This window comes from Capra hircus (assembly GCF_001704415.2).
Source record: "Capra hircus breed San Clemente chromosome X unlocalized genomic scaffold, ASM170441v1, whole genome shotgun sequence".
Lineage (NCBI taxonomy): Eukaryota > Metazoa > Chordata > Mammalia > Artiodactyla > Bovidae > Capra > Capra hircus.
In genome coordinates, this window is record NW_017189517.1 from 16,468,588 (window position 1) to 16,756,945 (window position 288,358).

A 288,358-nucleotide genomic window follows, 5' to 3' on the forward strand; every position below is an offset into this window, starting at 1 on the left:
ACACACCATCTCTGAAAAATAAAAATAAAACACAGCATCTCTAGACACAAAATAGATACACAGAGTATTTCTTCATGGAGAGAATAAAATAAAAAGAGTAAGAATAAATGAGCTACTACCTTAATTATGAGTTTACACCAACTTCTGGGGGCCCTGCTAGGGTGTTCAGTCCCATATTCGAAGAAAGTGGCTCCAAACCAACAAACTCTGCCTTGTCTGGTCTTGAGATAAAGCACCTCTTGATGAAGCACCTTCAGGATCCAGTCCTGTGGGGACTCCCCTGACTCCTGGCAGCAGGTGTTGCCTAAGTCTTCCAATTCCTTCAGGGTATAGTCCCCTTCCTTCCCTATGAGGTCCAGCTTCTTGGAAGGATAATGTTGCTTATAGGCCTATGACTTTGTGAGAGACCTCTGTGCTATCTCTCATACAGAGAAGTACCAGCTGTTGTTAGGCAAGAGGGGGCCACTTCTTCAGGCTCAGAAATTTGAGAGAAGACTGCAGAGTCTACACCTTCAGGAGGATCCACTTAGCCATCCCCATCCCATGTGTCTGGGGTGCTGAGTCTTCTCAACTAGGACCTTGATGTTGACAGAACATTCCTGTCTCAGCTGAGCATTCAATGATCCTTGAAATTCAGTCACCTTGATCTAATCCTGGCTTAGATCTTTACCTTTTTAAACACTCCCCATTTCTTGAAATGGGAGCTTCCTTGTGAGCTAGAGACTGTTGGGTTCTCGTATACAGGTTTGAATTGTTATTCGCTTTTTATTGTCTGCTTTTTAGGGCATCAAAGTCACTTAATAACAAGCACCAGATTCTGTTTTATTTATAATTCTCCCATACATTTCAAATGCCTGATCATTCCGAGGTAGTGCATCCGCTCCACTGCCACATGCTTCCTTGCTCAGTCATGTCTGACTCTTTGCGACCCCATGGAAAGCAGCCTACCAGGCTCCTCTGTCCATGGAATTTTCCAGGCAAGAGTACTGGAGTGGGTTTCCATTTCCTTCTCCAGGGGATCTTCCCAACCCAGGGATCAAACCCAGGTCTCCCGTGTTTCAGGCAGACACTTTACCATCTGAGCCACCAGGGAAGACAAAACACCACAGGTAAAAGCTTAATACAGTCACCTCTTAGCAGGAAGAGGGTCTTCACTGCCAGTCAAGTGGTGAGGGATCTGGTCTCCAACCTCTGTCAGCCTGTTTTCTTGAACCAGTTCTGTTATCATGATCATGTAATGGGTTAGGGTCATCCCTGGTGGCCCAGTGGTTAAGAATATGCCTTCTGATGCAGGGAATGTAGGTTTGATCCTTAGGGAATTAAGATCAAACATGCTGCTGTGTCACTAAGACCATGTGCCACAGCTACTGAGCCCATGTGCTCTAGAGCCAAAGCTCCACAACTAGGGAGAAGCCTGTGTGCCGCAGCTAAGCTCCTGCATGCTGCACCCATGACCTGACACAGCCAAAAATGGTACCTAAATAAGTAAAGAATAAGAAGAATAAATAATTGATAGCAATCCTTCAAAAAAATGTTACAGGTTGGACTATCAGAGAAGCAGCTATTGAGACAGAGTTAGGTGTGCAAAAGGTTTGCTAGGTGTATGGTCAGGCCACTCAAGATGGCTGTTCTCTTGCTCTCTGTACATACCCTGTTCGACCAGTCCCCATTTCACTTACACCCTACTCACATGAATGTGCTTGTTCCTTGCCCCAGCGAGTGATTGTTCTAATCGTTAAGCCAAAATGACTCCACCTGCTAGTTTATTAACGGGAAACACCTGCCCTTGTGATGGTTATTAACCTGAGTGGCTGTGAGGGATGTGACTGAGCTGCTGGTTCCCCTGGTAACTGATGCGCCTACCTGACATCACCTCCCCCGTCTCCCCCAGTAGCCAAGATGGCTGCCATGCCCAGTCTACTGCACATGGTGCAACTGTCACTCCAGGACTTTTTGCTTCAGCCAGGTGAGATCCCCTGTCCAACAAGCCATTGATTGCTCTGCCTCTGCCAAGGCTCTGTCTTCGGTCTCAGGCTGGGCAACCACAAACCTTGCAGACCTGTGGGTGCAGTCCAACATGAGGGAATAATGCCTGTGAAGGAATAGGGAAGAAGAAGCAGGGGGAGTCATCAGACTGTGATGTTCACCTGATAGAGCTTCTGCTGGCCCAAGGGGTGGGGCTTTCTGGAACAAAGATTACTTAGTAGATAAATCCTAAAATGAAAGTGTTAGTCACTCAGTTGTGTCTGACTCTTTGCAGCCCGGGCCCATGGACTGCAGCATGCCAGGCTTCCCTGTCCTTCACCGTCTCCCAGAGCTTACTCAAACTCATGTCCATAGAGTTGGTGATGCCATCCAACCATCTCATCCTCTGTCGTCCCCTTCTCCTGCCTCCAATCTTTCCCAGCATCAGGGTCTTTTCTAGTGAGTCTGCTCTTTGCATCAGGTGTCCAAAGTATTGGAGCTTCAGCTTCAGTAGTGCAGGAGATATTCTGCATTCAAAGGAAGCTGAGGGCTTGGTTGCCTGTTTGGTAGGAGATGAGGTAAGGCTTATTTTAGGAGAAGAGAAATATTTAAAAGACAATAGGCTGTGGAAAACTGCCTTGGCTAACTGATTATGTGGAGGGTGGAACTCTTTGGATAGAAAATTTGTGAGTATTTTCATTTTGTACAGTGTAAGGCAGCACCTCTTCTCTGTCCTCACCACTACTTCCTAAGTTATGCCTCTGGGATTTTTTTTTCCACTCCCACATTTCATTCATTTGTTCAATAGATACCACTCTATTTCAGTTATGGAAATGATTAAGAGAGAATCTGCCCATGGTCTATTAGGGAAGATTATATATATACATAACTGTAGTGAAAGAGGTAAGCACTACTGAGATGGGAAAACAGAGGTGGAGTCTCTAACCCAATCCTGAGGGGTGAGAGCAGTCAGAGAAGGCTTCCCAGAGGAAATGATGCCACTGTAGTCTTAAAGACAGAGAATGAATTAGTCAAGCATAAAAGTGAGGGGAAGGAAATTCCAGGCAGATGGAGAAGCATGTTCAAAATAATAGACACATGAAAAGACATTTCAAACACGGAAATTTTAAGTAGTTGAATATGATTGGCTCTTAGTGGATATTTATGATGAAGTGGAGACTAGAGTGAAGGGGTGGTAAATACAAAGACTGGAGAAATGGGCAGGAGACAAGATCATGAAGGACTTTTAAAAGGATAAACCATGGTGATATACTCCTCTTTTTAAAAACAAATAATTTATTTTGGCTGCATCTGGTCTTAGTTGCATTATGTGAGATCTTTTGTTGTGACATGTGGGCTTCTGTCTAGTTGTGACATGTGGGCTTAGTAATTGTGGCATGTGGGCTTAGTTGCCCCATGGCCTGTGGGATTTTAGTTCCCTGACCAGGGATCAAACCCACATCCCTTGCATTGGAAGGCAGATCCTTATGCCAAAGGGTAAAGGGGACCTTGAGGCTGAGGACTGATGAGATTAGAAAAATCATTATGGCCATAGTGCAGAGGGTGAATTACAGGGATTAAAAACTAAAGAGAGGAGGCAGTCCTAAGATGGTGGAGGAATAGGACGGGGAGACTACTTTCTCCCCCACAAATTCATCAAAAGAACATTTGAATGCTGAGTAAATTCCACAAAACAACTTCTGAATGCTGGCAGAGGACATCAGGCACCTAGAAAAGCAGCCCATTGTCTTCGAAAGGAGGTAGGAAAAAACATAAAAGACAAAGAGAGAGACAAAAGAGGTAGGGACGGAGCTCCATCCTGGGAGTTCAGTTCAGTCGCTCAGTCATGTCCGACTATTTGCGACCCCATGAATCGCAGCACGCGAGGCCTCCCTGTCCATCACCAACTCCCGGAGTTCACTCAGACTCACATCCATCGAGTCAGTGATGCCATCTGGCCATCTCATCCTCTGTCGTCCCCTTCTCCTCCTGCCTCCAATCCCTCCCAGCATCAGAGTCTTTTCCAGAGTCAACTCTTCGCATGAGGTGGCCAAAGTACTGGAGCTTCAGCTTTAGCATCATTCCTTCCAAAGAAATCCCAGGGCTGATCTCCTTCAGAATGGACTGGTTGGATCTCCTTGCAGTCCAAAGGACTCTCAAGAGTCTTCTCCAACACCACAGTTCAAAAGCATCAATTCTTCGGTGCTCAGCCTTCTTCACAGTCCAACTCTCACATCCATACATGACCACAGGAAAAACCATAGCCTTGACTAGACGGACCTTTGTTGGCAAAGTAATGTCTCTGCTTTTGAATATACTATCTAGGTTGGTCATAACTTTTCTTCCAAGGAGTAAGCATCTTTTAATTTCATGGCTGCAGTTACCATCTGCAGTGATTTTGGAGCCCCCTCAAAATAAAGTCAGCCACTGTTTCCACTGTTTCCCCATCTGTTTCCCATGAAGTGATGGGACCAGATGCCATGATCTTTGTTTTCTGAATGTTGAGCTTTAAGCCAACTTTTTCACTCTCCACTTTCACTTTCATCAGGAGGCTTTTTAGTTCCTCTTCACTTTCTGCCATAAGGGTGGTGTCATCTGCATATCTGAGGTTATTGGTATTTCTCCTGGCAATCTTGATTCCAGCTTGTGGTTCTTCCAGCCCAGCGTTTCTTATGATGTACTCTGCATATAAGTTAAATAAGCAAGGTGATAATATACAGCCTTGATGTACTCCTTTTCCTATTTGAAACCAGTCTGTTGTTCCATGTCCAGTTCTAACTGTTGCTTCCTGACCTGCATACAGATATCTCAAGAGGCAGGTCCTAGGAAGGGAGTCATAAAAAAGAGAGGTTTCCAAACACCAGGAAACACTCTCACTGCCGAGTCTGTGGCAAGCCTTGCAACCACAGAGGGCAACATAACTGGGAGGAACAATAAATAAATAATTAAAACCCACAGATTACGTGCCCAATGGTAACTCTCCCAGCAGAGAAGCAGCGCAGATGCCTGCATCTGCCACTAGCAAGCGGGGCTGGGCAGGGAGGCGCAGGCTGCATTGCTTAGAGTAAGGACCAGGCCTGAATGTCCTGAGGGCAATCTGAGGGAACTAAGTTGGGATAGCAACCTAGACTGTGGGATAGCTACTGTGTGAAAAGCCCTAACCTAAGATGCCGCCAGGCCAGCTCACAGAACAAAGGACTGACTAGAGCTACACAAAAAGACCTAACCTAAGTGGCTCAGATGGTAAAGCATCCACTTTCAACGCGGGAGACCTGGGTTTGATCCCTGGGTCAGGAAGATTCCCTGGAGAAGGAAATAGCAACCCACTCCAGTACTTTTACCTGAAAAATCCCATGGACGGAGGAGCCTGGTAGGCTACAGTCCATGAGGTTGCAAAGAGTTGGACACGACTGAGCAACTTCACTTTCACTTTCAAGACACCATCAGGCCTGCTCATAGAACAAAGGACTGAGCAGAGCTAGCCAGCTGCAGGCTGGCCCATCCCCCCCACTCCGGTGACAGGCAGGCAAGGGCAGCCAAAGCTGGAAGCAGGCAATCATGGCCCTAGAGAGGCATTATCTACCAAACTGCAAGCAGGCTTCGTTGCTAACTAAGACTTCTTGGGATTCTGGATGGTCAACATCCGCCTGAGAAGGTGCACCAGTTGTGCACCCAGAAAATCGAGCAGCAGGGACGGGGACGCGATAAGTTGTAGCGACCGTGCTTGCCAAACACCTGGTCACCTGAGCTGCTCAGACCTGGGAAGGGCACAAAACACAGGCCCAACCGAGTCTGTGCCTCTGAGGACTACCTGAGTGCCCGAACCCGAGCAACTTAGACCTGGGAAGTGCATACAACCCAGGGCTGGCCACAGACAGTTCCCGGCAGAGCAACCTAGAGCCTAAGCAGTGTAGACAGGGAAAGCACAAATGCCGTGAGTTGGGGCAAACCCAGTGTGGCCGAGACACTGCAAGCACACGCCATTGTTATTTGTTTGCAGCGTCTCTCCCTCCCCATAGCGTGACTGAACAAGTGAGCCTAAAAAAGTGTCCACCATCGCCCCCTTGAGTCAGGGCGGAAATTAGATACTGAAGAGACCAGCAAACAGAAGAAGCTAAAACAGAGCAAACATCCCTGGACGTGACAGGTGCAATAGATTAAAACCCTGTAGTTAGTACTCACTACATAGGAAGGGACCTATATAGATCTTGAGAAATATAAGCTGGCTCAAGGAACTATCCAAAAATGAACTGACCCCACACTGCAGAAACACCACCAGAGAAAGTCCTAGATATATTTTTACTATTTTTACTATCATTCTTTATTAAAATTTTTTTTTAATTTTTAAGCCCTCTATTACTCCTTTAATTTTCATTTTTATAACCTATTACTTTGCAAAAAATAGAGACCCTATTTTTATAAAATTGACAAACCATTAGCCAGACTCATCAAGAAGCAAAGAGAGAAAATTCAAATCAATAAAATTAGAAATGAAAATGGAGAGATCACAACAGACAACACAGAAATACAAAGGATCATAAGAGACTACTATCAGCAATTGTATGCCAATAAAATGGACAACGTGGAAGAAATGGACAAATTCTTAGAAAAGTACAATTTTCCAAAACTGAACCAGGAAGAAATAGAAAATCTTAACAGACCCATCACAAGCACGGAAATTGAAACTGTAATCAGAAATCTTCCAGCAAACAAAAGCCCAGGTCCAGACGGCTTCACAGCTGAATTCTACCAAAAATTTCGAGAAGAGCTAACACCTATTCTCCTCAAACTCTTCCAGAAAATTGCAGAGGAAGGTAAACTTCCAAACTCATTCTATGAGGCCACCATCACCCTAATACCAAAACCTGACAAAGATGTCAGAAAAAAAGAAAACTACAGGCCAATATCACTGATGAACATAGATGCAAAAATCCTCAACAAAATTCTAGCAATCAGAATCCAACAACACATTAAAAAGATCATACACCATGACCAAGTGGGCTTTATCCCAGGGATGCAAGGATTCTTCAATATCCGCAAATCAATCAATGTAATTCACCACATTAACAAATTGAAAAATAAAAACCATATGATTATCTCAATAGATGCAGAGAAGGCCTTTGACAAAATTCAACATCCATTTATGATAAAAACTCTCCAGAAAGCAGGAATAGAAGGAACATACCTCAACATAATAAAAGCTATCTATGACAAACCCACAGCAAACATTATCCTCAATGGTGAAAAATTGAAAGCATTTCCCCTAAAGTCAGGAACAAGACAAGGGTGTCCACTTTCACCACTACTATTCAACATAGTTCTGGAAGTTTTGGCCACAGCAATCAGAGCAGAAAAAGAAATAAAAGGAATCCAAATTGGAAAAGAAGAAGTAAAACTCTCACTGTTTGCAGATGACATGATCCTCTACATGGAAAACCCTAAAGACTCCACCAGAAAATTACTAGAGCTAATCAATGAATATAGTAAAGTTGCAGGATATAAAATCAACACACAGAAATCCCTTGCATTCCTATACACGAATAATGAGAAAGTAGAAAAAGAAATTAAGGAAACAATTCCATTCACCATTGCAATGAAAAGAATAAAATACTTAGGAATATATCTACCTAAAGAAACTAAAGACCTATATATAGAAAACTATAAAACACTGATGAAAGAAATCAAAGAGGACACTAATAGATGGAGAAATATACCATGTTCATGGATTGGAAGAATCAATATAGTGAAAATGAGTATACTACCCAAAGCAATTTACAAATTCAATGCAATCCCTATCAAGCTACCAGCCACATTTTTCACAGAACTAGAACAAATAATTTCAAGATTTGTATGGAAATACAAAACACCTCGAATAGCCAAAGCAATCTTGAGAAAGAAGAATGGAACTGGAGGAATCAACTTGCCTGACTTCAGGCTCTACTACAAAGCCACAGTCATCAAGACAGTATGGTACTGGCACAAAGACAGACATATAGATCAATGGAACAAAATAGACAGCCCAGAGATAAATCCACACACATATGGACACCTTATCTTTGACAAAGGAGGCAAGAATATACAATGGAGTAAAGACAATCTCTTTAACAAGTGGTGCTGGGAAAACTGGTCAACCACTTGTAAAAGAATGAAACTAGATCACTTTCTAATACCGCACACAAAAATAAACTCAAAATGGATTAAAGATCTAAATGTAAGACCAGAAACTATAAAACTCCTAGAGGAGAACATAGGCAAAACACTCTCAGACATAAATCACAGCAGGATCCTCTATGATCCACCTCCCAGAATTCTGGAAATAAAAGCAAAAATAAACAAATGGGATCTAATTAAAATTAAAAGCTTCTGCACAACAAAGGAAAATATAAGCAAGGTGAAAAGACAGCCTTCTGAATGGGAGAAAATAATAGCAAATGAAGCAACTGACAAACAACTAATCTCAAAAATATACAAGCAACTTCTGCAGCTCAATTCCAGAAAAATAAACGACCCAATCAAAAAATGGGCCAAAGAACTAAATAGACATTTCTCCAAAGAAGACATACGGATGGCTAACAAACACATGAAAAGATGCTCAACATCACTCATTATTAGAGAAATGCAAATCAAAACCACAATGAGGTACCACTTCACACCAGTCAGAATGGCTGTGATCCAAAAATCTGCAAGCAATAAATGCTGGAGAGGGTGTGGAGAAAAGGGAACCCTCCTACACTGTTGGTGGGAATGCAAACTAGTACAGCCACTATGGAGAACAGTGTGGAGATTCCTTAAAAAATTGCAAATAGAACTACCTTATGACCCAGCAATCCCACTGCTGGGCATACACACCGAGGAAATCAGAATTGAAAGAGACACATGTACCCCAATGTTCATCGCAGCACTGTTTATAATAGCTAGGACATGGAAACAACCTAGATGTCCATCAGCAGATGAATGGATAAGAAAGTAGTGGTACATATACACAATGGAGTATTACTCAGCCGTAAAAAAGAATTCATTTGAATCAGTTCTGATGAGATGGATGAAACTGGAGCCGATTATACAGAGTGAAGTAAGCCAGAAAGAAAAACACCAATACAGTATACTAACACATATATATGGAATTTAGGAAGATGGCAATGACGACCCTGTATGCAAGACAGGGAAAGAGACACAGATGTGTATAATGGACTTTTGGACTCAGAGGGAGGGAGAGGGTGGGATGATTTGGGAGAATGACATTCTAACATGTATACTATCATGTAAGAATTGAATCGCCAGTCTATGTCTGATGCAGGATACAGCATGCTTGGAGCTGGTGCATGGGGATGACCCAGAGAGATGTTATGGGGAGGGAGGTGGGAGGGGGGTTCATGTTTGGGAACGCATGTAAGAATTAAAGATTTTAAAATTTAAAAAATAAAAAAATAAATAAAATTAAAAAAATAAATAAAATAAATTACTCTGAAACAAACTTTAAAAAAAATAAAGCAAACTTCATATATATATATATATTTTTTTTAAAATAATTTTTGTGACTTTTTTTTCTTTAGTATTGTATTTTTGAAAATCCAACCTCTACTCTAGATTTTTAATCTTTGCTTTTTGGTATTTGTTATCAATTTTGTACCTTTAAGAATCCAATCTTCACTACCTACTTTTACTTGGAAGCAAGATTACTGGCTTGACCGCTGTCTCCCGCTTTGGACTCTCCTTTTTCTCCACCAGGTCGCCTCTATCTCCTCCCTCCCCCTTCTCTTCTCTACCCAACTCTGTGAATCTCTTTGTGTGTGCTGGATGGTGGAGGACACTTAGGGAACTGGTTACTGGCTGGGTCTGTCTTTCTCCTTTTGACTCCCCCCACCTTTATCCTTCTGGTCAACCCTGTTTCCTTCCTCCCTCTTCTCTTTTCTGTGTAATGCCATGAACATCTCTGAGTGGTCCAGACTGTGGAGCGCACGTAAGGAAGTGATTACTGGCTAGGTTGTTCTCTCCTCTTTTGATTCTACCTCATCTAATCCTGGTCACCTCTATCTCCCTCCTCCCTCTTCTCCATGTAACTCTGTGAACCTCTCTGGGTGTCCCTAACTGTGGAGAAACTTTTCATCTTTAACCTAGATGTTTTATCAACAGTGCTGTACAGATGGAGAAGTCATGAGGCTACTGTAAAAATAAGACTGAAAACCAAAGCAGGAGGCTTAAGTCCAAATCCTGAGAACACCAGAGAACTCCTGACTCCAGGAAACATTAACTGACAGCAGCTCATCAAATGCCTCCATACCTACACTGAAACCAAGCACCACCCAAGGGCCAACAAGTTCCAGAGCAAGACATACCACACAAATTCTCCAGCAACACAGGAACATAGCCCTGAGCTTCAATATACAGGCTGCCCAAAGTCACTCCAAACCCACTGACATCTCATAACTCATTACTGAACACTTCGTTGCACTCCAGAGAGAAGAAATCCAGCTCTACCCACCAGAACACCGACACAAGCTTCCCTAACCAGGAAACCCTGACAACCCACCCATACAACCCCAGCCACAGTGAGGAAACTCCACAATAAAGAGAACTCCATAAACTGCCAGAATACAGAAAGGCCACCCCAAACAGCAATATAAACAAGATGAAGAGACAGAGGAATACCCAGTAGGTAAAGGAACAGGATACATGCCCACCAAACCAAACAAAAGAGGAAGAGACAGGGAGTCTACCTGCTAAAGAATTCCACTATAAGAAATTTCACTATAATGATAGTGAAAATGACCCAAAATCTTGAAAACAAAATGGAATCACAGATAAGTAGCCTGGAGACAAGGACTGAGAAGATGCAAGAAAGATTTAACAAAGACCTAGAAGAAATAAAAAAAGAGTCAATATATAATGAATAATGCAATAAATGAGATCAAAAACACTCTGGAGGGAACAAATAGTAGAATAATGGAGGCAGAAGATAGGATTAGTGAGGTAGAAGATAGAATGGTAGAAATAAATGAATCAGAGAGGAAAAAAGAAAAACTAATTAAAAGAAATGAGGACAATCTCAGAGACCTCTGGGACAATGTTAAACGCTCCAACATTCGAATCATAGGAGTCCCAGAAGAAGAAGACAAAAAGAAAGACCATGAGAAAATACTTGAGGAGATAATAGTTGAAAACTTCCCTAAAATGGGAAAGGAAATAATCACCCAAGTCCAAGAAAACCAGAGAGTCCCAAACAGGATAAACCCAAGGTGAAACGCCTCAAGACACATATTAATCAAATTAACAAAGATCAAACACAAAGAATAAATATTAAAAGCAGCAAGGGAAAAACAACAAATAACACACAAAGGGATTCCCATGAGGATAACAGCTGATCTTTCAATAGAAACTCTTCGGGCCAGGAGGGAATGGCAGGACATACTTAAAGTGATGAAAGAAAATAACCTACAGCCCAGATTACTGTACCCAGCAAGGATCTCATTCAAATATGAAGGAGAAATCAAAAGCTTTACAGACAAGCAAAAGCTGAGAGAATACAGCACCAGCAAACCAGCTCTCCAACAAATGCTAAAGGATCTTCTCCAGACAGGAAACACAAAAAGGGAGTATAAATTTGAACCCCAAACAATAAAGTAAATGGCAACTGGATCATACTTATCAATAATTACCTTAAACGTAAATGGGTTGAATGCCCCGACCAAAACACAAAGACCGGCTGAATGGATACAAAAACAAGACCCCTATATATGTTGTATACAAGAGATCCACCTCAAAACAAGGGACACATAAACTGAAAGTAAAGGGCTGGAAAAAGATATTCCACACAAATAGAGACCAAAAGAAAGCAGGAGTAGCAATACTCATATCAGATAAAATAGACTTTAAAACAAAGGCTGTGAAAAGAGACAAAGAAGGACACTACATAATGATCAGAGGATCAAACCAAGAAGATATAACAATTATAAATATATATGCACCCAACATAGGAGCACTGCAATATGTAAGACAAATGCTAAGAAGTATGAAAGGGGAAATTAACAATAACAATAATAGCGGGAGACTTTAATACCCCACTCACAGCTATGGATAGATCAACTAAACTTAACAAGGAAACACAAACTTTAAATGATACAATAGACCAGTTAGACCTAATTGATATCTATAGGACATTTCACCCCAAAACAATGAATTTCACCTCTTTCTCAAGTGCACATGGAATCTTTTTCCAGATAGATCACATCCTGGGCCATCTAGCCTTGGTAAATTCAAAAAAACTGAAATCATTCCAAGCATCTTTTCTGACCACAATGCAGTAAGATTAGATCTCAATTACAGGAGGAAAAACTAGTAAAAATTACAACATATGGAGGCTGAACAACATGCTGCTGAAAAACCAACAAATCACAGAAGAAATAAAAATATGCATAGAAATGAATGAAAATGAAAACACAACAACCCAAAACCTGTGGGATACTGTAAAAGCAGTGCTAAGGGGAAAGTTCATAGCAATACAGACATACCTCAAGAAACAAGAAAAAAGTCAAATAAATAACCTAACTCTACACCTAACAACTAGAAAAGGAAGAAATAAAGAACCCCAGGGTTAGTGGAAGGAAAGAAATCTTAAAAATTAGGGCAGAAATAAATGCAAAAGAAGCAAAAGAGACCATAGCAAAAATCAACAAAGCCAAAAGCTGGTTCTTTGAAAGGATAAATAAAATTGACAAACCATTAGCCAGACTTATCAAGAAACAAAGGGAGAAAAATCAAATCAGTAAAATTAGAAATGAAAATGGAGAGATCACAACAGACAACATAGAAATACAAAGGATCATAAGTGACAATAAAATGGACAACTTGGAAGAAATGGACAAATTCTTAGAAAAGTACAATTTTCCAAAACTGAACCAGGAAGAAATAGAAAATCTTAACAGACCCATCACAAGCACGGAAATTGAAACTGTAATCAGAAATCTTCCAGCAAACAAAAGCCCAGGTCCAGACGGCTTCACAGCTGAATTCTACCAAAAATTTCGAGAAGAGCTAACACCTATCCTCCTCAAACTCTTCCAGAAAATTGCAGAGGAAGGTAAACTTCCAAACTCATTCTATGAGGCCACCATCACCCTAATACCAAAACCTGACAAAGATGCCACAAAAAAAGAAACCACAGGCCAATATCACTGATGAACATAGATGCAAAAATCCTCAACAAAATTCTAGTAATCAGAATCCAACAACACATTAAAAAGATCATACACCATGACCAAGTGGGCTTTATCCCAGGGATGCAAGGATTCTTCAATATCCGCAAATCAATCAATGTAATTCACCACATTAACAAATTGAAAATAAAGGCCATATGATTATCTCAATAGATGCAGAGAAGGCCTTTGACAAAATTCAACATCCATTTATGATAAAAACTCTCCAGAAAGCAGGAATAGAAGGAACATACCTCAACATAATAAAAGCTATATATGACAAACCCACAGTGAACATTGTCCTCATTGGTGAAAAATTGAAAGCATTTCCCCTAAAATCAGGACCAAGACAAGGGTGCCCACTTTCACCACTACTATTCAACATAGTTTTGGAAGTTTTGGCCACAGCAATCAGAGCAGAAAAAGAAATAAAAGGAATCCAAATTGGAAAAGAAGAAGTAAAACTCTCACTGTTTGCAGATGACATGATCCTCTACATAGAAAACCCTAAAAACTCCACCAGAAAGTTACTAGAGCTAATCAATGAATATAGTAAAGTCGCAGGATATAAAATCAACACACAGAAATCCCTTGCATTCCTATACACTAATAATGAGAAAATAGAGAAATTAAGGAAACAATTCCATTCACCATTACAATGGAAAGAATAAAATACTTAGGAATATATCTACCTAAAGAAACAAAAGGCCTATATATAGAAAACTATAAAACACTGGTGAAAGAAATCAAAGAGGACACTAATGGAGAAATATACCATGTTCATGGATCAGAAGTATCAATATAGTGAAAATGAGTATACTACTCAAAACAATCTATAGATTAAATGCAATCCCTATCAAGCTACCAATGGTATTTTTCACAGAGCTAGAAGAAATAATTTCACGATTTGTATGGAAATACAAAAAACTTCGAATAGCCAAAGCAATCTTGAGAAAGAAGAATGGAACTGGAGGAATCAACCTGCCTGACTTCAGGCTCTACTACAAAGCCACAGTCATGAAGACAGTATGGTACTGGCACAAAGACAGAAATATAGATCAATGGAACAAAATAAAAAGCCCAGAGATAAACCCACGCACCTATGGACACCTTATCTTTGACAAAGGAGGCAAGAATATACAATGGAGAAAAGACAATCTCTTTAACAAGTGGTGCTGGGAAAACTGTTCAACCACTTGTAAAAGAATGAAACTAGAACACTTTCTAACACCATACACAAAAATAAACTCAAAATGGATTAAAAATCTAAAAGCAAGACCAGAAACTATAAACTCCTAGCAGAGAACATAGGCAAAACACTCTCCAACATAAATCACAGCAGGATCCTCTATGATCCACCTCCCAGAATTCTGGAAATAGAAAGAAAAATAAACAAATGGGACCTAATTACAATTAAAAGCTTCTGCACAACAAAGGAAACTATAAGCAAGGTGAAAAGACAGCCTTCAGAATGGGAGAAAATAATAGCAAATGAAGCAACTGACAAATAATTAATCTCAAAAATATACAAGCAACACCTACAGCTCAATTCCAGAAAAATAAATGACCCAATCAAAAAATGGGCCAAAGAATGAAACAGACATTTCTCCAAAGAAGACATACAGATGGCTAACAAACACATGAAAAGATGCTCAACATCGCTCATAATCAGAGAAATGCAAATCAAAACCACAATGAGGTACCATTTCACACCAGTCAGAATGGCTGCTATCAAAAAGTCTACAAGCAATAAATGCTGGAAAGGATGTGGAGAAAAGTGAACCCTCTTACACTGTTGGTGGGAATGCAAACTAGTACAGCCATTAGGGAGAACAGTGTGGAAATTCCTGAAAAAACTGGAAATAGAATTGCCATACGACCCAGCAATCCCACTGCTGGGCATACACACTAAGGGAACCACAATCTAAAGAGACATATGTACCCCAATGTTCATCGCAGCCCTGTTTATAATAGCCAGGACTTGGAAGCAACCTAGATGTCCATCAGCAGATGAATGGATAAGAAAGCTGTGGTACATATACACAATGGAGTATTACTCAGCCATTACAAAGAATACATTTGAATCAGTTCTAATGAGGTGGATGAAACTGGATCCTATTATACAGAGTGAAGTAAGTCAGAAAGAAAAACACCAATACAGTATACTAACACATATATATGGAATTTAGAAATGTGGTAATGATAACCTTGTATGCGAGACAGCAAAAGAGACACAGATGTATAGAACAGTCTTTTGGACTCTGTGGGAGAGGGCGAGGGTGGGATGATTTGGGAGAATGGCATTGAAACATGTATAATATCATATGTGAAACAAATCACCAGTCCAGGTTCGATGCATGATACAGGATGCTCGGGGCTGGTGTGCTGGGATGACCTAGAGGGATAGTATGGGGAGGGAGGTGGGAGGGGAGTTCAGGATGGGGAACACGTGCACACCCATGGTGGATTCATGTTGATGTATGGCAAAACCAATACAATATTGTAAAGTAATTAGCCTCCAATTAAAATAAATAAATGTATATTATATTAAAACAAAACAAACTAAAGAGTGTAGGAAAAACTGAGAGACTCTTGCATTACACCATCTAGAATGTTTCAAGCTCAAACTAAGGTAGAGATTCATAGAAGTAGATCGATTTCAGACAGATCAGGAGTGTAGAATCATTAGGACTTGACTGAGGGAAAGGATGATGGAGGGAGCAGACAAGGTTGATTACCAGGTTTCTGGGTGGGGTGACTGATCCCTTGTCTTACTGTCTTCTCTGTATAGCCTATCCCTCTGTGGTGATGGCAAGGGTAAAGAAGAGAAATCAAAAGAATGGTTTGCTTACACAAATACACAGGTTTGATTTTTCTGTAATCCGACACCCGCCCCCTCACCCCACCCCCTGCCGCTTCTTTGCTTGTTCTTTCTCTAATTCCATCCAGGTTCCACCTAGTATCTCCCTCAGGGTGATCAGGACCGTATTATATCGTGTTTCAGGGAGTGGTTTGGGTAGCTGGTTCCAAGTCTGCCTATTTCTTCTTTGGTGATAATATGAGCTGGTTTTCTTCCACATGAGTGCAAACCACATTATGACTCTGGGACCCTGAAAAATGAGAAGAATCATACACTTTTCACTATGTCTTACAGGTAAGATGTAACATCTAACAAGCTGATGTTAAACTGACCCATGTGTTTTTTCATTGTCATTGTATGGTGGGTTCTACTTTTGAGTGCAAGCCTACTTTTTTCTCAGGTGGTCACAGATACCAATTTTAAGATTTAACTGATTTACTCTTATATGCTGTTTTACTCTACATCAATGTGGTTTCAAATCAAGATAGAGCTCTCAGTATTCTTTGGCTTCCCTGGTGGCTCAGACAGTAAAGGATCCGCCTGCAATGTGGGAGACCTGGGTTTGATCCCTGGGTTGGGAAGCTCCCATAGAGGAGGGCATGGCAACCCACTCCAGTATTCTTGCCTGGAGAATCCCCATAGACAAAGGAACCTGGTGGGCTACAGTCCAAGGGGTCATAAAGAGTCAGACACGACTGAGCGACTAAGCACAGCACACAGCACAGAGCTCTCAGAGGGATGTCTTGTTTAGCAGTGGGGTGAGGGTAAGAGCAGAGACAATGGTTTCTGTGTTGGAAATGTTGAGTTTGTGCTTATGGGATAAATCCAAATAAGGAGGTGCACTAGACATTTGAATATACTTATTTGGAACTCAAGAGAGCATTCTGAGCTGGAAATGAAGACTTGAGAGACACAATGTAGGTGGAGATGGAAACCATGGGACAGTACCCAGGGAGAGTGTACAGAGTACAGAGGAAGGAACATGGTGGAACTCAGGAGAACATTAACATTGAGAGGAGAGGGAAGCATGAAGCAGAAGCAAAATTAGCAGCCAGGCAGGAGGAAAACCAGGAAAAAGTGAGGTCACAGAAGTCAAACGAATAGAGACTACCAAGATGGGAGAGGTTAAAAGCACCAAATTCTAGAAAGAGATCAAATAGTATAATGACTAACAAGTTGGATAAAGTAGGAGTTAGCAAGGCTTTTCTACAAAGAGTGAGTAAGTAAATATTTTTGACATTGTGGGCAATACTTTTGTAGCTACTCAGCTGTGCTATTGGAGGGTAAAAGCAGTCACAGGTAGTAAGTTAATGGATATGGCTATGTTTCAATAAAACTTTATTCACAAAAAAAGTGGTGGGCCAGATTTGGCCTAAGAGTCACAGTTTGACTTCCCTTACAATAAAGTAGGATTACAGTTTATTGATAGCCTTGGCCAGAGCAATTCCTATAGAGTGGTGGGGCAGAAGCCATAGCATTATCATTAAGGAAGAGGTGATGGGGTGTAGCAAGCTTTTCTGAAGCTATACTGTAAATGGGGGAAAATGCAGGCCTAAAGGGCTTTACCAGGTTTAGAGAGGGTTTCCCTGTCTTTCAAGAAAACTAGCCCTCACATGGGGGAAGACTGCAATGTTTAGAAATATTTGCAACATTCTATCATCCTGTCAGCCTTGCATTCAAGCTTCTTGAGAGTTGCTGCCAGAACTTTAATTGACTTGTTCAGGCTTAATGAATATTTTTTAGGAAAAATCTAAATCAACCATTTTGCTACAGGACTGAGGCTCAGTGAAACCACTGCAAGGGTAATTTTACCATAGCTGCTGTCGTGAGGAGAGGATTATTATTTAGGCTGTCGTTGCAGGTTCTTTTACACTTTTGTAACTAGGGCATCATGAGTCAATATCTAAGCAAATACCTCCAGCTCAAAGAGTAGGCAGTTTGGCAGGGAAGTGGTCATTCTGAGGTTTTAAACAACTAGAGGCTTACAGGGGCCAGTGTGATTCCTTAGTTCAAAATGCCCACAGCTTCTGAGGCAGAGAGAAATGCAGTTAGGTTCCACCTGATTACATTAGGAAGTGCAAACCCAAGTGAAGGAGCAGAGCTGAAGTCTCCTTTTGGGGCTCTTTCTAGTTCTTTCCCTGAGCACAACACGGGGCATGGATGGATGGAGACTCTTTGTAGTCATCATCTGCCTTGCCACCAAGACTGCTTTCTCCTCAGCCTGGAGAGGCGAGGAAAGGAGTACAGGCCCTCCCCCAGCTGTCTTGTCCAGGTACTGTTTTGTTACAAGGACAATGATGGCAATCAAAGAACTTGGGTATCCTGCCTATTCAAATGGGTTTGTGAACTCTCAGTGTTGAGGATGTGAAGAAAGTGCCATAGCTTTGGGACAGTGACTGACCCTCCCAATACCTCCCTCCCTCCTCTCCTAACAACAGTGCCCTCCCAGGGAACATTTTGAGAAAGTCCAATTGTACCATCTTTACAGACTATAAATGACTGGTCCGTGACTATCAATCTTAGATGTAGGCGAGGTCTCCTAGCAACTTCATTCTTTCACTTTCAGTTCTAGAGGCAAGTTTCATTAATTCTCAGTGCCCAGACCTTGTCTTTTCTTTAGTCTAGAATGATAGGGGTGAAACTGTAAGTCCTACCAGTAACCCCAGATTCAAAAGAGATTTCCTGATGGGACTCTCAGTTCTGTGTGCTCCCACAACTGAATGCAGATATATTGTTGCTGAGTTTCATATCTGCCAAATGATCTGATAATAAATGGGTGCCCAGGAAACCCAGTCCAACAGGGTGAAGCTAAGAGAGGAGGAATATGGCTGAGAGTAGTCAAATAGCTGGCTCAGATTTTGAAAGTAACTCTCCAACTGATAATAGACTTTGGTGGTTTATGACCCTTATGAGACAGCATGTCAATGCATCTTTCTGCTTCACTGAGTCTGGACTCTGAGGAATAATGGCTTTGCTTCTTGTTTCTCCATTTGTTCTCCTCCTTTTCTAGGTTCATCTCCCCCAAGTCACAGTCAATCCTTTCTCCCCACCCAGTACCAGGAAGGTGTTTTGCAGGACTGTTTCTTCCAGAATCCTACCAAGGTTTCCATAAATACACTTGTCCTTCCTGTTTTGAAGACTGTCCTATAGACAAAGTGTGATCAGATGTGAATGTTAACAGGGCAAGAAAACCAACACAGAGAGCCAGAAGCAGTTTCCTCTTGTGCACAGTGAGAGTGTGACATTGGAAGATCAAAGATTTTGTTGCAGACCTGTTTGGCGACTCTGATCCTGTGTATCAGTAAGACATAAAGCTACCTAGGGACTAACTTGAGAAAGACTAAAAACACCTCCTCCCTTCCTCCCAGGAGGAAAACACTCAATTCCTAGGTAAACCCAAGTTGCCCTCTACCATCACCTACCACAGCACCAGAGGTGAACTTCTTCTTTGAGGTAAGGAATTGGAGTTCCTGGTAAAATTGAAATCTATTATTTTGGAAGCTTTGGGGACAACATTTGGCACTTGAACTGATTTCATCAGCCACCAAGGGGACCGTCACTATAATCTAGTCACTGAATCTGCTCCCTAAAGAATCATTCTCTTCTCAGGGGCAGGGGCTGCTGCTGTTGTTTAGTTGCTGAGTCGTGTCCAGGTGTCCTAATCAAAGAAAAGGAAAGCAGTTGAGTTAGAAACGGTGTTTTACCAGGCAAATGGCATTTCAGAGGACAGTGAAAATGACAGTAATATGCTGAAGCCTGTGGGTCAAATTGACCACATGGTGTTCATATCATCCTATACTTCATAGACTTCTGAGAGTTTTCCTTTCCTGCTCTGGCCTTTCTCTCTCTGAGGCATTGTATTCCTTGTTCCCTAGCTCTCTAATCCCAGACATCTTTATTTCTCTAGCATCTCAATTGCACTCTTCCTTTCTGGCTTAGTTGCAAATTATCCCCTTTCTCCTACCATCACCCCGTTTTCTTTGGTGATCATCATCTGAAACTGATCTATATTTAAACATGTGCTCTATTTGTTGGATAAAACTATATTCCATTTTCACTATACACAATTCAAACTAGATCATTAGCCTTTTGGTTCTCTCTCGGAAATGTTCTAAGATCAGTATAGTCCTAGATTCATTATTTAATCCCCTACTCTAGATCAGTGGCCCTGGGTGGAATAAAGATTTTCCACTAGAACATTAAGTTATTATCAGTAATGAAAGAAGCAAAAAGTAGAGCCAATTAACTAAGAGGAAGACAACACATACATGTGATGTATGTGAAAGCAATGGGAAAGCAATTAGAGGTTTTTTTTTTTTTTTGGATCATCAATCCTGAGTTTGGGCCCTTCCTTGGGAGGCCAGATCTGGCAATGAGAGGATAGAGGATTGGGGTTAGGGTCAAGGCAGATGTCTGAGGAGAGGGTCCCTGAGGGTAGAGGAGATGATGAGTGGGAATGAAGGTCTTGAAGTCAAACTTTTCCTCTTTCACATATGAACTGAAGTCCTGTTTGTTGATGCCACCTCACTGGTGGCGATCTCAGCAGACCTAATCGAGGGTCTTCATAGCCCATTCCATTTAGATTAGGAGTCGGAACCTGACTGCAGTTGCAGCTGGGGTGGGGAGAGGCATAATAATTGGTGAAGATCACCAGTAAGGTGACCAAGCATCATTGGTGAGACTTCTGGTGGAAAGTCAACTGGCGAATAATAACGTCTTGGCACCTGCATCCCAATAAAATTTGAACAGTCAAAGCCCAGAAACAGAATTCTTTCTTTACAATTTTATTTACAAAATGTATTAAAACTTTGTACAATACCTCATGGCAGTGAGGCTCCGTAATTTATTCCCACACATGCAATTTACTCTTTTACAGCCATTAGTTTGCTTGGCAATGTTTCTGTTTACTGAAGTACAGCTTTAACAACAAAAAGAAAATTATTGGAAAAAAATCTTCAAGTGACTACCGCCAAACTCCTGTAGCTTGAAGTTAGTAGCAGAAATTTGAAGCAATCAATGTTTTTTTTTTTTAAACATGCACGTTTTTAAAAAATAACAAACCAATTTACCCGCCTCTTCATTCCCAGTGAAGTTTCCTCTCTGAAAAACTGATCTGGGTCAACAAACATCCACTTCTCTTTATCCAGTGCCTATGAGAAGTTTGTGTGTAGGTTGGTTGGTTGGTTTTATACAACCTCATATATTGGCACAGCATTAGCTTCCCGCGCTGGGACATCATAGCATTCAGAAGTTGAAAAAAAATCAGTTTTGTGAAAACAAAAACACAACAGCTTTCTTGTTTTTTTTTTTTTATTTTTTTTTTCTGTTTGTTTTGTTCAATACCATTGAAAATTTGACAGGTGAGTCATTCATTTCTGACACAGTTTTTGGAATGAAAGTTTATATTACACTTTTCCGGAAATGTTTCATTGGAAACTAGACTTGTACCTTTCTTTTCTGAAGACAAGAGCAAATGTGCAGCAAGCCAACTAAAGCATCTAAGGGTCACACTTGGGGAGATGAATTTGAGCTCCCAGTTTTTACAGCCTGGAAACTTCCCAATGCACGTCGCTGATGAGAGCAGACTACTGAACTACAGAAAGCGTACGTCGTTATATAGGAGGTAATTAGTGAGTGGAGACTATTTCCTCTGACTGTTCTGATGATGCCAACGGCAGGTACGCAGTTAGTTACTTGATAGCCCGTGTAGCAGTGGTGCGATCTTCGGAGTCAGTAGAGAGACTGCTCCAAGCAAGGACCTGGGAGTGACACTGAGGCCCTTGATTTAGCAGTAGGTTGGGAATGCATCTTAGTCTTGGCAAACTAGGAAAGGACACATGCAGTCTGACAGAGAGCCACAGGCAATCACAGGCAACAGCTGGTAAGACAGACCTAGCAAGAGTGAAAGTCAGATGAGAACTGTGGTCTGAACCCACTGGCCCGCCTTGCAACGCGGTCCTGTCTCCATGGTGTACATTTGAAAGGCATACTTAGCAGAGAAAGCGGAGCTAAACACAGTGTTGTTTCTGAGAAAGATATTCTAAACACATTTGGGAGTGTAGGCCGCATTTCCCTACCTCAATGCTAAATACTCAGCTATCTTGACTTAAGATGCACACGGAAGCAAGAAAAACACATCTGTGAGCTGAAATTCCGGGCTTCTCGGAAAGCCCCGGGATCCGTTTGTAGGAAAGCACCGAGAGGTATGCCTAAGAGTGCCCGTCCCTTGCTAAACACAAGTCAGTTTCAGAAAGTTCTGTTCATCCCTTCACTGAGTGGGAAATTGGCAGCGCATTTTCACAAAACCGTTTCAAAACACAGAAGTCACCGTTGAGTCCCTTTTCCAAAGTGTTTGAATTTTCTGAAGTGTTGCATTTACATTCTAAAGATATACACATTTCAGCAATGTTGAAAGGAAATAGGATGCACAGAACATCATCACCAACAGGAAATACCAAAAACATCTTGTCAGCAGATCCTAGAAGAAATGCCAGTCTCCTCCCAGACAGGGAGGTCAGATTTTTTTTTCTTTAAATCAGGAGGAATTAATTATTTTAGTGAGATGGGCCTGTTTGCAGAATTGGAATTTGAAATTTGTCTGTGTGTATGTGTGTTAAAGAACATGGTGTTTGTATACTGTGCAGTGGTATCAAAGAATGGCTTTTGTTGAATTGACACTTTGTAAAATAACATTTGTTTTCGCATACTGGAATCTTGCATGTCCATTTTTTTGTTGGTTTTATTTTAATTTTTTTCAAGCAAAGCGAAAAGATTTCAATGATGGTTTGCATTGTCGCGAGTCTCAGAGTATTCCATAAGGCACTGAAGGAAAAAAAAATCAGTTTTTCCTATTGAAAGGTCATTGCACCATCAGCAATATTCGTGTCATGCCCGACACCAAGGAGAGTGGAATCTGGCTCAGGATCCTTGAAGCAGCCACGTTTTCGGTGATTCCTCTCATCACTTGCCTCCAGTGGGAAGGGATCTGAAAAGTAAAGGGGTTAATGTCAGTTTGAATGGGCTTTCTGTTGGCAATCTAAGTGTGTTATAGCTCAGTCTATCTTGGTCCAAAACCACAGCTGTTTTTTCAAACTGGCATCTCTGAGGCTGCACCTTATTTGATTGCCTTTAGGAAACAGGTTTGAGGTTTGTTTCAATTCTTTCCCTGGAAGCCAAGTGCTTTGCCATAGGTTAAAATTAGGTTTTTGTTTGTTTGTTTGTTTGTTTGTTTTTACTATGCATTGTACTAAGGAATACATGGGCATTGGATGAAGTCTAACTCAAAACGTTCATCACTTAGGATGTGGGTATACTAGAAGGCCTTAGTGGCATTTCAATATAGGACAATGACAGTGTCAGCACAATGACATTGCAGAGTGAATTCTGATTGCAGAAACTGTGACAGGGGACTGTTTGCCTAGGACAGACTTTGAGTGGTCTTCTATGGCTGGCTCAATTGAAATCCATTTGATCATGAGAAGAAAATTTACTGCTCATTGCCAGAAAGGTGACAGCTTCTTTCTCTTGATATCTACAACCTTAGTTACTGAAGTCAGAAAATAGCACATGGACTTTGAAGAGAGAGCACGTTCCAGGAAGAAGGCAGAATCCTAGCGATATCCACAAAGGAGCTTGCCTCCATGGGATCTTTGCCCTAATATTATGGGGCTGATGGAGATGCTGTTGCTGTCCTCTTTTTTGGAGGCATTAACTAGTGCAGGGACTTCATTTGCCCCCAACCCTGGAAACTTAAGGCCACATTCCTGCCTCCTCTTCAAGTTCATAACCATCTTCTCTATCCTTTCTGTCTATACTAATGGGGTCCTTCTTTTTCTCCTGAGGTAACTCTGAATTTTATCCCAAAAGAATGACATGATCACTATCTACCACTGGCCCTAGAATAAAATTATCTGTAAGAAGAAAGTCAAAGATGCAACTGAAGGCCAAAATACCCAAAGAAGCAGAATAAGACTAACATGAAAGCAGGTAAACCACTTCCTTGGAATCCCTATGGTCCAGAATCATATCTACCTCAGATATTTGGAGAAAGTTTATATCTACGGCATAAAGGTCAATGTCCCTTCTGACCTTCCTATTGGCCATGGGATGTCACTTCCCAGGTGCATAACTTTGGGAAAATCACCTAATCTCTCAGTGCCTCTGTCTCTGGTTTTTAAATGGAGGTAGATGAAATATTGGGCTGGCCAAAAAGGTCTTTTGGGTTTTTCTGTATGATGTTAATGGAAAAACCTGAATGAACTTTTTGGCCAACCCGATATTATCATGGAAGGAAAAGTCCTCTGGGGACAAAGAACATCACCACTTAACATAAGATGAGCTCTCTAAGGCAGGGATGCTTCCCCAGCAAGAATGTCTATAGCTGTAGAAGGAAAACAGATTCCTTCAAAATGGGCAGCGTGAACAAAGTTGTTATTCTCTAGGAAGACTAAATAGAACTGTATTAGAGGAAAAAAAGAAATCTTTTTCCTCATCCCCAGGAATTTTGAGCTCTTGAAAATGAGAAGGATTTCAAATATGTTGAAGAAACCAAAGAAGCCAGAAGTAATTCTGAGCAGCAATGAAGAAATCGGAAAGAATTTCTTAAAATAGTGAGCAGAGTCACCCGTAGGGTGCAGTGAATCTGGAATGCTTGATGGCTGTTCACCTGCCCGGGCATGCTTCAGGCCCCTCTTCCAGTGGGTGATCAGTAACCCAGACAGACAGTAGGTCGTCAAGAGGTCATCTGCTCTCGAATCAGGGCTAGGTCTGAGGCATAGGTTCCCACAATGAGTCCAATAACCCCGACTCTACTCTCAGCCATAGCAAATGAGAGATGAGTCCCTCCTCTTTCAAGGATGCCTTTTTACTAACCAGATTTCACCTGGATCATATTATTGCAATTGATTTGCTCTTGAGTCATTCTTCCTGAAGAATGACTGGTACCATAAACTCCCAAGGCTGGCTCTGATAATCAGCAATATAAGTAAAATCTCAGGGTGCTTCTCCATCTCTGTGACCCTGAATAGACCCTGACAGATCTAGGCCAACTCCAAGAACTGGAAACCATAATAACTAGGTTAGAAATTAGAAGTCACTGTGAGATATTCCAGAACTTCTTGGGAAATAAAAGATGAATGAATGAAGACTAACATCCCCCTGATGTTACATCACCAAACTGGCTGAGGACAGCTGAGAGGTTTCTATTTCCTGCTCAGCCTGCTTTGTGTCTTGACTGACACATGTCAGGTTTTTTCCCTGGCATCCTCTGGGGCTTTTCCTTCTTGTCTAGGGACTTCACACAGACTTGGAGGACACATTTGTTTGCAGAGTCTCTCCCCAGGTTTTCTTTTCATCCTAGGGATGACTGCCACAGTGTCAACTAACTGGGCTGTAACTGCGTTGGCATCGATGTCTATTCAAATGTGATTTTTGCCTCAGTTATCCTGAATCTTGCTTCACAAAATGGGTCAGCCAAGATGACTAAAGGAAAGCCACTGCACCAGAAGTTGTGGGAAGTTCATTTCTTGTGCTCTCCCCACCCCTGGGTTCAGTGTTCTGGGCCTCCACTGGAAGACTGCAGCACCCTGCCCGAAGGTTTGCTGATCCCACTTTCTCTCTCTTTTTCTCATTCACCACCCCCCTTCCTTCCTTAAGTGATAGGCTCTGAGACAACTTTCTCTAGAACCTTACTACTCCCTGGACCAGCAGCATCAATATGACCTGTGAGCTTGTGAGCAGTGTAGAACCTCAGGCCCCACCCCTGACCTGCTGCACACTCAGTCGGTAAGCACTGCTCTGGGACTTAAACAAGAGACTCAGATAGAATGGCTGATAATAAAGGGGATCTGGAGGCTGTGTGACCCTAAGCCCTGTTCCAGAAAGCTTCCTTTTGCAGAAGTAGGAATGATTGAACATATACCCTTGTGTCAAGTACATCAGAAGGAGGGCCAGTGGAGGCTAGGTGAAGTCCCTCAAGACACTTTTGTAATGAAGTAAGACATAGACTTAGGATCTGCTCTTCACGTGACAGGATCCCATTGGGGTTTCAAGATTTCTGGAGACCACCAGGCCATGAGTGGAGGGTGGTCACATGGTTTAGTGAAGGATACAGTTATAAGAGGACGAAGAGCTGGGTTCTAGTCTGAGAACTGCCACTACCCAGTTTTCTTGCCTTTAGCAAGTCATTTGATATGGCCGGTGCTTAGTTTCCTAAAAGGGAAAATATCGGCTTGACCAAAAAGTTTGTTCAGGTTTTATGGAAAAACTCCGAACGTTGGCCAAGCCAGTGTTTTCTGCCCCATTACCACAACGGCAGCAACAGAGTGAGAGCACGTGGAAAACTGATATGCAGATTTCAGGTGTATTCTTTTCTTTGGATGCCAGTATCTTTGAATTTGGGATAATTCACCTAGGTTGAAATCACTTGGGTACTATCCTATGAGAAAGCAAATAACGTCCCCCCAGTTCTAATGGGCCTATATAACCTACTCAAGAGTAAAATATTTTAAGCACACTGGAACATTAAATGCTTGCATGCAAACAATGCTAATTACAGATGAATCCATCTTTGATCCATTCAGCAATGCAATGGGAGCACTCTGTTAGTGGGTTAGTCATATACTGAATATGCTGTGACAGGAGGTCTGCAGCAGGAAAGAACAACCAGCAGCTTCATCAAACAAGAGAATGCCATCTGTGGTGAGGACAAGTGATTTATTTGGAGGAAATATTTAAAACTTGGCTGAATTGAAATCCACACCATAAAATATGTGGAGGTCAAAAGCACAAATGCATTTAGAAACTGAAGCTCATAGACGTTAACTCATGAAGAAAAAAAAAAAATCTCCCACCTACAATAAGAGCTATGAAGTTGCTAATTGTTCATTTCCACTTTTGATAGGTATGTTACTGATGACGGATGCACTTGAAGGTAACTAAACTTATATTCTCGTGGAGATGTTATCCTAACTCAAGCTTGCCTTTGAACATGTCTGAGTTATTGGTGAGTTTTGGCTGTAGCTGCCAGAGTCAAGGTGGCATCAATCAGGCTCATTTAAGTATGAATTTGGGAACAGCCAGCAGCAGGGGTCCTAGACTGTCCTCTGGGAGGCACTTACCTGAATGAACATCAGTTCCAAGAAAGGGACAACAAAGGAACTCACAGATTAAAGCAATTGTCTTAGGTTTACACTTAAGTGAATCAACACACCCCTATAGAAGCACTGCCTTTCTCAAGGGGGCAGCTTCCCATTTCCACTTTCATTTTCACATCAGTTCCAGAGAGCTGCTTTCTCTATAGCTGCACTGTCCAACATGGCAGTTACCAGCCACATGTTACTATTGAACACTTGATATGTGGCTAATGTGAGAGTTGAGACGTGCCATAAGTATCTATGTGAAACACACCCCTGATTTCTAAGACTTAGTATGAAAAAAGAATGTAAAATACCTCTTTCATTTTTTACATTGGTAACAAGTTGAAATGCTAATATTTCAGATATACTGAGTTAAAAAATATATCATTAAATTAATTTTGCTTGTGTTACTTAAAAAACTTTTTTTACTTAATAAAATTTATTTTTTAGAAGAGCTTTAGGTTCACAGTAAAATTAAGTGGAAAGTATAGAGAGTTCCCATAGTCTCTGTTTCCACTTGTTGTCTTCCATTATCAACATTAAAGTGGTACATTTGTCACAATTAATGAACTTATATTGACACATCATTATGCCCCAGGGTCCATAGTTTACATTAAGGGTTAACCCTCGATGTTCTATAGGTTTTGACAAATGCAAAATACCATATTTCTACCGTTACTTGTGTTACTTTTGAAAATAGCTACCAGAGCACTTAAATTACACATCTGGTTCACAAATGTGGCTTGCAAATATTTCCATTGAACAGTGCTGCTCTAGAGAACTTTTTTCCTCTTAGGTTGTGGACCACAATTTAATTACAAGTATGCTATTAGAAAAGCTCTACTGTCTGACAAGAAAGCACAACTGTTGTTTTCAAAGAATTAAATGGTTGCAAAGAATAGACAATTCTTAAACAATAAACCAGACCAAAAAAAAAAAGAGAAAAATAAAAGAGATTAACGTACAATAACGTAAGCTGATTAGTGTACTAGACCTTAACCGTACCCCTAGATCTTAACACTCTCTGTTCCATACACGTTGTAGCCTTCTCTGTATGTAGCGTAATTTTGAGTGTTGGTGGCAGGAGCAGGCTTAAAGTTTTGGGTGTTCTTTGTGAGTTTCATGCGTTTGGACTCTGCCCGCGATTTGTAACAGAATTCTATCAAAGCCACCATCATGGCCAGCCCCAGACCTCCGACAAGTATATAGAAAACGCCTGCCACATTGCTCAGGCTCAGAGCGCTGGTCTTGTCCTAAGAGAAATGAACAAGGCGATTAGTTCTTGGGGAAAACAAAGACAATGGAACATTATAATACATTGCAACAGTATACAATAGTTCTAAGTCGTAAAATAACTAGACATTGATGTAAATGTTATGACTCAACTCTGGCAACTGGTGGATGTTTCACAATGGCTAGTAAGACAGCAGACTGTGCTTCTGTTGACAGTTGTGATCCTCACCTAAATATTCTTTTATTTTGACTCCTTAAATCCTTTAGTACCTCAAGATGGTGTCAACAACTAAATAAGGCAACATTCGGCCATGGGAGCAGAAGTGTAAACACAAGCACAATTTAGTCCTCTGCCAGCTTGCATAAACACCATTTGCCAGAGTTGAGCAGTGACATAATCTCTATTGATGTAACACTCTTTTCATTTGGGAACTTGAAGCACTCTTTCCCCTCTCTGCCCGGCAACACCCCTTTCTCCCTTGTTCTCCCTGTGTCAACAACTAGTTTTTAAGATAGCAGGTGAGTATGTTAGCGGTTCCTGATATTCATATTGGGGAGAGTTATTTCACAAGGGTTTGCTTAAAAAGGATTAGCTCTCTCCTTTCACCCAGTGGTTGAGAAAGAAATTGCTCCCTGTGGGGGCTGGTTGCTAAGGTCTCACCCTCAGGGGAGCAAATCTTTGTGCTGTGGAGACAAGGGCACAGCACAATGAATCGACTCTGTTCCCGCTTCCTGGGAGTTTAAGGAAACCCTCAGGAGGACCCACTGGGTCCTGAATTGGCTCCATACAAATCAGAAAACTTTTCTGGGAGGCTGATGATTGAAAAAAAAATCCAGCTCATTTTTAGCTTTTACTCCAGGGAATGTAGAGAATAATTAGGAAAAAAAAAAAAAAACCCTACACTTATCTGATCTCTATTTAAAATGGAAGGAGGGGGGTGGGGGAAAATCAAGGAAGCCGGTCAGTGACTTTCAGGTCAAACTGTGCAAATCTGACTAAGCTACCTGCCTGTATGAAAAAGCAGAAACTGAACTGCTGAACAATGGAAAGAGAAAAGTTGGTGCCTTGAGCCCTACCTTGAGGTAGGACACAGCAAGGGCCAGGAGCCTTTCTTTGACAAAAATAAAATAAAATAGCATTTTGTAGTCTTTTTAGAGGGAATGTAACCATTTTGCTACTGAATACAATAGAATGGAATACCCACATTGTTAAGCCAGTGAATTGAGTATCTTATTCAAATGATAGCACAGTGAGCAGATGATGGCTATGGCTGACACTCAATACTCTGTAGCTCAGCTGGTCCTAGTATCATGTAAAGAATTAAATATAAAGACAATTTGGCCATGTTCTGATTCCATTTTCCTAAGAGCCAGTCCTGTACTTGTTTACTTCAACAAAAAGGCCAATTGGAATTGAATCACATTGTCGGGAAGAGGGGTATGGACATGCCTCATCTCTATAACAACCTTGCAAAGAGTCATTCTTCTAGGATGAATGACAGCTAGACAAGTGATAAGAATCTCTGTCACTTATGAAATGATGGCTCGCCTCCTTAAGGAGGCTGGTGAAACTATCTGCAGGGATGTTCCACAGTCCATTAGGAAATGGATCAATTTCTGGTAACTTGTCCTCTCCCATTAGATTTGTATATGTATGTGATTTTTGATGGGGGAAAAGTGTCCTTTGCATGACCCACGTAAGCTGTAGCAACAAAGTTTCAAGTTCCTCCAATTTAAGTTTCATAAAATTCCCTATTGTGGGATGTAGAAAACCAGGAGCAAAATGGTTCACTGCACAAGGAAAATGAGTGGCATTTCATGAAATGAATTAACTGATACCACAATATTAGTTCGAAAAAAGGAAAGGCAAAACTTGAAACTCAAAAAGAATTTTCTTAGGGGGGCAGGAAGGAGGAGGGGAAGAGTGTTTCATGCTTATCAATGTGATGTTATCCTGAGAATGTATACCCTTAAGGAGCATGCGACTGAATTTTAGAAATATTACATACAGAGATTCAAATAACACCTTTGGAAGAGAGAAGTGTGACAGACTTAATGAAATTTGAAATCCAAATAGATGCTGAACTCAATATGACAGCAGCTGAGAGGAGGCTAATCATTGTGCTTACAGAAGCCAGTCTTTGTTACTTAATTCTTTGACTGTTTTCAAGCGGGCTCAACATAATATAGTCATAACCAAAGGCATTAGCAACTACAAAGTCTCTGAAACTGTAAGAGGTTAAGAAAAAGTACTGTCACAACTGGATCTTTTTTTTTTTCTTTTTTTTGGTTGTTGTTGTTTTTCTCTTCGAACTTTCGAAATGTGAAATACAGTAAAACCCCCTTATAACACAGCTCATTCTTTGGGAATGTGGTGGGCCAGATTGAGTTCCCTAATTACAATAGCTTGCCGGGAGTCCATGAGTGATGTCACGTGGCAGGCCTCTAAGGCTGGTGTTTGCCTTAAACTTTCAGTGCTGGTGTTATAAAGGGGTCCCACTGTGTCAGGGAGTGTGTGTTGGGAAGGAAAGCCGTTTTAGGGTAGAAAATAAACAGTGGTTCAAAATGTGATTGCTAATCAGTACAAAAAGACCTTCAGCGACTGACCTTACTCCCGGAGTCCTTGGCTCCACACTCCCCCTTATCGTACCACCATTTGTTTTTCAGCTTGTCTAAGATGCCTTGTTCACTGAGTTTCAATACTGCAAGGTTTACAGGCGTTCTTCACGTGGGAAATAACATAAATAACATTATATTATGTTATTTTATGTTATTCAAGCTTCAAACTACTTTAAAACTATAGAAAGCGATAAAGCAGGGGGCCCTGGCCACAGAGTAATTTTAGACACTGCAGGCAACCTGAGCATTACCTTATAAAAATTAACACTACAGCAACGCTATATTTACCAGGGCCTGCCCATATCGCTTTGAGTAATCGGCACACACTGTTAAATAATGAGGATAGAAAAAAGGCACTCCTCAGATAGGCGGTGTGGGGTGAGGAGGGTTTCCCCTCAGTGACAATCGTCGGCGGCAGCTTGCAGTAGCTTTGTGATGGAGGTGTGTTAGGTTTGATCTAACCGGGTGTCTTGTTGTACTTCCAGACAGAAAGCAAGTTTTATGGTGGAGTGGGGAAGGGAACGGGGCCAGAAGGGGAGGCACTTCCACATGTGGAGACAAAAGGATGAATTCCAGCAGAATAGAAGATAGATTCTCTCTGAAGAGCACGCCTTCTGATTAATTGTCCTTTATTACACAAATCTGCTGTCCAGCTGAAAATGATCTTCCAACAAACTGTACTACATACATGTCTCCCCAGACTAAATTCTTACACCATACTGGTCTTAATATTAACAGTATAATGTGGACCTCTGAGTTCTGTATAAGAATACTTTCAACAGTGTGAGATTTGGTCTACGAATTGTTTTTAAGTTACTGATCAGCTGTCTCTCTGATATGGTTGTATGTCTAGGGCCAACTCAGGTCATCAGAAGGTGAACTAGATTGTTTTAAAATGAATTATTAATATGGCATGACCTGAAATGGCAAACTGACTCTGCCTCTATGGCAGTGCTGTAGAGGAAGTTTAGATAAGCTGTTGTAGTCAAATGAAGCTTCAGAGCCACTTCACAAATGCGGGAAACCCTATTGGTCCTAGGGTAATGATTTTCTCTCTTGGAAATTTCTTCAGCTGTAAAATGGGAATAATGACTTCTACAGTTTTCTTTCTAGACCTAATGAATCTTAAAGGATCTCTAATAACTTTAGATTTAAAATGCATTATAGAGAGGGGGTGGCATATTTGTATTATGAGGCTATGAACTACTGTGTGTTCAGGCTCATGTGAACAATATTGCCAGTACTAGTACCTGTTTTTCTGAATGCTACCAATTTTCAAGGAGGAAAACAGGCATATTTGTGTAACTATGAACATTCCATAGAATTTCTGAGTTTATTTTGGGTAACTTGGACCCACCAACATATCCCAATCATTGACAAGACTTCTGTTGTCACAGAGATCTGTTCTCTATCAGACCATCCCCAAAGCCTGTTTCCTTTCTTTTTCTCTTTACTGTTGAGAGCAGAAGGACCATCTCGAAATATTTTGAGAAACAGAGCATCATGTAAAAATAATAGGCAATTTCAGAGTACTTAGGATTTGTAAAACTATAAACCTTTAGTGTCAGGGAGGTGACACTTTCTTGGTTAGTCCTGAACTTGGCAGCCAGAATATCTGTATTTTGTATGTCACCAGGAAATTGAGGTCCTTTTATACTTGAAACAAGTTCCTTCAATCAATGCTTAGAAGCTTAGGCTTCTCAAGTGCTGGCCAGAGTTGCTTGGAATGCAAAGAAACAAAAGTTATTTAAATAAAAATGTGAGCCTCTTTAGGATATTGTTAGCTGTGACAGTCATCTTCGACTTTTTTTTCTTAAAGGACAGACAGGCCATCTATGGCCAGGAGATCAGTGTTGGAATTGCCTTCTGCCCTAGTCTCCACTGTCTAGCCTCCTTCTCTGTCCTTTCTCCTATAATCTTTTCCTCTATCACCACCACCTTTCCTTCAGTGCTATGCCTTAAACTACATATTGGCACCCAGGCTCAGGATTATGACAGTTGGCTCAGATTGCAGGGGAGATGTTTTTCAATAACAGATAGGTCACTGATTCCATCAGGACCACAGGAAAAAGTATCAAGCATTTTTTCTTCCTTTTCATGCTTCCTCTTTTCTTACTGCAAAGGGCCCAGTGTCTTCATGCTGCTCTTTGACTAAGCCCTTACCGGGCCCTGACCTCCCTCAAGCTACTGTGTTCTTCAAATGACTTCAATTTCTTTAGTTATGGCTGCTCTTACTAGATCTCAGGAACACAGCAGTCTGATTAAAGGCACTCACACTAAGGTCCAAGTAGAGATCTCTCCCTAGAGATCCTAGGTTTAAAAAAAAAATTATCAACACTTAAGTAAGCTAGGGTTGATAAAAGTGGGGCATGTTAGTTTAGAGCAGTGGTTCTCAAACTGGTCCAGAGACCCCTGGAGGATCCCTGAAATCTTTTCATCAGAGGGTCGGTGAGGTCAAAACTATTTTGGTAGTAATACTAAGATGTTCTTTGCCTTTCTCACTCTTATTCTCTCATGATGTACAGTGGAGTTTCCTGGAGGTAACATGACATGTGATATCACAACACATTGAATGAAGAAGTAGATATGAGAATCCTATTCTGTTATATTAAGCCAGATATTAAAGATACTTGCAAATAGGACAATGCCACTCCTCACTGATTTTTTAAAAAGCAAGCTATTTATGTGAATATACATTGGGTTTATTATTTTTAAATGAGTTATTAATACATTATTTAAAAATCATTCCATTTTAATTTCGGATATGGTAAGCATTAATAGACATAATACATATGAACAAAATCTTTGGGGGTTCCTTTAACTTTGAATTGTGTAAAGGGGTCCTGGGACAAACAAGTACTGGTTTTAAAGGAGGGAAGGCTTTTCCTCTGCTGGCCTTATTCTGGGCTGCCACCCTCCACTCTTGTCAAAATCCAGGCTGAGCATTTAGCATCCAGGTCAGCAATCTAGCATCCTGCTTTTCTGACAGGTGGCCTACCCCTGCCTTAGGCCATTGAGTGGCTCCCTCAGAATGGTCAGTAACCGCTCTCTACTACCATAGTCTGTACAGTTACAGTGGAGGTTGCCTTAGAGCAATGGTTCTCTATTAGGGGTAGTTTTGCCCTTCAGGAGACACTGGGCAATGTCGAGTCATCTTTCATTGTCACAACTGGGGAGGGGGGCAATACAGGCATCTAGTAGGTAGAGGCCAGTGATGCTGTTAAACACCCCACTATATGCAGGACCTCCCCCACCACGAGGCCCCAGATGTCAATAGTGCTGCGGCTGGGAAACCCTGCCTTAGACAATCCAAACCTCATCTGATGCCCCAGGACTTTAGGGAAATCTGACAAATTATATATCCTTAGAAGTTTAGTCTTTGATTGGAAAAAAAAAATCACAGGGTTTATGAAATCTGGCAGGGAACCAATGTGCGTTTGGGAACTTCTAAATAAAAATGAAGGAGAAAAACAAACATTTTAAGCAGCAGCACAGCCAAGCAGCATAAAAGCTGTAATCAGAAATCACAGATAATACCACTTAACAAGGTTAGGATAGCTGCCAAGAAAAGAAAGTACTTTAAAGGCCAAATCTCCTACAATTGTATGTTGCTGCAGGGTGGAACAAATTCTCAAGATGGCAGAGAAAAACTGCTTCTATCCACATAATTTTCTCTGTTACTGTACCTTACTGGATGTATTGCCAAACTCAATTCAAATCAACCAAATGTATTGACGTTCCCCTTCCAAAACACACACACACACACACACACACATAGACACATACAATTTGGTATTTTAAAGAAAGTAGAATTAGGTGGGCAATTGGTCACTTTAAATGTCACTTTCCTCTTGATGCCATTTTTGCTCCTCACCCTAATATTTTCTCTCCCCCTCTTCATCTTCTATCTTGCCTTATTATTTGTGCCCAGGCCTTGTGTTTCCCCCTAAACTATGTTGCTCAAGTGGAAAGACCATGGCTTATATATTTGTATTCCCCACTTAGAATAGTTCTCTCAAGAAATACTTGAATAGAAAGCTCTTTTAGCATTTTGTTTTCCAGCCTAGCACTTAACACATAATAAAATTATTATTATTGGTCAAGTTTAATAATCACTTTAAGAAGGTAGATTCATGGCTTCTCTAAGTATAGCCATGAATAAGTACAGAAAGGGTAAGTAATCTGCTCTAGCCTGCACTGTACCTTCACCAATGGAACACACAAAAGGGGGTGGCAAGCCCGCATTGTTTTTGTTCTTAGACTTTGGATGTTCATAATGAACTTTTTCTTTAGGGACCATCAGATTCAAAATAACTCTCAGCCTAGCAAGGGTAGATCCAGCAGCTGGGGCCTTTCACTGCTGTGGTGCAGTGGTATGTCTCCAGGGGAATGTTTCAGAGCTCTGACTGCAGGCCCTTAACGGGTACCTAAGAGAATTAGAAGTCAGAAATATTTATTGTCCTTGCTTCAATAGAGAATGGAAAGAATTAAACAAAGTAGGTCAGATTCCTATCATGGAAATTAGTTAGTCATTCTCCCCTCTGAAGGGCTTGCTGTGAATATTTCCTGAGTGGAGTCCTCTTAAGGCAAAAATAAAACAGAACAAAACAAAAACACAGGTCGTAGAGCTTGGGAGAGAACAGGAGTGCTTTGTAATTTCAGGGGGTCTGGGACCCCCCACCTCTGCCACAAATATTTTCCTCACTGGTACCTGACATTCCATCAAGGGAATTTCACATCTTTAAGATGGAGGAAACTTCCTTGTTAAAATACAAAGCTTCATGAGAAATGGGAAAGGAAGTGGAGTGTAACTGTTTATGAACTCCAACTCTTTGTTCTGTTTTGTTTAAATAATGGTCTGGGGTGTTGGGTGGAGGAAAGGCTGTAAATTCCTCCTACGGAAAGGCTGTAAATTGCACCTATAGCATAAAAATGTATGTGGATTATGGACCAGATGGAGGGGATAACAGCAAATGTCACCTAGATAGTCAGTTAATAGTATGTGAAGGGAGCACTGACCTGAGACAGAATGATGGTTCCTGAGTGTGGGGAGCAGTCATGAAGTAGCATCAATTTTTTTTTGAAATTGGGGTAGTAATGTAATTCATAATGCCTTGAAAATGAGTTCTATTTTTGAAGAAAACATTACTGGCTGATACAAATTTCTGCTTATCTCTGCCATCCCCACCTGGCAACAATCAACAACAAAGCTCTGTGCTCATTAATCCAGGGCATCCAGCCCCGGGTGGCAGTTGTCTAGGTTCCCAGCTCATTTCTGGGAGCTATGAGCCAGCCATTGTGAAGTTCAGTGTCATCTTAGTGCTGGCCAGTGTTACATATGCAGACAGTTTTAGGATAAGAGGAACAATTTTTTCTTCTGTGAAAGTAGAAACTGCTTATTTTTTTTTAAGTAACTAAAAATTTTGATTTCAAAGGAACTGTCCAATTTATTTTTTAATTTTGATTTCAGGAAATACCTAAACTACATAGATTTGAGCCATGTTGGATTCTTTTTTTATAAAGAAAGAAATGTGGAGAGAGTGATGTGAGGGTGCTGTTTTCCCATAGTGCAAAGAAGAAAAAAAGGCCTCGTGAGTTAGTGACCAAGTTGATTCCTCCATATGGTACTCCTAGAAGGGTTGAGAGACAAGGTCTGTACTATGGATGTGGTTCTAGGCCTGAAAGATATAGGAATCAGAGGGTGTTGTAAGATTTATCTATTTGAGAGACTGTGCGATATATTCTAGTTTAAGTGGCTTCTTTTCTCCTTTCTGAGCAGGGGCACCTAAAGAGCAAATGTCTGTTTAATTAATTATACCAAGAGATCGTCAATGGTGCCCTTAGGAAGGACAGATATATGTGTAAATACATAGGTCATGGAGCGAAAGACAAGGAGATTATGGAGAAGTAAAAGAAATACATGAGCAAGGATGGTGTATTTGCAGTGTTAATTACAAACTTGCTCTAAGAACACAATGTCTGAATGATGATAACAGAAACTTATCACAGCCTAAGCTGGAAGCCCTCCCCTCATGCTATGATTTATCCAAAGCTCACTCCAAGTTACTGCATTTGCTTCTTGGTACCTAGTGACTTTTTGGAACAACTTCTAAAAATTATCTTTGGTCCAGTGGAGGGAGAAAAGCCATCTATCACTGGCTTTTCTACTGAAGATATTTCAGGTTTTCATGGTGACAGTTCACCTTTTCAAATTGCTCGCTTGTTTCCCTAGCCTTTTCTGGAGAACTCCTAGTATCATTCAGGAAATCACAGGCAGGAAGGCAGTTACAGACATCTCTGCCCAGGCAGGACTTGATCTATTACCAAGAGAAGATTCATCATTGGATGAAAGGATATAGTCTAGAGTCCTTGCTATTCTTTTCCATAGGTTACCTGGGGATAGTGTAGTGAAGGGATTTACCTCTCCATCTAGTAGCTGCTGGAGGCTATGCCCTAGACTACATTAATATTCTGGAGCCCCTTTAAAGAAGCTTGATTTATTTCTTTTCACAGGGGTTTCTGGATGCAGGATTCTAGGAAAATGAAGATTTAAGTTATTTTAATCTTTCTACCCTTGGAGAAAGCCTGAACTTTCTCCACAACCTGAGAGCAGGCACATATGACTGCTGGCAATACTGGACCCTGGCCACCCAAGTGACCCTCATTCCACAGGGGCAGCTACAGTAATTTGCAGAGTTATACAGTGCTTAGCTGCTAGACTCTCACTCTGAGACAGTATTTATATCATGTAGTTCACAAATGAAGCTTAAACCTATTTAACTCCTTGCTAATGAGATCATAATTTAATGTAAGTGCAAAGAGCAAATTCAATAATGCATGCCTATAACATTAGGAGGTGAAAGCTGTGAGCCATTTTACTAAGGGCCCAACAATACTAGTGATTGAAACCTATCGATGGGCTTCTGTGCTAGAGAAGCAGCCCCCAAAGTCACTTAGAGATATTTGGATAAAGCCAGGTCATTTCCAAATGATAACCTCTCAAATGCAAAGTGATAGACCTCTTGATTACAAGTTGTGAATTTCACTAATGGATTCTTGCCAAACTAGGCCTTGGTCCAATCTCTCCCTCTAGAACTAGAAACCTGAACAATTTATTGGTTGTGGACTATCTGACACAACCCAATTTGTCTGGGAAGACTTCTTACTCAGTTTGTCCCTGACAGGGAGAAGGGCATGAAGGAAAGATGCTAAGCTTCTGGAGAAGCTAGTTTTGTTTAAAATGTGGCCACAGATAATTTCCCAGGTATGTAATTGATATGAGTCCCTTGAAAACCCTGTTTTGAGATCCATTAACATTCAAACTATCACATTTGGTTGTGTTTCACTACATACAAGTGTCTTTTCTTTAGTTCATCCCCATGATACTGAGAAAGAGAGGCATAGACTGAGAAGACAGACGGAAGCAGGTCTTTACCAGAAACTCAACAAGTGTTTCTGAAGAAAGACATCTAGTTCATTTTCCTGATTCTAGGCAAAATATTCATTGAGAGTTTAATCCAATGGGTGCTAGCATTTTCTCTCAGTAGCCCTCCATTGACCATGACCCATAGAAAAATAATCAGTCTTAGCTTACATGCCAATAGATTGCAACAAATAGGGTCTACCTATCAGATCTGAAAGCTAACTTCTGGTTGCCATTCCAGGGTACACGCCACTCTTTTCAGCTTTCATCCACTTCTCTGCATTTCCAGCAGCAATGCTAGACATCACATGCTAGCAGAGTCAGTCTCTCCCTCTCATTTTTTTTTTAATGTAATGGATGCTATTGTCTTAGATCTATATTTTGAGAAATATTTGCTTCAAAGCCAGATGAAATTGAGCTTTATGGTGAATCTAGCACTTGGACCACCCTTTGCCACCTCTGACCAATAGGGATTTGCCTCATGTGCCAAGGGCCAAATGTTTTACCGCTCTCTAGAAAGTCAAAAGAGAATAGATTTCAATTGTTCTCTGTAAAAGAAATCTGCCCCCACCCTGTTCCACCAACCTCAATTCCCACCCTCATCGAACGTGTTTTAATCATTTCATATCTTTTGTGTTTCTTTTCCAATCATTTCAAATCTTTCGCATTTCTTTTCCATGGCTGTCCTACCTTTCAGAGAGTGTAGTCCTATATTCTTCTCTTCAAATGAAAGGAGACCAAATGATTTGCTCTTAGTGGGGCAGAAAGAGCATAGCCATATACCGTTTAACTCTGCCACTGCAGCGGTGTCTTTCTTCTTGGCAACTGTATAGCAGCATTCTTACCTTCAGGCTTTTCATTCCTGCTGCTCTTTCTGTAGCTCTGGTGTTGGACATTTGGTCATTGTTTGTCAATAAGAAACACATTCATGTTATCAGGATAACACCAAAGGCAAATAACCACATCCTAATCATAGAAACTGTGTTAAGGCCACGTAGTCAATTTCAAAAAAATTCATTAAAATGGGTTAATTTTAAAAAATACTTTCTTTCTGGATTACAATTTTTTTTTTCCGGTGGTAGAACTTATTCTTTAACACCATCTGGTAAAATCAATGGTTTTGGTAGTCACTGGATTGGTTCAGTTCTTAAGGCAAAAAGGTCCCTTGTTTGCAGCAGCCACTTGAAAGAAAGTGAGGGTTTGCTCTTGGGAAGAAGACCTGAGTAAGTTCAAGGAGCAAACTTAGTCACTATCAGTAAAGAAAACTGTCAGTTTCTTCATACTTCCAGGCGGCAGCACCAGCATAGAGACATGCAAACCAACGAAGAGTGTAATGTACTCACCCTACTCCTTGATCCCAAACCAGTCTTGGTGACTCACAGGAACTTCTTCTAAGACTCAGGAAGTGCCATCGATCTGTAATGATTCTTGACTACACACATAACAGTGTCAATAGAGAGTCACTGGGGTCCGGCTTAACCCTGGATATCCAAAATGTCTCCCTTTAGGGATGGCTCCTGCCAATAAAACGTCCATCTTATTGCAGGTAAAAGGCAGAGGCAGATTCACATCCATGACCCAAGGCCCAAGAATGTCAAACAATTCTGGGTGTGGAAGAGAAGTGGTTAAGAGACGGTGGCATAGGAGAGGAGAATTGTAGACAAACATGGAAGAAGAAATACACACAAAGCTGAGGATCTCATTTATGCATATAGGAAACACAGTATCACCTCACCTCATTTATCTACGTACCACTAAAGAGAAGCTGAGGGCATTTGGAAATCTACTGTCCTAAAGTATAACTTTTTACTATCTCTCAATAGAGACTTGCTAAGCAAATACATGGTTACGAAACAAACAAAAAAAAGATTGTGATAGGAGGAATATCTTTGAATTTCTTAAGAGAACAAACTCTTTTTAAGTACTTTAAGAGCACCCATGTGAAAGGAGATATAACTAATTTTAATTGCAAGTCATTTTTGGAATTTATTAAAACAAGTTCCCTAAGTTCTTTACTAGCATCCCATTGGTTAGTTTATTCTGCTGCTGCTGCTGCTGCTGCTGCTGCTAAGTCGCTTCAGTCGTGTCCGACTCTGTGCGACCCCACAGACGGCAGCTCACCAGGCTCCGCCGTCCCTGGGATTCTCCAGGTAAGAACACTGGAGTGGGTTGCCATTTTCTTCTCCAATGCATAAAAGTGAAAAGTGAAAGTGAAGTCGCTCAGTCGTGTCTGACTCTTAGCGACCCCATGGACTGCAGCCTACCAGGCTCCTCCGTCCATGGGATTTTCCAGGCAAGAGTACTGGAGTGGGGTGCCATTGCCTTCTCCGTAGTTTATTCTAGTCCCGATATATTTGTGAAGAAAATAAACTGCATTTCTCTATCAATACTCTATAAATCATAATGATCAGGTCAGAAAGATGCCCTGGAGAGGAAATGGCAATCTGCTCCAATATTTTTGCCTGGAAAATTCCATGGACAGAGGAGCCTGGTGGGCTACAGTTCATGGGGTCACATAATGCTTAGTTGCACAGTTGTGTCCAACTCTTTGTGACTTAATGGAAGTTTAAGTTCATATCTCATCCTCATCCTTACTTACAAGTTAAGGCAACTCTCACTGCAGTCAACTGGTTTAGAATGGTTTCTTTTAAACATTCTGTTCCAGTGTTCCCCAAAGCACACAAAATATGCTGATTTTTGTCTTGGAAAATATAGACACTGGAAGTTGATTTAAATCCCTGGATAGAACTAAAACCAGGACACTTCTAGGGTGAAGTGGGGTATGGTTTATAATGCCTTGTCAAGATCACAAATGGATTGTTTCATTGACCAGACCCCATCTAGTAAAATAAGGTTATGTGGGGAAGCTAGGCTGGGTGCCCTTCACCCAAGATTAAGGGAATGAAACAGTGTGGGTGCGGGCATCAGAAGAATTTGAAAGTTTGCGGGGACAAGCAGCTGAGGAGGGAGGTTGATGTGGTAATTCAGCAGCTAAAATCCCCATTCTGCTGTGATTTATAGCAATAGACTTTCACTGGCTGTGTCACAAACCCCTGGTGATGGGGGTTTATCGCTGAAACAACCCACTGGCTCCTAATTACTGCATTTGCACACACAATGTAATAAAGTGCTAACACAAAAGGGTGATTTGCAGGTTAAAAATTCCCAAACCACAGCTCTAATTTCCATGATCCTTGCCTGTACATTTATAGTTCATCAAGGAAGGATTGAGTCTGATTTGTTTCCACCCTATTAGCCCAGGTTTAGGAAACTGGCAAACCCAAGCAGTATTTTAGTTCTAACCTGTAGATCTGGTGCAGAGGCTAACTGGTGACTGACCTTATTTTAATTTCTTGTATTTAGAGAATTAAAAAAAATCTATTTCATCAGCCTAACTGTATGCACATTTAAAACAGCCTGATCACTGCTTCTTTCTTCCATAAAATAGTAACTTTTAAAGAATAGGCTTAGAATGTGTTATGTCTCATATCAGAGGGGAAAGTCAAGAATTTAACATAATTGCCCATTTATCATTATTTAAAGGTTGTGGGAGAGAGATAAATAATATGTTTTTTTTCCCTCTCCTGGTTTCAGAGATAATAGTTGTGAAAGTGTTTTTGAAAAAGTAAAAGCACTTATAAACGTCAGGCTTTGTGATTATTGTCATTTTTAGTAATCAGTACTGAGGGCTGGAATGGCTTAAATATGCTATTTGCCTTGTAACCAAGGTAGTTGAGAATGAACTTGATTTTTATGGAAATAGATCATATGTAATCAGATTTGCATTGCTCATTGGATGGGTAGATGTGATAAATTGCTGTCTGCAATATTATCACAAGAGGTGACCCTGAAAGTCAGCAGAGATTTGTGACAGCATTAGCTGTGTGACCTTCTCAAAGTCACCACCATCTCTGGGTCTCACTTTCTTTATGAAATGATGGTGTATTTGTCAATTGTCATGTTAACTGGGGATGGAATACAATAAAGAAATGTAATTCTCAAGCCATTTTACTAATACAGTTAAAACTCACTGATTTGAATAGAGGAGAAGGATTGTCTGAAGGAGAAAGTCCTGAATTACAAAATAGGTTTGAAGAATGACAGTTTCATTTCTTAAAGTCTATTTTGTAATTCAAACTCTCTATAAAACATTGCTTTAGTGAAGGTTCTCATGAGAACCACCTTAGCAGATAAATTTGTAATGAATATGATTATATCTCAAAAAATGCTTCCAACATTTGAAAAAGGTTTGTTCTCGTAAGGAAAAATTCAACTGACAATTGAGTCTAAACTCTTCATTTGCTTAACAAACCTCTCTTGGCCTCATCCCTGATAAAGTTAGACTGTAGATTGGTCCCTGTAGACTGGTGTCTGTCCAAACTATCACAAATTATAAATTAGAGGGCTCCAAATTAATGAGGTTTCACTGCCTTTTCTACCTTCTTTTCCATTGATTTGTTTTTGGCATCACCACTAAATAGTGGTAGCACTGATTCAAGTTCATCTCTTGCCCCTTCTCTTGCTCACTCTCAGAAAACAGCAGGTAGCAAGAAGAAAGAAGTTAAAGGCAAGCTCCTTGGTCATCCAGAAATGGAATAAGCAATCATTGGATACGCAGCACTGATCACACTATTATCCATAGTTGAGAAAGGGTCGACTTATTTCAAAAACTTGTCTGGAGGAGTGAGCAAAGGAAGTGATTTGAAAGATGAGTGGCAGGTAGCACTATGGTCAAAGAAGTTGGCAACATTTAGCATCTACTGAAATATTTTTCTATTTGCATGCCAAAAATCAGATAATCTGGAAATTGTGGGGCTTGCAACAAAGTTACTTGATAATTTTGCAGCAGTATCAGCTGAGGCAATATCTGGGTGAAAAGTAAAAATTCAGCCAGATGCGTGCAGATCTTTTTGTTTATGTAACATCAAACATCTGGTTATTTGAAAACTTCTGGGCACTTGGCATCATATGGATGTTTTAGAGTCATCTTGATACAGTCCATGGCGCCTTTTTAACCATGCTGAGTATGAAGGATGAATTCGTGACAGCCATGTATCCAATCGAGCTCAATTTTCACTCTGCAACTCACTTGAACGGTATAATTAGGTTCTCCGTGGCCTGATAATAATATGAGAAAAAAGACCAGGAAGAAAGTGCTAAGTACTCTAGGCATCAGGTGAGCCATTGCCAAACTCGAATGAGCCAAGTCAATGGCATTAGTTCACACTGGTAGGAAAGGAAGTTAGCGCTTTTTGATATATAGTAAAACCTTGATTAATTGGAATCCATAAGGGATGAATGGAATTTTCAATAAGAATACTCATTTTGTTTCATTCTTGGCTAATAATACTTTTTTTTTTCCCCTCAAAGTGCTTGTATCCACTTTCTCGCCTCAGGCAAGCAGCGTCTAATGTTTGAGGGTCAATCCAGATGGAGAGAAGATATAGGTGACAGAGCTGAGCGTGACCCAACCATAGGTCATCTCTTGGCAAGTGATTAAAAAAAAATCAATTCCTTGCAGTCTTCTCTTTTGGTACTATTGTTGCTTTCTTGTCAATGTGGAACTGTGAGGGGGGACAATTCAGTGAGCTGGTGTACTGGTTAGGTGAGTTCTGGTTAATCAAGGTTTTACCTTGCCCATGCTTGGTAAGATTATTTCCTGTAGAAAGTTGTTTTTTAAATTTATTTCTTGGAAAGTGCTCTGTGTTTCCAAACCCTGTATTATACTGCAGACTGGCAAACTAACTTTTCCGTCAGCATCCTGAGGAGTGGAGAGAGAAAGAGAGGAGCAGAGGTGTAACCATTGTCTCTGAAGGAGAAATGTTTTGGCTCCCCTGTCTGTTGGTCTGTGACTGGGAAACACTATTCTTCACCTTAAGATGCCCATGGTATCTTGGTTGTACAAGAGTCGATCTTACACGCTTCAATATCATTCTCATGCCCTTTAGGCCACGGAGGATTCTGTTTTCAGGTCCTCTCCTGTACTTACCCAACACGTCTTCCATCATTGTATTGTGGCTTCTGAGCTTGCCCCTATTTCTTGTTGCTTGGTTGAAGGCTATTCATTTGTTCTAGCCCGAAGAACATTAAGGAGCCAAAGGAATGCCAAGTAAGACGGATTTTCTCACAACGGCAGCCTGGATAACAATTAGACCTACCTGAACCAAGAACACGGCTAAGGAGAAGCCAAATCAGGGATTTATACACAAAGAGTATCAGTCAGGCGACGCGCTTGTTTAAATATACCGAATACCTTGGCAAAGTCTGTATATGTGGTGGCCTATTGAAGAAAGACCCCATTTAACTTGAAACCGAACTTGTTCTTTGGCTTTCAAGTTGAGTGGGGCCAGCTTAAATAGGCTATCACATATTGAGAACATCTCATCACTCATACACATGATTGAAGAAGCCACCTCTAATCAGGCAACCAACCACTGAGCAACCATCACGGCTGAGGGGGAAGAAAAAGGGCTGTTACCTGACTTTTCAGTAGATTTGATTTCTCACAGCACTCATCTGAGGCGGGTGGGGACAGTCTTAAGGAAAGCCTCAGGCTTGTGAAAGCCTAGGGTGTTGAGACCTGCACACTGGCCTCCTTAAGGCAGGCGGTCTGGCCTGTGAGGGGAGGGGCAGGGTGTGGACGGGGAGCCTCTGTCTGGGAGTTTAAGAAGGGACCCAAGTTAGATCAAAAGTGCGGGCGGTGCCCTGAAGTCTTTCTAGTTCCCAAAGCTGCCAGGCAGGGGAATAACCTGGTCATTCCACTTTCTGTGTGAGTCTTGTGCTCTTTCCTCAATAAGAAGCTAACAGTCTTGCCGATTACTCGTCACTAAGGGTACCCGGTTGTGGTGACATTGAGGCTGACCTTGGAGTCACCGCCCCGCTGCCGCACTCTCCTTTGTCGTACCACCATTTGTTTTTCAATTTGTCCAAGAGGCCTTGCTCATTCAGTTTTAATACTGCCAGGTTAACAGCATTTCTTGAAACGATAAAACAATAACTTGTAAGAAAAAATGCANATTCTTACAAAGCTCTGCAGCCCGCGCCTCCGCGCGTCCCTGCCCTGCCCCACTTCCCAATGCGATGCAGGCGTCTGTGCTGCTTTTCCGCTGGGGAGTTACTGTTGGGCTTGTAATCTGTTGGTTTTAATTATTTATCTATTTTTCCTTCCTGTTATGTTGCCCTCTGTGTTTCCAAGGCTCGCCACAGACTCGGCAGGAGAGTGTTTCCTGGTGTTTGGAAACCTCTCTTCTTAAAATTCCCTTCCCGGGACGGAGCTCCTCCCCACCTCCTTTGTCTCCTTTCTCGTCTTTTATATTTTTTCCTACCTGTTTTTGGAAGACAATGGTCTGCTTTTCTGGTTGCCTGACGTCCTCTGCCAGCCTACAGAAGTTGTTTTTGTGGAGTTTGCTCGGCGATGAAATGTTCTTTTGAGGAATTTGTGAGGGAGAAAGTGGTCTTCCCGTCCTAATTCCTCCGCCATCTTTCCCTCCCCTCCTGTTTGTACATTTTTGGATCGCAGCCATTCTGACTGGCGTGAGATGGTACCTCATTGTGGTTTTGATTTGCATTTCTCTGATAATGAGTGATGTTGAGCATCTTTTCATGTGTTTCTTTAGCCATCTGTATGTCTTCTTTGGAGAAATGTCTGTTTCATTCTTTGGCCCATTCTTTGGATTGCATTGTTTATTTTTCTGGAATTGAGCTGTAGGTGTTGCTTGTATATTTTTGAGATTATTTGTCAGTTGCTTCATTTGCTATTATTTTCTCCCCATTCAGAAGGCTGTCTTTTCACCTTGCTTATAGTTTCCTTAATTGTGGAAAAGTTTTTAAGTTTAATTAGGTCCCATTTATTTATTTTTGCTTTTATTTCCATTACTCTGGGAGGTGGATCATAGAGGATCCTGCTATGATTTACATCAGAGAGTGGTTTTGCCTATGTTTTCCTCTAGGAGTTTTATAGTTTCTGGTCTTATGCTTAGATCTTTAATCCATTTTGAGTTTATTTTTGTGTACAGTGTTAGAAAGTGTTCTAGTTTCATTCTTTTACAAGTGGTTGACCCATTTTCCCAGCACCACTTCTTAAAGAGATTGTCTTTAATCCATTGTATATTCTTACTCCTTTGCCAAAGATAAGGTGTCCATAGGTGGCATGGATTTATCTCTGGGCTTTCTATTTTGTTCCATTGGTCTATGTTTCTGTCTTTGTGCCAGTACCATACTGTCTTGATGACTGTGGCTTTGTAGTAGAGCCTGAAGTCAGGCAGGTTGATTCCTTCAGTTCCATTCTTCTTTATCAAGATTGCTTTGGCTATTTGAAGTTTTTTGTATTTCCATACAAATTGTGAAATTATTTGTTCTAGTTCTGTGAAAAGTACCGTTAGTAGCTTGATAGGGATTGCATTGAATCTATAGATTGTTTTGGGTAGTATACTCATTTTCACTCTATTGATTCTTCTGATCCATGAACATGGTATATTTCTCCATCTATCTGTGTCCTCTTTGATTTCTTTCATCAGTGTTTTATAGTTTTCTATATATAGGTTTTGTTTCCTTTAGGTAGATTTATTCCTAAGTATTTTATTCTTTTCACTGCAATGGTGAATGGAATTGTTTCCTTAATTTCTCTTTGTTTTCTCATTGTTAGTGTATAAGAATGCAAGGGATTTCTGTGTGTTAATTTATATCCTGCAACTTTACTATATTCATTGATTAGCTCTAGTAATTTTCTGGTGGAGTCTTTAGGGTTTTCCATGTAGAGGATCATGTTGTCTGCAAACAGTGAGAGTTTTACTTCTTCTTTTCCAATCTGGATTCCTTTTATTTCTTTTTCTGCTCTGATTGCTGTGGCTAAAACTTCCAAAATTATGTTGAATAGTAGTGGTGAGAGTGGGCATCCTTGTCTTGTTCCTGACTTTAGGGGAAATGCTTTCAATTTTTCACCATTGAGGATAATGTTTGCTGTGGTTTTATCATATATGGCTTTTATTATGTTGAGGTATGTTCCTTCTATGCCTGCTTTCTGGAGAGTTTTTATCATAAATGGATATTGAATTTTGTCAAGGCTTTCATTGCATTTATTGAGATAATCATATGGCTTTTATCTTTCAATTTGTTAATGTGGTGTATTACATTGATTGATTTGTGCATATTGAAGAATCCTTGCATCCCTGGGATAAAGCCTACTTGGTCATGACGTATGATCTTTTGGTGCCCAGCTTTCTTCCAACTCTCACATCCATACATGACTACTAGAGAAACCATAGCTTGACTAGATGGACCCTTGTTGGAAAAGTACTGTCTCTGCTTTTATATATGCTGTCTAGGTTGGTCATAACTTTCCTTCCAAGAAATAAGAGTCTTTTAATTTCATGGCTGGAGTCACTATCTGCAGTGATTTTGGAGCCCCCCAAAATAAAGTCTCTCACTGTTTCCACTGTTTCCCCATCTATTTCCCATGAAGTGATGGGATTGGATGCCATGATCTTAGTTTTCTGAATGTTGAGTTTTAAGCCAGCTTTTTCACTCTCCTCTTTCACTTTCATCAGGAGGCTCTTTAGTTCTTCTTTGCTTTCTGCCATAAGGGTGGTGTCATCTGCATATCTGAGGTTATTGATACTTCTCCCAGCAGTTTTGATTACAGCTTGTGCTTCATCCAGCCTGGCATTTCGCATGATGTACTCTGCATATAAGTTAAATAAGCAGGGTGACAATATACAGCCTTGACGTACTCCTTTTCCTATTTGAAACCAGTCTGTTGTCCTGTGTCCAGTTCTAACTGATGCTTCTTGACCTGCATACAGATTTCTCAGGAGGCAGGTAAGGTGGTCTGGTATTCCCCTCTCTTTAAGAATTTTCCACATAGATAAAAGCATTATCAAGATCATATGTACTGTCCAAAAAAGCTGACCTTTGGGGGGTTGGTTAATAGCTGTATTAAAATATAACTCATATAATACACAATGTGGACTACTAACCACTATATGATCATGGCCACATACCACATATTTCACACATGTAAATTGTACTTTTCAATGTTTTTAGTGTATATACAGAGTTTTTCAATCATTACAATAATCAATTTTAGAACATTTTCATCGCCCTCAAGAAAAAGGCTCTATATCCTTTAGCTATGACCATTTTACCTCCTAGTCCCCACAGACCTATACAACCACTAATTTACTGCCTACTGTGGACATTTTGTATCTTTCAAGACTAGGTTATTTTACTGAGCATAATGTTTTTAAAGTTCATTCATATTGTAACTCCATTCCTTTTTTATGGCCAAATATTATTTCATAGTACGGATATGCCATATTTTGTTCATTTATAATTTTTAATTGGGTTGTATCTTTTTTATTATTGAACTATAAATTTATTTATGTTGTCCAGATACAAGTCCTTTATCAGATATATTATTCACAAATATTTTCTTCCATTCTTATGGGTTGTCTTTTCACTTTTCTTGATAGTATCCTTTGAAGCATAAAAGTTTTTACTTTTTATCAAATCCAAATTATATATATTTTTTCCTTTTTTTGCTAATGCACATAGTGTGATATCTAAGAAAACACTGACAAATTTAAGATCATGAAGATTTACTTCTTTTTTTCTTTTACAAGTTTTATAGTTTTAGCTGTTACATTTAGGTCTTTGATCCATTTCAAATTAATTCTTGTATGTCAGGTGAGGCAGGGGTCTGACTTCATTCTTTCACATGTCAATATTCAGTTGTCCCAGAACTATTTGCTGAAGAGACAATTTTTCCCTTATTGAACTGTTTTGATAATCTCATTGAAAATTAATGGACTATATATGTGAGGGTTTATTTCTAGGTTCTCAATTCCATTCATCTATGTTTATCCTTAAACCTGCGCCTCACTGTCTTGATTATTTTTGCATTGTCAACACTTTTGAAATCAGAAAATGTGAGGCCTCCAACTTTGTTCTTCCTCTTCAACATTATTTTAGTCATTCTGGGTCCCCTGAACTTCCATAAGAGTTTTACGACTACCTTATCAATTTCTACAAAGAAGCTAACTGGAATTCTGATACAGACTGGGTTAAACCTATAGATCAGTTGGGGAAGTGCTGCCATCTTAATGACAGTAAATCTTCTGATACATGACTATTGAATGTCTATTTATTTATACCTTATTTAATTTCTTTCAATAATGTTTTATAGTCTTAAGAATATAGTTTGCATCCTTGTTATATTTATTCCTATTTTAATCTTTTCGATGCTATTATAAATGAAATTGTTTACCTAACTTCTAGTTTGTTCATTGCTGTTGTAGAGAAATGCAATTGATTTTTGTACATTAATTCTGTATCCTCCAACTTTGCCAAACTTATTTACTAGTTCTAACAGTTTCTAGTGTACTAAATCATGTCATCTGCAAATGAGATAGTTTTACTCCTTCCTTTACAATTTAAATGCCTTTAATTTCATTGTCTTGTCTATTTGTCCTGCAAATAGTGAATTGAATAGAAGCAGTAAGAATGAACAGTCTTGTCTTGTTCCTCATTGCAGGGGGAAATCACAGTGGCATACAACCTTTACTTTTTGTTCATGTTACATGTAAGCCATGGGCTATTGGAGGGTCATTGCAACTATGCTTGTTTCTTTTAAGCTTTACTCTGTAGACATAGATGTCTTCTCATTCTAGGACCCAGCCTGATGTCTTAGCTGGGCTATACTATTTTCCCAGCACCGGGCAAAAACAAGAGGCCAAGCCAAACCACATAGTCACCTTAAACCACTACTTGGATATGACATGTGCTAAAGCCTGTCAGTGGAGCTCAAAGTCAAATCTATACTCTTCCCACAAGAGGCATGGCAAGTCACCTGGCAATGGGTAAGGATACACAATCATCTTACAGGAATGGTGGAGAGTAAACAACTGTGAACAATGATATCATCTCCTCTATTGAGTCTATATTTAATTACTATCATCTCTAAGAATTACAGAAAATGATTAAGCAATAAGTTCAGTTAATATCTTGACACAAAAACACGAGTCCAGCTATTTTTTATGACCTAGACCACTCTTTAGAAATTGTCCAGTGTCACAGAGAAGACTAAGAAAAGTTATCTAAAACTCAAAATAAGGAAAAAAAAAATGATTGCATGACCTGTTAAATATCATGGCAGTACATTTTCTAATAAGCCTTTTAGTCACCTGATTCTCTCAAGGTTTATAACTTAAACTATCCACAACTGATCAGAGTCCAGACAATAATTCACTACAGTTCCCTGAAAGAACAGAATCTCCTTCTGTGTTCAAACACCTCTTATTAAATATCTGACAGTTTTAGAATCTGTTGACAAATGAAGATCAGAAGTGAAAATGTGAGTCAATGAGAAAATTCCTTAATTTATGTGTGTGTGCACTCTAGAACAATTTATAGGAAATTTATTGTGTAAAGTGAACCAGGAGTACCCAGGATAATGAACAAGTTAAACTTATAGGTAATAGCTCTCTTACCTCTAAAGGTCTTTGGATACAAAAAGAAAAAAAGGAGGGGGGGAGGGAATGAGTGTGCTGTTTTTATGCTTCGTTTTAGCACCTCTAATGTTTGTCATCTTACTTCACTTTCCTCCCTGATCAAGCACGCCCTCCCCACCCCAAAACAAAGTATCCTCCCATCTTTAAAAGAGGACATATTGCTAATAATGCTAACATTTAACTAAGCTACATTAATCAGAATTTTAATGGAAATTTATCACTTTAATTTTAGCATGTGTCTCAGTTAGGCCATTGAATATGTTCTCCAAATTCAGTAGGTAAGTGTAAGTTTTGCTAACTGAACTGTGGTTTTAAAATGTCCTAAGGAAGCTTTTTGACTAAACATAAACCAAATCATTTATTTCACACCTCAGCAACTTTCATGCTTCATCAAGGCAGAGAATGCATGTTGGATATATATTTCTTACTTTGAGAAAGAGTTTAAACTCTATTTGGACTGGTAGACAGAATTTCCCTGGACATATCCCACAGGGAACACTAAGATGTAGCTCCTGAAATATTCCTAATGACTTCATCTTTAAACATACTAGCTCTAAAATGATTGGGAGTGTGACTGCATGAAAAGTCCCTCTGGCTTAAATCTTCTATTACCCATAATGTTCTTTCTTCAAAGGTTAACCTATTCTTGTTCCTAGGACATTAGACATCTATCTTTTATGTCTGCCAAAAGAACTGAACAATTAAAAGAGACCCTGGGAAAATGTGCCATGTAAATTACCTCAGTGAGTGTTATTTAAATTAGAAAGAGAAAAAGAGGTGTTAGAAAAAATTTAAACTCCAAGAAAAAATTTAAACTCCAATATATTTTTAAGTTGTTTTAAACTCATATCAGTCTCAAATTAATGGCCATTTCCCTGGTGGCTCAGACAGTAAAGAATCTGCCTGCAATTCAGAAAATCTGGGTTCAACCCCTGGGTCGGGAAGATCCTCTGGAGAAGGAAATGGCAACCCACTCCAGTATTCTTGTCTGAAGAATCCCATGGACAGAGGCTACAGTCCTTGGGGTTGCAAAGAGTCGGACACAACTGAGCAACTAACACACAACTCCATCAAAATAAAAATAACCAGAAAGAGAATTTTCTTTAGCCAACTCATCGTCTGTCAAAAATAATAACATCAACCTTGAAAAGAAAAACCTCTATTTTTTATTAAAAGATATAGAAAAGGAGTGGTACCCATTGTTATATAGAGACCACTCTGGAAATTCATTTACTCAGGCTCCCTGGTGAAAACAAGCATGGCTGAATTAGCCTACCAGTCATCTTTAATTTATCAATGGGTTGTATCCCAAAATTTATCTGTAAGTCAACTGTTTGAAACTCACAACATATTTTCCCATGAGAACAAAGGGTAATTAGGGTCTTAGACCAGCTCACAAAAGCTTACAGACTGGAAATCTATGTCAACTCTGGAACTTCTAATACCAGTCTGCAGGCTGGATCCTGATAACAGTGCAGGAGGGAAAAGGAAAATGATTTCTTTTTCCCTTCCTGTTGCAAAGCAATTTAAAGAAGACTCCTCCAAAAGGCCAAACTTGGGTATAATTCTATCTGTTCCCCTAATAATCCTCTTCCAATGTCTTAAATCCTTTAAGGCTAACACAGCCCCTAGTTTTCTATCTGTTGACATAGAAGAGAACAGGCTAAGCAACAGATATTTAGGGACTTGGCTATGATTTCTTGTATATGACATATAGATACCAACTCTAGATAAACTGGAATACAGAAAAAAGACCCTGTTTACAATCTTGGGTGCATAGATAGGGCTAGCCACAGGGGCAAGAGAAAAGTCCTGTTACCAAACCTGTACTCAGAGTTGGAGCAGAACCAGTAACAAAGCTAATGCTTGAGTTGTTGAAACTCTTGTCTAGCACTTCTCATACTTCTGTAGCTCAGGGTAGGTTTGGGTCCAGAGACCATGTCTGGGATTCAGTTTAGAGGTGGTTAATGGTCCAAGAGAGATGAGCTGAAGAACAGTGAAGGCAGGGAGTCAAGCAGGTGATAATGACTTGTTGATCTGATTCAAAAGTTTCTACTCATTTGGAAGAAATTACAAATAGATCAAATATTGATTGTGTACCCATACTGTGCCATGCACTGTGTTCAGTTGAGTTCAGCCGCTCAGTCGTGTCTGACTCTGCGACCCCATGAACCACAGCATGCCAGGCCTCCCTGTCTATCACCAACTCCCGGAGTCCACCCAAACCCATGTCTATTGTGTTGGTGATGCCATCCAACCGCCTCATCTTCTGTCATCCCCTTCTCCTCCTACCCTCAATCTTTCCCAGTATCAGGGTCTTTTCAAATGAGTCAGCTCTTCGAATCAGGTGGCCAAAGTACTGGAGTTTCAGCTTTAGCATCATTCCTTCCAATGAACACCCAGGACTGATTTCCTTTAGGATGGACTGGTTGGATCTCCTGGCAGTCCAAGGGACTCTCAAGAGTCTTCTCCAACACCACAGTTCAAAAGCATCAATTTTTCGGTGCTCAGCTTTCTTCACAGTCCAACTCTCACATCCACACATGACCGCTGGAAAAACCATACCCTTGACTAGATGGGCCTTTGTTGGCAAAGTAATGTCTCTGCTCTTTAATATGCTGTCTAGGTTGGTCATAGCTTTTCTTCCAAGGAGTTAGTGTGTTTTAATGTCATGGCTGCAATCACCATCCGCAGGGATTTTGGAGCCCAGAAAAATAAAGTCAGCCACTGTTTCCACTGTTTCCCCATCTATTTGCCATGAAGTTAGGTGCTGGTATTAAATAGTCTCTACTTGTGGTGCTCATATTCCACAACACTGTTGAAGAGTTCACAGGAACCAAACAAATCCTCATTTAAGAGGGAAAAGCACAATTGTCCCCAACCCACTATGACTTAGACTTCCAAACTAGCGGCCTTATGTTTTGGAGGTGAGTGAACTGTTCCCTTGTGGCTCAGACAGTAAAGCATCTGCTTGCCAATGCAAGAGACCCAGGTTCAATCCCTCGGTAGGAAAGATCTCCTGGAGAAGGAAATGGCACCACACTCCAGTATTCTTGCCTGGAGAATTCCATGGGCAGAGGACCCTGGTTGGCTGCAGTCCATGGGGTCACAAAGAGTCAGACATGACTGAGCACGCACAGATGATGAGAGATGAACTGTAAAATATGACCAAGTTAACTATTGCAAGAATCAAACAATATCAACTGTGTCATATTCCTACAGTGAAACTGAAGGAAACAAACAAGTACAAAACCCAGAAGCTTAACTTCACAAATATGCCCAAGGCAAAACCACCAAGTGAGCTAGGTCCTTTTTGGCACCTTTCCTACCTGTCCTTTTACCTTCAAGTAGCCAACATGCTGTGGCACTCTCCCAGGATCAGGCCATGTCCCTTTCTCTGACTTTTGCCCAGGTAAAATCTCTCAGTGCTTTCCTAGGTAAGATGAGAGTATGAGGTACTATCATCAGAAGTCATTTGTGCTTCAGTGCTAGTGAGAAAACTGACTGCCCTCTCCCACAATGCCTCAGTTTAATGAATAGGCACAACTCCAGAAGTGCTTGTAAAGTACTTAACTGTGAGAATTTCACACACCACAGCTATCCAGTAGGGGTGATATTTTGGAATCAGGGCCTTTCAGTGCCCACTTAAACTTACCATAGAGAACTAACCACTTCACCTCCACATGTACAAAACAGATCTACAATCAAAAACCTCTGGAGAGTTGATATCCCTAGAAAATCTCCATCCTCAGATTTTAAAAACAACCATTTAGGGAGCTCTACATAAATATGGGGCAAGGACTACTGTATGAATGAACTCACTTAATCCTTAGGACGACCTTATGAAATGGTTCTCATTATTAGCCTCACTTTACCAATGAGGAAAAAGAGGCACAATTCATCTAAAAAAAGGCAGAGGAAAAGTAAAAAAAAAAAAAATGAGACAACAGGACAAATAGAAAACAAATAGCAAGAAGTCAGATTTTAACTTAACTATTCAATAATGACATTAAATGTACTGTCTAAACACTTGAATTAAAAGGCAGAGACTGTCATTGGATTGAATTAAAAAGCAAGAAAATCCATTTCAAATATAAAGGAAAAGGATGGAAAAAATATACCATGCAAATACAATCAAGTGTACTGGCAGTCCAGTTGGTGGGACTTCATGCTTCCACTGCAGGGAGCATGGGTCTGATCCCTGGTAGGGGAACTAAGATCCCACAGACTGCACAGTGTGGCCAAAAGAAAAGAAACCTTCAGAAACTGTATTAATTTTAAAGTAGGTTTTAGAATGAGGAGTATTACCAGGGGGTAAAGAAGAAGACTTCATTTTGATAAAGAGGTCAATTCACCAAGAAAGTGTGCATGCACCTAATCATACTGGTCAAAACTAAAAGAAGAAATAATTGTCACAGTTATATTTGTAAATTTCAAAACACCTCTCTCAGTAATTGACAGACCAGGCAGACAGAAAATCGCAAGGGCACAGAAGATCTGGAATGCCACCAACTAACTTGACCTCATTGGCATTTATAGAACACTGCATCCAACTAAAGCAGAATGCACCATCTTTTCAAGTGCATGCAGAATAGTCACCATGGTAGGCCAGCTGCTGGGCCATAAAACAAGTCTCAATAAATTTAAGAGGATTTAAATAAATCACAGGAAGTGCTTGACCACACTGCAACTAGACTATATATCAATAACAGAAGGATATCTGGAAAATCTGCAAATATTTGGAAATGAAGCAACAAACTTCTAAATAACACATGGGTCAAAGAATAAATCGCGAGGGAAAACAATATTAATATTATTAGTGGTAATATTTTGAGCTGTAGGAAAATGAAAATACCACACATCAACCTTGTGAGATGCAGCTAGATCAATGCTTAAAGAGAAAGTTATAGCATGGAATTAGTAAATGTTCCTACAACTGCCTCACTCACCAACATCAGAATATGATGCAAGGAAAAGTAAAGAACAGAGGACAAAACCCAGGCCCAAATGCAACTCCAATCATAAGAAAGTGAACCACTGCAGATAAGAGTTAAAGGAGAAGGTATAAGCGAAACCAAAAGTAGATCTGAATTCCAAACCACTTACCTTAGTAGTAGATGTTTGTTGATGATTCACGTCTAGGCTAACAAGAGGTTAGATTCAGGAAGCTAAGTGAAGGTAGGCTGGGGAAGGCAAGAGTGTTAGAGTGAACAAGAGCAGCGTGTGCTGGCTGAACCCAGGACAGAGGCTGTTACTTTTGACTTTAAAATATGGCTTGCTAACGATGGGTTTTCCCTGGGGCCTAATATATTTCTCTCCCCAAGCAACAGCCTCTGGATTGGTTCTGTCCCTAACTGAGGTAAGAACACAGGTGCTTGGGATTGTAGGCTAGTAAAATTCTGTTAATTCCCAAATATCATCTACACATTATAATCACCTGAGCAACTGCCTTTACCATTCCTCCAGGCCTACACTCCAAGAGACTTTGATTTAGTATATTTGGAGTGCAGGGTGCCTCCAAATATTTTTGATAAATTCTGATTCTGCTGACCCCCCTAGTATAAATATTACCACTAATAACAGCTGCTATCAGTTACCGAGGACCTGCTATGTACTAGGTCCTCTTTAGGTGCTTTTACATGTATTGTGAGATTTAATTCATGGACAAAAAGGGCATTGTGAAGAGCAGGTGAGGAAGTTTAAGTGGAACTCATCCTCACTCAGAGGAGAGGAGGAAAATCATCTTGACACAGAGGCAATAACTTTTCAATGATCTGTAATGATATAAAAAATATGATTAAAACTGGTTAAGGTGATAAAAAGATTGGTGACATCAGGGTTAGTCATGAAAAAAGACTGAAACAGTCTTAAGGAAGCATGAAACAGTATATAAAGAGGTAAAGAGGTATGATCCAATCCCATGCTAGTATTGATAACAGGTTGGCATGAGGGATTCTGCTGCTGCTAAGTCGCTTCAGTGGTGTCCAACTCTGTGCGACCCCATAGACGGCAGCCCACCAGGCTCCCCCATCCCTGGGTTTCTCCAGATAAGAACACTGGAGTGGGTTGCCATTTCCTTCTCCAATGCATGAAAGTGAAAAGTGAAAGGGAAGTCCCTCAGTCATGTCTGACTCGTAGCAACCCTATGTACTGCAGCCTACCAGGCTCCTGCATCCATGGGATTTTCCAGGCAAGAGTACTGGAGTGGGTTGCCATTACCTCTGCAGGGATTCTGCACTGCACCCAAATGAGTCTGAATTCTCAGTCTCTTTTGGAGACACTCTTTCCTCCAGTGCCAACTTAGGGTGGAACCAGATCCAAAAAGACCTACACCCTCTAGGTCTGAATTGAAATAGGTTGGCTTCCTGAACATCTAAATCCTTCAAGAAGTCTTCCCAGATCAACCTTTTGAGAAAAGGTTGTGACTTCCCAAATCACATAGTCTGAGGTCATTCTTACCCTCATTACTCACCATCATCTCAAAATGTAATTGGACCTCAGATAACATGTGATATGTATATATTACTCATTTTACATTTCCTGCTTGTCTATCTCATAAGCACAATCTTTTGTCTGTATTAGTGACTTCTTGGATGAATTATCCTGGAAAGCACAAAAGGTGCCTGCATAATAGTACCTAGCAGTGGTATATCTAATTACAATTTATAAATGTTCTTTAATAATGATGAAATGTAACTAGAAGGTAAGTACCACTACACACTGCACTGAAATAAAGATCATAAAAGCCTTGAATATAGTACAATATATCATTCTGGTTCAAGTTTCATGAGGACAGGGGTAATAGCTCTTTATCAGTCTGATACTCAAGTCCAAGGACATCTGTCATCTGACAAAAATCAGAGGTCATCTAAGTTAAACTAACAGGTCATTTTCTAGCTCCTATCCCTTAAAGGAAGGCTATTTCTCATTTGCAAAGATGCATTTCTCACGTTTATATGCTCTGTACTCAGTCAAAATCTCCTCTTTCCTTTCTCCATTAAATACCTCCAGGACTTCCTGGTGGTACAGTGGATGAAAATCCGCCTACCAATGCAGGAGACATGGGTTTGATGCCTGGTCCAGGAAGATTCCACATGCCGTGGAGCAACTAAGCCTGTGTGCCACAACTACTGAAGCCCGTCTGCCCAGAGCCTGTGCTCCACAAGAGAAGCCACCAGAATGAGAAGCCTATTTACCACAAAGAAGAGTAGCCACCGCTCACCACCGCAACTAGAGAAAACCCACGCGGAGCAACAAAGGCCCAGCACAACTGAAAACAAACAAACAAAAAAACTCCATTTAACAACACATCAAAGGAATTTAAATTTTGTTAGCCTGACCCATGTAGAAATGGTCATTATATTCAATATTTCCATTATCCTCCAATATCCTCCTATTGTTATTCTCAATTATCATGTCAATTTGTGTTTATAACTCCAACAAAATCTGTATCCAATTAGCATGAATTAGCATCTTTTAAAGAAATCCTTCTTTTATTCTCAGCTCTAGAACAAATAAAGTCTCTTTGCCCCTGACAGGACCTCTAGAAATGTTATTAAAATTTTCAATTGAAAAAATTAAACATTTAAACTTGTTTCTGATAAGCAGTAAGATAGAATATTAAATGGCTGTAATATTAAAAGCTTCATTCTACCCAAGAGGCAGTCTTTAGAGATCAGTATCCACAAAAATGTAAACAAAACAAAGGCCAGGCACAGCTTTTAAACTAATGAGATCTTATGCTACTTGGATCATGAGAATCAAACAAGGATAACATGAGTTTTCTGATTTTTACAAACATGCTTATAAAAAGTAAGGCCACCATAAATCCCAGTCTAAGAACCTGGTCTCAAATATTCAAAATTGATTTCCTGGACTAAACCAAAGCATCAGAGACCTAGGTGCCTGAGATACGTATTTTGGTGTCATTGTAGAAATAGCCTTCATTTCAATGAGCTGAGCTGTTGCCCATCAGCTAACACTCAGGGCTATTACAAGATACAATCCCTTCATTTCATTTATTGAAAAGACAAGGCCGTTTCTTTATAAGAATACAAAAGAGAAGCTCCTTTAGGTTTAACTGTCAGAAAATGTTATTCTCCACCAGGACTGGCTTTTTATATGATGGACACTGCAATTTCTCTAACTGACCACATTAAATTCTCTGTGTGGCCTGCCAAGTTTTTCAGAGCCAATTCATGAATCAAGTGTACACAACATTTTGGGGTGTTGGCTTCACTTGGGGTATTATTTTCACCCCAAATTTGATTAAAATATTGTACTGTATGCTTTTTTTCATAAATCCTTCTTGAAACATGGTAGAGTAGAAATAAAACCAAACCCAGGTTCGGTTAGAATAATATCGAACTCAGGTCTCCCGCATTGCAGGTGGATTCTTTGCCAGCTGAGCTGCAAGGGAAGGCCAAGAATACTGGAGTGCGTAGCCTATCCCTTTTCCCGGGGATCTTCCCGAACCAGGAATCTAACTGGGGTCTCCTGCAATGCAGGTGGATTCTTTACCAACTGAGCTATCAGGGAAACTCAAGAAATAAAACAATTGCAATAATTATTGAAAAAAAAAAAAAACAAGAATGCTGTGATTTCCACTCATACTTGGTTAAAGCATCTTCTTGAAATAGAAAATGGCTCTATTCCACTGACAAGTGACTTTCCAACAATAAACTGCAGATAGCCTGTAGATAATTTGACAGGGCAAGATGTTTTAACTTTTGCCACTACCACTTAAGACAATACAGATGAATGGATGGCCATCTTCCAAGTTAAGATCAACTTAAGATGGATTCAGGATTGGTTGGCTATAGAGGCTTTTTAGAGTTCCTTAGAAAGACCCCAAAAAACAAAACTGCCATCTTGAATCCATCTTTTAGAGACTCGGGGGCAAGTTACCAACCCAAGAAAATGCACATACCACAAATTGCATTCAATTTCTGGAGAGCTCATAGATATCCTTCAATTCCATTTATGAACCTAAAGTTAACAACCACTAGAGCTTACAGCCTAGGTCCTGAGAAATCCTGCATATTATATGATTCTCATGTAAAAGGTTCAAAGATAGATGAGAGATTAGGGATAGCTCCTGCTCACATTATGTAGTAATAAAAGTCATACATAATAACCACCTCAGAATATCCTGCTTTGTACATCTTCATTCCACATGATCACTGTTATGTAGAGGAGTAAGTCCTGCCTCATCGAATCTCCTTCAGTTCAGTTCAGTCGCTCAGTCGTGTCTGACTCTTTGGAACCCCATGAATCACAGCACACCAGGCCTCCCTGTCCATCACCAACTCCCAGAGTTCACTCAGACTCACGTCCATCAAGTCAGTGATGCCATCCAGCCATCTACTCTGCTGTCCCCTTCTCCTCCTGCCCCCAATCCCTCCCAGCATCAAAGTCTTTTCCAATGAGTCAACTCTTCACATGAGATGGCCAGAGTACTGGAGTTTCAGCTTTAGCATCATTCCTTCCAAAGAAATCCCAGGGCTGATCTCCTTCAGAATGGACTGGTTGGATCTCCTTGCAGTCCAAGGGACTCTCAAGAGTCTTCTCCAACATCACAGTTCAAAAGCATCAATTCTTTGGCGCTCAGCTTTCTTCACAGTCCAACTCTCACATCCCTACATGACCACTGGGAAAATCATACCCTTGACTAGATGGACCATAGTTGGCAAAGTAATGTCTCTGCTTTTGAATATGCTATCTAGGTTGGTCATAACTTTCCTTCCAAGGAGTAAGCGTCTTTTAATTTCATGGCTGCAGTCACTATCTGCAGTGATTTTGGAGCCCAAAAAAATAAAGTCTGATACTGTTTCCACTGTTTCCCCATCTATTTCCCATAAAGCGATGGGACCAGATGCCATGATCTTCGTTTTCTGAAGGTTGAGCTTTAAGCCAACTTTTTACTCTCCTCTTTCACTTTCATCAAGAGGCTCTTTAGTTCCTCTTCACTTTCTGCCATAAGGGTGGTGTCATCTGCATATCTGAGGTTACTGATATTTCTCCTGGCAATCTTGATTCCAGCTTGTGTTTCTTCCAGTCCAGCATTTCTCATGATGTACTCTGCATAGAAGTTAAATAAGCAGGGTGACAATATACAGCCTTGATGCACTCCTTTTCCTATTTGGAACCAGTCTGTTGTTCCATGTCCAGTTCTAAATGTTGCTTCCTGACCTGCATATAGATTTCTCAAAAGGCAGGTCAGGTGGTCTGGTATTCCCATCTCTTTCAGAATTTTCCACAGTTTATTGTGATCCACACAGTCAAAGGCTTTGGCATAGTCAATAAAGCAGAAATAGATGTTTTTCTGGAACTCTCTTGCTTGTTCCATGATCCAACGGATGTTGGCAATTTGATCTCTGGTTCCTCTGCCTTTTCTAAAACCAGCTTGAACATCAGGGAGTTCACGGTTCATGTACTGCTGAAGCCTGGCTTGGAGAATTTTGAGCATTACTTTACTAGCATGTGAGATGAGTGCAATTGTGTGGTAGTTTGAGCATTCTTTGGCATTGCCTTTCTTTGGGATTGGAATGAAAACTGACCTCTTCCAGTCCTGTGGCCACTGCTGAGTTTTCCAAATTTGCTGGCATATTCAGTGCAGCACTTTCACAGCATCATCTTTCAGGATTTGAAACAGCTCTACTGGAATTCCATCACCTCCACTAGCTTTGTTTGTAGTGATGCTTTCTAAGGCCCACTTGACTTCACATTCCAGGTTGTCTGGCTCTACATGAGTGATCACACCATCGTGATTATCCAGGTCATGGAGATCTTTTTTGTACAGTTCTTCTGTGTATTCTTGCCACCTCTTCTTAATATCTTCTGTTTCTGTTAGGTCCAGACCATTTCTGTCCTTTATTGAGCCCATCCTTGCATGAAATGTTCCCTTGGTATCTCTAATTTTCTTGAAGAGATCTCTTGTCTTTCCCATTCTGTTGTTTTCCTCTATTTCTTTGCATTGATCACTGAAGAAGGCTTTCTTATCTCTTCTTGCTATTCTTTGGAACTCTGCATTCAGATGCTTATATCTTTCCTTTTCTCCTTTGCTTTTCGCCTCTCTTCTTTTCACAGCTATTTGTAAGGCCTCCCCAGACAGCCATTTGGCTTTTTTGCATTTCTTTTCCATGGGGATAGTCTTGATCCCTGTCTCCTGTACAATGTTACAAACCTCCATCCATAGTTCATCAGGCACTCTATCTATCAGATCTAGTCCCTTAAATCTATTTCTCACTTCCACTGGATAATCATAAGGGATTTGATTTAGGTCATACCTGAATGGTCTAGTGGTTTTCCCTACTTTCTTCAATTTAAGTCTGAATTTGTTAATAAGGAGTTCATGATCTCCTTACCTGGTTTTTTTGCCCCCCTCCCTCCGTTTGTTGTTTGCCTCCACTTTGCATTGTTGAACTTTGCTGTTCGATACTGGGAAACATTCTTAAATAATTTCAGTTATGTTATACATTTCAATGCATGTTTCTTGCTTTATGTTTTTCGCTAATGACATTACTTGCTGTGTATTTTACATATATTTTAGACTAGGGAAATGATGTTAGACAAAGAGCAAATTCGAGTGATTTTTCTTATTTGAATTCAAAACAGGTCATAAAGGAGACAAGACAATTCATAACATCAAGAAGGCATTTGGCCCACGAACTGCTAATGAACGTACAGTGCAGTGGTAGTTCAAGAAGTTTTGCAAAGGAGACAAGAGTCTTAAAGATGAGGAGCATAGTGGCTGGCCATCGGAAGTTGCCAACAGTTGAGTGTCATCAAAAATGATCCTCTTACAACTACTCGAGAGTTGCCCAATAACCTCAATGTCAACCATTCTACAGTTGTTCAGCATTTGAAGCAAACCTGAAGGGTGAAAAAGCTTGATAAGTGGGTGCCTCATGAGCTGATGACAAATCAAAAAAAGCATCATTTTGGAGTGTCTCCTCTTATTCTACACATCAGTGAACCATTTCTTGGATTGTGATGTGTGACAAAAAGAGGATTTTATATGACAACCAGTGATGAGCAGCTCAGTGGTTGGACGAAGAAACTCTAAAGCATTTCCCAAAGCCAAACTTGCACCAAAAAACCTCATGGTCACTTTTTGGTGGTCTGCTGCTAGTCTGATCCACTACAGCTTTTTGAACCCCAGTGAAACCATTACATATGAGAAGTATGCTCAGCAAATTGATGAGATGCACTGAAAACTGCAATGCCTGCAGCTGGCACTGGTCAACAGAATGCAGGGCACACAACCAATGGTTCAAAAATTGGACAAATTGGGCTAAGAAGTTTTGTCTCATCTGCCATATTCACCTGACCTCTCGCCAACAAACTACCACTTCAAGTAATTCGACAACTTTTTGCAGGGAAAACACTTCCACAACCAGCAGAAGGCAGAAAATAGCTGTTGAATCCTGAAGCATGGATTTGTATGCTATAGGAATAAACAAACATTTCTCATTGGCAAAAATGTGATTGTAATGGTTTCTATTTTGACTAACAAAGATGTGTTTGAGCCTAGTTATAATGATTTAAAATTCAGGGTCCAAAACCGCAATCACTTTTTCACCAACCTAATAGAATAGAAGTTCCATGAAGGCAGAAACTGTTTTCCTCAAGGCTGTACCTCTGGTGCATAAGAAGTACTCAAACATTTTTTTGAATAAATCTTCCATAGGATTCTCTGCAGCAGGTTTTTGAAAATAAAATTTTACTGGAACTCCATCATGCTCATTTATTTACATACCATCTATGGCTGCTTTCATACTATAATGCTGAGCTGAGGAGTTCCAAATGGGTTAATTTAAACCCACAAAGTCTCAAATGTTTACTAGTTGGCTCCTTACAGAAAGTTTGCTGACCCCCAACAGCACTCAGTTGGCCTTTATCTCTCAAGTTAGAATTGGAAACACTGTAGACATAGGAGTTAGGTCTTAATACTTCTTTGTCTGTAGAACAGAGGGGCCTTAAAATAGCTATCAAATACAGATTTTCTTCTTGCAACATAAATTTCTGGACAATTAAGTTCAAAGTTAGTATTTTTCATCTTCAATGCATTTCTAGCAAGGCCAAAAGCAAAAAAGCAAAAGTTACCTATGTTCAATAAATTGGAGAACACAGAAAAGAGATTCTGATGCTAAGTTCTGGCAAATTTTCACAATCATGAAATCTTTAAAATGCCAATGCAACATAACTACTGGAAAGCTTTTCCCTGATATGTTTCAGACAAATGATTTTGAGGTGAACCATTGTTATTTTCTCACTGGCATAATCATTCTAACAATGTATCTTTTTTTTTAAATGCCAGGCACATTATAGGTGCTCAACAGCCATTGAGTGGATCACTCTACAACAATCACTGTGCTCATCAATTTGCAAATTATAATGACCTGAAATGGGGCATTGAGATTTATATTCCTTTGCCAATTCTAAAATATACTTAGCATGTCTCAATCCTTTTAAAAATCAAATCCTTTACTGTCATTCTCTACAAAAAAATTAATTTGCATAGGTATCTTTGGGGTTCAAGAAACTGAAGAGTAAATGAATAAGTCTGGGCATGATTTCAGCTCACTTTCTACCCCAGGTACAGAGGAAAGAAAATAGGATTTTCTCATATTATTGGATAAGATGTCTGTCATTTGGAAACATTGTGGTCCATGGACTAAGACACAAATAAGAAGAAAAGGGCTAGGAATCTTAGCTAAGTTATTTTGAATAAGCAACAATATACACAATGATATACAATCATTTGAGAAAACTATTGTTTATTTAGAAAAAAAGGTTACATGGGTAGAATTCAATAGATAAAAAAATTTCCTTTTAAAAATGTCACTGTGAAACTTTTCCAGATGAAAGTTCAGCAATACAAAGCTTCTCTGACTGTAGAATTAAAACATATTTTTATTCCCCCCAACCCCTTGATTTTTCTAACATAATTACAAGAAAAAATGGCAAGGGACAAGTGAGTGCTGGTACCATTTTTTTTTCAAACATGTTTTAATGTCATACACGAACTATATAAAATGATTCCTAGGCATTGCATAAGACACTGCTCCCACTTTGTTTTTTTACTGACTAAATATAAAACAGGCCAAATAATAAGTTAAAATTGAGTTTTTAAATGAGGTAAATTCAAAATGGTTCAATAATTGTTTATTTTCCATTTCAAACAATAAAAAGGAAGCATTTCATATTGAAAAAAAAAATAAACCCAGGCAATATTTAGTTACTCTAAAGTGAAATTCTGTACATATGTAACCTTATTTGCTTGTTGGAAACTGTATGCAGCACATTGTGCTAAAAATATGAAACAGTTAACACTTTCAGCCATTTACTGAAAATAAACATGTAAAACTAAGCAACAAGTTAAATACAGTAATGCACAACTCAACAATTTTAAGTTTTCGGCATGGAGCAATAAAGCAGATAACTGAATAATTTAAGGAGATGCAAATGGGCCCTCTTCATTCATAATTCTTGGCAATCTACTCAGGAAAATAAATTTCTGGTCACAGCTGAACAATTCATTCCAATCTCACCTGAAAGAAACAAAGTGATTATATTGATAGATAAGAAAGGAAGGAGGGTGAGAGAGGTGACGGATGGAAGGCGGAGGAGGGACAGATGAAAGGAGAAGGGAGGAGAAAAGGAAGAAGAAAAAAGAAAAGGAAGATTTAAGAAAGAAAATCAATGAGTTCTGTGAATAACCAATGCTTGAATTAAGTCACTAGATAAGGATAAAATATTTGTGTATTTCTTATTGCCTACTTGGCATACTATGATAACTTGTATTTTATCTGAGAGAGGAAAAAGGGGAATGAGGGAAGGGAGGAAGGAAAAAATGAAATAGAAACAAGTAAAACATTCCACTGGGACAAGCAATAGCTTGTCAAAAGTAAACAACACATAGCAATGAAAAGGAACCAATTTTACATGATCAATAAAAAGAAAAATGACATCACATTTTTTCATGAGGACATGATTTTAATAGTTACTTATATTAAGATGCAATGTCTGCTAAATTATAAAAATTGCTTTAAAAATATATTGACTTAATTATACTCGTTTCCTTTATGTATTGACATTTTTCAAATACTGCATATTTGAAATAAATCAAAACATGATTATTACAACATGTGGCAAATAAGTTATCTGCCTAACATTGTTCTCATTCAAATTTTAAATTAATGCTTAAGGCATTAAATTTTATTGATGAAATACTACATTCACACATTTCATAAAATCAGAGCTAGAAGGGTCTTAGAAAATCATCACACTTGCATGAAATGCTGACAATAATTTACATATCATTTCTATACAGCATTCTGTTCACATCATGTATAATCTTGACATTACCAATTATAATTATAGATACACATATGTTGAACTTACAATTAATTTTAATACTTAAAAATCATTGTTCCTGTTCATCACTGATGAATGGATAAACAAAATGTGGTACAAATTCATACAATGGAATAATATTCACTTATAAAAAGAAATGAAGCTCTTATACATGCTACAACATGGATGAATCTTGAAAACATGATGCTAAGTAGAAGAAGCCAGACACAAAAGGCCACATATAGAATGATTTCATTTTTATGAAATGTCCAAAATAGGCAAATCCAAAAAGAAAATACTTTAGTTACTTCCAAGGGGAGGGGAAAGAGAGAACTGGGAGTGACTCTAACAGGTATGGGGTCTCTTTTGGGGATGATGCAGATGTTCTGGAATTAATGGTGATAGTTACAACATAGTGATATATTAAAAACCACGTTGGCAAATTTTATTTTATGTGAATTTAACTCATTTTTTTAACTGCCAAAAAAGTCCATGTTACAATAAAGAGTATCATGGTATCAGTATAAGAAATGGGTTCTCAATCATGCTGCTGCTGCTGCTAAGTCGCTTCAGTCATGTCAGACTCTGTGCGACCCCACAGACGGCAGCCCACCAGGCTCCCCCATCCCTGGGATTCTCCAGGCAAGAACACTGGAGTGGGTTGCCATTTTCTTCTCCAATGCATGAAAGTGAAAAGTGAAAGTGAAGTCGCTCAGTCGTGTCCGACTCTTAGCGACCCTATGGACTGCAGCCCACCAGGCTCCTCTGTCCATGGGGTTTTCCAGGCAAGAGTATTGGAGTAGGTTGCCACTGCCTTCTCCATCTCAATCACAAAGCTGTCATAATTACTGGGCAAGGGAAATTTTGATGACACATTTAGGGGTACATTAAAACATAAAATTGGTATCCCTGTTAGAACATGTGAAGATGATCTTTCCCAGGAACTGAAATTAAAATTTTTACAAGAAGCCAAAATCCTCAAGCAATATAATCATACCAATATTGTAAAATTCATAAACGTTAGCACACAAATACAGCCTATCTACAAAATTAAGGGACTTGTTCCAGGACGTGATTTCCTCTCCTTTCTGAGAAAGAAGGATGACCTAAAACAGTGACATTTTTATTAGATGCTGCTTCTGGATGGCAAATCTCAGGTAAAAATTGTATACACAGGGACCTTGCTGCAAGAAACTGCTTGGAGGTGAAAATAATGTTCTGAAAACCAGTGACTTTGGAATGTCTCGTCAAGAGGATGGTGGTGTGTATTCATCTTCTGATTTAAAGCAGATTCCCATTAAATGGACAGCACCAGAAGCTCTCAATTATGGGAGATATCGTTCTGAGAGTGACGCATGGAGCTTTGGCATCCTCCTCTGGGAGACCTTCAGCTTAGGGGTCTGTCCACACCCTGGAATGACAAATCAGCAAGCACAAGAGCAAGTGGAAAGAAGATACTGGATGTCAGTCTCTCAGCAGTGTCCAGAATGTATTTACAAAATAATGCTGAAGTCTTGGAATTACAAACTTGAAAACCGCCCCAAGTTCAGGGAACTTGAGAAAGAAATGCCATCAAGAAGAAAGTCACCCAGTGATAAAACACTGCTAAACTCAGACTTTAGGACTCTATCTTCCAGCAGAGTAATATTTTCTTTTCATTAACAAGTCTATACCACATTACCTGGAATATTCTACTAAGGTTATTTTTTTTTCAACTATTTTTAAGAAATATTTACACCTTTAACCACTGTAATAAGAAAGCACAGGTTCTAAATGCAGGAAATCCCACAGATCTTTTCACATCAAGGACTGCTGATATTTCTCAAAGAGTTTCTACTTTAGGCTCAGTTCAGAGTTGGCTGTCCTCGATCCTAGACAGCTTTCCTCTCCCAGTGCTATAAATTGCATTGGTAATACCATCTTTGCAGGACACATTTCCAAAAAAGGTGGCCTTTCACTGTGCTAAGACAGGATTACATTTGTAAATATCACTTTCCATTGGGAATTATTTGGACATCCTGGGGTTTTTTCTTCTTTGCTTTTTGCCAGAAATAGGCCTTGCTGTTTTAGTAAGGTTGTCATTTCCCTATGTTCCACCACACCCTTCTCCTTTGTCTGGGTATCAGAAAACTATGTATGAAATGCCTTCAAAGAGTACCCTTTCAGAGTTGAGACAGCTGATTTTCAATGAAGTTACTTTATAGAGAGCTATGACAGCAAGAAAGAAGTCTGAAGCATAGGTCTGGGTGAAAGAGCAGCTAAACTGTTGATCAAAGTAGAGAACAAAGACAAATAGACTATCAGCCTTGTTAGCAGAGCTACCTCTTTATAAACACATACACACACTAATTTTATGATTAAAATCACCAAAAAAGTCCTAAGAAATGTTTCAGTAGTTCTTTATAAAAGAGCCCTCTGGATGGCAACAAAATTTATGTAGAGAAACTACGTAATACAAGCCCAGCAAATTAATAGCTTATTTCCGGTTAATCCTAGTACCTGTACATACATACACACACACATACACAGGTACCCACAAGCCAAGTAGAAAGGCACACATGGATAAAATTGACAGTTAAAAAGTCCAATGAACATTTACAAGGAAGAAAGAAGCTATAAGAGAAAGACAAAAGGACAGCCATCCTAATCCCACTTTACTCCTTCACTTACCCTTAAACTGCTCTCTAGCAATTTTTATCATCACAAACACACTTCTTGAGGTATTCCAACTGGATAAAATGGAACAGTTAAGACTAGGATTCTGTTGAATGGAATCTCAGCACATCCTGGGGTACCTCTCAAGATAAATGTGTGCATGGGGAGTAGTCACTCAGGGGTAAATGTGGCACTGGAGTCTTTGGGAAGTGCTCATGCCTATGTACAGATGAAGAGCAGCACAGCACCTGAGTGAATGTTTTGTCTGCCTTAAGTAGAATAAAGGAAATGGAAAATCCCTCCTGTTCTCTCCAACTGTTTAGTACCTATGAATATCAGTGCACAGAATTCAGTGATACTTTAAAGGATAAAAATGAAAAGGAAAATAGTTCAGGTCTATCATTTCAATCTCCTAACAAAACTTTTGTATATCTTTAGTGGTTGCTATACACAGAGCCAGATGAAAGCATAATAAACCTGCCCTCAAAAAATATGTTGCAGCACATAAAGCAACTTCTTAAACAGTATACTATCCAAAATCACTGCAGATGGTGACTGCAGCAATGAAATTAAAAGACGCTTACTCCTTGAAAGAAAAGTTATGACCAACCTAGATAGCATATTCAAAAGCAGAGACATTACTTTTCCGACTAAGGTCCATCTAGTCAAGGCTATGGTTTTTCCAGTGGTCATGTATGGATGTGAGAGTTGGACTGTGAAGAAGTCTGAGCACCAAAGAATTGATGCTTTTGAACTGTGGTGTTGGAGAAGACTCTTGAGAGTCCCTTGGACTGCAAGGAGATCCAATCAGTCCATTCTGAAGGAGATCAGCCCTGGGACTTCTTTGGAAGGAATGATGCTAAAGCTGAAACTCCAGTACTTTGGCCACCTCATGCGAAGAGTTGACTCATTGGAAAAGACTCGGATGCTAGGAGGGATTGGGGACAGGAGGAGAAGGGGACAACAGAGTATGAGATGGCTGGATGGCATCACTGACTCGATGGACGTGAGTCTGAGTGAACTCCGGGAGTTGGTGATGGACAGGGAGGCATGCTGCGATTCATGGGGTCGCAAAGAGTCAGACAGGACTGAGCGACTGGACTGAACTGAACTGATCAAATATTACAAATAAACTGAACCTTCTATTGGGGGCAAAAAAAAGTCAATGATGTTTCTCCTCAATTCCAAAAAGATACAGTTAACACTCTGAGTACATAATTCTCCATGTAAAGTTAAGAGTATCTGAAACAGGTAGCTCAGTGGCAAAGAATCCACCTGCCAAGCAGGAGATGAGGGTTCCATCTCTGGGTCAGGCAGATCTCTTGGAGAAGGAAATGGCAACCCTCTCCAGTATTTTTGCCTGGAAAATCTCATGGACAGAGGAGCCTGGCAGGCTACAGTCCATGGGGTCGCAAAGAATCAGACACAACTTACCAACTAAACCAACACCCCTTGAAACATAGTAGGTAATAAAGAAAAATACTTGGTTGTCTGATTAGAAGGAAGAGATGGAAGCTAACTGCCTTCAACAAGACCAAAATCTAAGGAAAGGGATATGCAACACACTCATATATACATAGGAATTAGTGACTAGGATTCTAGGCAAGCTGACACACGCTTGTAAGCAATGGGAAACTACTGAGAAAGTTAACTGAACACTCCCTACTCTATATATATTAGCATCTAGAACTGCACCTCAAGGTAATACATTCCTAAAATAAGCAATCTTTGAGCACTTAGGAGGTCAGTTTCCAAGTATGGACTGAAGAAGAAAGGCTCAGAATGGGGATTAGAAAATCAGTTGTTTATAGGGGCTAGTATAAAGTGGAAACAAATGGAAGTGCACTTACTGGGGCCTGACTGAGGCAAACTACAAAAAAAGACCCATTCTATTTAAGGGGGACAAGTACCTAGGCAGGTCCAGCTGATTGCCGACATGCGGAAATGAGAACACAATGTTGCCAGGTGTTCCAGTTCTTCAATAGAAAGTAACATTTGGATTTTGTGTAACTATTCTGAAAATGTTAAATACTGTGCAAGGCCAAGAAGCTGCTGCTGCTGCTAAGTTGCTTTAGTTGTGTCCTACTCTGTGCGACCCTGTAGACGGCAACCCACCAGGCTCCCGATTCTCCAGGCAAGAACACTGGAGCAGGTTGCCATTTCCTTCTCCAATGCATGAAATTGAAAAGTGAAAGTGAAGTCGCTCAGTCGTGTCTGACTCTTTAGCCACCCATGGACTGCAGCCTACCAGGCTCCTCTGTCCATGGGATTTTCCAGGCAAGAGTATGGAGTGGGTTGCCATTGCCATCTCCAAGGCCAAGAAGTTATGTCTAATAATCCACATTCTGCCTAAGGGCTGAGAATTTGCAACCTTGGGTTTAAATGTTAAGAGTTAGGTTACACATAAGAGATGGAGATGACAGACAGACCTGAAAATATATTAGGCCTCGCTGGAGTGGAGTATTAGAATAGGAATGTAGTATACTACAAATACAGATGGGTAGCAGAGAGTTAATTGTTAATATTCTTTGAAATCAAGAATCCAGGATCGAAGTGCAAGTAGATTGAGTTTCTCAAAACCTAGAAGCAAGTCTCAATTTAGCAATGTCTGGCTCACTAAAGGACTCTCAAAAGATAGCTGAACTCAATATTAATAAATTGAAGACCATACATATCAATTTAAAACTGAGACTCTAAAGAATGGTTCTAAGTGGAAATTTTTCATAGACAGGAATTTTTAAAGATTAAACTAGGGGAAAAGGTTAAAAGCAAAGAAGTTAGTTGTGTTCCAGAGACCAAATGAAAGAGAGGTAAGATGAATTTGGACAAAGACGTTAGCAAAAACAAGTAACAGGAAATACAGAGAACAAGCAAAAAGGATTTTGCAACTAAAAATTATGAAACAGGAAAATAAGACTTTGGAAGGAATTTAATCTGGGTCACATTCATATACTGTATTTTCTTAACTCTAACATGATCATTTTAATGTTTCTGAAATCAGGGTGATACTTACAAATCAATGCCATTTCTCTATGCACTTTTCTCAAAAAAAAAAAACAGTTCTAGAAAGCAACAATGAATCTTACAATTAATGACATCTCTGAATCACGGAAATGTGACATGTGTAGCAGTTCTCCTTTCTGTATAATATAAATTAAAAAGGGAGCAAGGAGCAGCAGATTTGAAGTGGCCTAAAGGTAAAGAGATCAGTCCTGGGTGTTCATTGGAAGGACTGATGCTAAAGCTGAAACTCCAATACTTTGGCCACCGCATGCGAAGAGTTGACTCACTGGAAAAGACCCTGACGCTGGGAGGGATTGGAAGCAGAAGGAGAAGGGGACAACAGAGGATGAGATGGCTGGATGGCATCACTGACTCGATGGACATGAGTTTGAGTAGACTCCAGGAGCTGGTGATGGACATGGAAGCCTAGCGTGCTGCTATTCATGGGGTTGTAAAGAGTCGGACACGACTGAGTGAGTGAACTGATACTGATACTGAAAGGTAAATGATGCCAATCAGAAATGATGAGAACTCTAAATGAAAAGGAACAGCATAAAGACTTGACCAACCCTAGAAGGTATCCAACAGAAGACAGAACAGCTTAAAAAAAAGGAAAAGTCTACCAGTGCTTTCACAAAGAGTCTATGCAAGAAGAGAGACGTATAAATCACAGTGAAAGCTGTCAATGACAATGACTGGCCCATTCCTAACGAAGATAAAAGAGGTAGAGGTTTTTTTTTTTTTTAATGAGGGGACCAGGTGACAGCAAGAAGTAAAAAGCAAAAAGCAAAACACCAACTAAAAGGAAGGTTATGGTGAAGAATAAAAAAATATTAAGAGTTTATCATTCACCAGGGAAGACAGCTAGTTGTTAGGTAAAGGGATAGCTAGAATTTAAGAACAGGTAATGTTTCTTTTATAATCTTCCTAATTTAAAAAAATCTACTAAATTCTTAAAAGCTCTCTCACAACTCTCATCTTCCCTTCTATGCTAATACTTAGAAAACAAGCACAGACTAACAAAACAGAAAAAGCACATAATCTATCAGGAAGTTACCTACCTGGCAACCTCAAATCCCTGCTTTGTAGCCAAAATAAATAGGACAAAATCCATACTCTAAAGTTCACTGCTTTATATGGAACAGGCTCTCAGACATTTCTCACTCAAACTGTAAACAGCCTTGGTTATCTATCCAGTTTAATAAAAGATTAGAAGCAGCAAATAATATTAGGAGGAAGGTAGAGAATGTAAGTATACTTGATGTCATTAAGAAGTGACAGCTAATACAGAAACAAGAAAATTGGCTATAAAAGATTCAAAAACTTCAATACTGCCATCTCAAACCATTAGCTGTAGAGGGCAAATCATCCTACATACCTCAATAATCCTAAGGCATCACCAAACAATAACTTTTCAAATGATGATCTGAGTGCTCAAAAAAGATCATATTAAGGGTTCTGAACACTCTGTCCACTTATAATTTAAGATGGATAAAACATTTTTTAAAATTCATATAAGGTATAACTACTTTGAAAACAAAATTGCCTATTTTAAATTCCAAAACTAAAAGCACAGACCATATTTTTGGCTTTGAAAAACATGGGCAGTGATAGAGAAGCAAGAAACTTTAAGACAAAAAAAATCTCTGAATAACATGTCGGCATGAAAGGCAAAAAGATGGGAGAACACTAGTAGGCAAGAAGATCTACGTTTATGTATTGGCCATGTCAGGTAATATCTCTGCCACCCCCTTCAACTTAACCTTACGAGTCTCAGTTTCTTCCCCTGTAAAATGCAGATACCACCACCACCTATAAGGTACTTTAAAAATGGACTGATTATCCAGAGAAGATGGGAATGAGTGGTGAAGAGAAAGCCAGATGTTTTTAAACACATCTTGATGCTTTAAAAAAGAAAAAAAAAGGCATGACTTAATCAGCAAGCTTAAAATGAAAATAGCTTAAAAATAACCATGAACCTTCTTTCACATCTTTACCCAAAGACCTGAGCATTATATTTAGGTGAAACACTACAGTCGTGTCTTGCAAAAACGGATCTAGTTTCTTCAACATTATCATATCTCATTTTGTATTTCTATCTTTAAATGAGAAAGAGGTAAGAGAAGACTCACCTTGATTGAAAGTCTTCATTATCTGTGCTTGTCCGAGGACTTATGAGTAGATGACAAATTAAGGGAAAACAACTTTTCGGGGGGCAGGGGGGGCGGAAAAATCGTGTCTCATCTTTTAGTACAATCCCTCAGCCTGCAGGCCTGACTCTTACCAGCCTGGTAGTCTCAGACTCTACCAGCTCTGCTCAGCTGCAGCATCATCTTGCTCTGCTATTCCCCATGCCCCCAGCCCAAGGGACTCTGTTTCCTTTCCTCCTCTTGGTGATAGAGCCAGAGGGACTTTAAATCCCTTGGTGGCATAAAACCACCTCAGTTAACAAAGAAGTTTAAAAAAAACAATCAAGTCTCCCATTTCCATGTTTCATACATTTGAAAGGGTTAACTACAGAGACCATTTAAAAGGTAGACCATTTTAAAAAGTCCTTAAGCAGTTAGACACATATTACAAGGGTACAATTCTAAATAACATCAGTATCAAAGTTTTCCATTATACTGATTAAAAAGATCTATAAGATGAAAAGGATATTGTTTCTTCTCTTCCTTTCCTCCTGAACTGTCCCGTTTCTCTTTCTTTTCTATCTTTTCTTTATCATGCCTGGACTCCTATAACGAATGGTAGAATTAGTTGAGGAAGGGAAAACCAAATATAAAAATCAGCTTAAAATCCCTTTTCATCAGCCACCAGCCATAAATTTTTCTTCAGACTTATTTAACACCAAAAGCACAAGCAAAACAAAACTGGACTTCATCAAACATAAAAACTTGTATACATCAAAGAACACTATCAAGAAAGTGAAAAGACAACCTACAAGAGAAAATATTTGTATATATGTATCTCATAAGTGTCTAATATCAAGACTACATAAAGAATTCTTACAACTGAGTAACAAAAAGACAAACAATACAATTTTTTAAATGGCCAAAACATCTAAATAGATTTTTTCAAAAGATATACAAATAGCCAACAAGTATATGAAAAGGTTTTCAACATCATTAGTCATTAAGAAAACACAAAATCAAAATGACAGTGAGATACTAATTCACACCCACTAAGTAAAAACAAATAAAACAGAAACAGAAAATAAGTGTTGGCAAGGATGTAAGGAAATTGGCACTCTCATATATCGCTGGTAGAAATGTAAGCTGTGCAGCCACTATGGAAAACAGTTTGGTGGTTCCTCAAAAAGCTAAACATAGCATTACCATATAACCCAGATATTTCATTCCTGGGTATATACACAAGATCACTGAAAAAAGACATTTAAACAAATAATTCATAGTAGCACACAAATGTTCATAGCAGCACAACTGACAACAGCCAAAAAGTGGAAAACAGGACAAAAGTCCATCAACTGATGAATGGATAAACCAGTGTCGTATATTCAAACAAGGGAATATTATTTAGCCATGAAAAGAAATGAAGTACTGATACATGCACCACCATGAATAATCTCAAGAACATTACACTAAGTGAAAGAAGTTAGAGACAAAAGGCCACATTATTATACAGTTCCACTTATAGGAAACAGCTAGAGTTTTTGATAAGCTCATAAAGAGTTCATAGAGATAGTAAGCAGATTCAGAGTTGTGAAAAGCTAAAAGGAGGGGGAAATGGGGAATGACTTGATGAGAATGTGGTTTCCCTTTGGAGTGATGAAAATGTTCTAGAACTAGACAGATGATGAGTGCAAAACACTGTAAATATATTAAATGCCACTGAATGATATACTTTAAAATGGTTAATTTTATGTTATGTGAAATTTTACCTCAGTTTAAAATACTTATTTAAAAGGAGCAGCCTCCCTTTAAAAACCATCACCTTATAATTTTCAAAAACTGCTTTGAAGAACTATGAATATATGGCATATATGTTGACTAAATATAATGATGCTTTGTAAACACTTTAGTAATGACTTGCTTACTTTATGACAGATGCATGGGATATATTCTGAGTATTCTCCATTAGCATCTATGAGAATGCATACTACACAATTTTAAAATCACATATACGATGTAAACATAAGTTTATTAGGAGAAAATATTATAAAAGTGTGTTGAAAAATGAGAAAGACTTTATAACTGTGTAATGATCAGGGAGAATACATGTGACCATATTTTAATCTCATGACTAAAGAGTAACTATAAGAATTGTTGTCAGAGAAAAAAGAAAACACACTGAAACTCAATGACAAGAAGCAGGTGTGAGTGGAATGGAGAGGAAAGGAAATTCAGAAGTAATCTAATTCTACCCTCCCAGCAATTTGGGACTAAACTGCTTCAAGCTCTCCAAGAAAACCTGCCCTCCTCCAAAACCTCCTCTTCCCACCCCCAAATAATTAACAGAAAACTATTTGACTACAAAAAAAAAAAAAAAACAACACCTCAATATTGGCTAAATTTTCTAATGGGAGATTTTCTAAGAAAATGGTTCATTGTTCCTTTTGTTCTCAAAATTTACCTTTTTGCCACCAGAGGAGATTTTATCCATCTTTTCAGATTTAAAAGAGTCGCCGCCTTTTTCTTTGCCTGAAGATTTTGACTTATTTTTTTCCTTGTCTTTCTCATTTGGATAAGGAGACTCACATGGACTTTCACTTTTGTGTTTTGAAACCCCCACTAAAATTATAAAAGAGAATCATGAAAGCCTTTTTCGATTCAGTTTGATGACTACTTGGAAAGTATTAATAAGTCTACGTACTTGTTCCATTTTCCTCTTTCCGCCTCTTGGTTAAGTCCGGTGGCACTTCTCGGTCATTGTTTGAGTGATCCTAGAACCAAGAATTGTGAACTACGTTGATTGAGAGTTTTTGTTTTAAAGTACTACTTTTCTACAAGAGCATAGCTAACTAGCATTGGAGAATATCTGCAGTAGTTTCACATACTTGGTAAAATGACATGATAGGCAAGAAGAGCTGGTAGAGATTATTAGGCTGAAGATCCTTATACTGTAGAAGATTCAAACACACTTTAGGGTGAAAATACCAGTTAAACACCAAATAACAGACTGTCATGCAACAAACTAGTACTTTAAATAAGACAACAGACACACTACCGTACATGATAATGAACTTTCCAAACTAGTTTTTAAAAAATTACAAACCCTTTTCCGCTCTTTCCTGTCCTTTTCATCTTTTTTTTCTCTTTCTCTGGATCTTTCCCTTGACTTGTCCAAATCTTTCTTGTCCATTTCTCTCTCCTTACTCTTGGACAGTGGTGGAGGAGTATGATTAATGTAGAGCTGTTAAATTAAGGCAATATTACTAAAGATTATTAGTTTTCCAGTATTGACATCATTTGCTCGATTGTTTATTTAATGAAAGACATTTGGTAGTAGACCCAAAGTCAAAACTGGTCAGCTGTATGGACTATGAGAGGTTAAAATAAAAGGGCATGGCACAAATTATGCAAAGACTTCAATTCTTGACCTTGTAAATGTTTATCATTTAAACTCAACGAGTTCACTCCTCCCTCAACTGAGATTTTTATTAGTAAATTCACAAGCTACAGGTTCTTATATAGTTCTACTGTGAAGACCTATAGCCACCATCATTACAAGAGTTCATGTGTGAAAAATAGTTACTGGACTTTCTCTACCATAAAAAAAAAAAACAAAACTCTACACAATCACGGAAATTTTAAAAAGTTTTACCATTCACTGATAAGCAACTGATGACAGTGAGGAAAGAATAATGTAAAACCTAGCCATGACTTTACTAATAAGTCTTTTCTGCCTCAGTATAAATCATAAATAGATTATTCCTTAATCACCGTTATAGTAAAGGCTGCATATTCTCTACTTCTGAAAGCACTCCAGTTTCTGTCAAGTAATCACAATTGATTGTAAAATTTGTCTTGCGCTGAGCTGTGTTTAGTCGTTCAGCCGTCTCCGACTCTTTTGAGACCCCATGGGCTGTAGTCCCCCAAGCTCTTCTGTCCATGGGATTCTCCAGGCAAGAATACTGGAGTGGGTTGCCATGCCCTCCTCCAGGGGATGTTCCTGAGCCAGGGATTGAACCCAGGTCTCCCACATTGCAGGTGGATTCTTTACCATTTGAGCCACCAGGGAAGCTCAAAATTTGTCTTACTGGTTCTAAAAAGCTCAGAAAGCCATATTGCCCATTGAGGTTGATGAAACAGACTGAAAAATGATGAACCAATGTTCTCTTTTGCCTATTCTTTCTCCAATGAAAGGCCCATAGGCCATAAAATAGCCAAAGATCAAGGATGTGCTAATTCTAAAGAAGAGGTAATCTTACTTATACAAGTTGTAAATATGGAAATCCATTAGGAAAGAAAATATTAAGGAAATAATCAGACACCTAACCTTGCAGCATTTATAACTGTGCTATAAGGTTACATTTAACTTAAGACATTAAAAAGTATTAGGCAGGATACTGAACATAACTCATTACATAACTACACAATTCTAGATATACCTTGAGAATGAAAAGAACAGTGAGTCAAAAGTCAAATATTTTTACACAAACAAATCCTTTGGTATTCAAAGGAATACACAAAAAAAGACAGCCATCAGTTTGAGAATTAACACTTGTTTTTTAACACCACCAAATATTTTCAATTCAGTTTGCTCAGAAATACTGCCATAGCAATGCATAAGTAGATTCTTTAAAAATTCAATGTATAAAAGTTGATGGTCAACTGAAATAGACAAAATGTTTATTAATAACAAAGAGCAAGAGAATGAGAAACAATCATAAAAGTGCTTGTCCAAAAGGTACTCTTGCCAGGTACATGCCCTAAATGACACTAAGATTTTCTAACTGAGGAGTTTATTCACACCTGAAATCAATATTACTCATGAAACTGACAAGACAAAGAAAGCGATGTTATTGCAATACTCTTAGTGTAGTACTGCTTAATTCTCCCAGTAAAATTTCCGTTTGTGATTATCAGTAAGTATGTGCGTGCATGCACACATGCACACTCCTCCACAAGAATGAAGTGCACCTAACTTGAATTCTGTATTGCAAGGAACTGGGAAACCTAAAAATTCTTAGTTTAGAAATATACCAGTTCTATTCCTTCTTTCTATCCTTCTAAGAATAGTTCTGATGACAACACTCTTTTCTACAAAAACAGTCTCTCATTGCCTACAGAATAAAATGCATATTCCTTAGCTTGAGTATTCCAAGCTCTTCACAATCTTTGCACAATTCTATTCTACTATGGAGTAATCCAACGTACCCTAGGCTGTGGCTGCTGCTGCTCCCTAACACTCTGTACTTCCCAGCAGGTCTCTTCACTGGAACAGGTGTTCATTTTTATCTTAATCTCTTAAACTCCTACTTTGACTTCAAAAGCCATCAGCAGTTCAACATTCCCTCAACTCCACAAATCACTGTCCAGTGAACTTATATTAGCCTTTTTGGTGACACGTATTCCCAATTAATATCATGTCATTTACTTTTGTCCATAACACAGTTTACAGGACGGCAGGGAAGCTAATTTCCCTTTTTCTACTTTTACATACTTCCCAGTGCCTTGTACACACAGTGAGTACTCAATACATATGAAGATGGCCTGACATGTAGGCTCAGGTTTGGTTGTAGACCCTTGTTTTAAGATGATGAACAGAATTAAAAGCTGAAGTTTATTTTTTGAGGGGGGTTATTGCCCCCCTCTGAAATTACAGAGAAGCTTGGTTTAAAGGAGCCTGCTATGCATACTTTATCCAATGTAAGTGCTAAGATTGCTAAATAAAAACACAATGGACCAAAACTAGAAACATGCCAACTGGAAACTGGGGTAGAAGGTGAACTGACAGAAAAGATTTGGATACTAACTCATCTTGAAAAGCCAAGTTCATGTATTACTTCCACTATGGATTAAAAAATGAAAATAGCAACTATTTAATTATTTTTAAAAAAAGAGGATCCTGGACAAAGTATAACTAAAAGATCAAACTGAAGCAGGGAAACATTTTTACATGTACAATAACAAAGTGACCTGAAAATATGGACACATACATTTCAAATCCTCTAAAAAGTAAAAGCTACCACAGAAACAGTGAGTTTATTTATAGATCATTCATATTAGAAAGCACTCAAAATCCAGAAAAAAAAACTTTCTAAGACATTCATATGCTAGTAAACTTTCCTAGACACACAAAAAGCAACATCAACTACTATTCAGACTAGTGAACTCTGGATGCTTTAACAAGTCCAAAGGCATAGAAGTTCATTTTAAATATTTACTGAACATCTAATCATACTGTCAGGCACTAAGGATCTGAAAAGTGGTATGAGTCACAATTTTTACAAGTGTATCCATATGCCATTTCTAAGTGTTCTGACTGAATATGGAATAAATCTATTGAGTTTTAAATGCCCACAAAATCACTATATTTTTTTTTAAGGGGAACGGGATCACCCTTGAATCACTGTAATTTAAAAAATAAGACAAACACACAAAAGAAGTTAAGAACGTTCTCAACTGCTATTGAAATATGGGTGCTAGGAATCAAAGAACTATTTTTTTGCAACTTTATTTTCATGGTGGTAAGAATACTTGAGGAACCTTAATTTTAGTACAAGTTCTGGTACTAACAAGTTATATGCCACTGGGAAAAGATCAGAAACTTTAGGCTGTTATTTGTTTAAAAAAAGACACTGCTACTTGCCCTACCTGCCTCACAACATCTATGATGAGTATGAAATGAGATAACATATGCTTATCTCATATGTTTTATTTTTAAAAGGCTTTCACAAAATGCAAGGAACCATAATCTTCATCATTGATTAAAAAATCCAGTTAAGTATAACAGCAGGTTTCCAACTGCTTCAAAATATGTTCCAGGAAATATTCACAAGGTAACATTGTAAACCCATGAATTTAAAATAGCCCACACAAGCCACTGATGGTTAAGACTGACATACATACACAATCCCACTCTGTTATAAAAATCTACTATACTGGAATACATAATCAATATAGCAAAAATTTTACTTTAAAAGAAACCATTCACACTTGATTAATACAGTATATTCTAAAAACAATGCTACAATTTCAGGACAGGCATATTGGCTAATCTAAGCTGTTAAAAATTAGTGCTTACTTGCCCAATATCCACAGACATTTCAATTTAAAGCTATAGTTCTAAAAGTGGTTAGTACTGTCAACTGGCTTTGTTCCAAGATATCATTTTTTTACTGGTCCACCAGTAAGGAATCATACTTAGCAGATATAAGAGGAGGCAAAGTAGAAAATCAAAGTGAAACAGGGTACAAATTTTATAATAATAAAGACAAAATAACATGAACATTGGACAATTCAACTATAATCATGAAATGAATGAACTCTGTAATAAGATACACAAACTGCACATTATTTTTAGTAGCAGAATACTCAAGAATAGGCAAGAATTAATACTGACATGTAAACACAACCATTGAGTTGAATGTTCCCCTCCAAGAGAATGATTAGCTTACATTAACCATATTTTTTGATAATATGCCACAACTACCAAAAAGGTAGCTTGGCAGAAGTGACATAAAATGGGTTGACGTTTATGGGTTGAGATGGACTCGGTTTTTAGAAGAGTTATATGAATGCATCAGATATATCTTTTGGTCTTCTGGGTTATCTAAAAAAATTAGAAAACAGTCTGACAGATTTGTTTTGAGAAATTAAATAAGCCTACTCCCCCTTAAAAAAAAACCAACAACTCCCTTCGCATATCTTAAACTTATTTTCAGATTTTGAAGCATAAAAGGATAAGGCATAACAGCAAGCAAGGAGAGATTATAGAAAGGTTGCCACATCACATACATTTTGTAACAATTTCATTTAAAGGGATCATCCCCATTGTCATCCACTGTTTCAGCTTGTGATAGGTATTTTTAAAGGTTATTCCACTAGCTTACTGAATTTACTAGGGTGAGGGTATACTAAACAAATGAAGTAACGAATTTTTCTTTGTTTTACTTAGGCATGATGATTTTAAAAGACTCAAACCTTTGCTGAAGACTCCTTGAGTTCGATGAGACTGTCCTGTAGAAAATGAATGGAGATGACAGGTGAGCTGGCATAGTTCTCAGAACCCAGAGGAACTTTGGGAAGTATGGCTGTAACCTGGAAATAAACCATCTACTTCTTGTGAGGATAAATCTCGTGATGTCATTATTATATGAATATCAACAGTTAAAAAAAAAAACTATGTAATGGAATTGTAATGTTAAAAAAAACTCAATTATATGCACTCATTGTAACAAATAAAAATCTCTGCTCAGAATTTAAAAATAAATGTCAATGCCACATTTTTTCATAATACTGTATTTAAGCTACAGGTAACGTTAAGCTTAAAAAAGCAAAATATTTTTTCCCCACAAAAAAGTTTAAGATAGTGGAGATCACAACATTGTCTTATATTTTCATAGTTTTTCTTTAATAGGGAGGTTTCAAACTTTACTTGTGACTCTATCATAAATATACACAAATTTTATTCTAGCCAGAAAACTCAGTGGCATTACATTAACAAGAAAACAAAATATATTCTATAAAAGAGTAATTAACTCTTTTCTTTTTGCAAAGTGCCTCTAATTGTAAATCTCATACCTCCCATTAAAAAAAAAAGACATTAAAAAAAAAAAGAAAATGAAATTACGGTATTCAACCACAGTGCTCTTGATGAAGAATTAGTTAACTTACAGGTTTAAAAGTTCAACGTACTGCAAATTCAAAGATTCCATGAAATTAGATGACTTTAGAATTAAAATTAAATATGGAGCAAGGAATGGCTACCCTGAGTCTTCAAGAAGGCTACACCCACGATTTTGTGCTGCAGTTGAATGCCTGGGGTTTCTCTTTGCTGGGTGGTAGGATTGGATGCCACATCTGCAAGGTTCAACTTGTTGGGAACCCAATGGGTATAAACAAACCTCCAAGGGAAGATACAACAGAAGCTGCATGCTCACTGAATATACACAACTACAGGAGAACTGATCACCAAGGAGACTTTAAAATGGAACTCCTTTCAAGACTCCTTCTTAGAAGGCACACATCGGTATGATGCTCATCAAGTAGCTTGATGAATTCAGAGGTATCTTGTTTATCTTGTATCATCCAGGAAGTCTTCAGTGATATATATTCTTCAATATTTATGCTGGAAAATAGGCTTCATTCTGCTGCAAAGATTCATTTGCTTGTAGCTATCATTGCACTCCAAAAAAAGACTGCTTAAAGCAGTGAGGCACTTCTGGGAAAAATTTCTCTTGCACTTTGAAACACTACAAAATTAGTGCTAGGTCCTTGAAGTTTTAATATTCTTATAAGAAAAATACTTGATAGGAAAAAAATATCAGTCCACCAATATGTAAAAAAAAAATCATTTTCTAATGCAATATAAAACCTCCAGTGGCTCCAGTGAATACTTGGCACAAGACTTGAAGGAAGTCAGGACATGTATTCCAAACAGGTGAGCCTAACATGGACGCTGCCTTCCTCAGGCTATACTAACCTTTACTGTGGAGGAATGTGATGGAGAAGGATGGGTATCAATTTTGCGACGTTTCTGTTCTGTTGGGATGAAAAGAAATAGTCACAATTAAGGTATGTTTCCACTTTTCCCAAACACTTAAAAAAAAAACACCAACTTCTAAGATTCTTAAGTATTAGTTTCTCCCTTTAAATTACAACAACCAAAGGTAAACAAGTAAAATGAAAGACAAACTTAAACTTGCCCCTTTCAGGTTCTGTAATATCTGATCGGGGAACAGGTGACTTCAAGGACCCAGAAACTGGTGTTTTCTCTCCTCCTTTAACATTTTCCTTTGATTTCATTTCCTTTGCTATATCTCGTTCTCTGGACGGCTCCTTCTCTCTTTCCTTTTCTTGAGTTGACTTTGATTCTACATTCGGGACAGTGGTCTTGAATTTCTCATCTTTAGCTTTTTCTTCCTTCTTGAATTTTTCTTTCTCTTTGTCAGATTTAGGTGTTCTTTCCTTCGTCTCTCTTGCTTTTTCATCTTTATTTGGCCGTTCTTCCTTTGGTTTTTCTTTACCATCTTTACCAAGTACTCGGGCCTCTGGAGTAGTAGCTGGAGTCTTTTCTTTTTTCTCTTTTTCTTTCTCTTTTCCTTTCTCTTTGTCATTTTCTTTAACAGTTTTGCTGCTTAAGAAGGAAAACACGAGATTTTAAGACAAAATGGCCATAAAATATATTCAATGTTATAAATCATAAAGCCTTTTTTCTTTTTTTACTAACTTCAAAAATTTCAGAACTAAAGGACAACTAAGAAAACTAAAGGACAACTTTAAGACAAAAGGAAAGTACTTCTTTATCCAATAAATAATAACCAAATTCACAAACAGTAGATTAAGAAAGGGTAATTAAAGTGATGCTGGACCTTTTTGTATATGTTCATAACCTGTGAGAATTAAAAAGTAACAAAAACTATCCCGTAAGCCAACCAAGGGTGCTATGATCAGGAACTGGATCACTTAGTTGGATGGACCATTGGTCTAAATCAGTGTATGCATCTCTCATATTAATTATTCTTACCTAGACTATTCACAGCAAACACCCAATCCTAAAAAATTTTTTTCAACTTCAACACATACATTCCCCTGCATATTCCAGTAGAGGAAACAAAGGCAGTTTCAGCATTATAAAACATGTGAGGAAGGTAAGCATATCATCAAATAGCAGTATATACAAAATTTTGAAGTCCAACATAAATGAGTTTAATAGTATTCAACTATCATCCTCTTTCATTCATGTCTAGTGAGGTTGGTTAATCATATAAGAATTCAGAATTTTAGTTCAGAACATAGTGTTCCTACCTGTTAGAGCCACTATTTCCATTACTTGAATTCCCTTTTGGTGTGGCACTAGAGGCTTTATTAACAGCTTTCACACCACACTGAGATCTCTCCCTTGATTTATCTGAAATAAAGGTAAAGCTTTATTTGATAAGCTCCAAGATGTAAATAAGCTACAATTTCACAGCAAAATGATTAAAGACTAGATAGAAAGAAACAAAGGAATGATCACTTCTTGGCAGTAACATACTCCTACTTAGGAAACAAAAAAGTAACACTAAGCCAGCATTTTACTTGTCATGGGATACAAAACATATCAGTTTCCTGGAACAAAATGTATTACTTATAAATTCATACAAATAAGCATACCAGTGTCCTCGGTACTGCTTTCGTCTGACTTAGACACACTTCCGATCGACGATGAAGAAGGCCCACCACCAGGCCCATTTTGTACACTGGCAACTGCATTCCTCGGAGGGGGGTCTTTGTGATGAAACTCATTTTCAGGTATCATGTATGACTTTCTACTTTTCAACTGCCCAGAGTAGCTGAAAGTCGCACAAAGTGTTTAAATATACAAATACAAATCAAAAGGCACAAACATGGGGTTTAAAAGAATAAAATTAGCAAGTTATTCACTCTGATACTTGGTTCCAAAGAACAAAATAATATTAACTTTCAGTAAGTTCCTAAAGGTCTTTATGGAGAGCCTAGATGCTTAAAAATAAAAATCTCAGTGTAAACTAATCCTTCAACTAAAATGCCTTTTTTCCACTACTGAAGATCTGGTAATTCAACTAATGATAAAACTGCATTTCCTCCAAGCCAAAATATGTTATGTATGACTTTTGAAACTATCATCCAGTACAGACCGGAAGCTAATAATCAGAAGTGACAACTCTCACCAGCCTGTGGGAACATGATCGCATAATCTCCCATAATCTCCTGAAGTAAGGCAGAAGATAAACTTCAACACTGTAAAACATTTTAGAGTCTTCAGAATCCTTCTGCAATCTAGTCTCATAAATCACATTAAAGTATAATTCTGTTACCCCATAGCCAATGCATATAGATCTGGCCTCTTCTCTTTTTCCTCTTGGCAGATTTTATGCACTCTTCTTTCCAAAGCCTGACCCAGATTCAAAACTTTTGGGTACCAAGGAAGTATTTTTGTTAGCACAATCAAGATATTCCTGATGTGAGTATATTCGCCTGTTTCAAGGCAATGTACCGATGCCTACAACAAACATTTTAAGATCTGTTATTATAAAAGTGTCAGTATGAAGAAGAAAAAAACACTTTTGAAAAATACAAATTTTTTTCTTACCTTGGTTAGTTTGTAATGCCATTTGTGTACAACATGTCGAAAATTTTCATAGTCTAATTGATCAGCTTTATTTCCACCATCAAATCCAGTTGCTCGTAATATAGTAAGGAATCCTGGATAATTTCCACATTCCTAAGGGAGAAAATAGGCTGTCACTTTTACAGAAAGATTCTGTCCTCCAAAATAGCAGAAGCTGAAACTGAAGTAGACTAGATTAATGATTCCATGGGAAAACATGATGTGTATCTGAATTATAGGTAGTTTTCACAGAAAGATTGTTTATTCAGTGACATTAATTTGAAATGTCAGTTTGAGATAAGATAAAAATATAGCACTTTTTAATAATGAATGAACTGTGCTTAAATTTTAAACATTGTTTTACAACTGAATCTTGAACTCAGCTTCCCTTTTAAAACCAAACAACCCAGAGCTTACTGGAAGTGGTCATTATATACATGGTAAATAGGTAATGTCTAATAGTATTTGTTTCTCATACCTTTTCATATGTGGCTCTATCACTGTGCCACCTGGTCACAGTCTCTAACATGCAGCAAAGGAATCTCCCATATCGACTAGCTTCATTTTCAGTACAGCTTGCAACTGTGTAAATTATATCAGAGAAAACCTACAGAAAACAATGTGTGATATATGAAGACAGATCAAGTTCAAAATATTAAAAGACCATGTAATACCAATCATAATAAACTAAATAGGTAGCTTTAGTCAAAGTGCATCATCCCCTCTTATATTCAAAATTCCAAGACCTTTAAAGATTTTGGCTTTTGTGAGAAAATAGTACATTTATAAAGCAACAATAACAACAACAAAAACCCACTTTTATAAAGCAAGCTGATTTACAATGACAGAAGAAAAAAATATCATTATTACTACATCATAACTTTTTAACAGACTTAGCCATAGATATTAATGGGGTTACAGGGAGCAGTTAAGCAGGGTTAAGCAGAAGCAAGGCTGACAGAAACTAGAAATAGGCAGCTAAGAGGCGGTAACATAAATCAGATTTTTAAACCATAAAATGCAGTAATTATTAAGAAAAAAGCCAGATGCAAAATTCTGTGAATGTGACCATACTAAAAAGTGTCCCGGCTTTTAAATATGTGCAAAAGTGTAAGCTTTTTTGTTGTTTTTTGAGGGGGTGAAGGTTAAGAATGCATAAACTCAAATGTAGAGTTAATAGATTAACAAGGGGGTGCTTATTATATATACCAGGCACTAATCAAAGTGCTTTTGTGTGTAATGACTCATTTAATCCTCACAACAATCTTATGAATCAGGTACTATTATCCCGTTTTACAGATAGAAAACTGAGGCACAGAGAGATTAAAAAAACTTGCCAAAGATCATATAGCTAGAAAGTAGCAGAGCTAGCATTCAAGTTCAGGCACTTGGCTCTTGAGCTCATACTTTTAACCACACACAAATAATACCTCCACAGATTATAATGTTTAGCTATCTTTGTGTGAGACTTTTTTTAAAGGTTGCAATAAAAAGAACTTACTCGATCATAGCAAAGAAGTGTGGAAAAATTTGGAGTTTTCTGTTGATGTACCAATTCAACAAAACGAGCACAGTAAACAGCATCAATTGCTGAAAAAATACATCGAGGAAATATACACAGCTGTAGAAATTTTGTGATGGTCTCATTTTTGGTAGATTCTAAAAATAAGGGAAGAATATATTAAGTGGTAAACTTCTTCCTCAAGTGCCTCAAGGTCACTAAACATGACAACATTAACTTTAGTGTAGAGAATGCTATAAAACCACAAACTATTTATAGTTTGTAACCAAAAGGTCATGCCTGGGATAAGACTTTCATTTTCACTCTGTGGACATTTTTCTACCTATAATTTCTCCAGAAATAAGATTTCATACATAAGAGCTGAATGATAAGCTGCCAATATGGTCAATTAATTTCATCACAAACTAAATCTGTTCTTTCAGTGAACATGTGAAGTCAACTCAGCATTAATGAATAACCAAAGAATGGGATGGGCTTCCCTTATAGCTCAGTTGGTAAGGAATCTGCCTGCAATGCAGGAGACTCGGATTTGATCCCTGGGTCAGGAAGATCCCCTGGAGAAGAAAATGGCAACCCACTCAGTGTTCTTGCCTGGAGATTCCCATGGACAGAAGAGCCTGATGGGCTACAGTCCATGGGCTCGCAGAGTCGGACACGACTTAGCAACTAAACCAAAGAATGAGATAGTGAACACTGAGTTGAAATACAAACATAATACACTTCAGTACCTCCAAAGTTATAAACGTCTGCTTTTTTCATGTAAAGTGGCAGAAATGTAACAATTCCAACAACTTACTTGCTAAAAGCCAGTTGTCCTTTTCCAGTTTCAGTCTCTGCAGAACTCGCTGTACATGTTCCATCTGTTTCTTTTCTTCTTCGAGAAGCTTGTCTTGAAGGGCAGTACATCGCTCCTTCTCTTTTTTCTTTTTATTTGGAGGCTACAAAGTATAAGTTAGATACTTTTCTAACTATAGGCACATTACTTCTCCTTCTTTTAATTAAAAAATGTAAGGAGATAAATGCCAGTATTTTATACTAATTACTTCAACAGGGATGTTCAGGAGTCCACTTGGATGTGCTTTCACCTCCAATCAATAAAGTCAGTCTTTGTACCCTACCAAAATAGGCTACCTTCTCAACAGTGGTACTTTTAGTCTGAGGCACAGAGTCATCTTGGATCCCTCCTTCTCTGTTTCAACATTCTAACTGCTTACAAGTCCCTTGCATTCTCACTGCCTCCACCATAGTCTATGCTCTCAGTACCTCATAATGAATTACCCAAAAGCCACCTAGGTGGTCTCCTGCCTCATGCCAGTCCCTTGGCGTACCAAACGAATCCTTCATACCACTGTTATGAGCAAGCTTTCTAAAGTGCCATTTTTACCATTATTGCTTCCCTGCTCAGGAATCTAAAATAGCTCTGAATTTTATCAAGCCTTCCTTTCTAACTTCCATTGCTCTGCAGCATTGGGCACCATCCTAACCATTCAAATTTATCACTAAGCCCATTCACTATAGTACAAACGGTCTCTTTAAACTTTAGATTACTTCATACCTTTGCTGAAGCTCTAGAGTAGCCAATTTGCCTCCATATTTCTAAACCTAACCTATCTTCAAGGCCTATCCAGTTTAAGACTCAACTCTTCAATAAAGTTTTCTCCTAAAGAATTCTCCTCTGGGGAATTCCTATTCTTCATGCAATTAGTAACACAGACTATTTTAAGTTACTAGCACAGCATTCAGTAGAAAAGCAAACTTGAATACCTTCTGATTGATCATAACCTCCATGCACTCACCAAGCCCCTGCCCCCACTCATGGAGAGATCATTTCTAAACCCACTTAGAAAAACATTATAAAACAACAAGATAGAAACTTGAGCTAATATAATTCCAAGGTAAGGAAAATGTTGAATTAATACCATGAAGTTATTTTTCTTGAACTACTAGAACAAAAACCTACCATTTCCTGATTGTCATCAATTGCTTTCATCTGGATTTTAAGTTTATTGACTTCCCGTTCATAGCTGGTATGTGGAACTGCAAGGTCATACATTGTCAATGACCAGAACGTGGCATAGAATTGAGGACTGATGTCATCCCAGACTTTGGAAACATGTAAGGAAACCACTGCTTCATGAACAGGAGCCATCACCATTTCACATGATGTGATGTACTTATGAACTTTATGCTGCTGTTTACTTCCCTTCTCTGATTTTTTAAGTTCGTCATACTTTGACTGGAGATAAAAAAGTAAAAACACACACATACAATATTTATAGCAATGATTTTCATAGTATAAAAACCTAGGTTCCCTTGAATGGATACATATATATATCTATGGCTGAGTCCCTTTGCTGTCCACCTGAAACTATCACAACATTGTTAACTGGCCATACTCTAGTAAAAAATAAAAAGTTACCAAAAAAAAACCTAGGTCCCCTTTTCAAGAATCAGAAAATGACCAATCAAAAATGTTGCAGGAAATCTAATTTCTTACCAACAACATTAAAGATAAATCATCCCTAGAAGCTGTTTCAATATTTAGTCCTGTGTGCTTACTAGGAGCTTTCCAGAAGATTCCTATTGCACAAGTTTCTGCTGAGTAAGTGAATAGGGTATGTGAGCCCCTTGTCCATTTCCCCCACTATACTCTCTTACTGCTGCATCAAGGACTGAACAGGTGGGGTTTCCACTCCTGCTTTTGAAATATTCAAGGGAACCAAGTAGATGGTCTAAACACTAGGAAAGAAGCAGGACAGCAAACCAAGACAGAATGTTTTATCACTACATGTAGGCCCTGTCATCTGTTATGATCTGTCAATTAAGAAGCTGGATCAACACAAAGAAAGGTTATGAGACCATTACCATAAGACTGCTAAGTAGGAGAACCAACTGTCCAGATCTCCCCGTGATTGAGAGGTTTCCAAGGATGCGAGACTGTAGTTCTGAAACTGGGAAAGTCTTGGGCAAACAAGGACCTACCAATAATCCTATTGCTAAGCCAAATAAGATTTTCTCTGAATGACTATGGTATACTGAAGTTTAAATCATATGGGAACTGACTTCCTATAGCTTACTTTTTGGCTTGATTGGTTTGGGAGAGAGTTGGGATTAATTGTATGAAAAAAAGAATCTGTTAGTATAATGGAAGGGACCACATATTATCAATAGTTCATAAAATATATGCCAAACATAAAAAAGAAAACAATACAGAGTTGTTGCTACTGTCTCATGTCCTTCAGTTTCTTTAAGATGAAAGAGCTCTCATCCAGAAAACTGTCTGGGTTTGGCATCATCCCTGAAGATGAACCTAAGAGGACATCTAAAACTAGTTGCTTCTTTATGCTAGAAAAGCACTTAAATCATTCACAGTTTTTGCTAAACATGGAACCCAGAACTAGAAGGTCAGAAGTCAAAGGTCCTACTTCCAGTTCTGCATCATGACAAGCAGAGTCTTGGCTCCTTACAATCCGGCTGCCGTTCCCACTGAGTGCTGCCATACTCTAGGCTCATTGGCTTGAAGGCACACCAAGTGCTCTTTGTTTCACAGGATATCTCAAGCAGAATAGAGAATCATACAATTATTTTAGAAGTGGGAAAAATTATCTCCTGTTATCTCCATTTTAGAAAGCATGCTGATAACTACTAAGGCTACAGATGACAAAGCTATAAATAAAAAGAACATTACTTAGGAGAGAAGTCCCAATTACACCAGAAACCTGAGAGAATAGCAGCTGCGATAAGAAAGACTTTAAAATTTCTGATCCTACTGAAGTCCTATTGAAGTCAACTGCTGCTGCTGCTGCTGCTGCTGCTAAGTCACTTCAGTCGTGTCTGACTCTGTGTGACCCCACAGACGGCAGCCCACCAGGCTCCCCCGTCCCTGGGAGATTCTCCAGGCAAGAACGCTGGAGTGGGTTGCCATTTCCTTCTCCAAAGCATGAAAGTGAAAAGTGAAAGTGAAGTCGCTCAGTCGTGTCCGACCCTCAGCGACCCCATGGACTGCAGCCTTCCAGGCTTCTCTGTCCATGGGATTTTCCAGGCAGGAGTACTGGAGTGGGGTGCCATTGCCTTCTCTGACTGAAGTCAACTAATATGAACCTATGTATGCAGAATGATATTTGCTGAGGTTCTAACAAAACATAGAATAAAACAGTGCTGAAATTACCTGCATAAGATAGCTTATCTACCTGATTTGGTCATATATAGAATATGAACTAGAGGAAAAGCCTTTCTTTGAGACCAGTGTTGCAAGGCGGGTCTCAACGATTAAAACCAGTATTCTTGCCTGGGAAATCCCATGGACAGAGGAGCCTGGCGTGCTGCAGTCCAAGGGGTGGCAAAGAGTCAAACAAGACTTAGTGAATAAACAACAACAACACGAGAGTGTTATATGATAGCCCTAGTCTCCCTAATCCTTTCATTCTGAATCTGTGACTTCTATTGCCAGGCACCCTCCTGGTTCCTATCTAGCTGAAAATAAAACAGGCTCAATCAGAAAAGATGGCTATACTTCGAGGACAAATACTTCCTTGTCAAATTGATAAGTTTAACAGTTCTACAAAGTCACCTGGGGAACCAGACCTACGGAATAGAACTGATACTCACTGCTATTGCTATTTATTCTGGCTGTGCCTCGTGGCATATGGGATCTTAGTTCCCCAACCAGCAACTGAATCCATGACCCTTACAGTGCAAGCAGAGTCCTAACCACTGGACTGCCAGGAAGTCTCTGCTGTACTTCTAATTACTGTTCAAAACACTCTCAGTCTAACAACCTGAGCAGTATTTGGTTGGCTTAATTATTCCCAGGAGTCTGCCAGTAATCACTTTATGGAAGGGACCTAGATGCCCTCTAATACTCATACTCTCTCATCAAAGGTTCTTCAAGGGATTTATCTGACAGTCCAGTGGCTGGGACTTCACGTTTCCAATGCAGAGCATGCAGGTATGGTCCCTGGTCTGGGAACAAAGATCCCACATGCTGCACAGCATGGCCAAGAAACAAAATAGGTATTTTTAAGAGCAGGGGGGAGGTTCTTCAAGAGGGGCTTTTGCAAGAGGCAAAGTAAGGATCCCAAGGGAAGCTTGGATGCCCAATCTAGTGCAACCAAGGTTGCTGAGGAACTCCCTTTCCAGGGGGTAGTATGCGGCCTACCCCTGACTTGGTTGTACAGCCACCTCTGTAGTTCTCTGTTTTCCTCTCAACCCTGAGAGGGGAATGACATTTCTTCGTTTAGATATTTTTATCTCTTAAGCAATATTTTCTACAGGCTATGGAAAAAGTAGCTGTTGGTATGAATGATCTGCTCCATATTTTGACCTGGAAACACTCAGCCAACGTCAAGCAACCAAGTTTTCCTCTTTGCTAGCGTTCAATATCACTGATTAGTGTGTTCATTTCTCAGTATAGTACACGGTAGGTCAGAACTTCTGAGATGAAGCAATTCTCCCACCTCAGTCCCTCAAGAAATCAGGTCCCCTGTTGTATAGCTGAGACTGATATACTGGGGATGGAGCAACAACACAAAATACAACTACAGAAAGAGAATATAAATTTTCTGGATTGAGAAGAGTCTGAAGGAGAAGCAACAGCCCAATCTTACTCCCTTATTGTCTTTTTCCCTCTAGAGAGTAAAGCACAGTATTGCAAGCAATAGTTGAATCAATTAACATTTAGTTAGTTGTTAGAAGTTAAGTGTGAGACTGTAGCGAGTTGATATGTAAACACTAACAGCTAGGTTTATAACTAATAAGTTGATCAAATGATCAATTAGACCCCAAATTTCTCAGCATCTTTTGCCAAACTCTAATACACAGCCCTGTATCCCTACTGGAAAAAAGAAGGGATCCTAGTTAAAGATAGGGGAACCAAGATCATTCCTCAAATATGTAATGAAAGCCTTGCATAGTACAGACTTAAAAACAACAGATAAACAGAAGGGCTAGAATCCAAGCCTACACAAAAATGAAGAATATGCTTAGACTCCAGTCAGAGTGGAGAAGACCACAGTTTTCAAACAGAGGACTGACCATGGCCCTGAGGAAAAAGGAAAAGTTGATTCCTATTAGAGGTAATGGCTTTGAAGGGAAGAGTCCAGATGGCAGATAAACAAGAAGAGGAAGGGCTTTCTCCTCTTACCCCACATCCTTACTTGATTTTCAGTACAGTCACTAAAGAGATAACCTACTTGGGGGGCCTCTAGTTTGCTTTTTGTTGTTGTTTGTTTTCATTTGTTTTTTATTTAGGTGGAGAGAAATAAAACAGAAACCATGAATATACCTTTCCTAGAAGTTACACAACAGAGAGTGCGGAAGTATTTACAATGTTTGGAGGTGGTTAAGTCTTTCAGCCTTTTCTTTCAAGGCAGTATGTGTAATAGCAAGTCAACTATCTGACAAGGATAACTGTCACTAAGGAAACTCACTAGGGGTGTTTCTCAGAATGATATGCCACATTCATCTGCATCAGAATCATCTAGTCTTATTTAAAAAAAAAAAAGCAAAAATTCTCTGGTAGCATTCAAGTTTCTAAATAAGAATTTATGAACATGGGGTTAAGTTTTTAAGATGCTTCCCTGGTGGTTCTCTAATAATTTCCTGATGATCTGCACTAATGTTTAAAAACTATAGTTCTAGAGGGCCTATAAGATATCAACTTGGACAACTGGTAGTGTAGCAACAGTAAAATTATAGAACTAGAAAGACTTTCCTTTTTAAAAGGGTTATGTTCATTGACCACTGCTCAGAGCTGAGTACTAACAAAAGAGCAACTCTCTAATAACCTATGTCAAACAATGCACTTACAAATAAAACAGTTAAGAAGTAATGTGGAATCATTCTTGGAATGGCAGCAAAAATACTTATACTTACCGAAATATGGTGTGCATACATTGGCCTAGACAGGAAAAATGCTGCATCATGAGGTGTGTGAAATTCATTACAGAGCACATCAATTGAAGGCACTCGCTTTATATAATCTTCTGTGCTTAGATTAGATGCTAAAAACCCACCAAACTGTACCAGGGTATCATGACACTAAATTTAAAAAATAAGACAAAAAACACAAATGTGCTAACATTTTATTAAACCAACGTAATGTTTTCCAAAATGACTAAGATGTTCTTTTTAACAATATTTTGATTAACAATTAAGAATTCAAATATTACTACTTGAAAGAACTTTGGAGACAATCCACAAACTTAATCATATTACAAAAAATACACTCAAGTCCTGAAAAGTTGACTAATTTGAGAATTTTTTAATATAAATTTATTTAAATTGGAGGCTAATTACTTTACAATATTGTATTGGTTTTGCCATACATCAACATGAATCCGCCACGGGTGTTTTGATAGTCGACCAGGGTCTCAAGTTCACCACTTTTAGTGGTAAAATATATTTACCTAAATTTTATAGAACAATATTATGTATATACAAGTCAATTCTCTTGGCCCTTAAAAGTAGAAAATTTTATAAAACACGTGTGATTTTTTAATTACCTTGTAATATGGTGATAGTTAAACACATTTTTTAGGTTAGCCATAGGTTTCAGTGCTTAATGCATTATTGACTAGAGACGTATTACTACGTCTTTTGTCACCTGAATACTATTGCCCAAGAACACATAATACATTTTTAGAGAGTGATACAATTAACATCACCATGTAAAGTTGTTAGACCTTAAAACTGATCAAGGGTTCATTATACAATCTATGATTATTGTTATTCACATTTTGTTAGGTTTTTGTTCTAAACCTGTGTATATTATAAATGCAAGTTTATTACCATAAAATTTTCAAAAATGACTGAAAACCTTATACTATTATATCCCCTAGAGCCATCTCTTAAATATCATAATTTGCACAGAAATTGTCCCTATTTCCAGAATGTCTATTTTATATATACATCATATACCATAATATATATACCATATATAATATATACCATAATATATATATATAATATATATACCATGGTATATATAACATATATGATGAGCAAAATGACATTTTTCAAATTACATAACATTTTATATTTTCCATTATCAAGATTTAAAAACCCACAGAAACACAAAGGCCACTTTAACTTGCCTGATCATAGAGTTTTCCCACAAGTTTCAAATGTTTCTCTCCACCTTCCTGAAAGATTACCCCATTCCTCTGCTGAGCCATAAGCAAGCAGAGAGGAAGAGCAAGATCATGGTCTAATAGTGCATCCTTTAATCTCTGGGAGGATTTTTTCGTGTTTCTTATCTGACCAAAATAACCACCCTGCAAAAGAAAAGACATACATTTCACTAGTGTACCAGTACATAACACATGCCATCTGATTTGAAAAAAGAAAACAGGAAAGGTTTGGTTACAATCCTGAAGATAAAAACTCTCACACACCTTACATTCCTTCCCTCTCCTGACAAATTCATTTTACTGACACTATTACTGCCACTGGCTTTAGTCACTGGCTTAAAGATAACTGCCAATTGTCTTTAAACTTCTACATATTTTCCACTTTCTACCATGTGGTTCCTTATAAAGGACTATTCTTTAGTCAGTTTGGAGCAGATTCAACAACAGAGTAACTATGCTCAGATTTATGCCAGCTGGGGTATCAAGGACCACAGAAGATTTGATATTTATTTCCTTTTAGAGGTATTACTATCTTTTATACTTTGTTTCAGCTTTTTAAAAAGGTTTAAATAACTAGAACATTGCCATTTTTAAAAAGGAGGTGGGGATGATTATAAGAGAAGGGTATGGCTTTGACATTTAGTTTTATGTACTTATTGGATGTTTAAATTCTTTATTATGAACAAGCATACATTTTTATTACTGTAGCTTTGTAGTACTGTCTGAAGTCTGGGAGGGTTATGCCTCCAGCTTTGTTTTTTTCCCTCAAAATTGCTTTGGCAATTCTGGGTCTTTTTTTTTTATTTTAATTGGAGGTTAATTACTTTACAATATTGTATTGGTTTTGCCATACATCAACATGAATCCGCCACAGGTATACACGTGTTCCCCATCCTGAAGCCCCCTCCCACCTCCCTCCCCCAATTCTGGGTCTTTTATGGTTCCATATAAATTCTAGGATTATCTGTTCTAGTTCTGTAAAAAAAAAAAAAAAAGTCCTAGATATTTTGACAGGGATGACATTAACTGTAGATTGCTTTGGGTAGTATGGCTATTTTAACAATGTTAATTCTTCCAATCCAAAAGGATGGAATATCTTTCCACTTCTTTGCTGCTGCTGCTAAGTCACTTCAGTCATGTCCAACTCTGTACGACCCCATAGACGGCAGCCCACCAGGCTCCCCCGTCTCTGGGATTCTCCAGGCAAGAACACTGGAGTGGGTTGCCATTTCCTTCTCCAATGCGTGAAAGTGAAGTCGCTCAGCCATGTCCGACTCTTCGCAGCCCCATGGACTACAGCCTACCAGGCTCCTCTGCCCATGGGATTTTCCAGGCAAGAGTACTGGAGTGGGGGGCCATTGCCTTCTCCTCCATTTCTTTGAATCATCTTCAACTTCCTTTATTAATGTTTTATACTTCTCAGCATAATAAGTCTCTCATTCCCTTGGTGAAGTATATTTCCAAGTACTTTTTTAAATGTGATTTTAAAAGGTAACATGCACCCAGTTTGAATTTTAAGTCACTAAACAAAAAGAGCAACTCTCACCTCAGCTTTTAGTTGCTCTCCACCAGTCATGGCTTCTAGTTGCTCCATTGTCATTTCTTCTGTAATTTCTATTCCTGCCATTTTTTGTACCACTTCTTTCAGTATAAGCAGGTCAAAACTATTTAGGAAAAATAAGAAACAGTCTACAGTTGAAACTTCAAATGTAAATGAGTTGTAATTAATACACTAAGAAAGAGGAATGGAGACAGGGAGAGGAGAAAGGAAAAAAAGGAAGAAAATGCAAGTTCAAAGTCGCAATATGACAGTTTGGAGGTCTGCCTTAAGCATATTTATTACTGTGCCAACAGTTTTTCATTTGAATTCTCTAAGTTTATGACTACTGATGAAAATAACACCTTATGACTTCTAAGATCTTCCTTAATTTGTTAAGTAATGAAGTAAAAAACATACTTTTCTACAAAATGGATGCAGATGTGTTTCCAAAGAAAGGTAAAGCTAAGCATACCCAAGATACAAGTTAATAAAGGAACAGTGGTTTTTCTAAGACTCTTTTTTCTTAGAAAAAAGAACGGTGGTTTTTCTAATAGAGTAAGTGCTTACTCTCTCAACTTGCCTTGCTTCTCTAAACATAGTTTTGGAAAACAAGAGGGCCTTCATGCAAATTAGTATGCAACAAGTATCAATAAAATCTTTTCATTATATGGTCACAAAAACTATATCACAGTACAGAAAACTGAACTAGAGATTTTAAAGTAACATGATTATTTTCCTGGCCTAAATAGTCACAGAAGAGTAAAATGTATGGGACTGGCCAATAGATCCTTAACATAGTTTTGTTATTCTTTTTTAAAATTTTCCCTAAACCAAAACAATCTGTCAAGAATTACTTAGATAATAATTGTTTGAAGCACCAGAGAGCTTTACAGATTCCTGTTTGCTTTCTACCAGAAAGCTTTTGAAAACAATTTTCAGTTCTTAGTCTAGTCAGTCTACTGCTGATGGGGTTTAACCTACATTCTAATTCAAACTCTAAGCACTGATATTAGTCCAGAATAAAATAATAAAACTATTTATACAGAAAAGAGGACAGTGTCCAAAGATACATTAATGTTACCTATCTCTAAAGTTTAAATTCAGAAAATAGTTGTTTTAAAGATAGTACATACACCTTCAAAATAAACACATTCCTACCAAATGCTCAATGTAAAGGCCAATTCTTGCCCAGTAGCATAATCAATAGTGCAATATGTTTTGCCATAAGAGGATTTAAAATATACCATATCAATTATTTATTCAAAAGTCTAATGCATAGTCAATATGATTTTTAATGAGTTACATATGTAGCCAAATATTATAAAATTATAAAATTCTATTTATATATGTAAGTTATAATTTCTTGAATTTCTTTTAAAGAATTCCATGTAAATAAGTGAACAACTATTATTCTTAAGTCTACAACCAACAAATAGTTTTTCAAGATACTAGCAACCTCAGTATCCCAATACCAGCAGAAGCACTCTAATTATTGAATTTTATTTACATATAATTTGCTATGAATACCTTTTGCCTGCCTTTAGCTGATTAGCCACATACTGAAGAAGACCAGCAAGATCAATTGGATATTTACGAAAAACTGCACCACAGAAACTAGCCAGACCTATATGAAATAAAAACAAAAAACAAAAAACAGGGCTTAAAACAGTTCATAAAACAAAAAGCACAATATTAAGTGTCATTTCAACTAACTCAATTTCCAAAACAAAATGAGCTGGGAAAAACTGTTGCTGATGCCACTGAATAGAATTTTATAATTAATAATATTAAGGTTGGTACAAAAGCAACTGCGGTTTCAGACAGTGAAATTTTAAATCATTATAACTAGGCTTAAACACATCTTTATTAATCAAAATAGGAACTACTACAATCAACACATTTTTGCCAATGAGAAATAAGTTTGTTTATTCCTAAAGCATAAAATACCCATGCTTCAGGATTTGGCGAACTCCTGGAAACCATTTTCTGCATCCTGCTGATTATGGGAGCATTTACCCTGCAAAAAGTTGTCAAGATGCTTGAAGAAGTGGTAGTCAGCTGGCGACAGGCAGGTGAACATAGCAGATGAGGTGAAACTTTGTAACCCAATTCATTCAACTTTTGAACTGTTGGTTGTGTGCCATGTGGTCAGGCATTGTCATGGAGAAAAACTGGGCCCTTTCTGTTGATCAATGCCGGATGAAAGCACTGCAGTTTCCGGTGCACATCATCAATTTGCTGAGCATAATTCTCAGATGCAATGGGTTCACCAGGATTCAGAAAGCTGTCGTGGATCAGACCAACAGCAGACCACCAGTGACCATGACCTTTTTTGGTGCTAGTTTGGCTTTGGGAAGTGCTTTGGAGATTCTCGGTTCATCCACTGAGCTGGTCATCCCCAGTTGTCTTACACAATCTACTTTTTGTCACATGTCACAATCCAATCAAGAAATGGTTTTTTGTTGTTATGTAGAGAAAAGATGACAATTCAAAATGATGATTTTTTTGATTTGCGGTGAGTTCATGAGGTACCTACTTATCAAGCTTTTTCACCTTTCCAATTTGCTTCAAATGCCAACCAACCATAGAATGGTTGACAGAGTTCTTGGGAAACTTCTTGTGTAGCTGTAAGAGGACCAACTTTGATAATCCTCTCAGTTAATCACTGTCAACTCCCAATGGCCAGGCAGTGTGCTCCTTATCTTCAAGGCTCTTGTCTCCTTTTCAAAACTTCCTGAACTACCACTGCACTGTACATTCATTAGCAGTTCCTGGGCCAAATGCATTGTTGATGTTGCAAGTCGTCTCTGCTGCTTTCCAATCCATTTTGAACCCAAATAAAATCACTCGAATTTGTTTTTTGTCTAACATCATTTCCCTAGTCTAAAATAAATATAAAATAAACAGCAAGTAGTTAAGTCATAAGCAAAAAAGATATAAAATAAAGTGAGAAATGCACATTAAAATGTTATATAACATTTTATACAAAAGTGTATAACCACATTTATTTAAGAATGTATTTCAATATCAAATGGCAAAGTTCAACAATGCACAACTGCAATTACTTTTGCACCAACCTAATAGCTAATATTCATTGATCATACATATGCCAAGTAGTCTACTAAGCTCTTTACATAATTATCTCATTTAATCTTTGCAATAATCATCTCAAGTTAGTATAAACCTATCAATAAGGAGTTACAGTTGGTAGCTCAGAATTCTGGAACAGTTATGTCATGAAACTAGCTAAGGGTCACAGAGTTGGGTATGAGGTAGAACAGTGATTCAAATATTTAGGCCTGATTCCACAACCTGTGACATGAATTAGGCCACAACAGAATCTTTCATATAACTCAAACTTGAATGATCAACAAAACACTTGCCCCTCAAATGTTTGAGTCACACAAAAAAAATCTCACTTTATCTAGGAATGTGACACCAGTTGTGGAGGTGCAAGGAAACATCATCAGACCAAGAAGCAAACAAAAGACCAATTTTAGCCAATAGTCTTTATCACATTAGTAGGGACGAAATCCCAGTCAAGAAAAGAGGAGGAGACCCTAGTGAAGTCAAGTGATCTGCATCCTTTTCAACAATTATTTGCTGAGAACCTAAAGGATAATGCACAAAACACAGGTCCTGGTCTCAAGGAGCTTACATTACAGAGAGATACAGAAAAGTAAACTAAAATAACTATGATGAATAAAAAGCTACACAACAGTACTGAAGAGGGACACTTTATTCTGACTTTTTGGGTGGGAGGTGTTAACAGGGAAAGCTTCCCAAAGAAAGTGACCTGAAATCTAATGAATAAGTATAAGTGTGCTGGAAGAGATGAGTGGGTATGGATGTGTACCCCCAAGAAGAGGGAATAATATGTGCCATGGAAAGTACAAGAAGTTCACTTTCCATGTGAACTAGAATATTAGGGAGGGGCAAAAGACGAGGCTAGTATAGAAAGAGGACCTGATTCCAAAAGAACTTATTTGTATGATATATTACAGATTGCAGACTTCAAAGGGCAATGAAGAGTCACTGAAGATTCAGCTATTAGAGACACAACTGGTTGAAAGGAAATGAAAATGGCTGCTAGAAATCAAAGGTACAAGGGAAAAAAAACAATGCTAGGGCTTTTTATGAAACAACCAAGTTTTTGTTCTTTTAAGGTAACTGGAACCTCAGGATGGAAAGGAGAGACAGAAGAATAGTTCCCTTAATATTAATTCTTCTAAAATAATAAAATGGTTGGGAACTTTCATCTCCCTCATAATGTTTCTCCAAATTCTATCACAGCCAATACTGATCTCTTGAGTTAGAAAAGGAATAAATACCATATGAACCTCCTTACACAACCAAGGATTTGAACCCTCTGTAGAACAAGCTGAGTGGTTAGATAGTCTCAAAAGCTCTTGACAAATAGATTCTTAGCATAGGTAACAGAATACATAGCATGGCAGTTAACAACAGATGGAAATTTCATCCTTGGAAAAATAAAAATACTTACTCTGAAGCCAACTTGAGATAGTTGTGTCATCATGTTTCATCTTCTCCTTTTCTGGATTAGCTAAAGCTTCAATGATACAATCTTTCATATATTAAGAAAAATTTTAAGTCATTACATCCCTAACAATGACTTTTAGCTAAGAGAACAATAAAATGCCACCCTTTGGAAAAAAGTTAATTGTTAGCTTCAATTTATTACAAATTATTGAAAAATACACTCACTGTAGTACAAACTTTTCTTTTTAGCAGCCTCTTTTCCATCTTTTAGCATGCAAGATAGAATCTAACTATATCAAAGATTTTTGGTAATCTTAACATTATCTTTCCCAATATACAACCCAGACACAAACTCCTGACTGGCCAACCTTCCAATCAGCCATCTGAATCAACCTCAGATGGTTAAGAAAGGAACTTAGAATGAAAAAAAAAAAAATTCACCACTACAACCTATGAAATGTAAAACCTATGAATTACTTCATTTGAAAGGATACAGGCCAAGACGTCATAATTCAACGAAGTGAGGTATTTCAATGAATCTACTACAGGTGTTATCAAGTTATCATACTTCTGTATTTGTGACAAGATCTGGAAGATGGCAACAAAGAATAAAAGGCATTAACTAATCAAAAGAGAACTTTTACTGTGCTAACTAAATAATGGCTAGTCTTTTTTATTTTTCAAAAGAAAGAATACTTAAAATTAGTTTCCTTCCATTGTTTATTTATATAAAACCTACTAGTCTATCATTTCCTAAGAAAATATTTTCTTAGGCTACATTTTCCAATTAGGAAATACTTCCAGGACATCCAAACTTGAATTTTGGAATTATAGAGGCTAGACTGACATCAAATGTGTTTTAGAAATCACATTCTAAATATGAAAGTGTTACATGTGAATTGCAATGAAATGCTGTTCAAGTGTTTCTAAAAACTAAATCAACAAATAATGTATCTCTTTATTAATGTTTTTGTAACTCGAAATGTGATACATGAGACAATGTCAGAAAATCTGTTTATAGCAGCAGCATTGTCACATATTACTAGAAAAGTAGATCAATGTGTTAAGTATATAGCATACTAAATTTTATTTTTACCATACAATGGTTCATTTGCTAAAGAGTTCTCCCCTAAAACTATCATTTTTTAAGCTACATCATTCTATTTCCACTTGTGCTGATTTAAAGACAACAAAAAGAAAAATCCCTGAAAATAATATTAACCTCAAAACATACATAATCAAACAAAATGGTTGGATTGCTGTGGCTCAACTTCCCAATTTGTCTTCCAGAAGGCTTCACATTTTCCTTGGTTAGACGCCTACAAGAGGAGAAAAAGGTGGCAGGGATCATCTTAAGTAATTTCCCTTATAATGTTGGTAGCTTTGTTACATCATGAAAAAAAAAATTTATTTCCCATATATCCAAAATGGATCCATGTAAACAACCACCCTCATCGTATGCTTTACTGCAGGACTTGAGCTATTTTGATTATGCATTCTCCAAGAGGGTATTAAACTTTTGTATTAATGCTTAACATTTATAATATACACATTTTCATTTTATAGTAATAGTCTAATAAGCATTAAAACTCTTAACTGTACTCTGCTGCTGCTGCTGCTAAGTCGCTTCAGTCGTGTCCGACTCTGTGCAACCCCATAGACGGCAGCCCACTAGGCTCCCCCATCCCTGGGATTCTCCAGGCAAGAACACTGGAGTGGGTTGCCATTTCCTTCTCCAATGCATGAAAGTGAAAAGTGAAAGTGAAGTCACTCAGTCGTGTCCGACTCTTAGCGACCCCATGGACTGCAGCCTACCAGGCTCCTCTGTCCATGGGATTTTCCAGGCAAGAGTACTGGAGTGAGGTGCCATTGCCTTCTCCGTACTCTACAAGTACATAAAACTCTTCTTACAGAGAATAATTATTTCAGATTTAGAAGGGCTCACTATCAGTTTAGGGATTAAGATAACAAATTTGGTGTAATACATTGAAATACCTCATGTCATCTGTCTTAGTGACCCTAGAAGAGTCTGCACTTGATACAGGAAGTTCTCTGATTTTCATATTCAAAGTAATCAAGTCCTGAAAAATTTATTCTACTCTTTCCTTTCTCTTTAATTCACCCTCTACTAAGTATTCTTTTACTAACATTTTGGAAATTTATATCTATGAAATGCTTACAAATTCAAAACAATTATTACACAGGATCTTAAACTCTTCTGATAAGATTATTACATAATAAATCTAGAAACTTGAAAAAATAACAAGTGACAGCTTTCTAGAATGAAAATATAATGAAGCAAATAATGAATTTAGTTGACAGTTCAAGGAATGTGATCATTCTGGAAGTGACAAACTATAATTATCTTAAAAATCTTAAGACAAAACTGATCCATTAATCAAAATTATTATCAACAACTGCTTCCCTTTCCCATTCTCTATGCCCAGTTTCTTTTTTTCCCATAGAAAAGAATGACTCATCAGTTTTAAACTTTGGTTATACTCTGTTCTACTTTCAAGCTTACCACCACCTGCCCTTACTTCTAACCCTACTATTTCAGGTAGCCCTCCTACTTGACAAAAACAGCCCTTCTTTCCCATTTTTTTATTTCATTCCTTTCTGCTTCCTCCCTCCACCAAAAAAAAATTATAATAAAAGGAATATTCTCTTGATTATGTCTTCCCCTCAAGCAACTATGGTGCTTGGCATATGGAACACAATCAATGAGCATCTGCGGAATGAATTACTGGATGCCCTATAGAAAATTCATGTTTTAAACAGTAATCGAAACTGGTGAAATTCTCAAGTAATAAATTAATAATTTCATTCTCAACTTAAAAAATTCAATGAATACTAAAATCATATTGTTCAAGGCTAGTGTAACAGTTACAGCTAACAAAAAAATCCAAATACATGAAAAATTCTGCATATATTGTTCTGTGATAAACATTTGTATTAATTTACTTATTCATTAATCCATATTAATGTCTTCTATGATGGGCAGAGTGCTAATCACTAGAAATACAAGGATGAGTAACAGTTCCTGCTCTCAAGCTCAGTTCAGCTGGGGAGGTAGATTTAAAACCATTTAAAAAAAATTTTTATTCATAAACAATTAGAGCAACTTATAGAACATTACTTATTATATATTATCAATAGTATAAAAAGAGAGGGAATAATATATTGTATCTATTTTCATATACATAAAAATATCAAATGACAAATAAGAAACTAAACAGTGGCCACATTTTTTCCCTAGGGAGAACTGAGTGGACAGGGTGAGAGACTTTTTACTGTCTACTTTTTTATATTTACTAAAATCTAAAACATGTGAATGTATAAACTAGTAAAAAAAATTAGATAATTTTAAAAAGAAAAATAATCATAGCAATATACATAAGCAGTATGATAGTATTTATATGCATATTTAATAGTGGCGGCACAAATAAAGAACAATCGTTGGACTTCCCTGGTGGTCCAGTTGTTAAGAATCCGCCTGCCAATGCAGGGGACACGGTTCGATCCCTGCTCCGGGAAGATTCCACATGCCGAGGGGCAACTAAGCCCATGCACCACAACTACTGAGCCTGCACACCCTAGAGCCCGTGCTCTGCAACAAGAGAAGCCACTGCAATGAGAAGCCCGCGCACCACAACTAGAGAAAGCCCACACGCAGCAATAAAGACCCAGCGACCCAAAAATTAATTAATTAAATTTTTAAAAAATCAATTTTGCTTGGTGGTATATGCAATGGAAGGCTTCACAGAGGTGACACTGGAGCCCACCATCCAAGGGTGAGGTCACCAGGTGGAGAGAGGAAAAGAGGCAAGGGAAAATCTGTATGAACAAAAGAAAAAATATATGCAAAGAAAAAGGAGACCATAGCACATTCAGGGAAACATACGTGGGGCTCAGTACAGCTAGAGGTAAAACTGACAGGAAGTGAAGATGGAAATAGTGAGAGACAGATCATGGAGGTGCTCTTATATCACCATGCCATGAAATTTGACATATAACCTGCAGGCAATGGTTAGTCACCAAAGGATTTTGAAGAAAGAGAATAATACAAGGCACTATAATACTCCAGCTGAAAGAACTAAGTAAGCAGGGGTAGAGAGTGGAAGAGACAGATTCAATATTTAATATATCATTAAATAATCCATATAAAGCACTTAGTTCAGTGTCCATCACATATAGTAATGGCTTCATAAATGTTAGCTATTATTAAAGCTAGAAACCCTACTTGGGAAATTTTTAAAACTGGAACTCTTTTGGAAGGACCAGTTCTTATATCACCTCTTAACATGCCTTCCTTTCCTAACTTCCATGAGGTGGAATAATTCATTCTCTTCTCAATTGTCCCAGGGAACTTTATACATGCTGTGTAACAGCCATCTATTAAACCAGACTGTGGTTGTGCACACACTTGTTTCTCTAGTAGACTGCAACCTAGGATAGTATCACTAGGCAAAGAGAGTCTCACTGTATACTGTTCAATCTAGTTAAACTAGAGAATGCACTACTTCTAATTAGAATAACCATACCACTGCTCGAATGTAAAAGAAATGACAAAAAACAGCCTTACTGAAAGTCCTTGCAATACAGCAGTGTAATTAGTATCTAAACCAGTACTGATTTGAAGTATACAATTTTCATAATTAAACTTCAAACAGTTTACTAGGAATTAGGAATAACATCACTCATGTTTTTAGTGACAAAATAAAGCACACAAACTTAAAAAATGGAAATTTTTCAAAAGCTGAGTCCCTAAGGAGATAGTTCTGCATGATTCTACTAGATCTTCCAAAAAGGGGAAAAAAAACTGCTATAACTTTCAGTAGAAATTCCTAGAAGTTTGACTATCTTGTGTAAGCTGTTGGATGTAGTACTCAAATTGAGCAAAGGCCACAGTATGCTCTCCTTTAAAAAAAAAAATCCTATAATATAATGCATCCTATAAAGGACTTTTATAGAGTTTATAGCTATGCAAAATGACAACTACAAAGCTAACATTATAGTCAAAACAAGCTAAAAACCACAAAAACTGGTAGTCACTCTGTGGGAAGTATATAATCAGCTATACCATTAGTAAATACTCCTGGGCATCCTCAAAACTGAAATTCAGACAAGCTGGCTGAAAGAAAGTAAATCAGATCCAGATATTAAGAAGAAAAATAAATTAAAACTTACTTCATGATATATTTGGCTCTGTCTATTGTTTGAGCTTTAACTTTTACTAAAAGTGGATGACTGTTGTAAGTTTCATTCTTCCACTGGCCATACAGACGATATCTTTAAAAATGATGAGATGAAGAATTATGAAAAGTTAAACATTTCACGATTAGTGCACTAGAACTGTTTAACTAAAAATACAAAATATTATATATTTACCTATGCTGATATGGAAATGTTTTAAACATTCCCCATAGTTCCTCAGACATACAAGCATTGCAGTCCATCAAAGAAAGAGATGGAAGTAATACCTGGTCAGTAATGCTAAGCAAACAGCTAAGGATAACTTCCTAAGAAGAAGGGAAGAAAAATTATTTCAGTAAGAGCTGCATATTAATCCCTCCCCCCAAAACAAATTTATGTGAGCCTTGGAAAAATTGCCATTCTCTGATTTCATAATACACCATATCTAATTCCCTACATTATCACTGTACTTTTCACAATGTATTTGTGTTTCTCTATCTAAGAAAGCAAATGAGGTGAGGGAAGGAAAGGTGTAGCAAGAATGAGGGAATTTTTATCCCTTTTCCTTTTTTGAACAAGGTAATCCTCAAAAACAGGAGGCTGTCAATCTTAAAAGATACTTTGTATGATAAGCCAAAAGCTATATTCAACATGTACAAGTATAAAATAGTTATTCACATAGGTGATTAAAGCTTGTTCACAGTAAAATTCACAGTATGCTATACCTAGACAAACATTAGACACATTGGACTTTTCTAGCCTCTTACCGTTTTCTCTTTATCTTCTTGTTTGCTTCCATCAGACTGAAACTAAAATTTAAAAAAAAAACTATAAATAAAATGCAAAAAGATTAAGATTATGCTGTCACAACTTCATTTCTAATTCAAAAAACAATCAACTTGCATGTGGTTTTGAATTCTTTCCTAACTTGTTACACACATGTAGATTTTACATATAGCCATTATTACAAATTAACATTTTAAATTCTTATCTATATTTCTAACCTTCAAATAATTTGTAACATTCATGAATTTTAAAGGCCAGATTTATAAGCCAATTCTTTCCTCAACCTCACTATTACAAACCTACCACATCCTAAAACTGATCTGTATTTATTATAAAATTGTAGCAAGCTCAATTTGGTTATAATGCATTTACGATTCTCCTTCTAGACATTCTAGTTTTCTCCCTCAGAATTGGTAAAATCTAACGCAAAGCAATAACAACAAAAACTGAACTCAAAGAAAATGTAAAGCTACATTTTAATTCACCACTACGTAATCCCTCACCAAGAAATAAGCCCAAAAATATTACTAACATTGCTGACAAAGACCAAACCACTTCCTAATTTAAACAGACTTGAACAAAACGGCCTGGGTCATTATTTTATCAGTGATTTGCAGGTGGGCTGCTGAAGTGCCATGTCTGACAATGCTGTTTATTCATTCAAAATGAAATCATAACATTCATGTGTGAATATTCAGATGGAGTGTTGTGGGGAGTGTGCAAAGGCCAAAAGGACAGCTGAGGAACTGATACTCAACGACAATCTAGATTTCTGGAAAGGATTTAGCTCAATATTCAGTGTGAGAAGGGGGAAAGCAAATAAGCAGTTCACATACTTTACTGGTAGATAAGGATATTTTGTGCATATGTGTTTTCATGATTGAGTAATTTAATGGGTGTTACTACAGGGAAATCTAACTTCCATGCAGCATCTTCACATGAGACTAATTCAGGGACAGTCATATTACTTTGATGGGAAAACAATCAATCACATTTTTTTAATTGGCAGGGTAAAAAATATGGCTCCCTTTCACAGAAACAATTTAGTCATCAACATATATCCTGGTCAGCAAATAAGGAGTCCAGTTATGAAGAAGTGGCTTGGCAGAAAACAAACTAGACAGTTGCTTTTATTTTGTTGGGAGGAGGGGGGTAATCCTCATTGCATACTGGGTGTACCCTGGGAGGCAGAAATAAGGGTCTGTCATAATTGGAAGAATTAGGTTTAAAGGCAGTTAAGTTACTCTTTTCCTAGTATTAGTTCAGTATACTACAGTTCAGATGAACCTAAAAAAGCTACATGCAGTTTTCTCCATACAAATAAGATATTTTCCTAGTTATTAAGCTGTCCTAATTCCCTTACTAGATACTTTCATTAGTTTTTAATGTCTATGTATCAATTCTCTGGATTTCACAAACAGGAAAATTTGAAAGAGAGAAAGAAATATGGAAACCACAATGAAACTATCTAGAAGAACAGTAAGAAAATGTTTCTATCAAAGGCTAGTTATAATAAAGATGAACAAAAAAAAATCAAGATATACACACAGGTAAAAGTGATTTCCTTTACACATTCCACTTCCTTGACTGTTTCCTTTAGCTTAACTTAATATGCTTTTTAATTCAGAGCACATACAAAACTCTCCATTCCCACAAAAGAATACTAAAAGCTTTATTGAATGGTCAGGCAGAAGTGGGAGAAAGGATGGGGATGGACAAAAGATATTCATTCCTGCATTTGTTTACTATGTTCCAGGCACTGGGAATTCAAAGATGAACAGGAAAAAGTTTCTATCTTTGAGGAATTGACAAAGATACTTCTTATCTTTGAAGATCTCTTTAAGATAAAAAACTACGCTTACCAATATACTATTAGGAACTGAATTTTTAAGTCTGAATAAAATTGAGCACACACAATTATGTCTACACAGACCATCAGCTATAAATGACCCCAAGCAGGTTTCATTCTTGCCCTACAATGACAGAGTAGCTGTCAGGGCTGCATAACAGTACCGAGCACAACCCCCCACATACAAAAAAAAAATAGGTTCATCAAGAAGCAGCTTTCAGAGAGTTGAAAAATAAAGGTTGGGGAAAGTCGTAGATATAACTAGATCAATTACTTTTTTTATTACTAATGTACTATTTTTAGTACCTGTTACTCATGAATGTTTCAAATACTAAAGTAGTAGCATACTAGAGTATACTTTATCTCAGAAAAGTGAAAAAATGAAAAATACTTAAATTTAAGCCTAGGTTAGAATTCAAAGCTACATTTAAATAAATCATGGCATTACTTTCAATGTCCTTATTTTTCTTGTTCTTATTAGCTATCATTCACTGAGTACTATGTTCCATGGAATGGGCTAAAAACTTCAGATTTGTCTTAAAACTACTCTATGAGAAAACCTTTTTGATAGAGTCTATAGAAGACTCATCACAGTAACAAAATAGGAAAATATAACCTATAAATTAAAAGTAATGGGAACCTGAGTTTATCAAGCCTGGAGAAGAGATAACGCAATAGCCTTTCAGTGTTTTGTTTCAAAGTCTTTTTAACTTTCAATCAGAAATTCTTAAAGACTTTACAAAACATTTAGTTAGAAATAATCCCTTAACTTTGATACTACATCTTTTATGAAATCACAGGGTAGGATACTAAATGAAAAGTACTATCTTCCACCACATTTCTTTTTCAGTCAAGACAAACCTCTACTAAGATGCCAAAGAATGTCTAATATGGTCACCCACACACAGGATGACATAAGGGCTGGCTCAGTTTTTATCCCAGGGTAATTTTAAATGTTACCTCTCTTTTACACACTTTGAATTATCTTTTCTGAAACTAAACACTGAGGTTCAATTTCAGGAAACAGAGAGGAAGTTACAATAGTTAAATCAAGTGTTTGTATACTGCATGCATGTGGTCCACACTAAAAACTCTACTTTCTTTTCTTGTATAAAACAAATTTTTAAAAATTATACTGTTTGTACATAAGAGTCTCCATTTGCCTACTAATAGATTTAAATGTCTGCCTCTCCTTGTATGTTTACATACCCCTCCCAGGTAAAAAACATAACTAATGGGAAAAATTAAGATCCTATTTGTAATTTGTTACATAGTAATTTATTACTATGATTCTATACCTTGTTTAGAATTGCCATATGAAGATATTCAGTAATAGCTAAAATGACTTCAGTTCAAACCAATTATTATAGGGGATAATACAAATATAAACATTCTAACAGTTGTTCCCTGCTCAGACTCATTAAACAGCAAGGGTATTGTAGATTAAACTTATGCTCCAATTCTAGATTGCCAACGACAGCAGTGTCTGTGTCCATTTGGACAATAAGGATTATAATGAAAAGTTCTGATTGTTTTTAAGATAGTTTACAAAATTTGTTTCTATTTTAAAATGGACACACGTCCATAACTACCTTTAACAAGTTCATTAAAACCCAGCAACAAAAATGTCCTTTATTTGAAAAAAATTCTTTGATTATTTATAACAAATCAACAATGGGGGGGGGGGACATTTAATACTACAATGTAAAGAAGCTAAAAGCATTCCCATATAAAATCTGCTCCTGAGGGAAACGAAACTGCTACTTTAAAAGTGGCATCTTATATTTAGAGACAGAAATAGATTAAACAATATTAACACTTTTAAAAATTCATCAAAGATAGTGTAGCAATAGCTGACATAAGTGATAACTTATTATGATCTTAAAAATTCATGACAACTATTTTTAACTCTAAAATTGAATACCTAATTATTATAATCTAATTAATGTTTCAGTTCAGTTCACTTCAGTTGCTCAGTCGTGTCCAACTCTTTGTGACCCCATGAATTGCAGCACGCCAGGCCTCCCTGTCCATCACCAACTCCTAGAGTCCACCCAAACCTATGTCCATTGAGTTGGCGATGCCATCCAGCCATCTCATCCTCTGTTGTCCCCTCCTCCTCCTGCCCTCAATCTTTCCCAGTATCACGGTCTTTTCCAATGAGTCAGCTCTTCGCATCAGGTGGCCAAAGTATTGAGTTTCAGCTTCAACATCAGTCCTTCCAATGAACACCCAGGACTGATCTCCTTTAGGATGGACTGACTGGATCTCCTTGCAGTCCAAGGGACTCTCAAGAGTCTTCTCCAACACCACAGTTCAAAAGCATCAATTCTTCAGCGCTCAGCTATCTTTATAGTCCAACTCTCACATCCATACATGACTACTGGAAAAACCATAGCCTTGACTAGACTTTGTTGGCAAAGTAACGTCTCTGCTTCTTAATATGCTGTCTAGGTTGGTCATAACTTTTCTTCCAAGGAGTAAGCATCTTTTAATTTCATGGCTGCAATCACCATCTGCAGTGATTTTGGAGCCCAAAAAAATAAAGTCTGCCACTGTTTCCCCATCTATTTCCCATGAAGTGATGGGACAGGATGCCATGATCTTCGTTTTCTGAATGTTGAGCTTTAAGCCAACTTTCTCACTCTCCTCTTTCACTTTCATCAAGAGGCTCTTTAGTTCTTTGCTTTCTGCCATAAGGGTGGTGTCATCTTCATATCTGAGGTTACTGATATTTCTCCTGGCAATCTTGATTCCAGCTTGTGCTTCTTCCAGCCCAGCATTTCTCATGATATACTCTGCATAGAAGTTCAATAAGCAGAGTGACAATATACAGCCTTGACATACTCCTTTTCCTATTTGGAACCAGTCTGTTTTTCCATGTCCAGTTCTAACTGTTGCTTCCTGCACACAGGTTTCTTAAGAGGCAGGTCACATGGTCTGGTATTCCATTCTCTTGAAGAATTTTCCACTGTTTATTGTGATCCACACAGTCAAAGGCTCTGGCATAGTCAATAAAGCAGAAATAGATGTTTTTCTGGAACTCTCTTGCTTTTTTAATGATCTAGCGGATGTTGGCAATTTGATCTCTGGTTCCTCTGCCTTTTCTAAAACCAGCTTGAACATCTGGAAGTTCATGGTTCATGTATTGCTGAAGCCTGGCTTGGAGAATTTTGAGCAATACTTTACTAGCGTGTGAGATGACATATCTCATTTGATTCACACTGCAACCCCAGGAGCTAGACGACAAATATTATTACCACCCATCTCTGGCTTAGGAAAATGACTCTCCCTCCCCTAATAGCTAACAAAAAACAATAAATATCAAGTCAAGATTCTAAAGTAGCTGGTTCATAAACTAGAACCAGTTTAAGGATGAATGGTATTAAGGTACATTCTCCCCTAGTAACCCAAATCTTTATTATGAAAAATTCTAAGCTTACATAAAAGTTGAATCAATGTATGCTATCCATGAACATCTATATACCTCCTATGTATATTCAACAATTAACATTTGCCTTTTTTTCTCTTGACCAAAAAAGTTACAGACATGATCTCAAAAAACTTCAGTGTGCATCTCCTAAGAGTAAGGACATTCTTCCACATTACCACAATTATCATTATCACAACTATTCCTACTATCACCTACTGGGTTAGCCAAAAGGTTCATTTGGGTTTTTCCAGAACATCTCACTGAAAAACTGAAACAAACTTCTTGGCCAACCCAATAGTACCCAATCTGACCCTTTGGCTCTAGGTTTCTCTATAAACTTTATCTGTGAATCAATTTAGAGTACTTCGGAGAAGGAAATGGCAACCCACTCCAGTATTTTTGCCTGGAAAATCCCATGGACAGAGGAGTCTGGTAGGCTACAGTCCATGGGGTCGCAGAGTCAGACACGACTGAGCGACCTCACTTTCCTTTCCTTTGGCTTTTTTACCAAAGTCCAACATAAGAAACAGTCAAATAAAGAAACTAGTCAGACAACTGAATTAAGATGACAGAGTGAAGCATAAACAGAACTTCTCTCCCCCGATCCCTAATGCAATAAACAAAATATAGCTTACTTTTTTTATGTCCCCAAATCACCACCAACCAAGCAAGAAAAGAGCAAATTATGCTGTTAATTTCAAGGGCATGCAAACACACACACACACACACACACACACACACAGATTCTAAACTACAGACAGTATGGCATGGTGCCTGCCATTAACCCAATCCCCAGAAATAGTACTGAGCAAGGAAGGTAAGTAAATAAAATCCTTTAGGGAACAAGACCTACAAGGTAAGTAAGTAGCCTGAGGAAAATCCCTTCTGAGTAGCAGCACAGCAGGACTCTGGCTGCTAAGGCTTCCTGTCTCTCAAAGGAACTGGGCTCAGACTGGGGAATCAAAGTCCAAGGGAGCTAGATACCCATTTGGCTGGGCATGCCTAGTATACGATGTGTAATCTATCTCAGAAGACAAAACAGAGATCCCCTAAATGATGGCTGTACTCAGCCTCATGGAGCTCATTCACTCCCTATTCCAGACTACAGAGAAGTTGCTCAGTCATGTCACTCTTTGTGACCCCATGGACTGTAGCCAGCCAGGCTCCTCTATCCATGGGGATTCTCTGGGCAAGAATACTGGAGTGGGTTGTCATACCCTCCTCTAGGGGTTCTTCTCAACCCAGGGATCAAACCCAGGTCTCCCGCATTGCAGGCAGATTCTTTACTGTCTGAGCCACCAGGGAAGCCCAAGAATACTGGACTGGGTAGCCTATCAGTTCTCCAGGGGAAATTCCTGACCCAGGAATCGAACCAGGATCTCCTGCATTGCAGGTGGATTCTTTTCCAGCTAAGCTACCTGGGAAGCCCCATATTCCCCCTTTAGAAGGAACCTTAAAAAAAGAAAAAAAATGATTAAATTTTGAGCTAGGCAACCAAAGTCTTTTAAACTTATATATAAACACACAATGATTTGTTATAGTGAACTATTTTTAGGGTAAAAAAATGAACCAAAATGCTAAGTCAGATCATTAGAAAGATGCACTTTTACTACCACAACCTTAGAAATGAGAGAAGATAGATTTCTTTCCACACTGGGATCAAAATAAACTTTTTCACCTTCCCTTCTGCCTTTCTACCTTTGCAAAAATAGAGACTGGAGTTAGGGGCAGGCACCAGGCACAACTGTGATAGAATAAAGACAAACGAGGGCTACAATGGAGATGGCGGAGTGGAAGACTTTTAGGACCTGTGTATCTTAACAATATTGTATCTGTATATGTTTATACATATGTCTACATATGGGACTTCCAAAAGTTTGATGTTTGGGCTCCTGCTTACAAGTTTATGATACTCATAGCCAGAGAAAGAATTTCAAAACAAGAGATCTGAACATTAAGATTTTCAGTGAAAAAGAATAACATTAGTGGGTGAAAGTAAGATGAGAAAGAGGCTGTCTACATTGTCTCAAAGCATCTCCCCACAGGATACATATTAACAACAAAGGGAAAAAAAGTAACTATACACTGGAGAAACCTGGCAGCAATCACCTTAACGAAGTGATTAATGCTAACATCACCAGTAATGGGACAAATTGACTTTACATGCTTCTCAATATTACACACTGGGAAAGCACAACCCGTGTTCTTTGAACAAGCACTAGTTAACATGACTCATCCTTTTCAGACTATAAGGATCAAGATAATGAAACACTGTTTTAGTTCTTTTATATGAATATATGCTATATAATAAATATCATGTATAGTAATGAACTACTTAGCAGATTTCTTTAGCATACCTTTATAAAATATAAATTTGTTAACATTAAAAAAAATTATCTACCAGCTAAGTATCTAAAGCCAAATGAAATAGGTGTCAAGTGATTAATACACAAGAGTTGTTAATTTTCTATCCAGTTACTGTTGTCAAAAATTAAAAATTAGGTGCAATCACCAAACACTGGAGAAAACCACATTTATGCTTGTAACAATTTCCAGATTTCTAGAGTCTTTTGGTTACACTACTTTACAACTGAAAAGAAATTACGCATTCTTTAAGACCCTGGTTACGCAAAGACCTCTTAGAACACAAAGCACAAACTATAAAAGAGAAGTGCTATTAAATTGGAATTAATCAAAATTTTAAATTTTTGCTTTACAAAAGACAGTAAACAAAATGACAAGGCAAATCAGACTGAGAATAAAAGACAACTGAATTTAAAATGGGCAAGAGATTTGAATAGACATTTCAATAAAAGTGATTACAAATGGCAAGTACGAACATGAGAAGATGCTCAACATCACTGATCATCAGTGAAACATAAATTACAACACAAAAGATAGCACTACACACCCATTAGAATGACTAATATTTAAAAGACTGACAATACCAAATGTTGATAAGGATGTGGGGCATTAGGAAGTCATATACAATGTTCCCAGGAGTGCAAAATGGTACACACGTGTTGAAAAAGTTTGACAAAAAGTTAAACATACACTTACCATATGGCCCAGCAATCCCAATCCTGGGGAAACAAAAACATACACTCCCCCCCGAAAAAAGACCATAGAAGAATATCCATAGCAGCTTTATTTACAATAGCTCCTAATTAGAAACAACTCAATGCCCATCAACTGGCAAACAAATAAACTCTCTTATGTGCATATAATGAAATGTTACACAGCAATAAAGAACTACTGACACATACAACTGAGATGAATCTCAAAAGCACTAAGTGGAAGAAACCAGACAGAAAAGAGTACATTCTATACAATTCCATTTATGTCAAACTCTAGAAAAAGCAAAAACATAGTGACAGAAAGCCTACCAGCGGTTGTCAGGAACCAGCAATGAAGGGAGGGAATGATGGCAAAGGAGCAAGAGGAACTTGCTGGGATGATGAAAATATCCTATATCATGATTGTGGTGGTAGACATACAACTATATACATCTGTCAAAATTCATCAAATTGCATACTTAAAGTTGGTGAAATTTACTGTATGTAAATTATAACTCAAAACTAACTTTAAAAAAGAATAATAAGCCAAGACACAGAAGCAACCTAAGTGTTCATCAAGAACGAATGAAGAAAAATATGTGGGGTCTGTGTATCTATGTACACACACACACACACACACACACACACACACACGCGTGCGCAATGGAATATTACTCAGCCATAAAAAAGAATGAAACAATGCCATCTGCCACAAAATGGATGGACCTTGGGATTATCATACGAAGTGAAGTAAGTCAGACAGAGGAAGACAAATATATATCACTTTTATGAGGAATCTGAAAAGATGATATAAATGAACTTATTTTCAAAACAGAAATAGACTCACAGACAGAATAAATTGGGAGCAAAGGATGAACAGATGCACACTACCATATATAAAATAGATAAGGATTTACTGTATCTCACAGGGAACTATATTCAGTGTATTTTTAATAAACTATAATGGGAAAGAACCAAAAAAATGGCATAAAGATATATACATACATATGTATAGCCAAACCACTTTGCTATATATCTGAAACTAATATAATATTGTATACCAACTCTATATCAATAAAATAATAAGTTTCCCTTGGAGTAGTGATTAGGAGAGCATCTAAGGAAAACTCTCAAGTGTTAGCACTGTTCTATCTCTTGATCTAAGTGGTAGACACATGGCTATTTAGTTTGGAAAAAGCCACTGAGCTATATAATTATGGTTTGTGTGCTTTCTGTATCATGTTTTACTTCAATAAAAAGTTTACTAAAAAAAAAAAAAATGGATCCTGAACAGTCTGAAGTCTGAGGCTAAAGGGACTTCACACAAATAATGGCAATGATTCAAAACTGCAGCCAATAAAATAAATGAGCAGAATAAAAGCAAGAGGAAAGAATGTTCAAATAACCACAATTATAAGAGGATTCAAAAAGCAATCACATGTCCAAACCATATTTTTCTACCTGGAGGGCTTGACTGGATTTAAGTTTTTATATATAAATGGTTGGGACACAATTGACTTTGTCCAAATCTTACTCAGCATAACATTTTCTTAAGTTTACTTTCTTTGTATTTCTAGAGATACATATAACACAAATATACTCAGAACATTTTCATTCTATAATTTAGCTTTCTGCTCTAAAGAAAAAAAACTTACTAACCTCCTTCATAAATGACTTGCCTATCCGCACCACTTTTGCAAATAAAATGGGATCGTGAGAAAGGTGGGGACCAAGGTAACAGAACATATTGAAGACGTCTCTCCTCAAATCTTCAAAGCTCTCTGCTTGTTTTGGTGCTCTCTTATTTTGCAAAGCACTAACAGGTGAGCCTTTAGCACCTTTAGGAACGCCAACTCTACAAAAAGAAGAAAAATGTATATATACTATGCAATGCTCCATTTTAAGTTAACACAGTCATATTATAAAACTTTTCTTACTCATATTTGCTTCTTCTATTTCATTTGTGCTTAACTTCATTATACCACATAATTTAACTGGTAGAAGAAAACAAAAACAATACTCATTTGAAAAAACTCAGAGCTTAGGAGACCGTTTCAAATTAACTGCATAAGAAAAGGAAATCAGAGTAATGTAGGTTCCATGTAACAGGTAACATATTCATACATCACATGAACTTGGTTTTTAATTAAATTTGGTCAATATCAGGAATTTGGATATGGGAATGGGGAACAAGGGATGGACCTCAGAGACACAAAGATGAAAGAGAAAAATATGGAGATAACATTAAACACTTCTCAACCTGACTTCCACTACCTAGACTGAGTGTGAGGTAGGTGAGCAGCATAATGAAAGAGGGTATGTCACACTAAAAAGGACAACATGCCCAGAGTTCTCACCTGCTGAGCAGGTGTTCCGCTGTGGAGTCACAGGGGTCACTCTCTGAAGAAGAGCCTTCATGGTCCACAGCCCACGTGGCACTGAAGGCAGCAGCCAGCAGCTATGCACGAGTCACAAAGCTGGGGCTTTTGAGGCAGGCTCTGATTTGTGGGGCTGAAGCCAGCACTGCTGCCAGTACTGCTCCTAAGTATCCTACAAGTAGGTTGAGGGCTAGAGGACTGGTTGACACAGTAACCAGGGATGATGAGAGAGGCTGCACTAGCAATTTCCAGAAGAGCAGCCTATATGCCAGAAGAGACAAGGCAAGCAGAGTGGCACAGACCTCACTCAGAGCCACTCAACCCAAGACAGAGGAAAATTACACTAGGTAAAAACTTTAGGAATTCTCTCCTCCCCAAGAGAGAAGGAAAAGTCAAAAACAGAAGAATGGAGTTTTCACTCTCAGCGGAGCAAATCCTACCTAGAAATCTAACATGTAGCTTTTAGACAACACTGCAGCACAAATTCTGCAATGCCTGGTGTAGGTGATGGGAGACAAGTCACTGATTAATACCTGCCAGAAGGATATGCTCTGTGAACATCTCTTATATTCTGATAAAACAATTTAAAATATATGCTTGATTGAATTAAAATATATGCTTGATTGAAGGAGACAAGGTAAATATGCAGATTTTATTTTGTAGTCCTAAACTCTTTCTACCTCAATTAGTAAACCATATGGTAACATACCTTCGATAGAGAGGCTCAATAGTTATATGAATCAGCTTGCAAATTGCAAGGGCTATTAGTTTATGTGAAGCTGCATAGTATGGAGGCATCTGATCCATAATGCTCTGTGCATGCTGCCAATCACCAATCTTTAACAAGGCTTCCAACAAACCAAGTTTTTGGTTGTCAGGTGGCTAAAATGGAACAATTATAGCAAAGATACTCAGAATACAGATACCAATAAATCTTTAAATAAAAAACTAAGCCAAATAACACAATGTATGTCAACAACAGTTGCCATTCATGGCAAATTCAACAGTATTTTCTTGAAAGCACAATCAAGTTTTTTAGTGACTGAAAAAAGAAATAACAGGATCTGCTTTTTCATTTAGCAGACAAAACACGACAGTTTACAGACTTAGAATTAAATTCAGTTCTACTTAAGGTTCTATTGTGCCACAGGAAACTAGAATTCATCTTTGAGAATCCCTTCAGGACTTAAGAGACACTATACACAGAGCACAAATATAGTCAATACATGTGTGATATTATCTAGAATACATTCTGAAATTTATATAGGAAAAAACATGACAGCCTCATTTGGGAGGTACCAAAACCATGTTTGCAAATTAGTATTCCACAAACTAGGTTTCATCACAATCAAAATTAAGAAATTATTCTTCCACAAGTTGATTAACCATCACAAGTTGAATTTCATAATTTTAAATCCAGAAGACAACATTTATCAGAATAAATTATATACCTTCTCCACTTTCTCCTCTTCTTTTTCCTTTTCTTTCTCTCGCTCGTCAATTTTATCAGAAGACAATACAACCATTGTAAGTTTCCTAACGATCTGCTTAGCTTCTACTATTTCTCGTTTGTGTTCATCCATAATGCAATTATCAGCTGGAAGAAGCTAAAAATAATTCATTAAAATTTCATAAGTTAGCTAATACTATTTGCATATATAAAAAGCAAACACTACTCTTAATTGATAAAACTGTACATAAGAAGTCTGGTCTATTTATGATCATAATTTCCCTTTGAAATAGGTCTCCCCCTTATTTTCATATTAACCTGACAGGGTTAAATACCTGAATGTTGTACAATTTTAAACTCAGGTAGCAATTCAAAGTTTCATCTCTTCTGTTAGAGGTCCTAAATTAATATTATACTACAACAGTAGTGCCTACCATTGCATTTGTTAGTTTATCCAAGAAAATGTGTACCTGTTCAATTAAAAATGTCAGAGATTTCCCCTTTAAAGGCCAAACTCCAAATTAAATAAAATACTATATACAGATCCAATTTGGGAGGGGTAAACTATTGATTTACATAATGGGGCAAATTTGATTCCTCTAAATGAAAAATCTCAAGCCAAAAAATTATGAACAGCTTGACATCTCACTTTTCATTTTCTGGACACCTATTGGCCTTAAGTCACAAACTAGTTTCTAGTTTATTACAAAAGGAAAAGTATCATGTGGATAGTTGGCCCTCCATTATGAAAAAAAGGATCAAGTATCTCAAGTATAGCCATCTTGTATGAGTAGAAGATGGTTAATATGGACAGTTCATAAACAGACACATATCCAACAAACCATTATTGAGTCATTTTTGCTAGGCACTATGGTGATAGCTCACCATTCCTGCCCCTAGAAATGCAAAATCTATTTCAATAGATAAATCTAACACAAACTAAAAAATCAGTAAATAATAAAAGGAGACACAGTGAGGGGCTTCCCAGGTGGAGGAGTGGTAAAGAATCTGCCTGCCAATGCAGGAGACACAAGAAATGCAGGTTCAATCCCTGGGTCAGGAAGATCCCCTGGAGTAGGAAATGGTAACCCTCTCCAGTATCCTTGCCAGGAAAATCCCATGGCCAGAGGAGCCTGGTGGGCTATAGTCCATGGAGCCACAAAGAGTTGGACACGACTGAGCACATGCACAAGGAGACACAGTGAAATATTAAACTACATACTACAGACTTTATCCCATCAGTCAAAAAAGGGGAGTGGAAGAAAACTCATTATGGACTGGTGCAAGGAGGTAAGCCAGACTTTTTCTCATTCCTTATTCTCTCCACTGCCAATCAAACCCATTTTTATTGCTCTATTTATATACCTATCATATCTACCACAGATTCTCATCTTTTACCTAGTCTACTTCAATTGCCTCTGAAATCTCCCATTACAGTGGATTAACTCTAAGTTTTTAATTATAGTTCTCTCCATTTCTAGTCTTGTGTATTTTGAAAATATGGTATTAGGTATATATAAAAGTTACAATGATTATATCTTTCTAGTACAAACAAGTTTATTATTATAAAGTGATTCTCTGTTCTGTCTGACAAGAATAATTTCCCTGGTATATTTTCCCACCCTTTTACTTTCAACCTTTCTTTGCCCTTAGGTTTTAGAAGTCTCATGTAAACAATAAACTGGTTTTTAATCTCATCTGAAAATCCCTGTCACTTTAACAGGAATACTTTTAAACTCTGCTTATATTTATAATTAAGCTGAAAAATATCAGTAATAAATCTATCATCATTTTTGTACTTTCCATTTGTTCTGCGAGTGTACATTTGCCTGTATAAACTCATACCTATGTCTTCAGATTCTTCTTTTTCTGACCAGTTTTTCATGTTTTCAGTTTGTACATCCTTGTCTACACTAAATCTTGAATGGCTGTCTACTATCAACAAGAAAAAAATCCAAACTCCTTACCATGGCCCTTAACAGCCCTTCACAGTTTGGCCTCCAGTCTACTTCTCCATCCTCATTTCCCCTATATATCATCCTAGGCTCCAACCACTCTGAGCTTCTCAGTGTTCCCCTAAGGGGATAATGAAATCTTTTCAAACCTCTTGCCTTTATATTCAGTTAATTCTACCTACAATGCTTTCTACCTATTTAAGCCTAGCCAACACCTACTCATCTATCAAGTTCCCAGGTGAACGTCAGTAGTTTGGAGAAGCCTTTCAAAATCTCCCAATGACAGAGATGGTCACTACCTATTTTGAGCCCTCATAGCACTATGTGACTATTTCCAATAAAGTACTTATAGAATGCAAAATGTTTTCTCCCTTGCTAGACTATGACTGCTTCCAAGAGACTGATCAAATTTCATTCAGCTCTGTAACCATAATATGTAATGACAGGCAAGGAAGTTAGAAGTTAGAAAGTTAGAAGTGAAGTGCCTTCACTTCAAAGGCAGTGAAGATGATGTCAGTTTTGAACAGTTCATAGATATCCTAATGCACAACCTAATAAAACAAGAAATTCTGTACTACAAACCTAGTGTTTTCAAACTGACAGGCTAAGCTATTGCTAAACTAGAGGTCATCTATTACAACCACATACACATTCCTCTAGATCCTGCAATAAAAGCAAAATATTAGTCATCTATTATCCAGCAGTAAAAACACCAGAGAAGCTATCTTTTAACAGTACATGAAAAGTTCCAAATTCATCCTGAACCCTCAAAATTAACATTTAGGGGAAAAGGAAAAACTATTTAGGCGATCCTATATTTCCCATAATCCATGTATAATATAGAAGTCTAAAACCACATTAATTAGAACTTGGCCTCTCTCTCCATATGTCATGGAGACATATGTCAAAGCATATGTCATATGCTTTGACGACAATTAACTTCATAGTCAACCTTGAAAACTGCAGCAGTGACAAAAGGTATTTTATTTCCATGGTTCCAATAAACTAAATTCATTCACTTTATAAAGCAAACACAAAGCAATAACATAATAGGGCTTCAAAAATTAAGACTTGAGAGTCTAGAACCAATCCTGGAGTGCTATATGGCTGCCTCCTCCTCTTCCCCACCCCTGGGATGAATAACCAAATATTCTTAGCAACCCACTTAACTTACATGTACATAAAGATCATCTAAATCAATAAGGTTAAATTGTAGAAGTACTGCTGCAACTCTGTATAAAGATGAAGGAGTCTCTCCATTTGGTTCCTTGAAAAACAAAAGAAAAGTTTCTATTTAGTGCAAAAAGAACAACTAAAATCCATCTTTTTAATCTACCAATAATTAAGAACAATTAGACCAAACAAATCTAGGGCAACAATAAGCTTCATTGCTCTTCCTGACCATGAATAACATTTGAATTCAGGACAAATATAATCATGCGAGTATCTCTTTTCACATAGGTACAACTGACGAACACAAGAAAAAAGTTTCAAAAATGGACACATGCTAATATATGAATAAAATCTGAAACTTGAACATAGTGAGATTTTATACTGCATAATACTTAGTTTGGGTTTCTGTTTATATGCATGTTTTCTTAACTTGCTTTCTCAAGTACTTCTCAGTGGAATTGCAGATAGACAAGACTGACAAATTTGGAAGTGTGGAACCATCTGTGTCTGCTTTATACTTTTCTCCCTGTTCTTTTATTTCTTGGTTTCTGTGCTAAGTATATCTGCTTGTCAGCTGACTTCCCCTTCAAAACAGTTGTCTGTACTTCTTCCCTGGTAGCTCAGACAGTAAAGAATCTTACAATAATGCAGGAGACCTAGGTTTCATTCCTGGGCCGAGAAGAGCCCCTGGAGGAGAAAATGACAATCCACTCTGGTATTCTTGCCTGGAGAATCCCATGGACAGAGGAACCTGGCCGGCTGCAGCCCAAGGGGTTGCAAAGAGTCGGACATCACTGAGGGATTAACACTACTACTACTACTATACTTATTACACATGGATAATCAAACATTTTAAAACTAGGAATGGCCAATCCCAGGTCAGCTCTATTGGTCCTACCAAGAAACAGATGGATCTCTGTCATCAAGATGACTTTCGCTTAATTTTTAAATGGCCTGGGGTCAGATGAATAGAAGAATGAAGTGAGGACAACTGGCAATTACTAAATGGCCCAATGCAAATAAAAAGCAAACGGTGACAATACATTATACTCTGCTCCTTTTTTTTAAATGTATTTATTTTACGTGGAGGTTAATTACTTTACAATATTGTATTGGTTCTACCACACATCAATATGAATCCGCCACGAGCGTACACATGTTCCCCATCCTGAACCCTACTCCCACCTCCCTCCCCATACCATCTCTCCGGGTCATCTCAGTGCACCAGCCCGAAGCATCCAGTATTGAACCTGGTCTGGCGATTCGTTTATTATAATGATATTATACATGTTTCAGTGCCATTCCCCCAAATTGTTTCACCCTCTCCCTCTCCCACAGAGTCCAAAACATTGTTCTATACATCTGGGTCTCTTTTGCTGTCTCGCATACAGGGTTATCGTTACCACCTTTCTAAATTCCATATATATGCCTTAGTATGGTGGCTCAGACAGTAACGTGTCTGCAATGTGGGAGACCCAGATTTGATTCCTGGGTCAGGAAGATCCCCTAGAGAAGGAAAGAGCAATCCACTCCAGCACTCTTGCCTAGAAAATCCCATGGATGGAGGAGCCTGACAGGCTACAGTCCATGGGGTCGCAAAGAGTCAGACACGACTGAGCGACTTCACTTCACTTCAGAATCTTTGTTTTTTGTTGTAGTTTCTATATCTTTTCACTGTATTGCTGTTTTTCTTTCTGGCTCACTTCACTCTGTATAATAGGCTCCAGTTTCATCCACCTCATTAGAACTGATTCAAATGCATTCTTTTTAATGGCTGAGTAATACTCCATTGTGTATATGTACCACAGCTTTCTTATCCATTCATCTGCTGATGGACATCTAGGTTGCTTCCATGTCCTGGCTATTGTAAACAGTGCTTCAATGAACATTGGGGTACACGTGTCTCTTTCAATTCTGGTTTCCTCGGTGTGTATGCCCAGCAGTGGGATTGCTGGGTCATAAGGCAGTTCTATTTCCAGTTTTCTAAGCAATCTCCACACTGTTCTCCATAGTGGCTGTAATAGTTCGCATTCCCACCAAGAGTGTAAGAGGGTTCCCTTTTTTCCACACCCTCTCCAGCATTTATTGCTTGTAGACTTTTGGATCACAGCCATTCTGACTGGCGTAAAATGGTACCTCATTGTGGTTTTCATCTGCATTTCTCTGATAATGAGTGATGTTGAGCATCTTTTCATGTGTTTCTTAGCCATCTATATGTCTTCTTTGGAGAAATGTCTGTTTAGTTCTATGGCCCATTTTTTGATTGGGTCGTTTATTTTTCTGGAATTGATTAGGTCCCATTTGTTTATTTTTGCTTTTATTTCCAATATTCTGGGAGGTAGGTCATAGAGGATCCTGCTGTGATTTATGTTGGAGAGTATTTTGCCTATGTTCTCCTCTAGGAGTTTTATAGTTTCTGGTCTTACACTTTAATCCATTTTGAGTTTATTTTTGTGTATGCTGTTAGAAAGTGTTCTAGTTTCATTCTTTTACAAGTGGTTGACCAGTTTTCCCAGCACTACTTGTTAAAGAGATTGTCTTTTCTCCACTGTACATTCTTGCCTCCTTTGTCAAAGATAAGGTGTCCATAGGTGTGTGGATTTATCTCTGGGCTATTTTGTTCCATTGATCTATATTTCTTTCTTTGTGCCAGTACCATACCATCTTCATGACTGGCTTTGTAGTAGACCCTGAAGTCAGGCAGATTGATTCCTCCAGTTCCAGTCTTCCTTCTCAAAATTGCTTTGGCTATTCGAGGTTTTTTGTATTTCCATACAAATTGTGAAATTATTTGTTCTAGCTCTGTGAAAAATACCATTGATTACACTGATCTATAGATTACTTTGGGTAGTATCATTTTCACTATATTGATTCTTCCGATACATGAACACGGTATATTTCTCCATCTATTAGTGTCCTCTTTGATTTCTTTTCCAGTGTTTTATAGTTTTCTATATATAGGTCTTCAGTTTCTTTAGGTAGATATATTCCTAAGTATTTTATTCTTTGCGTTGCAATGGTGAATGGAATTGTTTCCTTAATTTCTTTCTTTTCTCATTATTAGTGTATAGGAATGCAATGGATTTCTGTGTGTTGATTTTATATCCTGCAACTTTACTATATTCATTGATCAGCTCTAGTAATTTTCTGGTGGAGTCTTTAGGATTTTCTATGTAGAGGATCATGTTATCTGCAAACAGGGAGAGTTTTACTTCTTTTCGAATTTGCATTCTTTTTTTTTTTTCTGTTTCTACTCTGATTGCTGTAGCCAAAATTTCCAAAACTATGTTGTAGTGGTGAAAGTTGGCACCCTTGTCTTGTTCCTGACTTTAGGGGAAATGCTTTCAATTTTTCACCATTGAGGAGAATGTTTGCTGTGGGTTTGTCATATATAGCTTTTATTATGTTGAGGTATGTTCCTTCTATTCCTGCTTTCTGGAGAGCTTTTATCATAAATGGATGTTGAATTTTGTCAAAGGCTTTCTCTGCCTCTATTGAGATAATCATATGGCTTTTATCTTTCAATCTGTTAATGTGGTGTATTACATTGATTGATTTGCGGATATTGAAGAATCCTTGCATCTCTGGGATAAAGCCCACTTGGTCATGGTGTATGATCTTTTTAATCTGTTGTTGGATTCTGATTGCTAGAATTTTGTTAAGGATTTCTGCATCTATGTTCATCAGTAACATTGGCCTGTAGTTTATTTTTTTTCTGGCATCTTTGTCAGGTTTTGGGATTAGGGTGATGGTGGCCTCATAGAATGAGTTTGGAAGTTTACCTTCCTCTGCAATTTTCTGGAAGAGTTTGAGTAGGATAGGTGTTAAAGTGAAAGTGAAGTCGCTCAGTCGTGTCCGACTCTTTGTGACCCCATGGACTGTAGCCTTCCAGGCTCCTCCGTCCATGGGATTCTCCAGGCAAGAATACTGGAGTGGGTTGCCATTTCCTTCTCCAGGGCGTCTTCCCAACCCAGGGATCGAACCCGTCTCCTGCATTGCAGGCAGACGCTTTAACCTCTGAGACACCAGGGAAACAGGATAGGTGTTAGCTCTTCTCTAAATTTTTGGTAGAATTCAGCTGTGAAGCCGTCTGGACATGGGCTTTTGTTTGCTGGAAGATTTCTGATTATAGTTTCAATTTCTGTGCTTGTGATGGGTCTGTTAAGATTTTCTATTTCTTCCTGGTTCAGTTTTGGAAAGTTGTACTTTTCTAAGAATTTGTCCATTTCTTCCAAGTTGTCCATTTTATTGGCATATAATTGCTGGTAGTAGTCTCTTATGATCCTCTGCATTTCTATGTTGTCTGTTGTGATATCTCCATTTTCATTTGTAATTTTATTGATTTGATTTTTCTCCCTTTGTTTCTTGATGAGTCTGGCTAATGGTTTGTCAATTTTATTTATCCTTTCAAAGAACCAGCTTTTGGCTTTGTTGATTTTTGCTATGGTCTCTTTTGCTTATTTCTGCCCTAATTTTTAAGATTTCTTTCCTTCTACTAACCCTGGGGTTCTTTATTTCTTCCTTTTCTAACTGTTAGGTGTAGAGTTAGGTTATTTATTTGACTTTTTTCTTGTTTCTTGAGGTATGCCTATATTGCTATGAACTTTCCCATTAGCACTGCTTTTACAGTATCCCACAGGTTTTGGGTTGTTGTGTTTTCATTTTCATTTGTTTCTATGCATATTTTTATTTCTTCTGTGATTTGTTGGTTTTCCAGCAGCGTATTGTTCAGCCTTCATATGTTGCAATTTTTACTAGTTTTTCTCCTGTAATTGACATCTAATCTTACTGTATTGTGGTCAGAAAAGATGCTTGGAATGATTTCAAGTTTTTTGAATTTACCAAGGCTAGATTTATGGCCCAGGATGTGATCTATCTCAGAGAAGGTTCCATGTGTGCTTGAGAAAAAGTTGAAATTCATTGTTTTGGGATGAAATGCCCTATAGATATCAATTAGGTCTAACTAGTCTATTGTATCATTTAAAGTTTGTGTTTCCTTGTTAATTTTCTGTTTAGTGGATCTATCCATAGGTGTGAGTGGGGTATTAAACTCTCCCACTATTATTGTGTTATTGTTAATTTCTCCTTTCATACATGTTAGTATTTGTCTGACATATTGTGGTGCTCCTATGTTGGGTGCATATGTATTTATAATTGTTATATCTTCTTCTTGGACTGATCCTTTGATCATTATGTAGTGTCCCTCTTTGTCTCTTTTCACAGCCTTTGTTTTAAAGTCTATTTTATCTGATATGAGTATTGCTACTCCTGCTTTCTTTTGGTCTCTATTTTTGTGGAATATCTTTTTCCAGCCCTTCACTTTCAGTCTGTATGTGTCCCTTGTTTTGAGATGGGTCTCTTGTAGACAACATATATAGGGGTCTTGTTTTTGTATCCATTCAGCCAGCCTTTGTCTTTTGGTTGGGGTGTTCAATCCATTTACGTTTAAGGTAATTATTGGTAAGTATGATCCCGTTGCCATTTACTTTATTGTTTTGGGTTCCAGTTTATACTCCTTTTTTGTCTTTCCTGTCTAGAGAAGATCCTTTAGCATTTGTTGGAGAGCTGGTTTGGTGGTGCTGAATTCTCTCAGCTTTTGCTTGTCTGTAAAGTTTTTGGTTTCTCCTTCATATTTGAATGAGATCCTTGCTGGGTACAGTAATCTGGGCTGTAGGTTATTTTCTTTCATCACTTTAAGTATGTCCTGCCATTCCCTCCAGGCCTGAAGAGTTTCTATCGAAAGATCAGCTGTTATCCTCATGGGAATCCCCTTGTGTGTTATTTGTTGTTTTTCCCTTGATGCTTTTAATATTTGTTCTTTGTGTTTGACCTTTGTTAATTTGATTAATATGTGTCTTGGGGTGTTTCGCCTTGGGTTTACCCTGTTTGGGACTCTCTGGGTTTCTTGGACTTAGGTGATAATTTCCTTCCGCATTTTAGGGAAGTTTTCAACTATTATCTCCTCAAGTATTTTCTCATGGTCTTTCTTTTTGTCTTCTTCTTCTGGGACTCCTATGATTTGGATGCTGGGGCATTTAACATTGTCCTGGAGGTCTCTGAGATTGTCCTCATTTCTTTTAATTCGTTTTTGTTTTTTCCTCTCTGATTCATTTATTTCTACCATTCTATCTTCTACCTCACTAATCCTATTTTCTGCCTCCTTTATTCTACTATTTGTTGCCTCCAGAGTGTTTTTATCTCATTTATTGCATTACTCATTATCTATTGATTCTCTTTTATTTCTTCTTGGTCCTTGTTAAACCTTTCTTGCATCTTCTCAATCCTTGTCTCTAGGCTATTTATCTGTGATTCCATTTTTATTTCAAGATTTTGGATCATTTTCACTATCATTATTTGGAATTCTTTATCAGGTAGATTCCCTATCTCTTCCTCTTTTGTTTAGTTTGGTGAGCATTTATCCTGTTCCTTTACCTGCTGGGTAGTCCTCTGTCTCTTCATCTTGTTTATATTGCTGTGTTTGGGGTGGCCTTTCTGTATTCTGGCAGTTTGTGGAGTTCTCTTTATTGCGGAGTTTCCTCGCTGTGGGTGGGGTTGTATGGGTGGCTTGTCAAGGTTTCCTGGTTAGGGAAGCTTGTGTCAGTGTTCCGGTGGGTGAAGCTGGATTTCTTCTCTCTGGAGTGCAATGAAGTGTCCAGTAATGAGTTATGAGATGTCAGTGGATTTGGAGCAACTTTGGGCAGCCTGTATATTAAGCTCAGGACTGTGTTCCTGTGTTGCTGGAGAATTTGTGTGGTATGTCTTGCTCTGGAACTTGTTGGCCCTTGGGTGGTGCTTGGTTTCAGTGTAGGTATGGAGGCATTTGATGAGCTCCTGTCAATTAATGTTCCCTGGAGTCAAGAGTTCTCTCGTGTTCTCAGGATTTGGACTTAAGCCTCCTGCTTCTGGTTTTCAGTCTTACTTTTACAGTAGTCTCAAGACTTCTCCACCTATACAGCATGGCTGATAAAACATCTAGGTTAAAGATGAAAAGTTTCTCCACAGTTAGGGACACCCAGAGAGGTTCACAGAGTTACATGGAGAAGAGAAGAGGGAGGAGGGAGTTAGAGGTGACCCAAATGACATGAGGAGGAATCAAAAGAGGAGAGAGCAAGCTAGCCAGTAATCACTTCCTTATGTGCGCTCCACAGTCTGGACCGCTCAGAGATGTTCACAGAGTTATACAGAGAAGATAAGAGGGAGGACAGAGACAGAGGTGGCCAGGAGGATAAAGGAGGGAATCAAAAGGAGACAGACAGATCCAGCCAGTAAGCAGTTCCCTAAGTGTTCTCCACCGTCTGGAACACACCAAGAGATTCACAGAGTTGGGTCAAGAAGAGAAGGGGGAGGGAGGAGATAGAGGCGACCTGGTGGATAAAAAGGAGAGTCCAAAAGGGGGAGAGAGCAATCAGGCCAGTAATCTTGCTCCCAAGTAAAAATGGGTACAGAAGAGTGGGTTCTTAAAGGTACAAAATTGATAACAAATACCAAAAAGCAAAGATTAAAAATCTAGAGTAGAGGTTGGATTTTCAAAACTACAATATTAAAGAAAAAAGAAAAAACAAAGTCACAAAAATTATAAAAAAATATATGTATATGAAGCTTGCTTTAAAAAATAGGGTCTTTTTTTGCAAAGTAATAGTAGGTTATAAAAATAACAATTAAAGGAGTAATAGAGGACTTAAAATTTAGAAAAAAAGAATGATAGTAAAAATAGTAAAAATATATCTAGGACTTTCTCTGGTATTGTTGTGGGCAGTGTGGGGTCAGTTCATTTTCGGATAGTTCCTTGATCTGGCTTATATTTCTCAAGATCTATAGGCCCCTTCCTATGTAGTTGGTACTAACTACAGGGTTTTAATCTATTGCACCTGTCTCTTCCAAGGCAGTTCCCTCTGTTTTAGCTTCTGTTTGCTGGTCTCTTCAGTGTTTGATTTCTGCCCTGACACAAGGGGGCGATGGTGGACACTTTTTTAGGCTCACTTGTTCAGTTGCACTGTGGGGAGGGAGGGACGCTGCAAACAAATAACACTAGTGTGTGCTTGCAGTGTCTGAGCCACACTGGGCCTGCCCCTGCTCATGGCACGTGTGCCCTCCCTGCCCACACTGCTCAGGCTCTATGTTGCTCCGCCAGGAGTGGTCCCAGGCTGGCCCTGAGCTGCATGCACCTCCCAGGTCTAAGCCGCTCAGGTTCAGGCACTCAGGTAGTCCTCAGAGGAGCAGACTCGGTTGGGCCTGCGTTTTGTGCCCTTCCCAGGTCCGAGCAGCTCAGGTGATGAGGTGTTTGGAGAGCGCAGTAGCTGCAACTTATCGCCTCCCCCATCCCTGCCGCTCGGTTTTCTGGGTGTACAACTGGCACACCTTCTCAGGCGGATGTTGACTGTCCAGAACCCCAAGAAGTCTTAGTTGGCAAAGAAGCCTGCTTGCAGTTTGGTAGATAATGCCTCTCTGGGGCTGCGATTACACCCTTCCAGCTCTGGCTGCCTGTCACCGGAAGGGGATGGTCTGTAGCCGGCTAGCTCTGTTCAGTCCTTTTTTCTGTGAGCAGGCCTGGTGGTGTCTTAGGTTAGGGCTTTTTGTGTGGTAGCTATCCCACAGTCTGGTTTGCTAGCCCAAGTTAGTTCCCTCAGATTGCCCTCGGGGCATTCAGGCCTGGTCCTTACTCTAAGCAATGCAGCCTGGGCCTCCCTGCCCAGCCCCCGCTTGCTAGTGGTGGGTGCAGGCGTCTGCGCTGCTTCTCCGCTGGGGGAGTTACCATTGGGCACATAATCTGTGGGTTTTAATTATTTATTTTTCCTCCCAGTTATGTTGCCCTCTGTGGTTCCAAGGCTCGCCACAGACTTGTGGTTCCAAGGCTCGCCACAGTGAGAGTGTTTCCTGGTGTTTGGAAACCTCTCTTTTTAAGACTCCCTTCCCAGGACGGAGCTCCGTCCCTACCTCTTTTGTCTCTTTTTTTGTCTTTTTTATTTTTTCCTACCTCCTTTCAAAGACACTGGGCTGCTTTTCTGGGTGCCTGATGTCCTCTGCCAGCATTCAGAAGTTGTTTTATGGAATTTACTCAGCGTTTAAATATTCTTTTGATGAATTTGTGGGGGAGAAAGTGGTCTCCCCGTCCTATTCTTCTGCCATCTTAGGACCACTCCCGCTACATTCTCCTTCTACTCAACACTGATCTTTATGAGTAAACCTCCTACCATAATTGTGATATGTGTTATGCACATATGAAGCTAATGAAACTAACAAATATATTAAAAAGGCATTATTTCACCATGATTTTTAAGGCAGATTAAGTCCTCAACTTAACAAGAGTTTGATTTTAATTGTTTTTAAATGGCTATTTTAGTATCAAAACATTTTTCCATGAAAACAAATGGTGGTCATGGTTTCAGAGCAAAACCACAAAAGCTCACTGACTTGAATCCACCAGGAGTATTCACATTTTCCCCGTTAACTCTGCTTAAGTGAGCCACAAGAAGCCTCCAACTCTCAGGGCCAAATGTCAATTCCTGTACTCTGATCTTCATATTGCTCTGCACAATCCCTGCTCTGTCCTCTCTCATGCATCCACATTCTTAAAGAACTCCTATGGAATCATCTGGAATTCAGGACCCATCCTCAGCAAAACCCCCTATACCTTGAAACTCTCCTCTAAATGTATCCTCTAAACCTTTCCTTCCCCCTTTCACCTTAACATTTGAACAGAGCCTAGCATTCACTAGAACACCACTCCCACTGTAACCCAGTCAAGTGGTAGCTATTTTCCCTGGACCCCTCACACTACTAGGCCTGGAGGTAGGGTATGAATCATCTTTGTTTTTATAGTTGTTTTCAGACTATTCTCCATCCATGCTCCCTAAAGCCCCACCCCCCCCCCGCCAGCTTTGAATTTTCTATCGCTATCATTCACTTTTCTTGTGATCTAGTTTCATTCCACTGTGGTCCAAGAAAATATTTTGCACGATTTCAATGTTATAAATGTATTGAGACTTGGTCTGTTATCTAATATAAGGTCTATCCTGGAGAATGTTCCATGTGTACTAGAGAAGAATGTGTAATCTACTGTTATCCAATGGTCTGTTCTATATATGTCTGTTAAGTCTAACTGGTTTACAGTGTTGCTCAGGTCCTCTGTTTTCCCTCTGATAATTTGTCTAAATTTTTCTATCCACTAATGAGAGTGGGGTATGGAAATATCCAATAGTTACTGTAGAACTGTCTACTTCTCCCTTCAATCCTGCCAATGTTTGCTTCATATATTTTGAGGCTCTGTTTGGTGCATATACAGTTATTAACTGCTTTATGTTCTTGGTAGGATGACCCTTTTATCAATATATAATGTCCTTTGATATCTATTATAAAAAAATTTGACTTAAAAGTCTATACAGCAACCCCATCTCTCCTGGATACTGTTTGCATTGGTTATCTATTTACATACTTTGGCTTCCAACATATTTGTATCTTTGGATCTTAAAGTAAGTCTCTTATAGATAACATATAGTTGAATCATGCTTTTTTTCTCTTTCATTTTATTACAATAAATTTTAACAGTATAGAAAAGTCATGTGATCTTGGTGGGCCTGGACCTTGCTTTTTTATACATTCTGCCAAATGCTGCTTTTTAATTACAAAGTTTAACCCATTTACATTTAAATAATTAGTAATGAGGAAGGACTTCTGCCATTTTACTGTTTCCTGTCTTATTTTACTGTTTCTCATTTCCTCCATCACTTTTTTAGTGTTTTTTTAAATTCCCTATTCCTTTCCTCTTCTATTTATTTTTTAAGTATTTTCTTAGTGGTTACCTTGAGTGTTAACAATTAACATTCTAAAGTTACATAACATATTTTGAATTAATATCAACTTAGCTTCAATATTATACAAACTCTGCATCTATAAATCTCTATCCTTCTCCCTTTTATATTGTTACACATTGTGTGTCAACTAGATTTATAATTGTTGTTTTATTCTTTTGTCTTTTAAATCATATCAGAAAAAGGAGAAACTACAAACCAAAAAAATACAATAACACTGGCTTTTATATTTAGTTATGTAGTTACACTTACTAATGTTCTTTATTTTTTCATATGGCTTAAAGTTACTGTCTAGTGTCCTTTCATTTCAATCCAAAGGACTCACTTTAGCATTTCTTATAGGGCAGGTCTGCTAGCGATGAACTCCCCCAGCTTTTATTTTGGAATATCATAATCTCTCATTTTTGAGGGATAGTTTTGCTGGATATAGAATTCTTGGTTTCATTCTTTCAGTACTTTATATAGTCCATTACACTGCCTTCTGAAGAAATCAGCTGTCAGTCTTACTGAGGTCACTTGTATGAATGAGTCACATCTATTTTGCTGCTTTCAAGATTCTGTCTTTGACTATTTTATATATATATATATATATAATATACTATATTATAATTTGACTATAATGTGTCTCAGTGTGGATCTCTCTGAGTTTATCCCATGTGGTGTTCCTCAAGTTTCTTAGATGTGTAGATTCATATATTTCATCAAATTTGAGAAGGTTTCCACCATTATTTTTTCAAATATGCTGTCCTTTTGTCTCTCTTTCCCCTCTGCCTCTTGGACTTCAAAATGTACATACTGACACACTTTTTTTTTTGGCTGCACCATATATAGGATCTTAGTTCCCTAAACAGGGATTGAACCCAGGGTCATGGCAGTGAAAGTATCAAGTCCTAACCACTGGACAGCCAAAGAACTCCTCACACATTGGTATACTTGATGGTGTCCCATAGGTCTGTTGGGCTTTGATGATTTTTCTTCATTCTTTTCTATTTCTGCTCCTCAGACTATATAAGGCACCACTGGACACTGTGCAGCAGGGTATACCAAGATCCAAAAGGTATTTTTAGGAGATTCCCATGGATGGGATCTTCCCTGGACTTCCCTGGTGACTTAGACAGTAAAGCATCTGCCTACAATGTGGGAGACTGGGGTTCAATCCCTAGGTCGGGTAGATCTCCTGGAGAAGGAAATGGCAACCCACTCCAGTATTCTAGCCTGGAAAATCCCATGGACGGAGAAGCCGAGTAGGCTAGTAGGCTATAGTCCATGGGGTTGCAAAGAGTAGGACAAGACTGAGAGACTTCACTTTCACCCTAGCCCGAGGGATGTTCCCAGTTAGGCAAAACAAAGACAAGCCCTTTCACCAATCCTTCAGGGAGTAGCCAGACAGGCCAAATTCTTTGAGAACAATTCTTTATATCCTCAGGCATTAGCAATCTGTACTAGGAATGGCCAGATTTTATCTTCACAGCCACCATCAATCTGGGTGTGAGATAGTAGGCAGGCAATTTAAAATGCCACAGAGCTCTCTTATCCCAAACAGCAGCTTTTTTCTTCACCAAATCATCCCTTGGTTGTTTAAGTTTTTACTAAATTCCAGAGTTCTGTGAAAGTTGATTAGACAGTTTTTTTTGCCAGTTCATCAGTTCTTTTATGAAGGGACAGAACTCTGAGTTCTGTACTCTGCCACTTTTAGTTATGTACTATTGTTGTCATCTGTGGACCCCTAGGTCACTGCCCTTTACTTAGCAATGAATGATCTTAGCTTCTGCTTCAGTGTCACTTTCTCCAACTCTATCCTTTTCTTAATTTTTAGAGATTTTCATATACATGTTAGTGATACTTCCAACATGCTGGTTTCTCAGTTCCTTGAATTCCACTCTTGCAAAGACCTCCTTTACTCTATTTTAGCCATTCACTCCATATCCTAAATTCTAATATTACCAATAGCTACAACTCCTCAAAGTACTAATTTCACATATCCACCCTCAAGTGGGTCCTTAATGTCATTGGCCAATTATACTCTTATTTCTCTAGTCCATTCACTCTCATACTCTCTTATGCAACTATTTCCTACTTTCTCTCCTAAGCTCCAATACCTCCTCTATCATTCCCTTTCTCATCTGATGAACTTGCTTTCTATTTCAGCATGAAAACTAGATCAATCAACAGGACCTCTACAAATTCTCACCATCAGATCTATCCACCTACCAACAAGTGTACCCACATATGCTACCTTTCCACCTGTTATTATATGTGAATTCCCTGTGGTCCTATATAAAGTTCATCCATCACTTATGCTATAAGCTGCATTCTATCTTATTCAAGAACACTAATTCAATAATTCTCTCCTCTTTCTCCTGCATCACCAGTTTCTTTCTGTTCAATTATTCCCATCAACACATAAACAGTCTATCTCCTATCTTCAAAGAAAATCTCGAGTTCACTTCCTCAACCAGCTACCACTCCATTTACCTATGCCTCTCTGTAGCAACTCCTTTATAGAGTTGTCTATTCTCATTGTCTCTAATTCCATTCTCCCCATTCTCTTTTAACATCACTCAAACTCTACAAATATGGCTAGTTTTGAATGCCCTGCTAATAAATCCAGTGACCATTTTTCAGTCCTCATCTTAAATGACCTGTCAGAGACACTTAGCAGACTTGATCACTCCTTCTTCCATTTAGCTTCCAAGATGCTATATTCTTATTTTCCTCTTACCTTACATGTGTTCCTTCTATATCTCCTTTGCTGGCTCCTCCTCTTTTCCCAGGCCCTTTAACATCAGAGTGCCCCAAGGCTCAGCCTTTGGTTCTCTTATCCAACTTAATGATTTCATCCAGTATCACAACTTTAAATATCATCTATGTGCTTTTGGCACCCACATTTCTATCTCTAGCCCTTTCTAGTTCTTTCTCCAGCACACCAAATCCAATATCCAATTATTTGCTCAACATCTCCACTTGGATATCTGAATCTCTAACAGGTATTTCAAACTTAACATGCCCAAAACTGAATTCCTGATTCCTGCCCACAGTACTCCAAACTCATTCCACCTGAAATTTACCCTATCTCAGTTGATGACGAAAACTATCTTTTTAGCTGCTCAGTCCAAAAAAAAAAAATTTTAGGACAGTCCTTAACTCTACTTTCTCACATTCTATATCTAATCTATCAGCAAATACTATTGGCTTTACCTTCAAAATATATTCAGAATATCATCTACTTCCACTACTACCATAACCATATTGATTCTTTGAAAACCTAAGTCAAAATGCACATGTACACACTCTTTTTGTCTCGTCTCTTTCTCACATACATATCACTCATGTCACCATTAGATATGTCTACTAAAGAAACTCCTTACTCTGATGGCTAGTAATTAATGTGGGGAAAAAAATGAAGTATTTGTCTGTCTTTCTAGTAGGAACTATACTGCAGAATAACCAAACAACTCAAGTTAATAAGGGACAACTTATGGCTCATAAATGTAGATGGCAAGATGAAATTAGTGAACCAACAATTTGGAACCCCATAGGAAAGAAGTGACTCAGAAAACTACCATCTAAGTAGTTACATTACACTTAATGAGAGGTTGATGAAAAAGTGGATATTCACATGTTACCAAATATCAACCTACAGATAACTTGCTGTTGACAAGATGGGGACATGTCATTGTATAATGGCGAGATTATACTGTCATCAACTTACTGAAATATTAGAAGTCAGTATTAGATGCTATGCAATATGAAACATATAACACAACCTATGAAGTATTTTTGCCACTAATATTTTACCTCAACATAGTTGAGCCTTTAGCCCTAACTCCAAGCATATAAGAAAAACAGGGGATAAAGAACAAATTAAACGAACCACAAAAAGCAATTAGATAAATCCAAAAGGTGGAGTCTTCTTTGGGAATGTTCTCTTCAACAAGTCACTGCTATTAATGGAAGGGGTGGGGGAAATTATTCTAAATTAAAAGAGAGTAAAAAAATCCCCAAAATCAAATATTATATTTGTGTGGTCTTTGACTGGATCATTGTTTGAACAAACCAGGTGTAAAATGCATTTGGGGGACAACTTGGAAAATCTGAATATGGTCTGAGCTATGATAGCAGTCTAGTTAGATACAAAATTAGTATCATGGTTGTACAGAAAAATGTCCTTACTTTTAAAAAATACAAATTAATGTATTTAGGAGCAACCATTCATGATCTATAATATAAATTAATATTTTCCCCCAAAATTATACCAATGTGTTAATAAACATACTTCTAGGTGATAGAGTTATGGGTAGTCACACTATTCACTCTTTTCTATATGTCTAAAAATGTTCATAATAAAATGAAAAGGTAAAAGAGAAACAAAATGAAAAAAACTATACCAGATCATATCACTCAAAACCTCCACTGGCTTCACCCGGCATTGGAAGTCAGAAACCTTGCACCAGTTCCATGTGATATGGTCCCTCATCTTTGACCTCACCCCCTACCACTCTCCCACTCAATCACTCTGATTCAGCCACACTGGTCTCCTCACTGTTATTCAACACATCAGGCATGCTCACACCTTAAGACTGTTGCTGTAGCTATTCTCTTTGCCTGGAGGCTCTTCCAAAAATCTGCAGTTTACACTGTCACATCATCTGTTTCTTTGCTTAAATAAATTCACCTTTTCAATGAGATCTACTCTTACTTTTTGTTTAAAATTGCCACTTCACCACCCTAGTATTCTCATTCTTCCTTATGCTGCTCTCTGTCTTCTTTTGCCCCCTCTCATTGATCACCTTTTAATGTATCATATGATTTGCTTAGAATATAAGCATCATGAAGGCAAAGATTTGTATTTGCTTACATATATAGTCGCAACACTTAGGACACTACCTGGCACATAGGAGGTGTTCAGTCAATATTCCTTAAATGAGTATATTTGGGTTATAATAGTGCATAACGATGGTACCGCTATTACTGTGTTCTGAATCAAGAAGCTAAGAAGCTGGGACAAGAGTTGAGAGTCATTATCTCCCTTTTCCTGTGGCAAGACAAACCCAGCCAAGTTTGTCTTTCAGTATCCTCACACTTTCTAGTACTCCCTTCTTCTTGCCCTTCGTGCTGACCCTAAACCCGCTATTCCAGCAATCTCTGTTAAGGGAACTGAATCAGCCCAATTTTCCAAAGTCTGTTCTAAAACTGCTTACATCCCTACCACCTTTCCAAGTCAAAACATCCAGTACAGGTAATCCCAGGTTGAAATCAGAATAAAATCACTGACTTTATAGCAGAAATAATTACCTTTGCCCAGAAGTCCTAGCATAAAGGGAAAAAAAATTTAAAAGAACCCTGTTAATCCAAATAATCTCCAATTGGTAAAAAAAATGGGTTGTGGACTGGGGGAGTAAACATTTTCAGGAAGTGATGGCAGGGGGCTGGGGTGGGTAGAGTTAGGCAAGAGACCAGTACACAGGATGAGCATATACACTTAGGAACCAATTCCCCAGGTTAGAAGCCCTCAGCAGTTCTTGATTTTCGTGGCTTTTCTTACTTTACCTCACCAGACTACAAATTATCTAAAATCTCTTACATTTCTTCCCCTGCCCTCAGTGGTCCTTAAGATTACAGATTCCCAAAATAAGATTGCTCAGGCAAGAAAAATAAGCAAATGGTGTTATACAGAACAATACCAGGGTTACTCTTTCCAATAATAGGTTATTTCTAAATCAAATATTTTTTGGTTGGGCATTTCTTATGTAAGACAAAGGCCCCATTATCTACTTTTAAGAAAAAGGATCATTTCAACATTGGTTAACCCCCAGGGATATTTTAATTCAGTTCAAAAAGTGTTACCATTATGAGGAATAGTCTCATACAGAAAGTTTTAATTCTAAAACTGATATTCAACTAACAATATTATATTAAGCAGTAGGTCATCATTATTCACTGCAATAAGCCCTGAAACCCTCAGTCTCCAAAGTCCTAACCTATATTCTAATTAATCATGCTCAAGTTAAATTTCAGCTACCCTGTCACTTCAGCAGTTGGCTTCATGTTCTCAAATCCAAAACAATCAAGGTGCAATTAAACACCTGAATTTCTCTTTCTCTGCACTAAGAATGGACTCCCTGGCTGCCAGTAGGAATAGGAATGACTATCATCATTAATTTTTAAACAAAGGTGAAATGCCCTTGCCCCAAAACCCTGACAGTTCTCTTGTTTGGTACCAAAAAGCTATATGCTTTTAGTTCTGAACTAATTTCTCTTCTGGAACATTATAGAGAAATGGAAAAATTAAGACAACCAACGGCAGTAGGTGGATTATATTTGAGAATCCTTAAAGAAGTTGTCCTTCTATCCTGAACTTGAGCTCTCAGGGACAGGAATAGACACTCTTTTCCAGAGTATCCTCAGTGCTTAACACAAAGAAACAACATACCATAAAAACTCAGTAAATGAGTATTTCCTGACTAGTTGAAAATCCCAGGCAGGTAGACAAATTAGAAAAGCTAGACCAGAAAGACAATAGAGGCCTTATTACATTAAAATCCTCCACGCTATCAAGAAAATTATCTTCCTAAAACATAGATCATTCATTTGTAAGAATTAGCGAACTTTTACTACAGGCTAAGCAATAAAATCAATCAAGAGAAATTAGTAAAATATAGACCCTGTCCTAAATGACTCACAACCTAGCAAAGGAGACAGACACAGTTTATTCCAATATAACCTGATAAGTGCTAGAAGTGTGAGTTAAGTTTTATGAGAACAGAATTTAAGAAGTGACTTAAACTCTGCATGGGTGAAGTGTCCACCAAAAACTTTTATAGTTCAAGAAGTACTTGATCTTAAAGAATAAATAAGAATTTACAGGATGAAGAAAAGACAGATGAGAGGGGGTGGGTAAGTACATTTTCCAGTTATAAGGAACTGCATTTAGACAAAAGTCTATACATAGCAATGCCCATACCAAAGTTCAGGTAACAGCTAGTATTTTAATGACTAGAATATTAGATGTGACAGGAAAAAAAATTACTAAAGATAAGGCTGGAAAGAAAGAATGGGACTAGATTGTGAAGAGCCTTTTTGCTACATTTAGAAGTTTGAATTTCATCCTGCCAGCAAAGGTTTTTAAGCAGTGTGTTAATTAGATCTCTTTCAGAATGTAACAGTAGTACATCCATAATATGAAAGATGGATTGAAAGAGAAATAATCAGAGGCCACAGATCTGCAAGATAACTATGCAGTGGTTTAAGTGAAAAATGATGCAAGATAGGCCTCAAGAATTTATTCACATCCATAAAAAATTTCAACAGTAACTACCTATATGATAAAATTCTAACTCAACACAGCATTCAAGGCTCCTGACAATCTAAAGTTGTGTCAACCTTTCCAACCTCACTTCCTGTCCCTTCTTCCCCCATATCTTACAATCCAGCCACATGAGACTAAGTACCATTTCTTCAACTTGTTATATACATTCTATCCCCCATGTCTTCATTCACACACTATTTGGTACTTCTGCACAGACAACTCTCAACAAACTCGTACAGCCTTCAAGCACCAGGTTCCAAAAAAAATGTTGTATCTGTAAGTCTTCCCTGACTCCATCTCTCTCAAGGCAAAAATTTATTAGGCCTTCACATCACATCATTCATACCACTAATGTAGTTTCTTATCCATTCTGCTAAAATGGCTGAGCTGAAACCAATCATTTATAAATAAAATTCAAATTAAATTTTACATATAAAATCACAAAATTTACACACACACACATTTTTTTACCTGATAAAACTTGAATTTGAACCCAAGAATATGACACAGTGTTTGCGGTTCACACATACTCATGTAAGATTCTAATAAAGATATAAAGAAGTCATCGTGTTCTGGCCTGCATTCAAACACTTCTAAAATGACATCCAGAACTCTATTGGGATCCAGATTAAAGCATCCTGTAACAGATAAGATATACACAAATTCAAAAGTGATTATACATCATTTCTAGAAAAATCATTAACTTTCAGGGACAACTTACATAAAATAAAGACAACTTCTTTTACAAGTTTGCCTTCTCTGCCCCAGAGGGAAATCTTCATTTTCAAGGTCATCAAGACAACCTCCCCACATTTTACAGATGAGAAACATACTTTCCCAGGATTACAGAGCAGATTACTGACACAGCTGAGCCCAGGATGCTGTGACGCTAAGTCAAGTGAACCTTCTATGCCACATTATCTCATCAGTTCTTGTTTACTCACATTAGTGAAAGAGATTCACATTTTAAATTCTTTTTATCAAAATATGAAAATCAAACAACGTGTTTTATAAGTTAGACAACTTTTATGCAGAACTATTTGGAATGTGGATAAACAAGTTAGAAGTTCAGGTTTGTGAAAGTAGAGCATCATTTTTAGAATCATATTTTAGTTTATCTTATATACACAACAAAGCTACAAAAAGTAATTACATATTCATAGTTTTGGCAGTAATTCTAAAGGATATCAGGTACACTGCTGATACTAAAGATATGAGAATACCAAGGGGCTGGGGAAAACACAAGCAAACAGAGAAGAAGAAAATGATCTAGGTAGAGCAGGATAGAGAAAGGAAAGAAGCACTTAATAGAGACTGGTGGTTACTTACCCTTGCTAATCTCCTAGAGTAAGTTAAAAAGGCCAATAGACATGAACTTAATAAACAGCCCTATCAGCCACCCTACTCTAAATACTATTATTACCTCTATTTGCATTCATCTTCAGCTGTTACTATAACCACATTATAGTGCAGTTAGATCACATGTGCATTTGAAAATGCAACCATTTACACATAATAAATAATGTAAAATAAAAGAGACAAATCATTTAAATGATATAGTCAAAAACAGACTTGCTGTGATTTATGTCATAGAGTGTTCTGCCTATGTTTTCCTCTAAGGGTTTTATAGTGTCTGGCCTTACACTCCCATTGGTGGGAATGTAAACTGGTACAGCCACAATGGAGAACAGTATAGAGGTTCCTTAAAAAATTAAAAACAGAACTATTAGGTTGGTGCAAAAGTAACTGTGGTTTTGCACTGTTGAACTTTGCCATTTGATATTGGAATACATTCTTAAATAAATATGCTTATGTTCTATAACATTTTAATGTGCATTTCTCACTTTATGTTTTTTGGCTAATAACTTATTACTTGCTATTTATTTCATATGTATTTTAGACCAGGGAAATGATGTTAGACAAAAAGCAAATTTGAGCAATTTTCTTATTTGAATTCAAAATGGGTTGTAAAGCAGTGGACACAACTCGCAACATCAACAACACATTTGGCCCAGGAACTGCTAACAAACATACAGTGCAATGCTGCTGCTGCTGCTAAGTCACTTCAGTTGTGTCCGACTCTATGCGACCCCAGAGAACCCACCAGGCTCCTCCGTCCCTGGGATTCTCCAGGCAAGAACACTGGAGTGGGTTGCCATTTCCTTCTTCAATGCAGGAAAGTGAAAAGTGAAAGATGGTGGTTCAAGAAGTTTTGCAAAGGAGACAAAAGCCTTGAAGATGAGGAGCACAGTGGCTGGCCATTGGAAGTTGACAACAACCAATTGAGAGGATCATCAAAGTTGATTCTCTTACAACTACATGAGAAGTTACCCAAGAACTCAACATCGACCATTCTGTGGTCATTTGGCATTTGAAACAAATTAGAAAAGTGAAAAAGCTTGATAAGTGGGTGCCTCGTGAGCCGACTGCAAATCAGAAAAGTCATCACTTTGAAGTGTCATCTTCTCTTTTTCTATGCAACAACAAACCACTTCTCGACTGGATTGTGACATGCAACAAAAAGTGGATTTTATACAACAACCAGCTATGACCAGCTCAGTGACTGGACCAAGAAGAAGCTCCAAAGCACTTCCAAAAGCCAAACTTGCACCAAAAACAGGTCATGGTCACTGTTTGGTGGTCTGTGCGTGCCAGTCTGATCCATTACAGCTTTCTAAATTCCAGCGAAACCATTACATCTGAGAAGTATGCCCAGCAAATCAATGAGATGCATGGAAAACTAACACCTGCAGCCATTAATGGTCAACAGAAAGGGCCCAATTCTTCTCCACGACAACACCCAATTGCACAGCACACAACCAATGCTTCAAAAGTTGAATGAATTGGGCTATGAAGTTTCACCTCATCCGCCATATTCACCTGACCTCTCGCCAACCAACTACCACTTCTTCAAGCATCTCGATAACTTTTTGCAGGGAAAATGCTTCCACAATCATCAGGAGACAGAAAATACTTTCCAAAAGTTCACTGAATCCCAAAGCACAGATTTTTATGCTATAGGAATAAACAAACTTATTTCTCATTGGCAAAAATATGTTGACTGTAATGGTTCCTATTTTGATTAATAAAGACGTCTTTGAGTCTAGTTATAATGATTTAAAATTCAGGGTCCAAAACCGCAATTACTCTGTCATCAACCTAATACCATAAGACCCAGCAATCCCAATCCTGGGCATATACCTGGAGAACATCATAATTCAAACAAATGCATGCATCTGAATGTTCATTGAAGCACTTTTTACAACAGCCAGGATAATGGAAGCAATCTAAATGTCCATCAACAGATGAATGGATAAAGATGTAGTACATACATACAATGGAATATTACTCAGCCATAAAAAGAAACGAAATTGTGCCATTAGCAGAGACATGGATGGACCTAGAGGCTGTCACACAGAGTGAGTCAGAAAGAGAAAAACAAATATCACATAATATCACTTATATGTGGAATCAAGAAAAGTGGTACAGATGAACTTATTTACAAAGCAGAAATAGAGACAACAGATGCAGAGATCAAACATATGGACACCAAGGGGGAAGGGGGATGAACTGGGAGATGGGGACTGACACATACACACTACTATGTATAAAATAGATAACTAATGAGAACCTACTGTATAGCACAGGGAACTCTACTCAAAGTTCTGTGATGACCTAAATGGGAAGGAAATCCAAAAAAGATGGGCTATATGTATATGTATAGCTGATTCACTTTGCTGTACAGTAGAAACTAACATTGTAAAACAACTATAATAAAAATTAAATTTTAAAAATTAATTAAAAAAATAAATGATATAGTCAATTTCATCCACCATTCATCTCAAAATAATATATGCTGATGACCCAGAGTGAGCACATCACTCTGCTGTTCCCTCAGTTTATATCAGCTCCCTTATGCCTTGTGCACCAAGCTGAATGGAATTCTTCAAATAGATTTTTCATTAGGCATAGCCCCTAAATGCAAGCTAACCACTTCATCTGGGGCAAGCAAATAAACACTGATTTATTCTAATGTTGGAGCAAAAAAGAACAGTGTCAATTGAGGGAGAGATATTGGGTCTAACCACTGTATATTATGGATGACTTAGAGGATTTTTCAAAGAAAATTCTTATATAATATATTAATGATTTCTCTATTAAAGAGTTACTTCTACTATCTCCACACTTAAGTATATTAAATGCTATAAAGCTAATGTCTAACTGCAGTATCTTAGCCATCACTTAGAAAACCAAAACCTCCAAATTAAAGTATTTCTTTCTTCCTTTTATGAAACCAAAGCTTAAAATACATTTTTCTTCCACTTCTCATACTAAGGAAAGAAAGGACCAATACAATGATCATCTTACAGAAAAGAGCTCGACTTTCATAAATTCTCCAGAGATGTTTACCTAAAGCTCTGGGAAGAAAACTTCTGAATATTTTTGCCTTTCCTTACACCCTCAAAAAGTATGGCCTATGAATGTACAAGTGACTCCAAAATAGCAACTGGAATTTTTAAATGCTGCTGGTGGAAATATACAATGTAAAATAGTATGACTACTTTATAAAATCACCAGCTTCCTTAAAAGTTAAACTTAACACCTACCATATGATCCAGCCATTTCATTCCTAGGTTTTACTTCAAGAGAAAAATTGTCTATATCCATATAAAGACCTATACACAAATATTCACAGCAGCTTTATTTATAATAGGACACTCTCAAATATCCTTCAACAAGTGAATGAATAAAATGTAGTACAGTATAACTGTAAATATATAGTGGAATACTATTCAACAATAACAAGAACAACTAATACAAGCAACAACATGGATAAATTACAAAATAATTATGCTGAATGAAATAAGTCAGACCAAAATAAAAGTTCACTGTATTATTTCACTTATAAAAGAATTATAGAAAATGTAAACTAATCTATAGTCTAGAAAGCAGATCATTGAACTTTCCTGGTGGTCCAGTGGTTAAGAAGCCACCTGCCAATGCAGGGGACATGGGTTCGATCCTTGCTCCAGAAAGATTCCACATTCTATGGGGTAACTAAGCCCATGCACCACAACTACTGAGCCCATGCTCTAGAGCCCGCAAGCTGCAACTATTGATGCCTGCATGCCCTAGTGTGTGTGCTCTGCAACAAGAGAAGCCACTGCAATGAGAAGCCTGCACGATGCAACTAGAGATTAGACCCTGCTCACCACAACTAGAGAAAACCCATGTTCAACAATGAAGACCAAGAACAGACAAAATATTTTTTACAATTTACAAATTAAAATAAAATGCAACAGCATTATAAAAAAGAAAGAAAGCAGATCATTGATTATTCCGGGAGGAAATAAAGAGTAAGGAGGAATGAAATACAAAGGGACAAGAGGAAATCTGGAGGGTGGGTGATAGAAATGTCCATTATCTAGATTGTGGAGATGTTTTCACAGGTGTATATATGTGTTAAAACTCAAGCTATACACTTTAAATACACACATTTTATTGTACGTTAATTATGCCTAGATGGGCTTCCCCGGTGGCTCAGATGGTAAAGAATCTCCCTGCAATGAAGGAGACCCGGGTTCGATCCCTGGGTCAGGAAGATCCCCTGGAGAAGGGAATGGTTACCCACTCCAGTATTCTTGCCTGGAGAATCCCATGGACAGAGGAGCCTTGCGGGCTGCAGTCTATGGGGTCCCAAACAGTCAGACACAACTAAGCAACTAACACTTCATGCCTAGATAAAGTTGAAAAAACAAAAGCCTTCAAACTGCTATAACACTAACAATAGAGTATGGAAGTAGGATCTAGCAAACTTTCCAACCTTATAACTACTCCTACATTTACTAAATATAAAAATTCACTCAACTAAATAAAAATGAACAATGCTCTATTCTATCAGAGAACAAAAGATACATTGAATATACTTTAGAAAAAAATGTTAGCTTATAATTACCCATTTAAGCTACAGTCCACAAAACTTGTGTGTAAGGACTAAAACAGCAACATATTACATGGAAATGTTGTATTTCAGTCACACTGCTTTACAGTTTATATTTTCAATGTGTTACAGAATGAACCATTGATATATTATGTTTTGTTTAACAGTATTATTCCACAAAGGTTATTTTACAGTGATCTGTAATATCAACCAATTTCTTTCTAGAGGCAATTTAAGGTTGCAACCTAGACGAACAGGATGCAACATTTATTTATAACAGATGACAATGTTTGCATTTCTTACCAAAAAATCTGGCTTATGAGTTTTCTGTTATATGTCTCAGGTGCCATAAGGTAGTCCAATCAATTGGAATGACCTATGCTACATAATGGGCTTTCCCAGTGGCTCAGATGGTAAAGAATCTGCCTGTGATGCAGAACAGGGTTCGATCCTTGGGCTGGGAAGATGCCCTGGAGAGGGAAATGGCTACCAACTCCAGTATTCTTGCCTAGAGAATCCCATGGACAGAGGAGCCTGGCAGGCTACAGTACATGGGGTCACAAGAGTCAGACACGACTGAGCGACTAACACACATATGCTATATAACAAAGAAAAAGAAACCAAATGAAGGATTTAGAAAATCATTTTTTAAATGGCAGAGATTTGCTAAATAACAGTTAAGCTATTTCATATACGATAAAGATTTTAGTATCAATAAGTAAGCTTAAAATGTACAAAATAATTTTTTTTCTAGTGGTAGAACAGGCAATCTTGTGCTCAAACATCTTAAAAGGGCTTTTATCCAGCCTAAGCATTGATAGTCATGTCATCCTGAGAAAAAGCATAAAGCCTACCTCCTACCTCTACATCAGCTACATTAAGCAATACACACACACACACACACACACACACACACGCTTTTTCAGAAACAAACAGGGAACCATATGGGAAATAACATTTTAAATGGTAGACCTGTAATGACCATGGATTCAGTCCTTCATTTAAATAAACATTAAGTAACTACCCACTATGTACCAAATGCTTGTGATACAGAGATTAATAAAATGCCTTCCCTACCCGTAACAAAAGTTCACACCTTTTGGATGATACATCTTTGGAAAAAATGCAATGAAAAGTAACTGAATGTTCCCCAAAGATGGATAAGATGGCCAGTATTAGAGCAACTAACTGCAATTAGAGGCAAAAAACATGATTAAAGTGACAATGGTTCTTTTAGGGATAGGTCAAATTGAGATTCTTAACAGAAACAAAAAGACCTGGGTAACACTGTAAACATGACGGGGAGAGACGTCCAGCCTATACATTTTTGACAATAAAACAGAATGATAGCTTCAATTATCATGTTCCTGACAGAATAAACCTTATAAGACAAAGAAAAACCATGTTCTGAACAAAAGGACATGATGTAGCTTTGGCATGTAGAATTACTTTAGAAGCAGGCTAAGCCATGGTCTGAATGTTTTTTGTACTTCCAAAATTCATACTGAAATTCTAATGCCCAGTGAAATGGTATTAGGAGGTAGGCTCTTTGAGAGATGAATAGGTCATAAAAGCATAGTCTCATGAATCAGAGTAATGCCCTTAGAAAAGAGAGCTCCCTTGCCCCTTTTACCACATGAGGATACAACAGTAAGTTAGCAGTCTGCAACCCACAAGAGAGCTGTCATGAGAACCCAACCATGCTGGCACCCTGGTCTTGGACTTCCAGCTCCCAAAACTGTGAGAAATACATTTCTGTTGTTTATAAGCCCCACAGTCTATGATATTTTGTTATAGAAACCTGAATAGACTAAAACAGGCTAATGAAAACTTATGCTAGACTATTTCCAAGAAAACAGTATTTGCAAAAAACTACACATTTCAAGGCAAGAACCAGAGAAGCAAGATGCAGAGCAATGCATCAAACAAAATAAAAGTATAATAGTTAAAAAAAAAACTATACTTAAGAACACCGATTGCTATCTTCTTTTTCATAGTAGAGATAAATGACTTCTTTGTAACTCATGTACAGGAAAGAAACACCAATAAAGCAAAGCCTTAGGTAAAAGAAGCAGTCAACTGGTTTCCGTTTCCAAGGGATAGGAGAGTGTTGATACAATAAGAAGCTTCAAGGCTGAATGGCTCTTATATCCAAACTGATCTGAAGACAGAATACTAAGTACATTCAAGACAATGTACTCAAAGGGGTTAAATGTCCCATAATCTGCCAAAGAATAAAACCATTTGACTTGGGGTTTTGTTTTTAATGTTTCTCTGGTCATGTAACAAGCAACTAAGAGGGCTTGTGAGACCAGAGGAGGAAAAGACTCTCACCCCACCTTTCCCACCTCCAGTCAGATTTACAACCTTGGACACCAGGTGACAAATGAAGGTCCTGAGGTTTGGCCAAGAGGGCTCTGATTCTGCATGAGATGGCAAGAATCAGAGTCAAAGCCAAAAAGATCCTGGGCCACTAAACCCCAAACCAGCAAGAATCATTTTCAGTCTCCAAAACTAAACTCAAGCTAGCTCCATGACTAATTTTTAGCCATAACTTTTGACTGACAGCAGCAATCAGCATACCACACCCTATGGATCGAACCCATTTCAATTTTTGTAAGTAAAGTTGTGCTGTCACAGACACTCCTTTATTTACATATTGTCCACGCCTGATCTCACACTACAATGGTAAAAGCGAGCAGCTACAACAAAAAACATATGGCCCACAAAGGAAAAAAATATTTACCATCTCATCCTTTACAGAAAAGGTTTGCTGACCACTAATTTAGAAGAAAGAAAAGGAAAGAATACCTACTAGTTATTACTTTTTCTGAAGGGCATACAGAAGAATAGACAGCTTATAGTTTAGTTCAGCAATCAAAGGAGTCTATCTCTGGGAGTTTCTCAGCAGTCCAGTGGTTAGGACTCAGCACCTTCACTGCTAAGGGCCCAGGTTGAATGCCTGGTAGGGAAAAGATCCCACAAGCTGCTCGGCATAGCCAAAAAACAAAGAGTCCATCTCTGATATTCTTTACCCTAATTTCTAAAATATGCTTTTTGCCATCTTGATGTGGGGATCATCTGTGAGGCATCTATGACATGGCAGCTCAAGAGCCTAATAATCACTATACATTCCTATTACGTTTCTCAAGCTTACTGTCAGACTCGAGATTGCAACCACCAGATAGACTCATAACTGTTCCTAATCCTTGCTTGCTTGCAGTAAACAGCCCAAAGCTATCTGACAGAATATAAATACTGTTTTTCATATTTAGGACATAAAATTTTGATGTGCCAGAATCTTTTAGGGAGCAATTGAGTATTTAAATGAGCATTTAAATACCTCATTTAAATACCTACCTTTTAATTATAGAATGATAAATAAGGATTTCTCCTGATCAGACCAAGTACCCTGAAATATAAATGTATCTAAAATGCAAGCCTCCCAAACCAGATACCAGTTCTGTCAGTGGCTGGTGAAGGAGATCAGACCTGAGATAGCTCAGGTATTATCTGTCTAGATTGCTTCTAGAGAGAAAAAAATGGGAATAAACAAGAGGAAACTCATCCAAAGATGTCATGAAAAGCAGGATGCTATGTTAGTGAACTCCTCTGGCCAGATGAGACAAGGACTACCTAGAGTCTGCACTGAGGAGGAATCCAGTAAATTCTAACACTGAAAGAGTGAGTACTCAGTCTTAACTTCAACTATGAAAAATTTCTTTCTCAGACAATGGGGGAGGAGAGGAATCAGCTAGCCAAAGAGAAACAAACACTGAGCCAGGGAAATGAACTTTCTCAAATCCTCCATGTTGGGAGAAAGAGGCTAAGAATCAGTATAAACTATTCTAGAAAGGGGGAAACATTCATTTATTTTTCAACAAGTATTTATTCAGCACCTAAATACCAGGCACTAAGGTTAGAGGTACCAAACAAAACAGACAAAAACCCTCGTTCTCATGGAACTTACTTACATTCCAGTGGGTATGGCATAAAATACAGTGCATATTATATGGTGCCGAATGCTCAGAAGGAATATAGTGAACAATAGGGAGTGTTGGAGTCGGGGGTGGGGTAGCCAAAGAAGTCTACACTGCAGAGGTGTCATTTGAGTGCTTCTGGGCTATCAAGCTTTGTAGTACACCTGACAGATTAGAATAGAGGGTTAGCCCAAGAAATCAAATTCTTTAAACGCATGGAATATCCATGTGAGTCATGAGCTTACAGCTGTGATTGTCACACTGTTCTTCAGATACAGTAACATAACCTGTTCTTTATAGGGACAAAGTTCAAGAAAAGAAAGTACATAGTGGATGTTATTCTCAGTTAGATAAAAGCATACAAAAATCCCTCTCTGAAATGTTCCCAAAATAACAAAGAACTAATAAAGTATAAACTCACAAGGACAAAAAATAGAAGGAACAAGGACAGACAAGAGATGTCAACAAACAAGCAGATAAAGTTTTTAAAAATGTGAAGACCTCATACAGCACAGAACTTTTATGTAGGGAATACCATTTTGACAGTACATGGCAGGATACAAGACAAACCTATAGCAAGGTAGTACTGACAAACATCTCAAACTAGCTCAAAATGCTGCAGGAAAAATGTAGAGCCTACCCTGGAAAGAACAGAAAGGAAACCCTACAGGTGATTTTTTTTAATGGGTCACTGCCACACAGTTTAAGCAAGCAAGAGCCCTGCAGCCCTAGGGGATTGCCAGTCTTGGTGTTAAATTGACAATGGAAGTAGCAAAGAGACTTAATCAGCGGTCAGAATAAAACTTACTTCAAAGAAAAGGGTAAATTTAAACTAAAAGCTCCTTACCTCTATACCAGTTGGTCACCAAAAGCCTAAGTTAAAAGCAAAGATAACTGCAGTAAATCTAGTTTTATCTGGGTCCCCACTGGAGAAAGGAGGAAAGGACTAGGATACCTCTTCTCTCTTAATCATACATAAATTTCAAAACCACAGAAAATAACTGAGAATTGAGCATAAGCATCCTCTAAATCCTCTGGAGAAGGGAATGGCAACCCACTCACTCCAGTATTCTTGCCTGGAGAATCCCATGGACAGAGGAGCCTGGTGGGCTACAGTCCATGGGGCCACAAAGAGCCGGACATGACTGAGTGGACATATCCTCTAATAAAATATAACCAGTGAAGGACTTCCCTGGTGATCCAATGGTTAAGAATCCACCTGCCAACACAGGGGGCATGGGTTCAATCCCTGGTCTAGGAGGATTCCACGTGCTATAAGGCAACTAGGCCTGTGCACCACAACTACTGAACCCACCTGTCCTGGAGCCTGTGCTCTTCAACAACAGAAGCCACTGCAATGGGGGCCCATGCACCACAACTAGAGAAAGTCCCATGCAGAGCAACAAAGACTCAGCACAGCCAAAAATAACAAATAAATAAATAAAATTTTATATAAAACTAGTGAAGCAGAAAATATGACTTCACCAACAGGTTTCAACACTTAAGACATCCAACTGTTGCAAAATCTTCCCTGAGAGAGCATAACACCTAACAAATAGCAAAAATTCTTTCCATTCTTGAAAAATCAGAAGTACCTTATTTTTCTATCATTCATTCCTCCTTTCTATACAAGCCAACTATTTCTTCCAAATGCTCAATACAAAAAACAACGCTAGGACTTCCATGAAGGTCCAGTGGTTAATAATCTGCCATGCAGTGCAGGGGACGCTGGTTCAATCCCTGGTAAGGGAACTAAGATCCCAACATGCCACAGAGCAACTCAGCCTGCATGCTGCAACTACTGAAGTCCGTGCACTCTGGAGCCCACACGCCACAACTAGAGAGCCTGCACACCACAAGTACTGAGCCTGCACACTCCAGAGTCCAAGCGCCGCGACACACGACCCAACAAAAACACCACATGCTGCAAATTAAGACCCCATGCAGTCAAGGAAATTTAAAAACGGAAAGAACAATGCTAAAGAAATTCTATTCAAAAGGGAGGGAAAATAATACTCTCCTCTTTATTACACTTTTACAACATCTGCTACACTTACTTTTAACAGATAAAATGTGTATCAAAGTTGCTTAGTATTTTTAAAATCAAGTTCAAAAGAACTGAACATCTCCACATTTCAAGAGTTCATCAAAGATTTTATTAAAGTTTCACTTTTGTTTATTTTCTGCCCTCCATAAAATTATTGGAAAATATCTAAAAATTAAAGATAGAAATACTAGAGAGCAGAAACTAGTATAAACACAAGGGTAAGAGTACCAAAAAGATTTCTTACAAATATCATCTCAAATTTTTTTCTGTTGATAATAATCTTAAAAGCACAAGCTGAACACTTCTCGCGTTTCTTAATTTAAAAACAAAGATCTATAGAAAATGCACTAAGTTTGTCTTTATGGATAGTCTTCAACAGTCAAATTTATTCTTAGTAACATATACCATATAATGTACATCTTACCTATTAAAGATTTGATATTTTCTAAGATTAAATCACTAGTAATATTTCCAGATAAATCTTGCCCCAATTCAGCAATCAGCTTGGCATAACCTTCATTTTCTTCTCTTAACAAATTAAATTTTTGCTGCTTATAACTGAAATTAGATAAACATCACAAAGCAGATAAAATTAATTTCAATTAACAGGCCTGCATAAGATTAATGTATTCTTTTCATTGAATTTTCTTACTCTTATATTAAATCACCAAAAGAACAGTTGTTGAAAGTTTACCTCTTTGTGTATCTTTTAGGATAGAAAATAACAGTGATTCATAAGAGACACCCCAATATGAATTACACAGGGGAAACCAGCTACACAAGGAAATGATACTGCTAACATAACACTATCTCCATCATTGACAAGATATACTCTAGTTGTAAATTATTTTACTGGTAGTAATAAAAACATTGATTATTTTAACTTCTAATAAGGAAAAAAAATTAACATTGGTTTCACACAGGTAAAGTTCACTGCTGACTCAATAACCATAGGCCACTCTTAGAAAGAAAAAACACAAGACACACTCTAACAGCAAAAACAACTAAAGTCTTCAAAACACCTTTAAAAACTTCTGGTATTCAACATGGGAAGTAAAAAACATACACAGGCACTTGATCTGCAACAGAAAAATACATGTACTTACAAGAGTTTTGTCTTGATTTTAACTGACTTTTGATTGAATTGCTGTGATTGTTTGATAAGCCCTAATGATTCCAATGTTTCTGGATCCAAGCGTTCCTTTAGAACTGTGTCTGAAACTAAATACTGTATTAAAAAATATTAAAGGCCATTTATTCCTCAGCATTCCAACTATGCATCCACAATCTTAAAACATGCAAAATAATTTTCTCAAATAAGAATATTAAAATCACATATTATATATATACACATATACAACTTTATAAAATATACAACTTTATAAAGTTGTAAATTTTATACAACTTTATAAAAAGGCTTAGAACTTCAATTTAACAAAAATGACTCTCAAAGTATTGAAAAATACACCATGTAGCTTTTTAAAACTTCACTAAAAATTATATGCATGCTCTCCATAGCCTACAAATGACAAGAACTAGAGATGTAATTCTGATTAAAATTGAATTTTCTTTAAAATAATGCAGCACTTCAGCCTTCTTTGGTTTCTACTGTTTAAGTCAGATTCTAGTGCAGCAAAGACAAGGACATTCTTCCAGGTCTAAGTAATGCCATTCCTCCTTGGTTCTAAATTTATGAACATAAAATGGTTTACTAGACAATGATTATAACAAGTTCTAGAATTTATTATTTTTAAACTACCTCCATTCTTTTCCTCCTTGCCTAATAGTTTATGAAAAATCGTTCAGTTTAAAAGCTGTCCACATCATTTCTACTCATCTGATAGATGCTTACCTTTTCCTTAGTTAGAAACTTTCTAGGTCAGGAGTATCACCAAAGGTTCTATATGCATAGATAGTTTGATACAGTAGCATGCCTATTTCATAGAAATAGCATGTCTAATTTTACAAAGCATTCCATTTCAAAACCCAAGTCTCACCTTATAATGAACAGTCAACTGAATGTCAATATCCTTCTCCATTAACATGATTAATTGTCATTACAATCATTCCATAAAAAATTGAGAAATGGAAAGTATTTTTTAAAACTTACCAAACATGCTAATACCAATTGCGTAAAATAGTCTCTCTTGCTTTTTTCTTCTAAACAATTTGTCTCAATATCTACAATGATGAAGGAAAAAAAGGTGAAAGTTTGATTGATTTTTCTAGACTACAGAACTATAACATACCTCACTTCTTTAAAACTAGCTAAATTTAAAATACCTCATTCTGAATTGGGGGGAAAATTTTAAACTGTGATAAGCATAAGCAGTCCTTCATACACATATGAATAATTAGAATTAATTTCTCATGATATTGAAGACTGAGCCTGTGACCAATGGCATATCTATAAAATGGTCAGTTGATTATGGAGCTATGTGCTAAGGCATTGGAAGCAACAAAGCTTCAAAAAACTACTGCTTTCAAAAAAAAAAAAAAAGGAAACATTCGGGAATTTCCTGGTGGTCCAGTGGTTAGTACTTGGTGTTTTCACTACCCAAGGCCTGGGTTCAACCCTTGGTTGAGGAACTAAGGACCCACAAGTCATGTGGTAGAGCCAAGAAAAAAAAATGGAAACATTCAAGCAAAGTTTAAATGACCATGTGTCAGAGACAATAAGGTGGAAAATTGAACTGGGTGATAACAAAGATCTCTTCTAATACTAAAGACACTATTATTCATGAAGATCAAGCCTTTGACTGACTACACTGGTACCACGTACCATGTTCTAACCAAGCTACTTGGTCACCAACTCTATGAAAACTGTATTAAAAGATATTTTTAACATCTTATTTTGAATTACAATTCTAGTCAGCAAAGAAAAATTCAGTGAAGGTTTTCGTTTTCTTCCTACTTAAATATTTTTTTAAGAAAATGACACCTCCTTGAGCTTCAGTAAATTACTCAAAGAATTTGTCAAACAATTTTCTCATCTAAAGTATACAGGAAATAAACAATTAGTTCTAAACACTAAGGATCAAAAACTTCAACCAGGATTAGCAGGATTACAAGATTGATCTCAGAATTATTGTTTTAACTGATGACACACCATTACTTTACTTTAAAAATCAACATATTTAAAATGTACTACAGAAAAAGGCACCCATTTTAGTGATGCAATAAAAATTCTCCTCTAAGAGTTCTAGGGTTCCCCTCAGACAGACATTGTACCACTGCTTTCCTTCAGTTTACTCTCTATTGACATCACTAAGAATCAAAAGAGAAGAGGACCTTGTTAAACACATCCACATTTTCCTGGCTCTTTTCCACTTTTCCATCTTGGAAAGTGCCATTTCCCAACATTCTGACTACTATAGCTAAGCACACAATCAGATCAAGGGTATTAAGGGAATTTCAGGGTGCAATTTATACACCCTGTAATGTACTGTAAATTCCAGTACAATCTCAATCCCTCAGTAAGACTTTAAATTCATGTGCATCTCGTCAACCCTTTCCAGGGACTCCCAAGTGGTCTCCCCACTAGCCGGTTTTCTGGTCCCTCCCCAGCCTAGAACTTCAAACATACTGATCTTGAGAGGTCAGGACTAAATTGGGCCTCTTCTTTTAACCAGTATCTATCTACTCTCCAAGGCCCTACAGTCTCTAAAACCTACCTCCAAAGTCCTTAAAATGAGAGTACTTGGGTAGCAGGTTCATCTTCTACAAACCAAATATACTCTCCTCTTAGCCACCAGACCTGATTAAAATACAACTCTCTGGGTTCTGACCATGTTAGGAAATGCTTAATGGGACCTCAGTAAATTTATTAGCTAAGTTATCTCAATCATCAACACAGGAATCTATTATCCAAATTATGCCTTCCCTGTTTAATTTATTCTTTTTATTCTAACTCATGAAACTATTCCAATAAATTCATATACTATTCCTGACTCCTGAACCCCAAATCAGCATCAAAGTTCTCTCTAATTTCCCTCTGATTTTACTAAAAAGTCCTCAGTCATTTAAAACTCTAGGCCCACTATTACCAATCACCTAACCCAGCTCAGAGGTCCCAACAGTGCATCAAGTTACATCACACTTTCCTTTTGGGTTAATATATTAATACCTCTCAGGCCCGCTCACCCTTACATGATCAGTCTTTTAAAGGAAAATGCTATCTCAACCAGGAAAGTACAGCACGGATTTCCCTTATAATTGTCAAAATATTAGAAAGACAACATGATGCAGTAAAAAGATCATGGACTCTAGAACCAAAAAAGACCCAGGTTCAAATTCTGCCTTACTAGTTGTGTGGCCTTGAGAAATTACTTTCCTAAGCTTCAATTTTCTGATCCATAAACCTCCCTTACAGAAAACATTAAATGTTTTCTGAACATATAGAAGATGGTCCAAAATGGCACCTATATTATTATTACTGTTATAATCATTATAATTATCATGATCTTTATCATTAGAGATAGCTCACATTCTTACTCCTATTCCCCTATCTTGGTCTGGGGTCACCCTGGGATCATTTTTTTTTCTGCCAAGGGTAGGAGTGGGTGAGTGAGGGGGACAGGTGTGGGAAATTCTCTTTCCAAGTTTGCCATCCTAATCTTGCTTGTAAAAATGGACTGGATAGGCTAAAAGAAATTTCCCAAGAGCAACCAAACACCATCTTCATGAATTCATGTTACTAGTAAAAAGCAATGACTTGTAACAATCATTCTTATTAACTACACAACTATGAAGGGAAAATATATCCTAATAAGTCAATAAAAAAAACAAATTACTAGAACTTTACTGATAAACTGATAACTGATTACCCAGAGAAAGACAAAAATATATTTCTGACACTATCAAGGACTAACAGCTTCCACAAAATTATATCTACAAATCATTCTTTCAGACTTATAAACATATCAGTTCAGTTCAGTTGCTCAGTCGTGTCCAGCTCTTTGCAACTCCATGGACTGCAACATGCCAGGCTTCCCTGTACATCACCAACTCCCGGAGTTTGCTCAAACTCATGTCCATCAAGTCAGTGATGCCATCCAACCATCTCATCCTCTGTTGTCCTCTTCTCCTCCTGCTTTCAATCTTTTCTAGCATCAGAGTCTTTTCTAATGAGTCAGTTCTTCACGTCAGGTAGCCAAAGCATTGGAGTTTTTCAGCTTCAACATCAGTCCTTCCAATGAATATTCAGGACTGATTTCTTTTAGGATGGGCTGGTTGGATCTCCTTGCAGTCCAAGGAACTCTCAAGAGTCTTCTCCAACACCACAGCTCAAAAGCATCAATTCTTCGGTGCTCAGCTTTCTTTATGGTCCAACTCTCATATCCATACATGACTACTGGAAAAACCATAGCTTTGACTAGACGGACCTTTGTCAGCAAAGTAATGTCTCTGTCTTTTAATATGCTGTCTAGGTTGGTCATAACTTTTCTTCCAAGGAGCAAACATCTTTTAACTTCATGGCTGCAATCACCATCTGCAGTGATTTTGGAGCCCCCAAAATAAAATCTGTTACTGTTTTCATTGTTTCCCGATCTATTTGCCGTAAAGTGATGGGGCCAGATGCCATAATCTTTGTTTTTTGAATGTTGAGTTTTAAGCCAGCTTTTTCACTCTCTTTTACTTTCATTACTTTCATCAAGAGGCTCTCAGTTCCTCTTCACTTTCTGCCACAAGGGTGGTATCATCTGCGTATCTGAGGTTATTGATATTTCTCCCGGCAATCTTGATTCCAGCTTGTGCTCCATCCAGCCTGGCATTTCTCATGATGTACTCTGCATATAAGTTAAATAAACAGAGTGACAATATACAGCCTTGACCTACTCCTTTCCCAATTTGGAACCAGTCCATTGTTCCATGTCTGGTTCTAACTGTTACTTCTTGACCTGCAGATTTCTCAGAAGGCAGATAAGGTAGTCTGGTATTCCCATCTCTTGAAGAATTTTCCAGTTTGTTGTGATCCACAGTCAAAGGCTTTGGCATAGTCAATAAAGCAGCTGTTTTTCTGGAACTCTCTTGCTTTTTCTATGATCCACGGATGTTAGGAAGTTGATCTCTGGTTCCTCTGCCTTCTCTAAATCCAGCTTGAACATTTGGAAGTTCCCCGTTCACATGTGTTTGAAGCCTTGCTTGGAAAATTTTCAGCATTACTTTGCTAACGCGTGAGATGAGTGCAATTGTGAGGCAGTTTGAACATTCTTTGGCATTGCCTTTCTTTGAGATTGGAATGAAAACTGACCTTTTCCAGTCCTATGGCCACTGCTGAGTTCCCCAAATTTGTTGGCATATTGAGTTTGAGTGCAGCACTTTCACAGCATCATCTTTCAGGATTTGAAATAGCTCAGCTACAATTCCATCACCTCCACTAGCTTTGTTTATAGTGATGCTTCCTAAGGCCCACTTGACTTTGCACTCCAGGATGTCTGACTCTAGGTGAGTGATCACAACGTCGTGGTTATCTGGGTCATTAAGATCTTTCTATCTAGTTCTTCTGTGTATTCTTGCCACCTCTTCTTAATATCTTCTGCTTCTGTTAGGTCCATACTGTTTCTGTCCTTTATTGAGCCCATCTTTGCATGAAATGTTCCCTTGGTATCTCTAATTTTTTTGAAGAGATCTCTAGTCTTTCCCATTCTATTGTTTTCCTCTATTTCTCTGCACTGATCACTGAGGAAGGCTTTCTTATCTCTCCTTGCTATTCTTTGGAACTCTGCATTCAAATGGGTGTATCTCTCCTTTTCTCCTTATAGTAAAAACAATATTTTAAATTGAAACTTGACTTATGTTGTATTTATTTGTAATATAATATCTTTAGCGCCTGCTCTAAAAATTAAAATCAATCAATCCAACAGATAGCAAAGACAAATACTTTATCATCTAAATCAGGAGTTTTAAGTTTGACAGAACACACAATTAATAATCACGCCAGGGAAAACAAAACAGAAAGGGGACATACTGTCATCCAATCAATTGTCTGCTCTTTTCATTTATCACTCACAGTCCACATACATTTTGACCTATTCACAACATTACTGATGTTATAAAATCTTAAACATCATGAAGGATCAAGGACCACGCATTTAGATTTGTTGCAATCAAATTCCAGATTCTCAGTAAGACAAATTAAGTAACCTATCTCATTCTAAGAGTTAAGATTAATGAGCTAAAATAAAGTAATTCATTCCAGCCTGAAAAACTCTCAGAGAATAAGTCTTATTTTAAAGTGAATATTATAATGTCCGGTAATGTTTTCTAACAGATCAAAGTTACAGAAAGTTTAAAACTGATGTGGAAAACTGTGCTCAGATACTTTAATTCAGGTTTAAAATCAGAGAAATATATTTGTAATATACATTATTTTTCAAATCCATGCTTCCCATGGAGGGATACTACCTTTTGTTCCAAGTCAAAGAAATTCCATTCTTATCTTGCATGAGAAAATGAAAGTCACTCAGTCGTCTCTGACTCTTTGCGACCCAATGGACTGTACAGTCCATGGAATTCTCCAGGCCAGAATACTGGAGTGGGTAGCCTTTCCCTTCTCCAGGGAATCTTCCCAACCCAGGGATTGAACCCAGGTCTCCCACATTGCAGGTGGATTCTTTACCAGCTGAGCCACCAGGGAAGCCCAAGAATACTGGAATGGGTAGCCTATCCCTTCTCCAGGGATCTTGCATGAATTCTTATTTATTCTGGACAAAGAGAGAAGTTTTATTTCCAAAGCTGGTTTCTTATCCTCAAAACAAAAGTATTTTTGATTACTTTGGCTCCTCTTACTCTTTCTAAAATTAAAAATCAAAAGAGTACAATAGCAAAGTAATTATCTCTTGAGTGTTCTAAGTTTGATATTCTGACATTCACTGATAACCTGCATTGAATAATATTAATTAGGTGGTTACTAAAATCTGAATAATTCAGACTAACTTCAGAAAACCTGGATTTTTAAACCTGAAATGACTTAACTTAGCTCGATTTTATACAAAGATACATTTGGAAAAATTCAAACCATTTAAATTATAAAGTAGAACTATTTAAATATAGTGATTAAACTCACATTTGACTTGCAATACTATATTCTCTATAAAGTAAAAAAAATATAATCTAGATTTGTAGAAACATTTGTAAAATCCTTAGCTTAAAAAAATGTTTTATTTAACAAATAACATTAATTTTCCAAATACCTTTTACAAGTGAAATAAAGGCTATTTATAAGTGAAATTAATACAGGCTTATTAATACCTACCTAATATGCAGAATACATCAGCAAGAATGGAGGGCATATCCTCACGAAATTCCTAATTAAAAAAATATATAATTATTCATAGTAAATACTAGAATAGCACACTAGCAAGTATTATGGGTTCACAATAACACTCTTCAGTAAAACTTAAAAACAAAACCCTAATACCACTATGTTGACAAATAAAATTCTTCAAATTTCATAATACAGAGAAAATTAAAACAGGGAGATAATGGTTAGAAAACCTGTTTAAATGTCTACCATGAAATAACTTGAGTTTAAAAAAAAATGAACCTTAAACAAGCACCTCAGGAAATAATAAAAAACACAAATGAGTAACATTTTTCCAATGAAGTTTCATGTCAGAAACCACTGGAATTTGGAGTACCTTACACCTATCTAAAGTAAGATTGTTTGAAATGGTACATTTTTCATCTAAAACTTTAAATGCTGTGCTCATACCTGAGTCAACATTGACCTAAGCAAAAATCATAGTATTCAGAACAGAAATCTGAAAAATGCAATAAGTACAAGCAGTTGTCTCATAACTCAAGATTCTCTGAAGATGAAAATAATTACCAAAAATCTATATTTTCTTTATGCACTGATGTTTGCAGTCTTTGGAGAAAGGGATCCAACATTTATAATAGATTTGTCTCCTGACTTCACACTCCCATGCCCAGTTTTAGAGCCATTTTTCATTAGTAAGGATCACTGTTCAATTACTGCAATTAGTTTGCTGGCACTATAGCAACACTAAAATTAGCCTATTTTCAGAGAGTAAAGAAAAGAAATATAATTCTAAAGAAAAACCTGGCAGCTGTAAGAGACACAAGATATGTTTCTGTGGCTAAGATAAGGGAGAGTGCAATATGGGACTATGAGAATCTAGCCATGACAAAGGATCCAGCTGCAGAAGTATATATATATTACTAAGCACTCAAAGAAAGGGAGGCTACGTAAGAATGAAACACATTAAGTTCATTTGGACTATTCACTCTCAATAAGTGGGAAGAGTATTAGAATCAGATTCCATTAACACAATAAACCCTATACTCATGCCCAATTTACAGAATGAAATGACCTTAATTGCCAATCAGACATTAGTCTTTTCTTAAGGGCTATGAAATCTGGCTATATCTACTTGAATGAAAGTGCTCCAAAATAATAGAGCAAGACAAGAGTTTTCAAACACAGAATATCACTTATTGAAGAAATAGAGTACTCCTACATGAACTAATCAGATAGAGACAGTTTAGGGGTAAAAGAGAAACTCATACTGAACCTCTACTGCTCAAATACATCTCAGCATGACGGGGGGGAAAAAATCACAACAACTAAACACAGAAATTCCTTAAGACCATCCTTGGGGAAGCAGAAAAATCATACAAAGCTAAAGGCTACAGACATTTAAAGCCTACAGAAATTCATACAGATATCAAGAAACTCCAGGTAGCACCTCAAAAATACTTATTATGAAAGCTGTTCTCAACTGGACATGTACCTTTATTTATACAAGTGTAAAAATGTGTGTTAGTGGCTCAGTCATATCTGACTCTTTGTGACCCCATGGACTGTATCCTGCCAGGTTCCTCTGTCCATGGAATTCTCCAGGAAAGAATACTGGAGAGGGTTGCCATTCCCTTTTCCAGGGAATCTCCTACTCAGGTCTCCTGCATTGCGGGCAGTTTCTTTACCATCTGAGCCACCGGGGAAGCCTACTAAACAAAAGAATGAAACAAAGTTTTTTTTCTCACCTTTAAATAGCCACTGAAAGGTGAGGAAAAAAATCTAGTTATTATTTTCTATTATTTTCTAAAGCAAACATGAAAATTAGCATTGTTAGAATCATACAACTTCATTTTAAAATAATTTCATCCTCAGCTTTTAAAATATATTTAATATCTAAATATAACCACAAACAAAAGAAAATGTCTTATGTTAATATTGAGAGAACATTCTAACCAATATTTTTTATAGATGTTTTTGCCCTCCCAGCTTACCTAATATTTTCTGCTCTACTCATAGCCACAGAAAAAAGATTAAAATACCTATATTACTGTCCAGCAACAATGGCTTACCATTTTGAATAAAATAAAACACAAGTTATACTTCAGGATCCCTTGTATCAAAGGCAAAAAAAAAATGTAACAATTATAAAATTTAAAAAACATATGCATACTTACACTAATGTCACTAAGAACATTAGATGCCTGTTCATGCTTTAGATTTCCTTTAATGACATGGTATGATAATTCATAAAGAGCTTGCTGGAAATCTGTCAAACATAAAAGAAAGAGTATAAGGACACAATCTCTTGAACATGAAAGATAGACCCTCTAAGGGAAGACCTATGTATTTCCTACTTCTCAGATTATAAACACCAATAATGATTAAGAAAAATATATTTCTACCGCTTTTCTCTAGCAGACTTTTTTCCTTTTATTTTCACAAAAACACAATACTTAAAGAGTAGAAAAAGGCATGCTGCGGTTCATGGGGTCGCAAAGAGTCAGACACGACTGAGTGACTGAACTGAACTGAACTGACTGCACTACTGTAACATAACTATTGCTTGAGCACTTCCTTCCAATCCTTTTCTATATGTCTACATATTTTACATACTTGCATTCAGAGTTCACATCATTTGGTACTCTGATTCCCCGAAAAACACTTTTAAAAGTATTTCCTCCTAGTACCAAAGTCTACAAAATTATTTTTAAGGACTGTGTAGAACTCCAGCAAATGAATATAAATTAACCATTCTTCTCACCAAGAGATTTTGCAGACTTTTCTAACTACATTCAGATTATAGTTAATTCAATCTCAGGGCTACACTGACAACAAACAGGTAAGGAATAACAGTAAATATAAAACCCATACCCTGTCAGAGAAATTTCTTCCCAAACCTAAACCTCACTTTTTCCTATATTTCCATCAGAATTCAAACTAAAATATATTCAGCCCTCTGTATCCACAAATTCTGTACCCATGAATATGAAGGACTGACTTTATTCACTGTACTATGCAATTTTATATAAGGGACTTGAGGATACTCGGATTTTGCTATTCGAGGGGGCTCCTGGAACCAATTCCCTGTAGATACTAAGGGATGATCATAATTACATATGTACATACAGGCCAAAAAAACAGCAGTCCTGTGAGAATTATCAACCACAAGTACAGTTGTCTCATTCACAATTAGCCCTTTCCTGGAGGAGTTTTGGGAGGAGGTAGAAGTTAATGGTCAGGTGAACATATCCTTCCAGCTACCTTTTTCTTCAGTCCCAAACACTAAAATCTTTACCTTCTTCCTCTCTTTGAAAGTAAGAAAACAAGTAACTCTAAAAACATTAATGTAAAACAAAGTCAATTTATAACCCCCTTTTGAAGGAAATCAAAAAATCTTTCAGGGCAACATAGCAAGTTAAGAAATCAAATATTTAGGAGTTTCCTGGTGGTCTAGTGGTTAGGAGAGAAGTCTGCCATGTTTTCCAACTGTAAAGTGTCTATTTCACCCTTTGAAATAAGTGTCTCCTCGGGAGCTACTTTGAGATATTGGAATGTAAACAAGTTGTTTCTCTTGTTACTTGCGCCCCCTAGTTTTGCCTAAGGTTTCAGTAATAGCGGTTGATGCAGCGTCAGCGCTGGTGGCTCCGAGTGTTGCCCAGGCCGATTGCTCTCTCACAAGATTATAACCCTCCTAACAGCAATGGCAACCCACTCCAGTACTCTTGCCTGGAAAATCTCATGGGCGGAGGAGCCTGGAAGGCTGCAGTCCATGGGGTCGCTAAGAGTCGGACATGACTGAGTGACTTCACTTTCACTTTTCACTTTCATGCATCGGAGAAGGCAATGGCAACCCACTCCAGTGTCCTTGCCTGGAGAATCCCAGGGACGGGGGAGCCTGGTGGGCTGCCGTCTGTGGAGTCGCGCAGAGTTGGACACGACTGAAGCGACTTAGCAGCAGCAGCTAGTGGTTGGGACTCTGCTTTCACTGCCATGGCCTGGGTTCAATTACTGTTCAGGGAACTGAGATCCCACAAGCCATTCAGCTCAGCCATAAAAATAAAAAAATGTTTAAAAGAAATCAAATACTTAAAAATCTCCTTTGGTCTACTACTAGCCACAAAAAGGAACATAATAGAAATCAAAACTTGTATCAATCTCCCCTTAAACAATGAAAATAGTATTTTATAATAAAATTAATTTGTCCACTAAATTATTCACAAAAGAAATATAGCCAGATTATCCCAATTCCTTATGAAGGATTCATTAAATATATTCTACCTTTCTCACAAATATGCCTTTATTATGCTTATAATAAATTCATAAAAACTAAAATGCAAAGGAAAAATCTGTTACTATGGTTGGAATATGAGGTCATTTTGATGCTTTCAATTTCCATTAACAAAATGCTTTTGTAACAAATAATATTCATTTGAAATTATCCACATAACTAAGATTTTTTAAAAAGCAATCACTCACTGAAGAACAAAACAGCTGAGCATCATAAACTAAATTCCCACAAGACTATGGGCTCACAGGGGCTGAGGGAATTCTAACCTTAATCAAAGGAGATTAAAATAGAGAACAAATGGCCCAGGTCATTTTGCTGACACTGACACCAAAACAATCACAATGTAATCCACAAAGTAGCAAAGACAGTTCCCAATTCACATGTCATTTAAATACCCATTTAAATGGCTAGGAACTCCTGTTGTATTTTATCCATAGAAACAGTCAGTAAGTGATGTCTTAGAGACTACCAAGGCTAGTCCACAAAACCCTGCTAAATCTACACTAAAATTGAAAAACTTTAGATTTACAATGGGGAGGAAAATTTACAACCCTTATAATTATACAGAAAAGAATAAATGCTAACATTTCAGAAAAAGCAGCTTCAAGAACAGCCACAAGTAAAAGGGATTTCTAGAGATTCTAGACATTTTTTGTGAAATATGAGCATTTTAGCCACTAGTTCTGTCAAATATCACTAGGAATGCTCTTGTTCATCAGCCATCCTTACTATGATATTTTATGGGGGGGGGAGGGAACTTATAAAAAGAACTTACAAAAGCAGCAGCATGTGCAAGGGAAACTGCCTTCCTGAAATGAAATCAATTTGGAGAGAGAGGCAAAAAGAGAAAAGGCAGAAGGAACAATACACAAACTCAATCCCCCTGAGATATACAAAGGAAATTCTAAAGAAACAACATTCAGTTCCCTGCAAGTAGGCAAGAGCAAGAAAGAGAAAGTGAAAGCGAAGTCGCTCAGTCGTGTCCAACTCTTTGCGACCCCATGGCCTACCAGGCTCCTCGGTCCATGGGATTTTCCAGGCGAGAGTACTGGAGTGGGTTGCCATTTCCTTCTCCAGGGGAATCTTCCCAACCCAGGGATCGAATTCAGGTCTCCCACATTGCAGGCAGACGCTTTAACCTCTGAGCCACCAGGGAAGCCCAGAGAAGCCCCACAATTGAGCCAATGAGGCTACACCCCTACTAATTTGAGTTTCATACGTGAATCAGAACAACCATGCAAATTAACAATAGTCTGATAGTTATTAAAGATCTAAATAGTTCCATTTAAAACTGTTAAGAGTAACCACCCTGTTATGCTATTTATAGTTTCTCTGAGAATTTTTTTTTTATCCACTTAAGGTTTCAAACACAAACAAGATACAAGTTAACTGAGAAGTTAGAAACTTGTTTCAAACATGAGGAGGGGGAAAAGTATCCAATGCTTTTTAAAAGGACTCTTTTTTTAGTCTTACTCTTCTGACAGTCAACTGACTTATTCAAAAACGGCATTATATTAACAACCTCAAAAATCTTTATGAATGATCTGAAATTTTAAAAGCAGGATGACTGTAAAATAACTTGGGGATTGAGCAAGGAGTGTTAACAAGTCTTACCCAACTGACAGAAAGAAAAATGGTTCATTCATTCATTTGAAAATGCTTTCTACTCAAAAATCCAAATGTTCTTCAAAAAGTATATATTTTCATATTAAGATAATATTTAATTTTTGATAAAAGTAAACATTTACAGAAAATTATCTAATAACTTATTTAAAATAGAATATTGATTATAAATTATTTTTCCAGATTGGAAAAAAAATGTCATTGATTCTACCCCCAGTGAAAGCTATATATGAAAATGGTTTAAATTACTGGGCATCATTGCTTTTGTTTTTGCCCCTCCTTTTCTGAAGCCATATATCTAATTTTAAATTCAAAAAAATTAAACAGCAAATTCTCTAAAGTTAAAATAACTAAAAATTTACATTCAGTGTAATTGCATAACACTTTTCTTAATAAATCATATTTGAGATATGCAGTCATAAACAACTCCTTTGCTTGTAATGTTTTCCATGACAACTGCCTTTAACAAGATCCCCAGATACCACCTAAACATAACTAGCTTTAGTAAAAACACTGAACCTCAGTTTCTGCAAGTTTCCTAGCACAAACAAGATCAGAATTAGTTTCTCTTTCCATGCTAACTCTTCTATTTATAAAATTTAATGGAAAACAGGGTATTTTATTAATTTTGACCAAGCCAAATCTTATAGCTATGATACTTTTAAAAGTCTTACCTCTGTAAGTTGAACTATCATGGCTTTTATTTTCACTGAGGATCCGGCATAAATGTAAACTAGAAGAAAACAAATAATCTGTATTAATTTCTACTTCTAACCCAGATAATCCTTATACAGCAAATTCTATCAACTAAAAACATCTGGAAATGTATTACACATTTTAATTTAAATTACACATTTATAATTTAAATAAAATAACCTAAAAACCATAATTGGAAAATGCTAATGAATCAAGACATTATTTTGAATGAAAATAGGTAAATAAAAGAATGAAAATTTGTATACAAACCAACAGTTGATAAGAAATGCCTCTGTTAGTATTTCAGCTAACAAAGGTATGATAGAACAGCACCATTTTTAAGTCCTTAATAAATTCAAGGATCTAGGCATCTATCAATGGCTGTTCACATCCTAAGACGCAATCAGATATTATGTGCCTCCTGATCCTAATACAAGAATACACCACCACGTATGAAGTTGTCTTTGAGGAGGGGAGCAAAGCTTAAATACAAACTGTGGGAAACTCTACAGGACAATGGCCCAGTCTCTTCAACAAATATATTACAAGGAAAAATAAAAGATGGTGGGGGACCCTCAGGATAAAAAAGGCTTAAGAAGTACATCTATTGCAATGTATGCACTTCCCTCGTGGCTCAGATGGTAAAGAACCCACCTGCAATGCAGAAGACCTGAGTTCGATCCGTGGGCTGGGAAGATTCCCTGGAGGAGGGCATGGCAACCCACTCCAGTATTCTTGCCTGGAGAATCCCCATGGACTGGAGCCTGCCAGGCTCCTCTGTCTATGGAACTTCCCAGGCAAGAATACTGGAGCAGGTTGCCATCTCCTATTCCAGGGGATCTTCCCGACTCAGGGATCGACCTGCTTCTCTTATGTCTCCTACATTGGCAGGTGCATTCTTTGCCACTGAGACACTTGGGAAGCTCCATTAAATATGTACAGATATATAAATTGAAAAATACTGAAATACATCAAGGTTAACATGGGTTTATCCCAAATACACAAAGTTGGTTCAAATTAATTTACCACATTAAACTTTTAAAATCACAAAATAGTTCAGAAAGTTTCTATTCTTAGTTTTCTACGTCTTTTTATGCATAAATGACATTTGACAAAATTCAATAACCATTCACTATTTTTTTTAACTTTAAAAATTAGGAGTATGAAAAAAAGTTATAACTTGATAAAGCAGCAGTTCTGATAGTGTGGTTCACAAACCCCTGATCCCCAAGACACTTTCTGGCATTCTGCAAGGTCAAAGCTATATTCATAATAGTACTAAGACTGCATGACATTTGCACTAATAATTCAAAAGCAAAGGAAGGTGAGACTGCTGGCACCTTAGCATTCATCAGGGTAGTAGCATCAAACTGTCTCACTGAATTCTTCACAATCAAGAAGAATTAAAAAAAATTTTTTTAATCAAAGAATAAAGTCAGTCTCATGTAAGATGCCACCAAATTACTTCATTACATCTCTCATGATCATTCACACAAACAAAAGCCAGTTTCACTTAAGAATGTCCTCGATGGGAGTGGCTCAGCAAGATGGCAAAATAGGAGGTCCCAGGCCTTCCTTCCTCCCACAGAAACACAAGTCAACAATACACATCCACAATTCCCTTTAAGAGAAATTCAGAAACAGTTAAGAGGCTCCTGCACCCCAGGCAAGAACTAAACCAGCTGCATTAAAGCTCCTAGGAAAATACATGATGCTCTTTCACCAAAGTCCCTACTCCTGGCACAGCACCGCATGGCTGGAAGGCAATTCCCAATTTCCAAATTCTCTCTGAGAAGGGAAAGAGAGGACTGGACTATATATATATCTAACGTTCTTCCGGGGGTGGGGGCAGCGAGGCAGGTCGGGGGGGGGGGGTCAGGGAGGTGCCCAACAGCTTGGCAATCTCTCCCTCAAGGGAGAAAGAGAAAACTAGAGCATGTGCCCAGTATTCCAGCTTTGGGGGAGGGGCACTACCTGAGAGACTGGTTTCTGTCTAGCCTGACTCGGGGCACTGAGCATACTCTAGCTGCCTGGGAGCCACTAAGAACAAAAAAAAAGCTGGGTGACGTGCTGCTGCTTCAGAGGACCCTAGGGTACAACAGATGGACACCAGAGGATGCAAGAGAGGGAAAGCTGGGGAGAAACTCCCTCTAATCTGGAATCTACACATTAGGCCAGAGAAGACACATCCAGAGTAAAATTTGAGAGGCTCTCAGAATCTATAGCCAAGCTGATTGGTAAAGGCCTTTCCCTGCACTGAAGCAGTCCATAAAGCCTGGGATAAAAGTGTTTTCTCAAATGCAAAGATACCAACACAAAACTACAAGGACCATAAAGAAACAGGTAAAATTGGTCTAATAAAAGGAACAAAACTTGTCTTCAGAAACTGATCCTAAAGAATTAGAGGTATATGGATTATCTGACAATGAATTTAAAATAACCATCATAGAGATGCTCAGTGAGTTCAGGAAAATGATGCATAAAGAGAATGAGAATTTTAAGAAAAGGACAGAAAATTTTAAAAGAACCAAACAAATTCCGGCGCTAAAGAACATAACTACTAAACTGAAAAATTCGTTAGATGTTCAACAGCATTATGGATAGTCATATACAAAAGAATGAAATTGGCTATTTCTTACATCATACACAAAAATCAACTCAAAATAGATCAAATACATAAAAATAAGACCTGAAACTGTTAAACTCCTAGAAAAAACAGGGAGAAAGCTTCATGACATTGGTCTTGGCAATGATTTCTTGGATGTGACACCAAAAGCACAGACAATAAAAGCAAAAGCATACAAGTGGACCATCAAACTAAAAACTGTATGCACAGCAAAGAAATGACAAACAAAATGAAAAGGCAGGGCATCTCCCTGATGGTCTAGTGGTTAAAACTCCATGCTTCTACTGCAGGGGACACAGTTTGATCCCTGAGGAGCTAGGATGCTACATGCCTCAAGTTGTGGCCAAAAAAAAAAAGAAAAGGTAGCCTATGAAATAGGGGGAAAAAATGTTTGTGAACCATCCATGTATCTGATAAGAGGCTAACATTCAAAATATATAAGAAACAGCTACAACTCAATAGCAAGAAAACAACCTGATTAAACAATAAATTGTTGTTAAGTTGCCAAGTCATGTCCGACTCTTGCGACCCCATGGACTGTAGCCTGCCAGGTTCCTCTGTCCATGGGATTCTCCAGGCAAGAATACTGGAGTGCGTTAAATAGACATTTTTGCAAAGAAGATCTACAAGGGTCTTTCCCTGGTGGTTCAGTGGTTAAGACTCTGCGCTCCCAATACAGGGGGCATGGGTTTGATCCCTGGTTGGGGAACTAAGATCCCACACGTTGCAAGGCATAGCCTAAAAAGAATAAAAAGGACAGACAAAATGGCCAATAGGTTATGAAAAGATGCTCAACATCACTTATTATCAGAGAAATGCAAATCAAAAACAAAATGAGCCACCACCTCACACTTGTAAAAGTGGTCATTATCAAAAAACTGCAAGCAAACAAATGACATCTGGTAAAGGACTATTATCCAAAATATACAAATAACTCTTAAAATTCAACAATAAGAAAACAAACAACCAATTTAAACATGAGCAAAGACCTTAATTGACATCTCATCAAAAGATATACAGATGGCAAATGAGCAAACGAAAAGATGCTCCACATCGTACATCATCACGGACATGGAAACTTAAACAATGAGATACCACTACACACTTACTAAAATGGCCACAATCTGGAACGCTGCCAACACCAAATGCTGGTGAGGATGTGGTGCAACATAACACTCAATCATCTTTAGTGGGAAGGAAAAACGGTACAGCCACACTGGAACAGTTTAGTGGTTTCTTACAAGAGTAAACATACTCTTACCTTACAATCCAACCCTCTCACTCCTTGATATTTACCCAAGGAGATGAAAACTTATGTCTACACAAAAACCTGCACAAGGATGTTTATAGCACCTTCATTCATAACTACCTAAGCTTGGAAGCAACCAGATGTCCTTCGATAGGTGAATGGATAAATAAACTGGTACATTTACACAATGGAATATTATTCAGCACCATACAGAAATAAGCTATAAAGCAATGAACCTATGAAAAGACATGGACATGGAGAAACCTTAAGTGCACATTAATAAGTCAATAAAGTCAATCTGAAAACTCTACACAGTGTGTTTCTAACTATACGTCATTCAGGAAAAGGCAAAACTATGGAGAGAGTAAAAAGTTCAATGGTTATCAGGGGCTGGGAAGAGAGATGAATAGGCAGAGCATAGAGGATTTTTAGGGTAGTAAAAATACTCTGATACTATAATGATGGATACATGTCATTATGGTCTAAACCCATAAAATGTGCAACACCAAGAGTGAAAACAAAGGTAAACTATGAATTGGGGGCAATTATGATGTGTCAGTGCAGATTCATCAATTATAACTAATGTACCATTCTGGTGGGGAAATGTTGATAATGTGAGAGGTTATGCATGTGTGGGGACAGGGGGTAAATGGGAAATTAATGTATCTTTTTCTCAACTTGTCTGTGAACCTAAAACACCTGTTTTTAAAAAATAACAGAAAATAAGTATTAGGAAGGATATGAAGAAACTGCAAACCTTGTGCACTGTTCGTGGGAATGTAAAATGGTAAATAGTACGGGGGTCCCTCAAATAAGCAAAAAATTGAACTACCATACAACCCAGCAATCCCACTTCTAGGTATTTACTCATAAAATTTGAAATCAGGATATCAAAGAGGTATTTGCAGTCTCATATTTACTGCAGCATTATTCACAACAGCCAAGAGGTAGGAAAAAACCTAAATGTCCATCAACAGATGAGTACATAAAGAAAACCTCATGAATATACAATGGAACGTTATTCAATAATAAATCCTGTCATATACAACAACATGGATGAGCCATGAAGATAGTATGCGAAACAAAATAGTCACAGGATAAATACTACATGACTCCACTTATATGAGGTATCTAAAGTAATCAAGCTCACAGAAACAAAAAGTAGAATTTCAGTGGTTGCCAGGGGCTAGAGGGATAGAGAAAAGGGAACCTGCTGTTCAATGTGTATAAATGTCAGCCATCCAAGATTAAAAAGATCTAAAGATGTGTTGTACATTGTGCTTATCGTTAACAATACTGTACTGTTTACTTAAAAATGTGTAAAGATTTATCTGTTATATGTTTGTATCTACAATAAAGAAAATGTCCTTAATGAATTTTATTAAATCCTAGCCCTGAGAACATGTTTTTTTAAGAATACATATTTTTAATATTCTATGTGACAAATTGGAAAGTATACATAAAACATTTTTGTCACACACCAAAATACCATGGTTGTCTCCAGGAAAACCACTTATGCAATTGTTTGAATTGTGAGCTGAACTAGCTGCTTTTTCACAGAACACCATTTTTACTTGAAAGTAAAAGTTGCTTGAAAGTGCCTGACTCTTTGCAACCCCATGGACTATACAGCCCATGGAATTCTCCAGGCCGGAATACTGGAGTGGGTAGCCTTTCCTTTCTCCAGGGGATCTTCCCAACCCAGGGATCAAACCCAGGTCTCCTGCATTGCAGGCGGATTCTTTACCAGCTGAGCCACAAGGGAAGCCCTTTTTACTTGAAAGAACTGACAAACTATGGTTATTCAGATTTGGGTCTTTGGCCGGAATTTTCTCAAAAATGAACCAAGTGAGCCAGTCACTTCCAGGGAAAAAGCTGAGAGTGTCTGTTGCCAATGATAAAAGGTAAGGTTTCAAACAAAAATTAGAATTTTGGAAAACTTTAACCTGGCACCATGGACTTGGCTAGTTCACAATTCATAAAAACTTCCCTGATTAGTTCAGTGAAGATACTGAAGAATGTGGTTTTTTATATTATACAATGCATTGTGTCATATTTGGAAGTGCTGCATCATTGGGTGAACCAGTATTTTCCAACTGACCAATGGAGGATTCTGCAAAATAATACATGGGTAAAACAGATTCCAAGTAAAAGAGAGACAACTGGATTTCAATTTAACAACATACAAGGAGTACAGACATGATTTTAGGTTTGGCATTGTAACAAACCATTAAGAAACTACCATTTGACAAATTTTGACATGACATTAAAAAATATCTATAATTATCTGAAAAGACTACTAAAATTCTCTTCCTTTTGCCAACTATTTAAGTGTGAGGCTGAACTTTCTTCATATACATCCCCACGACAATATATTGCAACCCCCTACTTCACAGCACACATAAAAATCACCTCCAGTTAGGTAAGACTTAAAAAGGGATAGCAACATAATGTTTCCAGAAAAGTCATAGGGTAGTTCATTAACCTTAGAATGGAGAGAAACTAGTAAACACAAAGAAGTACTACTCAGAAAGTAAAAGACAGATACATTTAACTACATTAAAATGAACAACTTCTACTCATTAAAAGTCACGACTGTAGAGTGGAAATACAAGCCTAAGAATAACAAGAGATTTGCCACACACAGTGTAACCCACTGAAAGAACTACAATTTATAGAAAGAACTATAAATCAATGAAAGAAATGTGAACAATCCAATCGAAAAATGGAAAAAAGATATAAAGAGATCTTTCACAATAAACCAAAATCCAAATGACCTATAATATACAAAAAGATGCCTATATAGCACATGGAACTCTGCTGAGTGTTACAGGGCTCCTTAGATGGGAGGGAAGTTCAGGGGAGAATGAATACGTATGTATAGCTAAATACTTTCACTGTTGTGAAACTATCACAACATTGTTAATCGGCTATACCCTAATACAAAATAAAAAGTAAAAAAAAAAAAAAAACAACAACAACAGACGCCTACGCTACAAACAAACGCATATGCAAAACAGAAACAGACTCAGATACAGAACACAAACTTGTGGTTACCAAAGGAGAGGGGAGGGAAGGAGACAGTTTAGGACTATGGGATTAACAAACTACTATGTATAAAATAGTTTGTTAGTCATAGTAGTATAAAATAGCCTCCGCCCTGGTAGCTCAGCTGGTAAAGAATCTGCCTGCAATGCAGGAGACCCTGGTTCAATTCCTGGGTTGGGAAGATCCTCTGGAGAAGGGTTAGGCTACCCACTCCAGTATTCCTGGGCTTCCCTGGTGGCTCAGATGGTAAAAGAATCCGCCTAGAATGCGGGAGACCTGGGTTCAATCCCTGGGTTGGGAAGATCCCCTGGAGAAGAAAACCATTACCCACTCCAGTATTCTTGCCTAGAGAATTCCATGGACAGAGGATCCTGGTGGGTTAAAGTCCATGGGGTCACAAAGAGTTGGACACAACTGAGCGACTTTCACTTTCACTTTTCATGTATAAAATAAACAACAAGGACATACTGCGTAGCACAGAGAATTGCAGCCATTATCTTGTAATAACCTGTAAATGCAGTATAATCTGCAGAAATACTGAACTACTACTTTGTATACCTGAAACTAATAATCTAAATCAACTATACTTCAACTAAAAAAAAATTGGAAAAAATGCCTATGAAAATGTTGAAGAAAATAACATTAGATATATATATATTGACAAAAAATTTACAGTGTGACAATGTTAGATGTTGGGCTTCCCAGGTGGCACAGTGGTATAGAATCTGCCTGCCAATGCAGGAGACGCAGGTTGATCCCTGGGTAGGGAAGATCCCCTGGAGTAGGCAATGGCAACCCACTCCAGTATTCATGCCTGGAGAATTCCATGGACAGAGGAGCCTGGAGGGCTACAGTCCATGGGGTTGCAAAGAATCGGACACGACTGAGCAACTGAGCACATAGCACAATATTAGATGTTAGCCAGGATGTGAAGGTGAACTCTCATACACTGCTGATAGGAGTATATTTTGAAATTATGTGGCAGTATCTAGTAAAGTTGGTGTATGTGCACCTGTGTACACCAAAATACCTGTATAAGAACAGCTCTATTGGCTCTGTTGGCAACAGCCAAAAACTCAAAACAACAAACCTGTTCATCAATAGCATAAGAGATAAAGTATGGTATAGTTATACAATGGAGCATCTTATAACTATGAAAATCCAAGAACTGCAAATACTCGCAAAATACAAATGAATCCTAAAGACATAATGTTGATCAAAAGCAGTCAGGAACAATTAGAACACATCCTCTCTGATTTCACTTATATGAAATTCAAAAAGAACAAACTTAAACGTATTTGGTAGCAAAACTGTAAATAAAAACAAGAGGAAGCCATAAGTGTCAGTTATCACAGGGGAGGTGAAAGAGTACAAAAAGGAAGGGGGATTAGAGCTGGGTATGAGTTACATGAGCGTGCATCTTAGTGATTCTTTGAGCTCTACATTTAAACTTTAGGTGCTTTTCTGTATTTTTTTAATTTCACAATTTAGAAAAAGTAATTGTTATTACAAGCTGTACAAAACTCAAAAAAAGGAGAACCAACGAATGCATGTTTATTTTTTTAAGTCTAGCAATCCAGTCAATAAAGCAAGTAACTATAAAACTGACAGAATGCGCTTATATATCACATCTAAGGTGAAATATGATGCCACATTACAACCATCCACAGAGGGATTACCTACTTTGCAGATTATGCATGCCCTTGCAGTTCACCTCTCGTGTCTTTTATTTCACGACTCCATCATCAGGATAAGCAGGGTAAGGTTCAATGGACTTTTCCAGGTCAAAAATTCATCTGTAGGTCTCACAAAATCATTTTCAAAACCAAAGAATAAAAATCCCTTGCCAACAGACAACTATTACTAAATCTGCATAGTTTGAAAATCTCATTTAGTTGTTAGTTTTTAATCAACTCCTATTAAAAGAACAAAAATTTTCGGAGAGCCCCTCAGAAATGGTAAAATAAGGCGGTTTAAGTTTGACTCCAAGTACTTTCAACTATTTCTCCTGAGAACCGGATAGGCCTTCCAATGTGCTAAGACAGTGGGTAAGCTTTAATTTCTCCAAGTAAGTTAAACCTACAATGAGCTTATCTCAAATATGAAACAAAATCAGTCTTCATTACATTAGGCAATATAAAAATATCTGCTTCAGACTAGCATCAGAGAATATAACCTAAAAATGCCTGACACCTAGCTCCTTTTTGTTCAGAGTAAATATGTAAGACAGTGCATCAAGGCTGCTTCAGTATTTGCCATAAAGTACTGAAACAATCCCCTCCCCTCCCCCATGGTTTTCACTGTCCCCATAGGTTCAATTGCCTTCAGAATGTAGTAGCAGGAAATATTGCAACTTTGACAGAAGAATGCAAGGAAATCCAGTAACTCATCTTTCCCTTTGTACCCTGGCTACTAAAAACCAAGGTCAAATATTCTTTCTTACAGTGAATCTGTCTGCTTATTCACATTTTCAATAGCTTCATTTTCTATTTGTTTTAACAAGCTTAATGCAAATGTCTTTTGCTATAATCCTTCCAGTGGGGAGGAGCAAATGTCAGTGTACCAAATCCCACTTAATCTAATGGTACAGTCATTGTTACATAATTTTTAAAAATAACTGAAATGTAATTCCATCTTGTCAGTCACAAAAGCTACAAACATATTCATTAGGATGCAGATGATAATGTCATCATGCACGATTAATTAGCATCTTAAAGAGTCACTCAAACTGTGTAAGGAATCACTGCTGGGTTATATACATTATATACAGCAACTTATTTGTGTAACTTTTATTTCCCTAGTATAAAATACTTCTTCCCTAGTTGTTGGAGGAAACTAAAAACTCACTAAGAATTTTCCCCCAATCAGTAGATTTGACCCAGCTTTTCCCCTAAGTCCTCCCACTAATAGAAGATTATGAAGTATCCTTAAAGAAACAACCCTGTTTCAGAATGCTGCATCTCTTACCACACCTCTTGTACAGTTTAGTACTCTATCTTAAATCTTAAGAGGAGAAAAACAAAACTTCAACAGTTGCCCATTTTAATATGGCTTTAAAAATAATCAAATATTCTGCCTTGGAAAAAATTCAAATGACTATTTTAGTCCCTTAATAACCTCCAAATAATTGGGTTTACCATTTTTTCCTCTTTTATGACAGTTTGGTGCTACAGTGGAGGTGCGATGTCAGGCCCCTGAGAACAGTCTACTTTCTGTCAAAGATATATGAAACTTAAACTGAATAAAATGTCTTAAGTTCTTCCAAGAACTTAAGTATTTTGTGAATACTCTTTAACATGAGTATTTGACTTTCCATCTTACTTGATCCTATTTTCCAGTAAAGAAACACAACATAAGCCTGAACTATTGGATTATACGCAACATCTCAAAGCTGCTTCTACATATAAAAAATTGATGTAGATCTGTGCTTCAACTAATTTTTAAAAACAAAACAAAAGGTGGCTAAACTTTGTTAAGCAAGTGTTACCTCTATTATCATTGACAGGAGACATAACCCCAAAAAATGAGTATTAGGACATATAGTTTTATCTCAAAACATGCATTTAAGAAAATGAAAATATGCACTTACGAGGAGGAAAAGGAACAGGAAATGTTAAAGACAACAGAAGTTCCTGCACACAAGTACATTAATAGCACTCATGCTACTTTAGTTAAAGAACAATTTTTCTAACAAATAAAGAAAGCAGTAGCCCAGAAAAACCTCCTGATACTGCTACATTTTCTGAAGAATGAATTTCTCTTACCAGGGAAATAGACCAAGACTTATACTTGTGAACACAGGTCAAAATGAGAAAACAAATGCAAATGAAAACTAAGACATGAAGAAATGGTTTCAGATAAAGCTTCATATAAACTTAGAGCACGCTTTGAAGGAAAAAAAAGACAAATATTAAAACAAAATTTCTTAGACTGTTTGCTATAAACTCCCTCCTCCTACTTTGCTCCAAAAAATTCAGGTCACACAACATTTAATGAACATCTAAATGCCCTTCCATTAGTTCTAGAATATGTCAAATCATCCAGTAGCAGATGAAGAAAAGAATGGCAACCAAAACATTTGGCCATTAAATTTTAAAACTGTATTATTGCCTGTGGGTGTGTGTGCTCAATCATGTCCAACTCTCTGCCACCCCATGGACTGTAGCGCACCAACCTCCTCTGTCCATGGAATTTTCCAGGCAAGAATACTGGAGTGGGTTGCCATTTCCTCCTCCAGGAGATCTTCCCAACCCAGGGATCAAACCCACATCTCCTGCATTGGCAGATGAATTCTTTACTGCTGAGCTACTGAGGAATAAGGTAACGCCCAACAAAAATTTTTATTTGATATGTAAATTTTTTAAAGAAAAAGAATCAAGTTATTTAAACAAATACTTGATATTCAACAAATATAAGTATTTTGAAATAAGTATTGACATGAGGCTAACATCTTCAGATTAAGAGCTTGGAATATAAATCCTCCATTAAGGTTGCTTGTGACACAAAGAAATGCTGGGCTCACTGTGTTAAAGATGTCTACTAGAAATAAAATTCTCCCCTAGATCTACCAGTACATGCAAGTTTATTAGCTTAATCATGGCAAATCCTATGATAATATGAAATAATCAAGAAACTTAAGCTCTAATTCCAAAATTAAAGTGATTAAATCCATATCTTACATATGTCACAGAATTTCAAAGAGTTTGCATTAAGATGTGAAACTCTGAAGAGCAGATCAAAGTATTACTGCAAAGGACACTTAATTATGTTTTCAGAGTCCTTTGTGTTTTTGCTATCTCTTGGAAAAGATCATTTTAAGAGTTCTGTAATTTACCATTAAAAACATAATCAGTATCTCTGGAAATAGGTTAGCTAGGTATGTGACAGACCATTCACATGGGCAAAATAGTTTTTCTTTTCTCCCTAGTTATCTAACAAAACTTACTCTTCAAAGCCAAGACTTTCCATATTAACTGACAGCTGCTTTTCATGAGGCACAAATAAGAACTGCCCTCTCAATGTTATAATACACCCCATACAGCTCATATGTTCCTTTAACACTGTGCTGCTGAACTTGATACAACTCCCAGAATACAGACTTATAGAAAGTAACAGACAAGAAATGAACTTACACCTCATGAAAAATATCATGACTTTTGGTCAACTTAAAGCTCATCTGTTAACTCTTCTCATTAAAAAGGAAAAATCCACTGAAGATATAATTTTAAATACTGATCAATCTTAAAAGCCAAATATGTAAATGGATTCACTAATAATTTGGTAGCACATTATCTTTTTAACATTTCTGGTTGCTGGTTCATATTTTAAGAAGCTGTTTCCAGAGAAAGGAAAAGATTTTTTGTAATATATTTATACCATTTTTTATAATAAAATGAAAACGCCAACTCTATCGTTAGCAAGATAAAAAACTCCAAAGTTAGACTATATGCAATAAAGTTTCCAAAGAGGGAAAAGAGGTCAAATGAAGACTAAGTACTGGATGGTGATGAGTTTGACTATTTAAAATATTTCATTATGTCACACAACTATTTAAAATACTTCATTAATGTCACATGACTCTCTTCATGTAACAGAACAGTTATAAAACTGAATATACTAATCTGGATCTACTATAATTCAAACTACATTCCACAAGCCATGCAATAACTACATACACCTAAATTCGAATAACAGTTTTGAAGCAGCTCTTCAAAAACACAGAAATTACGATGGATAGCATGGATCATGTAAATATGCATAAAGTGAATCCAAAATTCCAATTCTGATTAGATATTTCAAACTCCTACATGACTTTTTCTTCAACCATTGCCAGTCAAAAGCCAAGCAGAATTTTATCTCCTAGCCCTAATACCACTCACTCTAAGATGGGAATAACAGTAAAACTGTCAAAAACAGCAGGAAGGAGCAAGCTAAGTAATCCACAAAGATGACAGTCCCCAAATAACTAAGCTGACTTTAAGAGTAAACAAAGTAACAATAAACTGGTGTACCCGTTTGGGGTGGGGGGGGAATGGGGTGGTTATCCTACTCTCATATAGATGAAAATGATGCTTCGCTTTGGTAACTTCTCATCCTGCCTTCCCCGCACACAAGGCACTTTAACAGCTACTTGTTAACTAGCACGTACAAGGATGTGCAAAATGTTCCTAACAGTTAAAAGTGAGTGGTTATCAAACAGACTTCCCTGTCAGTTCATAAAACAATAAGCTCCCTAAGCAGACCCTTAGAGCGGCTGGAGGGAGGGGGATAGAGGACGGGGACGGGAGGGTTGAACCAAAAGAAACGTGAGACACAGTCCCCACTCTTAAAGGATCACTCAATTCGTTGGAGTGCATGAGATTACATGAAAGAATCAGAGACGAATTAATTGCTAACCTGAGTAGTACAGACTTTTAAGTGCAAGAGCTGTTCAGAGAAGCTGAAATATCTAAAGACTGCAATAATAATATTACTTGTAATAGTAGTTATCACTTGAGCACTTACTATAAGCCAAATGCTTTACAGGCATTAATCTTCGCAACAATCCTTTGAGTACTTATTATTCCCAATTTACTCAAGGGGAAACGGTCACAGTGGCTAAGGAACTTACCCAAGGTCACCTGGCTAGTTAAGTGGCTAAAACTACCGCCTACCCAGGCGATCCAATTCTAGCGCTCACACTAAGACTTCGGAAAGTAGCGCGAGTGCGGACGGGGGCTGGGGAGGGTCATGAAGGCTGGCGCGGGCCATGTAGGCTGGCGCGAGTCGTGTAGGCTGGCGCGATTACACGCGCAAGATCCGGCAACACGTTCCCCGCGTTTGGTCCCGGTACCGAAGTTCGAAAGACCGTATTTTTCGCACGGGCAGCCGTAAACTGACTACCGGCAGGGAGGGGAGGGGAGGCGGGGTCGCGCAACCACGCGGAAAACAGCTAATGAAGAGTTAATCTCATACCCGGCTGAGCTTTAACTAATAAAGCGATCCAGAGAAAGACATTCGCAATAAGTCATTTGTTTTAAAATCTGGGGTTTGTTCCGCCGCTTAAACGAATTTTCCCCCCGAGACAGACAGAGCCGAAATTTGGGGCAAGGAAATCACGGGTTATGGCAGATTACGGTCTTCTGTGTTACGGAAAGAAAGAGGAAAAACACCCAAGTTTTATGACTACAGGAAACACGTTATTCTAGGTACCCGAGAGCCTTGGAGAGTTGCCAAAATTAGTTGCAGTCCCAGGACAAAATGGGGTTTAGGAAACATTTAATGACGAAAAAGTTGATTCTAAGCCGAAATGGCCCTGAGATGGAAAGACGGAGCAAAGAAATGCAGGTAGATCTTGGAGAAAGCGGCGATGCTTGCTGCACTTCGCCCATGGACAGCGGCGCCACGAGGGGCCGGGACGGTCTGGGAGATCGCTCCCCAGGAGGGCGAGAGGTGCCAAGCAAGGTCCTTCCCGACGCCCTGGGCGGAAAGGAGGGGAGGGAGTCCGGGACGGTCCGGACTTCGGGCAGAAGAGGCGCCGGGCTCCAAACTGCAGAGTCGAACGGGTGCAGAGTAAAGAAATGGGACAGAGAGAAACGGAAAGTCGGAACCCTCCTGGCGCGGCCCGGTAAAGAGAAAGGAGCCAAGTGAGCTCAGCGAAGAGGGGGACAAAAAGAGACGGAGCGAGAGCGCGGAGACCCGCAGGGACAAAACGGGGAGTTCTGCTAAGAGGCTAAAGAAAGACAAGCTCTGGCGGGCAGCAGGGCTTTAAGAGGAGCCCAGGGAAGGCAGGAGATCGGCGGCAGTTACCAGCACCTCTCCTTCCCGAGTTCGAAACTCCCAGTCAAGCATCCACACCCGTCACCCAGATGGGGGAGGGGACACCTCTCCCCCCCCCCCCACCTCCCGCCAAATGTGAGAGCACTGCTGACGCCCGAGCCCGGCCCGGCGGAGCGCTCTCCTCCAGCCCGGACACTCACAATTCGCCTCTCCCTGATTTCTCCCAGTTCTTTATCCACTCTACAGGAACCACCACGGTTGCGGCCGCCATCTTCCCCTCACTAGTAGCAGAGGCCCGGATGTGTAGCACGCGAGCGAGGGGTCAAAGGGGAGCACCGCCCACGGGGAATGCCGGGAGCCGCGAGTTCGGTTTTTTTATTTCCCGCCCCACTTTCCACCCCACCCTGCGGAAGCCCGAGGCTCTGCCACCAACCAGGTGGCTGGGACCCATGGGTCCCGTCGCAGAGTGACTACGCTGGCCGCGCCCTCTGCAAACCTGGCCCCACTTCCCTTTAGAGCAGAAAAAAATGCCATCCCCAGGCCAACTCGTAGCCTTAATCTTCTTTCCTCGTCTCTACTCCAGACCACTAATTCAAACTTGTGTTTTTAAAGCACCTAATGTGTGCTAGACACTGGGGATAGAGAAATAATAAGCCATGATTCCTACCCTCAACGAGCTCAGTCTATGGGGAAGACAAATATATAAGCAGATCAATTACAATACACCCTGCTAACAGCTGAGATCAAAGAAATTAGTCGGGGAAAAGGCAACCGATTACTTTGCACCAGGCATTTTGCTGTTGCTGCTGCTGCTGCTGCTAAGTCGCTTCAGTCGTGTCCAACTCTGTGCGACCCCATAGACGGCAGCCCACCAGGCTCCCCCGTCCCTGGGATTCTCCAGGCAAGAACACTGGAGTGGGTTGCCATTGCCTTCTCCGAGGCATGAAAGTGAAAAGTGAAAGTGAAGTCGCTCAGTCGTGTCCGACTCTTAGCGACCCCATGGACTGCAGCCTTCCAGGCTCCTCCTCCCATGGGATTTTCCAGGCAAGAGTATTGGAGTGGGGTGCCATTGCTGTTACGAGGGTTATAATCTTGTGAGAGAGCAATCGGCCTGGGCAACACTCGGAGCCACCAGCGCTGACACTGCATCAACCGCTATTACTGAAACCTTAGGCAAAACTAGGGGGCGCAAGTAACAAGAGAAACAACTTGTTTACATTCCAATATCTCAAAGTAGCTCCCGAGGAGACACTTATTTCAAAGGGCGAAATAGAAACTTTACGGTCGGAAAACATGGCAGATACCCTCCTAATTCTGATAAAAAATAAGCATTCCCATACATTAGACAAATGGGCGTCATATGCCTTCTGATAAGGTGCTAAGAAAAACTCTAACCAATTTTGTAGTATTCATCATACCAAAATTCGCATAACCTGAATTTAATCACGAAGGGCCATCAGACAAGCCAATATTAAGGACAGTCTAACAAAATTATTGGCTTGCATTCTTCAAAATCATCAAGGTCACTAAAGACAAAGACATATTGAGGAACTCTTCCAGATTAACGGAAACAATAGAACTGATCCCCAGCCAAAAAAATTATTTTGCTAAAAAGGGGTCAATTGACCAGATTCGAATATCTGTAGATTAAGTAATAATACTGTATAAATGTCCACTTAATACTCGTTTTGTGGTTATGCGAAAGTCCGTAAGAAAATATGACGTATTTAGAGATAATTGGGGCATTGTGCTGCAACTTTAAAATGTTTCAGAAAAGAACGAAGGATGATTAAGCAAATGTAAAATATTAACGTTTTAGGAATGTGGGTAAAGGACTGAACAGATTCTCTGTTCTATTTGTGCAGCTTTTCAAAGTAAAGAGGTCTTTTTTAAAAAAGTGTTTGAAAATTTAGAAAATACAGACATAAGAAATGAAGAAATTCTACCATACATGTATTAATGTATGAACTTTAGAACTAATATTGTCTATATTTGGCAAGTTTTATCAAATGAACCAGGTTCATTTGCATTGAAAACCTGTTCAAGGGACAGGCTGTATTTAGAATAAGTTCAGGGAAATGCTACATTGTTTATTATGATTGTTTTTCATCAGCTATATGTAGTCTTCTACTGTCCTGATTCTGAAATTCTAAAATACACCATTCAGTTTCTTTTTTTTTTTCACCATTCAGTTTCAATGACATCTCCAAAAAAAAGAAAAAAATAATTTTGCCACTTCAAGGAGATTCAGTGATATGAGTTCCCTCGGAGCTTTTCATTTTTCATTATTCCCAAAAACTAAGGAATATTTTTAAAGTGAACAGAATGGTATAGTGAATCTTCATTGTACCATCATCCTCCCTAAAAAGTTTAAAATCATTGTTACAGGGTAGCTTCTGTGATCCAAGAAGAACTATTCTGTTGTTTATGTATACTTCGCTGTATAATCTACAGCAGTGGGCACGATCCACATTTGGGGTCAGATAATTCTTTGGGGAAGGCAGGGGGAATCCTGTGCATTGTAGAATGTCTAGCCTAGACCCACTAGATGTCAGTCACACCTTCCACACCAGTTGTTACAGCAGTATTTCCAGACATCACTCAATGTCTCCTGGAGTATAAAATAGCCCCCTGTTGAGAGCCACTGAGCTATAATATTCTGCCATATTGTGGTTTACCTTGCCACTGTATCACAGTGATTTCTTCTTCCAAACACTGAACTGTGTGCAGCATGCGTATTACTCAGTATCCCACAAATGTGGTATGATCTGACTGCAGTGATGTCCTCTGAGGTTTTCCCCTCTCCCAGAGCCTGCAGAACTATTTTTACATGGTATGATGACTCCTTTAGGAATTGCTCACAACTAATTGGCTTTCTTGCTCCACAAGATTGCAAAGCTATCACATGTTTAGCATCCTTGTTGTTGGCTTGCCTGTTCTTTGCTATCAGCATCTGGCATTGTCTCAGCAGCTGGGAGTACTGTTCCCTGGTGACCTCACTGGTTCTTGGGTACCAATGGACTAGACAGAGAGTGAGGTCTATGGTGAAGGCTAGGGATTGGGTAGTTTCAATATTGAGAGTCTGACGCATGGAGTGACTGGCTGCTTTTAGGTAATTGTAAGATCAAGCAATTTTTTATCATCTCAGTGACAATAGATAATGGGACCCAGAAGGAAACACATGAAAGCAAAACAAGATAAAATAATCAAAATAATAAATCCATGCACTTTGTGGGACTGTCCCATGAATGCTGAGTATTAGTAATGGGTTTTTATTAACTGAAGACTTAGTTATGTTAAATATACATATTAAATTTCTAGGATAACCACTACAAACATAATCATATTATATATCTTCCAGACTACCAGAGGGGGAAAAAACTAAAAGAGAGAAAGAGAAAGAAACCAATCAATCCCCAAGAAGGCAAGAAAGGAAGGGAAATTTTTTAGAAAAGTGGAATAGAGGAAGAAATTTAAATCTACCAATTTAAACTTAAAGATATCAATAATTGCATAAAATGTAAATTAACACAATGCTCCAGTTAAAAATAAAGATTATCAGTCTGGGTTTAAAGAAGTCTAGCTATTTGTAAAAGACATCTTTAGGGTCTTTTCCCTGGTGATCCAGTGGTTGGTAATCCACCTTGCAATACAGGGGATGTGGGTTCGATCCTTGGTGAAGGAACTGAGATCCATATACCACGGAGCAACTAAACCCCTGCGCCACAACTAAGACACAAACAGATAAATATTAAAGAAAAAAGAGAGAGATCTCTAAAACACAGGGACACAGAAAGTTTGAAAGTAAAACTAATGGGGAAAATACACCAGGAAAATACTAAGATCAACAAAAATTAAACTGTTATAGCTAGATTAAGATCAGATAAAATAGACTTTAAGGAAAAAAATAATTACCAAATTTTGAGGATTACAAAATATTGATAAAAATTTCAATTCACCAAGAAAATGTAACCATCCTAATCTTGAATATAATCAACCACTTTGAAATATATGAACATATAACAGAACTACAAAGAGAAATAGACAAATCTACCATGGCAGTGAGTCTTTAATTCATCTCTCCTAGAGACTGATAGATAAAACAGAATAAAAATTTCCATAAAGATGTAGACTATTTGAACATCAAATGAACAAGTTTGATGTTGTAGATATACAAAGAATGCTGTACCTAGCAACTGGAAAATAAACATCCTTTATAAGAACACATACAGATTGTACACTGAGCAAAAGCACCTAGCCAAAGGGACAAGTGAGGGTCAAACATTTATCCCGTGCTACCCTTGCCAAACCACATGCTCAGGTGTGCTGCTGCATTCACCTGGAAGAAAGGGCACATTTTCCTAATTCACATAAAGGCAGTGTGTCCAGCACATAGAACATTTATGATAATTAACCACATACTACATTTAAAAAGGCAAATGGCAACAGATTTCAAAGAATCAGTCTTATATAGTTCACATTTACTGACCACAATGCTATTAAATTGGAAATCAATAACAGAAAGCTTAACAACAACAACAAAAAAAACCCTATGTTAGAAAATGTAAAAAGATACTTTGAAATATGTCACAGGTCAAGGAAAATGTTCATACTAAAAATTAGAAAATACTCTGAACAGAGAAATGATGGAAATATTACATATCAAAACTAACAGAAAAAATGATGCATTGCAGCTAAAGTGGTATTTAGAAATTTATGCTCTTAAACCTTTGTATTATTAAAGAAATAAGGCTTGGAAAAATAAAAAGCTAAGCATCTAATCTAAGAAGTTACAAAAAAACAATACAGAATAAATAGAAGAAAGCAGAAGTAAGGATATTTTTAAATAGAAAATATTAATAAAAAGAAACCAGCCAAAAAAATCAGATAAAACCCCAAATTGGTTGGTTGAAAAGTCTAATAAAACTGACACACCTCTGACGAGACTGAGTATATAAAAGAAGAGAGAGGTACATATAAACAAATACTAAGGATTGTATCAGTTTGGTTCATGACAGAAAACAGATGACATACTCAAAGGGGATAATTAAAGAGAATTTAATAAAGGAACCATGAACAGGAGTGTGAGCAAGATTTGTTGCTGTGATGTAGTTGCTAAGTCATGTCCAACTCTTTTGTGACCCCAGTGGACTGTAGCCTTCCAGGATCTTCCATCCATAGGATTTCTCAGGCAAGAATACTGGAGTGGGTTGCTATTTTCTTCTCCAAGGTATCTTCCCAACCTAGGTATGGAGCCTGAGTCTCCTGCATTGGCAAGTGAGTGGGCAGGATTAGGGAAAACCAAAAATGGATGGTAAAATACCTCATGAATAGCAGTGCTGGGAGACATTAGCACCCCTAAGCCTGAAGGGACAAGTGGAGGGAGTGGGTCCCCAAAACTAAGGAGACAAGGAAAAAATGAAATAATAGGGAACGGAATATTCAACAGGAAGTGTGGCCTTCTGTCAAAGAATAATTACCAACTCATGTCCTAGCAGGGAGGGAGTCTGGGGAATAAATACCCTGACCTTTCTGTCCTTTCACCATTTTATCTCCTGCTGATCCCTCCCACTGGCTGATGGCTACCACAAGCCATAATACAAGGGCCATGGAAAACATAGTTAGTATGCGTCAGGGGACAAAGCAGGGTGGAAAAGGATGGAAAGTGGATTTTGAAAGGGAAAACAGAATTTCCAGCACTTTTGCTGGAAATGACCATTCCTTTTGCCCCTCCACACCACTCCTGCCCTTTGTCCAGATGAAGAACCCGTGGCCTCAAACAAAATGTACAAAGTCCCATCAGCTACTGTATCAGTGCACGGTGATATTGATTTGTTCATACTTCTACATGGAATCTAAAATATTAGCCACTGAAAAGATATATTTTGGCCACCTGATGCGAAGAGCTGACTCATTTGAAAAGACCCTGATGCTGGGAAAGATTGAGGGCAGGAGGAGAAGGGGACGACAGAGGATGAATGAGATGGTTGGATGGCATCACCGACTCAATGGACATGAGTCTGAGTGAACTCCGGGAGTTGGTGATGGACAGGGAGGCCTGGCGTGCTGCGATTCATGGGGTCGCAAAGAGTCGGACATGACTGAGCAACTGAACTGAACTGAACTGAAAAAGATAATTAAAATAAAATATTAACCACTAGTAGTGCTTTTTAGATAAAGCAGAAGGGAAAACATAGTTGCTGTCATCCTGTTTCTTGGCTGGAAACAAGCTCAGAGTTGATCGTCATAGCTTCCTTTTCTGCTCGCCACTCCATGCTGCCCTTGCCCTCTATCAGCATCTCAGTAGGACAGGATATATTACCTGGTGGAATGCCCTAACCTTCATCCCTACAGGATGTGACTTCCTATAATCTCACTTGACTGGATTGCCAGTTTTCCTTGACCAGTACTACTGAGCAAGGGAGTGATAAGATGCACTCCAGTGAAGCCCTTGGGCTCTAGACATAGTTCTCCTTGTCTCCATGGTGTAGCAGCAACCTAATCTGCCTTTGCTAATCAGGATAGACCACCCTGGTCTATATAGTGACCCCCTGTCTGGCTGTTAGTTCAAAAACACTAGGAGCACAAAATGGCCAGAAAGAAGTATCAGCTTCTAAAACAGGAATGCTGGTACAAGCATTTCTCCCTGGGGCATTAGAACCTCTTAACCCACTGAGTTCAAGATGTAGGGATAGGAAAATAATTATTTCTCCAGTGAGAGGGGTCATTCCCACATCCACCTCTTGAACCCTGGACCCACACCTTCGGTCTGTGAGGGAGATGAAGTGATGTATTGGCTACTGGTTTGAAGCATGTACTAGTTTCTGTCGGACAGTGCCCTGAACTTGCAGGCTGTGGCACCATAGCAGCCTTCAGCAGGAAGTGTCACCATTCTTTCAAGCCAGTTGTTTCTGGGTGGTGGGACATGTGATAAAACCAATGAATTTCCGTGGGGATGAGCCTATTGCCACACTGCCTTTCTACTCAACTGAGTTCCTCTGATGCAAACAGCTTTAGGTGGGATACCATAGGGATGAATCGGGCATCCTGTGAGTCCACATGGTGGTGCTGGCAGAAGCATTGCAAGTGTGAAAAGCAAATCCATATTTGGAATATGCATCTATTCCTATGAAGGCAGTGGGTGCTTCCTCGGTGATGGAAGGGTTCAGTGTAACCAATCCACCAACAGTGACTATCTGGTCTTCCTGGGGAATGGTGCCAGCTTGGCGCCTCAGTGTTTGGTCTGCTGATAAGCCAGCTGCCAATTCAAAGTAGTAGTAGGCACATGAGCATTGGTGAGGGAAGACCCTCAACAGACACCCCATCCCAGCTGCCATGGCCATTTTGTACATGCGCCTACAGAGCAAGCAAGAGGGCAGTTGAAGAAAGAGGCTAACATCAAGACAAGACTTCATCTATCCACCAACCTCTTTACTAGATCTCCTAATCACCAAATTTCTTTTTCTTTCCTCACACTTCACCATCCAGCCAGCTCATTAGCCTCTGCCCTTGAATCAGTCTGCATCAGTTTATTGGGGCATTTCTCCTTCCACCAAATAGACAATCAGGTGTCTCTTTGGGATGTACTACTTGGGAGGATTTTCCCTTGCTTCTGTCTTTAGGAGCCATCTCTGAGTAGGGCTATCAGACAGCTGTGTCCCACCTCTACCAGCTGCCAGCCTACCATGGAGACCCACCTATAAACCCATGGGCCTACCTTTTCTTGTTCTGCTAAATGATAGCAGAGGACTCTCCTTAGGCCATATGTGTGTGCTGGTGGAGAGACAATGGTGCAGTAGGAGCCACTTCCTCATTCATTCTGATTTTTATCTACTAGAATCTGATTTCATAGACAATTTCCATTTAACAATGCAATGCTGCTACACATGACTATTTGACGATGGAGTGGATTAGAAAACACACAGCTCATAATAGGCAGTTGAAATCAGATAGTCTCTTGGTGTCCTGCAGTCAGGAATTCAGTGACCACCAGGGCCTGGTTGCCATCTAGGTGTTACCTTTCAAATGGGAAGTAATTGTCAAGTAAGGAAGCATGGCTTACTTCAACACCCAAAGGGACTGTGCTGTGCCACTTCTTTTGAGGCTTTGTAGAACATTTCTGTCACAAATTCCTCCAAAAGCATCAGGTCTGCAGAGTCCAAAGGCCCAAGCAACAGGGCAGCACACAGCGCAACCCAGATCTGCTGCTTTTCTTGCTTCAGTTTCCACCCAAAATTGGCAACTTTACGGGTTGCTTGGTAAATGGGTCGGAGCAGCATGCCCAAATATGGTAGATGTTGCCTCCAAAATCCAAAGAAGCCTACCAAATATCAGTTTCCTTCCTTGTGATAGATTGCAAGGAAACAACAACTCATCTCCTTAGAGGAGAGATCCTGATATTGCCTGGATCACTGGACCTCTATAAATGTCATCCATTTAGCAAGCCCCTGAAATTTCATGGGGTTTATTTCCTGTCCTCTGGCCATAAGGCATCTAGGTGCTTGATTCTTCCTGCCCCTCAGGCTCATTAGTATAATGCCATCAATGTAATGGACCAGCATTATGTCTGGGATACAAAGACAATGGACTTCCTTCTGGAGTAAATTATGACTGAAAACAGCATAGTGTAACATAGCCCTGAGGTAAGAGTGAGAGCAAACTATTTCTGATTATCTCTACTGATTATATTTGCTAAGGCAGCACACAGAAATGCCAGAAGCTGTGTTGATGTACTCAATAAAAGTACCACCATGGGAACCACACTTGCAATTGGTGTCACCACCTTATTAAATTATCAATAAGCCAGAAGCATCCTACAAAACTTCTATGCCTTTTCCCACAGGCTACGCAGGCAAGTTACACGGGAGCATGTGGTTGAAATCATCACACTTCCAATTTTCAAGTCCTTGGCGATGGCTCTAGTCTTTTCAATTGTACCAGGAATTTGGTATTGCTTTGGTTTACTTTCTTGGTAATGGTGAAAGGAGTGAGAAGTACAGTTCCAGGGGATGCCACTTGACCCTTCCTATGATAACAGCCCTCCCTCCTTGGATCATTGGGTTAGAAATATGTGTAGTAATTCTGCAGAGATTCCTACTGAAACAAACTCAGACCAAGGCTTAATTTATCACCTGACTCTGGAGATGGACCACAGTAGCATACTGGGCTTCAAAGAATTGGCAATGAATTCAGAGTCATAATCTGATAACCTTAAAAGATTGTGGCTATTTCATTTTCCCTGATCGTGGCCCCCTAGCAAATGACCACAGGTCCCAGTCTGAGGAAGGACTTGGAAGATGTTCAGACTACATCTATGGTAGCATTGCAGCAGGATTCTTCCTCAAAGAGCTCTCACCTCCCTCTTAATCAAGGGGCTCCAGATCAGTGAAATGGCGTGGTAGATCTGGGAACAGAGTCAGGGTTCAGGAGTCTGCAAAACTTCTGCCCATCAGGCCTATAATGTTTCTGCTTCTATATGTCACCTAGGGTATTTCATAAACAATCATCCACTCCAACAGATGGAGGTCAAAACACTCTGATACCACTCTATCTTCATGCTTTATTATGTTAATTGCACCCACCTTAGTTCTGCCAGTTAAGTGCTGTCACTTGCACCCTACCACTTGGATCCTATTAGTCCTACAGAAATCAAGTAGCCCAGTTCCACTGGAGCATCTCTTGCCATCATCTCTGACCTACAGAGGATATTCTGCAGAGCTTTTCAGCAATGCTAGCATTCCTCTCACCAATGTATATCTTGAAGCCTCAGTGTAGAGTATCCTCCCAGTAACAAGCTTGTCCCAATTTTCCTGGATATGTCACAGTTTTAAAACTGAAAATCCTATAATCCAGAAGCCCTACTCCACAGAAAACTCCATGAGTGTAGTTGGAAGTCAGCACTGAACAGGTCACCCATAATAAATATATCTGCTTCAACACTCCCTTCTTCTTGGGCATTACAGGCTATCCTGAAATCCAGTGATTCTTATGGGAGTGCAGGCAATGAAATGCTGCCGAGGTTGGTCGTAAGGAGAATCAGCCGTCCTCATGAGGTAAATACCCCAGTGGAAGTCCCTGGGCTTTTATGCAGAGGAAGGCTGGTACTGTTAGACAAGAGATAGAGGACTGCTTCCACAAGCAATGAAGGTTCAGGAGGACTTGGAGTCTACATTTTTCTCAGCTTCATCTGTTTATGCCCAAATATTTCCCTCCAATATGTTAGGGTCCTGATTGTTCCCTAGTCATATCCTTAGCTAACTTGGCCTAGGAGTCCTAGCAAGGCAGTAACTCTAAGTGATGCTCTAACTCTTCAACAATGTAATCAGTCCCTGAGCATAAGTTGCATATCCATTCTGCAGCTCCGGTAGAATAAAGACTCCTTTAAAATGGGGCTCTTGAATTTTCCACCATGATCTGAGTTGTGCATTCAAGGCTTTCCATTTATCCTCTTTTTCTGTGTGAGCTCTCTACAAGCATCAGAAGCAGTTAGCCTGAGCCACATCCATCGCAATCATCGTTGTCGCCATAGGGACTAAGTGCTCCAACCACTTGATTTCCGAAAGCTTTGCCCTCCACTTGTAATTTATTTCAAGCAACCGTGGGTGATAATTTGAGTAATCATCATTCAGTTCATGCCACGCATTTCAAGTGTCCTATTTCCCTCTAGAAAAGAGGTGGTCACAGATTGCATGCTTTAGGAGGCTGAAGCTGAAACCGAGTTAGGCGTGCCAATGGGTTACTGGAGAGTGAAACCTGTAAAGGAAATGAGGTGGGAGGATGAGGCAGAGACAGCAGAGGTGGGCAAAGCAAACCCAGATGCGAAGGATATATTGATTCCATTAAAGACAACTCACGGTCCCCTCCAAGATGGAGGGGCTTCAATGTAATCAACTTGCCATAAGGTGGATGGCTAGTGCCCCTCAGTCTCTGGTGCTGTCACCATGGTTCTCTGCCCTTGGCTTCTTGGGCACTCAGCAGTGACAGGAGCTAAGTCAGCCTTGGAGAGGTGAAACCCTCTCTGTTGGGCCCAGGTCTAGCCTCCCTCCCTTGTGGCATAACCACCTATTCATGGGCCCATTGCACTAGTGGTAACGGCTAAGGAGAAAGGTTGGCTGATCTACCTGGATGGGGAGTTTTTTTCGTTTTTGAGGGTTTTAAAAAACCTTTTTTTAATTGAAGTATAGTTGATGTATCCAACCTGGCTGTTTTTTCGCATCCTCTGCAACAAATGCTCTTTGGTGGCTATATAAAATGAGACATAAATGTTTGTGCACTTTGAGCCCACTTCCAGGGGTCCACCTACATAGCTTTTTCGCACATTTCCTTGCCAGTGGTATTCCAGCATTGTTCCCTCGGTGCCTCTTGTGAGCCAAGATACTGGCCAGTTCCCAGGATTCTCCCTGCTTACAAAGTGAATGACCATGGGTACTGCCCACTGGAATGATTTCCCTTCAGCAGATAGGAAAAAGGGCAAGAGAAACAGACAAGCATTTTATAGAGGAGGCAAGATGAATGTAGTTAGAGAGATGCAAAATAATGTCATATTATACATTATGCCACTGGGTTAGCAACACTTCAAATTTCAGTGTCCATATATGATGGTTTATGCAGACACAGCCACACTGATTCATTTATGTATTGTCTATGGCTGATTTCCCAATACGACGGAAGAGTTGTATAGCTGTCTCAGACCGCAAACCCAAAAAACACTTACTGTCAGCTCCTTTTCTAGATGGTAAAGTTTTAAAAAAACTTCAAGTTTAAAGTAAGTTAAACAGAATTTCAACATTTGTATCTCATTTAGAATGTTCTTAGGAGCAGCAAAAAGGAAACAATAGAGAGAAGAATCTTTCTACCAGGAAAAGGTATCTAGGAAGAGAGCTAAGGGGTGAGGGGGTGGGTGATGACTAAGGAACAAAGCCAGAATCAGTGATTCTTAAGCTTTAGCACACATCAGAATCCCCTGGAGAGCTTGTTAAAAACACAGACTGCTGTGCCCTACTCCAGGGTTTCTGATTCAGTAGGTCTAGGCTTGAGAATCTGTTTCATTTTATTAATTTTTATTGGAATATAGTTGCTTTACAATGTTGTGTTAGTTTCTGCTGTAGAGCAAAATGAATCAGCTCTATGTATGAGAATCTGACTTCTAGCAAGTTCCAGGTGATGATGATGTTGCTGGTCTAGAGACCACACTTTGAGAACTGCTGCCCTAAGAATTAGAGGTGGTTACTAAGCTGAGGTACTTCAGTAACCTGCATCAGAATCACCTGGATTTCTGGCCTCATGGTGCTTGAAGAAGTGATACAGCAAACAAACAGATAATCTTATATAAAGCTGAGCAAGGGAATGGAGAGTGTTGGGGCATGCTATCTAAGACAGGCGGGTCAAGACAGGCCTCTTTAAGTAGGTAACATTGGACAGAGACCTTAGTGAAAGAAGAGAGCAAGTTATTAATATGTAAATATTAATCATACTAATATGTTAATATCTGAGAGGAGAGTATTCCAGGCAGAAAGAACAGACAGTGAAAAGACCAAGAGGTGGGAATGTTCTTGGTGTGTGTTCCTGGAAAAAATCAAAGCCAAGAATTTGACTCTGTTCTTTCTAGTTCTTTGTGTTCTTCCTTTTCCAGGGCAAGAAGTGTCAGTTATTCCCTATCATACATATCAGGTTATACAATACACACTGTTCTGCATTTCCCCATAATGATAAATCATGAGCATTCTTTCATGCCATTACGTTTAAGATCAGCCTCATTGTTTATAAAACCTGAAGAATATTCCATTGTGGAAACAGACCAGGAATTTACTTTTTAAAAATCAATAATTTGTAGTATAACCAGTTTTCTATAGATGAACAGATAGTTTCCAGTTCTTGACTAAGACCCTGAAAATGCCAAAGTATGCTTCCGTGTGTGTGTGTGTGTGTGTGTGTGTGTGTGTGTGTGTGTGTGTCTACATGTTTGTGTACTTGTTTGGGCATTCCTTTATGCACTAAAAATTTACTGAGCTGGAACTATTTGTTAGGTATTGTGTCATATGCTGAAAATACAATGGTGAGCAAAACCTATATGGTTCTTGCTCTCATGGGATATAAGGTCTACTAGGGGAGAAATCATACTATAAATCTGTAATTACAAATGGTGAGAAGTCCTAGTGAGGCAGAGCAGACACTGTTGTTCATCTAACCCAATTCCCACTCTAGCCAGAATGTTGGCCAATGAGGCAAAGTGGGTTGTGGTAAGCAAATATTTGCCCTCCTCCATGCACACACATCACATCCTAATCCCCAGAACCCATGAATATGCTAGATTACATGGCAAAGGGGAATTAAGGTTGCAGATGGAATTAACCTTGCTAATTAGCTGACCTTAAAATAGGGAGCTCATGCTGGGTTATCCAGGTGGGACCGATGTAATCACAAAGATCTGAGGGCCAGGGTCAGAGAAGGAGATGTGATGACAAAAACAGAAGTCAGCATTGTGATCACTGGCTGTGAAGATGGCAGGGCACCCTCTAGAAGCTGGAAAAGGCAAAAAACAAAAACAGGCACTTTCCCCTAGAGCCTCCAGAAAGAATGCAAACTTGCCAACACTGTCTTTTAGCCTAGACCCTTCCAGACTTTTGACCTTCAAAACTATAAAGTAACCAATTTGTTTTAAGTCACTGAATTTGCAGAGATGTGTTAGAGCAGTCAAAGGAAATGAATGTGTGGCTTCTTTCCTGATATAGGTGTTGTCCATTCCTTTTCTTCCTTACACTTGCCTTGAATGTAGAGCTGTAAAAATCATTCGGTGACATTGAGGTAAAGGCCAGAGAACTGCAAAGCCATCAGCCTTGACACTGTTGGGCTGCTGAATAAATGCCAGCAGCCCCTGACCTTCAGGCTTCCCTGGTAGCTCATCTGGTTAAGAATCCGCCTGCAATGCAGGAGACCCTGGTTTGATACCTGGGTCAGAAAGATCCTCTAGAGAAGGGATAAGACTACCCACTCCCGTATTCTTGGGCTTCCCTGGTGGCTCAGATGGTAAAGAATCCACCTGCAATGCAGGAGACCTGGGTTCGTATTCTTGGGTTGGGACGATCCCCTGGAGGAGGGCATGGCAACCCACTCCAGTGTTCTTGCCTGGAGAATCCCATGGACAGAGAAGCCTGGCAGGCTACAGTCCATGGGGTCACAGAGAGTTGGACATGACTGAACAACTAAGCAGCCACGCATGCCCCTGACCTCCAGCTTCCTAGTTCTGAGAAAAATTAAGTTAGATATTCTGTTACATGTGGACAAAAGCATCCTTGAGTGACAAGCAGGTAAACATAGAAGGGGCTATGAGAGAATGTCACAGAGATGTAACCTAGGCATGAAAGATGTATGCAGTGGATTTTTTTTTTTCTGTTCAACATCCAGTTGATTGGATGGTGGGGGTGGGGGTAGGGAAGGATGAATTCCCCAGTGTATACAGCATCAGTGGACTGCGGTACCAAACCTCCTATTTTAAAGTCTGAAAGAAGAAATCTTCCATCATCCTGCCTCTTGGCAGCCAGTGCACAGAGAAACATTCTTACCACAACCAGAAAAAGGATACATAAAAGGAAAAGATTGATACTGTGTATTAATGAGCCTCCCCCAATCCCCTGGGTGTTCATTGTTTCCATCTGGGCTAACGACTTCTTACTGACGACTTCTTACTACAAGCACCTGACTCTCTGCTTGAGGACTTCTGGCCACACGAGGGTGTTTAACCAGTGTACACAGCAAACCAGGGGTAGCAGGGAGTTAAGGTCCATCTCAAACCATGATGGACACAAGTAGGGGAAAACTGTCCCAGCTTCCTTGTTCCCTGGGTGAAAAACTCGGAGGCATGTTCTATTTAGTCTTTCTGAGGTCCCCATGGAAACCAGTCCCAACTGCCCACAGCACTAACCTGCTCATTAACAGACCTGGTATTGTTTTTCAGGTCTTCATGTCTCACTTCCCTCACTCCCCTCCGTAGCTTCCTGGGATTATCTTCCAAGTAGCCTGCTCTCAAATACTTCTCTCAGGCTCTATTTCATGCAAAGTAAGACAGTTCATACAGAAGTAGTCCTTTGAAATAGACCTTCAGGATGATTCTGGAATTGGATCACCTGTAGAACGTATGAACAGGAGGACCTCATTACTAGTGCTGGTAATCCCTTGTGTATGGTCAGGCCACTCAAGATGGCTGGTCTCCATTGACTAATGTTGTACATTTCTGGAACAGTTAATAATACAAAGTAAAGACTGAGAAATGAAAACAATGAAAAAACCTATACAGCATAAATAAATTTCTTCGTAATGAAAAAAAAAAAAGATTGCTGTTCTCTTGCTCTCTGTACATCCCTGTGAAACCAGGGCCTGCTGCACCAATACCTACTCATGTGACTGACCTTCCTATGTACTTGCCCCAGAACCCAACTAGTGACTTCTCTTATCAAAGGGGCAGCAAGGGGCATGTCCTCTTCTGATTTTCCTGGCAACCAAAGAGCCCACCTGATGTCAATTCCCCTATGACTGGCCATCTCCCCCTCCCCCATAAGCAAAGACTGTTGCCATGTCCTGCCTACCATCCGCTCCACACAAGGACGGGATGTGGCTCCAAGACCTTGCTTCAGACGGGTAAGCTCCCCCACCCATTAAAACCATTGACGTCTCTGTCGCTGACTCTGGGCTCTTTGTTCAGTCTTGAAACTGGGCAAGTACAGGCCTTGTAGGCCTTCAGGGTGCAGCCCAACACTTGGCATGTTGTAGGATCACAAGTGGTGTGACTCCCACCCATGCTGAATTGGGATAGGGACTGAAGTGACTTAGCAGCAGTAGCAGCAGCAGCAATGGAAGGAAATGCACTAGTTTGTGCAATAGCTTTAGCACTTGAAAAATGGAAACATTTTAAGAATCAGGGAGTTGGTTTGCTATTGTTATTTTAATAGCCTTAGAAACCCTAAAAGAAGCAAATGATAGGTCTGGGCAGCCAACTATTAAATTGAGGAACAGAAAGAATCCGCCTGCAATGCAGGAGACCCAGGTTTAATCCCTGGATTGGGAAGATCCCCTGGAGGCGGAAATGGCAACCCACTCCAGTACTCTTGCCTGGAGAATCCCATGGACAGAGAAGCCTGGTGGGCTACAGTCTATGGGGTCGCTAAGAGTCAGACATGACTGAGCGACTAAACATCAACAACATGGAAGCAGAAGGCCTTCGTGAGAACTTTTTTTTTTTTTTATGTCTTCCAAAAAAGAGCATTCTGGGCTAAAAAACAGGCCTTGATTTGATTATGAGGGTGGTTGAGTTATACAGAGGATGGTGCTTATCTTCCTCAAGATCTGCTCTCACCTTAGCACATTTCTTCTACAGACAAATAGATAAGGGCCATTCTTAGCATGACTGAAGCAGGGAAATAGTGTTTCACCTCTGAGAGAAAAGAGACTATTCCCTTGGTGAATACGTATTTGCAGGAATCCAGAAAATAAGCCTGGGAATCGGGGGGGCTTCCCTGGTGGTCCAGTGCTAAACAATCCACCTGCCATTGCAGAAGACATGGGTTCAACCCCTGATCTGGGAAGATCCCACATACCACAGAGCAACAAAGCCCCTGTGCCACAACTATTGAGCCCGTGCTCTAGAGCCTGCCAGCTGCAACTACCGAGCCCACTCAAACCTAGAACCCACAACATACTCCACAACAAAAGAAGCCACAGCGATGAGAAGCCCACACAGGAAAAGTAGCCCCTGCTGGCAGCAGCTAAAGAAAGCCCGCGTGCAGCAATGAAGACCCACTATAGCCAAAAAATAATTCATTTTAAAAATAAATAAACCTGGGATTGGATCTTGAGGGTAGTGGACCAGGGAGGAATATAAAGCTGAATATGGCAGTTTATTGATATTGGAACACTCTCCCATGACTCAGGATTAACATCCTGGCAAGGATACCTGGAGCCAGTCCTAGTATGCTGTTAGAACTGATAGAGACAAAATAAAGGGACAAAGTAGGTAAGTGGTTAATCCCACTAGGGAATTACAGGTAGAAAAAATTATGGGAGACCCCTGTAAGTTGATGATTGTGCAAGAGAACAGGTTTGCTTAACCACAAAACCAAGCAGGCTTGTATAACAGCACAACTATGCAACAAACGTGCCCCCCAAACAATAAAACAATGGTGATGTAAGCCCCACATCCTGCTCAGTGAGCTCAATAAGTTAATGATCCCTAGGACATGCTCTCTGCATGCATGAAAACAATAATTTGTGGACCTAGCTTGACCATGGAGGGACAAGAAAATTCCTCTGCCCAACCTGGAGGAAGAGCTGATGACGGAAGCATGACGTCTATTCAAGAAAGACAAAATTCTTCTCCCCCTCCCTACTTTTCCATTCTAAAACTGTAGCCCAGTAAGTTCTCAGGGCGTGACACCCCCTTGCCCGCCCTATTGTAAGCCTCACAAGTGTCCTATTCTAAGAAATCACTTCTCTCTCACTTTGCCTCTCTGAATTCTTTCTGTACTGAGACACAAAGGACCAGGAGCTCTTCAGAGCCCTGGAAACAATACCAAACAGTTCAGAATGGCTCCTTGAAACTTGGAAACAACAAAGCCTATATAGTAAATGAAGTGGAGTTGTTGGAACTGCCTTGACAAGGTTTTGAGAGTCAAACCAAAAGCTCATAGAGGTGGGCAAACTAGAATGACTTTATTATGTAAGAAAACATACCAGTAGACCATGTCCCCAGGGGCACCCAGAGGACACTTCTTTTGTTAAGACAGTAAAAAAATGTGTTATTGGCATTGTTGAAAAACTCCATGGTGGGTGCCTACTATGGCTCATGACATGGTAGATTTCTATGTAATTAGGCTCCTTGGTGTCAATGGGGAAAATAGGCATCTAGAATTGTAGAGGCCAGGTGGCAGCAGTTAAGTGCTGAATCAAGGTGAGTGTAATGACCATAATGGACAGCAAGCCTGGAGTGGCAAAGGTGGGGCTTGAACCTGCAGGGGTTTGTAGAGATGGTAATAAACTGTGGCCTTCCTAGGAACAATACAGATGGCAAACTGTATTAGTTCACTAGGATTACCATAATGAAATACCACAGACATAGTAACTTAAACAATGGTCATTTATTTTCTCACAGTTCTAGAGGCTAGGAGTCCAAGATCAAATTGTTGCAGGGTCAGTTTCTTCTAGAGCCTCTCTTGTCAGCTTGCAGATAGATGCCTTCTCACTGTGTCCTCAGATGGTCACCCCTAAGTCTGTGTATTGTCTGTGTCTGAATTTCTTCTTCTTATAAGGACACCAGTTACATTGGATTTGAGCCTACCCAATTGGTAAATGACCTCGTTTTACCTTAATTATCTCTTTAAAGGCTCTATCTCTAAATATGTCACATTCTGAGGTGCTGGGGGTTAGGCCTTCAACATGAATTTTGTGGGGACACATTTCAGCCCCTAACAGAACTCAAAAAGGGTATTACCTATAAAACTGAAAAAAAAAAGATATATATATATATATATATAATAAGCTAAGAATACTTGAGCAGTAAACTGTCAGTTACCACAATGGAAAAATCATGATCCTTTATCTAGTTTCCATCTCCAAGCAGGTTCTCAGACCCAGAGCTGATCAACTGAAAATACATAGTTATGATGCCAGCAATTCTGCCTTATCAGGACTTAAGGCATTTATCATTGTGACTATACTGTGAGGCAAGAGGAATACCCGTACTTTGAGGGTACTGATATCAGGGAATCCAATGTACCATCAAGGAAGTGGAGTCCTGGCCCAAGTCTCACAGTGAATCCAACGGATTATTTCTCTGGTGCCCGAGTGTGTTATTGGAAGAGACGTACCCAGCAATTAGAAGAACCTTCAGATTATTCCCTCTCAGGGGGACTTCCCTGGTAGTCCAGCGGTGAAGACTCCATCCTTCCACTGCAGGGGGCACAAGTTCAATCCCTAGTTGGAGAACTAAGATTCCACATGCTGTGCCATGTGGTCAAAAAGATTAAAACAAAAGACTTCCCTCGTAGTCCAGTGGTTAAGACCCCACACTCCCAATGCAGGGGACACAGGTTCAATCCTCTCATGTGCCACAACAAAGTGCTAGTACAGCCAAATAAATAACTCAGTAAATAAATATTTTAAAAAAATTATTCCTTCACATAACAAGTAAAAGCTTATGATAGAAATGGCTAAGTGGAAGCTTCTGAAACTCCCTCACTCTGCCAAAATAAGAAATGATGCCACATCCTGGCTGAACTGGCAGGGAGTAGTGCCACATTCCTCAGCTCCCGCCTGGGGGAGACAACTTTGAGGTGTGCTCCACAGTCACTTAGAAATCCCCAGACTGAGCACCAGTCGCCCACAGCCATGCCTGCTCACTCATGCACCCTGCATTGCTTTCCATCCTTCCCCACCTCACTTTTCTATTTCTCTACCAAAGCTTCCTAGGATCACCCCCTAAATAGACTATTTGCACTCAAATCCATACTTCAGGGTCTAATTCTGGGAAAGTTCAACCTAATGCATCCTCTTTCTAGACTCTTGTTTATACTAAAAAATGTACACATAGAGGCTTTTTGTTGCTGTCATTGTTGCTGGTTGTTACCAAAAAAATTGTGCCAAATGCACTATTCTGCAATAATCTTTTTTCATTTTATGATGCTTTATGGAAATTCTTTCAGGTCAATAAGTTGTTTATCTAATTAATATTTTAATAGCTGTGTTATATTCCATAGTATAGGTATATCATTTTTCTGTTGCTAAACATTCAGGTAATTTGCAGATTTGCCTCCATAAACAATGCTGCCTAAGCATTCTTGGACTTTTAGCCTAATGAATCAGTACTTCTATTTATATCTGCTGCTGCTGCTGCTGCTGCTGCTGCTAAGTCACTTCAGTCGTGTCTGACTCTGTGCGACCCCATAGACGGCAGCCCACCAGGCTCGTCTGTCCCTGGGATTCTCCAGGCAAGAACACTGGAGTGGGTTGCCCTTTCCTTCTCCAATGCATGAAAGTGAAAAGTGAAAGGGAAGTCGCTCAGTCATGTCTGACTCTTAGCGACCCAATGGACTGTAGCCTACCAGGCTCCTCCATCCATGCGATATGATAAACTCCAAAATTAAGGATTGCTAGGTCAAAAAGTATGTGTGTTTCTACTTTTAAAATCTTCCTCCAAATTTCTCTCTAAAAGGGTTCCAGTAACTCAATTCCCACCAGGAAAGTTGATAATGACTTTTTCCCCAGTCCTTGGTGGCATGAAAGTGAAAGTTGCTCAGTTGTGTCCTACTCTTTACAACCCCATGGACTATACAGCCCATGGAATTCTCCAGGCCAGAATACTGGAGTGGGTAGCCTATCCCTTCTCCAGGGGATCTTCCTGACACAGGAATTGAACTGGGGTATACTGCATTGCAGGCAGATTCTTTACCAACTGAGCTACCAGGGAAGAGTTGTTTAGTCACTAAGTTGTATCTGACTCTTCTGCCACCCCATGGACTGTAGCCCCCCAGGCTCCTCTGTTCATGGAATTCTCTAGGCAAGAATACTGAAGTGGGTTGCCATTTCCTCCTCCAGAGGATCTTCCTGACCCAAGGATCGAACCTGTGTCTGTCTCCTGCTTGGTGGGCAGATTCTTTACAACTGAGCCATCTGGAAAACCCATGTACAATGTTATTACTCTTTTAATTTTTAATCTAAAGGATGGAAACAGTATCTCATTGTTACTATAATTGTTTTCATCACCACTAGGGAGGCTAAACTTCTTTTCATTTGCTATTAATAGCCATTTAAATTTTCTCTTCATGAATTGTTTATTCACATCTTTTGTTCTTTTTTTTTTCAATCAGACTTTTATAAGAACTCTTGATGTATTAGGAATATCACTCCTATATGTATTGTGTGTGTTGCAAACACTTTTTCCAAGTTTAGAATGTGTCATTTGACATTTTTTATGTTGGAAACATAAAAAAATTTTAAAAATCTATATATAGTCAATCATGTCTATCTTCTTTAATGTCTCCTGGATTTTGTGTCTCTAATTTTAGAAAGGCACTTTGACCCCACAAAATGTTCTTGTACACCTCAATAAATCTCCAAGTTTTCTTCAAATATTTGTTATTTCTTTGGGTAAAATTGTTCATCCAAATTTGTAGATCAGTATGGCAGGAGGAAGCTAGGATTATTCAAGTGGTAATGGAGCAGACTTGGAGACACCTGTGTGAACTCATGTTTAGCTTAATATAGGTATGAATACTTACATATGAAATATTTATAAATATGTGTATACACTCTGGTAGACTTCTCTGGTGACTCAGTGGTAAAGAATCTGCCTGCCAAGCAGGAGATGAAGGTTCGATCCCTGGGTCAGGAAGATCCCCTGGAGGAGGAAATGGCAACCCAGTCCACTATTCTTGCCTGGAGAATTCCATGGACAGAGGAGCCTGGAGGACTACAGTCCATAGGGTAGAAAAGAGTTGGACATGACTGAAGCAACTCAGCATGCACACATGGCATGATATAAGGGCACGGCTCTGTTTTATTTCATGTGGATACCCAATTGTGCCAACATCTATTTATCAAATCATTGCATTAAAGTGCTGATTTCTTATCTATCAATTTACTTTGTATATTTGGATTTTGTTTCTGGACAATAATACTCCACTGATGTCTTTGTATTCCTGTACTGATGCTGTACTATTTTAATTATGGAGATTTTATGATACTTTTAATATCTGGTAAAATATACTTGCAACTAATATCACAAAGGACAAATTTCCATAGTATATCAAACCCTTGCCCCTTGCATTGGAAGTGCAAAGTCTTAACCACCAAAGCCAGGGAAGCCTCTGAATATAATTTTCTAAATAGCATAATTCGTCCTCTTTTTTTTTTTTTTTTTTTTTGGCCCTCAGCCGTGAAAGCTTGGAGTCCTAACCACTGGACAGCCAGGGAATTTCCAATCTTTTTTTTTTTTTCTAATGTGAATTTCTATTGTTTTAGCTGGAGTAAAATCTAAACACACCTGTGAGAGAGAGAGAAGAAAGAGAAATATAGTGGTACAAATAAGATGAAAGTTAATTTTTTTCTTACACAGTCATTGACCAATCCAGGCTGGAGCAACACCCTTGCTCCTCCAAGTTATTAGTGACCCCTGTTCCTTTCATCTTATTGCCCTGCCATCTACTGGGGTGTTGTACTCATGAGCACAGTTGAAGCAAAGTTACAGTTATTTCTAAATTCCAGCCTCTGTGGAACAGGTTGGAAGAAAAGTCTAGGGTAAATAAGTTCCTTTTAAGCAATTGAGGGGTACACTGACCTCATTATGTCTGAGCATATTCCACTGGTGCAAACAGTCATGTGGCTGCACTTAGCTTCAAGAGAAACAGAGAAATGTACTCTCTCAGTCATGTCCTTAGCTAAAACAGTATTTCCAAGAAATAAGAGAATAGTTTTTGAAGGTCACTAATAATCTGCTACACATATTATTTTTCTTATTTTACTATGTTGGTTATAGCATCCAAAATAACACTGAATAATAGTGATGACAGCATTCGTGATTTTAATGAAACTGACTTTATTCATCGTTTAGTATATTGGCTGTCGTGTTTTGGTAAGCAATCTTGATCACATTTAAGTAGTTTCTTTTAATTTCTGTTTTACTTTGAATATTTATTAGGAATGGCTGCTGAGTTCTTAAATCCATTTTCAGTTTCTATTGACACAATACTATATGTTTTCTCTTGTAATTGTTTCATGTCATGAAGAAGTTGATAGACTTCCTAATGTTGAATTATCTTTGTATTTGTAAGATAAATACCACTTGGTCACAGAGTGTTATTCTTTTGTCACACTGCTAGATCGGTTTATGAATATTTTATCTGGAATTTCTATGCATATATTTTGTACAAATATTATCATATTTTAATAACATATTATTATATGTAAGGCTATGCTACCTTTACAAAATGAATTTGGGATCTTTCCTTTTTGTGTGTGGTGTTAGGACTGCTGCCAGTCTCTGAACTGTTTGTTACCAGTCCATGATGAGATAAGTACAGAAACTGAAAAGGTTTAAAAACTTTTATAGCAACTTGACATCACTATGACATCCAAGCAGTGATCATCAATGAATAATGCATTCAGATTTTGTAAATTTTTTGTCCCTATATTAAATTTGTTTTGATTGTATTTTTTGAAATGCAAAATGTAATTTATCTTTGAGGAAGCTTAAAATTTTTAAGTTGAACTTGCTTTGCTTATGATTTCGTTTTTCTAGTTATTTTTATTGAATTCTACAAAAGTATATATCCACGATAATTGTTACTTTAAAAAAATTAGTCCTTCATGCAGATATTTTGAAAAACAGTGGTCTAGAATGGACAAAATAACGTTTAAATTATTTGCTTTGAAAGGTTAGCTAGAACTTATTTGTAGAGTTAACTGGACCTGCTGACTTTCCGTTTCTTCTATAATTAGTGCTCTCTTTGAGTTTTCTTTCTTGCGTCAGTTTTAGTAGTTTATGGTTTGCCAGGAAATCAACCATTCTTTTGATATATTCACACTCTATATTCCCTTAAAAAGTCTTTTAATACCCTCTATATCTATCTGCTTTTTGGTCTACATTATCGTTAATAATATTTTACCCCCCCCCCTTCCTCCCTCCCCTCCCCCTTTTCTTCTTTCGTGCCCGCAGACCGGCTAGCCTGGAGTTGATTGTTTCTTTCAAAAAAAGAAAGAAAGAAACCGGCTTTAGGGAGCGGGAGGGCGGGAGCTGAGCGGGCGTGGAGCCCGGATACCCGCATCACTCGGAGCGGAGGGAAGGCAGAGGCAGGGGCGGCTCGGTGGCATCACACCGGCCAAGGAGAGATTACTCCTAAGACCCGAACCAGGGTTTTCCGGGTTTGGAGAAGGAGCGGCAAGCCCCATCTTCCGGCATCGCCGCCCCGGATGCTATCCCCTCCTTCTTTGTCGCCGCCTCCTCCTCCTCCTCCTCCTCCCCCCAGCTCCCCCCGCCCCCCCTCCCGCCAACCCCCACCCCGGGCCGGGCTCGTGGTGCCTGGTCCCTCCTGATGCCGCCGGCGCTCGGTTCCTCATCCTGCACCATATATCCGACCGAGTGATGCGGCGGTACCCAGTGGTACGCAGCCGCAGGACCTCAGCCGCATGCACAGCTGGAAGGCTGGCATTCACCCTGTCGGTCAACAAAAAGACACGCCGGAGCCATTATCACAGCTGGTACTGGATGACTTACTGCGGGTTTTGTTGCTGCCCGAGCTTATGGCGTTCCCATCATGTGCTCCTGTGTCTCCCTGCACTTTTCAGTGTGGAGGGAGACAGGACACCTCTGTAGGACCTCCCTGTTAACCGGTAGATTTTTGGAGAACTGAAGATGAGCGCTGTATTGGCATTCATTTGTCTTACACTGTTAAAGCCATGGCGAGCAGTAAAGATGGGAGTGCCATCACTCCTGTGCTGCCTGGAACTTGGAACGAGTCAAAAAAATAGGAATGCGGGTTGTTTTTAGGGCTTCCCTGGTGGACCAACTGGTAAAGAATCTGCCCGCAATGCAATGCGGAAGACCTGGGTTGGATTCCTGGGTTGCAAAGATCCCCTGGAGAAAGGAAAGGCTACCCACTCCAGTATTCTGGCCTGGAGAATTCCATGCACTATATAGTCCATGGGGTCGCAGAGTCCGACAAGATTGAGCAACTTTCAAGTTCGTTACGTTCAAATTGCTAAATCGTGTTCAGCTCTTTGCGATCCCATGGACTGTAGCCCACCAGGCTCCTCTGTCCATGGGATTTTTCAGGCAAGAATACTGGAGTGGGTTTCCATTTCCTTCCCCAGCGGATCTTCCCCACCCAGGGATGAAACCTGTGTTTCCTGCATTCCCAGGCGGGTTCTTTACCACTGAGAACCAGAGAAGCCCAGAATTCAGGAAACTACAGTAAATACCTAGCATAGCATGTTCCAATAGAAATATAATGGGAGTCACAAAGTAAGTTAGTAAGTGTGCATTTTAAATGCTCTAGGAGCCACATTTAGAGAGTTAAAAGACAGACTTCTTTGGCAGTCCAGTGGTTGACTTTGCCTTCCAATGTGGATTGTATGGGTTGATCCCTGTCTGGAGAGCTAAGATCCCACATGCCTCAGTGTCCAAAAACCCAGAACATAGAAGCAATATTGTAACAAATTCAATAAAGACTTTTAAAATGGTCTACATTAAAAAAAAATCTTTAAGTTAAAAGAAACAGGTCAAATGAATCGCAATGTCTTTCCTCCAATATATCCAAAATATATCAATATTTATCAATATGCAAGTCACAAGATATTTCACATTCTTTCTTGTTTTTCATACCAAGTCTTTAACATCTTGTGTGTATTTATACTTTCAGCACATTTCCAATTGAATTAGCCACATTCCAAGTGCTTAAAAGCCACATTGGCTAGTGGTCACCATACTGAACAAAGCAGTTTCTTCTATTTCTGTCATATGCCAAAGGTTCTGAACAGTTACTCTTGTGAATCTCTGAAGGCAATTATGGATCCATTGACTATCTGGAATCTAATCTAGATGAAACGTGTAGGAACACTAATAGAACAGTTGGACCCATATACTTTAGCAATTCCTTGAGGAAATTCCTTAATACAATATATGTAATATACCTCACCTGCTGTTATTAAATGTTATCACAAAACTCCAGAAAATTGGAATGACTGGGAGCTTTCCTGTTTGAATAATGCCCAGTCAAATCAGTGTACAAACTGGCAAGAAATCTCAGTGAGTTGGGCAGCTGGAGCTCTGAATCTTCAGGGGACACTGAAACTTCAAACAGAATATTCCTCTTTTATTTTCTGGTAGGAATAGCCCTCTCTTAATTTCTAATCATGAAAAAGTGCTTCCTTATTTGCAGGGAGGTAGAAGGAAGGCTGGCATCTCAAGTTTAACTTTAGAGGGGAGGGATAAAGTAGGAGATTGGGATTAACACATACACACTACTATATGTAAAATAGATAACTAATAAGACCTACTGTATAACACAAGGAACTCTACTCAGTATTCTGTAATAATCTATGTGTGAAAAGAATCTGTAAAAGAATGGAGATAAGTATCTGCATAAGTGAAACAACTTTGCTAAGCACCTGAAACTAACACAACATTGTAAACCAACTATTCTCCAACATAAACTAAAAAATAATTTTTAAAGAAGTTTGACTTTAAAAGATGAGGAATTTAAAGGCCCCACCATGGAAGACAGTTCTTTGAATGCTTGTTTTTGCCTGATATATCATTTAACAAATTATAAAAGTCCACTATTTCCAGATTTGTGCATGCATAGTCCACTGAAGAACAGTTTTGCAAACTGCGCACACAGAGAAAGAAGTGGAAGCTTTAATTAATTTTTTAAATCCAGCTTTTGATTTGGGATTTTATGAGGCTTTAAAATTTTTTTAATTTATTTTTTAGCTGTACTGTGTCTTCACTGCTACACGAGATTTTCTCTAGTTGTGGAGAGCAGGGCTACTCTCTAGTTGCAGTGCTCGGGCTTATCATTGTAGTGGCTTCTCTTGTTGCAGAGGGTGGGTTCTAGAGCGTGGGCTCAATAGTTGTGGCACCTGGGCTTAGCTGGTTCTGCTGCATGTGGAATCTTCCCAGAACGGGGATCAAATCCACGTCTCCTACACTGGCAGGTGGACTTTTCATCACTGAGCCACAAGAGAAGTCCATGAGGAATTTTTTTTAGTACCATTTTTGTAGGTTTTGTGGCAGACATAGGGAGGTGCAGCTCAGATCCCACTTTAAGAAAGGAGTAATGGTCCAAGTGCAAGGAGTGCTAATAGCTGTTAGCATCTGCAGAATTCACCTCAGATTTTGAGCTGAGGGTCAAACTCCTCTCTGGATGCCCAAAGCTGATGACCTGGCAGTGTGGTGGCACTGTTCTTGTTGTTCATGTCCTCCAACTCTTTGCGACTCCATGGACTACAGCACCCCAGGCTTCCCTGTCTTTCACTATCTCCTGGAGTTTCTTCAAACTCATGTTCATTGAGTCAGTGATGCCATCCAACCATCTCATCATCTGTCATCCCCTTGTCCTCCTGCCTTCAATCTTTCCCATCATCAGAGTCTTTTCCAATAAGTCGGCTCTTCGCATCAGGTGGCCAAAGTATTGGAGCTTCAGCTTCAGCATCAGTCCTTCCAATGAATATTCAGGACTGATTTCCTTTAGGATGGACTGGTTTGATCTCCTTGCAGTCCAAGGGACTCTCAAGAATCTTCTCCAACACCACAGTTTAAAAGCATCCATTCTTCAGCACTCAGCCTTCTTTATGGTCCAACTTTCACATCTGTATATGACTACTGGAAAAACCATAGCTTTGACTGACTATACAGACCTTTGTTGGTAAAATGATGTCTCTGATTTTTAATATGCTGTCTAGGTTTGTTATAGCTTTTTTTTCCCCAAGGAGCAAGTGTCTTTTAATTTCATGCAGTCACCATCCACAGTGATTTTGGAGCCCAAGAAAATAAAATCTGTCCCCATTTCCACCTTTCCCCCATATATTTGCCATGAAAGGATGGGACCAGATGCCATGATCTTGTTTTTTTTTTTTTATCACTTATTTTATTTTATTTTATTTTATTTGACTGTATTTATTTATTTTTTTTTAATTTTAAAATCTTTAATTCTTACATGCGTTCCCAAACATGAACCCCCCTCCCACCTCCCTCCCCATAACATCTCTCTGGGTCATCCCCATGCACCAGCTCCAAGCATGCTGTATCCTGCATCAGACATAGACTGGCGATTCAATTCTTACATGATAGTATACATGTTAGAATGTCATTCTCCCAAATCATCCCACCCTCTCCCTCTCCCTCTGAGTCCAAAAGTCCATTATGCACATCTGTGTCTCTTTCCCTGTCTTGCATACAGGGTCGTCATTGCCATCTTCCTAAATTCCATATATATGTGTTAGTATACTGTATTGGTGTTTTTCTTTCTGGCTTACTTCACTCTGTATAATCGGCTCCAGTTTCATCCATCTCATCAGGCATACACACCGAGGAAACCAGAATTGAAAGAGACACATGTACCCCAATGTTCATCGCAGCACTGTTTATAATAGCTAGGACATGGAAACAACCTAGATGTCCATCAGCAGATGAATGGATAAGAAAGCTGTGGTACATATACACAATGGAGTATTACTCAGCCGTTAAAAAGAATTCATTTGATCTTGTTTTTTGAATGTTGAGTTTTAAGCCAGCTTTTTCACTCTCCTCTTTCACCCTCATCAAGAGGCTCTTTAATTCCTTTTCACTTTCTGCCTTTAGAGTGCTATCATCTGCATATCTGAGGTTGTTGATATTTCTCCCACTGGGCAGAGCCTTTTCTGCCCAAAGAAGAACTTTCTAATGGGTAGTCTTTGCTATGGAGCTCCCCAGTGGGCTGGCAGGGACTTTGTCTTCACAGATGTTACTCCTCAATAAAGATTTTGGACCCTTAATTCCTCAGCATCTGTTTCCCAGAGAACTCAACCTGAGACAATTTTCTGTTGCACTAATTTGAGTTTTATCCTTATTAATTCCTGCTTATGTTTTCTTTTAGTAATTTTATAGCTTTGCAGCTGTGTTCTTAGTATTAATAGGTTACTTATTTTACATATTTTCCTTTTTTTTAATACTAAAAGCATGTAAAATGGTGGACTTCAGGGCTTTTAGGGCAGTCATGCACCGGCTCAATGGACATGAGTCTGAGTGAACTCTGGGAGTTGGTGATGGACAGGGAGGCCTGGCGTGCTGCAGTTCATGGGGTCACAGGGAGTCAGACATGACTGAGTGACTGAATTGAACTGAGCTGTACCTTCTAACTCTCCACAGGACCCATCTCTGTTTTCACATCTAGCCACTTCCTACATTTACATCACCAACCTAGGCCCTGAACATATTTGTGATTCCTGACTTAGAGCTATAAATTTTCTTCTTCTGAATAAAGCTTTAAGTGATCCCATAGCTTTTGATATAAAACATTCATCTTTTTGTTAGTTCCTAAAGATTATATCACTTCAATTTTGATTTTCTCTTAACCTAGGACTAAATTCGGAGAAGGCAATGGCACCCCACTCCAGTACTCTTGCCTGGAAAATCCCATGGATGGAGGAACCTGGAAGGCTGCAGTCCATGGGGCTGCGAAGAGTCGGACATGACTGAGCGACTTCACGTTCACTTTTCACTTTCATGCATTGGAGAAGGAAATGGCAACCCACTCCAGTGTTCTTGTCTAGAGAATCCCGGGGACGGGGGAGCCTAGTGAGCTGCCGTCTTATGGGGTCGCACAGAGTCAGACATAACTGAAGTGACTTAGCAGCAGTAGCAGGACTAAATTAATGTTTCCAAGTAGTAAAGATATTTTGGCTACCTTTTATGTATTTCTAATTTTACTGGGTTATAATGAGAAAGTGTAGCCTCTAAAATCTCTTAAATTTATGAAGTTTTTCCTCTGTGATGAAGCACACAATTGAAGGACATTAGAAAATAATTTATATTTTTAAATGCATAGGGACATATATAAGATTATACATTGTTGCTTGTTGGTTAAATTGATCAGATCATGTATTCTCTAGTTGTTTTTTTTTTTTTTGTCTACTTGATCATTTAAATTCTGGAAGAAGTATATATAATAATCTCCCATTATGGCTGTGTTTTTTTTAATCAAAATCTTCCTGTGTTTCTTAGAGTTTTTGCTTAAATCTTTTAAACGTAATGTTGTTTATTTATTTAAATTTATTTATTTTAATATCATTTAAACTTATTTTAAATATTTGTTTTTGGCTGTGCTGGGTCTTCGTTGCTGCGCTGGCTTTTCTCTGGTTGCAGTGAATGGGGGTGACTGTCTAGTAGTGGGGGCACTCTCAGTGAGTGGGGGCAACTCTCTAGTTGTGGTGCTCGGGGCTTCTCCTTTGTGGTGTCTTCTCTTGTTGTGGAGCACAGGCCCTAGAGTGTGTGGGCACATGGGCTCAGTAGTTTCAGCTCCTGGGTTCTAGAGCATAGGCTCAGTTCTTGTGGTGCACGGGGTGTTTTCAATCTTAAGCCACTGTAATAATTTAATACAAAAAGGTTAATGGTTCACCTTTTCATCGAGGATTGAATGGTATATGCTTCCGTTTATCTTGTTTATTGCTTTCAGTCTTGAATTCCACTTTTTGAAAAATAACATGTAGTGGCAACACACATTGATGATCTCACAGTCTCTGTGGGTCAGGATTACAGGCATGGTCCAATGGGGGTCATCTGGCACAGAATCTCTCAGGAGATTGCAATCAAGGTGTCCCCTCAGCGTCTCTGACAGGCTGCAAAGTGTCAGTGGGGGTTGCAGCCTCATCTCAAGGCTCAGCTGGAACAGGATCCACTCCAAGCTCACTCACATGGTTGTTGGCAGGATTCGGTTCTTTGTTGGCTGTTGGACTGAGGGCCTCGGGTCCTTGCCAGGTGGCTCTCTACATCAGAAGACAAGAACAGAGAGAGAATGTAAGCAAAACAGAAGCCACACTCTTTCACACCCTCATTATGAAAGTGACATCCCATCACTTCTGCCATAGTCTATTCATTATAAACAATTCGTTAGGGCCAACACACACCCAAGGGGAGGAAATTAGATAAGGGAAAAAATACCAGGAGGTGAGGCTCAATTGGGAGCCATTTTAGAAGCAGCCTGTCACAGCTGGGTGTAGCATTTTTAGCTAACGGTTCTCTTTTCCCAGCATTCTGTAGATGGTATTCCAGTGTTTTCTAGCTTTCTGTGTCCTAGATGAAAAGTCCAATCCTAGTTTGTTTTTCTTTGTTGGTGTATCAGTCAGAGTCTCACCAGAAAATAGAAACTGCTCTGAGTATTTAAAATACAGGAAATGGGGGCAAATTGAGAGACTAGCATTGACATATACATACTGGAGAAGGGAATGGCAAACCACTTCAGTATTTGTGCCTTGAGAACCCCATGAACGGTATATATATACTACCATGTGTCAAATAAATAGCTCATGGAAGCTGCTGTGTAGCACAGAGGGTGGGAGGGGTGTGTAGGAGGGAGGTTCAAGAGGGAGGGGATATATGTATACCTGTAGCTGATTCACATTGTTCTACAGCAGAAACAAATACAACATTGTAAAGCAATTATCCTCCAATTTTTTAATAATTAAATAAAATAGAAGGAATGGAAATTTTGTAGTGGTCCAATGGGTAAGACTCAATTCTTTCACTGAGGTGGCCCAAGTTCAATCCCTGGTCAGGGAAAGAAGATCTCGCAAGCCATGTGGCACAGCTGAAAAAAACCAAACAGGGAATATAAAAATGCAGGGAATGGATTATGCAGGTAATGGAAGAGCTAAAAACCAAACAGGGGACAATGAGTGACAACCAGAGATTAAGACTAGCAGAATAGTCCTAATCTGTGGTAAATGGTTTTAGCTGGCGACCATGAAGGGCCAGTGATAAGGTAAGAAAGGGTTTAGAGTCAGGTCTTGGTCCTAAAGAGGTCCCTGGGACACCGTGAGCTAGGTATACTGAGGAAAATGCTCTGCTGTTGTCTGCTCATTTGTCACTGGCAGGTCAATCCTGTATGCTTATGCATGTTCAACAGCAGGTCCAGGACAAAATTATACTGTTTTCTTTGACCCTAAGGTTTTTCTCCTACATTTTTTTGTTCTTGTTCATTTCCACTCTGTTCCTTCTGTTAACCCCAGAAAATTGCTTCTATTCCCTTCTCTCTAACCCTTACAAGTGTTGGCCCTTTATTCCCAACTTATAGCTAAACCATCTCCACCTCATCGTCAACACCATGGGGAAAGTCTTCATGCTGTTTCTTTGTGACAACTTCTGGGCACTTAACAACTGGTTGGGAGACTCCCTTGGAAGGGATAGCATCTAAAATCATAAGTGCAAATCTTGACCAAATTGTATGGTGGATTTTGATTTAAGGGTAAAATTTTGGATAGAACAGGAGTTAGAGACATCATCTCAGGTTTGGGTCTGAAATGGGTCAGGTGGCATCAATCCCAACCAATACCCACTGGGTCTTATCCTACAGGATTGGGAAAGATTTGGACTACTGGGATTAAAACCAAAGAAACTTGTGAAGCTATGTAATCATGTTTGCCCACAATGTGAGCTAGAAAGCCAAGAAAAGTGGCCACTAAATGAGTCCCTGAGTTATGACACTATATTGCAGGTAGACTTATATTATAAAGTAATTAGCCTCCAATTAAAATAAATAAATTTATATTTTAAAAAAAGTAAAAAAGAAAACCAAAGGGAAAAAAAATGGAGTGAGCTTCTATATGTTCAAATTTTCATGGCCTTGTATATAGACAATGAGACCCACAAGGGACTTAAGGTGTGTGTAGCTCGGAGGGATAATTCTAGTAAGGATACAAAGATGTTTTAACTGATTTACCCTTTAGGGCCATCCAGAGTGGCTCACCTGGTAAAGAATCCGCCTGCAATGCAGGAGACCTGGGTTCAGTCCCTGGGTTGGGAAGATCCCCTGGAGAAGGGAAAGGCTACCCACTCCAGTATTCTAGCCTGGAGAATTCAGGGTTGCAAAGAGTCGGACATGACTGAGCGACTTTCCCTTTCACTTTACTTTCAAAGGTTAAATCCTTTACAAGGAGGAGCCAGAGCTACTCTTCCCCTACTGGGAGGAACCATTGCCTCAGGGGAAGACACAGCTTTGGGATGAAAAGAGGCCCCACCCATATTCAGGAATCTCTTTGTACCCTGAGTTACTCAAGGGGCCCATCCTTAGCTCAGCTAGTACTATCAGTGATATAAGTTACCAACCAGCTGCCCCTACAGTTTTGCCTCTGAGAGAAGTTCCTGATGGAAATCGAGGAACAATGAGTCTATGTACCTTTCTCAATGTGTGATCTAAGTTTGGCAGAGGACAGGTTGGGAAGTTTTTCTGAGGATCCTGAACATTTTACAAAAGTATTTACCCGACTAGTGAGATCAAAAGATCTCACTGGGAAGACTTACAGATTTTACTATCCCATTGCTGCATCCCAGAGGAAAAGCAGGGTATAATACTGGCAGCCAGAGCCCTTGCAGACCAACTGGCAGCCCATGACAGGACCATGCAGTGCACCGGGTGCGGAAGGACTGTCACTGAGGCAAACCCACAATGGAATTACCAGCTAAATTCTAGATAGACTGGATCATATGATTAATTGTTTAATAGAGGGTGTGAAGAAGCTTACAGTAAAACCTGTTAATTACGAAAAAGTGAAAGAGGTCCAACAGGGACAGGATGAAAATCCTGAAGTCTTCCAAAGGAGATTAGTGGAGACTTTTCGGATGGGCCCTTTTGGCTATGCATTTCATAGCCCGGTCTGCCCCAGATATCAGGCACAAAATTCAGAAAGCAACTGCTGGTCCTCAGACTCCAATGAATGATTTGCTCCAGTTGGCTTATTTGGTTTTCAATAATAGGGATATGGCTGAAAAGGCTGAACGTACCCAGAGAAATATGCAAGAGACCCAAATGATTGCAATGGCTTTGTCTGCTCAAAGACCACCAACTAGGAGGCTGCCCTTTCTGGACCAATCTGGTCCTGGCAGACCACAAGGTCCATGGGTACCCATACAAGGCTGGTGTATCCTGTGTAGACAAAGGGGCACTGGAGGAAGGACCGCGGTCAATGTGTCCTTTGTGAGCAGCCAGGGCGTAGGGAGAGGGAATGCCCCAGATGCCAGAGAGCGACGACAGGAGCCCCTCAAACATTGATGGTTTTGCAATCAGAAGACCGATTGGACCCAAGGCCAAAAGTGGCTCTGCCTAGAGATACTGTCTACATAACTAATGTCCAGCCTCAGGTGATCATTGATGTGGCCGGCCGCTTGGTAGAATTTCTTATAGACACTGGTGCAACCCTCTCAGTCTTAACCCAAAGGATTGGAAACCTTAGCAATCATAAGGAATATGTAATGGGGTTGTCAGGAAAGAAACAAGGACACAATTTTCTGGAGCCTCTTCTGTGAAATGCTAATGGTCAGTTGTTCTTACACTCAGTTCTGTTTGTGCCTGATTGCCCCATCCCTTTAATGGCAAGAGATTTATTAACTAAGTTAGGGGCCACTCTGTTTCTGGAAGGGGAAAGGAACCACCCTCATCACCAAATGATTTTAACAGAAAACACAAAGGGACAGATTGAATCTGAAGTTGAAATAGAAGACTTAATAGGCCCTGGAATGTGGAATATCAAGGCTCCAGGTCTGGTCAAAGATGTCCAGCCAGTGGTTACTCTACAAGATCCTCAAGAAATAGCTGTTGTTCACTGTAGGGGACATCAGTCTCAGATTCCCAGGTCTGAAATTGGAAAGGGAAATCACCGAGCTGACCAAGAAGCAAAGAAAGCAGCTTACATACCGCAGGCAGTTTTAAAAGTCCTAGGCTTGATAGAGGAAATTCCACAACTTCCTTGGCTATACCAAGAAAGAAAACTGGGCTAAAAATAGGGGGTTAATAAGCCTAAGGGGATGACATATGTTAGATGAAAAGATTATGATTCCACAGGCTCAGCAATGGAAAGTAATCAAGGCTTTATATGAAACTACCCACTATGAGTGTGAAGCTCTTTGGATAGCTCTTTGGAATTTACTACAAAGATTGCTTGTGGGTAAAGAAATGACAATGGTGGTGGCCCAGATTACGAAATCATGTGACACGTGTTTACAAAATAATCCTGGAACAATGCCACCCCCTTCTCCATTATTTAGACCCATTCAACACCAAAGAAACAACGGAGAACTGGCACATTAATTTTACTCAGGTACCCAAGTCCAGAGGATACATATATTTATTAGTAAAGGTAGACACATTCACTGGATGGGCAGAGGCTATTCCCATATGGAAGAAAAGGTGTTAGGAGTAACAGAGAACTTGATCAAAAAGATAATCCCACCTCTAAGATTACTTCAATATATAGAAAATGATAATGAACCTCTCCTAGATTTAGGAGTTATTTTAGAAAAATGGTTTGGGTTCAAGAGATCATGGCTGGAATTATGGAACAGGAATTATGAGGTCTCTGTGTTTGTGTGTTCATATGTGTCTATATGTGTGTTATGGATGTGTGATATTGCCAAAAGTTAATTCATAAAAGAACCCCATTTAATTGACTTAAAGGAAATTAAATACTCATACAAATAGTCAAAAATACAAAATAATCTGGCCAGAATGAGTTTCAGGCTCATGTTATCTGAAAAATGTTCAGGAAAAAATTGAAAGTGGTTTAAGCTTTTTGGTGTGATTACTACAGGCAAAGAGTTACACATGATCAAGATTTTCTAAGATTGGATTAAATTTAGTTGGGTAAATGGATTTTGTTCAGTTCAGTTCAGTCGCTCAGTCTTGTCCAACTCTTTGCGACTCCATGGACTGCAGCACACCAGGCCTCCCTGTCTATCAACAAATCCCAGAATTTACCCAAACTCATATCCACTGAGTCAGTGATGCCATCCAACCATCTCGTCCTCTGTCGTCCCCTTCTCCTCCTGCCTTCAATCTTTCCCGGCATCAGGGTCTTTTCAAATCAGTCAGCTCTTCACATCAGGTGGCCAAAGTATTGGAGTTTCAGCTTCAGCATCAGCCTTCCAATGAAGAGTGAGGACTGATTTCCTTTAGGATGGGCTGGTTGGGTTTCCTTGCAGTCCAAGGGACTCTCAAGAGTTTTCTCCAACACCACAGTGCAAAAGCATCAATTCTTCGGTGCTCAGCTTTCTTTATAGTCCAACTCTTACATCCATGCATGACTACTGGAAAAACCATAGCTTTGACTAGACAGACCTCTGTTGGCAAAGTAATGTCTCTGCTTTTTAATATGCTGTCTAAGTTGGTCATAACTTTCCTTCCAAGGAGTAAGTGTCTTTTAATTTCATGGCTGCAGTCACTATCTGCAGTGATTTTGGAGGCCCCCCAAATAAAGTCAGCCACTGTTTCCACTATTTCCCCATCTATTTGCCATGAAGTGGTGGGACCAGATGCCATGATCTTAGTTTTCTAAATGTTGAGCTTTAAGCCAACTTTTTCACCCTCCTCTTTCACTTTCATCACGAGGCTCTTTAGTTCTTCTTTGCTTTCTGCCATAAAGGTAGTGTCATCTGCATATCTGAGGTTGTTGATATTTCTCCCAGCAATCTTGATTCCAGCTTGTGCTTCATCCAGCCCAGTGTTTCTCATGATGTACTCTGCATAGAAGTTAAATAAGCAGGGTGACAATATAGAGACTTGATGTGCTCCTTTCCCAAACTGGAACCAGTCCATTGTTCCGTGTCTGGTTCTAATGATTGCTTCTAGACCTGCATACAGATTTCTCAGGAGGCAGGTCAGGTGGTCTGGTATTCCCATCTCTTTCAGAATTTTCCACAGTTTATTGTGATCCACACAGTCAAAGGCTTTGGTATAGTCAATAAAGCAGAAATAGATGTTTTACGAGAACTCTCTTGCTTTTTCGATGATCCAGAGGATGTTGGCAATTTGATCTCTGGTTCCTCTGCCTTTTCTAAAACCAGCTTGAACATCTGGAAATTCACAGTTCACATATTGCTGAAGCCTGGGTTGGAGAATTTTGAGCATTACTTTACTAGCATGTGAGATGAGTGCAATTGTGCAGTAGTTTGAGCTTTCTTTGCATTGCCTTTCTTTGGGACTGGAATGAAAACTGACATTTCCCAGTCCTGTGGCCACTGCTGAGTTTTCCAAATTTGCTGGCATATTGAGTGCGGCACTTTCACAGCATCATCTTTCAGGATTTGAAATAGCTCAACTGGAATTCCATCACCTCCACTAGCTTTGTTCACAGTGATGCTTCCTAAGGCCTACTTGACTTCACATTCCAGGATGTCTGGCTCTAGGTGAGTGATCACACCATCGTGATTATCTGGGTCATGAAGATCTTTTTTGTACAGTTCTTCTGTGTATTCTTGCCACCTCTTCTTAATATCTTCTGCTTCTGTTAGGTCCAGACCATTTCTGTCCTTTATCGAGCCCATCTTTGCATGAAATGTTCCCTTGGTATCTCTAACTTTCTTGAAGAGATCTCTAGTCTTTCCCATTCTGTTCTTTTCCTCTATTTCTTTGCACTGATCACTGAGGAAGGCTTATCTCTCCTTGCTATTCTTTGAAACTCTACATTCAAGTGGGTATATCTTTCCTTTTCTCCTTTGCTTTTGGATTCTCTTCTTTTCACAGCTATTTGTAAGGCCTTCTCAGACAGCCATCTTGCCTTTTTGCATTTCTTTTTCTTGGAGATGGTCTTGATCCCTGTCTCCTGTACAGTGTCACAAACTTCCATCCATAGTTCATCAGGCACTCTATCTATCAGATCTAGTCCCTTAAATCTAAAGGCCTTAAATCTTAGGGCTTCCCTTGTGGCTCACCTGGTAGAGAATCCACCTGGATTTTGTTAGGAACAGATTAAGACAAGACTGGATTTGGTTTCTCCTTCCAAAGTATTCTTGAAATGCTGCTTTTGACAAACAGATTGAGATGAGTTTCTTATTTTTTTTTTTTTTTTGAGATGAGTTTCTTAGCCTGTGAGTGATTTGCATTTGCTTTTGAGCTCTTTAGGGAAAAATATCTTTAAGTTAGGAAATAAGTATTATCTTCCAGTGACTTATGATCTTATCTGACTAAAAACTAACTTTGGAATGTTAGAGGGCTCCTGAGGTATCTCAGAGAGAAATATTTAACTAGGGTTATTTGGTATGTTATGCTAAATGTGATTATTTGTAATTCTGGTTATTGTAACCAAGCTTTATCCTACACTGTAATCAAATATTTGACCATACTTTTTTAGTCTTTTGTCATTTATAGATATTTCTGTACACTGGTGTTGGTACAAAAATGCCTCATCATCAAGAAGATACATAGGAGGACTAAGGAACCAGTTACAACAGTTCTACATCAAGATGATGGCTATGTAGGGATTTCATCCCGTGTGGACTAAAACAAGGAGCTGCCTGGCCCCTGGGGCCTCTAGATCAGGTATCCAGATATTTTTACTCCCTGATAAGCAGGGTCAGATGATGCTGTGAAAGTGATGCACTCAATATGCCAGCAAATTTGGAAAATGCAGCAGTGGGCACGGGACTGGAAAAGGTCAGTTTTCATTCCAATCTCAAAGAAAGGCAATGCCAAAGAATGTTCAAACTACCGCACAATTGCACTCATCTCACACGCTAATAAAGTAATGCTCAAAATTCTCCAAACCAGGCTTCAGTAATACATAAACTGTGAACTTCGAGATGCTCAAGCTGGTTTTAGAAAAGGCAGAGGAATCAGAGATCAAGTTGCCAACATCTGCTGGATCATCGAAAAGCGAAGAGAATTCTAGAAAAACATCTATTTCTGCTTTATTGACTATGCCAAAGCCTTTGACTGTGTGGATCACAATAAACTGTGGAAAATTCTGAAAGAGATGGGAATACCAGACCACCTGACCTGCCTCTTGAGAAATCTGTATGCAGGTCAGGAAGCAACAGTTAGAACTGGACATGGAACAACAGACTGGTTCCAAATAGAGATCAAGAACCTGAGCTTCATTAGGTCCTGAAAGCAGGTACTGTGGGTTTTGGCTGGGTTCAAGTCCTGGCCACATGGATTTGAGTCCCAAACTGGATTTTGGCTGGGTTCGAGTCCCAGCACATGGGTTCAAGTCCCAATCTGTCGTAAATGGTTTCACTTTGATGTCTCTCTGGAAAAAACTTAAGTTTCCTTTATGTAGGTTTTACAGTCTCTTCATTAACATAGTATTTATTGGGCACCTATAGTGTGCAAGGCACTGTCTAAGATATTGGATGTAAAAAATAAATTTAAGAAGTCCCTGTTTTCATGGAGCTTACAATCTAGTGGGAGAGGAAAGAATATGTTAAAAAACAAATAAATATATAACAATTGGCAACAAGTCCTAAAAGAAAATAAAGCTGGATAGGAGGATAGAGACTAAAGGGAAAGGAAAGATATTTTATGTAGAATGGTCAGAGAGGGCCTTTCTGATAGGTGAAACTTGAACAGAACCACTGTAAAGGAGGTAAAAGGACCAGCCATGTGAATATCAGGGTAAAGAGCATTACAGGCAGTAATTACAAAACCCCAAGGCTCAAGCATGATTGGCTTGTTTGAGGAACAGCAAGGAAACCAGTGTTTCTGAAGTGCAGGCGATAAGATCTGAAAGGTAACCAGGGTTCAGGTTATGTAAGTCCTTGTAGGTCATGGGAAGGACTTTGAATTTTATTCTGAGTGGGCTTCAAAGCACTGGGAGGTTTTAAATAAAGAAATGTCAAGCCTGATTTATTCCTTTAAAGGATCACTGTCATTTCTATGAGGGGGCAAGGGTGGAAATTAAATAGGAGGGAAGGGGGCAACCTTTAAAAGAATGACTTGGGACTTCCCTGGTGGTCCAGTGGCTAAGAGTCCACCTGACAGTGCAGGGGACACAGGTTCAATCCCTGGTCTGGGAAGATTCCACATGCCTTAGGGCAACTAAGCCCGCATGCCACAACTACTGAGACCTGCGAGGAGGAGAGCTAGTGCTCTGCAACAGGAGAAACCGCTGTCGTGAGAAGCCGGAGCACCACAACCAGAGAGCAGCACCCACCTGCCATAACTAGAGAAAGCCCTCATGCAACCAAGAAGACCCAGCACAGCCAAAAATAAATAAATAAAATATATATTTTTTTAAATAAAGAATGACATAGCCATAGGACATGACATAAATGGTTAGAACCAACTAGGCCCAAGATGGCAGAGGAGACTTCCACTAAACCTTGATCCTCAGTATATGCTCATTGTAACACATTAGCACTCTAAATGACACACCCACAGGCCAACCATAAAAGGTCAACAAGTTGGGTGGTGGCCCAATTCCTGGAAATCCCCACCCCTTCCCCAAAATAACTGGAATATCGGTCTCACTCATTAGCCAATGAAATTACCCACCCCTATAAAAACTGACTTCCCTGGTAGCTCAGATGGTAAAGCGTCAGCCTACAATGCGGGAGACCTGGGTTCAATCCCTGGGTCCGGAAGATCTCCTGGGGAAGGAAATGGCAACCCACTCCAGTATTCTTGCCTGGAAAATCCCATGGACGGAGGAGCCTGGTAGGCTACAGTCCATGGGGTCGCAGAGTCGGACACGACTGAGCGACTTCACTCACTCATAAAAACTGACAACTACATACCCTAGGGTTGTTATTCAGTCACTCAGTCATGTCCAACACTTTTTGACCCCATGAACTGTAGCATGCCAGGCTTTCCTGTCCTTCACCATCTCCCGGAAATTGCTCAAACTCACATCCATTGAGTCGGTGATGCCATCCAACCAAATATCTCATTCTCTGTCATCCCTTTCTCCTGCCTTCAATCTTTCCCAGCATCAGGGTCTTTTCTAATGAGTTGGCTTAGTCAGCTTCCATACCCTGGGGTGGCTCTTGCCTTCTGCGATGGCCCACACTATCTGTAGCGTGTGTTTCTCTCTAAATAAATTCACTTTTATCTGTAACTTTGTGTCAGTGTAGAAAGAATTCAGTGAGAGGCAAAGTGATAGATAAGAAATAATTTATTAGAATAGGAAATTTATGAGGTTTACAAGCAAATTGACAAGAAATGTCATGCCCCAAGAACTTACTGAGCTACAGTTTTATAATCAAAGGAAAAGTGGGAAGGGGGAAAAGAGCTTCCTTGTCTTTCTTGAGTAGATGTCATGCTTGCATCATCAGTTCCTCCTCCAGGTTGGGCAGAGGCGTTTTCTTGTCCCTACATGTTCAAGCTAAGTCCACAAATTATTGTTTTTATGTGTGCAGAGAGCGTGTCCTAGGGACCATTAACTTATTGAGCTCACTGGGCAGGATGTGGGGCTCATGTCACCATCATTCTATTGTGTGACACATGTTTCATGCTTCTGTTACATAGTTTTGTTGCTAAACAAGCCTGCTTGTTTTTGTGATTAAGCAAACCTGCTCTCTTGAGAAATCGTTAACTTACAGAGGTCTCCCATATTTTTCCTACTTACAGTCCCCTAATATGATAAACTATTTAATCATCTTCTTTGTCCCTTTACTCTATCCCTATCAACTTTGTCTCTCACTGAATTTTTTCTGTGATGAGACATCAAGGACCTGAACTTCATCAAGTCCTAAGATAAGGTATGTGATTTCAGTTGAAAGACCATGAGTTCAAGTCCCAACTTGAGTTACACAGTTTTAGAAGCAGAAAGAAAGTGAAAGTGTTAGTCACTCAGTCGTGTCCAACTCTTGTGATCCCATGGACTGTAGCCCACCAGGCTCCTCTGTCCATGGGATTCTCCAGGCGAGAATACTGGGGTGGGTTGCCATTTCCTTCTCCAGGGGATCTTCCCAAGCCAAGGATTGAACACAGCTCTCCCACAGTGCAGGCAGACGCTTTACCCACTGAGCCACCAGGGAAGCCCTTGTGAAGCAGGGAGACCAGTTAAGTCCAGGAGACAGATGATGGTAGCTTGTGCCAAGTGCGTGGTGGGGGGAAGTGGGGGACTAGTGGTTAGGGTATTGTGTGGTCAGAACACAAGTGAACCAGGACCTCTTCTATTCATAGGCATTTGCCAGTGCACAGGGGTTTTTTGTTTGTTTTTTGGCTGCCCCATGCGGCTTCTGGGGTCTTAGTTCCCCAACCAGGATGGAACCCATGCTCCTTCCAATGGAAGCTTGAACTCTTAGTCACTGGACTGCCAGGGAAGTCCTGAAATGGTAAATTTAATTTTTTTAACCAGAAAAAAAATTAATGACACAATAGCACATAAGCTGGAGGGAATTAAGTGGATTTAACTGTTCCCAAGTGGCACAGTGGTAAAGAATCCGCCTGTAGGTTCCGTCCCTGGGTCAGGAGGATCCCCTGGAGAAGGGAATGGCAACCCACGTCAGCATCCTTGCCTGGAAAATTCCATGGACAGAGAAGCCTAGCTGGCTATAGTCCACGGAGTCAGAAAGAGTCAGTCACAACTGAGCATAGCACAGCAGCAAGATCTTTGCATTATCTGGGAGAAAGAGAAAGGTAAAGATTAATATTAGACTTTGATAAATTAAGAGTCATGTTATAATCTCTATGGTAACCATAAAAAGAATTTTTTAATGGTATAATTTTGAAACTAATGGGAGTGAGAACTGAATGGTTTTTTTTTTAATGTAACTAGTCCAACAGAGGAAAAACAATATAAGGGAACACAGAAGAAGTGGTATTAAGAGACAGAACATTGAAAAGATGAATGTATGCACATTAAATTACATTAAATGCAAATTGACTAAATGCTTCAGTTAATAGTTAAGATTGTTAGACTGAATTCACACAGGTACATAGACACACTACATGCTTAAACAATAGACATATCTATTAGAAAAGGATACAGAAAGGTTGAAAGTTTAAAAATATGGGGGGAAATATGGCATTTAAACAATCACTGCATATGGTGACTGCAGCCATGAAATTAAAAGACACTTACTCCTTGGAAGAAAAGCTGTGACAAACCTAGACAACATATTAAAAAGCAGAGACATCACTTTGCCAACAAAGGTCTGTATAGTCAAAGCTGTGGTTTTTCCAGTAGTCATATACAAGTGTGAGAGTTGGACCATAAAGAAGGCTGAGCACCAAAGAATTGGTGCTTTTGAATTGTGGCGCTGGAGAAAACTATTGAGAGTCCCTTGGATTGCAAGGAGATCAAACCAGTCAATCCTAAAAGACATCAACCCTGAATATTCATTGGAAGGACTGATGCTGAAGCTGAAGCTCCAATACTTTGGCCCCCTGATGCAAAGAACTGACTCATTGGAAAAGACTCTGCTGCTGGGAAAGATTGAAGGCAAGAACAGAAGGGGACTACAGAGGATGAGATGGTTGGATGGCATCACTGACTCAATGGACATGAGTTTGAGCAAACTCCAGGAGACAGTGAAGGACAGGGGAGCCTGGTGTGCTGCAGTTCATGGAGTTGCAAAGATTTGGACATGACTTAGCAACTGAACGGTAAAACGTCTGCCTGCAATGCAGGAGACCCGGGTTCGATTCCTGGGTCAGGAAGATCCCCTGGAGAAGGAAATGGCAATCCACTCCAGCACTCTTGCCTGGAAAATACCATGGAAAGAGGAGCTTGATAGGCTACAGTCCATGGGGTCGCAAAGAGTCAGACACGACTGAGCGACTTCACTTTCACTTTCACTTCTAGCAACTGAACAACAAACACCACCCAAAATAAAGCTAATGTAAGATATTAATGTCAGGATAGACTTTACATTTAAACAATATTAAAGTTGTAGTCATCTCGTTCACCAGGAAGATACAACACTTCTAAATATTCATGCACTCAGTAATATTAATTCAAATTATATGAAGAAAAAACTGACAGAACTACAAGGAGAAATAGACTAACCAATAATTTTAACATAATTTTAGCATAATTTTAACATCTCTCAGTAACTGATTAAACAAGTAGACAAAAACAATTCAGTAAGGATATAAAATATTTGAACAACACAGTAAAGAAACTTGACCTATTAAACATGTATATAACACTGTACCAAACAACTACAGAATATATTTTTTCTAGCTTTCATGAAACATTTATAAATATCATAAACAAATCTCAACAAATTTCAAAGGATTTAAATTGTATAGATTATATCCTCTAAGATCTCAGTAAAAAATGTGCTAGATATCAATAACAAAAGTATTGATAGGAAATGTCCATAAATTTTGAAACATGCTTCTAAAAAGCTATGGGACAAAGAAGGAATCTTAATGGAAATTAGAAAATATTTCAAGCTGACTGATAACAAAAGCACTGACTCTTGTGGGCTGCAATAATTACAGGAATATTTGCTTTAAGTGTATATATTAGAAGGGAACAAAGGCTGAAATTTATTGAGAAAAGTATGTATCTCATGAAATTTTCAAAAATAACAGAAAAATATACCAAGGGTAGAAAGGGAGTTAAAAGTGCAAATTAACGAAGTAGAAAACAAGTATACATAGAGAAAATCAACAGAACCAAAAGTTGGCTTTTTAAAAAAAATTAATAAAATTTATATGAAAATCTCACTCCTGGTGAGATTGATTTTTTTAAAAAGACAAACATAACCAATTGATCAATATTAAGAACATAAGAGAACATCCATAACATATGAGTGTTGCAGTTATTTAAAAGATAAAATATTATGAGGAACTTTATACCAATGACTTTGAAGTTTTACATGAAATTGATAATTTCCTAGAAAAAAATAACTTGCCAAAATTAAAGAAAAAAGTAGATGAGTAAATGGACCTGTAAGTACAAAAGAAATAAGATCAGTAATTTAAGCTTCTCATAAATTTCAGGCCCAGATGGCATCATAAGTAATTTCTAACACATATTCAATGAAGAAAACATTGCAATTCATGCAAAGTCTTCCAGAGAATAGTTAAGGGGGGGAGTGTGCCTTCTCTAATTACTTTCGATTCTAGCTAACCTTTAAACCAAGTCCAAGAAAAGATAGTTTTAAAAAAGACAAAGTTCAAGTTAATTTGTATCACAAGTAGTGTAGCAAAATCCTCAACAAAATATTAGCAAATTGAATCCCATAATATAAAAAAGGAGTGATGAGGATATTGGGTTTATGTTAAGGATGTAAGCTTGATTTAAAATAAAAATTAGTCAATGAATTTGCCACATTAGCTGATGAAAGAATTATTATATGATCTTATCAGTAGATGCAGAAAAAGCATTTGACAAAATGATAAAGAAAAACTGTAAGCAAATAGTAATAGACTGGAACTTCCTTAACCTTAAAAACCTATAGTAAGCATCAAACTTAAAAGAGAAATATTGAAAGTTTTCTCTTTATATATCAGGAATCAAACAGTGATATTTTCTATCACTATTTCTATTTGACATTATGCTGGGCAGAAAGCAGCAATAAGAAAAAAAAGATTTAAAAATTGGAAAAAATTTTAAACTGTCATTATTTTCAAATGATGTATTCATGTACATAGAAGATCAAAAGTAAAATACAGCAAATTACTAAAATTAGAGAGTTTAGCAAGGTTGCTAGATACAAAATGAGTATTCAAAAACAAAGTATAGAAGTATTTATTATAGGAGTAAATCTTTGTGACCATGAGTTAGGCCATGAAAATAGATACCACATCAAAAGCGCAAATGACAGGAAAAATAGGTAAGTTTAAAATTTCATCAAAATTTTAAAATTTTTGTACAACATTAGTCACCACCAAGAAAGTGAAAAGACAACCCACACAATGAGTGGAAATATTTGCCAGTCATATATCTAATAAGAGACTTACATCTAGAATACATAAAGAAACTTAAAGCCCAACAATAAAGCAACAAATAGTCCAATGAGCAAAGGGCTTAACTAGACCTTTCTACAAAGAAGATATACAAATGGCCAATAAGGACATGAAAAGACTCTCAACATCAGTTATCATAAGGGAAATTCAAACCAAAACCACAATGAGATATCACTTTATATCCACTAGGATGACTATACTAATAAAAAAAAAAAAGAGGACAGGAACTTCCCTGGTGGCCCAATGTTTAAGAATCTACCTTCCAATGCAGGAGACTCAGGTTCCACCCCTGGTCAGGGTACTAAGATCCTATGTGCCATGGGACAACTAAGCCTGCAAGCCATAGTGAAGACCAAGCACAGCAAAAAAATAAGACAGACAATAGCAGAAGACAGACAATAGCAAGTGTTGGCAAGGATGAGCCAAGGAAACTCTCATACAGTGCTAATGGGAATGTAAAATGATACAAGCTAGTTTGGAAAACAATCTGACCATTCCTCAAAATGCTAAACATAGAGTTCCTATAAGGCCCAGTAATTCCACTCCTAGGTATATACCCAACAGAAATGAAAACATGTTCACACAAAAACTTGTACATGAATGTTCATGATAGTCAAAAATATGGAAGCAACCCATATGTCCATCAACTGGATAATGGAAAAACACATTATGGTATAACCATAGAATGGGATATTATTCAGTGTGAAAAGCAATGAATTACTGATAGCTGCTACAATATGGGTGAAACGAAGATATTTTGCAAAAAGTCAGTCACAAAGGATCACATACTATATTGTTCCATTAATATGAAATTTCAGGCATTTACATGAATTGTGAGGAAGAGAGAGGGCTTCTGCAGGGCTGTAGTTAAACATGATTAACAACACCCAGAGTTCACACTCAGGAGAAAGTCCCACCCTAAGTAAATACTAACAACAGGTTTGAGACCTGGTGATCAGAGTGCTGAGATCTGATCTCAGGGGGCTGAAATCTGCATAGGACACAAGGTTTAAGAAGGAAGAAGGCAGTAACAGAGAAAGGAGAGGTATGCACTGGAGAAGTCAGAAACTGAAATGACCCCTCCCCCCAGCACCATTTATTAAAGGAAATGTACTTTCTTGTATCAACAGAAGAGGGTGCTCTTGAACCAATAAACAAACAAGGCATCCAAACACTTTTTTCTGTATAATAGCATCAGATGTCATTGCTGAACCAGTACAGTATTTTAGATAATCCAGTACAGTTTATAAAGATTAGAAAAAGGATCTCAATGTCTGCACAAAGCTATTCTTTAAAAAAAAAAAAAAGGTGAGAATCAAAACTTTTCAACTGAGGGAATTCCCTGATAGTCCAGGGGTTAGGACTCTGTACTTTCACTGTGGTGAGCATGGGTTCCATCCCTGTTCTGGGAACTAAGATCCCTCATGCTGTACAGTGCAGCTAAACAAAACAAAACTTTTCAGCTGATAGAAATAATCTCACACACAGCTCAGTAAAAACCACTGCAAAACAGAGCAAGTTGTGAATGAAATATATTACAGAATTACAGATATGAAGGAATATTATGAATCAGAAAATTTTAAGCTCAGAAACAAACAAGTGAGTGCTGACTGAGGTTAGAAAAGAAATTGAAGTAAAAGACAGAATTACCTTAGAAGACTAAATTACAAAATATCCAAGGGAGAATAGACATGATTGAAAAAGGAAAGGAAAGAAAGAATGAGAATGAAAAAGAGCCAAGTGAATCAAAACAAAATAAAGACATAAAGAGAAAACTGATAGATATATCTAGAATCTCTTAAAAACAAAAATTAAAAAAATGGAAAAGAACTAATATTTAATACAATCTTAAACCTTTATGGAAATAAAAAAACACCCGATTCTACATATTTCTAGAACCCATTGTGTAATTGGGAAAACTGACCATCAACTCATAGACATAGTCTAGTAAAACAGACATTAATAGTAAAGAAAAAAAATCCTTTGGATTTATAGATGAAGCAAAATGAGTAACTTATAAGAAAAGGAAATCAGATGGCAGCAAACAACTTGCAGGACTATAGAAAGGAGGACAAGAATGAAGAAACATTTTAAAGAAATCCAAGTAAAAATAAAAGTGCAGGCCAAGGATTTCCGTTTTTTCTTTTTAATTTTATTTCTTGGCTGCGCTGGGTCTTCACTGCCGCTCGAGGACTTTCTCTAGTTGTGGTGAGCAGGGGCTACTCTTAGTTGCGGTGTGTGGGCTTGTCACTGTGTTCTTGTTGCAGAGCGTGGGCTCTAGGGCATGCAGGCTTCAGTAGTTGTGGCAAGTGAGCGCAGCAGCTGTGGTGCACAGGCTTTGCTGCCATGAGGCACGTGGAATCTTCCCAGGCCAGGGATTGAACCTGTGTCTCCTGCATTGGCAGGCGGATTCTTAATCACTGGACCACCAGGGAAGTCCAGATTTCAGTTTTAAACTTTGAAGAACTCAAGAGATTTTGTATGCAAGAACTCTTTCTGAGGATTCTATTACAGGTCCACTTTCATCCAACTAAGAGATGATTGGCAAATTTTGGCAGAAGAACAGATAAGGAGAATTGGATAGGTGTAATTATAAATCGAAGACAAATACGAGGATAAGAGTTGAAGAACATTTTCTGACAATATAAAAATACAACTCAAGGAACTTCCCTGGTGGTCCAGTGGCTAAGACTCCAAGCTGGCAATGCAGGGGAACTGGATTCAATCTCTGAGCCGGGAACTTAATCCCATATGCCACAACAAAGACCCCGCACAGTCAAATAAATAAATAAACACTTTTTTTTTTTAAAGAAACACAACTCAAAATGTGAGCAAAGGAAAATGTAAAATAATTTTGATGATTGGTACATAGGTCATGTTCAAGCTGGTTTTAGAAAAGGCAGAGGAATCAGAGATCAAATTGCCAACATCCGCTGGATCATGGAAAAAGCAGGAGAGTTCCAGAAAAACATCTCTTTCTGCTTTATTGACTATGCCAAAGTCTTTGACTGTGTGGATCACAATAAACTGTGGAAAATTCTGAAAGAGATGGGAATACCAGACCACCTGACCTGCCTCTTGAGAAATCTGTATGCAGGTCAGGAAGCAACAGTTAGAACTGGACATGGAACAACAAACTGGTTCCAAATAGGAAAAGGAGTACGTCAAGGCTGTATATTGTCACCCTGCTTATTGAACTTCTATGCAGAGTACATCATGAGAAACGCTGGGCTGGAAGAAGCACAAGCTGGAATCAAGATTGCCGGGAGAAATATCAATAACCTCAGATATGCAGATGACACCATCCTTATGGTAGAAAGTGAAGAGGAACTAAAAAGCCTTGTGATGAAAGTGAAAGTGGAGGGTGAAAAAGTTGGCTTAAAGCTCAACCTTCAGAAAACGAAGATCATGGCATCTGGTCCCATCACTTCATGGGAAATAGATGGGGAAACAGTGGAAACAGTGTCAGACTTTATCTTTTTGGGCTCCAAAATCACTGCAGATGGTGACTGCAGCCATGAAATTAAAAGACGCTTACTCCTTGGAAGGAAAGTTATGACCAACCTAGATAGCATATTGAAAAGCAGAGACATTACTTTGCCAACAAAGGTCTGTCTAGTCAAGGCTATGGTTTTTCCAGTGGTCATGTATGGATGCGAGAGTTGGACTGTGAAGAAAGCTGAGTGTTTAAGAATTGATGCTTTTGAACTGTGGTGTTGGAGAAGACTCTTGAGAGTCCCTTAGACTGCAAGGAGATCCAACCAGTCCATCCTAAAGGAGATCAGTCCTGGGATTTCTTTGGAAGGAATGATGCTAAAGGTGAAACTGCAGTACTTTGGCCACCTCATGGGAAGAGTTGACTCATTGGAAAAGACTCTGATGCTGGGAGGGATTGGGGGCAGGAGGAAAAGGGAATGACCGAGGATGAGATGGCTGGATGGCATCACTGACTCAAAAGGACATGAGTCTGAGTGAACTCCAGGAGACGGTGATGGACAGGGAGGCCTGGCGTGCTGCGATTCATGGGGTTGCAAAAAGTCGGACATGACTGAGCAACTGAACTGAACTGGACTGACATAGGTCATAGGTGGGTGTCAAGGGTTAGCACTGAAACTAACAGACCAAATAGTAGAAACTTAGGTGGTAGGAAAATGGTGACTAAGAGCTGAGATCCTTAGTTATTTCAGTATAGCCCTCTCATGCTCTGACTCTTGTGGTATCTTCTCAATATTTCAAGTATTAGATAGGCTCTATGTTCATTCCTCTCTCTTTCTCACACACACACACACTGCCACCAGCTCAGAATATTCATTACATAACACTTCTCTATTCTATGTTTTGTGATCTTATGGTGACACACACACATTCTCAGCCCACAAAAAGGAATATTTTACCTTCCTGCTTAGCCAGCTGTCTCACTTCTAGCCAGGGAATCCAGCTCCAATTCAGCCTGCCAAATAGCTTTATTTACACAGTTTTACACAGCACATTTGTCAGTAAGGGGCAGCATCCCTGCCTCCAGTCAGAGCCAGATATTGAAAGGTTATTCTCTATTCCAAGAGGTTGTTGGAATTTAAGATTCTTTAATTCTAAGCTGTAACAGTTTGCTTTAGGGCTTACTCAGTTGCTTGCTACTCAAACTATAAAAGAGCAGATAGGAGGTAGTTCAGAAAAAAAATATGAAAGATGATGCTGTATTTTTGAGGTCAAAACATTTTTGATCATGTTAAAGCAATATCTATCTATTCTTGTTTCATTAAGGTTTTATGAAATATTATCATAAAGAAATATTGAATTCTCTCAGATGCATTTTTGGGGCATATATCAAGAGGATCATATGTTTTCTACTTTTCACCTATTAATAAAATACATGTTGTAGTGTTAGTATATTTCATTGTACTGAAGCATCTTCACTTTTCTAGAATGAATTCCACTGGGTCATGATTAATACATGCTGATATTCTCTTTGTTAGTATCTTATTAGAGTTTTTTAAATTCACTTCTTTGGGGGAGCTGTGCTGGGTCTTTGTTGCTGTGCGTGGGCTTTCTCTCATTGTGCTGAGTGGGAGCAGGGGCTACTCTGCAATTGCAGCGCGTGGGCCTCTCATTGCACTGGCTTCTCTCGTTGCAGAGCACAGGCTCTACATGCACAGGCTCCATAGTTGTGGTGCACAGGCTTAGTTACTCACGGCATGTGGAATCTTCCCCGACCTGGGAACCTGTTTCCCCTGCATTGGCAGGCAGATTCTTATCCACTGTGCCACGAGGGAAGTCCTTATTAGAGTTTTTGCAGTAATATTTTTAGTGATATTTCATCACATTTATTTTGAACAATCCCTTCTTCTTGACTGATTTTTTTTCCTCTACCAAATCATCTGTTTCTATCAAGAGTAGAGCTTATATACACACCACAGCCCAGTAACCACACACAGTCCCTGTTCTGTCTAGGATTCCTTTATATACCATGTTTCAACCCAACCCAAAGGAGCCTTCATACAGCTTACATTCCTTAACCACAAAAGCCAGTGAGCTGAGAGATGGCCGTCTCCCTTATATAGGCAGGATCCTTATATAGATCAGTCAGTTCAGCTCAGTCACTCACTCGTGTCCGACTCTTTGGGACCCCATGGACTGCAGCATGCCAGGCCTCCTGGTCCATCACCAACTCCCGGAGCTTCCTCAAACTCATGTCCATTGAGTCGGTGATGCCATCCAACCATCTCATCCTCTGTCGTCCCCTTCTCCTCCTGCCTTCAATCTTCCCATCATCAGGGTCTTTTCAAATGAGTCAGTCCTTCGCATCAGGTGGCCAAAGTAGAGTTTCAGCTTCAGCATGTCCTTCTAATGAACATTCAGGACTGATTTCCCTTAGGATGAACTGGTTGGATCTCCTTGCAGTCCAACGGACTCTCAAGAGTCTTCTCCAACACCGCAGTTCAAAAGTATCAATTCTTCGGTGCTCAACTTTTCTTTATGGTCCAACTGACACATCCATACATGACTACTGGAAAAACCACAGCCTTGACTACACAGAGCTTTGCTGGCAAAGTAATGTCTCTACTTTTTAATATGCTGTCTAGGTTGGTCATAGCTTTTCTTCCAAGAAGCAAGCGTCTTTTAATTTCATGGCTGCAGTCATCATCTGCAGTGATTTTGGAGCCCAAGAAAATAAAGTCGGTCACTGTTTCCACTGTTTCCCCATCTATTTGCCATGAAGTGACGGGACCAGATGCCATGATCTTTGCTTTTTGAATGTTGAGTTTTAAGTCAGCTTTTTCACTCTCCTCTTTTACTTTCATCAATAAACTCTTTAGTTCCTCTACGTTTTCTGCCATAAGGGTGGTATCATCTGCATATCTGAGATTATGGATATTTCTCCCGGCCATCTTTATTCCAGCTTGTGCTTCATCCAGCCTGGCATTTCACATGATGTACTCTGCATATAAGTTAAATAAGCAAGGTGACAATACACAGCCTTGATGTACTCCTTTCCCAAACTGGAACCAGTCCATTGTTCTGTCTGGTTCTAATGATTGCTTCTTGACCTGCATACAGATTTCTCAGGAGGCAGGTCAGGTGGTCTGGTATTCTTATCTCTTTAAGAATTGTCCATAATTTGTTGTGATCCACACAGTCAAAGGCTTTGGCATAGTCAATAAAGCAGAAATAGATGTTTTTCTGGAACTCTTTTGCTTTTTCTATGATCCAATGGATGTTGGCAAGTTGATCTCTGGTTCCTCTGCCTTCTCTAAATTCAGCTTGAACATCTGGAAGTTCCCAGTTCACATGTGTTGAAGGCTTGCTTGGGGAATTTTCAGCATTACTTTGCTAACGTGTGAGATGAGTGCAACTGTGAGGTAGTTTGAACATTCTTTGGCATTGCCTTTCTTTGGGATTGGAATGAAAACTGACCTTTTCCAGTCCTGTGGCCACTGCTGAGTTTTCCAAATTTGCTGGCATATTGAGTGCAGCACTTTCACAGCATCATCTTTCAGGATTTGAAACAGCTCAACTGGGATTCCATCACCTCCACTAGCTTTGTTCGTAGTGATGCTTCCTAAGGTCCACTTGATTTCGCATTCCAGGATGTCTGGCTCTAGATAAGTGACCACAACATCCTGGCAATCTGGATCATGAAGATCTTTTTTGTATAGTTCTTCTGTGTATTCTTGCCACCTCTTCTTAATATCTTCTGCTTCTGTTAAGTCTGTACCATTTCTGCACTTTATTGTGCCCATCTTTGCATGAGATATTTCCTTGGTATCTAATTTTCTTGAAGAAATCTCTAGTCTTTCCCGTTCTATTGTTTTCCTCTATTTCTTTGCATCGATCACTGAGGAAGGCTTTCTTTCTTTCCTTGCTATTCTTTGGAACTCTGCATTAAGATGGATATATCTTTCCTTTTCCCCTTTGCCTTTAGCTTCTCTTCTTTTCTCAGCTATTTGTAAGGCCTCCTCAGACAGCCATCTTGCCTTTCTGCATTTCTTTTTCTTGGGGATGATCTTGATCACTGCCTCCTGTACAATGCCACAAACCTCCATCCATAGTTCTTCAGGCACTCTATCAGATCTAATCCCTTGTATCTATTTGTCACTTCCACTGTATAATCATAACGGATTTGATTTAGGTCATACCTGAATGGTCTAGTGGTTTTTCCTACTTTCTTCAATTTAAGTCTGAATTTTGTAACAAGTTCATGATCTGAGCCATAGTCAGCTCCCAGTCTTGTTTTTGCTGACTGTATAGAGTTTCTCTATCTTTGGCTACAAGGGCTTCCCTTGTAGCTCAGTTGTTAAAGAATCTGCCTGCAGTACAGGAGACCCAGGTTCAATCCCTGGGTTGGGAAGATCCCCTGGAGAAGGAAATGGCAACCCACTCCAGTATCCTTGGCCTGGAAAATCTCATGGACAGAGAAGCCTGGTGGGCTGCAGTCCGTGGGGTCACAAAGAGTTGGGCAAGACTGAGTGACTCACACACACATTTTTGGCTGCAAAGAATATAATCAATCTGATTTCAGTATTGACCATACTTTCAGTGCCTATAAATACCTTCTCAGCAAACAGCTTAAATCGACACTATGACTGTATAAGAGGAGACAGCTTTCACCAAGAATGCAATAGGGTCCATACCCATATACATACCGGGGCTTAACACACCAGCCCTAGGCCAAAGCAAAGCTTAAACCTTTAGAACTATTCAGCAATTATGGAATACACTGTCCTAAGCACTTGGTTTATATGCATGTCAACACAAAACACAGCTTAGCCACACACCGCCATTAAGCACAGTTGGAAAGACCTCTCAGACCATGGCCTTGACTTTATCTCTGCTCCTGTAAGCCATGATACAAATCTCACTCATATAAGTGCCCAAGCCCTGGAGAAGGAAATGGCAAGCCACTCCAATATTCCTGCCTGGAAAAGTTCATGGACAGAAGAGTCCGGTGGGCGTCCATGGGGGTCACACAGCTGAGCATGCATGCATGAGGTAGGTGGAAAGAGATGGGTTGGTAGCAATAAACAGATTAAAAAGTGCCCAAGAAAGGACCAACAATTCAACTCTCCACATCACTTTTGTTTATACCTATAGCTTATTTGTGTTTATTGATATATAGTATTCCACTGGATGAATATGGCATGCTTTAACTATTCTCCTCTTGAGGGACAGCCTCTATATATACATATATATATACACACACCCTGGGGCACATAAGAATGCATTTATGCTGGATATATCCCTGTGTGGAACTGTTCAATCATAAAAATATGTATATTCTCAAAATTAGTAAATAATAACATACTATTTTCTAAAGTGATTGCAATGATTTAAAAGTCCCACTGTTGCTCCATGTTCTTGACAGCCATTATCAATGTCAGGCTTTTCATTTTCATCAGGTGACTAATATTGCATTGTGGTTTTAATTTGCATTTCCCTGATTAGTTATGAAGTTAAACAACTTTTCATGTTTTTGTTATCTATTTGGATATACAATTTTATGGAGTGACTATTCAAGTTTCTCGCTTTTTCTATTGTATTTTCTATCTTTTTTCTTATTGGTTTGTAGGAGTTATTTACTCATTTTGGAAAATAGCCCTTTTTCTACTAGATTTATTGCAGGTACCTACTCCCATTCTGTGACTTCTCTTTCCATCTTATGGTATTTTCTGATGAAAAGAATTTCTTAATTTTAAAGCACTCAAACTCATCAATACTTTCCTTTATGATTAGAACTTTATATGACTTTTTAAAGAACTATTTTTTTACTCCCAAATTTTCTCTTTATTACCTTATAAAATCTTTACTCTTTAGTCTTTTATGTTTGGATCTTTAATCTACTCAGCAGTGGTTTTGTGTATGGTATGAGGTAGGGGGTCCAATTTCTGCTCTGTAATGCCATCTTGTTTAAACACTGTGCACATATGGAGTAGTCTGTTTCTGGGCTCTCTTTTCTGCTTCACTGGCTTATTATCTTCCCTTGTTTTAATATCACACTATTGTCATTTAAAAAATCTACAAATGATAAGGGCTGGAAAGGATGTGGGAAAAAGGGAACCCTCCTACACTATTGGTGGAAATGTAAATTGGTGCAACCACTATGGAGAACAGTATGGAGGTTCCTTAAAAAACTAAAAATAGAGCTACCATATGATCCAGCAATCCCAGTCCTGGGCATAGAACTGAAGAAAATCATACTTGAAAAGACATGTGCACCCCAGTGTTCATAGCAGCACTATTTACAATAGCCAAGACATGGAAGCAACCTAAATGTCCACCAACAGATGAATGGATATAGAAGATGTGGTACAGATATACAGTGGAATATTATTCAGCCATAAAAAAGAATGAAATAATGCCAGTTGTAATGACATGGGTGAACCTAGAGATTGTCTTATGGGGTGAAGTCAGACAGAGAAAAACAAATACCATATGATATCACTTATATGTGGAATCTAAAAAAATGGTACAACTGTATTTATTTACAGTAGATCACATACGTAGAAAACATACTTATGATTACCAGGAGGGAAAGTTGAGGTGGGAGGGGAGAGATAAACTGAGAGATTGGGATTGACATATACACATTACTTCATGTAAAACAGATAACTAATAAGAACCTACTATTATAGCATGGGGAACTCTACTCAATACTCTGTAATGACCTATATGGGAATAGAACCAAAAAATGAATGGATATAACTGATTCACTCTGCTATACAGCTAAAACTAACATAACATTGTAAATCAACTATAGTCCAATAAAAATTAATTTTTACAGTACCTCAAAAATGTATCCCATGATTAATCAACATAGCTTTAAAATAAGTCTTGGTATCTGGTCAATCAACTCCTCCCACCCTGTTCTTCACTAGTGTCATGGCCCTATGGATTTCTGTTAGACCTTTAGATCAGCTTGTCAAGTTCCACAAAGAAAACCTTCTGGGGTTTTAACCGTAATTGCACTGAATCTATAGATCATTTGACTTTTTTTTTGGTTGATTGGCAACCTGGGGAATACCCCAGGTGAAATTTGAAACTAGACCCTGTCCATAGAGGGCTAGCAGAGACCAACAAAAGAGGCAGACCACTCCCGATTGATTGAGTGGACTTTCAACAATATTTGGTCTTCTAATCCATGAATACAATATATCTCTTCATTTGTTTAGATCTTCTTTAAAGTTTCTTAATAAGGTTTTATATTTTTATCTATAGGGTATGTAAGCTTTTCCAGTTGTATTTGTTTTAAGGTTTTTTTCAACATTTTACTATGAAATTTTTCAGAATTATAGAAAAGGTGAAAGAATTTTACAGTGAACCCTCATATACACACCATCTTGATTTTACCAGGAACATTTCACTATACTTGCTTTATTATGTATCTGTTCATCTCTTTTGGAGAAGGGAATGGCAATCCACTCCAGTATTCTTGCCTGGAGAATCCGCGTGGACAGAGGAGACTGGCAGGCTGCAGTCCATGAGGTTGCAAAGAGTCGGACATGACTGAGTGACTAACACACACATTCATCTCTTTATCTTTCTATCCATCCATTAATCCATGTTATTTTGGATGTATTTCAAAGTAAATTACAGACATCAGTACACTTACCCCTAAATCCTATAATATAGTATTCCAAGTGTTTTTCTTTTTTATGATGCTACTGGCATATTGTACCTTTGGTTAAATTTTTCTATATGTGGCTATTATGTGGGGAAAAATTGTATTTTGTATGCAAATATCTTCTATCCAACATTCTTGTTGAATAGTCTCACTAACCCTAATCATTGATTTGTATTACTTTTGGAATGTTTACATACGGAGTCAGGTCGTGTACAAATAATGAAAATTCTTGTTTGTCATCTCAAAACCTTCCTGCACTGCACGAGACCTTCACTACAACATTAAGGAGAAGTGGTGATGATGGGGGCATCTTTGTCATGTTCATGATCTCAATTGCTCATCATTAAATATGATGAGGGGTATAAATTTTTTCAAGATCTTTATCAAAGACATTCACTTTTCTCTATCTTACTATTAGCTTTTGTCATGAATGGATATTGAATTTTATGTTTTTTCTGCATCTTCTGAGATTACCACGTTTTCCCTTTTTAATCTGTTAGTATGGGCAATTAAAAATTGACTCCCTAACATCAAAATACCCTTGAATTTCTTAGAATAAACCCAATTTATTCAAGATATAATATCCTTTCCATCACATATTACTGGACTTGGTTTGCCAAATCTCAGCTTCTATGTTCATGAATGAGATTGGCCTGTCATTTGCCTTTCTCAAACTGTCCTTGTTGGGTTCTGGTATCAAGGTTATAGAAGCCTCATAAAAGGAGTTGGGCCTCTTACTTCTAGTCTGTAGAAGAGATTGGAGCTATTTCTTCTTCAAATATTTAGTAGAACTCAATTGTGAAGCCCTTCATACCTAGAACTTTTATATTAATTTGAGTTTTCTATTTTTATACTGTATCAAGATTCAAAAGTTGTGTTTTCAGAAAATTCATTTTACTTAAATGTTAAAATATATGACATAAAGCTGATCATGATATTCTTTTATTATCTAAATATCTTCTAGATCTTGAACTAATAAACTGCTCACTATATTAGTAGCTCTCTGATGGTTTGAAAAGTATCTTTTTACATGCTTTGTCTATACCATGTTTACTTGTTCTCCAGAAGGAAAGTTGGTCTGAATTACCTGATCTGCCTTTACCTGATGTGGAAGACCTTAAGCAGTTCTTTTTTTAAGATTTCAGGCATATGTTTCAGAGCTGTACAAAGTCAGGCTAGTGGGCAAAACGGAAGTGGTGCCTTGGACACTATTTCGTAATGCAGTGCTTCCCAATCTTTTTCTTTTCATGGTACTCAGAAACGGATATTTAGGGCACCCTGTCGTAAATGGATAGACAGTTCATGGCCAAAGACGATCCGTCTGGAAGCTCTGCTGCACTAGTCCTTGCATGGCCGTCCTGAGGACTAAGGGGGGCAATACCTCAGAACTCCTAGAACCCAGAAGGGGCACAAAATTAAGGAAGCTTTTTCCTAACTCTTCCCTTCTTTCCCCTCTCCAGTTCATAGTTCTCCCCTTTGAATTTCTCATCCAGGAATTATTCGCCCAAAACTACCCCCGCCCCATCCTTGGAATCCATGCCCTCTCTCCACAAGAAAATGATGTCCTCACTCCCCCAATCCTGTGACCCCTGCAAAACCAGCCATTCTGGCTTCCACTGGTTATCAATGACTATCTCCCATGCCCAATTTCTCTTGGCAATACAGGCTGGGAGGGGTGATTTTTGTCCCAGTGCTGAGCATAGGAAAAAACATTATGGGCTTCTACCCGGTTTAAAGCTGCCTTTTTTTTTCCCTTAAAAGCATTTAAAGTTACAGATGACTCTCTATTGCTTCACAGAAAGCCTTGGAGCAGAACACACTAAGAGGGGATCTCTTAAATGAGGGTTTTTAGCTACAAATAGACACAGTAGCATATTAAAAAGCAGAGACATTACTTTGCCAACAAAGGTCCATCTAGTCAAAGATATGGTTTTTCCAGTAGTCATGTATGGATGTGTGAGTTGGACTATAAAGAAAGCTGAGCACCAAAGAATTGATGCTTTTGAACTGTGGTGTTGGAGAAGACTCTTGAGAGTCCCTTGGACTGCAAGGAGATCCAACCAGTCCATCCTAAAGGAAATCAGTCCTGAATATTCACTGAAGAACTGATGCTGAAGCTGAAACTCCAATACTTTGGCCATCTGATGAGAAGGACTGACTCATTTGAAAAGACCCTGATGCTGGAAAAGATTGAAGGCAGGAGAAGAAGGGGATGACAGAGGATGAGATGGTTGGATGGCATCACCAATTCAATGGACATGAGTTTAAGTAAGCTCCGGGAGTTGGAGATGGATCGGGAGGCCTAGTGTGCTGCAGTCCATGAGGTGGCAAAGAGTTGGACACAACTGAGCAAATGAACTGAACTGAGATATAGGAGTAAACTCCTATGCAGCTTCTGCCTATAATAGAATTCATGTACATACACACGGCTTCCCAGGTGGCTCAGCAGTAAAGAATCCACCTGCAGTGCAGGAGCCGCAGGAGACACGGGTTTGATCCCTGGGTCAGGAAGATCCCCTGGAGGAGGGCATGGCGGCCCACACCAATATTCTTGACTGATGAATCCCATGGACAGAGGAGCCTGGTGGGCTCCAAGAGTCAGATGCGACTGAAGTGACTTAGCATGCATGCACATACACATATCAGCCTGTGAGCCAGGAGACACATCCTACTCACACCTGAGCCCATGCCCACAAAATGGCTCAGAACACAAGGAGACACCACATGAGTCCTTATCCCACGACTCAGCAAACAGGAGAGAGTCACAGTCTATATGGTCTGTGTTAGGGCCACCACCGGCACCACCAGCAGTCTCTTCCTAAGACTGGGCCTGTGTCATTCATATATATATATATACATATACATATGTATACCAAGCATATCATGGGAAAGCCAGGCCTAAGGCCCAACACTCACTGTTGCTCTAACATGACAAACAACATGGCAGCCACTGCTGAGAACAGCCCACGGACATCCACTGCCCAGTATATGCAAACCAAGTTGCTATTCCACAGAAAAACCATTCACAGGAAGAGAGAGCAGAATGTGAGACCCCCAGGTAGACAATTCATCATTGATCACACAACTGAGAAATCTGCACTCAGATCAGGTCTTCTGTAATACCCACTGTTTAGCACCAAGAGTTGCTTTCCTGACTCTTATCTGTGGTACCTGGTTAGGAGATGGGACACTGGGTCCCAGCTTCCTCCATGGAACTCCCCCTTCCCCCAGGCCCCTGGATTCGGCTCCTGCCTCTCCCCACTTCTCTGCACAGCCCTGGGCCCTCCCATGCCCCGGTGGACAATGATCTCTGGGCCCCTGAGGACCTCCCGCTTCTTGGCACAGCCCCCAGGTGTCCCTCCCCAGGAAGCCTTGACAGACCCCGCCCCCAGCACCCCACTCCCCTCTCTAGCCCTGTGTGGCCGGCACTCGCCACTCGCACTCTGGGTGGACATCTCTCCCCTCCAGATCCTAGGTCCTCGCGGGCAGGAGCCCCCTGTTTCCCACCGCTGGGTCCTCGCAGCGGGGCTAGGTGTCCGGCTCTGAGCCAGGGCTTGATGCACCCGGCTACCCCTGGAGCTGGAGGGATCCCTGAGGCCCCAGGGGAGCAGGAGAGGAGGTGCCCGCCCCGCACGTGGCTGCGGGGGAAGCTGCTGCGGGGGCTGGGGAGGTCGTCCCATGAGGCCTGCTCCGGGTGAGTGGCCACCTCTAATGACCCCGGTAAGGGCTCCGTAAATGGGTGTTGAATCAGCCGAGAGGCGTCCGTGCAGACTCGGCGGTCAGGAGAGGCATGAAGGGCCCTTGAATCCCGCTGTTAGTGAGGATAATTTGGCAGAAGAGCGAGGCTCTGGGCGGCGGGAGGGAGAGGCGCCCGGCTGCAGAGACTGAGCAGGAGTGCCCCAGGGTCTCGGGTCAAGCGCAGGGCTCCCCACCCCGGGGCGTCTGGGCACTGTGGGGGGGCCGGGCGGCTCCCTGCGGGCAGAGTCCAGGTCCTCTCCACACGAGGGGGGCCACATCCCCTCACGGGCAGGAGGGGAGCTCTCCCGCGTTTCCGCAGAAACCCTGGACAGAGCCCTGGGCGGGACAGACGGCGCGGGAAGGCGCGTGGGTCTTGAACAGGACGCCCTTCCCCTCTGCTGTTTAGAGCGGAGGACACTAAGGGGCCTTGGTCAGAGTCGCAGCCCCCACCCCAGGATGTGCCAGGGGGGCTGAGGGTCTGCACGGGGCTTGGGGGTGGGCTGAGGGCTGCCTGGAGGTGACATGGATTGGACCTTCTTCCGGAGGGATTGTCCTCGAGGAGCTGGGTCTCAGCTCTGGTTTGGGGTCCCTGTGCTTGGCAGCTATGCTGTGGGGGTTCATGCTGTACTATCCATCCGTAATAGTAGAGCCTTAGGTGCAAGCTGCAGATTAATGAGAAACTCAATAAGCCTGAAATTAATCCTGAGCTGTTTTGCCAAAGTTCTTAACTGGTACTAGTCCCTGGTCAGAGTATAATATGTATTGATTACTAGTGTGGCTTTGTGACCATGGGTTCCAGGAATTTCAGGGCAGTTTGCGCTACAATGTCAGCATGATTTTACTCCTTTTACATTGAGAATAAATTCACATAACATAAAATTTGCCAAAGTGTACAAGTCAATGGTTTCTGGTATAATCACAACATTGTATAACCATCACCAGTATCTAATTCCAGAACATTTTCATCACTCTAGAAAAAAACCCCATGTCTCCCAATTTCCCCCTCCCTCCAGCCCCTAGCAACCACTGAGCTACCTACTCTCTGTCTCTGTGGATTTTCCTATTTTGTACATTTCATATATATGTAGAATCACACTATGTAGCCTTTGTGGCTGGCTTCTTTTACTTAGGAAAACACTTTCCAAATGCCTTCATGTTTGCAGTATGTGTCAGTACTTCATTCTTTTTATGACTGAGTAACATTCCATTTACAGATAGACCACATTTTGGTTATCTATTCACCAACTGATGGACATTTGTTCCCTCTTCTTCATTGTTATGAATAACGCTGCTATGAACATTCATGTACAGGCACACCTCATAGATAGTATGGGTTTGGTTCCAGACCACTGCAATAAAGCTAATATCCCAATAAAGGGAGTCACATGAAGTTTCCCAGGGCATATGAAAGTCATATTGACACTATACTATAGGCTCTCAAGTGTGTAATAGTATTATGTAAAAAAAAATGTACATACCTTTAATAAAAAATATTTTATTGCTAAAAAATGCCAACCATCATCTGAGCCTTCAGCGAGTTATAATCTTTTCACAATGGTAATGTCAAAGGTCACTGATCACAGATTACCATAACGACTTTAATAATGATGAAAAAGTTTGAACTATTTTGAGAATTACCAAAGTGTGACTGAGAGACATGAAGTGAGTAAGTGCTGTTGGAAAAATAGTGCCAGTAAAATTGCTGGACACAGGGTAGCCACAAACCTTCAATTTGTAAAAAAAAAAAACCATAGTATCTACAAAGAGTAATAAAGTGAACTACAATGAAGTGAGGTGTGTCTGCACAAGTTTTTATATGAATTTATGTTTTCCACTTTCTTGGATATATACCTAGGAGTGGAATTACTGGGTCATATGGCAACTCTGTATTTAACTTTTTAAAGGATTTGCCAAATTGTTTTCCAAAGTGACTGCACTATTTTACATTCTCACCACTATGTCTGAGGTTTCCCATTTCTCCAGATCCTTTCCATTACTTTTTCCCATTGTTTTTTGTTTGTCTTAAAATTATATCCATCTTAGTGGCTGTGAAGTAGTACCTCCTGAGTCTGATTGTCATTTCCCTAGTGAATACTGATGTTGAATATTTTTTCTTCACTTATTGGTCATTTGTAGGTCTTCTTTAGATAATTTTTTTTTCAGACCCTTTGACCATTTAAAAATTGAGTTATTTGGGGACTTCCCTGGTGGTCTAGCAGTTAAGACTCTGTGCTTCCAATGCAGGGGGCACAGGTTAAATTCCTGGTCAGGGAACTGGGATCCCACATGCCATGTGGCCAAAAATAAACAACAACAACAAAGAAAACTCAGAAAGAAATAAAACTGGGTTATTTGTCTTCTTATTGTTGCATTGTAAGAGTTCTTTGTATATTCTGGATACTCAAGCACTTATTTTTCACAGTACTGAGATTAATGATTTGCACCTGGTCTTGACACCACACTCCTTCCGGCCCAGGGCTCTGGGGTTGAACTTCTGCGGTCCCAGACCTGAGAGAGAAAGTGTCCTGCCATGGCCCTTACAAAAGATACTTGGAGCTTGCTGCTGGCCTGGCCACTCTCCTTTCAAACAGCCTTTGCCTGTGATGTGTAGCCCCACTTTCTAGCTCTGTTGCACCCTTCTCCTGTAATAAACCATACAATTGTAAGAATTGTCATGGTGGGTCCTCTGGGTCTTTTTCAGCAGCCCAACTAGCTTTAACTACTGGGACTGTCAAGAAGGGGAGTTGTGGCTGCTTGTTGCCTGGAGATTTTTGAAAGCAGTTGGACTGTAGAGCTAAGCCACACCAGCATGGTAGGAAAGAACTGAAATGTGCCACCTAGACAGGAGACATCTAGACATGAGAGAGGCCCAAAGGCTGTCTCATTTCAAAGCCCACGCTTTTCATCACTTGTCTGTACTCCTTTCTGTCTCTTTGTTAGGGATTTCTGTCACAAAGGGAGTCTTCCTGTTTCATAACCTTGTCTCTCTTCTCAGAACTGATATTCAGAATATTTTTTCCTTCTTCCCTCTGTCCTCACCTCCCTCTCCTGTTCCCTGCTGCTGCTGCTAAGTCGCTTCAGTCGTGTCCGACTCTGTGCGACCCCATAGACGGCAGCCCACCAGGCTCCCCGTCCCTGGGATTCTCCAGGCAAGAACACTGAAGTGGGTTGCCATTGCCTTCTCCAGTGCATGAAAGTGAAAAGTGAAAGGGAAGTCGCTCAGTCGTTTCTGACTACCCTTATTCCTTTCCCCTTCCCTTCTTCCTTCTTTCTCTTCCCTGCTTCTTTCTGTTTTTCATTTATGTTCCTCCCTTCTTCCTTTATTCTTTTGTTTTTATTTTCCTTCCTTCCCTTCTCCCTTCTCTCTCTCCCTCCCCTCTCCCTCTTCTTTCATCCTTCCTCTTCCTCTCTGCCTCCCTTCCTCCTTCCTTCTGTCTGTCCCTCCCGCCCTCCTCACCTACCGTTGGCTTTCTCCCATTGTCTGTCCTGTCATCTTGCAGTCCTGGGTCAAAACCTTGCTTAACCTTCTACTTCACAGTATCTTGGAAAAACTGGACCCAGAGTTTCATCTTAACCTCCTGCCAGAAGCATAGCTGGAAGAGCATGGAGAATGCTCCCTAGCCCACCTCACAAGTAGCTGACAGACAGGGTGAGATAGCACACCGAGAGCCTTGCCCATGAGAGGAAAATGATGGATATTTTCCATGGATCTCCTTACAGCCCACCCCCCAAATCCATGCTCCACTTTTTTCTACTGCGCCCTGTGCCCCAGGAGGCTACCCCTTCCATAGTCTGCATTACATGAGCTCCCTTGCCCTCTGGCTTCTGGTTAGGTTTGGCCAGGGGCAAGCACTGATGTGAGATTAGAGGGTGAGAAGAAAGAGAAGTTAAGGTATTTATTCTCTTTGTCCCCTTCTTGCCCAGCCCTGGTTGTAGAAAGGGACGTTCCTCAATGGCCACAACTGCTTCCAGGCAGCCTTCTTGTTTTGCTCCATCTCTCACCGGGCTCTAGTTGTGCCTCCCTCTCTTTGCCTCTTCTGCTTGAGGGGTGATACTGACTGCCTTCTGAGGCTTCTCCAGCACACTTTAGCATCCCTTATTGCCTCCCCTATTCTTGCCCTCATCTTCAGTCAAGTCGCCTCAGGTAAATCCTTTGAGTGTGTCATCTATTCTGTTGTTGCTGTTTAGTTTTGGGGGGCTTTTCATTTTGTTTGGGGTTTTTAGTTGTTTTTCAGGGGAATGTGTTTGTTTTGTTTCTCAAGGGGTTTGTTTTGGCTTTTTGTTTTGTTGGGGGGGGGGGCTTTGTTGTTAGTTTTCTTTTTAGGTTGTGCCCTGTGGCATGCAGGATCTTAGTTCCCCAACCAAGGATCGAACCCGCACCCTCTGCAGTGGAAGCACAGAGTCTTAACCACTGGACTGCCAGGGAAGTCCCTGTCTGCTTTTTTTTATTCCAGGACAAGAAATTCCTTGCCTGGCAATGAATTCAATCTGCCCTAGAATGGGGGCCAGGACAGTGCCATTTGCACTGAGCCTGGGGCTTTCCTCCCCATTAAGTGACAGTACATCAGAGCCATGGACTTGGGTCCTAGAAAAATAGACTAATACAGATCTGAAGTAAGGGTGCAAAAGACATTTATTCAGGCTTACAAGGCTCTTGGGATTTTTGTGGAAAAGGGAGGTAAGAAGGCCAGGCTTCACTAGGACTACCAGGCCCTAAACAAGGAGGATGGTACAAAATCACTTCTACTCCTGCTTACCCCTGGCACATTGGCTGGTCTACAGGGTCAGAGGTGCTCTGAAACACATACTTCATGGCAATAAGCAATCATATCTGAAACAGAGAGAGTGAGTCACGTTAGTCCTTTGTAGGGCGGTGAAATACTGGGTGTTTCCTTTGCTTGCATTGTTCCCAAGTCAACTATTTGGCATCCTTCATGATCTCCTGGAATATCTGTAATCACTAAGAAAATGACTATTGTGGGTCTCCTGGTCCATGTTAATTGTTCCCATGGCCAGAATTCAACCATGTCTGGGCATGTCTTTTCATAACCTGGAGGGGCAGGCAACACAAAGATGTTTTTTTGCATCAGTATCAAATTGCTCAGGACACCTGTGTAAAGGAGGTTTGCATGGGCACCTGGGGAGACATGAAAATAAAGAAGATGGTACCCAGAAGATGCTGGGATGTTGATTCCCTTGCCCATCCTCAGAGACACATGTTTGAGCCCTATATGGAGAAAGGCTAATGGCATAAGCTGGTGGATCTGGTTCCCAGCAGAGATGTAATAACGTGGGAGGGGAGCACTAACCTGACACCTGATCATTTGCAGCTTCAGTGATATAAGGAGCCTATACTCGACACAGATGTTCTGTGTGATGAAAATTATGAAAAACCTGGAAGTAAGGCAAAAGGATGTCCTTTCCATGTCACAGTCTAACAGGCTGCCCAAAGATTATTTGTCTAGAGGAATATGTTTTGTTTGACTTACTATTTACTATTGATTACAGTCAAGTCTCTCTGAAGTCTCTATTAACTTGCAGACTGTTTGTAGAGATGCAAATGCTTCTGTCAAATAGAAATGACAGCCTCCAAGCTAACAGTTGTATTTCCCTGTAGGACATTAAGCAGTATTGTATTGAAAACAAACTTCATAGTTTTACTTTAGAATTATTTCTTTGAGTGCCTATATGCACTTTCTTTCAAGTTCTCCTTTGTTTATTTATTTGTTGTACTGGGTCATCATTACTGTGCAGTGGCTTCTCTTGACACAAAGCGTGGGCTCTAGGGTGTAGAGGCTTCAGTAGTTGTGGCTTATGGGCTTGGTTGCCCCAGCATGTGGGATCTTCACAGACCAGGGATTGAACCCATTTCGTCTGCATTGGCAAGTGAATTCTTAACCACTGGACCACCAGAGACGTCAAAATTCTCCTTTGAACCAACTTAACATACTGCTGTCTCCTCATTAATGAATTAAATATTTATAGGGGCTTATTCTATATTTTGTATGTCACATGTTTTTAAACATTTGTATTAGAGTTTAGCTGCTTTACAATGTTGCATTAGTTTCTGCTGTACAGCATATTTCCGCTCTTTTTTTTTTTAGATTTCCTTCCCATTTAGGTCACCACAGAGCACTGAGTAGAGCTCTCTGTGCTATACAGTAGGTTCTCCTTGTCACATTTTCAGTTTTCTAAAAATTATACTTTGACAGTGGACATGTAGCTATGGCAAAGGTGAAACACTCTTTAGGTGTTTAATTGAACAGTGGATATAAATGAGAGGGCTGAGGCAAGTGAGGAGGATGGTGGGTGCCATAAGGTAACAACAGCTGAAAGATAGGTTCGTGAGGATGTTAAAAATATCCCCTGGGGACTCCCAGACATGACTTGGTGAAACAAACGTTTTACCTAAAGTTCCTGATTTCATCTTGATTGTGAAGGCAGAAGGAACTCAGAAAAGGGAAGCTGTCCAAGTTTCACTGAGACATTATTTCAAAACCTTTTCATGGAAACTTCTAATTGGATATCCTTTGGCCAGCTTGAACTCATGTCTAAAACTGTGCTTCCTTTTCCACTCAAACTTATTTCTACCATTTTCCCCACTTCTTGAATGGCAACTCTTCTTACCCAGTCCTTCAAGCCTGAAACTGAAAAGTCATCCTGGACTTCTCTAGACTCTACATATAATCAATATGGTCAACGTAAATAAAAAGGTAAACAGAGACAGCCTCAATTTACCAGAAATTTAGTTTATTTGGGAATAGCAGAGAAATTGCAATTCAAGAAATGCAAGCTGTATCAAGCTACAGGTGAGTCCCTTGAGGGTTCAGGGTGGGCTCCATTTATGGGCAAGGAGTGCAAAGAGGAGGATGTCCAGCCAGAGCGCAAGCAGCAAGTTCACTGGCTTGAGGATGGGGAGGGATGTTCATTGGTCAGGAGATAAGTCTCTGTCCTCTGAAAGTCAGGCATTTATGGGAAATCAGTCTCTCGGTTAAGTTCCATTCTTCTGAGGACACATGCCTGAGATTCTCTTATTTCCAATCCTCCGGTTCCATTTCAGGTTGAAACCCTCTCACAGTACCCAAGTCTTAACTAATTCTATCTCATAAACATTTTCCCCTTCCTGCTACTGTTTTGTTAATTCAGTTCTTTATCACCTCTCGCTTGATTAGCCTCCTCACCTGACTTAGGTTTCACCTTTCTTATCACTCATCCTGCCAGTCTAGTTTATACAATGTTGCCAGTTTCACCTCATTAAAAAATATTATAATCATGTTACTCCTCTGATTAAAACCCTTCAAGGGTGGGGGGAAGCCTTCAAGGGAAGCCAGTGTAGAAGTGGAGTTGATGGAATTTGATAACCAAGTGAGTCAAGCAATCCAGGATGTGAAGACTCTTCAACGTTTTTACTGCCTATAGGGTAAAGTCCAGTCCAGGCTCATAACACTAAGGCAATTTACACCTGCTCTCAGCTTACTTTATCAGTCTCATCTTCAGGCCCTCCCTAACAAATACGTTATACTATGATTATATCGCACTTCTTACCATGCTCTTCATGCTTCCTAGTCTTTCTGGCCACTGTTCCCTTTGTCCCAAATGACCTCATCTCTCTTCTCTGCTACGTACATTCCTATTCACCTGTCAAACTCCTCCAGGTGGAACTCACTGGTGTCTCCTTAAGTTTGGCACTATAGATGCCTTAATCCTGACACTGGTAGCCCTTGACCAGCTTACCAGCCAACTGGTGGTCACAACTCAATGTCCTCCTCCACCATGTGACAACGAAAGGCAATATCTGACCCTAGACAGGCTCCTGTACTGGGGTGGGGTAAGGGAATACTTAAAGGACATTATTAGGTCAACTGCTAAAATTGGAATATGGGATGATAGATTAAAGTGTTGTATCATGGAAATTCCCTCATGGTCCAATGGTTAGGATTCTGCCTGCCATTGCAGGGGGCAAGGGTCCAACCCCTGGTCAGAGAGCTAAGATCTCACAAGCTGTGTGGAATGGCCAAAAATAATAAAGTGTTGTATTAATGTAAATTTCTGAAGTTGATAATTGGATTGTGGTTAAAGTAAGAGAATATCACCATACTCTTCAGAAATATGCACTGAAGTATTTAGGGGTGAAGGGCAATGACATATAATTCTCCCCAACAGTTCAGGAGAAAAGATAGAGAGACAGGTAGATCATACAAATGATAAAGCACATGGGGTAAAAAGTTAACAAGTGAATCTGGGGTAAAGATGCTCGAGGAGGTCATCAGGAGGAAATGACTGCCAGTTGACGAACCTAGGTCTCCTTCATTGCAGGCAGATGCTTTAGCTTCTGAGGCACCAGGGAAGCCCAGGAGACCTGGGTTCAATCCCTGGGTCAGGAAGATCCCCTGGAGAAGGGAATGGTAACCCACTTCAGTATTCTTGCCTGGAGAATTCCATGGACAGAGGAACCTGGTGGGCTACAGTCCATGGGGTCACAAAGAGTCAGACACAACTGAGTGACTATATATATGTCAATCCCCACCTTCCAATTCATCCCACCCCTCCTCTTTATACTAGTCTTATTCTAGCAGCAAGAGTGCTTGTATTTGAAATTATCTCCAAATAAAAAAATTTTAAAATCATACAATAATACCTTTATCAGAGTACTTATATTGTGATTGTGTCTCCACTAGCCTATGAGCAATCACAGATATGGACTGCTGCTGCTGCTGCTGCTACTGCTGTTAAGTCGCTTCAGTCGTGTCCGACTCTTAGCAACCCCATGGACTGCAGCCCACCAGGCTCCTCCGTCCATGGGATTCTCCAGGCAAGAGTACTGGAGTGGGGTGCCATTGCCTTCTCCGAGATATGGACTATGATTCATCATTTCCAGGGAGCATGCCTTCACAGGACAGGACAAATGGTAGGTATGCTATGCATGCTCATTAATTGACCATAAGCATTAGCAAATGCATTCCCTGCAAAGGGTGTACTGATAAGGGTTAATCTCCTGGGTGATGTGTTAGAGGTTCAAGCAAGTTAAGAATTGTCTGCTGGTGCTCACAGCAAAACCATTTATCATTAACATTCTTGATGTTATCGCCTCTTGCCTTCAGGGGTTGGTTTGACTTTACAGAGATACTTCTGCAAAGGAAATATCATGGATTCCTCAGTTCTGAGTATGTTAAGGCTTTCCTAAAGTAAAGCCCAAACTGTGTTATGCTCATTGTGTTGAAATTTTAAAGCCCAAACTGTGTTGTACAGCCTGTGTTGAAATTTACCATTTCCTGTTATTTCTGTAATTGAGCAGACACCCTGAAAAATTTGTGAACACTCCCATACCACCTTCACAAAAAGGTATGATTGTAAGCCCCAAAGAGGTCACATGATTCACAGAGGCAACTATTCAAACAAGTGCCTGCTCCATCACACCTGCCTCTAATTAAGAAAATGACTCATCAGTACTCCATGATGGGTAATTGTTTTTAGTAGTGCTTTTCTTTTTAAGCTCTTTATTTATTTATTTATTTGGCTGCACCTGGTCTTAATTGTGGCACATGGGATCATCCAGCTTCCTTGCAGCATGTGGGATTATTAGTTGCGTGTGAGATCTAGTTCCCCAAGCAGGGATCAAACCGGACCCCCTGCATTGCGAGCATGGAGTCTCAGCACTAGACCACCAGGGAAGTCCCTGTTTTTAGTACTGCTTTTGACTATCAAAGAAACATAATACAATCATTCATGAAATTTAAAAAAATGTGTTGAGTATCTACTATTTGAGGGGCATTGCCCTGGTCATTGAGGATACAGTAGTGAACAAAACAGTGTCCTGGTGTGTTACAGTCCAGTAGGGGAGACAGACATAAGACAAGCAAGCACATCAGAGATTACTTTTGAAAAATTCAAAATTTCAAGAAAAGTATAATAGATTCCTGGGCGTAAGGCTCAGTGTTTCTGGAAATTATTTCTTTAGGAAATTTGAGTGTATACATTTTGCAGTTTCACAAAATTATCACTTAGAGAGTCTATATATTAGTATCTCCTTCTTGAATTGAAAATTAGTGCTGTTGACTTGTCATTAATAGAAGTAATGGAATTAATTCTTCAGGAATTTCCTCAGTAACATATGAATGAACCCATGTCAGTTAAAACATCCAGCAGGAACAGATGACACAGTCAACTGTTTTGAAAGAATCGTTTGATAAGGCATCTATTTACAAAATTTAGATAGGGTATAGAGAATCCACAAGTGATATTCCAAACCCGAGGCTAGTAAGGCTGTGAACAGTCCTAAACTTGAAGCAGCAAAGGGAGAGAGTGATTTCTTGAACTTGGGTGTAGGGGAGAGCAAGCACCGGGTGGCAAGGGCTGCCAGACAAGAAGAGTTATGACCTTCAAGTGACGGAAAGAGCCAGTTTACCTCCAGACATCTCTCAGGGAAAAAAAAATCTTAGAAATAAGTACCCCAGTTTCATTCTTTTGCATCCTTGCCAGTCTTCCCCATTGGCCAAGCCACACTGGAAACCAGAGGCAACGGAGCTCACCAATGCATTGAATTGGCCAAAAAGTTCATTTGGATTTTTCTATAACATCTTACCATCAATATATATGGGCTGGTACAGAGCAGATTGAGGCTTCCCAGGTGGCGATAGTGGTAAATAATCTGCCTCCCACTGCAGGAGACATAAGATAGTGTGATCCTTGGGTCATGAAGATCCCCTGGAGAAGGAAATGGCACCCCACTCCAGTATTATTGCCTGGAGAATGCCATGGACAGAGGAGCCTGGCGGGCTATGGTCCATAGGATCACAGAGTTGGACACGACTGAAGCGACTGAGCATGCAGGCACCAAGCAGAGTGGAGAACACATCGAGAGGAGCAAATCCTGAAAGGAAACGCAGCACAGGTTCCCATTACTCTTTTCTCATCACAGCCTAGGTCTTTAATATTAATTTTTAATTTATTTATTTGGCTGGGCCAGGTCTTAGTTGCAGCGTGCAAACTCTTAGTTATAGCATGTGGGATCTAGTTCCCTGACCAGGGATCGAACTCAGATCCCCTGCATTGGGAGTGTGGAGTCTTAGCCACTGGACCACCAGTGAAGTCCCACCTAGGTCTTGAACTGTTTGCTTCAACCTACACTGTATTTTATTCTCTGACCGGTTTCTGACCTTATCATTTCATAACCCCCTTTTCTTATGTAAAACTGAAGGTCATCTTTGGAAGCTGATGCTTATCACTGCTTCTTACTTGTGACTTCTGGCTTACCTTCCTCCCTCATCCCATGGACTAAGATGTTTTCATCTGTTCTGGATAACCTTGCCCAGTTCACTCTAGAACACTGTTTGAGCAAAGGCCCTCAGAGCAAGAACCCCTGTTATATTTGCTTCAGCCTTGTGAGTGGTGACAGGATGTGACAGGTGAGATGGGAAGCGCTTATTTGTGTCAGACAAATAACTCAGTCATCACTCCAGTTCTGTTTACCTCCATCCCTCTGTCTTGCCTGACAGCCACACCTATGAGTAGATTAGGATCCTGGAGAACAAAGACACTGGACTCCAAACAAAGGTTCAAAGGATGCCTCATCAGAGGTGAGAAGAGAAGCAACTGGGGAGACTATATGAACTTGAGGAACTAGTATTTCTTGCCCATACTGGATGATGACATTTTTAAACAGGGCAGTCTCGTAAAGAGTTCTGGCATGCCTGGGAAAAACAAACTTCAATTTCAGTGTAGTAGTTACCTCTGGAGCAGGAAGATAAAGAGATCCAGAAGTACAGAGGGAGCTCCAACTGGGGCTATATTTTATTTCTTAATAACTGAAATTCTAAAGCATGTATAAGAAAATTCTAGAATTTCATGGTGGGGTGCTAATTATGAAATGCTTTGTATTCTTCTCTGTGTGGCAAATACAGTTGAGGAGAGGAGGATGGGGGGAGGGGGCTGCACTCCAGACATGACTAAGGAAAGCAGACATGATGGAAAGAATAGTGTAATTAAATCTGTCTGCTAGTCCCCAGTGGTGTTCTGGAAGTATGTTCCTTCAGTTTAGCCACAGGCAGAGGCCTCATGGGTGCTCTAAAATCATGATGACACTAGTAATTTGGAGACCTGATGAAGTTTGTATTCCTAGCTTTGCTCTACAAAGGAAGTAGTTCCATGTAGCATTGGGTTGGCCAAAAAAGTTCGTTTGAGGTTTTCTGTATGATGTTATGGAAAAACCCAAACGAACTTTTAGCGAACCCAATAGCTAGAGGCCAGTCTGATAAAGCCAGCCTGCCCAGGTTTAGGTCTTGGCTTGGGCACTTTCTGGCTGTGTCACTTTACCCGTCTGTATCTCAGTTTCCTCATCTGTAAAACGTGATGAGAATGTCAACCCAGGTCAAGAGGTTGTTGAGAAAAGTATGGCCACAGACTGAATTTTATTCTGGTTCTATGCTTTTCTTCTCTCAGACAAGCTGAAGTAATGGGAACAGTCCTCTCCACAGGAATTGGAACACTTTTGCTGTAAAGGGCCAGATAGTAAACATTTGAAGCTTTGTGGGCCATGTGGTCTCTACCCCAATTACTCAGCTCTGGTGTTGTGCTGAGAAAGCAGCCATAGACGATACATAAACAAACGAGTGTGGCTGTGTTCCAATAAAACTTTACTCATAACAATAGGCAGCGGGCTCGTGGGCTATGGCTTCCCTGGTGACTCAGCTGGTAAAGAATCTGCCTGCAGTGCAGGAGACCCGGGTTGATTCCTGGGTCGGGAAGATCCACTGGAGAAGGGAGAGGCTACCCACTCCGGTATTCTTGAGCTTCCCTGGTGACTCAGCTGGTAAAGAATCTGCCTGCAATGTGGGAAACCTGAGTTAGATCCCTGGGCTTGGGAAGATCCCCTGGAGAAGAGAAAAGCTACCCACTCCAGTATTCTGGCCTGGAGAATTCCATGGACCATATAGTCCATGGGATCGCAAAAAGTTGGACATGACTGAGTGACTCACTTTCATGGGCTATAGTGTGTCAACTCTTTCTGTAGCATGTTTTATTTTTAATATTCATTTACATTATGGTTTATTATAGAATATTGAATATAGTGCCTTGTGCTATACAGTAGGTCCTTTATGTTTATCCATTCTATATATAATAGTTTGTATTAGTAGATATTTGTAGATAGTTTGTATCTGCTAATCCCAAACTCCTAATCCATTCCTTTCGTCACCCCTCCTACCCCTTGGCAACCATTAGTTTGTTCTCTATATCTGTGAGTCTGTTTCTTTTTTGTTATGTTCACTAGTTTGTTGTATTTTTTAGACTCCACATATGAGTGATAGCATACAGTATTTGTCTGACTTACTTCACTTAGCATAATGCCCTCCGAGTATATCCATGTTGCTGCAAATGGCAAAATTCCATTCTTTTTTATGGTTGAGTAACAACCAATCCATTCTAAAGGAGATCAGCCCTGGGTGTTCTTTGGAAGGAATGATGCTAAAGCTGAAACTCCAGTACTTTGGCCACCTCATGCGAAGAGTTGAGTCATTGGAAAAGACTCTGATGCTGGGAGGGATTGGGGGCAGGAGGAGAAGGGGACGACAGAGGATGAGATGGCTGGATGGCATCACCGACTCAATGGACGTGAGTTTCAGTGAACTCTGGGAGTTGGTGATGGCCAGGGAGGCCTGGCGTGCTGCGATTCATGGGGTCGCAAAGAGTCGGACACAACTGAGCGACTGAACTGAACTGAACTGAATACATGTATGTGTATGTGTATATATACACATATGCTTTATCCATTCCTCTGTCGATGGATATTTAGGTTGCTTCCATGTCTGTAGCATGTTTTAAATGCTTGGACATTCCACTTATCTCTCAGAATGATGATGGCCTAGGCTATTTGAGAAGAGTGACACACGTCCCTAGGCCCTGGTTGTACCCTTACAAACCTATACTGTATCTCTCTTCAAGAAAGCAAAAAAAAAGTATGTTTCCTTAACACAAGCTGGGACCACATCTCTGCCTTCCTTGGCAGAGTCTGCTTGTGACCTTCCAGTTGAATTACTCCAAGACTCAGGGCTTGGTCCCTACCAAGAAGCTTAAAGCAATATCACTTCAGCCACACCATTGCTACTTTAGAAAATTCTCCATTCTTACTGAGGAAATATGGAAAAGCTCTAACTGGGACACTTAAAGCCCGCCCAGAACTCAGGGTACACAGTCTACAAGAATTCGATCATAAATAATAGCATGTCAGCCACTAGTTAGGTAGAAGCCAGACATACACAGAGAAGGCCACTGTCTTAAAAAAGGCCAGTTTAAAACTACCTCTTCCCAGTGTGCCATGGGATAGCCATAGTCCATACCATTATCTCTAGCACAGTCAGGATCAGTTCAGTTGCTCAGTCATGTCCGACTCTTTGCAACCCCATGGACTACAGCATACCAGTCTTCCCTGTCCATTACCACTTCCTCTAGCACATACCCCAGGAAATATCATCAGCCAAGAAGACATGATGCAACATCACTGCCAAGGGCAGGACCCACTTACATACCCACAGACAGCACTTCCCAAATCAGTTTGTGTCCAGACCTGGGTTTACAGCCAACCGTCAGCTAGACATACTGTGAGACAACAACCCCTGACACCCAGTCATATTCCCCTGAGAGGGCTGGCCTTGCTAAGGCCAGAGCATGGACACCTCCGCACTCAGCACACCCGTGCCTAACTCCCTTCAGGGGGCAAGATGAGAAAGTAACCAAGACAGACTCAAGCCACATCCAGATACAGAGGCCCCAGCTCAACACCATGCAGAATGGTCTCAGCTTAATCCCAGGACTTCATGTGCACACTTGCTGGACACAAGGTGCCCAAAACAAGGTTCAGGCCTGGCTCAGCTCCAGGCCCTTTTGAATAAATAAATATACCAAGCACAGGGACCCCAAACCAGAGCTGAGACCCAGCTCCTCGAGGACAATCCCTCTGGAAGAAGGTCCAATCCATGTTACCTCCAGGCAGCCCTCAGCCCACCCCCAAGCCCCGTGCAGACCCTCAGCCCCCCTGGCACATCCTGGGGGGGCTGCGACTCTGACCAAGGCCCCCTTAGTGTCCTCCGCTCTAAACAGCAGAGGGGAAGGGCGTCCTGTTCAAGACCCACGCGCCTTCCCGCGCCGTCTGTCCCGCCCAGGGCTCTGTCCAGGGTTTCTGCGGAAACGCGGGAGAGCTCCCCTCAGGCCCGTGAGGGGATGTGGCCCCCCTCGTGTGGAGAGGACCTGGACTGTGCCCGCAGGGAGCCGCCCGGCCCCCCCACAGTGCCCAGACGCCCCGGGGTGGGGAGCCCTGCGCTTGACCCGAGACCCTGGGGCACTCCTGCTCAGTCTCTGCAGCCGGGCGCCTCTCCCTCCCGCCGCCCAGAGCCTCGCTCTTCTGCCAAATTATCCTCACTAACAGCGGGATTCAAGGGCCCTTCATGCCTCTCCTGACCGCCGAGTCTGCACGGACGCCTCTCGGCTGATTCAACACCCATTTACGGAGCCCTTACCGGGGTCATTAGAGGTGGCCACTCACCCGGAGCAGGCCTCATGGGACGACCTCCCCAGCCCCCAGCAGCAGCTTCCCCCGCAGCCACGTGCGGGGCGGGCACCTCCTCTCCTGCTCCCCTGGGGCCTCAGGGATCCCTCCAGCTCCAGGGTTAGCCGGGTGCATCAAGCCCTGGCTCAGAGCCGGACACCAAGCCCCGCTGCGAGGACCCAGCGGTGGGAAACAGGGGGCTCCTGCCCGCGAGGACCTAGGATCTGGAGGGGAGAGATGTCCACCCAGAGTGCGAGTGGCGAGTGCCGGCCACACAGGGCTAGAGAGGGGAGTGGGGTGCTGGGGGCGGGGTCTGTCAAGGCTTCCTGGGGAGGGACACCTGGGGGCTGTGCCAAGAAGCGGGAGGTCCTCAGGGGCCCAGAGATCATTGTCCACCGGGGCATGGGAGGGCCCAGGGCTGTGCAGAGAAGTGGGGAGAGGCAGGAGCCGAATCCAGGGGCCTGGGGGAAGAGGGAGTTCCATGGAGGAAGCTGGGACCCAGTGTCCCATCTCCCAACCAGGTACCACAGATAAGAGTCAGGGAAGCAACTTTAGGATGTGGCAGCTGGTGATCTCGAGAGGCCTGAGGTCAGAGGCCAGCTTTTGAGGGAGGGGGGCAGGTAGAGGAGTGAATGGAAAGTGAAGAGTTAGTGGTAGGGCTACAGACTGCTCTTGTAAAACTGGGCTGGGATTTGAATAGAGAGAGGAGTAGGAAGAGCTGGCTCTTGTGTTAGGGATGGAAGACGTGTCACAGGTTATGGAGGTGGGGTGGGCGTTGGGAAAGGACCCCGTGGCAAAAGAGTAGATGAGGCATGGAGAGAGAAAAGAGAGGGTTCTGGCTAGGGACGGGGCTGCAGGAGGTGAGATGAGGTCCTAGGTGGAACCATGTCTCATTTGTTACCCTGAGCAGCTGAGAACGCTGTGCCTGTTCTGAGGGGTGGCATATGCACAGAGCCTGGTCTAAGCAAAAATATCCTGTGTCTTGTTCGGTAGTGGTCCACGTAGGGTGCAGCCCTGCAGGCAGTTGTTCCAGCCAGTGCTGGAACCAGCATCACAGTTTGTTCTGCTGAGCAAGTAGAGGCGTGAGGCGTGGCTGGGGACTCTCTCATTGGTTACCAAGCTCTGTGCAAGGATCTATGTTGAGGTCTGATTGGGGTGGCCCTTCTCAGAGTGTCCTGAGCAATGACTTGGGCATGACTCATATTCTGATGGTTCCTGGCATGCCAAATGGGGTTGTGTGGACTTAGCCCTATAAACCCTCTGAGGTTGTATTGTCTGTCTGGCTCTTGTTCTTGTTTGGATTCAAATCTGGCCCTCAGTGTGTTTTGCTTTGGTATGAGAATGGGTTCTGGCCTGGCAGATGGCTATTGCATGGAGGTCTGGTTCTCAAGTAAGAGCTGGCTCCTGGTTTGCTGAGCAGTGTGTGGGTCTGAGCAGTGAGCAGTGATCTGAGCAGGACAATGTCAAGATGTATTGAAGACTGAATGGGTTTCATGAGATACGGCTGTCCCCACATGTGGTGAAAGGTGATCTATGTATGTACTGTGGCCAGTGCACAAGCTTTCACTTGTGGAGTAGTGCTGGGAACACTTGCATGGACTGTCTGGCAATGTATTGACTAGCAGATATAGGGCAAAGTTGGTCCTAAAGGGTTAAGCATTGTTATGTGTGTCAGCCTTGGTCTGAGTTTGGGTGGGGGAAGGCCTTGTGGTTTTTTAGCTATAGGTTCAGCCCAGGAAGGGGACATATTATAACATAGGAAGTCCCCTATATACATTCCAACAGGGCATTCATAAGTCCCATTTGTTCATAAGTCCAACAAAGCCTAGGTACCCAACTAACACAACTGTATTAACCCAAATAACAAAGTTAGCCGAGGTAACCAACTAACACAATAGCATTGTACTGTAATAGGTTTCTAATACATTTCACACAAATAGGACATAAAAAGCAAACAAAAAATAAACAAAACAGTTTTAATCTTATAGGACCTTGAAAAGTACAATAGTGCAGTACAACTGTCATACAGGGGCTGGCATGGAGTGAAGAGGCAAGAAGAGTCACTGACTGGAGGAGGGAGAGGAGGTGGGAGATGGCAGAGCTGAAGGATCATCAGCAATAGGAGAGGGAGGGCAAGCTGCAATTTCACTCATGCCTGATGTTGGTGGAACACACATTTACATCTTTCAAAGTTCAAAACCTGAAGGTTCGTATGTAGGGGACTTCCTGTATGATGAGTGGTGGCAGGATATGGGTCTCTGTCTGGGTGGATGCTACACATCCCATCAGCGGTATGACCAATGTGCCCATTTCTGCTGGAACAGCATAAACTACTCCTCCACAAAGCAGATTCATTTTGAAGCATCTATGGTTTTCACACACAATACTTCATTCTTCCTATATCAGTCACATCAACAGCTTTAACTTGCAGGTCAGGCTGTCCTCCCCAACATTCATTCTGCCCGGGTACTAAAAAGTCTGGATAACAAACAAGTAGTGAGGACCTTCCCTTTCACAGTTCTCATGAACTCTCTGCCTTCCCTCTTTGGCTTCCCTACCAGTCACTCCTCTGCCTTCCCCAGTGGTGTTTTCTGAAACCTAGAGTACACTTACTGTCCTGGTGGTACCAGCTCTCAAGAGAGTACATTTTGCTTGTGTGCTGGATTGAATAGTGTCCCCCCAAAATTCATGTCCATCTGAAACCTGTGAATGTGATGTCATTTGGAAATAGGGTCTTTGCAGACGTAATCAAGTTTAGATGAGGTCATACTGAGTTAGGATAGACTGTAAATCCAGTACGACTAGTGTCTTTATAGGAAGAGATGCTTTGGGCACAGACACAGAGAGGAGAATGCCATGTGAAGACAGAGACTGGAAAGATGCATCACAAGCCAAGGAATGCTGACAACCATCGGGAGTTAAGAAACCAGGAAGGGTACTTCCCCAGAGCCTTTGCAGGGAGTGTGGCTCGCTGGCACCTTGATTTCAGACTTCCAGCTTCCAGAGCTGTTGGAGAATAAATGTCTGTTATTTAAAACCACTCAGTGGAGAAGGAAATGGCAACCCATCCCAGTATTCTTGCCTGGAAAATCGCACGGACAGAGGAGCCTGGTGGGCTACAGTCCTTGGGGTCACAAAGAGTCGGACACAACTGAGTGACTAACATTATGCAAACATAGCGCTTAACTTTATGAAGGGGACTTTTAGTTGACACAGAAAGAAATGAAGTTGAAAATGTGTACAGTTGGCCCTCTTCATCCACGGGCTCCGCATCTGCGAATTCAACCTATGGCAGATCCGCATATGCAGGATCCCATGGATTTCATGCATATGGAGCAAAAAATATATAAGTGGGCCTGTAAATGTTAGCTTCCCAGGTGGCACTAGTGGTGGAGAGCCTGCCTGCAATGCAGATGATATAAGAGACACAGGTTCGACCCCTGGGTCAGGAGGGTCCCCTGGGGGAGGGCATGGTGACCCACTCCAGTGTTCTTGCCTGGAGGGTCCCATGGAGAGAGGAGCCTGGTGGGCTACAGTCCATGGGGCCGCACAGAGTCAAATACGACTGAAGTGACTTAGCATGCACACATAGATGTTAGCAGCTCTACCATCCAATAAAAAATGCTACTACTTGAAGCTAGGACTAGTGTCTGTGCTCAAAATGAAAAGTTTTCTACAATAAATTTGCAGTTTCCTTTAAGATCGACCCCCTCCCCACCAAGAAACCTAGACATTAGAGATGGAACTAATTTGTTCATGGGAAAAAAATAATAAAGTGCTTTCACTGACTGCTGTAAAAAAAACAAACAAACACTCAGTTTCAGGTAACTTGTTACAGCAGCCATAAGAAACTGACACGTTGTTTCTATTTCTTTTTGGTTAGCCACTGCCTAAACGTCAAGAATTTCTTTTATTTCTTTATTTTTGGGTGCACTGGGTCTGTGTTCCTCTGTGAAGTCTTTCTCTAGTAGTGGTGTGCGGGCGTCTCATCGCGGTGGCTTGTCTTGTTGTGGAGCACAGGCTCTAGGTGCACAGGCTCAGTGCTTGTGACACGCGGGCTTAGTTGCTCTGTTGCTTGCAGGATCTTCCCAGACCAGGGATCGAACCCGTGTCCCCTGCATTGGTAGGTGGATTCTTAACCACTGGATCACCAGGGAAGTCCTGAGGATTTCTTTTCATTTCTCTAGTTATGCTCCTCTTTGGACTGTGCTGCGCTGTACTTAGTCACTCAGTCATGTCTAACTCTTTGCAACCCCATGGACTGTAGCCCGCCAGTTTTCTCTCTCCTCTTTAGACAGGTGAGTATAACTTAACCATCTGGATTTCATCAAACTTCTACATCTATTAAGTAACTGGGACTGCTAAAGTATTACCAGTGCATGTTAGCCAAAAAATTAAAAGTGAAAATCACTGAGTCGTGTCCAACTCTTGCAACCCCATGGACTATACAGTCCATGGAATTCTCCAGGCCAAAATACTGGAGTGGGTAGCCTTTCCCTTCTCCAGGGGATCTTCCCACCCTAGGAATAGAACTAGGGTCTCCTGCGTTGCAGGCAGGCTCTTTACCAGCTGAGCTACCAGGGAAGCCCTATTTTAGATAAAATTGATATTGCTTTTATAGTGTAACAAATGCATTTGAAAATTTACCACTGATTTAAAGCACAGAAAATTGTTTTTTCTAAAAGAGAAAGTATTTAAAAAATTCCTGGGGAAGTGTCTTGCATCAATCCTGCTTGCTCTGGTTTCTCCTCTTATTGATTTTAATAGTATAGTTTTAGTCTGTTTTCTGTAAATAAATTCACTTATTTTAGAGAGTTACTATGTTCTCATTTAGAATTAAATTTCTAGCAATTACTTACTTGGATTTGAGGTATTATGTTTGATGGAGAGGAACCAGATATATAATTTATTCTTCCATCTCCTTCTTTTCTTTTTTATAGTTATTTGCTAGCCTACACAACATTCTCCCTTTTTTGCTTCATTCCATATCAAACACTCTAACAATATGCCTTCTACTCCCCTAAATTTCCCCCTTCTCATCTCCTTTTGCCAGTCCCCTGCCCTGTCCCAATTTCTCTACTCCCTCTTCGTACCTACTAGCTGCTGTTAAAGAAACTGTCTAAATCATACTACCTGGATTCTGTACAAAGTCAGGCTCCAAGATGCCCTAATGGGTCTTAATGAGTGGCCCTTGGAGTCCAATTCAGGAAAGGTATAACCTTTGGGTCTAAGGCAACCCCCTGGCTAGCAAATGGTTTGCCAGGATCCCTACATCACTTTGGGCTTCCCAAGTGGCACTAGTGGTAAAGACCGTGCCTGCGAATGCAGGAGACATAAGAGACGTGGAGTCAATCCCTGGGTTGGGAAGATCTCCTGGAGGAGGGCATGGCAACCCACTCCAGTATTCTTGCCTGAAGAATCCCATGGACAGAGGAGCCTGGTGGGCTATGGTCCATAGGGTCACGACTGAAGCTACTTAGCATGCACATGCCTCACTTAAAACTCACTGCTTAACTTATGCAATGTGACGAATCCTCAGTTTATTCCTTGAGCTTTAGTAGCTTGCTGGTCTCTCCTTACTCGGATCCCAGTTACCTACCTGTTCACTAATCCATTGCTGAGTGCTGAACCTTGCCCAACACTTGTCAGTTGCCTTGACTACTGCCATGCCCAGCCAGGACTCTGACTTTTCCACAAGGAGCTTTTTAAAATATCAAATTATTAAGCCACACACTGTGCTAAATGACTCACATCCACTATCAATTTTTTTTTTGGCTGCCCTGGCTTGCATGCGGTGTCTTAGTTCCAAGATCAGGAATTGAACCTGCGTCCCCTGCAGTGGAAGCACAGTGTCGTAAGCACTGAACTGCCAGGGAAGTCCCTCATATCCACTATCTTGTTTAATGCTCACAACAGTCATGTGAGGTATGAATTACCACCTGACCTTCAGCCAATGACTGTGCCTTCCATTACACAGAAAAGAATGAGGACATCCACATAAGCTTCCCCAGTTTCATTTTTCTTGACCTCAAAATCTCTCTAGATCTTCAACTGCTTTCTTTCCTTTACTTCCATGATGAAAACATGCCAAATGGGGAGAGACAGAAACAGAGGGGCAATTGAGAGATAGAAATGATCAATCCGTGGTCTTAGGGAGTACAGACCTTCATGGAGTCCATGAGGATCAGCAAAGATGTCTAAAAGGAAGCACCAAGAGCCTGCCGAGGAGGTTCAGAAAGCTGTCATACAAGATTTTGAAATTGGAAGACAAGGAAAGAGCTCAGTAAGGTTTGGTGGGTTAAGAGTGTAGCATTTCTTGTTGGGTACCTACTGACTTCTGAAAACACCCTTCTTTTTCATGTGGGGTCAGCCAATGTGTAGAGACTTTCCGTCTTCATCTTTTTCAAGCCACTACTCACCTGCCAACTTAATCACTCAGATGGTTTTGATTGTATCTCTGCAACTACCACTTCTACCTTGATAGCTCCAGACTTTCATGAGTTTCCCATAATGAATCCAAAAGTCCAAGTTCCCCACTGTAGTCAAGTGCCTCAGCCTGCCTTAGCTTTGAGGAAAGTCAATACAACCCTCTTTACATCCAATCGTATTTGGCTACCACCCAAGATGAAGCCCCCTGATCATCTATCCTCTCTCTTCCTTTCATCTCCATCCTGCTCTGTACTTCCGTGAAAGTGAAAGTCACTCAGTTGTGTCCGACTCTTTGCGACCCCATGGACTATACAGTCCATGGAATTCTCCAGGCCAGAATATTGGAGTGGGTAGCCTTTCCCTTCTCCAGAGGCTCTTCCCAACCCAGGGATCGAACCAGGGTCTCCCACATTGCAGGCGAATTCTTTACCAGCTGAGCTATCAGGGAAGCCCTCTGTACTTTGGTACTACCCAAATTCCCACTAACACCTCTCCCACCCAGACCTTTCCACTTGGCCCTACGGAATTCTTATTCAAAGACAGACAGACTCTCTTCCAGGGGAACTCTCCCACTTTCCGGCCTTGAATTAAACATGGTGCTCCCCTCAAGATACCACTTCCATTGCACCTCCCTCCAGTGAACAATGCTCGTTCATTTATTATTCACATAATACAGTAGGTATTCTCCTACGTCATCACTGCTTCCAAGTCCATAACTCTTTCAATATTGCTTCCTTAAAGTTTATACCATCCATTTTCTCTGCTTCATTGCCATAGTCTAATAGCTTCCTGGCCAGCCTCTCTCTCTCTCTGTCTGTCTCTCTCTGTCTCTGTCTGTCTCTCTCGGTCTGTCTCTCTCTCTCTCTCTGTCTCTGTCTCTCTCTGTCTGTCTCTCTCATTGGTTGAATATGTTGACACTTGACTCACAGTCTTCCTCTCTAACAAACTGGCTACCATCTTGAGCAACTTCAGTGTTCCTATCAACAAGCATTCATCTTGGGCACCTAGTGTTTTTGGGGGAGGGGGGATTCTAAAAAGGCAGCATTTGAACAGCCTCAGCTGACTAAATTTTGTGGTTTCTTGGTGGTTACTCAATATGAAATGTCTCCATTTGGACAGACACTCAGCCTTGTTCAGGACAGAAGGTGCAGGATGATCGTAGTTAAGTAGAGATTCAATAGATCTGAATTTTTCTTTGAAGCAGACTCAGTCTCCAAGTAGATGAGATGGTGAGATTTCTGGGGAAAGCAAGAGTTGCAGCAGGCTGAATCTAGGCTTATCTGGTGGGTGGTGCAATATTCAGATCAACTCTATTACAAAGAGACTACCCTCTGAATTAACGTTTCATGATGTTGATAAGTAAAAAATGTGATTTCAGTAAATATTTCCTGAGCATCTGCTATGACCTAGGTACTGTCCCAGGAGCTGAGAAAAGAAAAATGGAGAAAAAAAATCCTGACCCCATTGCTTACATAGGTTCATAAGTGCTTAGCATAAATCACTCATATGTAAAATTGAAATAGTGATATGCACTTCACAGAATTGTGACTTTTAGATGAGATAATTCATATGAGGCAGATAGCTCAATAAATGGTCAGTAAATGGTAAAAGCATGGGGCTACTGTGAACCCTTCTGCACCTCCTGAGTATGACCACCAGGTGTCAGCCTCCCCTAGCTAAACCCTAGCAGGCCAAAGGTGACCCGGTCATCTACCCTCTCCAATAGGAGAGGAAGGCACAAAGGACTTGACAACTATTTGCTCCTCACCTATTCCTGATCAGAGCTACTTAGGTGCAGAAATTTCTTAGTACTGATTTCAGGTGAGGACTTGGGTGCCCACAGAGTAAGCCCAGTTGGAAGGGTTCTGCAGTCTCCCTAGGCACCACAAGGTGGAAATGACCAAGATCTGGTCAAGGAGAAACAGAAAAAGGACATTAAAGGCAAAGAGGGGGCAAAGCCAAGCCAATTCAGGAAAAGGCTAAGGAGAGAATGAAACTGGAGGATGAAGTGACAGAGAGGGAAAGATAAAGCTTTTCTTATTTCATCACCTCTCCAGGGCCTTGCCAAAGCCTTCCAGCATTTAAGCCACCAGCAACCCAAAACTCCCACCTCCCAGGCTCCTGCCACACATCAAATCCCTTTAAATCCTTGTAATCCCACTGATTCTCTAGCTGGCTTTCTCTCGGATATATTTCAGAGAGGAGCTTTCCAGTCCCTGGCAAAGAACTCATCATTCTTTTTGAGCCCTTGTAATTTCAACTTTGTATCTGAGCTGCCATATTTTCCAGACTTCCCTGTTCTCCTCATTAGAAACTATATTTCCATTTTTTGAAAGAAGCTTTTTTCCTCCTTACAATAGCCTCTTTGACTTTGCCAGTTAACCAAGTTGCATATTTTGTTTCCCCAGTGCCTAGTATTTTTGATCGTTGGCATATATTTTCTCAGGCTTCCAATACTGTATTTTTTAAATAGTCCACAGGCTTCCTGTGGTGTATTGGCTTTTTGAATGTTGGTCTTAATTTTTCCTAATGTCCTGTAACATGTAGCATACCCAAACAGGAATAGGCCTTGTTCAGACACCATCCTGAAGCAGAACTGTTGACTTAGTGTGCTCTCTGTGGACAGAAACTGGCCTGCAACTGGTTTTCAAGTCCAACCACCAGTTAAGAGCTCTTTCCTTCACATAGAAAGAGGTCTTTGCTCAGGAATTTCTTAAGGGGTAAAAAACATCCTAAGGAATGAATTGAGAAAATCGAACCTAAACTCTATGTAAAAATTTTGAGAACAATATATGTGTACCAGTTGCTCAGTCGTGTCCAACTCTTTGCGACCCCATGGACTGAAGCCCACCAGGCTCCTCTGTCCATGGACTTCTCCAGGCAAGAATATTGGAGTGAGTTGCCATTTCTTTCTCCGGGGAATCTTCCTGAGCCAGGGATCAAACTCAGGTCTCCTGAATTGCAGGCAGATTCTTTACCATCTGAGCCACCAGGGAAAAATAAAATCTAAAGAATACTGCATTTAATGTAAAGACAAACTTGTGAACTACCTCTAATTCCTTGTCTCCCTTAGCAGCGTTGGCAAAGGGAAGTGAATTCATTACTATGACAACACAAGGATTCTAGGAACTAAAGTATCCGGTTACCTGAAAAAGCTGAACTTGGATTTCCTCCAAATCATGATCAATCCAGGTCATTGCCAGATCACTTAAAAGAGGCCTGGGACCTTCTACTCATCCAACTTCTGCTGTTTCTATTCATTGTCAATAGGGAAATAGCCTTATTAGGGAAATAACTCTGCTATGGTGACATTGCACATAACCGCATAGGCAAAGGCTTGCACTATCTGAGCTTTGGCAGAATGCCTTTTATCCTCCTGGAACACAGGAGGACAGGAGGCCTGTAAGGAGCTCCTACAAGGCCATCTCCCACTGGCCTCCCTACCCACCCTGGGAGGCTGTCATGAGATTGCTTCTCATGCCACCCTGGTTCTGATGATGTGTGGAGCTTTCTGTCTTACACCTTCATAACGTATCTACAAGAACATAAAACCCCTAATGACACCTCAGCTCCTCAGGACAACTTGTTCTAGTGTTGTCTTTTTTAGTGTGGGGGAAAGGATCACAGAGAACTGGCACCTTAGGCTTATTCTTCTTTTTGCTATCTACTTAAGGAGTAAAATGTCTAAATCTAGAAATGACTCGCTGGAGCTTATCGGCAAATAAATCTGGCTTTGGTCTTGGCTTGTCTCTTGTGTGAACTTGACAAGTCTTGAGCCATTGCACACAATTAAGCTGCGACTGCACCAAAATATGCGGATTGAGGCCACAGCTGATTCCATTGATAAGATCTGAGTCCTCCTACTTGCTGGAGGCTCTGGCTGTTTCTAACACTGTGTGCGTGTTTAGTTGTGTCCGACTCTGCAACCTCATGGACTATAGCCTGCCAGGCTCCTCTGTCCATGGAATTCACCAGGCAAGAATATTAGAGTGGGTTGCCATGCCCTCCTCCAGGAGATCTTCCCGACGCCAGGGATCGGACCCTCATCTCCTGTGTCTTCTGCATTGGCAGGCAGATTCTTTACCTCTGAGCCACCTGGAAAGCCCAAAATTTGACACTCCTCCCTATCAGGGAATCAAACCCCAGTTTCCCACATGACAGATGGGGATACTCACCACTATACTAATGAGGAGTGGGGCTACAAATCAATCCCCTTCTGTACACCTCAGCTAAGATGGCCTTCGAGACACAATAACATCTCCAGCACTTTTTTTCCTATTTTTAAAAATTGAGATATAATTTACATAAAATTATAGATTTTATTTTTAATGAAGGGTTTTTATTTTTATTTACTTCTTTTTTAATATTTATTTATTTGGCTGGGTTGGATCTTAGTTGCATCATTTGGGATCTTTCCTTGCTGCACAAGGACTCTCTAGGTGTGGCGCTCAGGTTTAGTTACTCCAAGGCATGTGGGATCTTAGTTCCCCCACCAGGGATAGAACCCATGTCCTCTGCACTTGCAAGGCATCTTAACCACTGGACCACCAGGAAAGTCCCATAATATACATTTCAAGTGTATTTCTTGATGAGTTTTTGATAAATATATATACCCATATAAGAATCTCTGCTGTCAAGATATAGAACATTTTTATCACCTCAAAAAATCCCCCCTGAAACTTGCAAATAGTAGATAAATAAGTCCTAGTAATCTAATCCACAGCATAGTGATTATAGTCATCAATACTATATTGTAAACTGTGAAGTTGCTATGAGACTAGATTTTAATTGTTTTCACAACAAGAAAGAAATAATAATTATGTGACATAGAGGTGTTAGCTAACACTATAGTGGTAATCATATTAAAATATATAAACGTATCAGATGACATATTATACACCTTAAACTTACACATTATATGACAACCATATCTCAAATTTTAAACGTTCCCATTTGCCCATTTCCAGTTGGTTACCACCACTATCCCCCAAGGGGCAACCACTGGTCTTATTTCCATTTATAAATGCTTCATATATTGGAGTAATGATAATACTTGGTTGGCCAAAAAGTTCATTTGGGTTTTTCATACACATCTGGGGCTTCCCTATTGGCCCAGACAGTAAAGAGTCCACCTGCAGTGCAGAAGACATGAGTTCAATCCCTGGGTTGGGAAGATCCCCTGGAGAAGGAAATGGCTACCCATTCCAGTATTCTTGCCTGGACAATCCCATGGACAGAGGAGCCTGGTGGGCTGCAGTCCATGGGGTTGCAAAGAGTCAGACATGACTGAGTGACTAAGCAGGCAATAAAAGCATTTAATAATAAATATTTCATATAAATGGACTTATAATTTATGAACTCTTGTATATGGTTTCTTTTGCTCAACTTTATGTTTCTGAGATTCTACAGGTTGTTGTCTATATCAGCAATTTCTTATTTTTAATTGCTGAGTAGTATTCCATTGAATGGATGTGCCACAGTTTTTTTTATCCATTCACCTGATGATGGACAATTGAGTTGTTTATTAACAAAACCAATACAGTATTGTAAAGTAAAAAAATAAAATTTAAATTTAAAAAAATGGCTATGATTATTTGCATATAATTCAACATTGTTTTGAATCCTGAAGAAGTGCCCATATGCAAGCATCTTCTTTTCCTTTTATTATAGAATACTTCAAACATTCAAACAAATATAGAGAATAGTAAAATAATAATAAGATATCTCTGTAACCCTCCATTCATTTTTCCCCTTTTATATAGACTTTATTTTTTAGAGCAGCTGTAGGTTCCCAGAAAAACTGAGCAGAAAGTACAGCATTCTTATATACCCCTTGCCCCATGGATATATAGCTTTGCCTATTATCAACATCTCTCGCCAGGGCAGTACATTTGTTACAACTGATGAACCTACATTGATACAGCATAATCACCCAAAGTCCATAGTTTGCATTAGGATTCACTCCTGGTGTTGTACACTGTATGTGTGTATGTGCTCAGTCACTCAGTCGTGTCCAACTCTTCGCAACCCAATGGACTGTAACCCACCAGGCTCCTCTGTCCATGGAATTTTCCAGGCAAGAATACTGGAGCAGGTTGGCATTTCCTGCTCTAGGGGATCTTCCTGACCCAGCGAATGAACCTGCGTCTCCTGCATTGGCAGGTGGATTTTTTTTTTTTTTTACCACTGAGCCACCTGGGAAGCCCTATACATTGCATAGAGTTGAACAAATGTATAATGACATATACATACGTATATCACTTTGCTCTGTCAACTGAAAGAGCTTAGTAGCAATGAGAATCCAGTAGCAACAAGCACATTTAACACCCAGATCTTGGTTTCTAATACCAATAAAAGCAACGAGGGCTCCATAGAGAAATGACTAATTCTAGAAATGGGCCAAGAAATATACAAGAAGAACCTGGATCATCTTGTAGTGCCAGAAAGTAAGGACATGCTAAAAAACAAAGAAACAAAGAACCTATGCAATGATGATAAAGTGAAAGTGAAGTCGCTCGGTTGTGTCCAATTCTTTGCGACCCCATGGACTGTAGCTCACCAGGCTCCTCCTTCCATGGGATTTTCCAGGCAAGAGTACTGGAGTGGGTTGCCATTTCCTTCTCCATAGGATCTTCCTGACCCAGGGATCAAACCCGGCTCTCCCGCATTATAAGCAGATGCTTTACCGTCTGAGCCACCAGGGAAGTCTTTGACCTCTGGCTCTGATGATGCAATGATGCAATGATGATGAAGGTATATTAAAGGGACACAGGAGTCAGATGAATGAATTCCCTTCAGCCAAATCTAGGACAATTTGAGCAACCAAATAAAGTGGTATTTATCCATCAGTCTATACTGGTATAAATAAATGATTGAATAAATAAATAAATGGAGGAGAAGGACTAAATATCACATGCAGAAGAATTCCAAATAATTTGTGTAGCTATTCCACCCTCACAGAGATAGAGCATGACTACCTACTCTTTAGTGTGCGCTAAGCATAATGACAGCCTTCCACAGAGTACAGTATGGAAAGGGTCTCAAACGAGTAACTTTACAGTGAAGTAATCTGAAAAATACTACCTCAGCCAGGTGGTCAAGATCAGCATCAGCAGTGGTAAGTCATGTTGATAACGTGTACCCTTCATATGGCGTGATGAGAATAAGACTGTACCTCTATGCCCTTCCTCCTTAAAATACATAACCCCAGCTTAATCATGAGAAAAATATAAGACAAATCCCAATTGAGGAACATTCTACAAAATATCTGAGCAGTACTCCTCAAAACAGTACTGTACCAATACTCTTCAAAAGTAAGAAAAGTTTAGGAAAATATCATAGGTAAGAAGAGTGTAAGGAGACCTGACAACTAAAGGTAATGTGGTAACCTAGATGGGTTCCTGGGAGAGTAAAAGGACATTAGGTAAAAAGTAAGGAAATCTGAATGAGATATGTACTTGTTTAATAATAATGTATCAGTCTTGACTCATTAATTGTGACAAATGCAGCATCCTACTTACAAGAACTTAATAATGGGGGAAACTGAATGTATACTAGTATGTTACCTCTTCGTATTGTGTTTGCAGTTTTTCTTTAAATCTAAAGCAATTCTAAAATAAAATGTTTATTCTTTAAAAATGTTGCAAATCCAGTTGTAGGAACATTTGCAGAACCAATTTGCCTATTGTATAGCACAGGGAATATAGCCGATCTTTTATAGTAACTAAATGGAGTATAATCTATAAAAATATTGAATTACAATATTGTACATCTGAAACCAATAAAATATTGTAAATCAACTATACTTCAATAAAAATAGATAAAAATAAATAAATGAAATCTCTAAAATCTAAAAACAAACAAAAACCAATTTGCCTAGACTCTTCAAAAAAGTCAATGTTATGAAAGGCACAAAAAAGGTAGTGGAACTTTACTAGATTAGAGACTAAAGGAAATGACAACTAAATATAATGTCTGACATTTGAGTGGATTCTAGATGGAGTTTAAAATAACACTAAAGGACATTATTACAATAATTGGAGAAATTTTAATAGGGATGGTAAACAAGATAACAGTAGGATGACAAGCATTAAAATGCCCTGAATGTGATCAGTATATTGTGGCTATGTAGAAGAATGCCTTTACTTTAGGAAATGCATGCTGAAGTATTTAGAAATTAAGTGCAATTTGCTCTCAAATGACTCAGAAAAAGAGTACTGTATATTTACACACAGATAAAGCAAATGTGGCAACATGCTTACAATTGATAAGGGGTATGTTCCACTATTCTTGCATCTTAGTATTTTAAAGGTTTCAAAATAAAAAATTAGGAGGGATAATCATGTTGCAAAGAACATTTTTGTACATATCTTCTTGGGCACATGAAACTCTAGGTTATACTTAGAAGTAGACTTTCTGAGTCATAAATATGAGCATCTGTAGCTTTACTAGATTTTGCTTAATTACTCTCCAAAGTGGTTATATCAACTTATACTTCCTTTACATTTCACTACATCTTCACACAACACTGTCAGTTCTCATTTATACCAATCTGATGGGTGTAAGTGTCATATTATTGCTTTCCCCCCAACACTGTTATGAAAAAAAAATTAAACACATAGTAAAATTTTTTTTTTAAAATATGCAGTGAATCTGGGTGGTGGCTATATGAGCATTTTGCCCTAGTTGCTTTATCACATGTCTATCCATCCCTCTATCCATAATTCAATCTATCATATTTCATAACATATTTAGAAGAAAATTGAACACATCAGTATACTTCACTCATAAACGTGTCAGCATGCATATCATTAGTGAGAATTCATATTTGCTTCATATTTTAAGGTAAAATTTATTTACAGTGGAATGTTCAAACCAAAATAATATATTCACTGGTTCTAACAAATGTATATACACCTGTGTGACCCAAACCTCCATCGAAATATAGAACAGTACCGTCACCCCTAGAAAGTTCCCTAATTCCCCTCCAAGTCAATCCCTGGTCCCATTCCCACCAGGTTAACACTATTCTGTTTTTGTTTTCATGATAGATTAGTTTTTAATCTGTTCCAAATATAATAGGTACTCTTTTGTGGAAAATCTCCTTCAGTCAGCATAATGTTTGTGAGATCCACTCAGGTTGCTATATCTGTCACTAGTTTGTTCCTTTTTATTGCTGAGTAGAATTCCATTGTATGCCACAGCTTGTTCATCCATTTTTCTGGTGATGGACAATTTGTCTTTCCTGTGTTTGGCTTAATAAATAAGGCTGCTAAGAACATTCTTGCCAAGTCTGCTTGTGGACATATCTTTTCATCTCTCTTGGGTTTTAATCTGCATGTCTCTGATTACTAATGAAACTGAACATATTTTCATATTAAGCATCTTTCATTTTATATATTATCTACCTGTATGATTTGTTCATTTTTCTGTTGAGCTGTTTGTCCTTAATTTTTAATTAATTTTTATTGGAGTATAGTTGCTTTACAATATTGTGTTAGTTTCTGCTGCACAGCAAATTGAATCAGCTACACGCATGCATATATCCCCTCTGTTTTGAACTTTCCTTTCCATTTAGGTCACCATAGAGCATTTAATTTTTTTAAGAAATTCTTTATTTGGATGATAATTTTGTATTTCTTACATGTTGCAAATATCTTGTCTTTCCATTTTGTTTATGGGATATATTCTTGTGCAGAAGTTTTAAATTTTAATATAGCCAAATTTAAAACTTTTTCCTTTACATTTAATACTTTATCCTTCTTGTCTATGACACTGATCTTTGGTCTAAGGCACACATTCCCTGGGGCTTCCCAGGTGGCGATAGTGGTAAAGAACTCACCTGCCAATGCGGGAGATGTAAGAGATGTGAGTTCGATCAGCAGGTGGGGAAGATCCCCTGCAGAAGGGAATGGCAACCCACTCCAGTATTCTTGCCTGGAGAGTCCCATGGACAGAGGAGCCCAGTGGGCTACAGTCTATGGGTCACAAGGAGCTGGACATGACTGAAGTGACTTAGTACGCAAGCATGCTCACATTCCCTAGGGGTATGTGAAAACTTTAAGATATTTAATATGGATGACTTTGAAGGAATCGATTTCTAGATATTCAACTTCCATACTTATTCTTTCTTAAAACTGAAATATTTCAGAATGCCTGTGTAGTGGCCTCATTCTGGGTCTCTTTTTTCATCTTTCCTTTCACAAAATCCTGTATTCATTTTCCCTAATTCAGAAAACGAAGATCATGGCATCTGGTCCCATCACTTCATGGGAAATAGATGGGGAAACAGTAGAAACAGTGTCAGACTTTATTTTTTGGGGCTCCAAAATCACTGCAGATGGTGACTGCAGCCATGAAATTAAAAGACGCTTACTCCTTGGAAGGAAAGTTATGACCAACCTAGATAGTATATCCAAAAGCAGAGACATTACTTTGCCGACTAAGGTCCCCCTAGTCAAGGCTATGGTTTTTCCTGTGGTCATGTATGGATGTGAGAGTTGGACTGTGAAGAAAGCTGAGCGCCGAAGAATTGATGCTTTTGAACTGTGGTGTTGGAGAAGATTCTTAAGAGTCCCTTGGACTGCAAGGAGATCCAACCAGTCCATTCTAAAGGAGATCAGCCCTGGGTGTTCTTTGGAAGGAATGATGCTAAAGCTGAAGCTCCAGTACTTTGGCCACCTCATGCGAAGAGCTGATTCATTGGAAAAGACTCTGATGCTGGGAGGGATTGGGGGCAGGAGGAGAAGGGGGCGACCAAGGATGAGATGGCTGGATGGCATCACGGACTCGATGGACATGAGTCTGAGCGAACTCTGGGAGATGATGTTGGACAGGGAGGCCTGGCGTGCTGCGATTCATGGGGTTGCAGAGTCGGACACGACTGAGCGACTGAACTGAACTGAACTGAACCTGAATTTAATATTATTCATTGTCCCAAGTAGAAAACCTCTGGTGAGCCAAACAAAAAGGCAAACCAAAACATTTGTGGTAAACTATATATATATATATATATATATATATATATATATATATATATATATATATAAAGGGTGTACACACACACATATATATGTGAAATTATAGAACAGTGAAAATAAATTCACAGTGAAAGCAATCAGAACAGTGGCTGCTTCTGGGATGGGAATGAAGATTGACTGCCTCAAACAAACAAACAAAACCACAAGAGCAAATAATATGCATGTTGAAGTATTTAGGAGTAAAGTGTAGAAATGCCTGGAACTTATTAATACTTTGAAACGCATTAAAAACATAAGATGGATTAATGGACTGATAGAGGGCTGGGTAGATGGAAAGACTGCTGTTGTTCAGTCACTAAGTCGTGTCTGAGTCTTTGTGACTCCCTGGACTATAGCATGCCAGGCTACCCTGTCCTTCACTATGTCCTGGAGTTTGCTCAAACTCATGTCTACTGATGGAAAGATAGGTAATAAAGAAAATGTAGCAAAATGCTAATTACAGTATCTAGGTACCAAGAATATGGATTCAGTTCAGTCGCTCAGTTGTGTCTGACTCTTTGCGACCCCGTGAACCACAGCACGCCAGGCCTCCCTGTCCATCACCAACTCCCAGAGTCCACCCAAATCCATGTCCATTGTGTTGATGATGCCATCCAACCATCTCATTCTCTGTCATCCCCTTCTCCTCCTGCCCTCAATCTTTCCCAGCATCAGGGTCTTTTCCAATGAGTCAGCTCTTTGCATCAGGTGGCCAAAGTATTGGAGTTTCAGCTTCAACATCAGTCCTTCCAATGAACACCCAGGACTGATCTCCTTTAGAATGGACTGGTTGGATCTCCTTGCAGTCCAAGGGACTCTCAAGAGCCTTCTCCAATACCACAGTTCAAAAGCATCAATTCTTTGATGTTTAGCTTTCTTTATAGTCCAACACCCACATCCATATATGACCACTGGAAAAACCAAGAATATGGATAGTTGTGTACAATTCTATCAACTTCTCTTTCTGTATTTTTATATATTTTATTTTTTTGGCTGAGCCATACAGCATGTGGGAACTTTGTTTTCTGGTCAAGGATTGAACCCACACCCCATGCACTGAAGGAGCAGAATCTTAACCACTGGACCACCAGAGAAGTCCCCTCTATTTGCTTTTAAATTTCCATAATAACATATTAGAGGAGAGGAATAACATGTAAAAAACTACTGATGCTCAAGAATTCTCCTCTAATTCTCTTGTGTCTTTCACTGCTCCTAAGAAGTCCATGAGAACAAAGCAATAAGAGTTTGGGTAAGAAACACTGAAGATGGTAACGCCTTATTTCATCTAGGCAACATCTATCTTAGAATTCAGAAATGAGATAGTTTTTACAAGGAATGCATTAACACATTTTTATTTGAGTTTCAAACAGACTTTTTAAAACAAAATAAGTCTCATTTGACTTTTTTTATGAATAGAATTGATGCTAACAATTAGAATATATGATGGGCATTTTATATAAACTGCATAAACTTAAACCAGCAGCTCCCACAAGTTTTGAAGAAAATAAATTTAAAGCACAAGATAAAAAGAATCATTTTATTTTAAAATACTATATTAACAAAAATTCATTCAAATTAACAATATTTTCATTTTTCCAACCCTTTCTGAACATATCAGGTTAAATAAGTTTCCTCTAAGCAAAAAAGTAAATAGCTATAGTTATCTAAAAAGTCTTTTTGGTATAGCTACTAGAAATTGAGAAAGTGAATGGCTCTAGTGAAAGAGTAACAAATCTGTTTGCAAATCAAGTGGTTTCCAATCCTTTGCTTCCAACAAACTTGAAGGAAAATCTAATTAGGAAGTCAGACAGCAGATCATAAAAAGACATTTCTGATAGATCACTATGTGATTTTGGCAAACAACTCAAGAGTTCAAATAATCAAATTACATTGCTATTACAATACTATTAATACTTATATTCCTATATTCTTATATGTTTGAGCAAGTTTCTCAGTGTATCTATCTATAAAAATAAAAACATTTTGGTTGCCATTTCCTTCTCCAGGGGATCTTCCCAACCCAGGGATTGAACCTGGGTCTCCCACATTGCAGGAAGTTGCTTTACCATCTGAGCCACCAGGGAAGCAAAAATAAAAACAAATAGAATTGAAACTGAATTCTCATTCTAGCAAGAAGTAGTATTCATCCCTACATACATGAGAGGAAAAAATCCAGCTCATTCAAGAGTGCATTTTCAAATTGGGCTTTTTATGTAATAATGGTTGTGAGTGAAAGTCACTCAGTCGTATCCAACTCTTTGCAACCCCATCGACTATACAGTCCATGGAATTCTCCAGGCCAGGATACTGGAGTGGGTAGCCATTCCCTTCTCCAGGGCATCTTCCCAACTCAGGGATCAAACCCAGGTCTCCCACATTGCATGTGGATTCTTTACCAGCTGAGCCATAAGGAAAGACCTAATAATAATGGTTACAATAACTCAATCCAGAGAATCGGTTTTTTTAAAAATATTACTTTTTTGGGGGCCACATGGCATGGCTTGCAGGATTGTAGTTCCGTGACCAGGGATTGATCAAACTCATTCTGTTGCAGTGGAAGCCAGGAATCTTAATCATTAGACCACTAGGGAAGTCCCTCTCAGAAGTTTCTAATAGTTAAAAACTTATAGGACATAGCCTAAAATTTTATTTTATATATACATTTTTTTTTGCTGCAAAGAAATAAGGTGATCAGAAAAAGACTAGTAAGCAAAAAATATATTACATTAAGATAAAAGTCTATGAGAAAAGTGGAATGGAAAAATGAAGTGAAGACAAAAATAGATATAAATTTTCTGACTGTTAGTGAAGAGCTTATTCCTTTAATTTTCAAATGGGTGACAATGAGTATCAAATAACCATAGTATTTAGATTTCATCCAAAATAACCACAGATTTGTTTTTTAATGCCAATTTTTAGAATACATTGGAAATTATATCCTGTGTAATTATTTTAACTTTATAATGAAAACATTTTTATGTCACCATTAAACACATGAAAGAAGATGCATAATTTTTCAAAATTCTTTTAGAGATATGAGAGCAAAAAAACACAAAAATCACTAGTCTAAAAAATCTTTTTCTACCCTATGGTGCACTTATAATCTCTTAAATTTTCTATAAAAATGTAAAAGATTTGCTTGTTATATTTATATCTCTAATCAATTTGGAATTGACTTTTTTGTAGAATGTCAAGTAGAGAAATATATTTTTCCAAAAAACAAAGTCCAGATAGACACAGCATCATTTCTTGACTGGTCAATTTATTCTTTGCTCACTTATTTGTAATGCAACCTTGATCGTATATCAAGTTTCCATACAGAAATGTGGGTCTATTTCAGCCATTCCTTTCTATTTCATTGGATTCTTTGCCTCTGTGTGAACCACATCACATTGTCTATATTACTATAGTTTTACAATAAGTCTTGATATCTAGAAGGGCAAGTCCCCACAAGTTTTTCTTCTTCCTCAAAAGTGTCTTGGCTATCCTTTGCTGTTTGATTTTCCATACGAGTTTTAGAATTAGTTTGCCAAATTCCATTAAAATTTCTGTTGGAATTTTTATTGGGAAATGCACAGGATCTAAATTTAGATTCATTGGGGAAAATTATCTTCATGATACTGAATTTTCCAATCCATGAATATTGTGGTGGCAAAGACAGCTAGTTGTCCGCCCAAAATTCATTCTCTTTTCCTTCCTAACAGAACTCTGATTTATTTTGGGTGGAAATGTACCCAGATAAAAGAACACATGTTTCACTCTCCCTTGCAGCTAGGAATAGTCAAAGAGGTGTAAGTGCAAGTCCCATAAGGTTTCTGGGAAGGGCCTTTAAAGATGGGGAGACATGACTCAAACTCAGCTTCTGCCTCCTTCCTCTCACAAATATCCCGTTTTCACAACTCTTGAAATCATGCCATTACACTCCATTCACACCACCACTGACTGCTGGGACCTTCCCCATTTCCTGATTACTGCATTCACTCACCGCCTAAGTCATCTCACCACCACTTCCCTCTACCCCATCGATCCTCTACTTTACTATACCAGGGTGATTTTTCTAAAACCCATTTCTCATTTCACTACCCTACGTAAAACTTTCTTGATGGTTCTCTTGCCTCCAGTAGTTGCTCTAAAACCTGGCTGGAAAGCAGATTTGGAAAGCACCAAAATCAACTGGAGAGCAGGGGGAAGCTTTACATCCTTCCCAAACATAGTCTGGGGCTTCCCTGGTGGCTCAGTGGTAAAGAATCCACCTGCCAAGCAGAAGACATGGGTTCAATCCCTGGGTTGGAAAGATCCTCTGAGGGAGGAAATGGCAACCATTCCAGTATTCTTGCCTGGGAAATCCCACGTACAGAGGAGCCTGCAGGCTACAGTCCATGGGGTCACAAAGAGTTGGACATGACTTAGCAACTAAACACACCCACACACACAAACATAGCCCACAGTCACTGACTATGAATCACAGGAGGGAGTGTCCCTTGCAAATCAGTAGTTTCAAAAAGCTCTTCAGGTGATTCCAATGCATCACCCTGTTTGGGAACCACTGACTTATATGATAGAAGCCAAACTATTCAATGTGCTGCAAGGTGTGACTCCCCAAAATTCATATGTTGTAGCCCTAACCCCCCAGTACTCAGAATGTGACTATATTTGGAGATAGGGTCTTTGAAGAGGTAATTAAGTTAAAAGGAGGTGGTTAGGGTGGGCCCACATAAAATATGACTTAAATTTTTATAAGAGGAGAGTAGGATACAGACACACCAAGAGGGAAGACCATGTGGAGATACAGGGAGAAGAAGGCCATCTGCAAGCCAAGAGGAGAAATTTCAGAAGAAACTGAACCTGCCAAGATCTTCATCTCAGACTTCCAGCCTCCAGTACTGTGAGAAAGTACATTTCTAGTGTGTAGGCCACCCAGTCTGTGCTATTTTGCTATGGCATCCTGAGCAGACAAAAACACAAGGGTTTAATTCTGGCCCTGGCTACCTCTCTAGAGCCTCACTCTGTCAGGCTCCATCATCCCATCCATCATCACCTACCCAACACCTCCACCACTTACTAGTTTTGAGACCTTGGGCAACCTAACCTGTCTGTAACCACTTTTCTTATCTGCGAAATGATCATTTATGTAAATGTATTTAACACAATGTGAATGTATAAAAGGCTTCCCAGTTGGTACAGTGGTAAAAACTCCTCTCGCCAATGCAGGAAACGCAAGAGACGTGGGTTTGATCTCTGGGTCAGGAAGATCCCCTGGAGAAGGCTACCCATTCCAGTATTCTTGCCTGGGAAATCCCATGGACAGAGGAGCCTGGTAGACTACTGTCTGTGGGGTCACAAAGAGTTGGGCACGACTGAGAGGCCATACTCATATGAGTATGAATATGTATGAACATAAAATATTCAATAGTTAGTGGCTACATTCTAGCCCAAAAGAATCTAGCCATTCTCTAAATGGATGCTGTCTGGTTTTGCTTCTGTAACTTAGCACATGCAGACACGTCTGTTTAGAATGCCTTTCTCTCACTGCTTCATCTAACTGTCTCCTGGCTGTCCTTTGAAACTGAATTCCTGGTGCAGCCAGCTCTTCCCCATGTCCAGAGCCCCACTCTGGGCTCCCACAGCACCCTGTGCTTGCCTCTACTAAGTGAGAAGCCACTGCAGGGTCTCAAGGTGCAGGACCGACCTGGCCTGGCTAATTAACTTCTATATACCAGGTACCATTCTAGGTTCTCAGTCAAAACGAGAATAAAAAGAACTCTTAGCTTATAGGGTTACTGAGAGGATTATAAGAGATAAAGTGTGCCAAGGACTTAAGACAGTGCCTGACATATGGCAAACACTCAGCGAATGCTATTATTATCTATCTATATTCAGTACACTACCTCACATCCACTGACGTCTTTGGCCTCTTGCTCAGTCTTCCACTCTAAACACAAATCCCACAACTGCCCTGGTGATGACCCCTCCAAGAGGCTAGCCTCTCTCCTGGACCTCAACTCCAGTAGCTTTCAACTTTCACCTCTACCCTATTCCAGGTGTACTGTGACAACGTCCTGACCTTGACTTTGTTGTTAGATTTTTGCAGACTGAATATTAGATAAACATATGAATAGATTCATATATAGAAAGCTCAGGTAGAATTTTCCATTAGCTTAAGACTGTGCTCTTGTTTCAAATGAACAAGCCTCTTCTCTATGACTGAGTCCCCAGCAGATGAAGGCAGAGAAGGGAAAGGGAAGGCTGGTTGGAGATGCTCGTTTTGCCAGCACAAGGTGAGGGCAAATCACCTTTATGACTGTTCAAAGAGAGGAAATTACAGTCCCAGTCTTAGTGGAAACAAGGAGCGGACAAGAAGTTAGTGATCAAGAAACCGGAGCAAAAGTCAGGAGACGAGAGGCAGTTATACTTAATAGATACTGTCCAACATGAATGACCTTCACAAAAGCTTTTTTCTGAGGATGAGTCAAGAGTAATCCTATGCGGGTATGTTGCAGAGAAGAACCAATTCTGACTCTATGCTGGAACTGTTTCTTTGACTTGCTTTCATTGCTCCTATTACTACAATCATACATAATAGCCTGCCACAAAGGACCCTGCCCCTCTGCCTGACTGTTAAAGTGTCTTTGTTCAGCTCATAGAGAGATAACCTGGCCTTGCACATTTGTGAGTGGCTGCAAGAAAGAAGAGATTAACACATCTCTTCCAAAAGCTGGCCCTTCCTGGAGATGTTTTGCAAGACTGAAGACCCTTTTTACTTGACTTCCCCACTGCCTCTCCCCCTCTATTCTGCCTTTTGACTTTAGTTCCTCATTGTTTTTCTCTCTCTCTCTTGCTCTATAAAAGAACCTGGCATCTAGACCCCGACAAGATGGTTACTTTGAGACATTGGCCTGCCATTTCAGCCGGCTTTCCAAATAAACTCGTATTCCTTACCTCAGCACCTCATCTCTCAGATTCACTGGCCTGTTGTGTGGTGAGCAGAGAGAGTTTGGACTCGCTAACAGTTATACACTCCTTCCTGCCAGAAACAGCTACATAAAATTGATGGCCCCAAGGGCAAGGCTCACCCCACCTCCTTTCACTCAAGGTAATTCTCTTCTGTATCTCTTTTATTTATTTGGACAATCACTTATAACTTCATTTGCAAAAAGTATTCTAGTGCTAAAGGCTTCTCTGGTGGCTCAGTGGTAAAGAATCTGACTGTCAATGAAGGAGATGTAGGTTTGATTCCAGGGTTGGGAAGATCCCCTGGAGAAGGAACTGGCAACCCACTCTAGTATTCTTGCCTGTAAGATCCCATGGACAAAGGAGTCTGGGGTGCTAGAGTCCACGGGGTGCAAAGAGTTGAACATGACTGACAGCACACCTGGCACACACATTCTAGTGCTAAACCTTTGCTGTTTCCCTCAGTAGATAACTACATAGTTTACTTTCCACAGAAGCCAGCTGTCATTGAGGTATGGTGATCACTCTCAACATTCCTCTCACCTTATCTACATCTCAAGACTTGAGTCTCTTAGTATGTATCCTTTTTCCTCCTCAAGGCTAATGCCATTACTCATGGTTGATCCCATATCTTTCTCATTTCCTCTGAGTCTTTGTGCCATCAAATTTCCTCTTTCCTATTAGGTTGCTGCTGCTGCTGCTGCCAAGTCGCTTCAGTCATGTCCGACTCTGTGCGACCCCATAGATGGCAGCCCACCAGGCTCCCCTGTCCCTGGGATTCTCCAGGCAAGAACACTGGCATGGGTTGCCATTTCCTTCTCCAATGCATGATTAAACCATATTAAATTGCTGTTTGGGACATTTACCAATAGTGGAATATTGGCAATTTCATATGGTTCAGACTAATATAGCTTTGTTCTTTCCCTCTCTAAATTTTCCTTCTCCTCCACCAAAAACAATAACAACAACAACAAAAATCCTTGGACAGGTTAGAGTAACCTCTCCATGGATTATGGTTTTTCTAACTTCACACCTCTATGTGTCCCTAAATAGAAAACCTAGATTATCATACCCCAGATATATCTGCCTTTGGTGTTCACATCTCCCAACTGACAATGCACCCAAGTATTTACCAAGGGTCTGGCATGTTTGTGAAATTTTTGTTCACTCATTCCACAAATATTTTATGAATATCTACACTGTTGCAGACACTATTCTAAGCACTTGGAAAATCAGTGAACAAAACAAAGATCTTTGTTCTGTTAGAGCCTATATTCTAGCAGGTGTGGGAGGAAGGGAACATGCAATAAACATAATCAGTAAGATAACCAAATAGCATCTTAGAAAGTGAAAGATGCCAGAGGTAAAAAGACAAAAGAGAGAAGGGAAGGGAGATGGGGAGTACTAAGTGGAAAAGTTATAATTTATTTGTTAAAGTATAGTTGATTTAGAATATTGTTAAAGTGTACAGCATAGTAATTCATTATTTTGTTTTTTACAAATTATATTCCATTATGGGTTATAAGATTACTCAAAAGCTTCCTGTGCCATATAGTAAATTATTGTTGCGTACCTGTTTTATGTATAGTAATTTGTATCTATTAATCCCATGCCCCTAATTTGTCCCTTCTCCCCTTCCTCTCCCCTTTGGTAACCATAAATTTGTAAGTCCATTTCTGTTTTGTATATAGATTCATTTGCATTATCTTCTAGATTCCACGTATAAGTCATATCATATAGCATTTGTCTGGCTTACTTCACTTAGTATGATCATCTCTAGGTCCATCCATGTTACTGCAAATGGCAATATTTCATTCTTTTATTCCATTATATGTATACCACATCTTCTTAATCTAATCATCTGTTGATGGACACTTGGGTTGCTTCCATGTCCTGGTTATTGTAAATAATGCTTCTATAAACATAGGGGTGCATGTATCTTTTCAAATTAGTGTTTTTGTTTTCTCTGGATATTATCTCCAGGAGTGAAATTGCTGAATTATGCAGTAGTTGTATTTTTAGGTTTATTTTATTTTATTTTTTTTGCCATGCCACATGGCTTGCGGCATTTAATTCCCTGACCAGGAATTGAACCCAGGCCACTGCAGTGAAAGTACTATGTACTAACCACTGGACCACCAGAGAGTTTCCTATTTTTAGTTTTTTAAGTAGACTCCATACTATTTTCCATAGTGGCTGCACCAATTTACATTTCCAACAATGTGTGAGGGTTCTCTTTTCTCTACATCCTCTCCAACATTTGTTATTTGTAGACTTTTTGATCATAAACACCCTGACCAGTGTGAGGTGTTAACTCATTGTGGTTTTGATTTGCACTTCTCTAATAACAAGTGATGTTGAGCATCTTTTCAGGTGCTTGCTAGCCATGTGTATGTCAAAACATTGTAATTTTTAATGTGGTGGCTATAGTAGGTCTTACTGAGAAAGTGACTACTAAGTGAAGACTTTAATGGAATGAAGGACAGCCATGGAGATATCAGGGGGAAGTGTTTCAGGTAGAGTAAAGAGCAAGTGCAATGATCCCGAGGCAGGAAAGCTAATGGGGCAAGAGAATAGAGTAGTAGGATATGAGGACATAAAGCTAAGAGGGATCCTAATTGTGTAGGGCTTTTGTATTTGTTATACTGTTGTTCAGTCACTCAGTCATGTCTGACTCTTTGTGACCCCGTGGACTGCAGCACACCAGGCTTCCCTGTCCTTCACTACCTCCAGGAGTTTGCTCAAACTCATGCCCATAGAGTTGGTGATGCCATCCAACCATCTCATCCTCTGTCCCCCCTTCTCCTCTTGCCCTCAGTCTTTCCCAGCATCAGAGTCTTTTCCAATGAGTTGGCTCTTCACATCACGTGACCAAATTATTTGAGCTTCAGCTTCAGCATCAGTCCTTCCAATGAGTATTCAGGGTTGATTTCCTTTAGGATTGACTGGTTTGATCTCCTTGCTATCCAAGGGACTCTCAAGAGTCTTTTCAGCACCACAGGTCAAAAGCATCAAACTGCCTAGAAACAAATTGTCCTAAAATTTAGTTTTTTAAAACAAAACACAGGGATTCAAGAGTGGCATGGCTGGCAGGTTCTGGCTCTGAGGTTTTGTCGTGTAGAATCCTCTTCCAAGGTGGCTTACTCATGTGGTGGATTGGGAAGTTGGTACTTGTTTTGGGTGGGAGAGGAGGAGATGAGAAGGGGAGGACTCAGTCTTTTGCCACGTGGGTCTCTCTAAATGCTGTTTGAGAATCCTTATGACATGGCAGCTGGCTTCCTCCAGAGCAACCAATCCAAGAGAGAGCAAGGCAGAAATCACAGTGCCCCTTATGACCTAGCCTTTATGATACACTGTCACTCCCACTGTATTCTATCAGTTACACAGATCAGCCCTAGTTCATTGTAGATGAGACTACCCAAGCATGTGAAGAGCAAGAGGTAAAGATTCAGTTCAGTTCAGTCACTCAGTCATGTCCGACTCTTTGTGACCCCATGAACCGCAGCACGCCAGGCCTCCCTATACATCACCAACTCTCAGAGATCACTCAAATTCATGTCCATCGATTCGGTGATGCCATCCAGCCATCTCATCCTCTGTTGTCCCCTTCTCCTCCTGCCCCCAATCCCTCCCAGCATCAGAGTCTTTTCCAATGAGTCAACTCTTTGCATGAGGTGGCCAAAGTATTCGAGTTTCAGCTTTAGCATCAGTCCTTCCAAAGAACACCCAGGACTGATCTCCTTTAGAATGGACTAGTTGGATCTCTTTGCAGTCCAAGGGACTCTCAGGAGTCTTCTCCAACACCACAGTTCAAAAGCATCAATTCTTCGGCGCTCAGCTTTCTTCACAGTCCAACTCTCACATCCATATATGACCACTGGAAAAATCATAGCCTTGACTAGTTGGACCTTTGTCGGCAAAATAATATCTCTGCTTTTGAATATTCTATCTAGGTTGGCCATAACTTTTCTTCCAAGGAGTAAGCGTCTTTTAATTTCATGGCTGCAATCACCATCTACAGTGATTTTGGAGCTCCCCAAAATAAAGTCTGCCACTGTTTTCACTGTTTTCCCATCTATTTCCCAAGAAGTGAATAGACCAGATGCCATGATCTTAGTGTTCTGAATGTTGAGCTTTAAGCTAACTTTTTCACTCTCCTCTTTCACTTTCATCAAGAGGCTTTTTAGTTCCTCTTCACTTTCTGCCATAAGGGTGGTGTCAACTGCATATCTGAGGTTATTGCTATTTCTCCCGGTAATCTTGATTCCAGCTTGTGCTTCTTCTAGCTCAGGGTTTCTCATGACGTACTCTCCATATAAGTTAAATAAGCAGGGTGACAATATACAGCCTTGACGTACTCTTTTTCCTATTTGGAACCAGTCTGTTGTTCCATGTCCTCGATTACTGGATATCATCTTAGTGGCTGGTTACCACAGCCTTTGTAGGCCATTATAAATCTGTGGTTTTACTTTGCATGAAACAGGGAACCATTAGAGGGATGTGAGCAGAAAAATGACAATAATCTGACTTCTCAGGATGATACTTTCAAGAAAGATAAAAGGATCATTTGAGGATGCAGGTGATACTTAATGATCTTCCCCTTGACATGAAACATTTTCATTCAGAACTTCTCAACTTACTACACTAACCTGTAAGGGAGCCCATGTTTGTGAAACATGATTCATCTGAGAGTCTAATTCATCTGTCTGTTCCTACAGCATATTTGTTGGTCCCTAACAGAAGCAGAAGATATTAAAAAGAGGTAGCAAGAATACACAGAAAAACTATACCAAAAAAAGATCTTAATGGCCCAGATAACCACAATGATGTGATCACTCCCCTAGAGCCAGACAACCTGGAGTGCAAAGTCAAGTGGGCCTTAGGAAGCATCACTACGAACAAAGCTAGTGGAGGTGATGGAATTCCAGCTGAGCTATTTCAAATCCTAAAAGATGATGCTGTGAAAGTGCTGTACTTAATATGCCAGCAAATTTGGAAAACTCAGCAGTGGCCACAGGACTGGAAAAGGTCACTTTTTCTTTCCATTCCTGAAGAAAAGTGATGTCAAAGAATGGTCAAACTACCACAAAATTGCACTCATCTCACTCATCTCATGCTAGCAAAGTAATGCTCAAAATTCTCCAAGCCAGGCTTCAATAGTACATGAACTGAGAACTTCAGATGTTCAAGCTGGATTTAGAAAAGGCAGAGGAACCAGAGATCAAATTGCCCAAATCCACTGGATCATAGAAAAGTAAGAAAATTTCAGAAGTAGATGTTTATCTACTTCTGATTCATTGACTATGCCAAAGCCTTTGACTGTGTGGATCACAATAAACTGTGGAAAATTCTGAAAGAGATGGGAATACCATACCTCCTGACCT

General features: G+C 39.4%; 1 protein-coding gene, 1 long non-coding RNA gene and 1 pseudogene across 15 annotated transcripts; 1 reads left to right on the plus strand and 2 right to left on the minus strand.

The window, feature by feature from the left end:
* Window positions 1-20,785: 20,785 nt before the first annotated feature.
* Window positions 20,786-45,430, minus strand: LOC108634454. Of its 4 annotated transcripts, none has more exons than XR_001917607.1 (4): window positions 45,290-45,430; window positions 30,993-31,107; window positions 28,158-28,405; window positions 20,786-23,002 (listed from the first exon to the last, which is right to left on the minus strand). It is a non-coding gene; the product is annotated as an uncharacterized LOC108634454 (long non-coding RNA). The 4 variants fall into 4 exon arrangements; XR_001917608.1 differs by lacking the exon at window positions 45,290-45,430 and adding an exon at window positions 39,118-40,512; XR_001917606.1 differs by lacking the exon at window positions 45,290-45,430 and adding an exon at window positions 32,561-40,512.
* Window positions 45,431-67,138: 21,708 nt separating this feature from the next.
* On the plus strand, window positions 67,139-69,524 carry LOC106503789 (annotated as a pseudogene).
* THOC2 (THO complex 2) lies at window positions 67,422-183,129 on the minus strand. 11 transcript variants are annotated; one of them, XM_018044134.1, is made up of 39 exons: window positions 183,014-183,129; window positions 168,111-168,169; window positions 163,700-163,791; window positions 161,517-161,568; window positions 155,370-155,440; window positions 154,366-154,487; window positions 153,684-153,817; window positions 141,763-141,929; window positions 123,176-123,268; window positions 120,048-120,203; window positions 119,306-119,478; window positions 117,878-118,073; window positions 107,862-107,903; window positions 107,290-107,420; window positions 107,089-107,190; window positions 103,133-103,217; window positions 102,393-102,486; window positions 101,903-101,983; window positions 98,926-99,022; window positions 97,405-97,522; window positions 95,823-96,002; window positions 94,603-94,767; window positions 89,690-89,965; window positions 88,526-88,667; window positions 87,709-87,866; window positions 86,686-86,814; window positions 86,190-86,321; window positions 85,915-86,099; window positions 85,232-85,410; window positions 84,884-84,986; window positions 83,782-84,209; window positions 83,559-83,617; window positions 82,058-82,093; window positions 77,184-77,321; window positions 76,782-76,851; window positions 76,542-76,699; window positions 74,610-74,686; window positions 74,084-74,129; window positions 67,422-67,704 (listed from the first exon to the last, which is right to left on the minus strand). In XM_018044134.1, exons 1-38 carry the CDS (start codon window positions 183,082-183,084, stop codon window positions 74,102-74,104), a joined length of 4,779 nt encoding a protein of 1,592 aa, XP_017899623.1. In that variant the 5' UTR covers window positions 183,085-183,129; the 3' UTR covers window positions 67,422-67,704; window positions 74,084-74,101. The 11 variants fall into 11 exon arrangements, with proteins under 11 accessions (XP_017899623.1, XP_005709439.2, XP_017899618.1 ...); XM_005709382.3 differs by having other exon boundaries at window positions 83,782-84,212; XM_018044129.1 differs by having other exon boundaries at window positions 82,058-82,189; window positions 83,782-84,212.
* Between the last annotated feature and the right edge of the window lie 105,229 nt (window positions 183,130-288,358).

Bases quoted from the DNA above. Each gene is read 5' to 3' on its own strand.
- THOC2 (XM_018044126.1), bottom strand. From the start codon at position 183,084: ATGGCGGCCGCAACCGTGGTGGTTCCTGTAGAGTGGATAAAGAACTGG. The intron at 102,487-103,120 runs GTTAATATTATT...GCCATCTTCCAG, and splicing joins TTGATTATGTATGTTTTGAG to ATCTTGTCACAAATACAGAA. The intron at 74,687-76,541 runs GTAAATTTTGAG...CATTCGTTATAG, and splicing joins TCTCCTCTGGTGGCAAAAAG to GAGTCCAGGCATGATAAAGA.